Source organism: Salvia hispanica, chromosome 5 (assembly GCF_029641045.1).
Source record: "Salvia hispanica isolate PSC_SH4W2 chromosome 5, Shi_PSC_v1, whole genome shotgun sequence".
Taxonomy (NCBI): Eukaryota; Viridiplantae; Streptophyta; class Magnoliopsida; order Lamiales; family Lamiaceae; genus Salvia; species Salvia hispanica.
In genome coordinates this window covers 40,249,885-40,474,947 of record NC_142696.1, presented here as the reverse complement: position 1 = coordinate 40,474,947, position 225,063 = coordinate 40,249,885, and the positions used below count along the sequence as shown (strand labels likewise).

The window sequence follows — 225,063 nt, the reverse complement described above, 5'->3', positions numbered from 1 at the left end:
ACTATATTTACTTTTTCTTTCTATCTCTCTTACTTCACCAATTGTGCATTAAATTTCATATCATTCCAAATATCCATATTTTTATCGGACGGAGAGAATAGTAGATCTTGTTCATAAACCCAAAATATATTTTATGAAACGTAGGGAGTAGTATATCTTGTTCATAAACCCAAAATATTTTGCATCCACTCTATTATTTTCACTGCCTTTTTCCCCTCTCTGTCTCTTAGTACTCCCTCCGTTTCCTCATAGTTGAGTCATTTTTTCATTTTGGAAAGTTCCCTTATAGTTGAGTCATTTCCATATATAGTAACTTTTTTTTTTCTCTTTTTTACTTTACTCTTTTTTACTTTTTTCTCTCTATTTTATTCTTTCTACTTTTTTCTCTCTCTTATTTTTTATCTATTTATTTATCACGCTCAACATTCCTTTTTTAAACTCCATGCCGAAAAGTTTCAACTATGAGGGAACGGAGGGAATACTATTTTTTACCTCTCTTACTTTTCGTCATTATCTATTGTACATTAAAATCCGTATCATTTATAAATTTGTCTATTTTTTGAGAACGAAAGGAATACTCCATCCGTCCTAAAATAAGATTCATGTATTGTCATTTTTGTCTGTCCCACAATAAGATTCTTATTTCACTTTTTACTATAAATATTAAGTAAGTCCTATATTTCACTAATTTATTTCACTCTCATTTTCTTATAACATTAATATATATAAGTGGGACCTATAATCTACTAATTTATTTAATTCATTTTTTTAATTTCTTAATATATGTGGTATAACCAAATATGACTCCTTAATACGGATACAGTGTCTTTTAACATTCAAAGAAGCACATAAAGAAGAAATGGTATAACCAAATATGACTCCTTAAGAGCATCCGCAATGGTCGGCTAGCGACCGGCTAGCCGATTCGTTGCGCTGGCCGATCGGCTAGCCGAACCATTGCAGTCGGCGAGAGCGAAATCGGCGAGCGCTTCTGCGTGGGCTGGCTGATCGCTCGGCGCTGGCCGAAGCGCTGGCCGATCGGCTAGCCGACATTGTGGCGGCCAGATCGGCCAGCGCCGATTTTTGTTTTTTGTTTTTTGTTTCTTTTAAAACCTATATAAACGCGATTTTCGTTTCATTTTCATTTGCACCACTTGTTTTAACGAGTTTTCTCTCTCTCTAACTTTCTGTACAAGAGCATCATCGAGCGATGGATCACAACAACGAGTCAAGTCCAGCGACGAGTGGATCTCAGACTCCCACGGTACCTGTGGGATCTGGATGGGGGCAGATGGGCCCGGGGTTTAACATCCCTTGGAATCAGATGATGGGGATGATGGCCGGTGCGCCGTTTTTCGAATTTGTACGCCAACGCCCTCCGTCAGCTCAGGAGTGGGCAGAATGAGGACGACGCCCGGAGGATCGCCGCGAGTCAGTTCCCCTTGGCGGGAAGTATAAGGAGTTCACCTATTGGGAGTGCTTCTTGTTGCTGAAGGACTCCGAGAAGTTCCGGGCGGGGTGCGACGCTGGGTGGCCGAAGAAGCAGCGACTGAACTATAGCGGCGACTACAGCGGCAGCAGCGGCGGATCCCACGACCTCCCCCCGGATGCTGAGGAGTTTCCATCCCCTCCTTCATTTACTGGTCGCCCCCGCCCGGTTGGACAGAAGCGGGCGCAGCGGGCTGCGAGGGGCGGATCCCCCCTATCGCCCCGCGAGGTCCAGTCCTCCGCCCTCCCACCCGCCCCACTCGAGTACACTCTCCATTCCGTAACCATACGCGGGATCAGATGTACAAGGTCTTCCAAGAGTGGAAGACCGCCACTGACCCCACGGAGAAGATGTTTCTTCACGAGATGCTCGAGAGCATGCGGGTTGATTTGGAAATCGCGAGGGCACGGCTAGCGAGTTCCGACGTGGGCTCAGATACCACGGGCGGCGGCGGCGGCGACGGCGACGGTGATGAGGAGTAGAGAGTGGCGGGGCTCGTGTGTTGAAGCCCTTTTTTTTAAAAAAAAAATCATGTACTTTTTAAAAAAAAATCTTTGTACTTTTTTTTAATGGAATGGATTAATTTTCCCGTATATGTGTCGTAAATTTAATTCCGTATTTTAATTGTAATTTTAATTCCGTAAATGTAGTATATTTTGAATTATTTTTATTGCGGCTGGTCTATGGCTGGCCTAAATCTAATGTGGCAGGTGGATTTTTTAGTGTTGCTGACGTGGCAGGGAAGAGAATGGCTGGCCTATTGGTGGCCTAAGCACCATTGCGGATGCTCTAATACGGATACAGTGTCTTTTAACATTCAAAAAAGCACATAAAGAAGAAAGTTTGGCTAGAATAAAAAAATAGTTTTTTGAATATAGAGAGATAATTTTGTTTCTAAGTAATTAATAGGCCCACTACCTACAAGGCTACAACGTAGGTAAATAGAAGTTTTCCCATGGACCACTAGTGTTAGTTTTCATACAAAGTTTGCCCATGGACCACTAATGTTAATTTTCATACGATATGATAGGGGTGATAAATCGTGCATATTGGGTCGTTATCGTGTTGACATGATAAGGACACGGTCCAATAAGGATAAATACGAACATGACTCGTTAAGAAAATTTCAACACGAACACAACCTGCTACCCTCAAATCCGAAACCGACACGAACCCATTAACGACACGAACCATCTTGGGTCAATACGACACGAACATGACACGACAAGATAACGACACTATGACTACACGACCTGAAAACACGGTAAGAATATAATAACAACAAGATAACAACTACTCTTATTTTAAAATTATAAAACCTTGAATTTGATTAGGAACTTAAAATCTGATTACACAATCTAGTTTGATGAATAATAGGATTAATAGATTCATACTTCATAACAACAAAATTCAACACGAACACGACATAAAATTTCGGTATTTAAAATAATATTATAATATAATTTCTTAACGGGTAACAAGAACACGACACAAAATTTTCATGTTCTTAACGTGTCGAGTCGATAAGGACACGAATTCAATAAGTTTTAACCCAAATCCATTAATTTCGTGCGAGTTCGTGTCGTGTTATCGTGTCGTGCCAAAAATTGTCAGCCCTAAGTAATATGCTGATTCGTATTGAGATGCCCTCAGTGAACCCATATGATATAATTCGTGTGATAATTGAGTTTAAGATGTGGACGGTGGACTATTGGTTAACATAGTATAAAAACGTTGAAAACATTTTGACGTGGACTATTGGTTAACTTAGTATAAAACGTTGAGTACATTTTGAATTTATAAAATATGTCAATCTGATAAATCTCTAATAGTTTGGGTAATAAGAAAGCAACTACCCCTACTACTTTGTATGTGATGAGTACATAATCTATCCATGTGAAGCCAATCCGTGACTCAAAATTAACATGTGATAGTGAAATTGAGATTCAATAGCAACACAAATTGTAGCTGCAGCGGTTATAATTTGAAATTGAGATTCAATAGCAACACAAATTGTAGATGCAGCGGTTATAATTTAAAATTGATAAAGTGAGAGAGATATTGAGAAAAAGTAATTAGGCCATGTTTGGTTATCGGGAAAGTAAAGTTGGCAAGGAAAATGATTCTTAGGAAAATGAATTTTTAGAATATGATTCCTAACAATTTTACTTTCTTGTGTTTGGAAAATATTAAGATTTTCAATTTCATATTTGAAATAATAATAATTTTAATATTATATTAAGATCCCTTATAAATTAGTACTAATTAAAAATATTATAATAATATATTATTTTATTTATTATTTAAATAATTTAATTAAGATTTTCTTAATTTATTAGTTTATATTATTATAAATAAATATATTCATAATCTTGAATATTTATTGATATTATAATTGAATAAAATTTATAATTTCAAAATTTCATTAAGGCTTTGTTAATTAATTATATAAAATGGTAATAATATTATAATTATTAATATTATAAATATTATAATAATAATATAATAATAATAATTATAATTATAGTTATTTATCATAATTAAATTATGTAGAGTATGATTCGTAATTTTAAATTATTTTTTAAAAAATCTTTATTTAATAATAATAATTATTATTATAATAGTTGTATAAGATTGTACTCAACTCTATTAAATAACTAAATATGTAAGAATCTAAAAATTGGGAAAAAGAATACCTAAGAAAAGTTAGGATTTAGAATCCTGGAAAGTTGTACTATTTATCTTGTTTTTATGATTCTTATTACTTTCCCAATTTGGTTAAAACTCAAAACAAACGCAAGAATTTAAAAATTAAGGAATTAGATTACTTTCTCAGACAGAATCCGTGCAACCAAACATGGCCTTAAAGTATTGTTAGTGGAAAATGAGTCCCCCTGGTTAAAGAGAAAAGTCTTTCCAAAATTAGAGAGTGCATATTTTTGTGGGACAGAATAAATAGGAAAGAGTGCATGTTCTTATGTGACGAATGGAGTAGATTATTATTTGCAGTTCAGTTACTCTATAAAATATTAGCTCAATCTTTTTTGTATTTTTCATCTTATACGGAGTATATAATTATAGAAGAATCTAGGGTTTTTGGCTTTTTAAACCAAAACCTTTCCCCGAATTTCGGTTTTTCCTATGAACTATGAGATTTGTTTTTAAAATCATGAACTTTCACTTCGTTAGGATTTTCCCCGGGCGGGTCAACGATGAAACCCGGGTTGTCTACATGTCAATTTTAATCTTATTTGTCACTAAATTGATTACTTGGATCCTATTTGGCATAATAATACATACAGTCACAATTATTACATAACAAATGACAACTTTTGAATAAACAAAACACAACTTTAACATTTTGAATTATGCTATTCGGGTCGGGTTGGAAAAATTCTAACAAAATGAAAGTTCGTGGTTTTAAAAACAAATCTCATAGTTCATGGGAACAATCGAAATTCGGAGAAAGGTTTTAATTTAAAAAGCCAAAAACCCAAGAATCTATTACTTTTACACTGAATTTTTAAAACAAATTTTTACTGTTCGTCGTTACATACAGAAACCCCACATTTATATAATATTGTCCACTTTAGATTAAACCCTAACAATTTATTTTTTGGATTATTAATTATTCTAAAAGACCTTATAATAATAGTAGTAGTTGTTAAAACATTGCATTATCTCACGTTTTTAATATTTTTCGAAATAGACCTAATAGATTGATATTAAGTTCAGATCTTGACTAATTACATTCACTGAATTTTTGGCAATAATATAGATGATTACAAATTAGAATTATATACTATGTATCACAGTTTTACATAATTACATTTGAGTTCGTCTTAATTAATTGTGATACAAAAGGAGTAGTCAATAGTAGTAATTCATTTTGTATAAGTTCAGCATCTATTATCTATCTCCCTCCCTTGACAACCAACCATAGCAATGATTCTCCTCTTCTCCATAGCTCTCTCCATAATCTTCATCTACTATTTCCTCTACCAAAAACCAACAAAACCAAATCTCCCACCACTCGTCCCAGGCCTCCCCTTGATCGGAAACCTCCACCAGCTCTCCGCGGCGCCGCTCCTACACATCCACCTCTCCCATCTCTCCAAGCTCCACGGCCCCCTCCTCCGCCTAAACCTCGGCTCAAACCCGGTCATCGTAATCTCCTCCGCAGAGCTAGCGGAGGAGGTCCTCAAACACCAAGACTCCGCCTTCTGCAGCCGCCCCACGCTCGTCGCGCAGCGCCGCCTCTCCTACAACGCCGCCGACATGGCCTTCGCCCCCTACGGCCCCCACTGGAGGGACCTGAGGAGGATCGCCGCCACGCACCTCCTCAGCCCTCCAAAGGTCAAGTCCTTCCGCGCCGTGCGCGAAGACGAGGTGGCGCGCATGATCGCCAAGATCTCGTGCCACTGCGCCTCTTCCTCTCCGGTCAACCTCAGCGAGGCGGCGATGGGGCTGACCACGACGCTGATTTGCAGGATCGGCTTCGGGAGGAGGTACGAGGACCAAGGGAACGAGCTGCGCCGGTTCCAGGAGCTGCTGAAGGAGCTCCGGCAGCTTCTCGCGGCCTTCTTTGTGTCGGATTATTTTCCGGCTCTGAGTTGGGTCGATAGAGCTTCTGGATTGATGAATCGGCTTGATAGCGCGTTCGAGAAGCTCGATTCGTTCTACCAAGAACTCATCGATGAGCATCTCCGGGCCGGAGATGTGGACGACGACGAGGAGGATATCCTTGGCATGCAAATAAAGCTCGAACTCAACTCGTATAAACCTACTAATTGGGATCGGGTTAAGGCATTGTTGATGGTAAAATATCCTTATGATACTACTAGTTTCCAATTGAACCATTCTCTGTCAGAATTTGACTAAAATTCGTGATTTTTAACGTGGTTTACCCTTTTATTTACTACAGTAGTTTCCAATTGAACCGCTCCCTACCAGAATTTGACTAAAATCCGTGATTTTTATAATGATTTACCCTTTCATTTACTACAGTAGTTTTAATTGAACCGCTCCTGCCAAAATTTAACTAAACTTTGTAATTTTTATGATGATTTACCCTTTTATTTAACGCAGGACTTATTTTTGGGTGGAACGGACTCAAGTGCAGCCTCGATAGTTTGGATCATGACGGCGTTGATTAAGGCTCCACACATCATGAAAAAGGTGCAAACAGAAATCAGACACGTGGTGGGAAACAAGAGAAAAGTAGACGAAGATGATCTGCGAAAGCTTCCCTATCTAAAAGCAGTCATCCACGAGACATTCCGGTTGTACACTCCGCTTCCAATGCTTGCACCAAGAGAAACCACTCAAAAATGTGTGCTAGATGGCTACGAGATTCAGCCGAAAACTACTGTTTATGTGAACGTGTGGGCGATTGCAAGAGATCCCGAATATTGGAAAACTGACCCGGAAGAATTCTTGCCGGAGAGGTTCTATGGTAGTGAGATGGACGCCAAAGGCAAAGATTTCGGGTTGATCCCGTTCGGATCGGGCCGGAGAATCTGCCCCGGGATGTTCATGGGACTTGCTAACGTGGAGCTTGCGGTTGCGAATTTGCTCTTCTCTTTTGATTGGGAAGTGCCTCAAGGAAGTGAAGTAGACACTGATGTTTTGCCTGGACTTATTATGCATAAGAAGAATCCACTTCTCCTACTGCCTAAACTGTATCAAAGTTAGATAAGTAGTCATGATCACTTGTTACTAAATAAATGGAGGCGTTTTTGGGCCAAATTGCATGTATATATAGAATTCTGATTAATGTATTAATCGTGAATCGTGATGAATGGAATTCTAGAATTTGGGCTTTTGTAATAGACTTCAATTATACATTCAGATTCATGTTTATCAACCAAATATGCTCATTCAATCATGAAAATAGTACAGTAGCATCGACATCAACTGAACACCACAACATATATATCGAGGTGGTGCCTGGTGGGCCGTCATCCTTATGGCCACCATTTTGCGCCATGGCAATATATACACACCAAATATATAAGTCATGAAAAATGAAATAAAAACATAGGCAGTAATTGAATAATTGAATGAAACTATAGATGGATTTGGCAGGTAGTAATATTTAATTTGCGCCATATGTGTGGTCGTCGGTGTAGATTGTAATTTCATTTATGTTGTGATGCACTCATATTTTATTTTTCTTGAAGAATGGGAATGATGAACAAACACATAAAAATCTACTATGAACGTGAATATGAAAATGAACGAAATGCATATTTATCTGACAAAAAAAATTCAGCAAAAAGATAATTAATTTTAATATCAGAAACACCACTTTGAATAATTCATTCAAAATAATATGTTCTTATTTACGTGTTTGATTGGCTCACTCATTGAATTTTTTATAACAGTATCTTTAACGAATTTATCATCTAAGAGTGTCCATAATAGTTTGACCAACTTCAAGGCCAAGCCACAAATTTTTATCCACAACAACAAATATTTATCCACACCCACAAAAATACTTTTCTAACCTAACAGTGGACAAGCCACGACCAAAAATTACATTATTTTATCAATTGTTGGTATATTTTAATTTAATTAAATAAAAATTATCGGACTATAATAATTAGAAAAAAAATGCATAATTTAATAAAAATAATTTAAAATCAAATCTTCATTGTATTATGGATAGGGGAAAAATATACAACGAAAATTTTATAAAAACACTAAAAAAAAACCGCCACCATCTCCACCTTGCATATTGAGACAACAGAAATATAGAGAGTGAAAATTAGGGTGTAAAATGTGTGTGAGGTGAAAATGTGTAAAATGTACTAGTATTTATAGAAAAAAAAAAGGTTTTCCAGCGCCACGGGCAGAGCCGCGGCCCTACTCCATGCGCCGTGTCCCCAACGACTAGTCGGCCCGCGCCCTTCCACCCCCCGCCGCGGCCCTCCGTTTCCACCCCTATAGAGAGCGGCGCCCTAGCCGTGTCCTTGGGCGGGAGCCACGGCTCCCTATTGTGGACAATCTAAGCACTCCTAGTGCGTGTGTATGAGCTCGTGTGAATTGTAACCGATAAAAAAGATTCTAATATGTACTGTACTATGACATACTGATATGTTATTTAAACTAGTATCACCCACGTGCGATGCACGATCAGATTAAATGTCTGATAAAAACTAATTCGAAATGTGAATTCACATTTTTTAAATGAGAATAATATCAATGATCAAATTATAAACTCAGAAACGTAATTTAGTTACAATATGAACTTAAGAATAATTAATTTAATAAATTTGAAACACTCATATTGTAAAAAGAACAATGGTGAATATTTTTTCACTATAAAAGAGGAGTTCTGGAGATATTTATAAAATAATTAATCTATAAAATCAATTGTTGCTAAATGTAAAGAGCCTCAATATGTAAAACTTACTACCATGTAGCCAAGCAATTATTATGCAAAATCAAATCCAATAAGAAAAACATCATTAGTGGAAAATTGTACGTATTATCATTTCTTTAAACATCATTTGTTTGATGTTTGTTTGATGTTTTCAACTTAATTTAATTCATGAAGTCAATTAATTTGCATTGAATTAAAATACAACCAGAACTCTAATAATTTTTAAGAACTTTTGCAATCAAATCAAACTTTATAATGCAGGATGAATACGCTTTCATAAACTGAAAAAAAAAATTGGAGGAAGATGAATGTTTAGAGCCTTGAATTGGAGAAATATATGGAGGATCACATCAACTCATCACTATTGTTGTTCAACGTTCAGAAACATGACACACCTTCAAAACATGAGATTCAAACGGGATTAGCAGCACACAGACAATAATATCCTCACCATAGTACATCAGCTCAATCAGGTCGTAGGACCTTTCCTCTGCTAATTTTTATACTTTTTTTAGAAAATATGTAATCCTGAAAAAAAATCAGTTGATTTAAGCACGAAAATAAATTAGGCCCATATCTTGTATTGGCCATCTTCGATTCATATGTTTCCCTCATATGCTATATTTATAGTCCAAAATATTTTCACTTCCTTCGTTTATTCAGCATTACATCAATTTTTTTTCAAAACCTTTTCATTCCCCCATTTATTCCTCATAATAAGCAAAAAACTGTTTGACTTCTCCACTTATTGCATTGCATGATTTTGTAACTAAATCATTTTTTTTTCAAAACCTTTTCATCCCCCCATTTATTCATCATAATAAGCACAAAATTGTTTGACTTTCCCACTTATTGCATGATTTTGTAACATTCAAATGGCGTATACGTTTTCTATGTAGTACTATGCATTATCACAAAATTATTTAGTATAATCATATTAAATGTGTTAATTAAAGAGACCAAATTCATAATGATAAAAATGCCGGCAATGTTAGTATAGATTTATTAAAAAAAAACTGTTTTAATTAAATTATAAATTATCAACTAAAATGCTATTTCCATAAATACCCCCAAAACTCTCCATTTATATATGTATAGATATATTTTTATTAAACTAGTCCACATAAGAGTTAAGAGAAATTTCAAAATATATATGATTCTCAATTTCCTGACTATTCAGAATTTGAAATTAAATTCGTCAATTTTTAAAATATGAAATTGCAAATTTTTCATAATAAGGACTTTTGGCTTTTTTTTCTGACTATTAATGGACTAAATCACCGCACATAAATTTGAAACCCCAATTCTAATTTGTAATTGGGTTTAAGAATTCCGAATGAAATTAGGTTTCAAAATGAGGAATTGGATTTAGCCGGGATTTGAAAACCGATACTAGGTTGGGAGTGGATCCCCTGCTGTGGTGGAAACACAGCAGGGGCAGCTGTGCCAAAATACGACGCCATTTTGTATCAATTTCTACAAATTTTATTATTCCGACCAAATTCAACACAAACACTAAGCCCCCGTTCGGTTGGCCAGATTGAATCACAAGATTAATTTAATCAAATGTTTGGTTGGTTATATTGAATCTCATCCCAGATTGAGTCAATGACAGATAGTCAGGGGATAACTCATCAGGGCCTCACCCCTCCGATAAAATTAATCGGTGGTGTACAAGTTATTAACTTCCAAATCTACCCTTTACGAGTTCTCCCCCAAATCGCTGCCGACGGCTCCCCAAATTCCTCCGACGCAATCAATCTCCTCGGAGCTATAATTGAAATCGCCGATCCGTCAATTCTCACCGCTCTAAAACTCCAATTCTTCACCAAAATCGCTCAATTTCTGAAATCGAGATATTTAATTTCTGAAATCGGATGACATCTCGAGAAAGGGGAGGGAAATGGAGCTGAAAACCCTAATCGTTGCGTGCATTTGGGGGTGGAATCGGGTGAAGGCAGTCGAAGCCGGAGGCCCGGAGCGGTGACGGTGGCGGTTGATTTACTGCTCGAGACGAGCAAGAAGAGAATGTGTGAGATACTGATGGCGGTGGTGGACGTGCTCTGCTAATGCGCGAACGTGAGGGTGGAGCTAGTGGGGCATACGCGGCGAGGCTGGTGGTGGTGTCGGAGAAGATACTGAGGGTGTCGGGGGTGTTGGAACATATATACTAAAAAGCATTTTTCGAGTTTTTGAATTTGATAAATTGCTTGTATATTGTAAACACTCTTCATTTAATGAGAATAATAAATGTTTTCTTCACACTGTGTATTTTACTTTAATGGGTATTGACCGTATTTAATTATATATTAAATTATATAATTAAAACGCCGGAAAGTAAAATCAGTCTAAGTCTTCTACATTGAAGGTTGGGTCGTGGAACAGGTCATCACAGTAGGTGGCCCAACCGGTACCTTGTAGAAGTAAAACTTTTTCACAACCTAGATAGGCTTTGGCTACCTATCGTGAAAGGTTGCAGTGTCCATCCGAAAGTCGTCTTTACCTTGAGAATGACTAGTGACACTGGTGTGGTATAGCATTGAATGGATCTAAAGTATAGACACGTCTTTGTTGCTATCTACTGTAAGACGATGTCTTGGAGATTTAATATTTCCTAATCTTTGTAATAATATAGGACACACGTTATTTAATCATACGCTGCTTTGACTTATCAATAGGTGCGGGTTTTTCGTAACCCAATATTCCTGATATCTTGGGTAGTAGTAATTAATAACTAGAATGGTGTCAGTTTTATTATTACATTGAATCGTGTGCCTGCGCGGTTTGACTATATCCCCAAGAGGTGTTCGAGAGAAGTTCTATTATTCGGAAACCCGGCCGGTTTGGATTTAATCCAAGAATAAATAGAAAAGGAAAAGTATATTTTTAATATACATCCCGTACTAGACAAACTCTTGGAAATAAAGATATTAATTAATTTAAAGTCTATAGCAGACTACAAATTAATTAATGGATATAGAAAGTCTTAGACACGGGAAATAATATATTAAAGAGGTCAACCCGGATTGCTTGTAATCACGGATTGGATGGGCGGTCAATATTTCTTCTATAGTGGCACAAGAAATATTCCATTGGCCTTATATTAAATTATGGGTTATAATTTAATTAGTAAAGAAGGTCCAATTGGGGAGGCCCAATCCAAGCCCCATAGATCCCTAACCTAGCCCATCATAAACTCTCTAAATAAGAATGTAAGGAGGAGACACAAATGTAATCACAAACCCTAGCCTCCACACTTGGCTTTCTTGTCTTCTCCTTCAAGATTCTTATAATTTCTAAGAGATTCCTCCCACAAGGAATTTAGATCTATAGAGTTAAGGGTCATAGGTTAGAAGATCTTTGGTCTTGCATTCACAATCAAGCTTCAAGATCTACACGTGGAGAAGTAGCAAGCCACTTCGATTCTTTGGAGAATAATTGTTGTAAGTATTCAACAACATAATTTAAATTAAATTATGTGATTAATTGCGCAATTATATGTCTCTACATGTTCAAGCATGAAATTGAATCGACCCACATAATCACCTAAATAGATTCTTATGTGGATTTATTTGTTTTGCATTTTCCGCTGCGATTCTCCCCAACAGGGGGCAGCGAGCAAGAGAGAGGGGCGGCGGTGTGGTGGAGATGGTGCAGAGTGGGATGGTGTATTTTAGGGCATCTTAGGGCATCTTAGACCCAATGTTTGAAGGGTATCTTAGGGCATCTGCATCGCTGCGCGATGCGGTCTTGATCTCGTCTCGACGAGACGAGCTGTCTCGACGCGTGACGCGTCCCTGCGGGGCCGGCCTCGAGCTGGCGAGACACGCGCCCGGCGTCACGTGGCGCGCGCGGGCGGCTGGCGTGACGCCTACTCGCCGACCCGCGAGTGGACGTCGGAATTATGACATTATGGTTCATTTTTTAAAAAAAAATCAATTTTTTAAAAAAAAATTAATGAAAAACGGTAATATGACCGTTCAACGGTCATATTTTAAATTTTTTTATTTTATTTTATATTCTATATATACTCTTCTCCATTCTCCATTTTACACACAAACACACATCTATTCTCTCATCTCTCTTTCTTTCCTCTCCAATCACTTCTATAAAATCATTCATTTATTTTTTTCTTCTCCCAAATTTAATCCATTATGGATCTATTTGAGCAAATGCATCGAATAATGGAAGAATCGCTAGAAGAAGATCGACGTAAGGAGGAGGAAGCCGCCGCGCCTCGTCAAAGGCGACCCCGGACTTACATCCATCGTAACCGAGAGGAAGCCGCCGTAAGGTTGGAACGTGATTACTTCATTCCGAACCCGGTATGGGGAGATATCTACTTCCGTCGCCGTTTCCGTATGTCACCTTCGCTATTTTTGCATATCGCGAATACATTGGCGGGACGGGAAGAGTACTTCAGAGAAGGGTTCGACGCTGTTGGCCGTCCTAGCCACACGACGTTCCAGAAATTTACTGCGGTGATCCGTCAGCTTGCTACTGGACAAACGGCGGATTCGTTCCACAAATACCTGCACTTCGGAGAATCCACTGGGAGACTTTGTTTGTTGAACTTCTGCAAAGGCGTCCGGGCAGCCTTCACCGACGAATTTCTGAAGAAGCCAACCACCGCAGATTGTCAGTTTCTGCTCCGACTTCACGAACAAGTGCACGGATTCTCCGGGATGCTCGGGAGTGTCGATTGCATGCATTGGCAATGGAAGAATTGCCCTGTGGCGTTGAAGGGGTCATACATGAGCGGCCACAAAGGCACCCACCCCACCGTTATACTCGAGGCCGTCGCCGACTACCGGCTATGGATTTGGCATGCGTATTTCGGGGTCCCCGGCTCGAACAACAACGTCAACGTGCTCAATAACTCCGACCTCTTCGCTGAAGTTCTGAATGGTAAAGCGTCGGCCATCAACTTCATCGCTAACAATCGCCAGTATAAAATTGGGTACTATCTTGCCGATAGCATCTATCCGAAGTGGCCAACCTTCGTGAAGACGTTCAACAGGCCTGCGAACGAAAAATAGTCTCTTTTTGCGCAGAAGCAAGAGGCTGCTCGCAAGGATGTGGAGAGAGCATTCGGGGTTCTCCAAGCTCGATTCAACATTATCAAAGCCCCGGCTCGACATTGGTTTATGGAGAATATGGTCGACATCATGTATACATGCATAATCTTGCACAACATGATTGTCGCCGACGAAGGACCTGAGTCGGGAAATTGGTTCGACCCTGAAACCCCGGGAAGCTCAACCGCAAGTAGTACGCCTCGAATGGGAGTGCATCCGTCTTAGCAAGAGCGGTTGTCTATTCGGGCAAGGACACGTGATTCTACCGCCCACGCCCAACTCCAGGAGGATCTAATGGAGCACATTTGGGCAAAATTTGGCAACCGTTAGATGATCGTCACTAGAGAACTCCTTCTGCTTCTTTGCCTCCATTTTTTTTTATTTGAGTTTAAGTGTGCAATTTGTAATTTCTAGTTTTTTAAATTATGTCTTTTTTTTTTAGGTATTTAAATTATAATTTTATTTTATTTAATGAAGTGTGTTTTTATTAATTGAATTTGTTGGAATTAAAAATAAAAAATGAAATTGAATGAATAGTTAAGAGATGGTTAAGAGATGGAGGGATACAGGTGTTGTCTCTTAGTTAAGAGATGAGTTGAAAAGTATAGTGGGGCCCACGAATAGTTAAGAGATGAGACGGTTAAGAGACGGATAAAAGATAGAGATGTGGATGGCCTTAGTAATATACATTATTTTGGCACTATATAATATTTTAAATCTGAATTATATTAAAATAGACATTCCAACCAAACACATTTTTTTAATTCAAGATTCAATCTTGTACTCCCTCTGTCCCAAGTTACTTGAGTCATTTCTTTTTTGTACTCGTTTTGAAAAAATAATAATAAATAGTTAAAGTAGAGAGAAAGAAAAATAAGAGAGAGAATAATGTAGAGAAGAGTCTCAACTATAGTATTCTCTTTTTTACTTTATTTTTTCTCCATTTTAACTATTTATTATTATTTTTTCAAAACGAGTGCAAAAAAGAAGTGACTCAAGTAACGTAGGACGGATGGAGTATTAGCCTAGATTATATCATAAGACTATTAATCTATGCAACCGAAAACCGCCTATATAATCCATAATTATGTGATTTATATCGAAGCAATTAAGTAGCACTCAAATATTCCACCGTCCATACCCGCCGCCGCCGCCGCTGTGAAATGAAACAATTCTTTAATAATTTACTAAAAGTATTATTTTTCTATCATATAGTAATAATTTATGGTATGTTTATTTTACTGATTAGAATTTCATTTTTTTTTAATTTCAATACTAATTAGTTCATTTATTTAATTCACTTGCATCAGGTCATTTAAATTCTAGTGTTTAACTATTATATTATGACAAATTAATATGAAATTAATAATTATTATGAAAATTATATTTAAAGCTAATCAGTTGCAGACTTATCAATTTCTAGTTATAATTTCTTTTAACTAAAAATATTATTAAATCTCAATTATAATCATATTAACTCTTAATATGTCGATGTAAGAAAAACGACGTAATGTTGTTATCATATCATATTTTTTATTTCGCCATATTAGTAATTCTCCCGTCTCCAAAGAATATGCACTTTGAATCGACACGAGTTTTAATGCAAAATTGGTAAAGTAAGAAAGAGATATAAAGAAAAAGTAATTAGAGTACTGTTACTGAAGAATAGGTCACCTCATTAAAGTGGAAAAAAATGAAAAAAATAGAAAATGCATATTTTTGTAGGAAAGACTAAAAAGGAAATAATGCATATTCTTGTGAGACGGATGGAGTATAATTTTAACCATCATGAGATAATTGAGAAATTGAAATGTTATACTCTATTTGAGTTTCAAAATTATGGAATTGACTAAAATTAATGAAAAGTTATAATTTAAATAAAAACACTCCCTAGATTTAAATAATAAATGGGGCTTAATTTTTTAGTCAAATTAAATTAGAATTGGAATTATTAACTCCTGATCGAAACAATAAGCTCTAATTATTATTTTAAATGATAATTTATTGATATTGACATTAGTTTATAGATAATACTATTACATAAAATAATTTTTAAATGAGAAAAAATTTAATTAGCAAAATTAACAGTATTGAACAAATTACTATAAAAGTAAATCATTACAGCAAATTATTAAATAAGATTTTATTTCATCAAGATAGCATGGACGGTGGAGTAGTGCAACCTTAAATAAAAGTGAAGCGTTGTAGAAATTGATACAAAACGGCGTAGTATTTTGGCACAGCTACCCCTGCTGTGTTTCCACCACAGCAGGGGATCCAATCCCTACTGGGTTTCAAATTTTGTTAGGGCAAGAGGACCAAATTAAAGTTGAAATTAGATTTGAGTTCTTTTAAAAGATTTTCTGGTAAACTCAATCAAAGATTTTGGAAATTGGATTCATCATTTAAATAGGTTTTTATCGAAGTATAGTTCTCGTAATTTTTAGTTTGCAGTTTTGTAAAGTTTCTATAGACACATTCCTTTTCTAGAAAGTTTCAAAAGTAACCTGTGGAATTTCTTCTGACGATCGGCGAAGAAAGCTGATGTGAAGCCCTCCGAAGACGTTGCTGCTGTGTCGTCTACTCACAACGGTGAGCACGCGCATCCGATTGAAATCGGAGGAGCGAGATCGCGGTTCTCTTCGGCAACCAAGTGGGGCTGTTTCCCGGAGACGCTGGAGAGTCGGGGTTGGAAAATATCCGCGTCCCATATTTCAAGGCCACTAAATTTAATCCTAAATTCTAAAAGATCTGCGAATTGAAACTCAAGTTTTGAAATTTCTCTAATATATTGATCGGACACATAATATGACAATTTGTCCAAATTACTGATTTTTTTTATCTTTATTAAAGCGATTTATCAATCATATAATTAGTGAAAGTTGTGCGATCACACAATTCAGGTAAATTAAATATTACTTCCTCTGTTCTTGAATAAGAGTCATTTTTTTTATCATTTCCGTTCGTCAATGAATAAAAGTTTTATTTCACTTTTACCATAAATGATAACTTATTTCACTTATATTTTATTATCAAAGTAATCTATCACTATCTAAAGTGACAGTTGTTGAGATATTCACCAAACTGCCACTCAGTTACATTTAGGCGTGAAAATGGTGGTTGTTTATACATGTGTTATTTTTTGTGCACACGTGATTGCTTATTTTTTGTGCACACGTCATGATTTATACATAATAAACAATAAGACTTCCATGTTTCCAATGTGGCATTTATTGTGCTTCCTCATTTTCAATCAATTTGTATCGATAAATCAATAATATATTAATACTATCAATATGCTTCCTCATTTTCAATCAATTTGTATCGATAAATCCATAACATGTTAATACTATCAATATGCTTCCTCCTTTTGAATCCATTTGTACTTGCAAATGAATACAATATTATATATCAGTAACTTTATAGATATCAATCACTTCATTAAACCTAAAAAAAATAAATATTAAATTTTCCATGTTTCCCTTGATGGCATTTTTCTGTTGCATACCTGAAAAATGTATATTATGTTGTAAATATCAATTATATCTTTAAAAAAGCTCATATTATAAGTTTTAGAATCAACTGTAAAAATATTAATATGAATTTCACAACTTTTATGAAATATGAATAAATGTCTATCATATCTACATAATGAAATATGCAGATAACTAAAATTATATTATTAAATATGACAAAAAGGAATTTTAGACCATTTATGCTCTCTGTATCTATCTATTGAATTTATTCAAAAAAGAATCTTGATAAGTTGCAGAATCAATTGTAAAAATATTAATATCTATATAACAACATTTATGAAATCTGCATAAGTTTCTATGATAACTACATTTATGAAATCTGCATACAACTAACATTATATGATGAAATTGTTGGGACTACCGCAGCGGAAGACACGGAAAACAAACAGGTCCTTAACGGATCTATTTAGGTGATTATGCATTCGACTCCAATTTAATGCAATAAACATAGATCTATAGATATAACATCAAATAAACACATAATCATGCATATTCGATGTAGATTTTGATTGTTAACTCATAATCCGACATCGGATTGACGTTGCTTGCTGCACAACCCGGAGATCCTTGGTTTATCGACCACAAATCTTCCGTACTATTCCCTTGTCCTTGATCATCCATCCGTGTGGGCGGATCTTAGATAATCAATTAAATAACTTTGAATGGATCTAGGAAAAACCAATACAAACACGAAATTGTCTAGATCTAATCCTATGAATTAGGATAGATCAAGAACAATAATCAAAACCTTAATTCTCCCACGTGCTAGGCACGAAAATCGATGCCAAGAGGGAGAGGAGAGGAGGCGCCGATTTCTAGGCTAGGGTTAGGGTTTTGTGTTGTCTTGAATTGTATGCTAGGGTTTCCACATCTCTTCAATATTTATAGTGGACCTTATTGGGTTAGTAAGGGGATCCATGGAATGACTTAAGTGTTGGGCTCACCCATTAGATAATTAACTAATTAAATCAAATGACCCATGATTTAATATAATTATCAATGAAATATTATTTTGTTCCACTAAAGAATAATATTGCACTCCCACTTAAATCACCAAATTACAAATAACTTGGGTCCATTTTATTTTATAATATTTCCCGCGTTTAAGATTATCTTGATCCGTCAATTTAATTCTTTTGTCTGCTACGTGAATAGAATTAAATTAATTCTCCAAAGAGTTTTTCTATCTTGAAACTTTATTTATTATTCGTGGAATAAATTCCAACTGCGCAGTTTTCTGAATAATAAATTCCTTTTTCAATCACCTCTTGGGAATCCCCCCTTAGGGATTTAATCATACCACACTGGGCACGCGAATTCTATGAAATAATATTTCAATACCTTCATGTTATTCAATTACTACCACCCAAGATATCATGAACTTGAGTTACGTACAAACTCTCACATTGATAAGTCAAAGTGGCGTTTGATTGAATAAACAATATTGATATTAATATCATAGACTAGAAAATACTAAACTTTCTGAAATATATTCTTTCAGAAGATAGCAATAAAGAATACATTTCGGATTAGATTATTTCAGTGCTTTACCACACCGGTGTTACTAATCTCTTCTTAGGTAAGAGAGAATTATCACAAACACCGCAACCGTACCAATAGGTAGCCAAAGCCTATCTAGGTTGTGAATACGTTTTTCTTCTTACTAGATCTGGCCAAGTCCCCTACTGGAAAACTCATGAGGAGATTCATCGAATTTTCCTACTTGACCTTCTTAGTAAAAAGCCTTAGACTTGTTTATCATATTTCAATAATAAACCATTATATTATAGTATTATTTATTCTCATCATTAGGTAAACAAGTGGACGTGGCGTTTCTCGTATACATGCACAAGCTGACTGTACAAAGGCGTATACGCTCAAAGCATCTTTTAGTATACAACCCCAACAGAAATCTGACAAAAAAAGAATTTCAAACTATTTATGTTGTATGTATCTATCTATTGATAGTAGAAAAATAGATAACTGAAGTCAAGTTGAAGCTATACATTCTGAATTCGTAGTTATATGCTGATCAAAGTATTTTTAGACATAATAAATTGAATATATGGCATACCTTTTGCTGCCTACTAATCATTATGTTGTAACCACTTTTATAATGTTTCTTTCTCTCTCATTTTTCTGATTTAGTAGAGGCGGCTGACTTTATTAGGGTTTTATAGATTAACTCATACATTAACTGTTGTTGTTAAATTGGACAAAATCCAAAAAATAATGATTGCAAATGTGGTTCTGATTGGGCCCATTAAATTCAAATCCTATCATCCTTTAAACGGTTCTTAGCCAATCATTAAATAGTTTTTGATATTTCTGCCAAATAGATCTCTATAAATACCATTTCCTGTTCATTCTCCAATTACACATTTTCATTCACTTTCTGAATTCAATCAGTAACATTCATTTCCTGAGCACTTTTTATTCGGTTAATAGGTAGCTCTAAAAGATTTCAAGCACCGCATTTCTTAAGTTTTGTCCATTCATAGTTTAATCTTTTTACACAAACTCTTTTTACGTGAAGGGTTTTCCTGATCATTACAAGCGGCTTTTGGAATTTGTGTTTTGTTTTTCACTGTTGTGCTGCTTAATAGATTATCTCATTAAGTACCCTTTTTTTGTTCATTCTTCAGTTACACATCTGCATGCACTTTCTCAATTACTTTCTGAGCTTTTTTAATTCGTTTTTTAGGTAGCTCTAAGTTATGTACATTCATTGTTAATTCTTTAATTGATTTTTTGATAGCTCTATGTTCTGTCCATTCATCAAGAACTGCATTTCTTTAAGTTCTGTATATTCATAGTTAAAAGGCAGTTGATTGTTCACATGATTTTGTTAAATATCCTACTAATTTGTGCTTGGTTTTCTTCTTATATTAATTTCTCCACGGCTATGGCCCCTTATGTAACCTTGCTGAATAATCATTATGCTACTATCACTAAGTCTATGATTAAAGTCCGATGTGTCCGTGTTTGGAAGTATGCTCTGGAGGATGAAATAGACAAAAGTTTAGAGAGTATATTTTATGATAATTAAGGAGGTGTGGTTTATAAGTTAACAAATTTATAGCTAACTTTTAAAACTTCAGTTGTAGTTTTTATGATATCCAGCATATCAACATCTTATATATCTCATCACTTTTTATTAAGGGTACAAGAATTCAGGCTTCATTTCCCAAATATATAATTGAGAAACTGAATTCTCAACCTAAGGAAGGATGGATTTATTTTGTGAATAATTTCTATGTCAAGGATAATACTCTAAGAAACAAAGCTACAAATCACCAAAAGAGACTTATGATGAATTGTAAAACAGAGGCATATGAAGTTAATGCCTTCCCAACCATTATGTTTTCATTTTTGCCATTTTCTGAAATAGCAAGGCTTGAAAATGCAGATCTGAATCCTTTTTTTGGTAAACTTTATCTATGATAAACTGTAATAACTACTTTAGTATGCACGTAATGTTTGCCATTTTTAATATTTTATTTTACAAATGTAATTGGAGTCATTACTGAACCAGGAAGCGTGGTGAACAAGTCTAAATATAGACTTATTGAAGTAGAAATTTCTGATGAGCAGTAAGTTTGTATTTAAAATGTGGATATGTCATCTTTAAGTTATATCAAGCAGTTCAGAAAGTAACTCAAGAATGCGTTTGAGCAGTGAAGATACGTAGTGTGGGTCACTGTGTGCACAGAAAGAAATAACAGGTTTCCTAGGTCCAGCAAATCCGCTAGATCACACGGTCTAGGAACTCACTGGTCGTTGGGAAATCCTGGTCGTCAGACACACAGAGCACTTATTCAAAAACCCTCAACCACTTATACAAAAACCTAGCACAAGGAAGTAGGGATCGATCCCACAGAGATGGATGCGTAATAATCATGCTCAGGGATTTGAGAATTGTTTTTGGGTTGGTTGCTACCACGCATTTTTTTGGGTTGAGGAAATCAAACTAAACTTGGAATTTAAACTGCTACGCTAACAGCTAGATCTAGGCGAAACAACAAAAGCATGCACGTAAACTAGAATCGAAACAATCACTAGATTTGAGAGACTATTTTAAATTACCTAGATCTGAGAAATAAACCGACGGTAGGGACCATAACTGAAAAGGCAGAGTACGAACGAAAAGCTGGAAAAACAACTAACTAAGGTACTAACTAACAGCGACATCATCTTCTTCAACCAATTTGCATAAAAACTCAGAAGAAACAGGTACGAGCATAATCGGAAACAGAGCAGACTGGATTTTAACGATTAAATGATGAACAATTAAGAACTAAACAGATCTACGGATGCTAGACGAAGTAAAACAGAAAGTAAACAGAAAACTCAAAATCCATGCATAACTCGACTTCCCCTGTTCAAATCCAACCTCGGATGCTAAATCCACTCCGGATCCAAGCATCCGACATAAACTCCAGCAAAAAAAAACATTTCATAACTTCAGATTCAACCAACAACCTCTGATCAACAACAACACCGCAGATCTACAGCCAAATTCCCCAGATCGACCACCAAAGTGACAGAAACAGAGATTAACATGCAACTCGCCGAAATAAAAACTCTTAACAGCAGGATCAACGTAGATCAGCACGAAATAACACAAATATAACGAAAACTAAGAAATGCATAGATAATCAGTAACATCAACAACCCAATCGACTTCCAAAAGTGAAGTTCGAACGAAATAGAGTGCAAAAGAACCGAAAGTAAATAGATTGTATCTTCGCCTTCACGCGGACAGTGTTACGACGGAATTTCTCTGAAGATTTGACCCCTTGAAACCTACACTACCCCAGAACTCCCATTTCCCAAGTGTGTGTGTGTGTGAGAGCTAAGAGTGAAAAAGTTGTATCTCTTGTGTGTTGCATGCTCCTCTATTTATAGGCATTGAAGTGGGCCCAGCGAGGTATAGATAGACTTTGTTGCCCTCAGCTATTGACTCCCTTCTTCTAGCCTTCTTTTCCTTAAATTCTGCTCACTTCTCCTTCATTCTTTCGCTAGTCCGTTCCCTCCAGCATCTCCTGCATCTAGCGATTCTGTCACACACCTGGCTTAGAAACTGTGTTAGACCCAGCAAAATATAGTGCTTTTCACATATAACCGATGCATGAAATTAGCCTTATCAAGCAGGCATAATAAATTGTGTGTACAATATGGGAGTCAAATGTTGATTCATATTTGTCTCAATTTAAAAAGAAGTGAAGGAACAATCCCTATTGTTATAGTTCAGTTTTGCAAGCCTAACTTATTCCGAGGTAATATTTTTGTAACCTTTCTTTCTGTTTCTCAATTCTATATTTTTGTTGTTTATATGGTTTAACTTTTATTTGTTAGGTGAGGTAGGTGTTTCTACTCATTATCAAGCATCCAAGGTACTTATTAATGAAGATCTAATTGAAGTTAAGGATTTCAGGAAGAGGTATAATTACTTATTTGTTGTCTATTTAGTCATATTTTTTACATTTTTTTTTTTTTTGCATTTATACTTATGGCTTAGAATGTATAAAATAAATCTTATTTGTATTGCAAGGTGATCATACTTTTACTCAGCATGTTTCATTGGAACAATCTGCACAAAGGTTGAGTAGTAAGTTTGATGATTTGGAAGTGAAGTCTATTGAAGATGTAGTTTGTCTAGAGGTATTGAAATCTGATTTTCAATATATTATTGTAGAGTTTCAGTAATTACACTATTAATTATACTTTCTGTTTTAATATTGGAATAGTTTCTTACTGTTAATATTGAACAGGATGGGTCTTATTGGGTGTTCGGGAAAGTTGAATCAATTGAATGCCATTATGGATAATGGTTCTACTTAGCAAGACTTGTGTAAAGAAGGTTAGATGCTTGGATGACACTAAGTTTCATCGTGACTTCTGTTTGAAGACTTTCTCTTATGCACTGAAAAGGTAATAGACTTTATCTTTAAGAGTATGTATAAGTTAATCTAAAGCATGTTCTCATATTAATTAATGATTAAAGTTCTTTATCTTTATCTCTTATGCAGGTTTAGATTTGTTGTCAACATTGTTGATGACACATGCAATGTTTCCCTTCTCTTGTGGGATAGAGAAGTTGTTCAGCTTTTGGGTAAAAAGGTTACTGATATGATTGGACGTAAATTTGAGGTATATCTATTATCATTCATTTTCAGTTTTATAGTTGGCTGTTTTTAATTTATTGTTGTTTTTGTAGAGATCTACCATGAATTGTATTCCTAAGGAAGTTGAAGATAAAATTGTTGGGCAAAATCTGTTATTCAAAGTTCAAGTCAGGAATAGCAAGGAGTATTATCGTAATTATCCTTATACTGTGAACAAACTTTGTAGTATTCCAGAAATTGTTGAGAAGCATGTTCCTGTCAACATTGGCTCACAAATATTTAATTATGATGTGAAGATGTCCGATATACTATTTGGATCAGACATTTCGGAGGTAATTTTACTTTTTCACCAAATTAGAGTATCTGTTTTTCTTACTTTTTGTCTAACTGAAATTTAACTTTTATTTTAGGTTACTCAGAAAGGATATCTTACACCCGATCTATCTGTTGTAACCAAGGATCATGGTAGTGAGTGGATTGTTGAAAGCAGTGTCAAGCGTTGTTTGGATTCTGATTTTAATACTTGTGTTGATATTTCTGCTGATCAAGGAAAGAATAAGAAGAAAGTGTAAGTGGTGGATAATGCTGATGTTGCTCCAATCAGTAATTGAAAGAAGGTTTTCTTGTGGTGATCAGATTGAGAAAAATCTTTGGAGTTTCTATGTTTTGCCTTTTGGTTGTTTAGTTGACATATCATTTTAGACTGCTCATCTTAGTTTTTGCTGTTTTGGTTGATGGTTTTGTTCCTTCATTACTTTCTCTTTCTGATGATAATGTTAAGGCTTTGCATCTTCGGTTCTGTTCAAGACTTTTTTGATGAGATTGTATTGCAAACTTGTCTAATGCCTTTATCATTCAAATGGTTAAATTATAAGGGTTAATATCTTAATTTTCACATACTTAAGTGAAATAATTATCAGTCTTAACTTAATCATTGAGAACATCACTCAAATGGTTGATTGAACTTTATTCTATTGCAAATGTTATATTCACTAACTAATGCATTATTTTAGATTATCTAATGTATGTTGGTCTTCTATTCATATAAATCTGTTATATAGATTAATGTTATAGTTCTATCACAAAATGAAAGGCTGGAAGTTGTGATTGAGGTTCTGATTATCACTAAAATCAGTTTTTATTATGATCTATAATCCATATAATTAACAGGGTTTTAAGTCAAGACTGCTTTTACTGCATTACTTCTCATATTTATGTAACTAGACATATGATTACTTAATTTAGACAAACTTATTTGCATTCTATAATTCACATTATTAATTATACTTAGATAAAAGGATATCATTCAAATTCCAACGACGACAATTTACTTTGGCTGTGTCATATGCGATGACCATTAATAAGAGTCAAGGTCTCTCTTTCTCATGTTGGATTATTTTTGAAAAAACCAGTATTCAGTCATTGACAGCTTTATGTTGCTATATCTAGAGTCACAAGCCGTGAAGGTCTGAAAATTTTAGTTTGTGGAGATGATGTTGATAGTAGAAATGATTCTACTATTAATGTTGTTTACAAAGAAGTTTTCCAAATTTTATGAAATGTTGGTTTGTTTTTCTATGTTTTTGTTTGCATATGTGAATATCTATGTTTTGTTTAAAAGAGATTATGAAGTTTTTATATGTGAGAAGAATATTATTTTTTGCCTTTGGTCTTTTACGGTATTGTTTTTATTTGTATATTGAGTAGTTCTTGATCCACCATTTTCTTCTTTTTTCATATGTTTTGTGTTACTCCCTCCGTCCCCCATTAACAGTCACACTTTTCCATTTCGGTCCGTCCCCAATTAAGAGTCATACTTCATTTTTACCATAAATAGTAAGTAGGTCCCACATTCCACTAACTCAATTCACTCACATTTTATTATTAAATCAATATAAAAAAAAATGGGTCTCACATTCCACTAACTTTTTCAACCAACTTTTCTTTACATTTCTTAAAACCCGTGCCCGGTCAAAGAGTGACTCCTAATAGGGGACGGAGGGAGTATATTACTACACCCATATTAGATATTAAAATTATTAAATTGTATAAAATCGTATGCTGAATATTAATTTTTGATATTGGTAAAAATGTTTATATTGTTTATAATTGTATCAATACTTATTTTAGTTAGAATACTTTAATCGGCGGATATTTTTTAGTGTAAAATATTTAAAATTATTTACGTACTACAGTATTTTTTATTTTTATCTTCATTTCTTGAAATTATTTTGTCCCGTGCATAGCACGGGTGGTGATACTAGTAATATAAAAGTGAGACTCATATTCTACTAACTTATTCAACCCACTTTTTGTACATTTCGTGTCATTACCAAATAATAATATATGACTCTTACTCAGGAAAGAAGGAATACTATTTAATTCTAAAAAGCAAATTTGAATCACATAACATATACCGTATAGTATGATTGATTTTCTTATGTCAATTGCAATTTTATTGCAGGACGCGTTGTATTACTAAAATTAAATCCATTATATCCATCTATTAATTTCAATAAATTAATGATACGCAGCTAATTAATGATAAACCTAGATCACTTTCCAACGTGAAAAATGGTAACAATCTCTAATAATTCATCTTTGCCTGAATTTTTAAAGCAGGCCGCGTTCAGGGGTGTAATTCGAACTTTATCGCTAGCAAAATATGCACGAGACGAGACACTTAAAATGTTCAGGAGTAGTATGTATAATTGTATAGGGATGGAAATAAGGAATATAATGAGTATTTAGTTCTATGTGAAGAAATGACTAATATTTATAAAATGATAAGTCTGTTAGAAAATGAATACTTCTATAATTGAAATAATAGTAGTAACAGATTAGTTTCGACATCCATGTCAGTTCAGCGATAATTGGAACTGAAAGAAAAAGAATTGTTGACCACCCATCTTAATTTATGACAGATCTAGGAAGGCTCTATTAAATCTTTTTATTGGCCTGTTGCCAATAATATAACAAGATGCACTGTTTCTAAATTACTCAATGGGAACATGTTTATTAAATTGCAAGCATGTGAAAACATTAAATAATGATTTAATCTGTTTTCACACTGATACGTACAAGGATGACATAATCTACCCAATTATTTATGACCTCAGCGTTATAAATATCTTGGTGTATAATATGCTGTCAAAAATTAATTGGTTGCAAGTCATCACTATCACTTAGTATTTCATAAGGTTTTGCTTTAATAATGTGATTGTTATCCATTTCATTTTCTAGAGTTACACACATCCACTTAGCTAACATTTTTTTCATTTGGTTTTGTGTGATATATGGAGAATTTTTCTCAAAAGGTTTATTGGGAGTTAGTTTTGTTGGGGGTATATATATCTACCCATAAAAATATAGTACTCCATAAGAATTAACTTATGCAAAGTGCATCTAATGACCTAAACTATTTTTTTTCTTTTTAAAAAAAAAAACTCCTTAAACATTTTTGTTATATATAGGGAAATAAGACTTGATTTTTTTTTTTTTATAATGAAAAAGTATCAAGATGAGTGAAAATCCACAAGGCATCATTAGCCCCACGCCATAATACCCAATTAAAAACCGTACCCTCCGGTCCAACTTTTGAGCTTGCATGCTCAAGTCGTCAGTGGAGATTCATTGGGATGGTGAAATTCAGACTCCAACTTTTAATCTATGATATAAGACTCATAAGATCCTTTTTAGGATGATCCATCCGTTTATATGTTGCAACACAATAAAAAAAAATATGTGCATTTGAATCGAATTGTACGAACAAAATTAGCCTTAGGGGCCATCTGATCAGCCAATTGAAGGACGTGAGTGAGATAGTCATAAAGTCTTACCACTATTAATTTATCATATCTCCAACATAACATTACTGTATATCTTGAGAGTAAAACAAATTAGAGTTCTTTGTTTTCCGCTGACTTTGATTAATCTATATATTGTTTTTTTGCAACCAAAAATTACCCTAAAAATCCTTTATAAACAGAATCCATATCAAATCATATGCCTGTTTGTCTAAATTGCAATATAAATAATCCAAAAACATTTACTGAAACTACACAATGGCATTAATGCTAGTACCATCTGCATATAAACCATATCTCATCATTGCCAAATTTGTTATTAGCACAAAAAAACATTGAAGAAAATATAAAAGAATCACGAAAACATGATTGACCACTGATTAAGTTAACTGAAATTCATTTCCAAAAGTCAACAAAAAAAGTCACAGACGCGTTCTTAACCTAATTAAACAAGTCTTGATTTCTTGTTATAACATTGAAAGTATATAAGTGCAGAGAAAAGTGAGATAGAATTCGACACAAGGCGAAAATGGTGAAAGGAACCTACGTTGACAAAAACGGAGTGAGGAAGGGCGCCTGGACTCAACAAGAAGATGATAAGTTAAGAGCTTATATTGAGCGTTTCGGCCATTCCAACTGGCGATTGCTTCCCAAGTTTGCAGGTTTGTTATTTTTTTAATTAGTACTATGATTTTATGATTTGAATATCTGTATAATATATTGATGAGAAATGGTAATTGATTTGTTAATTAGGTCTTGATAGATGCGGAAAGGGCTGCAGATTGCGATGGATGAATCACTTGAAACCGGGCATCAACCGCGGGGATTATACCCAACACGAAAAAAATCTTATTGCAAAACTCCATCGTCGGCATGGAAACAAGTATATAGACTTCTTCTTATCATTATTGTGTAGTTCTAATTAGTAAAGGTTACTTAATTGGCAATGGTGTGAAAACAGGTGGTCGGTCATAGCAGCTGAGCTACCGGGGAGAACGGACCATGGAGTGAAGAACTATTGGAACGCGCGACACAAGAATCGCCAAAACACAACAGGCGATGAGGCGGAGATGTGTGATGAGCCTAGAAAAAATGTCAAAAGTAGAGAGGCGTCTTCTCAAGTGTTTGTGTTGGAATCATCAGATCTCAACTCGACAGTGGCTCCAACTGCTGTCGAGTTGGGGTCTGATTCGTCCATGGAGCAAAGTTGCTCCGTTGCCTCAACCGCTACCCAAGAATATGTTGACAACAGTTTTTGGACTCAGCCTTTTGTGGTTGAGACATATTCCTATGATCATGCTTATGGCTTTAGGGAATGTGATGGAGCTGGAGATGTGTTTTCACCTCTCTTTGGTACATGGTTGGATGATGTCAATCATATGCACTGTCCTTTCTAGTAACATTTTATGGGCTTTAATTAGGCAATTAGTACCCATTGATGGTTGGTTGAAGGACCTAACATATGTATAAGTATAACATTTTTAAATAAAATCATACATGTGTGGCCCCTTTTAATGTAGAGAAATGATACATTCATTCAGCTGATATCTTTTTCTCTAGTGCATCAATTTTTTCTAAAAATCATCGAAGGTGTTACACATAAGAAAAATTGAGACGAGTTCCAAAATTTAGGTTGATTGAAAGCTAATTTAGTTGTACTAGTAAGTGGTGGCATGATTGATAACGGATTAAATTCAGTTTCTCACTTTTTACGTTTTATTTATCATATTTCATCCTTATTTTAATTAATTTATAAATATTTATAAAATAAAATTTATTACAGTACAATACAATGATACACCATGCAGTAGTATTTATTTGGAATTTAAAATTTTTAAAATTATATCCTATTTTGAAATTATCAACTCGGTTAGTTATTTTTTATTTAACAAAAGAGATAATAATATAAATTCTATAAAAATAATCATATATTGTGGGTACGAATGTATGATAATGTTTTGATAATAACTACAAAATTCAACTAAAATTAAAATTAAAGAATTTTTTTTTTAAAAAAATATGGGAAAAGAAAATGATACAACTATGTACTGTATATAGATTGTAGAGTGAGACACGAAAATGAGCTTTGAATGTCGTTTCAATTCCACCAAAATAGTATAGGAGCAAATAATAAATAGTTGGTTGGCCTTCTGTATGCATCACCCTAAATCTAAAGAAACATCAATATTTTAATAATGACAGATCTAGGACAGCAAACATTATATTTATTCTTGGGAATGCATAATTTTCTATGTCTGAACATGTGAACAAAAGTATTATATATTTCAAAATAGAAATAAATTCAATAGTAAACGCTATTTGCTCACTAAAAATATGACACGTAAAAAGATGATATAAGCATAATATTTCTCAGGGACCTCAGCATCTAGCGCAATATGTACTCACATATGACGTATATATATTGTCAAAATAGCTTGAGGCCAATGCGCGAGTGTTTGGCTTATAAATACTCCCTCCGTCCCACATTTATAGTCACATTTAATTATGTCACGGGCTTTAAGAATTTAGTGGAGTGTGTAATTAATGAAGTTAGAGGTGGAGTGTGTAATAAATGAAGTGAGATGGTGGAGTGTGTAATAAATGAAGTGAGTTGGTTGAAGGTGAGTCCCTTTTGACTTTTTGATTTTTTTATTTTTGTTTTGGTTTATTTTAATGTAGATAATGACATTTGGGTGTAATTTTAGTGAATAATGGGGTAAAATTTTATGTCTAACTATGGAAAATTCTAAATGTGACTCTAAATATGGGACGGACTTTTATGGCAAAATGTGACTATAAAACTGGGATGGAGGGAGTATCTTATAAAATGCAAATTTAATTAGGTGTTTATAAAGAGATGAAAATAATGAACCAAGAGAGGTAATGAAAAATATACTACTACTAATTTGTTCAAATTACAAATATAAGGAAATTTATGAGATGTGGGATCTTATTCTCTGCATCACTCAAATTATTTTTGAATTGCCAGAAAAAAATACCATACTAGTAGTTTAAGAGCTTTTATATATAAGCATCTATATTTAGTAGTATAAAATAATTAAGGGTGGCCTAGCTAAATTCTTTATATTTTACGTACAAGATAATAATGAGACTCCTATTACATTATTTTATTTGCCATCGGAAAAATAACCTTGACGATAACTAGACTGATGATATGGAAGTCAGATTGGAGTATAACGACGTCGTTCCATGTGTAGCTTTACTCTACAAAATGTAATGGCCATGCCATCTTTCTAATCCATATGATTTTAATATTCAGTACTCGTATTAATTGAATTAAAGTGAACAAAAAATGGCATATGCTAGTAGTAGTAGTATTTTTTAACGAAGCCATGAATTGAAGTAGTAATAATTCTATGTATAGGAAATAGGAATTATTTGTAGATGAAAGTGAGAGAAGGCGAAAATGGTAAGAGGAAGATACGTTGACAAAAACGGAGTGAGGAAAGGTGCGTGGACTCAACAAGAAGACGACAAGTTGAGAGCTTATGTTGAGCAGTACGGCCATTCCAACTGGCGACTGCTTCCCAAATTTGCTGGTCTTCTCTTTTTCTTTCTTTTTTTAAGATTCAAATCAGTTCATCTCCAACTAATTAATTAAAAGTATTCATAGATCTGCTACTCAATTTCAATGATGAAATGTAGTAATGTGTTTGGTGTTTTTTCAGATCTGGATAGATGCGGAAAGAGCTGCCGATTGCGATGGATGAATTACTTGAAACCTGGCCTCACGCGAGGGGGTTTTACCCAACAAGAAAGAGACCTTATTATTAAACTTCATCAGCAATATGGAAACAAGTATGGTATTTTCTCATAAATTAGTTAATATATTATTTTATTGCCAGTCTAATTTAGTGAATCCACGTCGAAAAATATATAGGTGGTCTGTCATAGCAGCAAAGGTACCTGGGAGAACAGACAACGGGGTAAAGAACTATTGGCACGCATATCTCAAGAATCGGGCTGGAACTGAATCAGGTAAAGAGGCTGAGATTCGAGATGGAAGTTCAAGTGTGATTAAGTCAAAGATAAGGCACATCAAACCTAGAGCGTCGTCATCTTCTAAAGCGTTCGTTTTGGAATCATCAGATCCCAACTCCATAGCAGTTCCGACTGCGATGGAGTTGGGATCTGATTCATCCGTGGAGCAAAGTTGCTCCAATATGTCATCCATAACCTCGATTGATGCTGATAATTTCTCGGATTTGGTAGTCTTTGGATTTCATGATGATTTTTGGACTCAACCATTCATGGTTGAGTCAGATTATAATGTTAGGGTTTGTGATGAAGGAGTTACTTTTCCTTCTCTAGTTGGTCTATGGATGAATGATTTATTGTAGCACCATATATATATGCTCAAGGAAATTGAGGTTTTATTTGACGTTGTAGAACGATATGTGTACGCCATAGTTGTTTCAAATAAGTTTTAGTTGTAATAACTTTGGAATATACCATGCTTGTGTATATATTTCCGTACAAAAATTAAGTTAAGATTTCATGTTTGAGTTACAATTTGTGCTTTAGTTATCAATATTGTATCGAATTATGTTGATTATATTAGATTTAATTGAATGTATGGTGAAGTAATGATTTGTATTTACAAAGTGGAAATATGATGTGTGTAAGGTCGTATTAGTGTCAAACCACCTATTAATAAAATGTTAACTGAGAATTCAAATTATAAGTGACTTTTAATTTTAGATGACTGAGATTAATCCATAATTTCGATCAGTATTTTGCAAAGATTGAAATGAGTATAGCAATCATAATAATTTGATATAGTAGTAGTATATGTTTTGTGAAAAAAATAATTTAAATCGAGAGTTATGAAAATTTTAATATTTTGAATTATATTATGAGAGATAAATTGGTTCCAATGAGTAATTTATTTATGAAACACAGTTCGTGCCTTATAAAACTGGATTAGATTAAAATAACATAGGTATCCTTATTTATTTATTTTATTCTGTCATAATTTGCTACCAAATGATAGAATATTTAGAATCTGATCCATTTGATATGGAATTTAATTATATATACTGTAATAATTGGAATATAAGAATTTATTCAAAACTGAATAAATCCTATACATAGGTTTGCGAAGTGGCAGAAACTAGAGCTGACAATTTTTGGCACGACAAGAACCCACACGAAATTAATGGGTATGTGTTAAAGCTTATTGGGTTCGTGTCGTTATCGTGTCGACTGATAACAACACGAAAATTTTGTGTCGTGTTCGTGTTACATGTAAAGAAATAATATTAATATATTATAATATTATTATTTTTTTATTTATTTTAAAATTTAATTAGGTTTAGTCTAATGGACCACTTAGTATTAGCGTAGAAATAGATTTTTCATTTTTCATTCTAAATCACTCTCCAGTTTAGGTTTAGTCTCTCCCCGTCTCTAAATTGTAGTGCTGTTATTGTATCGTGTCATATATGTGTTGTTATCGTGTCGTGTTGACCCAAGTGGCTCGTGTCGTTAATGGGTTTGTGTCGTATTCGTAGTGGGTCGTGTTCGTGTTCGTGTTCGTGTTTGGAGATTTCTTAACGGGTCGTGTTCGTGTTTGTTGTTATCGTGTTGTGTCGTTATCGCGTCGACGTCACGATAACGACACAACATGCACGATTTGCCACCTCTAGCAGAAACCATATTTTGTGTAAACAATTAGTCAATTATTGTAGAAACATCCTACATTTATAATTGTCTTCATTAATTTAAGATAATCATAGATCAATAATGCAAATTAATTTATTTCCTATATACTTAACTCGATAATCAATAAGTACACAGGTCGACATCATGGCTGGACGGCCATTTGAGCAATATTATTTTATGTTGTTATAAACTTCATTGGATATGGAGTCATGGACTAGATACTTCGATTATGCATTAATCAAAACAACTAAAACCAAGAATGACGCCATCCTGCTGACGTCGGGGTTTTAAGATTTGCAATGAATTAACTCAACACTACCTAATAGAAAATCAATTCATATATTCGTATTACTTAAAATGGAAGATCACTAAGAAATTTAAATTTAGAAAGCTTTAACTGCTTAAGTCATGTATGTACGAACTCATGGAGTATTAACTAATTATGTCAACCCAAATCAAAATCTAACGGTCGATGTGTGTTTCCAGATTTAATTATTTAATTCAAGTTATTTCAATATTACCAACAATTGGCAAGTTGATTGCTACTAGCAAATATTGTAGGTGAGATTAATTAAGACTCATTCATAATGACAGATCAATCTAGGGCAACTATTTTTGTTTCTTTATTTTGGCAAGATGCACGATTTTCTACATCTGAACATGTGAACGGAAATACTTATTGAATTTTGAGTATGAATCAATTTGATAGCGTGGTGCTTCCATTTATAAATTTCTAATTCTGATTTGTTAATTTTAATTAATATTTATTAATCATAATTAAAGTTTAAAATGGCGTACACATTTGGATACTACATTGCTCTCGAAACTCCTAATCCGTAGTCAACGAAAAATATAATACTATGCTCTTTCAGAACCCCATAATACACAAGTATTAATAAATATAATTGTATAGTAATTGGCTTTTTCTTAGATCTAAATAGATATATAGATTTTGATTAATGCATTGTTTTTTTTTTTTTTGAGGGATCGGAGATTAATATATTGTTTTTGTTGAATGACTATTTACACGGTTAACCGCTCCTAGTAGGCACCGGAATGAAGAAATGTACTTAAAAAATTATATTATTTTGATTTTTGAAAACCAAGAGAAGGAAGAAACACCTGTTGTTAGATATGCCTACACATGTTTTTAGTCTTTTTAGTTGATGTGAGACTAAATTGCAAGGTGAGACAAAAGTGATATTGCATAAAAAGTTAAAAGGAGACGGCCGTGATTATTCTTCGATATTTTTTGACGAGAATCTCTAAAATTAGCCCAAGAATTATTCTTGTAAAAGCAACACAACTAAAAATTACAAACTAAAAGCACTACAACAATAACATAACAACACATTACATTGAAACTTAAATAAATATTACACTAAAAATGATAGGTGTTCCATCCCACAAAAAGATAGAACAGAATAGAATGGACGAGGGGGATCGAAATGGAAGAAATTGGGGAGTGAGCAAATGGCTACAAAGAACCATTATTATCGACTCCACCGGCTAGCCACACCGCTCACTAGGGTATACTTTCGTTCGAGCTCCGCCACTAGAGGTATAATCTTTCAAGCTCCGCCCCTAGGGTATACTCTCACTCAAGCTCCGCCACTACATACATGGGACTAGTTGTGAAGATTGCCAAGTGGCTAGTCCCGGACCAACCACAAGGCAAACATACCAAGTAGCTAACCTCGGGCTAACTACCAAGTAACCATAGCCCGGCTATGGATTTGGTTTCCAAACATTCATCTCACCCAATATGGGGAGGGACTCTCACCAAGGAGACACTCTTTTTCTAAACTCAATCTAATCTCTAATCTATTACAAAAGATACAAAAGACCCTATTTATAGATGTGGGAGATTGGGAGATGAAAAGTCACTCAAACTGGAGTTGGAATATGAAAAGGCACTCAAAATAATTCAAAATCCCGCCTTTTGAATTCTTCTCGGACACAAATCACCCGGTCGGGTGTTTTCATGCAACAAAACACCCGCCCGCGTGAACTTTCTGGAGCCTCCTTTGCTTGACTGCGCGACTTTCGTAAAATGACCATAACTCCCTCATCCGAGCTCCGATTGAGTCGTTCAAGATACGCACGCGAAGCTCTTTCGACGATGAAGGCAATGGTAGTCTTTGAATAGAATTTTGACATCATATGAATAGGCGAATCATTGCTCAAATCTGACCCCAGTTGCGGCTTGGCTCATTATCACCCCTTCACCTCACTTTCCTTGGTTTAGCTTTACCCGGATTCGCATCATTTTCACTCTCATTGGTAGTTCTTGGACTAATTGCAAGATGAGAGATGTGAAATGTTGTCTTTACTCAGTCTACTGTTTATGTGAAACTAATTGCAAATTGCAAGTTTGAAGAGAGAGAGTGTAACCATCGAGCTATAATTGTATTTTAAAGTTGAAGGAGACGGCCGTAACAATTTGCAAGTTTGAAGAGATGTGAAATGTTGCCTTTACTCTTCTAATGTACTCGTACTCCTATTCGTATTAGTCATTTAGTAATGAGTGATTTTTTCATAACCAACAATCGTAATTGAATTGAAACAAAAAAAATATTTAAATACTAATACTTCGATACATTAATTATTTACGATTTACATTCAACCTATCTATTAATGGTACCAATTTGGCTCACTAATTAACAGTTATCCCCACATGCAAACGTGTTTTATCCTCACAAATCTTTTCATTCTACTTTATCCTCCTAGGGATTACTCATCTCACAATTTTCTCAAGCCAAGTACACTTAACTTGGAATTTTATGAGATGGAGGAAAAAAAAGAAGATATATAATATTCTCTCTGTTCCGTCTTAGAGCATTCACATCGGTGTTTGTGGGGAAGGACGGCGTCCGTGCCGTTGGCGCGGCATGCCCCTGTCCATCGTTGTGCTCTTGCCAACGGCACGGTTCTGCTCGATGTATCGAGCACGTCCGTGCTGTTGAGCAGGGCAACGTGGCGCGTTTATATTGGCCAACGGCAATGCCGTTGGCATTTAAAAAAAAACATCCAAAATAATAACAAAAATTAAATAAAAAAAAAATCGAATCCCCAAAAATATAGCCGTTTTATTACTGTTTTTTTGATATTTTTTGAATTTTTTTAATTCCAAAATCATCTATAACTACACACATTCATCATCCATTTTTCACATCAAATTATCTCTCATTCATAATTTTTTATACAACTCATCTACATCTTCCTCTCTCAATCAAACCCTCTCTAAATTCAAAAATGAATATCAACGATATCATGGTGGAAGCGGAGAGCGAAGAACAAGAATACTATGAACAATATCGTGCCGCCTAGGGCTGGGGAAGAATACCGAAAAAATGATATATCGCTCGTATCGTATTGAAAAATATCAAAAATTATCGAATTTTCGATATATCGTAATTTTCGATACGATAACGATATGAATTTCCTTATATCGCGATATATCGTTTTATATCGAAAATATGATATATATCGAAATTTTTTGATATATCGATATTTTCGATATATATCGATATTTTCAATATATATCGATATTTTATTTTCGATATATATCAGTATATATCGGAATTTTCGATATATATCGATATTAAACAATATATCGAATTTCGGTACGATATATCGAAATATCGATACGATAACGATATGAAATTTTTTTATATCGAAACTTTCGATACGATAACGATATGAAATTCTTTCATATCGATATTTTCGATACGATACACGATACAACGTTTTCGATACGATATATCGTATCGACCCACCCCTAGTGCCGCCTATGAAGCCTGTGTCGCCGCCGCTACTCCCGCCCCTCCTCCTCGACCAACTAGATCAAATCGCCGCTACATCCCTCGTGACCGGGAGGGAGCCCACGAAAGGCTCGTTGCCGACTATTTTTCCGACCTGTTGCGGTTTCCGAAAGATTACTTCTGGCGCCGTTTTCGCATGTCAAAACGGTTGTTTATGCGTATTGTCAACACATTGTTCGTCTGTGTTGAATACTTTCAATCACGTAGAGACGCAACCGGTCGGCAAAGTCTCTCGGCGTTGCAGAAGTATACTTGTGCCCCCAGACAACTTGCTACTGGGCAAACGGCTGACCTCTTCGACGAGTATTTGCATGTGGGTGACTCAATTGGAATCCTATGCCTCAAAAATTTTTGCGACGGCGTTCGTTCTACTTTCGGTGAGGAATTCCTTCGGGCACTCACCACTGAAGATTGTCAATGGTTGCTTCATTTTCACGAAATAGTCCATGGTTTTCCCAGTATGCTTGGTAGCATTTACTGCATCCATTGGAAGTGGAAGAATTGCCCGAATGCTTGGAGGGGGCAACACTTAAGTGGCCACAAAGGCGGCGACCCAATGCTTATCCTTGAAGCGGTCGCCGACAACTGTCTATGGATTTGGCATGCATATTTCGGTGTTGCCGGATCCAACAACGACTTGAACGTGCTCTATTCTTTACCACTCTTCAATGATGTTTTGAATAGTGTAGCACCGGTGATCGACTTCACTGTCAACGGAAATTGAAAGTTTACTGTGCTGGATTGTGCGTGTACAGTGTGTTCAAAAGGAAATAACAGGTTCCCTAGGCCCAGCAAATCCACTAGATCACGCGGTCTAGGAACTCGTTGGTCGCAGGAAATCCCGGTCGTCGGACACACGGAGCACTTCTTTCAAAAACCCTCAACCACTTTACTAAACCTAGTATAGGGAAGTAGGGATCGATCCCACAGAGAAGGATGCGTAATACTCGTATTCAAGGATTTGGGTGTGTTTTTTGGTGTTGGCTGCTGCCACGCATTTTTTTGGGTTGAGGAAAACAAATTAAACTTGACTTGGGAATCTTTAAAACTCCTAAGCTAACAGCTAGACCTAGGTGAAATTATAAGAGAACGTTGCAAAGGAAATTAACTGCTCAACACTTGATCTAAGAAAACTACTTTACTTACTAGACCTAGGAAACAAACTGACTGTGGGGACCATGACTGAAAAAGCAGAGTACGTACGAAAAGCTGGCAGAATAACTAACTCTAGTACTAACTAACAGCGACATCGTCTTCTACAACCAAATTGCGTAAAACTCATAAGAAAATTAACATGAATGAAATCAAAACAGAGCAAACTAATTTTAAGTCAAATCAATGCATAATCAACGAAGAACTGAACAGATCTGCAGACGCTAGACGAAGCAAAACAGAAAACAAGAAGAAAACCCAAATCCATCTAACAACTTTCTTTTCTCACTTCGAATCCAACCTCAGACGCTAAATCCACTCCGGATCCAAGCGTCCAACACGAACTCCAACCAACAGAAACACTTCATCACTTCAGATTCGAACAACAACCTCCAAACAGTCAATAAACCACAGATCTATCACCAAATTCCCATATCAAACACCACAATATCAAAATAAAATAGAGATCGACATAATACTTGTAAAAATAAGCTTCCAGCAGAGAGATCTACGTAAATCAATTTGAAATTCAACTACTAAACGCAAATCAACCAAAGCGTAAAGATAATAAGTATCATCAACAACCAAGTCGACTCCCAAAAGTGAAGTTCGACAGCAAAAACGAGTAAACAACTGAAATTAAGAGAAATTGTATCTTCGTCCACACTCGGACGGTGTTGCAACTGCGAAACTTCGAAGAAAATAACCCTTCGTACCCGACTACCCCAGATCTCCCATTCCCAAGTGTGTGCAATGTGTGTGAGCTAAGAAGAGAGTGAAAAAATGATATAATGTGCGTTGCATGCTCTTCTATATATAGGCGTTGGAGTGGGGCCCAGCGAGGTATAGATAAGACTTTGTTGCCCTCAGCTATTGGCTCTCTCTGTCACGCCTTCTTTTCTTTTAAATCCTGCTCACTTCGTTTCTTTCCTTCGCTAGACCATCTCCTTCAGCACTTCCTCGATCTAGCGATTTTTCTTCACACACCTGGCTTAGGAAACGTGTTAGACCCAGCAAATTATAACGTTTTTCACATATAACCGATGCATGAAATTAGCCTTATCAGAAATCTATACCACATGCGTTACTATCTCGCCGATGGTATTTACCCAAGGTGGTCGACTTTCGTGAAGACTCTCAGCAATCCGCAAGACCCGAGACGGGTTCTTTATTCGCAGCATCAAGAGTTTGCTCGGCAAGACGTCGAAAGAGCTTGTGGGGTCCTTCAAGGCCGATTCAACATTGTGAAGGCCCCGTCTCGCCGTGGTACATTAAGAATATTGCCGGCATCATGTACACGCGTATTATCTTGCACCCATTTTGAAAAAAATAATGCTCCATTCGTTCTGTTGTAGTGAAAGTGTTTTTTTTGACACGTAATTAAAAAAAAATTGTGCTAAGTGATTTAAGTCGTGCTATACCTTAACATGAATCACTTCCTACTCTTGTTACGTAAATTACATTAATCACCCCTACTTTTCGGCCAAATAAAATTTTTATGGGCCGCTTGCAATTTTGCTTATGAGAACGTTACTATACAACAATACGGGGTAATTACACCATGCATACAATACAAATGTTTCATCAATGTTTCAAATTAGTACAAAACATTTTAGTTAGCATATATCATACAAAAAGTTTGATTGGTGTTTCAAATGAGTACATTCCGTCAAATAACACTAACACCGTTAACTTTTTCTTATTTTTCATGCTTCACTCCACTCCACCGCCAAGCGAATCATCCATATTGTCGAATGCAGATTATTCAGCGTCCTTGTGTTCTAATCAAAGAGATGGATAGTCGAGTTAGCTACTGTTGTATAACACATTTATAATACTCCATATGGCAACATCAAAAGAAAACGAATATAACAATCGAACGGGAAAAGGAAATTATTAGAATTGAAAATAAAAATAGAATTAAGAATTAGTTTAGGATTTATTAGTTGTTATTTTGTGCCTATATATAAGGCTTTCCATTGTATTTTGCATTAACACTTTACAAAATGTAGTACATAAATGAACTTTCCCTTTTCTCATATCTCTCTCTACCGACGTCTTCTTCTTCCTCCAATGGAGGTTTCTCCATTATCTCAGTCCAATTCTACATATTTTACATGGTATCAGAGCGCAAATCTTCCGCATATCACTCTGTTTCTCGATCTATCTCCCGATCTATTTTCTCTTTGTTCATAATGAACAATCGTGGTGATTTGTTGTCGGAGTTTGCCGCTCGATTAACCACAATTATCAGCCTGATGCAAAATTGATCTCGTTTCAGGTTTTATTCTCTTCAGATCTCTCTGTTTTTCCTTTTTCATTTTTGAATCGTTTCTCTCTCTTCGGTCGTTCAATCCGCAGATCTGCAATTTTTTTTTTGTTTCTCAATCTCAATCACCGATCTAAATCGGATTTCTCTTATCTCACAGATTGAAATAGGATTCTATGAATCTGAAATATCAATTATGTTTCTCAATCTCAATCACCGAACTAAATCGGTTTTCTCTGTTCTCACAGATTGAAATAGGATTCAGTGAATCTGAAATCTCAATTCTGTTTCTCAATCTCATGAATCTCTATAAATCTCTCGAAATCTCTTTTCGGTTTCTCCACAAATCTCCTTCTCCATTTTTTTTGGTTTCTCAGATGTTCAAAATCTGGAAAATAGTCTCTGTTCTAGCATGTTGTTTGGCTTTTATTTTCAATTGGAGGTACAGTACCTGATAATGCAGGTTCCTACCACTCCAAACTGCAAGATAAGTTTCCTTTGTGATGGAAGTGAATAACAACTCAAGTCTATGGAGTTGCTGCTGAAATTTGGGGTGGAGCTTGATTCAAACTTTTTCAGCAGCAACTGACTCCTCTCTTATATCAGCAATCAAGGCTTTTGAATGTGCCTATCGCTATTGAAGATCAAGATGTTTTCTCCTAAGGGTTGCTAGAATAGATTTGTAGTTGTTTTGTGATTTGATGCTTGTTGTCAAGATGGTAGCAATTGTTGTGCTTCCATCTTGAGGGAGGCTGTTAGAATTGAAAATAAAAATAGAATTAAGAATTAGTTTAGGATTTATTAGTTGTTATTTTGTGCCTATATATAAGGCTTTCCATTGTATTTTGCATTAACACTTTACAAAATGTAGTCCATAAATGAATTTTCCCTTTTCTCATATCTCTCTCTACCGACGTCTTCTTCTTCCTCCAATGGAGGTTTCACCATTATCTCAATCCAATTCTACATATTTTACATATTTTACAGAAATCCCTCAACAACAAGTAAACTAAAGAATAATGATTAGCTGAATATCCAGGAGAGTTACCACATGAGAAAGGAAAGGAATTGATGATTGTATTTCCGGCAGCTCACTATCATCATCGGGCTCAAATTTCATGCATTTAATCCGTTGCTGCACTCTCAGCCTCCTGAACTTCATTGGAAGAAACAAATAATTAATCATCTTCAAACAAGCATTAAAAATGGGAGAAATGTAGCAAGTAGTGATCTCAAACATGAAACACTAATTCAAACAGAAGCTTTCATGCTGTAAAGAAACACTAATTTTTGGAGTGAAGCATGAAAAATAAGAAAAAGTTAACGGTGTTAGTGTTATTTGACGGAATGTACTAATTTGAAACACCAATCAAACTTTTTGTATGATATATGCAACTTAAAACATTTTGTACTAATTTGAAACATTGATGGTGTAATCACCCCACAACAATACATCAATATAACGCTTCTCGATATACTAGAATATTTTCTTAGAACACTAATACTTTGCGTGAAAAATTGGATTTAAAACAATTACCCAATTAGTTTATAGTAATTAGGAAAAATTTAAAAAAAACATTTTAGCATTATAGATTGACATATAGTAAATATTGTGAGATAATAATATTAGTAAGAATACACGTAAAATAAAATACTACACACTAATTCAAAATATAAAACAAAGGAAATAAATGAAGGTACAAAAAATTAGTCCTAAAATATTGAAGAAAGAGTAGATGTTAAGTGGAATAAAATTTACCGACATAAAATTTTATTTCTCTCTTAAACCCTAACCCCTAAAAGACTTACAACCACCGCGCCTCCGCCATCGCCATTACCAACGGCAACATGGTCTCAGTCGCTAACGGTGGAGAAAATCAGGCTGGTGTGGAGGCTCTTCATCGTCTTGCATCCACAGAGCCGGCGCTCTACTTAACTCAATCGCCTGAGCTGTCCAAGTCGGCTCGTTTAGCCTCGGAGAGCTTATTCGCTTTCCTTAATCCTTATGTTCCTAAACCTCTATTGAGTCGTCTCTCAACGCAAGGCTTTGATGCAGAACAGATATGGCAGCAAATTGACCTCCAAGCCCAGCCCCTGCTCTCCTCCCTCCGCCGCCAAGTTAGGAATTTCGAGAAGAATCCATCGGAAATCGAAAAGCAATTCAATTTGGATAGAGATGGCGTAAAAGAAGATGATTTGCGTGTAGATGGAAAAATTAAAGAAAACGATAGCATAGAAAGTGAAAGTCAGGATTTTGATGATGATGAAGATGATGTTGATGAGGACGAGGAGGAAGATGATGAAGATGAAGAAGAAGGGAATGAAGATGAGGACGAGGAGGAAGATGATGAAGATGAAGAAGAAGAAGAAGGGAATGAAGATGAGGATGAGGAGGGAGAAAATGTGAAGGGAGTAGAGGATAAGTTTCTGAAGATAAAGGAATTGGAGGAGTATTTGGTAGACGACGAGGAAAGGGAATATGGTCTAAAGAAGGAGAAGAAAATTAAGAGGAAGAGAGGTCAAATTGCAGATGAGGACGATGAAGATGAAAATGAAGAAGGTGATGAAGACGAGGATGATGAGGTATGATATGCAAAAAAATAGGTTTGAGATAGCCAAAGCCTTGGTTTTGCTACATGAGCTGTTGTATTTTTCGATTATATGTAAAGGCTTCTGGAATGTCTTCAAGCTAATGCTCACTTTCATGATGGCTATTACAGCTTGGACTTATGGGGCTTGGAGATGATGGTGATGATGGGAGTGACATGGAGAATGCGAGGTCTGGTTGATACTATTTTTCGTTTTACTCCCTTATTGAGATTATTGTATAAGGTTTTCAGACAAGGATATCCCATGTTACTTTTCCATCTAACTTTTCTATGGAGATTAGTAAAGTTAGGGCTCTTTGTCATTAACAAACTGATTCTGCTTGCATTGTGACTTGATGGACTATTTTTCGACATTTTGTTGTTTCATACAACTTGGATGCAACTTAATGAAAGTTGAAAGTTTTCTAATTTAAGCTATTAGATACACTGTTGGCTAGATGTGCTATAATCACGCACTATTGTTTAGACACAGATAAAGTGCTTTGAGGTTTGAACTTTTCGTGTGCAAGAAAGGTTGTTCCTTGTTATGCATTCAGTGTTTTACACTAGATAAATAACTAATCAATCTATTTTATATGGTTAATAATGCATAATCATGTGCTGTGGGTTTAGGTATGATGACTTTTTTACTTCTCAAAAGAAAACCAGCCAGAAGAAAAGGCCTAAGTATGATGATGAATCGGATGACATGGATATGGATGAACATGAAATTGATGATAGTGATCAGGTTATCTATATTATCCCTGCAACCACTTTTTTCCTTCTTGGATTGCCACATCTGTGTGAAGGAGTGAGGACAAGAAATCTCTTATCTAACTGAAGCTGTTTGTTTTGCTCATCCCTTTTAATTGTACCCATTGATATTCTTGCTCTTTAATATTCTTGTTTCTTGTAATTACAGAATGAACAAAGTCATCCGATCCAAGGGAAAGAGCTAGGGCAACTCCGTGCTAAGGTTGAAGAGCTGGAAAAGGAAAATTTGCAGGGCAAGGTGAGTCTATGAGTTTGAAATATTTCGTTACTTAAATGTATCATGTATCTAGCCAGTACCCGTTTCTCAGTAATTCAAGCTTCACCTCTTCTTTTTTCGGATCGCTTCTCATCTTTGTAGTAGAAACAGGAGAAATAATATGTTTTCCCATGCTCTCCCTAATTCTAAATCAATTCATACTCTCAATCTTTCTTTTTCTTGCTTCTCGAATCTAATCTCACAGACGAAACAAAGTCTTTCTACCCATGAAAAAGAGCTAGAGAAACTTCGTGCTGAGATAGAAGAAATGGAGAGAGCGAACTTGGAACCAAAGACATGGACAATGCAGGGCGAGGTAATGTATTTCAACTTGCAAATATTTATCTTTTCATTGTCATTTACCTGGTGCCCCCTTTCCCAGTTCTTGCTATGATTTAGGGGGCTGGATGGCAAGATCATATATTTACAAGTTGGTTTTCGTGTATCTTCATTGTTTTGTGTAATGGCAGGTCAGTGCTGCTAAAAGACCAAAAAATAGTGCTTTAGAGGTCGATATGGATTTTGACCAAAATGTGAGACCACCTCCAGTTACAACAGTGGAGGACACTGCATCTCTTGAAGAATTAATTATGAAACGTATAACTGAGGTATGTCGGCTTCCATGCTGCATCTTGTTTTCATTCGTTCTCATGCATTAGAGACTGCTTTTATTTACTATTTAAACAGCTTCAGCCACATCTGCTGTACAGTATTATATTGTATGAATCTATGTGACTGACTAGTGAGCAGTGAGGACAGACAAAGGAGAGCACCCAGTGTCTCACTCCCAGCATGCTACTAATCATGAAAAACCATTGATCTAAGGGAGGAGAGTAAGCCCTTAACTCCTAATATTTCTTAGTCAAAAGGGGAAGACTGATAGCATATTTTCTGGCTTAATCTTTAAAATAACTTCTAGCTCCTCCCTCCCTATTGCAAGGTTTGGTGGTTATGCATTATCCTCTTCTTTAGTATCCAACTTTCCTGAAGGGGGAGAGGCATCTGGAAAGATGTTGTCTGTGTGCTTGTAGTAGCTCTTTTCATTTTGTTAATATATATTTCTCCTGTTATCAGTATTCTAAGATAAATTGTGTTTCTATCATCAGACTTTCAAAATCCGTTTCATTGTTATGGATGTGGCTAAAATTATGCTTGGTACCATGTTTAGGGCCAATTCGACGATGTCCAGAGGCCACCTACGTTATTAAACAAGGCACCAAAAGAGAGAAAAGAGATGGTAATTGTCTATCTGAATCTCTATCATCTGTTCCCTTGTTGAGGTGTGCCAAATTGATCAACTTCAAATTTCAAAATTTTCAGGATGAAAATAAGAGCAAAAAGGGTCTTGCTGAACTTTATGAGGTGAGTCTTTCGAGTGGAATATGTTCTGAATTTTATATGTTTTGTTATTTGTTGGCTTGCAATCTATGACTAGTCCTGGCCTGTTGAACTGGGAGCTTTTTCTTACCATAACTAAGCAACCTCCCTCCCCCCTTTAAATGCAGGATGAGTATGCTCAGAAGACTGGCCTTGTCTCTACTGCATTGTCTTTCTCAGATGAACAAAAGAAAGAAGTGCGTAAACTACATTTCCTTATTCTCTGTTGCCATTTACTGTTCCGTTAATCTGACTTTCTATTCAGTTATGTTCTTACACTCACACACCTTCCTATGGTAACTGTTTTTGCCATCCACGTGAGATGATTTTTTCTATAGTTGCACTGGAACTTGGTTGACCTGATCTGATAGTTAGCTTTCTTTGCTTTCTCAGGCAAGTATGCTATTCAAGACACTCTGTCTGAAGTTGGATGCTCTATCTCATTTCCATTTCTGTCCGAAACCGGTAATTTTCTTTCATTTATGTCCAAATTTTCTTCAAGCTTCTTTTCGAGTATTAATGGTATTTTATCATTCTGAACAGGTTATTGAAGACATGTCCATACAAGCAAATGTCCCTGCTCTGGCAATGGAAGAGGTACATTTGGGGCTTAGCCACTTAGATCATCAATTGCATTAATTATTTTATGTCGCAAATCTAATCTAACTGTTTTCTGTCTGTAGGTTGCACCACTGGCTGTGTCTGATGCAGCTATGCTAGCTCCTGAAGAAGTATTTTCTGGCAAAGGTGACATTAAAGAAGAAACTGAGCTAACAAAGGCAGATAGAAAGAGGAGAAGGGCAAAGAAGAAAAGACAGTTTAAAGGTGAAATATTGATTTGAGAGTGATTAAACTTCCTATTCTCGCATCTTTACAAAAACCATAGGACATAGTTTTCTGGAAGGGGAATGATGCATGTTAAATAGTTTCAAAATAAATTGCAAGTTTATTCTTCTGTATAATCTTGATGATCTGGATCTTGCTGTGGAAACTAGTTCATGAGGAGCATCTTTCCACACCAATTGATCTCTATATAAGTGTATATTTTAGTGCAGCACTCTGTGCACTTTATGTCATCTCTAACATACTTTTCATCTGAATCGGTGAATCCATTACAGCTGAATCTGTCAAACGGATGGCAGTAAAGGCAGAGCTGAACACATTGAAGAAACCCGAGAATGGTAATTTTGTCACATCCATTTCATTTTGCCCAGACTTGTACATTTTGTTTCTGCAACATAAGCTTGAAAAAAACTGATCTTTCCTTGTTTTGCTATTCCAAATTTGGATCTCTGTGAACGAAATCTAATTGCTACTGCTGCTGCTTGAAGTCGCAGGGAACGGGGAGTCATGAAACAGTTCGAATGAAACGTTTCCTGCCTTTAACCACTGTGGCCGTCTTCTTCTATTCCTGGCACCTCAATTATTATTCAAGTGGAAGAACAAAAAAGCTTCCAGTGAAGCTGAGGATGAGACAAAGGAGAATATATACGCTGAATCTCAACTGCTGGTGCGTTGATCTCCGCTTGGCAAATATGAGTTTTCTTAAACACACTCCTCCCAATCCTCCATTTTTGTCAATTTATACGCAAGAAATCATGGAGTTACGGTTGATATACAAGAAATCTAATGGATTTTACTAATGTCAGTCTATTGCTAACCTTCATTTAGTTTTCATTAGCTTCAGCTCAATTATGGAAATATTGTTTCATTTACTTCACAGATCAAAGACCTCTTGGTTGCTAGATCTTTACATATCCCTTCTAATAATGTTATGCCTTGGTATCATACAATCGAGCAGTCTATTTACTTAACTAACTAGGTTAGCCATAAAGCATTCTGCAGAATCACACTTTCTTTTACTAAAATCTAATAAAGCAAACCGAAAACAAGACACAAAGTTCCGCCAAATCTTACCAAACTAACACCCAAAACCCATAAACAATTCATTCAAGATTCCTCCAACACAACAAGCAAAGAATCATCACCTCATCACACTCACACCTCAAACCCTTTTTTCAAGAACCATCACTCTCATCCCTCATTCACTAAACTCCCACTTTCAACAATGACTCTTTCCTTACCCATCCTATTACTCTCTCTCCATCTACTCCCCTTCTTAGCCCACACCTCCAACCTCACCAACACCTGCAGATCCTTCTGCGGCAACCTCACCATCGACTACCCTTTCGCGGTCCAGCCGGGCTGCGGCCACCCCGGCTTCCGGGACCTCCTCTTCTGCATAAACGACGTCGCCATGCTCCACATCACCTCGGGCTCGTACCGCGTCCTCGACATCGACTACGCCTACGGGTCCCTCGTCCTGCACGACCCCCACATGTCGACGTGCGACTCGATCGTGCTGGGTCGCCGCGGAAACGGCTTCGCAGTCGAGCCCTGGCGGGCCCCGCACCTCAGCCCGAGCCCGGACAACGTGTTCATGCTGCTCGGCTGCTCATCCGAATCGCCCCTCTTCCAAGGCTTCCCGGGAAAGCACATGCCATGCAGAAATGTTTCGGGCCTTGGGTGCGACGAGTACTACAACTGCCCGGCCTGGGACATAATTAGTCCGAGACGGGCTGGGCCGGTATATGGGTCCGGGCCTCCCGACTGCTGCTCGATGCCGTATGAGAGTGTGAAGAGTGTGAACCTTTCCAGGCTGGACTGCCAGGGATACAGCAGTGCTTACAGCGTGGCGCCGTTGAAAGTGAGCGGGCCGGGCCAGTGGGCTTACGGGATTCAAGTTCGGTATTCTGTTCAAGGGAGTGAGGTGCTGTGCCGGGCCTGTGAAGCTACTGGTGGATCGTGTGGTTATGATGTTGATAAACACATTGATTTGTGCATGTGTGGGAGCTGGAATTCTACTTCCACTTGTGATTCAGGTAATCAAATGATGTTTGCTGCTTTTCTTAAACTTGAAAATTTGTTGTTCTATTGACAAACAGGTTAAAATTGTCTCTAGCTTTCTTGAATATAGTTTTATTTGTTGTATATCTATAGATGCAGGGCAGTCTGAAGGTGCAGCTTTTAGAAGAAAATGGAGTTTGTGGGTTGGAATAGCAGGTATGATATAAATTTTTTGTTAATTGATTAATGTTTTTAAGTAATAGCAAAAGTATATTTTCTTATGTCTAGTAAATGGGATGGTTATGAGTCTTTTGAGTTATGACATTTACTATTTAAGTAACACCACAAGGGAGAAAATAAAAGAAATTAGATTGATTAAAGCCACCTACAAGAAAATAAAGGGTAACGGTGGGGGACATCTTTATTTATGTGACTGTTTATGAAATTCGCTTTTTCTAATAAAGGGGCAATATATTCCTGCCTTGAGTAAAATGGAAGTTAATAAATTAAGAGTATGATTTTCAATTATTGTCAAAAAAGAGAGATTTTAGAGCATCAACCAATATTTCAGAAGAGCTGACTGGTGCTTGGGAATTGATTTTGCAGGACTATTTATCAGCAATTATTTGGTGGAATCCCAACTAATTTCGATGAAATGAAGCAAATAAATTTGTTCCTCTCTGATTTTGGTCCACAATTTGTCTTCTATGTGAGAAAGGATAAAAGTAAAAATGTGAGCGTTTTGAGTGTTCAGAATTTGAAAAAGAAAATACTACTTACTACTCAATTTATTTGTAAATGTCATCCTTTGTTAGATCTTATACAACTATCGTCCTTGCTTCAAATAGGCATGTCACATACATATCAGAATATATATTACTCATATTTCACAATAAAAACTAGTAGGAGTACTTATATTATTATATGCATATTAGGAAAAATATTTGACAACAAATTCTAATTTTTTTCCTTTTCTGAACATTAATTTCTTAACATTGCCATTTATCAGCTAAAATCTACTAGTAGTATTTACCTGATTCATTTCTGCAACTTCAGAATCTTTTTTCGAATGATAATATTACAAACCAAATGAAATAAATATTTCTACATGAAAAGAAAAACATAATACATCCGTTTTCATCTACGTAATAGGATCACATAAGTTCTAGTAAAATAAATTTGCACGATAAAACATGAGCTAAAAAAAAAGAACACAAATGCCAGAGTGAGTACAACAGCATTTAAATTGAATCTCAAAAAATTACAAAGACACGTCTCCAAAGTTCGAAACATCTAAAACAACAAAAGATGCAAAATTTTATGAGTAATAAGACACAGCAAACAGTTCTAGGCTCAGTAACACAGTCAAATTATCGAAAAGGGACCAAAATTTAAATTATGAGATGGCAATTGGCAAGGGTACTCCGGCTAAACAACTTCTTCGATTTGCGCCTAAGTTCTAACCCCTCTGTTCAGATTAACCATTCTTGTAGATCCATCAGACTGCCCACCTCTTGCACCAGACCCTGTGTGGTACGCACGACCTGAACGAGCTTGGCCATCCCGAGAGTAACCACTGCTCACAAGCCCCGGAGCTGATGCCCTACCGCTGATAGTATAGCCTCCTCTGCCACCGCTGCTCCCTTGCCTGTTCTGATTGAATGAAAACTCTGGCCACCTACCAACACCGCCGCCACCAGAAGCTGCTGCTCCAGCATAATCTTGGCCATCTTTCCTTCTAAGAGGAAGACCCTCCAGCCCTCCACCACCAAAGCGAGCCTCAATGGCCCTCTCATTAGTTTCTGCAAGAACACTGAGCTTCTCTGTCAAGTGGAAAGCAAGAGCTTGCAATCTAGTGTGCTCGACATCATGGAAGACAATGCAGCCTGTTGGCTGGTCCCAACTGGCATGTAGCTCCTCATTGATCATCATCTTGCTGACGATGCTACGCGTCTGTGCATCTGAAAGATCAAACATCTTGGACAAGTGGTCGAGACTTAGGGAATCATAAGCTGAGGAGTATGTAAAGAGGTAGGTCCTCAGCGCCTCTTCCTTGATCTTGGCCTTGAGCATTTCAAGAACCGAATCTTTGTTGCGCAGCAACCTCCACACATCAAGAGATTTGATAACAGCAAAGGCCTTGTCAAAATCTCCTTGCCTGAGAGCCCTAGTAGCAGCCATCACATGGTCCCTGACATTTTCAGGAGGGCCCGTGAAGGTTTGTCGCTCGCTCATCTCAAGCAACCTCCTGAAATTCTTGCTTATGACCTTACGTTTGGCATCATGCACATTGGCTGCCATGTTGGGGACCTCCAGCAGCATTGCACAAATCAGATGTACAGATTCGAGAAGCTCGAGATTTATATGCATGTGGTAAGGCATTTGGCGCCTTCTCTCCAGCCGCTCCTGCAAATTTTAGACTATTAGACACCATAATGAGAGCTTACAGAACATTCTAGAGGGCTCTATGAATACAAAAAACAGCAAAAATGACAAGACTTGCAAACAAAAATTATTTAAAATTCAAACTTCAAAGAAAAAAAACATTGCAGATTAACAGCAAAAATAATAACAGTAACAGTAAGGGGGAAACTGATATTTAATTCATTTCCAAATCAAATAGATTTAAACATGTACGTTCAAAATGAGCAAGCATTAAAGGTCTTCAGAGAACGCAATAAAGTTAAAAAAATGGACGTTCAACATGAAAAATGGGCATTCCAAATTAGCAAGCATTAAACATGGACATTCAACATGAAAAAAGTTCCAATAAAGTAATCAGAAAACGGCACCTGCTCTGGTGTCTTCTCATGATATCTGCTCTGAGATACCCCTTGTGCTAGCAATTCCTTCACTCTTCCAGCAGAATACAGTTCTGAGAGGCAACCATGGGCCTCAGGAACAAGACTCGCCCTGAAGGCGCATAGACCAAGCTGTGACATGGCTCTATTGAAAAGTATTTGTGTGGATATGTCCATGTGCTGAACATTATCCTGGAGGTGACTCATGAGCAGCAAGTCACGGGATGTTGAGAATTCGTCGAAGATAGCATGATGATATATATCACAAAGCATAGCACGGGCTTTGGTACGTTCATCGCCATACTTGTAAATGAGTGAAACAAGTATGTCCATCAGAGCACGGCTATTCTCCGGAAAAGTAGGCTTGCGAGGAACCAGCTCAGGAGTAGCAACAAAAGCAGTTGGCCCCCTAATTTCATTAACAACTTTTTCCTCTCCAGACTCGCTTTCTCCATTGTCCTGCTCAGCCAATTTCCGCATAGCATCATACACCTCCTGAGGCTTATAATAAACAAGTTCAACTCGTTTAAGAGCAACCTTTGAAGCACCCTTGTGATCCCCAACCTTTTCCAAATACTCCTGCACATTTTGAGCTAGGACTAAAAACATAGGCTCATCCTTAAGCCTCTCAACATACTCACGGGTGTGTGGATCAATAACCTGAAGGCTCTTAAAGTATTCAACATCCACCTTTTCCAGGAAAGCTACCAAATTGCCCCAGATCCTAATTGTACCATTGAAGTCAGCTCCCTTTTGAGTTTCATTTTCATCAGGCTCTACCATATCATCCACCACAATATTAGGGTACTGGGTTAAAACATCCAGTATTGCAAGCATATTCTGCACACACTGTTTCCACACATTGATGGGCATGTGACCGCTGAGACTTGGATTGACATCAAACTGTGCAGAGACAACACTGAAGAATATCTCAAGCTTCTGAGCAGGAGTCTTGGCAACCCTTGTCAAGAAAGTGAGCTGTTCAACCAACTCCATTCTCCCAGTCCCCTTCTTACCTCTGGCAGCAACAATCTCTTTAAACTTCTTATTGACTGTGTCCCAAGTAATTTGGCTGGGATCTTTGAACTGCTTATCCATCATTTTATCTTTCTTGCTCAACATCTTTTCCCATCCAGAGCCAGCCTCTGCATCATTTCCAGTTTCCTCTTCATCATCCGTCTCCTCAGCATTCAGATCGTCAGACACATCGTCATCAGTCACATCGTCATCAGTCACATCGTCCTCAGATTCTTGCTCCTCCTCAACTTTCTCTTCAAAAAGTTCAGGCTTCTCCCTACACTGATTGATCATATCCTCATAAAGCTTATTGTTCTTCTTTAACTTCTGCTTCATTGAATTCAATGCCTTTGCATTACTACTACTCATTTTCTTCTTCGCCTCCTTATTGGCCAAAGCCTGGTTCAAGAAGTCCTCCAGCATCACAAGAGCCTTAATGTATAGATTTGGTGGCTTATCGGACTCAGTGACCCTCATGACCTTCCCCAATTGCTTATTGATCTTCTCAAAGCTTTCTTGGAGACTCACCCAGTCATTGATTTTCATGGCATTTTTCATCTGATCAACAGTAGCAGACAGCTCATCAAACCTTTTATCTTTGACACGGCGAACAACACGCTTCTGCCCATCAGAATCATCACTATCACTAGCATTGCCAGAGTAATATCTGCTAGCAGCTGTTGCAGTGGCTGTTTCCACGGGGGCATCATCTTCCTGCTCATCATAGTCACTCTCCTCTTCCTCGGTATCACTATCACCCTACAAATCCCAAAAAAAGGAAAGCTTTCAATCAAATAATAAACTACTCATGCAAAACAAAGTATTTTTAAAAATAAAGATAAACTTCTTTTACAGAAAACCAAATTATCTCCAAGTTAAAGCAATCACTTAACAAAATTCGGAGTGCAATAAATCATAAAAGCTGGACAAAATTTTTTTAAGTCACAATGAAAATGAACAATGTTGATTCATGTCTTAAAAAATCAGTCTTGAGAGGAACTAAAATAAGAAACATGGATTTCTACCACAGGCCCAGATTAGAAACAACTAATTCGCAAACAATATTCAATCAAATCAAAGCAAAATTGAAACAGGGACCCTCGGTTAAAGAGAACGATGCTTCGCAAACAAATAAAACCTGAGTCCAAAACTTCGACGCCATTGTCTCAAAAATCCGACAGCAAACTACTCACAAAATTTCAAAACCTGCACCAAATTATAAACATCAGAAATGATTAAACGCATGAGATGGAATCGGAGAAGCCCAAAAAACGCTCTACTCTACCAAAAACGTGCCGCACGAAGAAATCAAGGGTTTCGGAGATGCGCCGTTCTCAGCCGTTCTAACCCTAGATGAGAGGAATAAGTTTGGTATTTATATCCTATGCCATATTCAAAATGTGTAGTCGATTTAGGGCGTTTTGTTTTAAAATTGGAAATTTTGTTATCTACTACTACTACTAAAACTAATTTTACTAGTGTAAACTAATTAGGATATTTTGTTTCAAAATTGGAAAATTTGTTTAATATAAATTAGTACTACTATTAATTTATATACTAATCCATGCATTCGCGATTAGGACATTTTGTTTCAAAATTGGAAACTTTGTTTTCTATAAACTAGTACTACTACTACTACTCTTAATACTAGGTATAAACTAGGGATGTCACTGTAGCCCGTAACCCATGAACTGATTTGAATCGTCCGCCAAATTTAAAGGATTAGGGTTGAAAATATCTTCTGAATTTCATTAACTTCGATTTGATATTGTTTGAGCTATATTTTCATTGTTCAAACTTCTTTTTGACGAAAATACCCTGAAGCCCATAAAGGGCATTTCATCTATTTATCATTTTTTTTTTATTAAAATATTTAATTTATCTCTCTTAATTTTTTTTGCCCTTTTATTAAACAAGAGAAGAGAGAATAAATAGATTCAAATACTCTTTATAGGTTTGAGTGAAAAAATAACTTAAACGATACTAATATATCGAAATTAATGGACCTCATAATATATTTCCAAATATCACGGACCAAAAATTATGCATCAATTGCTTAGTTACTTCTCAAAACTTTTTATATGTTACTTCTCAAAACTTCTTATAATCTTTAATCTTTTTCATGCACTCCAGCATTATTGGATTAGTGATCACTTCAATCCACTTAAATTAAAAACTTTAATTTTTGTTTTGCATTGTTTTGCCATATATGGACTGAAATGTCCCCTATAGTTAGGCCATCTTATTTCGAAAAAGTAAAAAATGGCATCATAAGAGCAAGTCCAAATTTAATATATATCCCATGATATTCTTTTTTCATGGATCGCAAGTTTTCTCTTCAAAAAATTAAACAATGGTGAATTTATTTTTTAATTAAAAATTTGATTTTTCTGTTTAAGTAAGCTGGTCTCTACATCACACACGCACATACCACCTATTCAGCAATAATCATTCAGCTATTCACTATTCAAATGAAATCTCCTGGACATAATCTTAACCTGTTTTTTCCCTTTTCTGTTTATGTACACCAATGACAGCCAATAATATAGGTAAGCTTCTTTGTTTATACAACAAAGAATTGTTGAAAAACAAGTAGAGTTGGTCATCAATAACTTAACCGCTATTTCAAACAGTTTCCAGCAAACAACAATAATTTAGACCCAAGAAAAAACAACATAAAACAAAAAATTGCAACACTGAAACAGTTGGGCAACAAGATCCCTCCGAAACACTAGCCCGTATAAGAGGAAGCTTGTTCCTGCTCTCAGTTATGGCTGCTGATTGGAAGCTAGACCTGAGCAGTTCCTTCAGTAAATTTAGGGTCCTCACATCTGTACTTGCCATCAGGTCCGATCCCAAATCCCCTCGGATCAGCAAACACGTTCTCCAACAGCTGATTGCGCGCTGGAACTGGGCTTGCGTCAGCAAACTCAACAGAGTCTTCGATGATTTCATCAATCTTCTTGTCGATGGCTTTCAGCTCTGCTTCGTTTGCCAAGTTGTTTTCGAACAGATACTTCTTCAAAGCAGTGATGGGATCTCTTGTGGCATAACGAGCCTTCTCAGCTGCCAAGACACACATATATTAGTTATAGCATGGATGCTTGATGATGCAAAAGGTCTGAACTATATGAAGTTTATAACTGTTATGATGTTCAACTATGATGCAAAGAAAGTGGTTACAGAATCTACTGATGGTCATTGATCATCTCCTATAGTAATCACTTATCAGCGATGAGCAACTTGAAGAACAGATCAAAAGATTTAGCAGATATAACTATTTCAATATCAAGCTCACATATTTCATCAAGTAAAGTTTTTCTTTTAATCAATTTGACAAAAGTAAGAACTAGTGATATAATCGTATGACCGCAATCACGCATCAAAATTTTCATCACATTGTGGAAACACACTCACACCTTACACTACCTCATGAGAGAGAGGCTTATTCTACCAAAATTAGTAAAATTGCTTTCCATCTAATCAGATAGTTCATTTGCTTGCAGATAACATGTTTCTAAATATTTCTTATACACCAAATGCGGAGCAAATTAATTCTTTCCGCTAGATGCACACACTCAACTGTTTTCATAAAGCACACTAATCTTGAAACAAATAAATGAGATGAATAATACAATTAGGAGTAGAGTTGAAAGTGTTCAGAAAATGCTCACCAGGGTCACGTAGCTCATCGGGATCAGCCAAAGAGTGTCCTCTGAACCTGTAGGTCTCGCACTCAACCAAAGTAGGACCTTCACCTCTTCTAGCTCTACCAATAGCCTCCTGTGCAACCTCCCTCACCTTCAAAACATCCATACCATCAACATGAACACCAGGCATCCCAAAAGCCGGACCTTTCTTCCAAATCTGAGGATCCGAGGTGGACCTCAGATGGGACATCCCAATAGCCCACAAGTTGTTCTCAACAACAAACACAATTGGAAGCTTCCACAATGCAGCCATGTTCAAGCACTCAAAGAACTGGCCGTTGTTGCAAGTCCCATCCCCAAAAAATGCCAAAGTCACCTCATCACAATCCTCCTTCAGGACTTCTCTCTTGTACTTGCTAGTAAAGGCAGCCCCTGTTGCAACAGGAATTCCTTCACCGATGAAAGCAAATCCACCAAGAACGTTGTGCTCCTTGGAAAACATGTGCATCGACCCACCCTGGCCCCTGCAGCAACCAGTGGTCTTGCCAAAGAGCTCGCTCATGACCTGGCGGGCGGACACACCTTTGCTCAATGAATGAACGTGGTCACGGTAAGTACTGACGACACAATCTTCCTGCTTCAAGAGCTTGATAAAGCCAGTCGACACAGCCTCCTGACCGTTGTACAAGTGGACAAAACCAAACATTTTGCCTCTGTAGTACATCTGGGCACACATATCTTCGAACGCTCTTCCCAGGTACATGTCCTCATACAATACCAATCCCTCTTCCTTTGTGATTAGCTGCAATAACACACACTTACATCATCCCTTTGCAAAGCAAGAAAATACATTTTCTTGAAACCCATGTTAGTATTCTTCTTCACATAAGATAAAATGCAGTGATTTATTCATAACCAGCCCCAAGTAAACAAATAATTCAAGACGCAATAAAATAAAATTAAATGGAAATTCATTCAGTCAGACTCTAATTATAAGAGCAGAAGTACAAACAATGGCAATTACATGATTTACATTAGGTTAACCAATCAATTATCCAACAACAAAAAGGCAACATAACAAATCAGATTAGCAAGGATCACAAGCACTTAGCGCTGAAATTATGCATGGCACACCGTTTAGATTCACTATATTTTCATTTTAAAAAATCCTCCAACATTGGAGAAACACTGATTCTATTGCAAAATACACACAATTTAACACACACACACACACACACGCAGTCATATTATGTGCAAATCGACGATGTGCGAAAAGAATTACCAGATTCGAGGCGGCGGACTTGACCTTCTTCTCCTTAACAACATCGGAGGAAACAGCCACGACGGCGCCAGATCGACGGCTAGCAGGCGAAACCGCGGATTTAGCAGAGAGCAACTTCTTCCCGAGAAATTTGGAGCCGAGCAAGGACGAGGGTCCAGATATTTTGCAGCAAGATTCATACTTTTCAGCAGATCTGGAGGAGCTGAGCAGCAGAGGATTGTGAATGATTTTGGCCGTAGCTGAACACGCCATTTTTTTTCCCGCAAGAGCGCAATGCAACGGGGAGAAACCTCAAAAGGGCTGAAATCTCGATGGGGGGCGGAGTTTGAGGAGAAGGAAATGAATGAATCGAGAGAAAAGGAGAGAGAAAGTAATATAGGATGGAGGTGGAGAGAGGGGCGGAGAGCACGAGAGTTTGTTTTTGTGGGAATAATCGTCACCAATAGTGTGTGTTTCTTCGATCTCGTGTGCCTTGTCAATTTTTTTATTCTAAATACAAAAACAAATTAATAAAATTTAAAATATGAAAAGATATGGAGTATTACTTAGATTAATTTTTTTTTTTTTTTTAAAGATAGATATTAATGTGAAACAAGCATTTATTATTTCTAAATTCATTTTGGACAAAGATGGAGGGAAAAAACATTTCTGGTCTGATAATGTAGCAGGTGTTTGGATTCATATTTATAAAAATACATATTGTAATAAATTTTTGGAAAAAATTAATAAAGTTACAAAATCTGTAATACAAATTGGTTTTTGGTGAATGGAACAAGAAAGGTCTTCAATTAAACTATCTATATAAATGTGGGAGAGATGAGCATACGACCCATCTCTCGTAATTAAACACAAGTCTTTCATTATCAATCATAAAAAAATTTATGACTTTTTAAAATCTTACAAATATTTTCATACGTAATAAAAACGAGTATGCAAAATTGTTTAATTATTTGAAAGATTAAATTTATGGATGACAATTAAGGCTAGCCCCACTCTACATGGGTAGTGCTAATGATACTTACTTTACTCTGTTTCAACAGAAAATAATTTCAAAAAGGGGAAAATTATTACAGAATCATGTTCTAATTTCTTCTTCCTCTTCTTCTTTCAGAAAACGTATTTTTTCGCTTCTTTCCTTTCTTGACATAGTGACTATATATACTGTTAATGTTCCATGAAAATATTATCGAGTTTTTAAATATAATTGATTCAATTTCAAAAGAGCTCTGAAAGCCTTGGAAAAAACCTAAGATAAATAATTTATTAAAAGTATACGAGATTTTCACTAGGAATTGAATCAAGTTCGTTCACCTTTACATATTCTTACAAATTTTTAAACACGTGATTAACAAATAATGATTCTTAAAACAGTTCAAATTTCATTTCACGGAGTATTAAAAAAAGGCTAAATTACAACTACGTTTTCGCCCACATTAATTATATCGAATAGGTGGGGGTAGAGAGAAATTTGGTGGAAGGATATTAAAGCAACAAAATTGTGTAGCAATATAGGCAGCAAATTAATAAAACCTCTCCTACAAAAAGTCAAGAACGATATTTGTAACACAAGATCTCGTATGAATATTCATTATTCAATTCCTTAATGTTACCTTACCTCATTACAACACAAGCCAAGACTATTTCTCTTACAAATTATCTAAAAAGTTTCCCAAAACTAGATGCAGTACGCAAACATATCTAGTTATCCATATGTGGTGACGTTCATGGTCTCCACACATCACAAATGAGAAGCGCATGGATATGAATGAGTACAGATATGGCGATCCTACAAACCTCAAACGCTTCAGTTTCTCTCGAAATGCTCGAGAGAAGAATCCAAGTACAGAGGAGTATCAGCAAATGTGTCTGTCCGAATATCTCACTCAAGAAAAGAACAACGAGGCCAAGATCAGAGAAAAGAATCTGGAGGGAATACTCAACACCACTATACTAGATGTGTCCTCTTTAGAAACCTGATTGTTCTGCAATACCATGGCCATACTAATTCAATGAGGTCCAGCTGTCTGTCAACCAGCCAGCCTTGCAAAACCTTCGTTTTCCTCCTAGTTACTTCACTGTAGTTCATGTGTCTTATGTCTGCTAGAGGTTGCAATATATGTATTCTCATAGCTTCTTTTAGCTTTCCATGAACAATGTGATCATGCACCAGCGAGTAATACACAGGCAATTTCTTGATTACATTGGCCGTCTGTTTGAAGCCGAATGCGTAGAGCCCGCATAATGCTTGGAACGTCTTTACATAAACAGTAACAACGATTGGTCCAAGAATCCACAAGGGAGTCAATTCCTTTGATACTTCCATACCATATACAAGGTTAACAGCAAGGTATAGTGGAGTGCTGCATACACAACTAAAAAACAAAAAGCATAATTACCAAGACTAAAAAGGGTATCCTGATTAGAATTGTAAAATTTGAACACTGAGTGCTGTGTGTGAGAGAGAGGGAGAGAGTGTAACCACCATACTTACAAAAGTAAAAAAGGTATCCTGATTGCCGTATCCAGGCCAAGAATACGACACCAAACTGCCTTCAGAATTCCACCTTTTTGCTTTACTGAAGTATTTGGCATTTCTGATGATTTTGCCACTGAAGATTCTTCAAGAACCTTATCTGCTTCTAAGGTTTGAGATGGTGCACGCAGTAACACCAACCAACTCTTGAATAAATTCTGAATAGCCAGTGATCTGGTTGTTGCTTCAACAGCAGGAACATCACTCTGTACCTTCGAAGATTCCACAGAGGATTCTTCACTCTTATGTTTCAAATAGGAAACTTCAACAGCATTGTTAAGATACTTTGAGCTATTAGCACTGCCATTGTTAGAATCATCAAACTGGTAGTCTTTGAATGCTGATACTTTGAATGGTTTTGACTTTGGTCGACGGGCAAGAGAAGCTCCTATACTGGAAGCAAGCAATTGATTAGTTTAAGTCGCAAAGAGATATGAAGGGATCTAATATTGATCATGAGTACACAATATAGTGTGGTAGGTTACAAGTAGCATTTGAGAAATTTGATTTGCTACAATTCCATGAAGAAAAATCTGGTTAAACTCACACAAGGATCTATAAAACTTAACAAAGTCAGACAATAAACAGGCATGTACAAAGAAAGATAACACCAGACCAACAACTTTCAAACAAAAGAAGAGAAGTTAGAAGATAGTGCGTTAGACAGACTCGTACTAAAACACTCTAAGGTAAACCTCACCATGGTGGCTTAATATGGACATACAACAAAGACTATCATATATTCCAGAAAGTACCTTGAACATGACCGGCATTTCAACAATATAAACCTATCTTTTCTCTCAACAGCACCGAGTGCTGGTACACAATGCTTTAACTTGCTCCCTCTGCTCCACGATGAAGGCACGGAGGCAAAAGTGCCACAAGATCCCCGAACAAATTCACTGGGAAGATTGCCTTCGCACTAAAATAATATTTAAAATATACTACTTGAGAACTGGTGACTCAAGAAATACAGATATATGATGACAGCTTTAGTAAAAAGAATGATGCATGCTATAAATTTTCAGAAAGTGTGAGATTCTAGGGATCAATTTGACATTCTGTGAAATGAAAGTTCAATTGGAATTAAAATCTTCTACTATTAGTTTTGGGAATACCATTAGAAAATTCATTTTCATGGGGTTGGAAATAGTAACATGTAGACTGAGTCCATCAATATATATAACCTGGCTCAATGGAAAACATATAGCCCCATAACTCATAAGTTTCCCAGACTACATACTCTCCGACTCCGTGTGAAGCATATGGACTCCGTATAAATGTAGACAAATCACAATTACCTTCAATGGATGAGTTGCCAATGCCATAGTCTACAGTCTACACTCTACACCATCTGAATACACCTCTCTAAGCTCAATTATTCCTTGGACCCTGAACACAAGAGATACAACTGGTTTTTGGCTGTTTCAAGGCTTTTGTAAGCTGATATAAAACCAAACATACGACAGCATAACTCTATGAATCTAATCTCAAGGCTAAGAGTTGAATGAAACAAAACCAAATAATAAAGGCAACGGAATTTTCGATAAACAAACGACCGTGCAATAGAGAAGAAGGGAAAAGAAAAGATATGCCGAAATTCCGGATAGAATCCATAAATAAAGAAAACTTACAAACATAAATGGCATTTATGCAAGAGAGAGCTAACAATAAACAACAAGCAATCCCAAGGTTGGAGATCGATGCATCAGTTTATCATGAATCCCTTTTAATCCTCGAGATAGAATCTGCAGAAAGAGAGATATTCGGATTTGGATAGAGTGAAAGAAATAGGATAAATTTTGGATAATTAGGGTTATAAATAGGTGCCTTGATTTCAACTAAAAAATGTATTCCATATAACCTTGAAAGCGGTTAGTAACATTTTTTACTAAAAAATTTTAAGGAACAAAGTTCGATCCATTTTTCAAAATCCATGATATTGATACGAGATTCATATATGACTATTGGAAATGTAATTTGCTTATTAGATTCATATATGGATACTACTCTCTCCATTCTATAAAAAAAAATATAGCACGGAAATTAAGATAAAATTGGTAAAGTAAAAGAGATGAAGAAAATGGTTATCAAAGTAGTGTTAGTAGATAGTGATGCCTATATTATTAAATTGATAGTATAACTTTCGAATGCATATATTTTTGTGGGACTGATGAAAATGGAGAGTGCACATATTTTTGTGGGACGAAGGGAGTAGTAACAATTATACAACTATTTTAATCTGTACATACATTCTACCTCTTCCGTCCACTATTGAATTTCTCGTTTTTTCTTTTTCGTTTATCCATTGGTAAATATCTTTTTTTTTGGTCAAGTAAATCTCATATTCCACTAACTCATTACACTGACACTCCAGCCTTAAAAAATAAATTTTTTAAAAATGATACGAGTTTTAACGCACAATTGTTATAATAAGAGAAAATAATTGATATAGTAAGAGAAATGAATAGAAAAATGGGTGGGAAAAGTATTGTTAGTGGATCATAGGGTCCATTTCCTAGAAAGTTTCTATTTTTAAGGGACAAACCAAAATGGAAATGATTTCTACTTTTATGTAACAAATGTAATAACAGTAGGACTTACATTCCATTAATTTTTTCAAACTCATGTACTTTTACAATGTTAAACAATTTCTTAGAACGAGGCCGATAAAATATAGGGCATTTATTGTTGGTCTGAGGGAGTACTAACAGTTTTATTAATACTCCATTCGTTTCGTTATAGTTGAAGCGTTTCTTTTCGGTAGGAAGATCGAGAAAAAATATTTTTTGTGTTAAATGAAAATATAATAAAGTAAAAAACGAATAAAGTAGAGAGAATAAAATAGAACGCAACAAAGTATGACAAATAACTCAACTATGATAAAAATATTTGAAATAGAAAAATAATTCAACTATTGTGAGACGAAAGGAGTACATAAAATATTCATAATACTGTAGTTCTTTATTGTAACAGCCACAATGAATAGCGTCTCGTTTTCATCCACATCGCTAACTCTGATTCAGACTTTTTTTAAAAAAAGTTTTGAGGTCATATTTAATTTTCTATAAAATCCGTTTAGTATTTTGAAATCGAAAAAATCAAAATTATATTCAATATATATGAATTCAATTAAAATTTCGTATTTAAATTGTTTATTTAGTTATTTATAACTCTAATATATATGGGCATGTTAGGGTGCCACCATCCCTTAAAATTAGGGCTGACAATTTTTGACACGACACGATAACACGACACGAACCGGCACGAAATTAATGGGTTTGAGTCAGAGCTTATCGTGTTCGTGTCCTTATCGGGTCGACCCATTAAGGACACGAAAATTTCGTGTCGTGTTCGTGTCGGGTTCGTGTTATCCGCTAACAATGCGTGTTCGTGTCGTGTTCGTGTTATCCGTTAATACATAATATTTTAATATTATTATTCTTATTAACACATAATATTTTAATATTATTATTCTTATTATTTCATTTTTCAATACTTATTTTCGTGTCATTAATGGGTTCGTGTCGTGTTGACCCGAAACGGTTCGTGTCGTTAATGGGTTCGTGTCGTGTTCGTGTCTGAGGATAGCGGGTCGTGTTCGTGTTCGTGTTTGAGGTTTTCTTAACGGGTCGTGTTCGTGTTTGTTGTTATCGTGTTCGTGTCGTTATCGTGTCGACACGATAATGACCCGACACGCACGATTTGTCACCCCTACTTAAAATAACATCATACCACCATTCCTAGTCAATCATTTGTACACATGGACGAATAATAAGCTGCCACGTGGCCAAAAAAAAAAGTTGAAAAACTCGGCCAACAATTTGTTGCTCTTTATACAACAATTTTTCTTGTCCAGCAATATCCAACACGCTATACAACAATCTATACATTGCTGTGTAGCGTTTATAATATTGTTATATAGCATTTATAATATTGTTGTATAAGTGGTGTCACGGTGTCACTTCAAAAGGGGTTGTCATTTTAACACAAACCCTAATATATATACCCCTTCTTTCACGAGATATAACTTAATAGTGAACAGAACAAATTTTATTTTCAATACATAGTAAAATACGAGAAATAGAGAAAGAAAGTAGTTAAAATATTATTAGTGAATAATGATAAACATAACTTCTTAGAAAAAAAAAACCCTACGATAAATAAATAAAAACTGATTTTGGTGGATGAATTAGGTTGAAAAAATGGGATTTTCGCATATACTAATACGTATTCGTTTGGATTTCCACTCTCAAAATTCAGATATTCATATTGATTTAGATCAGGCAAAAATTGGACGTTTAAGGCCAAGTTGCAAATCTGATTAAGTACAATGTTATTAGTAGCTATTTCCTGTATTTATTATTTTAGGAAAGCACAAAACACACAACACGCCCAACTCAAAACTCAATAGTCAATACGACTATTGGATACCTCAGTTGCAGGATGCATAAAATGCAAAACGAGAGCCAAAGGAATATGCAATCAAAACAAATGCATTTTACATGCACCAAAAAATGCACATGTAATCAGTAGCACAAAAAAAGAATCATCCACAGGAAAGAGGAGACTAAGCACAACGAGAGCAAGGTTCCAACAAAAATTTGGAACATATGGTACGATCTATCTTTCTAAATCATTCTTTGGCCTGCATACAGGGCACACATTAGATTACCAGATACACAAAATGCTAAAAATAAGCCACAATGCAGTGTATCGTGCACCAATTACAATTTTCAAATGTGTCATCATGTCTCATTTCCTCAACCTAACGTATCACATCCCTCAAAGGTGTGCCCTAAACCTGGCCTCTAATCCTGCTCAGTTCATGTGCCACCAGTTAACAGATAAACTACCAATCTATTATCACGAGAACACAAAATGTAGATGCATACCCAGGATGAAGATACGTGGTCTCATACATAATCAAGCAAAGGCAACAAATTGGAGAATTATCTTATAAATCTCCTGGACAGGTTACGTGGAATGCACCACTTTATCTCCTGTAGTAGTTTCCTCCACGTTTGAAGTTACTCTGGCCTCTTTCCCGGTATCTTTGGTCCATACTATCAGCTCCTCCATCTGCTAGCTCCTCAACTTTTTCAGGTTTGTGACCCTTGAAAGGACCAACTGGTTGGTACTCCAGGTGCACATTCTGCCTCTGCCTGTCCCGGAATGCAGGGGCATTATGTGGCCGGTTTTCATGCCCTGAAGACAACTCTGCACGGGTGTCATGGCCTCTTACAGGCCGATTGTTTTGCCTTCCAGCTCTCCTGGATCCTGATGTAACATTGTGCTCAAGCAGATCAACTGTGTTAGTAAGAGATGATTCACCAGTGCCAACTGGATCTTGATTTGGGGAGTAAGGACGCCCTTTTACTGGAGCAGGCTTCTTTTCTTCGTCATAGTCTTGATGGAGACGTGCAACTGAATCATCAGATACATTACTTTTGACATTTTCAGATTGGCCTGGCTGAAGCTGAGGTTGGCTAAAGTTGCTACTCTCCTTATCCTGTTGGGGCACTGATTGCATCTTACGTTGAGTACTCTTCCTCGGGGCCCTATTAGCTTCTAAAGTAATGGATTCGCTTCCAGCATTTCTATTTCCTTGCTGATTATTAGCAGAATTTGGACTGGACTTGGGCTGCCAATGAGAGGATGTCCGCTCCCCAAAGCTACGATTCTCTTTTGAAATATTAGACTTATCCATCATCTGGTTCACATCCGGTGCTGAAGACAAACTTCCATCACCTTCACCATGTAAAGTGTTCTCAAAATCAGAATTATTTCCACCGCTTCTAGGACCCCTGGGTGGATGTCTCTTTCCTCTGCCTGTTGCACCCTGATCTTTCACTGAAGGATGTTTGCTCATTGCAGCACCAGATATTTTGAATTCAGCATTCGCTCTATTAGATTCGCTCCTCCCAGAATGCACAAGCTCCTTGGATAGCTGAATCTCCTTTGTGGGCTCAGATATTGGAGATGACCCAGTATGAACACCTTTCACTTGAGATGTATCTGTTGGACCAGTAGGCACGCTCTTCATCTGAGATGATTCTGTCACACCACGCTGTTTCCAAGTCCCATGATCTTTTTTATTCTTACTATGGTTGCTATCTCCCACATTCATCTCCAAGTTAGACCAGGCATTTGCAGTTGCAGAGATGACAGGCTGTGAGTTTGCAGAGATAGCTGACCCAGATTGTTCTGCAGCAGCACCCTCACTTAATCTTGATGAGCTAACTGAGGATGAAAAAGGTGGAGAACTTCCTTGCTGAGCTAGCTGTGGCTTTGGGACATATCTTTCCATTTCGGCCCTCTTGCCTTTCAAACTATTCTGTGCCACATTTTCATTCTTCATCAAATTAGCAGATTCCTGTAGAGAACTTTGACTCACTTCATCCGAAGCCTTAGCCTTAGGAGCCCAAACAACGGTATCACTACTACCATGATGCTTGTCTGTAAATCTATGTCCTTGTTGATTTTTTGGAATTCTGCGATTCGGTTTCCACTGAGTAGGTACCTTGCTCTGGGATTCCTCACTGGGTAGAGAAGAGGATAGCTCCCGACTGTGCACTGCTGTGTCAGGCTCACACGTTGTTGAGACAGAGGCACTCATATTAGACACTGAATCATTGGATCCAACATTATCAATTGACTCATTTTCAGGAGTAACATTTGATGTCACTGATGGTAAAACAGAAACAATGGGTGTTTCTTCTGGTTTGGGCTTGGGTTTATTACTCCTACTAATTCTCTTTCTTTGCTGGGCCAATGGCTCAACCACAGACTTTGATGTGTTCACCACATTTGACTCACTTGATGGAGGCTCATGCATATCAGCAACAGCTGCAAGAGTGCGATCTTTTTGCACCTCAAATGTAGAGCTAGAGACAGGTTTTTCATTCGGATGCTTCTGCGGCATGTTATTCTGCTTCTGCTTGTAGCCTGCTCGCTTGTGTCTGGAAATTCCTCCATCATCAGGTGGCGACACTACTCCTTTAGTATTTCCATCCACAAAATCTTCAATTCTAGGCAAAGGAGACACATTAGATTCCACTAAACCTTTATGTTGTATCGTCAGGCGCAAGTCCCTAGACACTTCAACAGATTCTCCAGCCTGATTTGTGTTGCTATCTGTTCCCACAGCAGCAACAGCAGGGCTCAAGACTAAGTTAAAGCCAGATTCATTAGTCTTGAGTTCAGCAATCACAGTGCCTATAACTGTATGTACTTCTTGTTGTTCTACTCTGACATCACCAATGACCGGAGTTCTCTCAGCCTTCTGATTTGCACCTGCTTGTTTTCGGCGGTCCAATTCTTCTAGTTTAGCAAGCGCCTTGGCCTTCTGCTCCCTTACTCGTTCTTCCTCTTCCTTCTGTAGTTGAAGGTACCGTTGCTTGGCTAACTCTTTCATCTTGGCACGCTGATTATACATAAATATAAGGTCAAAAAGAGATGGAAAAAAAAAGAGTATAGGGCAGAATAAATGAATCTATGATGCCAACCTGTGCCTGAATATCAGTGGAATCACATACTTCAGCCAAATCTTCCTCGACCTTCCCTACTGGATCCACCATGGAATTCTCAGAAGACTCTCCAACATTATTAGGGCCACAAGACTGAATATTTGGTGTAGATTCATTATTTGAAGCTATAACTGCACTTGAGGAATCATTACTGAGAGGCTTCCTTCGCCATCCATCAGCTTCCTGACTATTGAACTTCCCTTTACCACGATGATCAACTCTAGAATGCCCACCATGATACGATCTCCTGTAAAATCAAACACTTATCAAGAAATAAGTATAACAATATTCCCTGAACATGTGTATCATGCCTTTATACCTAGGGATGACAGCAATTGGGTGCAATGGATTATCACCAACAGGAACTGTCACTGCATCCGGGGCAGCAACATAGTTTCTGGAAACAGGAGTCCTATGAGAAGCCATAGCAGCAGTACCAACATCCCTGGTGCAATTATTAACTTTCATATCAACTATTTGAGCCCCAGTCCTTTCTTTTTCCCTGTCATCAGCATTTGTGGAATCATTCCACCCATCAGTTACACGAAATTTTGCATTTAAGCCATCAATTTTATGTATTAGTGCTGCCTTTTTGGTTGTAGCTGGTGCAGCATCTCTCTCACTAGAAACAGGAAACTGAGGCACTACAGAAGGAAAAGAAGGTGGAGCTTCAGATTGATTTGTCCTGTTATCATCAAGTCCTTTAGAATTAGGCATGCCGTCAAAAGCCTTCACTTTCATGTCTGCTGAATGAATTCTATTCCCGTGACTGTTTGAAGGGTTCTGGCTTGGTGCCATCCTCTTGGCAGATACAGCTTCTTTTGCATCCTCTTCCGCACCCCACTCAGTCTTTCGAGAAGATGCAGGAAACCGAATTTTCCCAGGATGCAAGATATTAGGTGGCACATGTTGCTCCCAATGACCTCCTTCCTCCTGCTCATACTCATTATGCATGTTTAGAGGAACCCTTTTTGGTGCATGTGTTTCCTCTGAATGACCAGTCTCCACTTGTTCTGACATTGTTTTTCCAGTAGGGCGACGTGCAGTATTTCGACCATGAGAGTTGCTTATTTCGGGAGTAGGGGCTGGATAACCATTATAAACAGGGGGGCCTGTTGGCATTCCCATATATGGCATTTCGCGTTCATTGTTGCAATAACCCATAGGTGGTCCGTAATAACCCTCAAAAGGCATTGGACCTGGGGGGCCTGGATAGAAATTAGCCCTAAACTGCATACCTGGTCGAGGATAGGCCTCATGCATTTGTGGTCGGTATAAATCCCCATTTTTAGGGTGGGGTCCTCGAGGACCTGGTTGTGGAACAGGCTGTGAACCTGCCAAAGGTGGAGGTGGAATCTGAGGTCGATAATAAGGATATGGTTCCATGGGAAAACCACCAGGAGGAACGTGAGCGCCAAAAGCAGGACCTCGAGGACGTCCCCCATACCAACCACCAGATGGCCCATTCATAGGAGGACCACGCCAGCCCTCAAAACGCTGAGGGGCAGTGTTCGGATAATATTGATGGGGATCCCCTTGCCAATTCTCCATGCTAGGATGAATATCATCCTCGGCATGCTGGGTACTTTCTGCCCTCCATGTATTGACAGTTGCATGCTTGAGATCTGCACTCAAAGAAGATTACTGAGAATATTTCTTGACAGCCATAAATAGAGTGACAAATTAGAAAGCACACCAGCATGGGGTATATTGTCCTCTTTGTTGGCCTGAACTATTCTACCAGAAGCTGAGCTAGGGCGGCTATCTGTAAAGTGAACTGTCAAGTGTCAGTAAAAACATAATTTAAGTCCATCCATCAGGTATTACTACCATTCACGAGTGCATGTATGAACAAGGCAAATGATAAACAGAAGTACAGAAAGAAAAGACCAAGTTTCTCTATAGAAGCATCAGAGCTATAAAACCAGAGCAATGAAAAAAATGAAATATACCAAAAGTAAGGTTTTTCAGCCAAAAAATAGTATAGGCGGTAGAGACAATGTGCGCGTAATATGGCACGTGCTGATCCAGGGAGATAATGTCTAGATTAGCATTATATTACAAGCAATAGAATAAGTCAGGTCATTATGAGGTGAATATATCGAGTTGGCACTACAAAAGCACATAAGAAAAGTATCTCAACAACTAGAATTTGGAGACGATACTAAATGTGGAGCATTAGCATTGAACAGAGATGTCATTTTGTTAATGTGATCACCTTCTGGTTCAACTTTTTTTAAGGAATTATCTTTCTCAGAACCAAGAGTTGGAAAGTCTCCAGAAGTTAGAGAGAAATTATCCTCCTTCATGGACTTCACCCCCTGCAGATGACATACAAACCAAAAACAAAGTCAACAACGGCTCAGACATCATGCTTATAAACATGTTGGTACAACTGAAAAGGTGTGTGACATCACATGGACGCGCACAGCGATTTCTATTTCCATACATAAGTGTATTTGGGCACGAAGACTAAGGAAAACATACTAATCATACCAATCTTTCTGCAGTAACACTTGAATCCCATGCTACATGAGATTTGGACACAGGCTCAGCAAATCTAGAAAGCTGTGAGCTATTAGGTCGGTTTTCCGCACTTCTAGGACGCAGAGATGATGATGATGTCTGGTTTGTGGACAGCGTCCCAGAAGCAGATGAAGGTCTGGAGTTTGCAGACCAAGCATTTGGAACCTGATCATGGGTTCTATCACTGCCTGAGGTTGATGGACGTGTACCACTTCCACCAGAAGAAGGCCGGCCACTGGGATGACTAGGTGAAACAGTGCCACCATCAGCATTTGGTGACAACGATGAAGAGTTCCATGGACTTGAACCAGATGAAGAGGGACGGCTTCCCCAGCTAACAGTACCCCTATTCAGCAAAAAAACTCATTTAGTTTAACAGGAAAGATAGTGTGCAAATATACAGTTCTTACAAACAAGAAGCTCTAAAGGAAACTTCTCAGATCAAAGAATTCTATGACATTGCTTCTGTATCAGACAATAAGAAGCACTTACTTGGGAACAATTTCAACATTACGATCCAAACCATGATTCTCCAGCCTTAAAATGAAGTAAAAGACACTATTAGAAAATAATTACAGAAACTAAGAAAGCCTTAGGAAGGAACACGTGGGTTGGGTGGGTGGGGGGGAATAATCAGTAAACAAATACCGTTGGCTTGGCAAGTTTATTGGTTTTGGAACAGCAACTTTCCCCAACACAGTCATGCCACCCCTTCTTGAAGAAGCCCATCTACAAAAGAATAAGTCAAAATAAGACAGTGGGTAAACCATAGGTCAAGCAAGGTCAAGTAAACTCCAATTCCTTGAAAGAGGTAAAAAAATACAAAATGTTCTTTAAAACTTCATAGACTAGAAGGACAATAGAAGCCAAAGGAGTCTCTGGCAGTGGAGAACAGCAGAAATGATTAAAAATGTCAATTTTGCAGGGATGATAACCCTGGCTACAATGTTATGCTACTGGTCTACTACTAAATATACATGAGGAATCAGATCCAGCAACATTTTTTCCTTTTGTTTATACGCAAACAAAATGTAGTTATTTCAGTAACATTTTATTATATAAGATATATCCATATACATTACAAGTCTCCATACTCAGCTCAATATAAGGGTACTATAAAATACTAAAAGAAAATCCTTGACATTCAGCAGCACAACAAAGGGAACCTATATAGCAAGCAAGGCTCATTGAGTACCTCCGCTCTCCAGCCAACATATTTGAATTCATTGTTCAACCAAAGTGTCAGTGTCATCCAAGCAACTTGAGGTGGCCTAAAAGACAAGACAAAATTGTTATAAGAATAAGTTAAACTATAACATGGGGGATCAGAGAGAGCGTTGTTGAAAGTGTGTCCCTTGTACAATGAAATTGATTTGTAGAAAAGGCACAGACATAAAAAGGGTAAATATAAGAATTGGAGGGAAGAGACTCATTCATTGTACAATAAATAATGAGAATAGTAGAATCATCAACAATGACTAGTTAAAACAACATAAAAGATTGTTCATATGGGTTGTTATCATACAGTTCACCACCTGATAAAGACAGCAGCCTGCCCAATTGGACACTATTTTTACCATCAGTATCACTTAAATCAATAAGCGAATTGGCATTGTTTTCTCCATGTCCATGGTCAGACAAGTATAAAAATTAAAGAGTCTCATTAGTTATCAGTGCTGTAAACCATGTTCTATTAGATATAATAGAAACACAATTTGACCGAAGCACGTCCTAAGAATCCTAGTTCCATAGAACTTCTCCAAAACATGGTCGGTTCATTTAAAGAGTACCCACCCAAAATCAACAGCGGTACCAACTGCCGTGTGATGAATTCTGCTAGAATCTACCACATATTAAGTTGGAGAATGAAATGATAATGAATACAGAAATGATATCTGATATTAACCATGTAAGGGTTCATAAATATACTTTAGACCAAAAAATAACACTTCTACCTGAATTATTCAAGCAGAGTTATTAATATTCTTCTTTTACAAGACTGGCAATAAAGAGAAACAACTCTATAACAAGAACTTAAATGAGTAATCAACGAACAAGGTTTCAAAATCAGAATCTCAGCAATTTGTACAAAAAAAAAGAACTCTATCAGAGTATGTAGTGGGTAGATTAGTGGAGGACTAAAACTCCTGCACATAATGAGCCGTATGGTAGATAAAGGGAAACATTTTAGTCACTCCTTGTATAAGAATAGGATTAAGTATGTCCTCCCAACCAATTCGTAGTTTATCATAGTGTGTCCTTCCCCCAAACCTTCCAATTCTTCTAATGATTCAAAATCCAACAAAAAGCACTGATACAAATAATTTAGCTAATGAACCAACTACATAAATGTGATATTACGTCCATATCCTACTATCCTGAATCCAGTTCGGTTAACACAGTTATACATATTAAGTATTACAATCACATTGGCAAACCAGCTCATATCACATGCCAGCAAACAAGCTACATGTCACACCTCATAATCTCAATGCAACTAAACAATGTACCCGAAACATCATAAGTTTCTCCCGTGTAATTCACCCCTTAGCCCCAAACAGCCAAAGACCTCAGAAAAGTTAATCCAAGCACAAAGATATTGCGAAACATCATATACAACCATATTTTCCCGTGCACTCCACAACATTAAAAAAAAAACCCTGGGTACCAAATAATGAAACCCTAAATTCGTACACTTTTCCAATTTTCGATCAAAATTCACTTTAAAGTGGCTTCTACAAATGATCGTTAATTAGTCGCAATTCAAGGATAGTAAAAGAACGAACCGAGAAAGGAAGCGAAGCCAGCTGGATCTGCGCGAAGTATCTGTCCGATAGACTCACAAATTTGAAGGAATGCAAATAGTTGTGGAAGTCTGTATGCACGTATAGATAGATGATGGAGACGGCGGAGGGCGACGTTGGATTGATCGCAGGGAGGGAAGGCGGAAAGGAGGCGGTGGCGAGAGGGGATCAGCGGAGAATGGAGAGAGAAAATTTGGAGGAGAGAGAAAGTGCGAGTGAAAATATAAACCTATGTACTCAGTTGCTACTACGATTGAGTTCACTTTAATTTTTCCTCTATCAAAATAAATTATTGGAATTTTATATGGATTTTTTTTATTAATAATGTGGATTATTTTCTTTTTCATCTTGCATTGCAAATTACTTTATTTTCCACAATTATATCTTAATCTGAAAATGCATTGATGAGATTAAATTTATATCAAAAAATTATTTTAAACCAACTTCTTGTTTGAACAAAACTTGTACTATACTAGTTTGCATAAAATTTATCTAGTTTTGTTCGACAATTTATATAAACTGAATTTATCAAGAAACGCCTCTAAAAAACGGTTACGAATTTCAAGCACACAAAAAAATTCATCTAATTGAGATTCTAAGAGTTGCTTTAAAAAATGGTTCTATGTTTTTATCTCTTTATTTACTTTTATTATTTATTTGGACGTATAATATATTTAAGTTTAAATAAAAGTTATCGTTGCTTTCGAAAGTAACGTTGTCTTATTGGCATATCTAAAGAACATGTGAGTTTTAATTGGAGGAAAATAATTCTTTGCAAAAAGATACCGTAGAAAATTTGAAAATTTAAATAATTAGAGTTAAAAAATTTAGAGAAAAAACTAGAAAAAAGTGAATGTTTATGTATTTGAAAACAAATAATCCTTTTCTTTGCCTTTAATCCTTGATAAACTAGTAGAAAGATTTGGTGTTGGTCTTTCTTCAAATTTATTAAAAAGCCCATGGTAAATATTACTACTACATCCAAATCCCATAAATTTTAAATATTGCATAACTATACTAACACCATACATATCTTCATGTGGATAGAGCAGCAATGGCTTATGTAAGTAACTACTGCTGCTATAACTGAAGGTAAAAAAAACTCTCTTCACAAACTGCAAAAAACTTGACGAAGCTGAAGTTGCATGATCTTCACAAACACATGACACAACAAAGCACATCTATTTGTATACATCATCGGTCGATATCACTGCTGTAAAACTCCAATACACCACCATAAAAGCCACCAAACTTTGATTTCAAGGCAAGCAAACATCATGAAATCTTAAACATGTGGAGCTCATCTTGCTCTCGGCGTTAAGCCTTCCACTCTTCTCTATGAGTTTTCCCAAGGTACTCATTTACAGCAGATGCAAGGAAGTCATATTGATAAACTACAAGTTCCTATAATTCATAGAAATTGATCAAGATCTGATCCATCTGAGGCTGATGTCTCCTCACCTTTATAAAAAATAAATCTTTATGTCAGTTATAAGCAAGTCCAGTTCTTTCATAGGTTAATAAATGGTTATCGCAGTAGTAGGTTTAAAGCAATAGATTGATGATTTAACTCAGTAAAAACATGTGAGAGAGAATCTTGTCTCTAGAAGATTCTTAATGACATTCTCAAAGTTAAATGTGATTTTTTGCTTACTTTTATGTCTGCCATAGATAGAAGCTTGTGAGAAGCAACATAAGCAACATCCGGGTTATCCAGATGCTTTTCCACATAGTAGATAACTTCTGAAACACCTGACTGAAAACTAAAACTATTAATCACCAGCAGAAGAAAAACAGAAATATACACAAAGCAGATTGCCATTAATCCATGGCATTTTAATAAGGACAATGCCTAGAACAACGGTTGTTCAAAACACTAGGATCTGATTTTAGTATCTACAAATGCGTATAAAGGATATATACTGTAAAAGAGAGTATGATTGATAATGAGGTCTGCTCATATATGTAAATCTCTGATGTGCAATATTTGGGCAGGGGTTCATGAATTAAGTTAGTGCCTTTGCCATTTGAAGCAAGTTTTCGAAAGACTAACTATATGTTCCGCTTCCAGTAGATGTTAAATAAGTCTATAGTTTACCGAACTTGTAAAATTCTCTGTTAAAAAACAATATTTAACTTACCAGGAGCCAGAACCAAATAACTTTAACCTATATCGACCTGACCCCATTTCTAAGCATTTGCATAGTCATTGTTGTATATGCGCAACTTGAGATATTAAGTGAGAATCTGAGATAGAGATGCTTTTAAACACCTGAATAATAATCTTTGCACATTCGTTGCAAGGAAACATGGTCACGTAAAGCCTCTGTATGGTAAATCATGTACAGAAGAGTCAGAAATTGTAAACAGGAATTTAGAAATAAATGAGCAAGCAAAAGTGACAAAGAAAATAAAGTTACTGACTTGCCCTGCAGCAGATGCATGATTTCTGTTTAAGATAGCATTGACTTCAGCATGGCATACATAACTGCAAGGAAGCAAGACTAAGGACTCAGCTAAAACTTCACCATTTTGCTAGAATGCACGGGACGTTAGGTATAATTCTGAGAGCAAAATGAAAACAAACGGAGAAGCAGAAATTAATAGTAGCTGAGCAATCTACTCTTAGTCATGATTTTATAGTACTTACGGGTACTTCGTCTCCAGGGGATCCCCACTCTTGGATTTCTGAAAAACACAGGTAGGAGTAAGAAAATCAATAAACTTGATTCTTCATTAGATATAGAGAACTGCTAACCTTAGACCATGGTAGCTTGTCATCTGAGCAACCACGTGGAAACCCATTGTAGCCAATACCTTGAGAGAAGAAATAATCAGAAACCAGCTAAAGATATGGAGTATTCATTAACACCACAAATAGGTGAATAGGTGAATAGGTGATATTGCTTATTTAAGCGGTTTTACAATAAATTGGACAAAGAAGATGTAACCATAATCTAAGGTATAAGTAGAACCAGAAAGACAAAATAATAGGTGGAAAGGTGGTTTGTGCTATAACATGTAGTAAAAGATTTGCACAGAAAAAAGAGCTCTTTCAATAGCCAGGCAGCTATAATCTTGGAAAAAGCAAAACATATCAAGCACTCCTACCTAGTATGATTCCCTTCTCGCTCACCAAACAAGCACCGACCTAATGGAAAGGAAAAAAACAAGTTAGACATACTAAGAAAACCACATATTGTGAGAAACTTTTACATTGTTCGAACTTAGAATATAAACGCATCTGAATGCAAAATAGTTGTGCTGATATACTAACAAAGTGCAACTAAACCTGTCGATTTGGATCCTTGGACCTCTCAGCTGATAGAAATGCAATGGCCATAAAATAGTCATCCCAAGACAGATACCTGCAACGCAAATACTTAAAAAGGAGAATTTCACATGTTTCCTTCTGGACAATAAAATTGGAGGCAGGGGGCGAAATTATCATAGACTGTGCTTTACTTCTTTTATCTTCTCCCACATATACATCCACAAACAAAAATAAGAATAATTTCCACACAAGAATTGAAACTTTAAGTAGGATCCTTTTCTTGCGTTCCTGATCCAAGCAAGGAATATTTCGAGCAAAATAAAGTCAAGTGGCCATCACTTTAGTTAACTCTTTAATGTTTGATTTGTGTGACTCGACTTTAAACTCTTCGATCTAAGTTACTTACTTTTGCACAAAGCAACAAAACACCATTAAAACGGTCAGCACTATTTGTAGAAACGGCCATCATTTTGACTTTGAAGCCGTCACAGCTAGCTAACCTGAATACAATATTTCTCAGGAAACTATAAAAGATCCAACATTTTCAGCTAGCCGTCACTGCTATTTGGTGCTGTCATGCGAATTTTGGTAATTTTACTCGAAAATATTCATTTATTAAGTTAAAGATTTGTAGCGTTTAGAACTCCAAACAAGTCTCACAACTGTAGATAATAAAATGTAGCCATTATAAGCATTTCTCTTAATTTCAAAAAATGGGTATTCAAATGGATTGATCTAGCAAGCAAGAAGCAAATATGAAGCCAAACCCCTGGAACCCTTTCTAAATCTAATCATTCGAAATGCAACCTTAATAAAATCAACTAACATAATCACACACAATAATCAGTCATGTTTTTGCAACTTGTACATAGATTGCGTGAAAAGTTTCAAAACACGACTGACCCGTTTCGTTTTGCTGGGTCGAAGGGGTTCTGCCGAGAGGGTTTCTTCTTTACGACACCGTTTTGGGGGGAGCAGCTGTTTTTGGGCTCTCTGGAGTTGAAGAAGTGGGTGAAGGCGACGGCGGAGGACACCGCACCTAACACTGCTGCGGCGGAAAACAGAGCTATATCTCTCGAGTTCATCACCTCGTATCTCACTCAAACACATACAACTGTTTAGCCGCGAAAATTGAGTGGGAAAAAAATTGCACAAGAAAACTAGCGGGAAAAAGATGAGCTTATTGGGCCCTCTGCTTTGTATTTAAGCCCAATCCAGTTTCAATTGGGCCCTCTTTTCTTTTTCTATAAAATATAGAAGCAGAAATGGGAGACAATTTAAAAGTAAGGGGTGTGAAATGAAGTGATAATTACCGTAATGTATATATACAAATACAACTGAAAAATAAAATCCCAAAACCGGTCGTCCTTCCTATCTATGCAAGGATCACTACAGCTAACAGCACCTCTCCAGAGAATAAACAATCCTCGGACTTCTACTTTCGGAAATCATGGCTGTTTCATACTCTTCTGCACTAACCGCTGATTTGTAAGTCTTCTTTTCACTTCAATTCACCGATGTCTCTTTCATTGTTTTTTTTTTTAGCTTAGGCGGATAAATTTCTCTTGCATTGGTTCTTAATTTGTCAATGTTGCTCGATTCTCAAAATTGAGGTTATTCTTGATTTTTTATCGTGTGAGTTTTGTTTGGTAATACTATTGAGAAAAAAATTGGTTCAAGTGGTTTGGATTGATGAATCCTGCTAGATATGGAAGAACATGAGCTGTTTTCAGGAGACATTATACTAATTAAGGCACTTTCTTGATATTTTTTCTTCACCTGTTTGTAGGTTTCAGTTTGAACTTTTTTTTATTTTGAATATTTTAGAATGTATCTGTGGTACAGGGGAAGAACAGAAAGATTCCATTTGCGTTGTTGTTGCTAATTTTCAATGCAAACCACTTAGTAAATGATCATGCTTCAGTATATAAGTTGGATAGCCATCCCTTTGATGGAGAAGATTGGCCCAATTCTAATAGGGATGGCATGAGAAGTGTTGAATCTAAGGTTATTCAGATTGAACCCGGTGAATACTGCAATGTTGCATCGGATACTGAGATATTTTCAGACCGAGAATGGTTGATAAAGCATGAAAACGGGGATGGACTGAAAGAAGTAGGGTATGATGACGTTGGTGGTGCAAAAAGCTGAGACGATGTCTCAGATCTGTGAGGAACGTAGAAGGTGGATATAGAGGGATGAGGAACGTGAGAATTAGTTCTAATATTTATGCATTGAAGTAGTGATCGACAATGTTTGAGAGCAGTTGAAGCTTTTTTTCGGCTTAAATTTTGGAATTATAGGATTTTATTCAACAGGAACTTAGGAATATAACTTATTTATTGTGCTTAGAGAAAATACAAGAGATCGTTGTTCTTCATTATGCACAAAGATAGGATATTGTAGTCTGTTTTCATATTATCGTTTTCATTCTTTATGCTCACATACCGGCAGGATATCGAGAGAGATAAGAGGAGGAGGCAAAAGCCAGAGGCTATGGAAGAAGACACTGTGGATGAAGTTAGTGAGAATGAGATCAAGGCAGCGCATTTTGAGGAGTCAATGAATTATAGTCATAGAAGTTCTAGTGGTGTTTCTTTCCACAAAATACTCCAGCAGTCTTGTGGTTTTGGCTCTGAATTCCAGTTTGAAGGTACTAGCCTTCTCTACTCCCATGCTTTTGTTTCCTAGCATTAGTTGTTTTTGTGTATGACATAGTATCACAATACCAATCTCGTGTAATATATATTAATTCCTTTTCATTATCTCCTCAAGCAAGTTCGTACTTCTTCTTTTTCTTTTATTAAATTGTGAGTGTTTAACAGTTGATGCCATAACTGAGGACTAATCTCGTCGAATACTTACTCGAAAGGTTTAGTGAGTATTAGGATTAAATGCTTTGTAACTCCTTTAAAAGTTGATCAGCACTAGGAGACTATTACATGTCAATAAAATCAAATTTAGGTAAGATCACTAATATAATCAATAGGAAATTCTGGTAGAGTGGAAAATTCATAAACTAACCATAAATCTACATATCATTGATGCTAAATGCTGCTAAAAAATATACTACCCCTACTGACCCCATTATGTATGTAGCTTCTGTTGCTATGCTTGTCCAGATTAGCTAATATTTTGTTGGTTCCCGACATAATATGACTTTCGACACTAGAGTTCTTGATTCAGATGAACTTGACAAGACTATTATTTCCAAAAATATCCTTAGAATGTTTTCAAAAATCCATTCAGACATCATGTGGCCATCCATCAACTCATGTAGGGGACCCTATAAGAGGATCTTGTCCTTGCCATCTAAGTTGGGTGTCTGTCAGATTAATCTTTTCTTCCCATCTCAAAAAATCAATTCCTCTTCCTTTGTTAGAATTTATTACTCCACATAACAAATATGTACGTGGGGGTCCATGCATAATTTTTTTGCAAAGGATTAACTGCTGGTGCATTTGAGCTTTTGTTTCTGCATGTGATTCTCTTTGTGATATAAATTCGGCATGTAAATGTTGTTGAGTGCACGAGTTGAGTTCCTAGTAAGCTCCCTGCTGTGACAAACGAAAGGTCGAAATGGATGTTCAAGTCGGCAAATAAGTAGGGACTGGAGCGTTATATATGACCAACTGCCTATGTTTGGATACGAATCACATGGTGTATAGCTTTCTTGATGTGGATTTGTACATGGAATTTAGCTTACCTCTAATTGAGGGATAGTTCAGTGCATTCCGTTAGTTAAGTCAGGGATGAAGTGTAATGGCTAAAATACCCTTGGCACGAACATGTTGTCGTAAACTTGAGCCGACACTTCCAACTAGATTATCCTGGCCCCAGGGGCGGATGTAGTAAAGGCATAGGAGGAGCATTTGCCCAACTCATATTTTCTTCTCCATGTATATATTACCAATTGTAAAATTTATTTCTCTTAATTTCTCACTAAATGCCCCTCCTCAAATTCTTAAATTTTCTTTATAGATAAATTTGCCCCCCTCCCTGCAAATTCCTGGCTCCGCCCCTGGGTGCTTCCCCTTTAATGCAATAATGATGGAGCCCTACTTTCTCAACAGAAATTAATAGAGCTATATTGATCATCGTAGCCCTGTTTGCATCTTCCTCACATCATATGTTATTTTCCACTAAGTCATCTGTCAACACTATCTCAAGCGTATGGTTTCGCTCGACTGAAATCAGAGGGCGGTCGAAGTTATAAAATTGTGATTTACAAAGTGGTTAGGTTCAGTAGTTCAAGTAGCAAAAGAGGGCCCAAAATATTATCTTGATATCTCTGTGGAATTTCAGGCCAGAAAAATCTCATTTCTCAAATAGATGACAACTTGCTTTTTGAATTTTAATGCCTCGTGGTGACCCCATTTGCCTTTATAGGTTGCTCTCGCGTATGCTTTTTGAGGTGTAAATTTAAGGCTTAGAGAATGAAATTACATATGTAAAATGGCAGATGATAAGACAGGTTTTGGTTGTCAATAAAGGATATGAGCATAGGCCAAACTGTCAATTTTTGCATCATCAACTTTGGTATGGTATGTTGTTTGCATCCATCTCACATGGTGGGGGTCCTTTTAGCTCATCCTTTCACATTTATGGGACAAAAAGTGTTGGAGTTGAGGTGGGGCTTTTGGGAGCCGGGGATACGGAAAATATTTATCTTGCGTGTTCGCGAGATTATTATTAATGTGACATTATTTAAATATTGAATGTAAGTTTTGTTGTTTCGTAAGATAACGAAATTGCATTAGATTGTGTGTTATCTTATCATGATTTTGATCAAGCCCCTAACCACAGCTCTATAATTATTTTGAATAAATACAAAATCATGTACGAACAAAAACAAGGCATATGCCTGCCCAATCAAACTTCCTTGTGCTTCTTTGATTGATAATGACTTGTCCATAAAGCAACCTAACAAGGTTGCATCTTTCATTTTAATATATACCATGCAAGCATTATTGAACAATGATTCTTACTATACATAGTAGTAAAATTTAATGTCGCATGAAATTATAGGATTTAGTTTAGTTATAAGAAACTTGCTCATTTCCTTTTTAGATAATGTAACAATGATCTTGATGTTATAATCAAATAATGCGCCTACCTCTTTACATTGCCATCTAACTGCTGTCCTATTCCTAACAAAAATCCAAAAAATTAAAAGAAGTGGTTTCAACAAATCATTGATGCTCATTTGTTGTAGTTTGTGGAAGAGGAGGAGTAAGCCAGGGAGCAATTAGATGATCCTTGGAGCAGCAGCAGCTGAGACGGGGTCACTGATGAGGACGAGTATGAGGTGGGGACCTCAGACCCTTTAGGCGACCTAGCTGCGGGCTTGTGAGCTTGGTCAGCTCCTGCCACGGGCTCGTGCTTGATCTCTTTCAAAAGGGCAACCACGTCTTTCATGGCCGGGCGGTCATCAGGCCGGTTGCTCGTGCAGAGAAGGGCGATTCCGAGGGCTTGGAGCATCTCTTGGATTTGTGTGTCCGGGAGGCCTCGAAGACTTTGGTCTATTATGTCGACCGGGTCCTGTTTGCTCTTCAGGTGGTTGCGTACCCATTGGACAACGTGCTGGCCGTCTGGGAACGAAGGGTCGACTGGCTTCTTGCCAGTTATGATCTCTAGTAGGACGACGCCGTAGCTGTAGACATCGATCTTCTCCGTTATTTTCACCATGGAAGCATACTCTGCAAAGGCAAAAAAGGAAACAAAAAGTTAGAGAGATCCAAAAGTTTTCAAGAAAGTGGTGAAAGGGTAAAAGACAGGGTATGTGGAGACAAATATGTGGACAAAAAATCACATGATTTCACATGCATATTTCTGTTCCTATAAACATAACTACAAATCCCAAAAACTAGTAACATCACTCAACTATACAATACTTTGTTTCTACCAAAGTAGTAGTGGAGCCATCAATTTATGTGTTATTCTAACAGAAAAACATCAAAATATGTAAGGGATTTGGGTATGGACAAGAAAAACATGTAAAAGAGAACATATGAATATTATTACCTGGAGCAAAGTAACCATATGATCCAGCAAGTTGGGGGTGTGCTGAAAATGAGCCAGCATTTTCACCATCCATAAACCTTGCTAGTCCAAAATCAGCCAAGCACGGCTCGTACCGATCCCCGAGAAGAATATTATGCGTTTTGACGTCGCGGTGGAGGATTGGCGGTGCGCAGTCATGATGCAGGTAAGCGAGGCCCTCAGCGACCCCCAACGCTATCTTGAACCGAGTGTCCCACTCGACCCGCTCCCCTTGTCCGTCGTGCAGTAATGCCCCTAATGTGCCGTTAGGAAGATAATCGTACAACAATAGCTTGGTCTTCCGGTTCGCGGCCCACCCAAGCAGCCTAACGATGTTCCGATGCCGGATGCGGGCTAGTGTCGCGATCTCTGACGAGAATGCAGAGGCCGAGCACTTCTCTAAAGACTGGAATCTCTTGACCGCGATGGTGGGCCCGCCCGAAGTCAAAGCCCGGTAGACCACCCCGGTCCGGCCGTGGCCGAGCACGTTGACAGGTGTCAAGCACTTGGCCACGTCAGTTATTGACAAGTCAAGCTTCTGGTAGACAGTGACCTCCCACGGGCCTGCCAACTCCACATCATCCTCGTTGTCTACGTCGCCATTGCGGGACCCACGGGACCGGATCTTGCCACCGAGGATCAAGTAGAGAGCGGTCAGCAGCAAGATGCACGCTGTGCAGAGCAGCACCACCATGGCCACCCTCGCCCCCTTCCCGTGCCTGGCAGTGCCACCCTTGTCGGCCGCGCATGCACTGCCAGTGACGCAGAGCTCCGGGTTTCCGGCTAGGACGCTGAGCGGGAGCTTGGAGAAGAACGGTGTGTCCGGGACGTGGCCGGAGAAGTTGTTATGGGAGACATTGAGTGCAACGAGATTCTGAAGATCAGCAAGGTAGTGAAGGTCGCCGGAGAGCTGGTTGTGAGAGACATCCAACACCCCGAGCCGGTCCAACGACGTGAACTCCTTCGGTATCCCACCGGAGAGCCGGTTCCAACTCAGATTCAGCGCGATCTCAAGCGCCGGAATATTCCCCAAACTAGCCGGAATCGACCCCTCAAGCTCATTGCTGCTCAAATCCAGCAACTGCAGCTTCGAACACGAACCTAACTCACTCGGAATTGACCCCGAAAACCGGTTCACCCCGAGAACCAGCTTCGTCAGTGAGATCAACGAGCCCAAGCTCGAACTCATCGTACCTCCGATCATATTATCCGAAACATCTAGAAACTGCAGAGCAACAAATTGATCCAAATTCTCCGGCAAACTCCCTGATATCGAATTCGAATGAAGATCAAGAAACGTGAGATTCCGGCATCCAGAAATCTCCGGCGGAATGATCCCCGACAGCCTATTCGATCCAAGATCGAAGAAATTCAAACTCTTCAGCTTCCCAATCTCCGGCGGCACATTTCCGGTCAGCTTATTATCATTGGCGCGGAACCGAATCAACGACGAACAGTTCCCGATCGCCGGCGGAATGGGACCGGAGAGATTGTTAGCCAGCAGCAAGAGCTTATTAAGATTCTGCAAATCGAATATTCCACTCGGAATCGGACCTGTCAACTCGTTCTGCGACAGGTCAACGGCTTCGAGGTTTTGACAGTTGGATAAAGACGGCGGAATGTTTCCCTGCAGACGATTCTGCCATAGGAACAGCAGGCTCAAATTCCGCAAATTGCCGAACTCCGCCGGAATGCTGCCGGATAATTGGTTGTTATCGAGCTCAATAAGATTCAGCGCGGTGCAGCCGCCGAGCTGGCTCGGAATCTTGCCGGAAATCTGGTTCACGCTGAGCTGCAGCTCCTGCAACAAGCTCAAATTCCCGAACGACTCCGGGATCTCGCCGGTTAGCGAATTCATCGAGGCGTCGATCACGAGCAATCTGCTGCAGTTTCCGAGCTCCGGAGGGATGGTTCCGACCAAACTGTTCTGCCATAGCAGGAGATTCTCCAGCTTCTGCAGCTTCCCCAATTGAGCAGGAATCGATCCCGCTAGCGAGTTTTCGTATAAATAAATGTTGCGAAGCTCGGTGCAGTCGCCTAGCTCCGGCGGGATTTGCCCTGAGAGGAGGGTGGTGTAGATTGCCAGCGTTTGCAGTTTCTTCAACTGCCCCAGCGACGGCGGTAGGAAGCCGGAAATGCTGGTCTCCGCCAATCCCAACAAGGCTAAATTCGAGCAATTTCCGATCTCCTGAGGTAAAGCCCCACCGAGGTTCTTATTCCCGCCTGCTCTTATCACTGCCAGCTGCTTCATCCTCCCAATGCTCGCCGGAATTCCGCCGACGAGCTGGTTATCGAAGAGCGTCAGCTCCGTTAACGCGGCGAGGTTACCGATTTCAACCGGAATCGAACCCTCAAGCCTGTTGCTATTGAGATGGAGCTGCTCCAGCTTCTGCAGAGTGCAAATTGAATCAGGAATCTCCCCGGTTAATGAATTATCGCTCAAATCTAGCAACTTCAATTGCTGAAGCTCGCCAACTGTTGGCGGAATTGCGCCACTGAGATTAGTCCCGCACAGAACCAGTTCGTTCAAAGTCCTCAACGAGGTAAAATCCGATAAAACATTCCCGAGGAGGTCAATATACTTCAAATTGATCGCCACAACCTCATTCCTAGAATTGCAGGAGATCCCGAACCACGAGCACGGGGTGGCGTGGTCAGGGCTCCAGGCGCTGAGCGCGTCGGCGGAGGCGTTGAAGGTCCGCCGCCAGGCGAGGAGGGCTTGGCCCTGAGAGTTAAGGCTGGAAACAGGGGAAAAGAATGCGAGGAGAGGGAGAAGGAGAAGCAGAGGGCATCGAAAAACAGGCATCACAGAAACATAAAAAGGATCTATGATACAAATTCCGATGGGTTTGAACCTAGGGAGAGGCGAATTTGGGAGGAAAACAAGATCATGTCGTTGCGGGCTATGAGTAATTTAGATATATAGGTGCATAAAATATTGTGGCAGAATCTCGGGATCCAAGAAACAGCTAGGCCATTGTGTAGTGTAGTAGTGTATGTATCGGCAGAGTTTGTGGGATTTGTTAATGGAGGTGGAGGAGATGAGGTTTGCTTTGTTTAAGAAAATGAGAGGGGAAAGGTGGATGGAGATGGCACAAGAAGTGCTGACACTGCAATTTCAAATTTATTTTAATTTCGACTTTTTGTTTACTTTATGCGCTGGGTACTTTCGTACTTTCATCTCTTTTTTCTCTGGGGTTTATTTGCGCCCGAATTAATTTTGTTACAGTCACATCGTTATCTAATTATGGTTAATAATTAATATGGTTAAGGGTTCAACAAATGATGATCTAATTTTTATTTGTAATGAGTGAGAGAATTAAATGTTTAAACTCAATCACTCCCCCCTTCCATTATTGCTCATAATCCAAGCGAATTCAGTATTTTAGTTTGATTCCGGTCAATTATTTGTATTACAAAGATTTTTGCCCACCATGCTCAAATCCATTTAGTTTGAAGATTTGAGATTAAGAATATAAATTATTCAAGATCTCAAATATTCTCAGCCTCAAATCCTACCAACAACTCAATAATTCATATGCATTAATCTTATACGTAATGATATCTTTATTTAATAATATGGCTCGGACGTTTGAAACTAAACGGTGACATTTTTAAATAATTTATTAGTATTGTTAACCACCTTTGTATTTAAACACAATGCATAAAAATGACAGGGGAATAAATAAGTTAGGCCCTAAATTAAAAGTATAAAATGGTATTGGATCTAGATCTAAATCGGACCAGTAAAAATAAATATTCCCTGGTTGCATCTTATCAGTAACTTCCAAATCTTGATCTGTGACAGCATTGGATTATTATTATTTTTTCTTATATCCTGTTAAAGATCTTAATCTTTTATTATGGGGTTATTATTAAAACTCTGTAAAAATTTATTGGTGGGATCTGTAATCTGTAGTCTGTTAAATTGAATGGATGAATATATTAATTAAGAAATTTTATAATAATTTAAACTTTTTATACTTAATTAATTTAGTTTGTCTGCTATATATTTTACATTAGATATCATATTTATTGGGCATATCTGATTTATGTTGTGCATATAAGATAAATAATTTTATTCGAAGTATATATTAATATGAAACTCATCAAATGAATCCATTCCCCAATTAAAGACTGGATTATGAAGTAGTATTATTGAACTAATTGCCATTTGCATATTGTATTGAATTCATCTCCTTTTGTGAAAGTTAGAAATAGGTGCGGATTTGACTTATTAGGGCATGTAACAACCCACTAATAAAAGAAAAAGATAAAAATAAGAATTGCCGTTTGAAATAGTAAGCTTTTTCAATATAAATTAGGATAAATAAATCGTGGGATCACGTGATGTCGCGTGACAGAAGGCTATGCTGGGAATATGATTTGGATATGTATAGCACATGTTTGTGGCCTCGTGAAGTGAAACAACATTATTTTTAACTTAAATTATCTCACAAGGATGTCTAATTAGGAATCTAACCACGAGATTTTGAGAGCTTTGCACATGTGTTTGTGTGTGTGTATGTGAGAGATAGAGTTAATTTAATACGTAAGTTAATTACTAGTATGTACGGATTTACACAATTAAGAAGTCTTGGATCGAGATTATAAACGTTATTCAAGTATTTGAACACATAGTAGTTCTTAATAATTTTTTTAAATCACCATTTTTTTAAAAATAATGGAGGAATATTTGAAATTTCACAAAGTTTATGTATTTCAATAAATTCATTTCGTTTCTTTTACAGAATACATGCACATCAATTAGCATGCATACAGAAACTTTGGATTCTTGGTAGTACGTATAGATTCGATATTATACATGTATGGGTTGCTTTTCTGCATGTATTGTAGATTTATTTCACCTTTATAAATTGCTTCGAAATTATTTACATGAGAGCTGTGTAAAGTAAATAACCTTTAATTCTCATAGAAACAGTGATACACATTTTCATATTCAAATTCTATATTTTAGAGTTATCTTATCTGAAAAAACTTAAAATATAGTGCTACTTTATTCTTACCATGCATTGTCTTATTTATCTTCCCTGTCAAATGTTCCCTTATTATCTTATACTATCAAGCTGTGTCAAATAAAATACTAATAAAAATTAATTTAGTTAAAATAGATGAGACAAGCAAACCTCAAAATCAAGAAAAGTTTTAACTTCCCTAAGCTTGACTTGGATATGAAGCATTGCCTTCTATAAACATCCTTCTTCCCATAATTATTGACACTACTATATAAGTGTACATTACGTTTCACGTCACAAGCTTGCCCATAATCTTGCAAATATAATACTTAAAAGGTTTGCTTACAACAAATTAACATAACTAGCTAAAGGAAAAAAAATAAAAGAATATATGTAAACATTTCCCTAGGAAAAGGTAACCAAGTTAACCTGTTCAAATATAATTGTAACATTTACATCACGGTATATAATCAATCTTCTGTCCACTTTTAAGTGACATGAATTGTGTTTCACTAAAAAGGGCTGCCAATTAGGAAAGAGAAAAGACAAGAAAGTCTATATATGGAGAGGTCGTCGAGACGATGCGATGCGAGGGCCTCATTGGTAAGTGCAGGAGTGCCTTGAGCACAAGATCGAAACACCAATAACAAGTGGAGTTATTGAAGAAGAGGGAGCATATGAAGCAACCGGCAAGGCTTCGTATGATGAAACCTCGCGGTGGCTCTGAGAAGTTAGGATTAGGGTTTGTAGATGTGACGGAGAAAGGACTAAGGAAAATGAAAGGGAGATATGTTTTCATTTGAAACAAATATATTTACATATTTTGCATAATTATCTAATAGCCTATGCGGTTCGACTCTCTTTACAATCCAGGAAAGAACCGACAAAGAAAAACCGGAGCTTATAATCACACATTTGACTCATTACATTAATCTAAATAAAGTAAAATAAATACATGAGTAATTGGGTTAATCAACCTCTTGTCTAGGTATCTCATGGCGATGCCTGCATGGGGACGGAGAGAGCCACGGGGCTCGACTGTTCCGTGGTATCCTCCGTGTCAAACTGGATATCAAAAAGTGTGACCTCCTTTAAGGCGGCGAGGCTCTCGATTGCGACCGGAATCGGGCCTTCAAGCCTGTTTCCATTGAGATGGAGCCTCTCCAGCTTCAACAGAGTGAAAAATGCATCAGGAATTTCACCTGTTAATGAATTTTCGCTCAAATCCAGTTTGCGGAATTGAACCACTGAGATTCGTCCCGCGTAGAACCAGCTCGTTCAAAGTCCTCAACGAGGTAAAATCAGATAAAACGTTTCCGAAGAGGTCAATATACTTCATGTGGGATTAAGTTAAAATAAATATTATTGTACTATATCTTTTCGTCAAAAGAAAAAATCAGAGTTGAAATTTGAAATGTTATGTTTATCTTTGATTGTTTTAATAAGTAAATCGTGAGATTGGTGGTTGCTTGAAATATTTATGTAATCTTTTTTTTCGCATAAAATAAATTTTATAAGATCAGAGATGTCACACAAATGATTTCTATTTTATTCTAATTATTTCCTTTTAATATGTTTTAATTTATAATACATCCACGCCCTAAGTACTCCCTCCATTTTGACAATCACCAACCAACAATTATGATGACATGTATTCTTAGCTTCAATGTATATAGTGTGTTAAATGACGACATCAACGCGGTGAACCATTCAGACGTCTGCAATTACAACTTGGAAGGAAGTGTGCCCAATATATGTGAGCATGTATTGGTCACCTCAGCAATGTATTGAGTTTCAACTAAATTACGCACTATTTTCATTTAATTATTTTAATATGTATTTTTCATTTAAATTAAGTAAAGTTTAGTTATTTTACATAATTATTGATTTTTTTCATTTTAGTTATAAATATTATTTATAATATATAATCAAGAAAAAAAAAGAAAATATAATAATTGATGATAACATAATTGTTTATGCATGTACAGAGTTGCAAATAGTAGATATAAACACATGACGAGTAGTGTGAGTGCCTATATTTATCTTCACATGTTGTTATAGATGCCCTTAGAGCATTGACAACGGCGTGAGCAATGCCTGCCCAAGGCACGCTGTCGCGTGCTTAGTGCCAAAGCATGGCGTTGCAACGGGCAGCGCACCTAGGAGTGAACAAAATACCCGAATACTGTATATTTGATTGAATCAAATCGAAATTCAAAATTTGGTTCAATTTTTTTGGAATTCTAGTTCAAGTCAGTTTTAACATTTGACAAAATTTAATTTTTTTGTTAAATTTGAGTATATAAAAAACCAAAAAATGAATTTAGTTTTAATACAATGGAGTATATGTTAAAACTTTATATTTCAGTTTAAATTTTATCTATTTTTAATATTAAAATCACAACCAATTTTTTTTTTTAAAATTGTTTGTACTTCGTGAACTTGGATATATTTTTCAAAGAAATACTACCTCTGTCCCTGAAAATTTGATACAGTTTACTATTTCGATCCGTCCCTGAAAATTTGATACACTTTATTTTTACCATTTTTGGTTGTGGACCCCATATTCCACTAACTCATTCCTACTCACATTCCTACTCACATTTTATTATAAAACTAATACTCCCTCCGTCCCATAAAAGTTGAGACAAAACTTTTGGGCACGGAGGTTAAGAATTTATATTAAATAAATAGGAGAGATGAAAAAAAGTAGGAAAGATAAGAGAGAGTAAAGTAAATGATGGAATAAAAAAAGAGTGATTAGATGTTTTGTCTTTTCTTCAAAAAGGAAATGACTCAACTTTGTTGGGACGGACTAAAAAGGAATACGACTCAACTTTTATGGGACGGAGGGAGTACTTTAAAAGTAGGACCCACATCCTACCAACTTTTTCAACTAACTTTCCATTACATTTCTTAAAACCCGTTTCGGGTCAAAGTGTAGCAAATTTTGAGGGACGGAGGTAGTAAGAGATTAATATATAAAATTGAAAATATTAAAATATAAATGGTATTTTTCCCCCTCACGCTCCCTTTCTTCTGTATCAACTGATGTTTTCATCTCGAACTCATAGATACCTCCCTGCTCCTTGATTCTCTGGTGGCGATCCCAAAGTTTAAGTTTAGATGTTCAACAATATTTTGATTTGTTTGAGTCTCCCAAGAAATATCGTTTACTTTATGTATCTTGACTGACCACCCGAAATCAAAATGGATCGATCCAAAACTACCGAAGTATATTCATCTGGATTGTTTGTGGAAAAAACTTGTTATTGCTAGTATTCGATAGTAGTTTATCCATGCTTCATCATTATTGATGATATATTGCAAACCTTACCAAACTTAGGGACGAATTATGTGAGTAAAGATCCACATAAGCATACACTAATTCAGAGCCGAATAATTACGTAGGGTTAGGGTTTGTAGATGTGAAGGAGAAAGGACGTGGAAAAGGGAGATTACTCAAATTTTAGCATATTAGTAATATTCATTTGAACTAAATGTAATTACATATTTATAGAATTATGCAATAATTTTATGTGGTTCAACTCTCTTTTACAATCCGGGAAAGAACCGACAAAGAAAACCCGGAACTTAATTTATAATCACGCATTACATTAATTTAAATGAAGTAAAATGAATAAATAAATACATGAGTAATTGCGTTAACCCTAGTGTAGGTATCTCATGGGGATGCTTACGTTGTGCCTCAGGCGAACGACGGGCGACGACTGTTGCACAGTATCCTCTATATCAAGCTGGTTATCAAAAAGTGTGACTTCCTTTAAAGCGGTGAGGTTCCCAATTGCGACCGGATTCGGGCCTTCAAGCCTGTTGCCATTAAGATGGAGCCGCTCCAGCTTTTGTTTATGGGCTGGCTAGGTCATTTACTTCCATTTTAAGAAATAAAATTCTTCATTTTACCAAACATGAGATTTGGTATTGATATAGAATTTAATTCTATCCAATTCCATTCCAATCAATTCTAATTCTGTATATCAAAAATAAGACGCTCATCTTATGATGAATCTTGCTACATATTATCTGGTATGATTCTCTTTTAACTTAGTGTAAATTGATGCCAAGGAAAATATCAAGTTGATAAGCTAGCCTGATCAAATATTTCACATAATTGTTATAGGGGCATGTTAGGGTGCCACCACCCCTTAAAATAACACCATACCACAATTTCTAGCCAATCATTTGTGCATGTGGACGAATAATAAGCTGCCACGTGGCAAAAAAGGACCCCAAAAAAGACGGCCAACAATTTGCTGGTCTTTATACAACAATTTTTTTGTCTAACAATATCCGAAACACTATACAACAATCTATAGATTGCTGTGTAGTGTTTGTAATATCGGTGTGTAGCGTTTATAATATTGCTGTATAAGTGGTGTCACGGTGTCACTTTAAAAGGGGTTGTCATTTTAACACAAACCATTGTTATATTTTATCTCACTTTAAAAAAATGCCTAATGTTTTCAAAAGGAGATGCAACCCTGTAGTCATATAGTCAAGTAGTTCATACTTTCAAATGTGGTGATTAATGCTTTATGTTGGATAATGTTTTTTGACTACACTAATTATTTTTAAGATGTAAAAAGCATTGTACTATTTGTGTGCGATTGCCTTCTAAAAGCAAAAAGTCTTCATGCAGGATCCTGTTCTATAGAAAAATACATATTCTTACATGTAGATTTTTTTACTCACTTGTCCCCAATTATTGTTGATTGCAATTATGAAGCACCCCTGGTTTTATATCATTCAAGTGTCAAAGATTTTAAAATAAACTAGAGCTCGATGTAGAAAACTATATTAATTCCCTTATAGTATTAATTAATGGAAATTCACATATGAATATAATCAGAAACTCAAGGTTTTTTAGATAGTACGTTTACATGCTATTATAAATGAAGCGATGTTACCTATAAATGACGCATTATTATGAGCAATAATTGCAATTTTCTCTTCGAAAAATTTAAAATCATACAATTAGATAAAGTATCACATATGTGGTGCTTTTTTATAAATATATCGTATGACAGATGTATATAAAAATGTAAATATATATAATTAAAGATCCAACTTTTGCAAGCAATACCAAACTTTAAAATGAATAAGAATGCTACGAACTTTATAAAAGCAAGCAACACTAATTAATGAGTGTACAAGTGGAGCATTGAGGAACTTTACAAATCGATGTATCCATTATTGCATGAATAAACTATATTCAAATAAGAAAATTATTCCTTTCTTGGTATATATTCAATGTTTTTCGTCTTCGTCTTTGCTTTGTTAATAGGGAAAACTAACATGGAATTGAATAGAAATCATTTGTAGAAAGATTTAAAGTTACATTTGCTTTCACTAACAAACAAATTAAGAAAGTGCAATATATCAATAATTATCTTGTTTCTTGGAATGTTCTTCCCTTCTTTCGAAGGTAAAAAAGGTCTTAACCCTGCCTTTATGTTCTTTCGGCTCTAAAGCAAGGTTTATTTATTGTTTTTATTAGTTAAAGCTAGAAATTACCAATTGTATTGTAGCGGCTAATTAATAATGTAGAAGTATGATATATTGGGTCTAGTGTAGAGTTTCTTAGTATACTTGTTTGCAGTGGTGGAGGCAGGAATTTATCAGTGGGGTCTAAATTTATTATTGATAATCGTTTAATTTTTTTAATATCAAATGTCAATATTGTCCAAAGCCAATGAGACATAGCCGCATAAGCAATACGAGCTCGAGGGATCGTTGAGAGGAACAGATATATAGTGAAAATAAGTAAAACATGGACAATAGAAGTATAGAACCTATAAACACATGGACAAAGTCAGTGTGAATTAATTTATTTTCTTAAATCGAAAGATAATAAGTTAGTGCGTGAAATTCATTACATAAAATTACTAGTTGTGATAAAATCAACAAAACTTATGAATAAAAATTAACGATGTTAGTATTACGGTAGTATTGACATATTTATGGGACAATAAAATAATTTTTATTCATAAATATGTATAGATTAAAGTTTCAAAATGAAAGTGAATAAACATAAACATATAATATAATAGGGTTTTAAACATAAAAGAGAAATATAAAAGCAATTAATAATACATATTTATGGGACAATAAAATAATTTTTATTCATAAATATGTATAGATTAAAGTTTCAAAATGAAAGAGAATAAACATAAACATGTAATATAATAGGGTTTTAAACATAAAAGAGAAATATAAAAGCAATCAATAAAAATTATTAAAATTTGCGCCTAAGGTGTCTTGAACTTGGAAGGTTCCAAATGATAGACAGAACAAGGAACCAACTGAGCTAGAAATATCCTTGGTTATAGTTGTATACATATATTATATATAGGATAAGGTAAAATGGATGAGGGGCCCAAGGGCCCCCCGGCCCCAATGTGGCTCCGCCACTGCTTGTTTGAGTATAATCAATTCAAGTTGAGTGTGCAATGACGAATCGAAAAAATAGAATTTATTGGGTCGAACGACTCGAACCCAATGAAAGGTCAATAATATATAGTAGTATAATATTTAAATAATTATTAAGTACTTACTACTTATTATTTAAATATTTCAATAATTATTTAAAAAAATAGAATGATGATTTAAGTACCAATATATTTTGTAATGTACGAGGGTTCAATACTACAAGCTTATATATAAGTGTCCATATCTTGAAAGTATGAGATACACATAACACAAATTCATATAATTGGTCAATACTTAAAAGTATTTTTATATAATCTCTAGTGATATGTTATGTAATTTTTATCATTATTATTTTTCTAATTATAACTTTATTAATCTTTTTAATATAATACAATTTCATTTTCTGTTTTAAAAATATTATTGTTATTACTTGTATTTTGATCACAAATAAAAGTAGTAACCCAAATAAAATTATATTGGTGAACCATACAAATTAAATTTTTTTTATTATTGTACACGTTGAGATGAGTTTGCTTAAAGTTAAATCAATAGTGTAAAATAAACACCTAAACGAACACATAAATACTACTTATTATTTAAAATACCTAAAAATTAAGTGTAAAATACTGTAGCACACTGAAATTAAAATAATATAAGTGCAGAAATAATGTGTTCAACATATATAGGAGTACAACCCAAAATGAGCTAATGGGCTGAATAAACTTTAAACTCTTGGACAATGGAAGCCCAAATAACCAAATTGGGCGTTTTACCTCAAATAAACCTAATCCTCGTCTTCGCAATCGCCGCCACCCTTCCCCTAATAGAGTATATAACTGACTCGACTCGCTATCGATTCTTCTTCACACAAAAATTTCCTGCAAAGATTCATCTTCTGCCTTTCTGTGTTTTACATTTTTATGTTCATTTTCAACTTTTTAGCTACTAGCCATCATCCCCATGATGAATATTTTCCAGAATTCTAACGTTAAAAGTAGACTGAAAATTCTTGATGCGAAATAATTTTTCTGAGGGATGTTCCACATTTGTTCAGTGCAAACTGCCATACGTTTACAAATTTTTATTCACTTTCATTTCTTAGAAAAATCCAATTTTTTGTCTTCTCAGTATTTGCAAAAGAATCCAATTAGAAACTCGGAAGACATAAACTAAACTATTTCTTAGCAAAATTAATTACTTGTGTGCCAATCAACTATTTTGGCTCAAATATGGAGTATGTTATTATTAGAAAATGTCAAAATTAAGTATATAGTTCACTGTAAATCATGTTTTTCACCTTCAAATTTTTAATCTATATCTTTACTCAATCATTAGCATCTAAATTTACAAAAAAAATTAACAAAAAAAATTAACAAAAACTTATGATTATGCTTGTCAGTATTTTTCCACTGACTAGGTGGGTGAAATATAATTTGCGAAAGTAAAAGAGTTGAAATTATTTATTAATGGAATGAAGTGGAACACATACTTAGAGCATCTCCAAGGGGGAAAGTATATAAATTATCTCAGGGGAAAAGGTAAATTATATATTTACCTTTCTAAAAAGTGAAATATATCATTCTAAAGACTAACACATTCCAAAGAAAAAAAATATATAATAAGATAAACTATTTTTTAAAAATAAAATAATAGTACAAAATGCATTAAAAAATATAAAGTGTGATACATTCTCAAATATCTTTTCCCCATTGGAGAAGAGTTTTTTCATGAAAAGAAGGTTAATACTTAATAGGGTAGTTATAAGGTTTTATCTCTCCATTGATTGTTAGTTATATTAGTTTACCTTTTCCATTGGAGATGTTCTTTTGAGGGTAGGTTAATACTTAATAGGATAGTTATAAGATTTTATCTCTCCATTAATTGTTAGTTATATTAATTTACCTTTTTCATTGAAGATGTTCTTATGAGGGGTATGACATGCCTCAGGTAATGAAATGAGAGTTTGTATGTATCACTATATCATATAGGAAATTTATCCACTACTTCAATCCATATGCCTAATTTTAGCAAATTGACCAAGTGTGTAGTACTAGAATTTTATTTTCCTTATGAGGATCAACAATACAAACGAAGCTATCATTCGTTTGGGCAACAAGAACACCAGTTTGGAGCAAGCAAGAGGCAAGGAAATGGATTTGCCCCATAAATATAGCAAACAAGGACATGGTTTTATGTCAACTAATAAAGTACACTAAAAAAAATTGGTATAATTAAAAAATTAAGATCATTGTGCTAATAAACAATAAACTTTGATGCTCCATTTTGTTGTATGATATGTTAAGAGAGTTGTTACCGTATCAATGAAGGTTCCAAAACAAGAAACACAAGATCAAGTAAGAAAATGTGCCTAGTAAGCTTTGCAGCATTTCCGTGATTGATGCAGCTCAGGTATGAATTGTAATCCCCACCGTTGTGTATACACACACAGCCAATGCTAATTTCAAGCTTTGGGTGTTTCTTGTACCATGGGAGCTCGACATCCACAGAGAAACACGGCGTCATCACATTTCATGGTGGTGATTGATTATGTGCACGAAAGCGGCAGCTGGTCTTACTGAATTGTTGCTGTGGGAGTTGTAAGATCAGGCATGCTTGAACAACTTCATGCTCAGCCAATGAAAATACACCGCAACAAAAAGGATTGGAAGTGTCATGGGAATCAAGAAGCAATAATACCTGGACAACCACATAACTTGTTGAGGTTAGCAGTATGAATGTTGGAGTCACGATGTGATTGGAGCTAAATTTAATTTCAATAAGATAATGATAATTTGCACCCAAAAAACACATTCAAGTTTCCCATTCAATGAAGCATGCCAATGCATACAACAGGATTAATTCTAACTGAATTCAAATCTATAGACTAAGAAAGTGGCCACCACTTCTAAGTGTGTTACAAGTAACAATTATGAACAATGAAATACAGGAATTTTGATTAAAAGAAAAATACCAGTCATTTTGTATGGCACGGATGATAACATTATGAGATGGAGGCTGAAGCTTAGATATGACAGCAGCATAGAGGAAACTTGTGAAAGAAAAGGCTCCAATGATAAGGAACAACCAACCCCAGATGATTCTCCCATTAGAAGCTACAAATTTCTCCAGTGCGAACATTTTCTGCAAGCTGCATAAGAGAAACATATGAAACTTGCAAAGCTGACATTATTTAAGACTTAATCAGTGGTTTAACTGCACAGCATATATACCAGCATTGAACAGGTGAAGAGAGTAGTCCGAATTTTCTAAGAGGTTCTTTGTCATTGGGGGAAAACAAGTCAGCAACTGAAATTAATATCTGAAACATGAAACTCCCAAACACCAAAAAGCATCCTTATGGACTAAAACATTTGCTCAATGAAACTGAACAATACAAAATTACTAACAATTATCGTATGATTCCTTTGCTGCTGGAAATTATAGTTGCAAGTGGATATCACAGCAAATATGCACAGATTAGGAAGCTGGTTCAAATCAAAACCAGAGACCTCTGCTCTAAAAATCCTCAAATCTATCCAGTTTATCTGAAATGTTTGATTAAGTATTCACATAAAAAAATTTGCAGTGTTCTCAAACCTAATCCATATAATCACATTTTCAATCATTCACAAAATATCTAAAATTTGAGCTGCCATCTATAATCACAACAGTAACTTAGTTCATATTTGAGCGCCAGATAAGGATGAATAGTCAATAAACAATTTTTTGAGAAGGGCATCGGAACTTTAGCTATAAGAACCTCTGACACATAAATGGAAAACTAATTCAAATCTGCTCTCACAATTCAACTCCAGAGTTGCAGGATTGCATAAAAAAACAAAATTGAACCAGAATTGCGGATTGAGACATAGAAACATAAGAAATAATACAAATTCTGGAAAATTATACCTTCGACACAAGAAGAAGGACATCGAGTTAAGAGAGAGAGAGAGAGATCCAACGGCGGAGTATCAGGGGTGGTGGCAGCGGCTGCAGACCATAGAAACGACCGGGGAAACGGTGGAGCGCAATGAACTAGCTTATGAGAAACGGACTTAATTCATCGGGCTCCTTGATCCCATTATGTATTATGGATCTTAAAACTGGATCTGTGATTAGATTAAAATTTCTTAGTCGGTCAACACTGAGATTCACTTCATTGGGCTACTATTAATCCTTTTGATTATTGATTTTGTGTTTGTGAGTACTTGAATAAAACTTAAAGCAACTGCACAAACATGTTTAATTCAACTAAATTAGCAGACAGCTGCAACTCAAATCTAGTAGTTATAAGCGACATTGCAATTATTGGAACAACTCTTTTCACAAAACTGATCGTGCCAACGTTAATGGGCCCAGGCCCAAAGACCATGCGGTGGCTTGGGCCCAGTCTGGCCCACATGGCTCGCGGCGTCCCCCACGCGCCGCCTAGCTTGCTCGAACTGCTCCCTCATCTTCCTAAAGTATGTAACGATCCACATGAACGACGACAGCGCCGTGATACCAAAAACCCCGGAGGTCAAGAACCCGAGTACCGCGAGGGCGAGAGTGATGACGGCCGGGGCAATAATGGGGCTGAAGAGGAGGAAGAGCGGGGCGGAGAGAGCGATGCCGAAGAGGGTGCTGGTGAGGATGAGGACGGAGAGGCTGAGGAGGATGCTGCCCAAGGGGAAGAGAATGGCGACGGCGAGTCCTTGGGAGGTGGAGGTGGAGGGGACGTCCGTGGGACCCTGGTGGTGGTTCTCCGCCATGGCGACGCTGGTTGGGCGGTGTGTGATGAAGAGTTGAATGGTGTGATTAAATTTTAAATAGAACTGAATTGGGACACGTGGGTTATGGAGTCACAGATGTTTCACTTTCAGGAGAACAAAACATGCGGATTTACATGACAAATGATAACCATTGCTCCCCCTCTCTCTCTCACTACGACCGTTTCTTTTTGGCCGTTATTTTGCAAAGATGATATAAATAATAAAAATAAAAATAAAAATAAAATAAAATAAGTGAGAAAATACTATAGAAGAAAGTTATATATAAATTATTATCTTACTTACTTTAATTATTACTCTAACTATTTATTATTAATTTTGTAAAATAATATCCAATTTGAAGCACTTTACTTGCAGCGGGACAGAGAGAGTATAATTTTAGGACACAAACAAACACACGTAACTTAATGCTATAGATTCGTATGACAATGTACAAATGTTGTATTCCCTCAGTTCTATATTAGCAGAGTTATTTTACTATTTTGAAAAGTTTTAAGTTAGTTGAGTTATTTCTATTTTTGGTAAAAAGTAGATTTCATTTTTAATTTACTTTCTCTTATTTTTTTCAATATTTATTTAACACACTATTTTTAAATTCCGTATTAAAAAAAATGCTTTTATTAACAAGAAACGAAGGGAGTACCCGTAAAATTGTGTAATAATCGAAATATCATTTTGTCTGCATTCAGAATTTTATATTCATCGCATGAGTTATACCTCTACGATAAATAGATTAAACAAACTACTCCTAAATACAAGTATTCAATCAGATTTGAAGCTAGGCTGAAGCCCAAATTGGATTATTAAAAATAACACAATACGAATAAAATTACTTTCAATCAATATATTAGATTATGTGACAAAAATATATACGAATTCAACGAGCCCGTTTGACATTATAGTACGCACAAACTATGGGCTCATTTTGTCTATGGGCCGTTACGTGATAAAAGAATAGGCCCGATTCATTCATATTCATAATTCATTTCTTCCTTCTTCTACCCACCTCACCCTACTCATTTTCTTGAAGACTATTTTGCATTCTTAAATTTGCCCATCACAAAAAAATGTTAATAACCGATTAAAAGAGGTAAAAAGCTCTTTAAGAAAATGAAAATTTTAATAAATGAAATCGTTCTTTTGTTTTGGATGGAAGCTTAAACCAAATATATTTTGGAACCATAGAGATTTGATGTAACAGACTTAAACTTGAGACATTAATTAATTTGGTCATCAGTAGGCCATATACACATTAACTGCTTTTATGTGACCCTGTTGCAGTATTAATAATTCAAAATATGCGTAATTACAAAAATATGTACATTACTTTTTTTTTATCAACCACGCCTAGAAAAATGTGCAGTTAAGCACTTTATTTTCTTTACCTGAAATATATCATAATGCATCATTAGGCTGGATTAGCACATAAACTTTAACGAGAATATACAGTTTAATTGAGCTTTTGATTTATTATATAGTGATGCATTGGCCAAGCCAGGTTATATTTTTGCATTATTTTGGAGATGAAAGTATAATATAAAGATAAAACACCCATTTTCTTTTGAATTAATGAAGATATACATGTAATAATAGCAGCATTATTGTTAATCATGCAGGAGAAGCTCTTTTTGCAATCAACAGATTTCGTCAACGGAGAATCTATAAAAAGAATGAGTCACAAATCATTTTTCTTGATCAATGTGCTATCACTTTATAATTTATATACTACTCATAGTATTAAATTTTGTTAGTTTCAACTTGAAGCCCAAATTCTGTGGGCCAAAAAAGGGAATTAAAGAGATTACACAATTTTAAGAAAATAATTAAATCTACTTCACTACTTGTGAGTCTTCACTCACAAAATATTAATATCGTTGAAGTTCTTGATGTATAAGCAATTTTGCTAACATATGCAAAGATTTTGCAGCTTTAGATTATTCCATCCAGATTAAAAAGAGATTAATTTAGATACGCCGCCGGCGTTGAATATATACTCGTGCACTTTTTACGGCGCAAAGCCAAAGCTGGCATTTTGTGAACCTTTAAACAAATAATTATTATAAAGTGTTATTATTGTAATAGTGTTATCACAAGAATAAGTGAACAAATAAGATTTGGTGATCTGAAACTGAAGCTTTTTTTTTTTCTGCTCAATAATTTAATTTAAGTCTCATTTAAGGATAAATGTGGCGGAATATTATCGTCTTTTAGGAACAAATCTTCTTTCACTATATTTAATCTATTATTCTATGCGACTTAATGTATATAAAAATGGTGCTTAATTTTTTGATTGTTCGGAATACAAAAGGCCGTTTATTAGTCGCCCAAAAAACAAACTAGAGAGTATAGAATAAGTATACATTCGAACTATATTTCATTTATTTTCTCTGAATATATACCTCTGCAATTTTTCTTTTTGTGTCATGGGGGAATTTTTATCATCGAATATACCAAAGCAATGTGTTTGAGTACTATTATTTCTCTTACAATTCAATGATCATATTAATTAATGCATACAAACGAAACAAAAACGAATTATACCTTTCTTTGTTTTTAAATTTTGCTATAACCATAAAAAGAAAAAGTTCTTGTTGACTTGCATGCTAGTTGAAATTGATAAAACCTTGGAACTAATATATGGAGTATTTAATAATTGACGCGGACTTTTATTTACATTACGACCCTATATAATAGGTACTATATGATATTAATTGTTAAAAAAATTGGTAAATAAAGAAAAGAAAACAAAGACATGCCTGCGAATTATAGGGGCAATGAATGTAGGTAGTGGGGTTGTTGCATGTGTCCACATGTTGAAATATATACACGTATCTACAGCTTTTACCTGCTATATATCAAAATTCTTTATTTTTCCAGCTACGATCAAGTACTAATGATATTCATAAGCAATTAAAACAAAATCGATGCAAAAATCTAGCTTACTTTTTTAAGTAAATCGTACTGATAAAATAAGCTTTGGTTTTTACTATGACCATCGTATAAGGAAAAAAGTTGTCATATTAACCATGAATTAATTAGCACTTGTATTTATAATGCACGTATGTATTTTCTGCATATCAACTAACCATACTTGCAAACCTAAAGAGTGATTTGACTTTTAGAGTTGAGGATTTAATAGGGTAAATTGATAAAATAAAAAAATAAAAAATCACGAAATTTGATAAAAATTCTGGTCAATCGTATAATTAATATAGTCAATTGTTATTATATACTATGATAGATTTCTCAATTATCTCATTAATTTGGATTTGGGAGAAATTGCACATGAAAGCCAAAATTTAAGGTTTTTATGTGTATAAAAACTCACAAAAGCCATGAATTTTGTCCAATCATACACAATTTTCCACAAATACAAATCAATTGGAAAATTGAAAATTCTCCAAGTTATGATATAACTAGCTGTGAGATTGATAACAATTTTACTAAATTTTATGGTTTTTCCAACAATTTGCCTAATTATTATTCCCTTTATTCCCCATTATGTATCTCACTTTTTTTTTTTTTTTTGAGACATTCTCGATCACTATAAATATCTCGTTTCACTTAGACTATTTTTAGTAGACATGATTCACATTTTACTAAATCATATCACTGTACATTTTATTATATAAAATTAAGACTCCCACTTCACTCCGCTAATTTTTTTTCTATCCATTTTCATTTATTTATCTCAAATGCTTGTGAAGAGCTAGTCAAAGTGACACGAGAGAATACTCTTTTATTACTAGCATTTTTATGTTACAAAAATAAAAATAATGGATAGTGACTCCAATCAAATCCTGGTTGTCTGAGTTCAAATAAAAACAAATTGATGGAATCATTGCCTGAATCCGAAAAAAATAAACGAAATTGATGGAATAAGCAACACTACTAGCTGTTGTTGCAAATATGTGTCCGATCGGAAATTGACAAGACGATTAAAACTGCAAAAAGAATCCAATAGACATGAATCTTGTTGATCTCGAGAAGACGATGAATTGGAGGATGATAGACAAGCGATGGATGGAACTAAATTAGTGCATGCATGCCCAATTAAATTGTAAGGGGAGAAACAGAAGTGACAGAAAGCTTCTGCTACTTCTGAAATCTGTGGAAAAAGCAACTTTACACTCACTGCAATCAATCTTCATTCCCACCCAAATCTAATTGTTTTCTGCTTGTGTCTCGCAATAACATAACTAAATCATTGCAATAGTATTTCAATGACAACAACTAGTGTAATTGGAAGCCTCATTGTAATATTAATTAATCTGCCTATAAAAATACATACTACTGCTACTACTACTTTAGTTGTCCATTTTTATATTGGTATGAGATTATAATAGAGTACTAATTGGTAGTATCAAAATTATACAGGTCTTGAGTTCAGAACTACATCATAGACAAGAAAAAGTACATTCGAATCATTCTCTACATAAGTAGTGTCTTATTTTGAAATAGTAGTAGTACATCTTATTCCCAATTAAATCTGAAATACCATTTCAAAATGCTATGCAAAAAGGATGCCAAACTACTTGTTCTTAATTCAGTTTTCCTAGACCATGTCTACAGATTCGTCGTATTCTACACAATACTTATGGGTAAAAGTAATACTTAAAACTTTTTACCTCTATGTTTTTAGTACACTTATTTTGGGATGGATGACATAAGTTTTAATATAGAATTGATAAAGTGGAAAAGAAAAAGAGAAAAGTAGGCAAGGTAGGAGAGAGTAAAAAGAAAGTGGTGAAAAATTTCCATAAATAGAAATGTCACTAATTAATTTTGATAGACAAACCAAAATGAAAAAAATGTGATTATTTTATGTGGACGTGAAGAGTACTTCTACTCCCTCCATCACCTGAGACGTTTAACATTAGATTTAAAAAATTAATGTTAAAAGGTTAGTAAAATTAGTAAAAGGAAGAATTAAGTATTTTACATAAAAAAAAGAAACGATCCAACTACTTTGGACGCCTAAAAAGAAATAAGGCTGGACAAAGGGTGTAGTATTTTGAAATGGTAAGCAAGTGTAAATAAATGGTAGCAATTGATTATGAGGAAGTTGCACAACTAGGTAGGGTAGGGATGATTTGATGTTAAAGACTCCAGACAAGATTGGCAATCAAGCACACCGTATTTTCTTGTAGCTCATATTCATTGGATTGAAACCCTAACCCTAGTGTTTTGGGTTAAAGTTCTGATTCATCTCCTATAAAACTATAAGCTCTATATATAGTTTGGAAATTATTTAATTGATTACTTTTCTACTAGTACATTGAAAACTATAGAGAAATTTTATTTTGAAATGTGTACATGGAGTGGTGGCCACCACCTACATGGATCCAATGCAAGAAAGAGCTGTTTCTCACTGTAGAAGGTGTCCGGAGCAAAAGCTGAGGTTCACAAACTTAAATTTTGTGATAAGATTCACACTCCATCTTTAGGTACAAAAGATTCAAAATGTTCTTAGCTAAACAGTAAATGTGATGGACATGTTTCACTATGTATAAAAGTTTACATTCTGTTACATGAGACATTAATTTTCTTTCGACTGTGGAAAATCTCTTTATTACAAAGGGCCCTATCTCTTCCTTATTTACTACATGTTCATATAATCATTATACAATATACACTTGCACCAATATTCAACCATATATTATGATGTCAGGTTTATACATATAGTTATCTGTTTACAAAGTTGCGCAGCGCAAAGAATCACTTCAAGACCATATATTACTCATCATTTCACCACTATATGAATAAGTTAAAAGGGGAAATTACTGGAAAAACAATGAATTTTTGTTAAATTTTGGTTCGTCGCACAATTTAAAAATTAGTCAGAAAAACTATTGAGTTTAGATTTGTTCACAACTATCACACGACACAAATTCACTAAAAATTTCGCTACATGGTAATTGCAAACAAATTCAAACTTCATGAATTTTCGACTAATTTTCAAAATATCACGAACTAGACCAAAAATTTACCAAATTTCATGATTTTGTTTTTTCAATTTGACCTAATTAAGTAAAATTACCGGCCCAAAGGTGAATACATATATTGATTCGAGCCAAAACCTATACGCAATTAGATAGTATCGCAAGAAAATAAAGAAGTGGTCCTCAACAAGAAATAAGAATACATGTGGGTGAATGGAGATCACCCTCATGGCTAGAGAATCTTCTCTTACAAATATTTCACCTCTCACACACAAATACAACTTTTTATTCTCAATTCCACAGTGATCACATGCCCATTTCTTGTACAAGTAAAATAGTGAGTCTCACCCCCATTCCTGATCAAGCCTAAATTATCACACTTGCACAGATTATAATTTTGGAATTGATCAAGCAGTGGATTACACTGAATTTTTTTCCTCCTTTTTTATAAAATTGACAGCTAGATAGATGCATGTGACTCTAGAAACATAGCTTTAGCAAACCATGACTTAGACATGTAATTTAAAATTGATGTTGATGTGCCAAAAATAACTTAAGCAAGCATGCATCTTAATTTGAAGAGTGAGAGAGAAACAAACCCTAGAGAGAGAGAGAGGGGGGGGAGATGAATTGAAGGCATCCATCCCTACATATCCCCTCCCCCTCCATGAGGATTATAACCACCATTCCATGGGCAATGGTAGTTATAAGGAAATGTGTAATTACTTTGATAAAATCCTCCTCCTCCTCCACCTCCACCTCCGCCCCGCTGGCGCGGTGGGCCCACGACGGGGGCGGGGGATGGGGGGATGGCGCCGGCGCAGGCGAAGCGGATGAGGTCTGCGTTGGCGGCATCGAGCTCCTTCTGGAGGCGGTCGACCTGCCTCTGGAGGAAGGAGATGGCGCCGACGCAGCCGTAGACGGGGTCGCGGACGCGCGCCTCGGCCTCGTAGGCGAGCGAGTTGACGGCGTCGTCGCGCTGGTGGGGGAGGAGGTCGTTGAGCAGCTTGGAGACGTTGCTGGCGCCGAAGATCTTGTGCACGTTGGCGAACTTCTGCGGCTCCTCCGGCGGAAAGTAGGGCGCGAAGATGCACCCCGGCATGCACTTCCGCCGCAGGAATTTGCACGCCGCGCAAGGCGAATTGTACGAACTGGAGGAAGCCATTCGCCTACACTTGCAAAACCAAGTAATTAGAATTTTTTCCATTTTTGTGGCCTTCAATTCCTATCCGATCCGATTTATACAAGAAATTAACATTGTAATTACTGTGGATTAAAGTGAAATTTCTGAGATCTGTGGATTGCTGGCCACATGTTTGTTTATATTTTGGGAATAATAATTCATGGTGTTACACAACTTGTATTGCAGTAAGGGCTTGAAACTTGTAAGTAATCATCTGGCTCTCAAATCTGACTATCATTGACAGTACAACACACTTTCTAAAATACATACCATAACTCTATTAAATTTGAGTATATGTGTACAAGTACAAAGCAAGAACTGAAAAATAAGGTTCACAAATCAAACCAGCAGTCAGAAATCCCCAAACACAGAGTTTAGAGTGTGTTAAATTCCTTCTTTATGAAAAAGTGGAATGATTAAATCGTTATGTTTGAGTTAAAGCTGAGATCTAGCTAGTCACAGTTCAACAAATTCAGCTTTTTTCAAACGCTAATCACTGAGCAAAACCCTAGATCAAGAAACTGTCAGTGAAAGGAAAGCATATTCTTAATTTTCAAGCTACTATAATATAATCTTACAGCATGAACAAAATGTGAGTGAGGAGGAATTAAATGAAAATTTGGAATTGAAAAGCAGCAAAAAGGGATTGATGAAATTTTACCTGTCTCTAAATTTTCCCTTTGATTAGAAGAAGAAAAAAAGCAAACTACCTTTTTCCTTGTGTGGGAGATGTTTCAGAGTCTCAAAGAGAGAGAGAGAGAGGGACACAGCAGCAAACAGAAACTTCAGAGAGCTGAGATATTGTTGCAGTTAAGCCTCATTAATGAGGTGGGAAAACCCTAAATTGAAGGAGAGAATGTTTTCTACTCAGCTCAGGATTTCAGTTGGGAAAATAAGAAAAAGGATAAAATAGAAATGGATGGAAGGAGGCAAAGAGCATTTAGTGGGATGGAGAAAGGAATGTAAGGAGAAAAAGACAGAGATAATAAGAAATGTGAGGTACACTAAAAAAGATGAGTGTGACACTACATGTAATAATTTTATGATGTGGGGGATGTCCCTATCTCTCATATTTACCCTATTTTCCCTCTTGCAAACACACCCAAAAATTTCTCCCTAAATTTTTGTATACTTCATTATATAATTCTTACTATTACAATGAGTAGACTTTAATTAGTACATGCAGACAACTCTGATTTGTCTGTACTTTTGTGGGCTGCCCTTATATCTATCTAAGATTGGTTCTGTATGAGCTTTGATAAAAATTGATATTGAACATATGTATATGCATTGTAAAAAAATTACTCCTAAGAAATAAATTTTATTGGGATGCCCTTAATACCGTATACATATATATTGCAATTTTGTTTCTGACATGTTAACAATATCCTCTCCGTTTATACTTTATATATTGGTGATCAAGTAAAATATGTGACTCTATAGTATGTTATGTAGTAGTAGTAGTATAGTTTTTTTTCTTTATCATATTAGTATGTTATGTTGCTCCATTCTAAAACTTTAATTAATAATGATAATTAGTGTTTCCCTTGTTATAGGTGACGCGTATCAATACTTGTATTAGTAAAATAAAATATATACATGTAATTACGGGATGCTGCATAATGGAAGATCCACTTATCTTTACCATCACAATCCTAGATTATAAGTAGGAGAATCTTAGGCTCCTTCTAAACACACATATTCATGTAATGTGATTTGTGGATTGTTGATCATATTGATGTATATTTATATATAAATCAGAATGGTTTCTGATTTTGTTTTGGTCAAAAGAGGTGGGCTGGGTGAAGGAATGAATATATTCTATGGTAGTGGTGAATGTTTTGCATTGATTATTTAGTTAATACATACATTTGCTCAGGTAATAAGTTTTTACGTTATAGTTCTAGAAATTAATCTTGTGTGGGTGACGTCAGCACATACATAGTTTGATTCCTATTGCACACACTAAGATTCCTTTAATTTGTACCAAGCAGCATCTGCCTAGTATTTTTGTAATATTATCATCTATCATTAATGTGAATATGGTATTTGTAAGGCAAATGTACCAAATGTACTATCAAAGAAAGCTAGTTTTGCCAATTATATAAAGGGGTGTGGTCGAATAACATATTACTCGTCTATTTTTGGCTTAATAAGAAGAAGAATGCTTAAGGAGACATATGACATTTGTTCTATGTTTTAAAGTTTTAATGAACAAAATGAGTCGAACGTCTTATGCAATGGGAGCTAATGAGGCTAGCTCATCATAGGATCTTTAACCAATTCCTTGCTGAAACAAATAGTTTTTCACGGCCTATATATTTAGCTAGAAGAACAATTTATTGGTTATGGTAACAGTGTGTACCTTAAGTCACCTAAACTTGGGAAACTGATAACACTAACACCGATGTGGTAGATTATTGAAAAAATGGACAATGAGACATATTTTTCTTGTTTACTACGTAAAAGACAATTCAAGGATTATTATTCATTAATCATGGTATATAACACTAATAATTTGTTGTTGATAATGCACATTTTTACTGGTCAATAAAAGAGAGATTTTGGCAATGTAAATTCTCGACGTCTTAGATAGTGATAATTAATACTCCCTCCGTCCCATAGTAGAGGTCATACTTGGGAATTGGCACGAGATTTTAGGAGGTGTTGTTTTGTGTGTTAAATGGAAAGAGAAAATAATATATTTATATTAATATGAGAGAGAATTTTTTCTAAAAAATAAATGTGACATCTTTTGTGGGACAAATTAAAAAAGAAAGTGTGACATTTACTATGGGACGGAGGGAGTACTAGGTAGTGTTATTGCATTGAATTGTTTTCTGACAAATGTTACGTTGATAAGCTCTGCAAGAAGTTAATCAAGAAAATTTTTATTGTATGTAAACCTGGCCAGATGGATTTATTCAGTACAATAAATAAAAATCTTGAATTACACTAAACTCTTATTGTAAATCAACCATATGATCAATTAATAATGGCTATTAGAAATTTTAAACAAAAGGAACAAATTAATATGATTCCCTTGATTATTCGTAATTAGATATACAAAAGAGGTAAATTTTAATATTTTTCATTAGTAATTTGATTATTCATAATCAATTTGATTAATGTCAAGATTGGAAAAAAAATATTATTATTTTCTATTCGAATATTAATTTCTTGTAGATTTTGGGTACCCAAGACTAGGGGGAGTACAATTGTTTCAATATCAAAAGTATGACCTATTTTACAAACAAATGAAATGACAAATTTTAATTAGAAAGTGGAGTACTATACTACTATTTTCATCCAGATATTTATGATTATTGTTTCTTAGCAGAAATATTTCCTTCCAATTGCAATTTACTCGATCGAAGACACGCCTCTTATTTATAATAATCTCATATTTTTTATTTTTGAATATCCACTATTAGTAATTTATATTACTTTTTATTATTTCTAATAAATGAACCATACATTCTACTAAGTAATCATATTTATTAAAAATATTTATATATAAAAATAGAACACATTCTGATACTTTTTTTTTATATTTATTTTTAAAATTTATGACGAGTCAAAGTGATACATTTGAGAAACAATGGAAATTAATTACCCATTTCGCCGAGAAAGGAGATTATTAGGTAAAGGTAGGATTGACAATTTTTGGTACGATACGATAACCCGACACGAATCCGCACGAAATTAATGGGTTTAGGTCAAGCCTATTGGGTTCGTGTCTTTATTGGGTTGACACTTTAAAAACACAAAAAATTTGTGTTGTGTTGGGTTACCCGTTATGAAATTATATATTATAATATTATTAATTTTTATTATTTTAAAATTTGAGTTAGGGTACGCAGCGTGAGTGAAATGTGAATTTGATTTCTGAAGTCTGAATTTGTTAATGTTTAAATTACTTATCGTGTCGTGTTGACCAAAGGTGGTTCGCGTTGTGTTTGGGTTTAGGGGTAGTAGGTCGGATTCGTGTTTGAATTTAAGATTTTCTTAACAAACCATGTTCGCGTTTATCCTATTAAGTCGGGTCATTAACATGTTGACCCGATAACGACCCATCATGAACGATTTGGCACCCCTAAGGGCTAGGGGGCTAGGAAGCAAAGCTTTACTTTCCTTCCACAATTTATACCCAACGAGAAAAGAAAAAAAAAAGATGAAATAAAAGAAAAGGAAAAAACGGTTATAGCAACAAAGTCTCAAAAATCTAAACCTATGGGCTATGAGGCTTACAAAAATGCAATGAACTCACCCAATACATGTCTATATTAATAGTAATACTCACTTAAAAGTTAAAACTCAGGTCTATTTAATTATTTTTTAAGGAATTAAATTATTCCATTCCCCACCCATTGTCAATCGTAATAAAGAATCTTCTATATATAGAGTATTCCTTATCATTGAGTGCCGCATGAAAGTAATAATTAATATATAGGATTATACATCTAGAATCATTTACTTATAAATTGATAAATATAAAAATAATTATTTGAAGAATAAGATAGTCAAGACAAACTCAAAATTAATTTCCATCAAAATAGACAATTAATTAATAAACTTATACTATTTTTAATTAACTAACCCTATTACTAAAAGTAAATGCCCATTAATCGATTTCCTCTTTGAATAAAACGAACTTATAGGAGAACAAATAAATATTGACTATTTGGCTAAACTCTTTTTGAAGATATGGTAGATAACTTTTCCTCGGAGTATAATTAGCTATCTTCAATCATTTTCAACAAAGATTTACACTTAATTCCCTGATACTTTTTCAAGATGTAAAGGATACCAATATATTTTGCCCTTGACTTAATTTGATGCCTCGCACAACAAATATTCTGAGTCATATTTAAATAAAAGCTGTGAAAATTATAACAAAGTTATCATTTCTAGAGGGATCCTGGTGCCTAATTTTATAAGCCCCCTTGTGCACCGTCCAATATTAAATTCAAGAGCAGAGGTTGAATTTTTTGTTTTATTTATAGATGCTCTGGTGACGACACTATTATCAAAGCATGTAAAATCGAATATGTAATCAACTTTTCCTGATTTATAATCAAATTTGTTAAGTTAATTAAATTGCCCAAGCTGTGGGTTCAAAACGGAGATTCAGGTTTATATCTAGTTCGAATTCACATAATCATTAAGGTGAACTCGTTGTATTTAAGATTCGTCTATATAATTTAATTTCTTAGTTTTGCGTTGTTTAAAGAAAATTAAACTCCGTACTAATATTGTTGGGGAATTTATTATCAAAAGTAATCATGCATATAGTGGCTGGAAAAATTAACAAGTGTCTGAGAAATTACTAATATTGTTGGGAGATTTACGACAATAAAATTGAAATAACAATCTTCTTCAGTATGAAGAGTACAAGCCAAAGCACTACGGTTTTCATGAAAAATTGTACTACAAAACTACATTTATACAAACAATCATATAACATGACTAAAGATGCACGCATTTTTATTCTCAAAATAAAGTGTTTCTAGTGCCAAAAATCCTAATGATATGAAGAAGATTACTACTTAGGGGCCAACAAGATTGCAAAAGTAGGACATGTAAATTCTTTGTTGATGATCCACTAAATGGCCCTCATTCCTTTTTTATGAAACAAATAGATACACACAATAGAGAGGGGGTGAAAGAGAACTAGGAAACAATCATCCCCTTCTCTCGAAGCTCAATTTCACTGCATTCATATTCATATTCATATTGTTCCTCAATCTACTAATAAATTTATGATATCATATCATAGTAATTGAGATTACAACAACTAATTTCATATTCAAAACATATCACTGTTACAATATGTATATTGTTCAGCTATAACGGAGGTTATATGATGTGTAATCCACCTCATTCTCACAATCTTAGTAAAAGGGCTATTCAAACAGAATATTATAAAAAATACTAGTAGTAGCTTTTTTAAATATGTTCATGACAAAAACAGCAGAAACTACAAAAAAACAACAGTTGCTCTTTCAACACCTCATAGAGTTTAGTTCAAGATTGGCTCTAATGCACATAACTAATAGAGGGTAAAGGGAAAGAAAAAGAACAGAAAAAGCAAGTAAAAGAAAATTTATAGGGCTATAATGAGAATGTGTGCTAGGTTTTGATCTAAAAGTAAATAGGTGGATAATGAAAATGGTTAGCTAGGTTTTGATCTAAAAGGATAAAGTTACAATCATTTTGTAGCTCTACACAATAGTATATATAAATACCCATGAAGATGCTGCTAATCCTACTTGCTACTAAGCCTACTATACTGCAAATGTAAATTAACATGTAGTATGATAATGTTTACCATCCCGGGACAAAAACTTTGATCATCTAAAAGTTAAACCAAAAAAGTGCAGTTAACATGGCTCCATAGTCTACCTAATTCTAAATAAAAGGGACTACGATCGTCTATCCAGTAAAGTCTAACCATATACTAGTGGTAGTGGAGAGATGTTCTACAAAAATGAAGACATACAAACGAGTGACATATATTATTAATGGTTTTTCCTAATTATCATTTACTTTCTTTTCATTTGATTTCCTTTTATTCTGATGGGGTTCACAATCGTCTGAGAAATAAACCGAGAAATAGGTTTAGGACCCACAGAAGTTTAGATCTTGATAGTTTGTTGATGCTAATATATTAACCACAATTCATTCTTCTACAAGAAATTTCATGTACACTGGTAAATCAAATATGATAGTCAACTGATGATGGGGACCAAATGCAAACATTTACAAGAACCAGCATTCAGGTGTTACCTTGTCTCAACATCTCAATGGAGCAGGACAGAACTCTCAGCATTCAGGTGTTGCCGTGTCTCAACATCTCACAGGAGCAGGACAGAACTCTCAAGCATACTCATTTTCGTGACAATTTGGACCAGAAATAGACCAGAAAAAACAGAAGCAGTGCAAAAAGGACAACGTGCATTACATGGCTTGATCCTTCCCAAATGATGCTCTTATTGAGTCTCTTCATGTTGTTTTTCACCCCTGCCTGAGCTTTAGTCAATGTCATTTGCTACAGAAGTCAAAGAAATAAAGCAATATCAGTTCTATCCACCCAGTGAGTTTAATAGCGTATGAGAGCCTTACAAGGTTTCTCATGAAAAGCCGTAAGCGCAAATCCATGTTATGTTTTCAGGGGCATTTGAAGAAATCTTTCACATGTTAACAGCACAATTTTCCAAGAGTTTCAATGTCTAGCAGTTGATTCAATAGAACCAAAGCATCAGTAAAGGTCATACAGATAAAGATGACAATGGCATAGTCAACAAGTCAATGAACAATGGAAACGAACAATATAATCATTTACTCCATAAAATTATTTTCAGCAACTTCCCTGCAATCAATGTTATTAAATATCAGCTGTGGCACCGCCGTGGCGCCATTGCATGGCGGGTTTCAAGAAAAACGCCATAACGATACGCTTCCATGGAACTTTTTAATGGCGACTGCCATTTGCCGCCACGAATGAGGCGCCATGGACTTTGAAATTTCAACTATCGTCATGGACTTTGAAATTCGAATTAAAGAGGTTCCAGGAACCAACTTACAACAGCTACATATCACATCGAGCAGTGGACTGAAATTACTGATGGCTTGTGGTACATAAAAAAGGGACGTAAGAAGTTGTAGAGATTAACTTACTGTCTTAAAACAGTAGATAAACATAGTTTTCTAATCAAAATATGTTACTACTATAAAAGCAGACAAAATGATGACTCGGGGTGATCATAGAATCAGAGAAGCCAATCCTTTCCCGAGGTTAAAATGCTGAGGATAGTTTATGACGTACCAGCTGATTCAGGAAATCATTTTGAAACGTTGCTTCTGTCTCAATTTCTTGAGCCACCTGCAATATTTCACAAGCAACAAGAGTTGAGGCCAGACAAACCTAAACTAAATATAAATGTCATGGCTCATGCAGACTATAGCATAAACAGAAAATCAATTATGTGGCTTGCAATAAGCTTATATTAGAAGAAAAGATTCAGTGTTCATCAGAATTTAAATTTAAATAGAATCCTTATCATGTCATGGATGTGACCTCAAATACAATTTTGATAAAACCTAGGAACTTGCATGTTCAGGACGATCCAAAGGTAAAAAGAACTCCATCATAACAAATCAGCAGGTAATGTAGGTTTTAAATATGTTTAGTTCGTCCTGGAAAAGCAGATGGATTTTTAAGTTTAATCTAGGAATCACATGCGTTCAAAGCAAATGCAGACAAGTTTTTTGTTTAATACGTTCTTTCCTGGCCACAAATATATATACTCATGACGAGAACCATGTACAGGCCAGCAGCTAGAACATATTCAACCATCCTAAAGATACTCTACACCCTTACATATATACATACATATAAGAGCGTGCTCCAAAAGAAGTCACGATATTTGCACAACAGAAAACTACAAGGAAACAGAATATGTAATATAATTAAGATTACATGATAAATGCTGCATGGTAGTATGTAATAAGTATATTTCAAAATAGCTGCTTATTGTGGTAAAAATGACTAAACAGCCTCATTATCCGTATTAAAGACCATATAATACATTCATCGAGTTTCCAAATTATTATGAAAAGAATTCAAATCGTAATGTTCTATGAGCATACAGCAAAAGCCATAACTCAGGCCCTCAGCTGATCAGCTCGTAAAAGAGATTATTTGGAAAAACTCTAGCAAGGACCAACTCCATGTAAAAATATTACAGTATTATGCAATTTAGTCTTTCATTTCTCGTGGATAGTTACAAAATATGATGGGTCATATAATACTACATTACAAACAAATCAATTGAGAAATCAACAACTATAGGTAGTCCTAGAAAGTTCTCATGGAATAAGTTTGCTGTAAACTCGGAATGATTAAGCAACACAATATTCTCATTTTTCAAGCACGTCGTGATTGCAACTATAATGCTGATAACTTCTCTGATTTTACTCACATTATCAGCATTTTCGAGCTCCACCAAAATAAACCAAACCGCTTACCATAAGAAGCATCTCTCATATGTACAATTCTGATGAATACAAATATATACCGCATAAAAATTCAACCGTGACGAATAACATCATGACTGAAAATCATCGTACAAATTAAGAACAAAAAAAACAGACCACATTCCCACCGTTTCTGCAAAACGAATTAGAGATATTGAAAAAAGGAAACAAATTCACTCACATCTCGAAGTCTCCGAACTTGTTTCCGAAGACCAGTCACCTCATCGTCGAAATCTGAATGCATCGGATCAATTCGCAACTGAATCTCATCGGAATTGCCGCCATACCCCACCGGCCGCGCGCTCAATCCATCTCTGTTGCAGTCCGCGATTAATCGATCAGACGCAGAGCGAAAATTATGCGATTTCAGCTTCAAATTACTATTTGCATAGCTGTTATTTATTGAATATAATGAGTGGAATACCTTGATCTGTATGGAGCAGCCATCGGAGAAGACGATGAAGATGAAAAAAGAGAAGAAATTCCCAAATTTTCAATTTATTCTGAATTACTCTGTACTCCAATTTCAATTATATCTTGATTTTATTTTTGTTCCCCCGTTACACACAAGGCATTTTAAGCCCTTGAATTTTAGAGTTAAAATCACAAATGAAAAGTTGGGGAAATAATTAGTTGGCGAATATGTTCGTTAATCTAATACTACTCACTCTATCTTTGAAAAGGGAAATTGGTCTCTAAAATCATAAACTTTGCCTAAAATTTGGTATTTCCCTGAATTTTGAAATTGGTATATAATATCACAAACTTTGCATTTTGTTTGGTATTTCCCAAACTCACTCAAATAAGATATTTTCATCAAAATCTTATTTAATATAGGCAACCTTGATATGTTTTATAATATTTGAAACCACTTTTTAAGTTCATAACACGTAGCATAAAAAGTCACGTTGAAAACTATGTTGATTTAATTGTGTCAAGTATGATAAAAAAGCCTCGTAAGTTAGTCAAATATAGCAATAAACATGCCGTGGGAAATACCAAACAAAATGCAAAGTTCGTGATATTATATACCAATTTCAAAGTTTATGGGAAATACCAAATTTTAAGCAAAGTTCATGGTTTTAGAGACCAATTTCCCCTTTGAAAAATTAAAATTTTAAACTATACGAATTTTAGGTATAATAAAAGAGATAAATTAATAAGGTAAGAGAGATAATAAAAATAATAATAATGTAAAGGAGATGAAAAAAAAGTGATGATAGTGGATCGTACAAATCCATTTACTTCTATATTTAATACAATTTAGCTAAAATAAAAATAGTTTCTAATATTTTTAAGGGACATAATGAAATTGGATTGTAGAAATCCATTTACTTCTATTTTTAAATTATTTGGCTAAAATGAAAATAATTTTTATTTTTAACGAATAACGGTAGTATGAATGAACTATCCTACGCTGGGAATGAGATTGAATAACACTATTCGATCAATAAATAAGATAAATTTCTTAAAAATATTAAAAGTTCAACAGATAATTCAGATATATAAAATCCACAAATGATATCAAGGATAAGAGAATTCATTTGTCACGTATAATTCGCACCATGAGTAAATTCTAAGAAATGTGAAGAAAAATTGATTTGGAAAAGTTAGTGGAATGTATGTCTCACTTTATATACAACTTTTATTTTCTAAAAATAGAAACTTTTGAAATGGTATGAGTTTTATACACAATTGGCAAAGTAAGAGAGATGGAGGGAAAAATGGATAAAATAAGAGAAAAAATAGTGTTAGTGAATTGTAAGACTCACTTCCTAATATAGAAAGTTTCTATTTTCAAGGGATAAACCAAAACTGAAATAGTTTATATTTTAAAGAACGGAAGTTGTATTGATTTTATAGTAATAAAATGTGAGTGTGACGAATTAGTAAAAAGAGAGGAAAGAGTAAATGCGGACATTATTTTGTGGACGGACTAAAATGACAAATGTAAATACTTATGGCATGTTTGGTAAGGGTGATAACTCATCCAGGGATGGAAATCCATAAAAAAAAATGTCATTTTTTTCATGGATTTCCATCTCTGGATGAGTCATCACCCCTAGGGCTGAGGAAAAATACCGAAAAAATGATATATTGCTCGTATCGTATTGAAAAATATCGAAAAATTATCGAATTTTCGGTATATGTAATTTTCGATACGATACGGTATCGTATCGTAAGTTTTCGATACGATAACGATATGAATTTCCTTATATCGCGATATATCGTTTTATACCGATATATATCGAAACATATTGAAATTCAATAGTTATTGAAGTTTAAATTTATAAACATATACAAATCCATTTAATTCATTCATATATTTAGAAAATATATATATGAAACCCCAATAAGAACACTATTTATTTTATTGTGTCGAAGTTTTATTAATTTTTGTGTTATTTTTCAGTTTTGAAATTATATTTTTCGATATACAGGTATTCGATACGATAACTATATTTCGATATATCGTATCGATCTTACGATATATCGAAATATCGATACGATAACGATATTGATATTATCCATATCGAAAGTTCGATATATCGAAACTTTCGATACGATAACGATCTTTCATATCGATATTTTCGATACGAAACACGATACAACGTTTTCGATACGATATATCGTATCGATCCACCCCTACGAAAATGGCCTTAGTGGACAGATGGAATAGCAATTATCTAAACGATGAGATAAAAACGAGCCATTTATAGAAAAAAAAAAAAAAGGATTTAGTTATGGGGTGGGTCTGGGCCTGGGCAGTCATGGGTTTAGTGATGGATCTGCACGGGCTTCGGACCACCTTGGTCTGCAAACCGGTCATGGGGCAACACCTCTATTTCTAAACGCCCAATTCTTTGCCACTTTAAACCCTTGTTTAAATTCTCTCTCCCCCAAAAAAAAACTCCTCTCTCCTCTCTTCTCTCCTTTCTCACTGCAATTGCAAATTGAGCGATGGATTCCGACGGTGGCGCGTCGCTGCCATCTGTCTGCCCCGACGCGCGGAAGCGGCGCGTGTCCTACTTCTACGAGCCAACAATCGGCGACTACTACTACGGCCAGGGCCATCCGATGAAACCCCACCGCATCCGCATGGCACACAATCTGATCGTCCACTACGGCCTCCACCGCCGCATGGAGATCAGCCGCCCCTTCCCCGCCGCCTTCGAAGACATCCGCCGCTTCCACTCGCCGGAGTACGTCGAGTTCCTCTCCTCCGTCGCGCCCGACACTCTCCTCGATCACACGCACGCGCGTCAGCTCAGGCGCTTCAACGTGGGCGAGGACTGCCCCGTATTCGACGGCTTGTTTGAGTTCTGTCAGGCCTCCGCTGGCGGCTCCATTGGCGCGGCCGTCAAGCTCAACAGGCAGGATGCGGATATCGCAATTAATTGGGCCGGGGGTTTGCACCATGCGAAGAAGAGCGAGGCTTCGGGGTTTTGCTATGTTAATGATATTGTTTTGGGGATTCTCGAGCTGCTGAAAGTTCACAGGGTATGGAATGGATATTTAGTTTAACCTTTTCATTTTTAAACTATGTGACAATTTGTTTCTCTCTGCGTGTCTCTAAGTTTTGGAAAATTGTGTTAATTGATTCCCTCTGTAGTCTGTACGATTTATTGTTTTGAGTATCAGTTTGTTTGTGTCTGATTCTACAAGCAGACACCTTTTTTGCTTCAAAGTTTGAATTTTTTTAATATTATGTGTAGAATCATGTTTGAGCATGGTCCCTCTCAGATGGTAACTTTCAAGGGTAAAAGAAGTTAATTGATTTATGAACCTGAATTATATTCCATCATTAGATATTCTAAAAACTTGTAATTGTACCCGTCTCATTGTTTGAATGTGTTAGTTCCCTTGTTTAACTTGATAAATTAGTATTGTTAGTAGAACTAGATTTGTCGATACCACTCAGTATGAATTCTAATGTCTGCTTGCAATTCATAAATTGATCCACGAACGTAGGAAGGCTTAAGAGTTATACATTACTCCATGTAAGAAATAATCTTGGCTTTCATGATATACTCTTTATAATGTGGCATTCTCTGATCATTGTATTTTTTATGGCAGCGGGTACTTTACGTGGACATTGATATTCACCATGGAGATGGGGTTGAGGAAGCCTTTTATGTTACTGATCGTGTTATGACAGTGTCTTTCCATAAATTTGGAGACTTTTTTCCTGGAACTGGGCATATTAAAGACGTTGGAGTGGCCTCTGGAAAGTACTATGCTCTTAATGTCCCACTGAATGATGGATTAAATGATGACAACTTCCGAAGCTTATTCCGTCCAATAATGCAGAAAGTAATGGAGGTCTATCAGCCAGATGCTGTTGTTCTTCAGTGTGGGGCCGATTCATTGTCTGGTGATCGGTTAGGTTGCTTTAATTTGTCTGTGAAAGGCCATGCAGACTGTCTTCGGTTTTTGAGGTCATTCAATGTTCCTCTTATGGTTTTGGGCGGGGGAGGGTATACAATCAGAAATGTTGCCCGGTGCTGGTGCTACGAGGTCTATCTCTCTCCCTCTCTTACACACACAAATTTGTTTGCATGTGTGTGCTCTCTTTCTATGTTTCATATTCTTTTGCATGCCAAATTTATACCATTGTACATGTATCTCGTTTCATATGATCATTTACTTTTGATAATTTATGTGGGGTATCAGCTGATATGAAATTTTGCACTTTGTTGTAGACTGCCGTGGCTGTAGATGTGGAGCCAGATAACAAGTTGCCGTACAATGAATATTACGAGTATTTTGGCCCAGATTATACTCTTCATGTGGAACCAAGTAATATGGAAAACTTGAATACACTGAGGGATTTGGAGAAAATCAGGTAAAGTTAAGTTCACGTCATCACGAATGTACATACTTGAAGATCTCCTGTATTTCTAATATAGTGCTACAAACTTATGCCCCTTGCTGTTTGAAACCTCCGTCCACTGCATTATTATAACTGATGTTCCTCTGTCCCAACTTCACCAAACCTGGTCTCAATGTCCTATAGTTACCATAATATTGCTATATGTTGTTTTACAACACTGCAGAATACAGCTTGGCATCTACGAGGATAATTTAACTAACATCATAAAACACTGTTTATTGGTACACTGCCATAGATAAGGACTTAAGTCACCATCGTCACTGTTATATCTCACTTGATAAATACCCACCAACTGATGTTTGATGCTACCTTTTTCCAAGACCAACGTTCTACTTTCTCGCAATCCTGATAAACATTATATTTGTTTTGGTTTTGTCTACTTTTTCACTTTCTTTTTATTTATTTTGCATACATGGAAAACCACTTGTGTATTTGTGCATGGTATGTCAAGGGGTGCTGGATCCTCACACACAACAAACCCATTACATTTAAGTTCCTAAAAACTACTTGGTTTATCTCTTCTACCATATATTGTTTGTCAACCTTAAGCTGTGTAGAACTTGTTCAATTGTCAGCATTTATGTTGTCTTCGTCTCTTCGACCAATTTCTCTGCAACACGTTAAAGTTTTTTCTTTAGATAGTACTCTTTTGTTTATCAGTCCTGTTTTCTAGTTATTTACTCATTTAGCTCTCAAGTTAAAGCTGTACTCCATCTGGTTATTTTGAAAATATTCCCTTTCATACCCCTTATACACAGTTAAAATTTGGAAACTTTACTCTATGTGTGTCTATGCTATAGTGCAATTGGTATTTTCGAATTTTTGTTTTCATTATGCAGTAAAAGATTTGGAAAATGGTACTAAATAACTCTTGGGTCATTAAACCATGGCTCTGTACAGACTATAGTCACTATACTTTTGTTCATCAAATTGTAATTTTTTTGCACATATTGTCCATAGCATGCTTTTTTATATTCGAAGGCAACATTGTCTGCACAAATTAAGATGTCATTGAAAAACTGTGTATCCATCTCTGCATCTAGAAGTGTGATAATAGGCAGTCACTAGAGAAAATCAATAAGAAAAAGAGAATTCAGGTGCATTATGGTGATAGATACTTTCACATAATTGATGTAAACCACCATTTAAGCAATCATTCTTCATTTTGTGTTGTGGATTAGTTCCCTGGTTTTATTTACTGTCCTTGAAGATAATGGGATAAAAATGAGGGAGAAAATCATGTAATTACTTTTGTTACACATAAGGATGACCGATCGTATACTCAAATTTTTTTTTATATTTATCAGTATTAGTTTTGAACCTTGAATCTTGTGGAATGCTAAAGTATGCCATTTGAATAGATTAGTAGGTGGTTTGTCCAAAGCAAAAACAGTTGAGTTACCAAAAGTATACTATGATGACTGTTTCGCTGCGTTTGAAGTTTTCAAAGAAAAAGATATGTCTACTTGGTTATATGTAGAATGTAATCGCTCTTGGTTATTTTCACATAACTGTAAGCTATCATAAGTAAATTTCTCAAGATCAGTATTAATGTCTACTTGCAGGAACATGCTACTGGATCAAATTTCTAAACTGCAGCATGCACCCAGCACCCAGTTTCAAACAATGCCTCCAACCACAGAAGTTCCAGAAGAGGTAAAATTACTGGATGACATGTACAACTCCATCTTTGAATGTATTAATTTCCTTGCAATATAACCAACCTATCTCCAATTTCAGAGAGACGAAGACATGGAAGTGAGACCTAAACCCCGCATATGGAATGGAGAGCATGATTACGAGTCTGATGAGGATGAGATTGACAAGCCTTCAATGCGAAGTTTGAATAGCGAAGATACATTTGGAGAAAATATAGATATAAGGTAGGATCTGTGTTCAGTGATTCCCATTATCTTCTTTCCAGATAAGTTATGCTGTGTTTAAATAAATCCCATTACACCTAACCTTAAATCAGCCAAGCCCCTTACCACCAATGTGACAAAAAAATTTGAGACAAAATAATTCATATTATTAATAAAATATGAAGTGAAGTGGATTCATCTTTCGTAGACCTCTGCGTTTCTCTCTTTTCTTTGCGACAATCCAGAACCCTCAGCAGAGACAAACTGAAGCTCCCTTTCCTCCATGGAAGTAGGACTCTCCCATCTCTCTGAGTGAAACTTTCTTCTCTCCATTGTGGGAGTTTCTTTCATCCTCCATGTATCTGTGGTTGTCTCTCTTTTGGATCTGCGGGAGTTTCTGAAGTTCTATAATTTGGGTTGGGAGTTAGGATATCACATCAGATTCGTTTTTTGTTTTGATCTTCTGTATTCTCTCTGTGTGGTTATGTGTGAGGGTCTTTTACTGGAATCTGCATATGCTCATGATCTGAATTCTGAATAGTTCAACTGCTTCTCTAAACTCGCAAGTGCAGAAGTGGAGTGAATGACTTTGTGATATTGGATATTCTTTTGTTCACCTTATGGGGCCCATTAAATTTATGGTGGAGTGAGTGAGTTACCAGAACTGTTAAGATTGAATTACATCAAGACTTTCTAGGTTGGCTTGACACGGGTTTTGTCTATGAGGTTTGCCATTGTTCAGGAGTGGTTTGTCTAGAGAATGCTAATGGATAATGTCTGTATTCATATTGTCACACACACCCACCAAAAGCAAAAGGCTCCTAGGTCACTTCATTGCATTTCCTTGTCTGAGTCTCATTTGTTTGTCGCCTTTTTTGGTATCAAAAGAATGCCAATGAACTAATACATCGGCTTTTGACTTCTGAATTGTATCTGTTTTTGTTTGTATCAGGGATGGTTCTGACACAATCAAGACCGAGGATACATCGGATGAACAAAGATGAGTTTACTGATCAAGAATGAATCGCGCAAGGAAATTTGTTTAGTCAGAGAGTCGAGTCGACCTGAAAATAGATTATACAGGAAGAGGATGTAAAAGAGAAGATTATTCAGTTTCTAATTATAGGCTGTGTCAAGTATTTGTATTATTACTGATGTTGTATTACCGGTTATTGTAAGTACAACACATTCGCAGCTGATGTTTAAAGAAAGTGAGATTCCAGCAACCATCATTCAAGTAGATGGTGAAATGTTGAGTTAGAATCACTCTCCAAATTTATGTAATTGATGAAATTACACTCGTTGAAGTCATTATCCAGATGTGTCGAGTTTCTCCTTTATTTATAGATATTTAAGGCGTAATTTATTTAGTATAATTGATCGAATCAATGTGTATTATGTTGATATTAAATGTAAATAATCAAGATACTTTGTGTTTATATATGTTATTGAGTGCTGAATAACAGTATAATGAAATTGAAATCACATGAATCAGGTGTTCTTCACTAGTGGAAGAATTTCCATATAAAGACACGGCCTTTTCGAAAAGTCTACATTTGCTAACAATAATAATGGCTTTATTTTTTTCTATAATGATGCTTCTTTCACAAGTGATTATGATTTAATGATGTTGCAGGGAGACATCCTTTTCTCCCCACCTTAATTAAATCATTTACTCTATTTCTTATTACACTTGTTGAGATTCATAGTTAAGAAGAGTTCAAACCTTGTGTCATAAGATCACATTAAACTAAAATTGAAAACTTCAGTTTCTTATTTTTCCTTTTTGCTAAAAAAGTTTGGTTTTTAAACAGTCCATTTAATTTCTAAAATAGTTTAGACCAAATTTAATATATGTTGTTGGTTAATCACGCCAATTGATGGGTCCGGGCACTTAAAAGACTTGTTTTGGCATCATCTAATGGGATTAATTTGATGATTTTCCCTAATGTTTATAGTATAATACAGTCTTTAGCATATATATAATCAATGCATAACTAAATTCTAGCGTATACAAAACCAGATAAGCAATCACAAAAGTCTTTTTAGATCGTTTTAGTTCATACGATGAGTAAAACACCGATGCCCGAGTACTATAGCAATGTTGTAATGCATCCCTTTGTTAACATCATGATAATTGCAATGATTAATGCTATTAGTTGTTGATGTTAAAATGGTAAATTTTCTTATATTCGGAGACTTGATAGTTGGGCATTAAGTAGTTAGGTTTATCATGCCTCATAATTGCCATGGTTAAATTCAAATTGCGATTATTATCTTCCCCCTACAATCTAAACATGTCCTCTGCTGAATGTTTGCAGATTTAATTGGTTTTATGTGATTTAAGTCAAAAGTTGACATTGTATTGCTAGAGAAAAAGAAAGATGTCACTTATATCCGGCCAATTAATCATTCACCTAATGTGATAACACTAATTATCAACAAAGTTTGTCGACAATTTTTAGGTCCTAATCACTCCAGTGTATAATAGGATATATTTAAGCCCAATTGCAATACTTATTTCCAACTCAGAGAGAATATTTAGTTAGAGAATGAGAGGAAATATTCTTCTAATAATATAATAAGTCTAAACTAAGGTTGGCGTGATAACTAATAATAAGAAATTAAACATATCTCACTCAATCAACATTAAGAAATAAATATTCTTCTTAATAAAATATTGATAATTGACAATCGTTTAGCCTCATTTACTGCTTCCCAAATCCCAACTCATCATGCATTCTTTTATTATCTTCTTTTAATATTTTTAATTTATATTGAACGTCTACAATATATTTTCCATCTTAAATTAATGTTAAGTGGTTGCTCTTTGTGTTTGCTCATATTCGGTTAGAAATTCAAGTCGAAAATAGGAAAAGAAAAAAAAAGGGAATGAAGAGCAAGCTCTATTTTTTAATCATGTATTTATGGTTGTTCAAAAACAAACTTGCTTTTTGCATATTGATTTGATGTTTAATAAATTAATGAAATCGCCTTCAGTCAATTCATGAAATTGACGATCACATTGAATCTTTTCAGGATGCAACAATTACATCGGATCATGAAAATAACTCTTCCAATACGTACATTCTGTGAGTTAAGCATGATATTATTGGTTTCCGAGTATCTTTCGTATTATGTCAACTTTAGTTTCTCATATTTTATTTTGTACAATTCTTTAATCAATAGTCGGATTTAGGAGGTTTCAGCAAGAGAGCTTCAACGTACCCTACCAATTTATTAATTTTATTACTATAATCAAACTCTCTAAATTTCTAATTCTCCTCATTTTTTGTAAGTCCTTCTTTAAAATAGGTGAAAGTCAAAGGTACATCACACAATTAATTTTTTTTACTAGAAATTATAATAGCACATTATTTTACATTTTTCTCGGTGTACAAAAATTATAATAGCACTGCATTTTTTCTTTTCTGTTTTCTAAGACGATCTTTCTTGTTCTCTTAAATAGTGTATGTTCAATATTTTTTATTTAGTTTGATTTTGAAACTCCAAGTTGTTGTAACGCCTGCCCAAAAATTTTGAATGTCACTGCGGATCGTGGAGACTGGTTCTTGTTAAGGGTCCAACTGTCCAAGCCTCCAAGGTCATCATGTCCAGTGTTAGGCAATACTAAAATATTGCTACCTTAGCCTTAATTATGTTTATTAATCCATTTTCTAACCTTGCTCAACTCCTCGTAAAAGGAAAATTCTGGACACGATCCTTTAGCCCACAGACATCGTAGCCCACAGACCTAGACTCTGTAGTACGAGTTTCTTCTCAATTTTCTAATTTAGGACCATCTTCTTGAAAATAATTTTGTTCCTAAACCATGAAAGCTTTCTAACAAATTTGATGAAAGGTAAACCGGAAGCATTTGCTATCAGTATACATTGGTTTAACGTGTTACGAAAATTCAACTTCAACGATATATCTCGTCAAAAAGTTAGATTACGTTTTTTTTTTACTTTCGTTCAATATAAAAGAGGCTGGATACAATTTATTGTTTATTTTTTGACTTTGGGTATGGATACGAAATTTATTTGCATCTTCAAAGGGCAGGTTGCTTTACACGTGTGATCCAATATAGTATATGATTGGACCCTGATACATTTGCAATTATGCAATGCTTTCTTTTAAGAAAAATAAATTCTTAATGCGTAAATTACTAGATGTATATCTGGCTACCGACAGGTGACGGTTCAAAAGAAATGTGAAAAAATTACGCTCAAATAATCGTGTAACCATGATAAAATCTAGATATAATTTCTTTAAACTTTTTTTAGAAAAATAAAATAACTCTCAAATATATGGCATCTCTCGTCTCTAAATAGAAAAATTAAAAAAACTAATGTAAATATTTCTTCAAAATTCATCGACGCAAAGATCAGCTCGGAATCCTATGTCATGACCATATATTCCAATTTTATTAATTTACAAATAAATAAAAATATGAATTTGCATGATTAAAGAATTAAAAAATCTATAATTAAAATAAAAATTATACAATTTGAAACATAAAGAACAAATCATTCCTTAACGTACGTGACCGAATTTCTTTATCCCATGTCGACTCACGATGAGCTTTGTAAGTTCAGAAATTTGTGGCCGCACCTACACCTTCACTTGGAGATATTATGTCTTCGTTTGCCCAATTAGTAGTGTCGATGAAAGTAAATGGGCTAAGATTAAATTAATGTAAATTAATAATTATGGTTGAGCTATCATTTCATTAGTTCATTACGGTGGTGGTGTACGGTTTCCAAGATAAAATAATACCAAGATACAATCTAGGATTGAGTTGTGAGATTATTTTAGTCATAAGGGGTTAGCTATGACTAATTATCCCATGATTATTCATCTAGGATTTGAGTCGTGGGGTTGAATCTCATGAACCAAACACACTAAAAATTTAATTCCAGATATAATCTTGCAAACCGAACACCTAACAGATAATCGATCCATTGGCTTTGGCCGAACATGACAAATTACCCTATTTATATTCTCTATTGTAGAAAATCAAATAAGATAGAAAACCTAATTCTCTTATAGAGAAAAAGCAGCACATACGTACGTTCTGTAAGAGATTTCCTAGCTTTCTCCGTGGATGATTGTACCGAGAAATAGTTCCTGCAATGGATCAGAATACACGTAGACCTCGACAGTAGTGAATTCAACTTGCAGGATTTGATACACCGCGGGGATCAAACAACAAAGTGGGTTTATTTATGTTGTGTTTGAGTGGTGAACTTGCATATATTTATGAATCAAGGTCTATATTCATGTATGTTTTCCGATGCGCTCATTAGATAAATACATGTATTCCTTACAGTGGTCGATTTATGTATTGCCAAGTGCTTTTGCACGCTACAATGTGCAAGTATGCCACTACCCGCAGCCTCCAACGCGTGCTTATCCCCTTTGCGCACACGGTGTACGTAGTGCTATGAACATTGTGTTGATGTTACTCTTAGGATCATATTGGGTTGAGAGTTACTTTGAGGGGACAGCAGGGAAACAAATAGTAGAAAATGACTATACGAGAGTGAATAGAAATTGGACAAATACAGATGTGATTCTGTGTGGTCGTGTGAACCTTTTAGGCACAAATATTTCAAATTTGTGTCGTCCGACGTGGTCATGTCGGCTGCATCTCAACCACAGTGATCATCATCTGCATCAATGGCTGCTGTATTTTTACAATTATATAAAAATTATTATTTCGTATATTATTCAATTAGTTGCGTACTGCCGAAAAGATGTTTGAAGGCTTAAATATGATCTTAATTAAAGAGGGCTCAAACATGTTCGAGCTGATGAAGAGACAATTTCTATCCTAATATTAGATCCAGATTATTTGTAATAAATTGAGAATTGCCAGTACCTTTTTTGACGAACTTATTCTTAGGTAGTACTTTAAACTTCACTTCAAATCTCTGAACACAAGAGTTTGTATAGTGATTATGGTTGCCAAAATAACTCCTAATGTCCCATAATTATTTTTGTATTATTTTATATACCATACTTTGAAATTGTTATTAATTGGAAAAATAACATATAAATATATTAATACCATTAAACCTTCACCGGTTTATGGTCCAGACTCCTGCGCACCCAAAATTACACTTGTAATTAACAGTACTGTATTAAGTATATCATGACCATATAATTTGAATTTGCAATCGATGTTGATTGGTCCCCAAGATAACTATGTGTACTCCAACGCGAAATAATTATGGGTATGTGTATGCGACACACTAATTCGAAAAAATGTAAAATTAAAAAAAGGTAAATCAGTAGCAGATAATTTATTCACGAACAATCCAGAAAACCCTAATTTGGTTGTAAAATACAGATTATAATTAACTAAATGGGTACTAATTTACAAATAGCGCAAAAACTAGAATATGATCAAGTTTTGTAAAATACTCCCTCCATCATTGAAAAAAGTATGAACCAATCTCACCTGATTAGAGAGAGATTGACATAATTTTTTTAAAGTATTTTTAGTGAAAAATGAGTCTCACCTTGTTAAAGAGAATATGAATTTCAAACTAGAATGTTCATACTTTTCAGGGACGGACTGAAAAAAAAAGAATTGATCATACTTTTCAGTGACGGAAGAAGTACTATAAACAATTCAACAAATTATCATGTGTTTATTCATATGCACTTTCTTCAAATCATTATTTATTACTTGAAATTGTCATTTAAATACCAATGTTGTTTTAATTAGTCGCACAACGTTTACAAATGAATTCATTGAAATTGTCATTTAAATACCAATGTTGTTTTAATTAGTCGCGCAACGTTTACAAATGAATTCAAAATAATCTAATTTCAGTTTTAACAATTGTTCAACAACACTTAATTAGGTATGTTCATACTTAAAAAGGTTGTCATTTCTTCATATTATACGCATTTTTTTTTATTATACTCAATACACTGACTAAGAGCATTCGCAATGGTGCTTAGGCCAGCCATAGGCCAGCCATTCTCTTCCCTGCCACGTCAGCAACACTAAAAAATCCACCTGCCACATCAGATTTAGACCAGCCATAGACCAGCCGCAATAAAAATAATTCAAAATATACTACATTTACGGAATTAAAATTACGATTAAATTACGGAATTAAATTTACGACACATATACTGGAAAATTCATTAATTGCATTTAAAAAAGTTAAATAGATTAAAAAAAATTACATGCATAATAAAGAAAAAAAACTATCGCCGTGCAATCCTCCGTGCCCACAACTCTTCAATTATATCCTTTTGGAGTTGAATATGAGCATCCACTTGGCGCATGTTGGCAAATTCCTGAAGGCGGTCGGCTTCATCGAGAGGTACCCCACGTCGTACATTAGGGGTGGCCGTTCCGTGGCTTGGACCGGCTTCATCGTCACTGACCCAACTAGTCAGTTGTACGCCTTCGTCTTCGACGATCATGTTGTGAAGGATAATGTAGGCGTACATTATCTGGGAAACGCATCCGACATCCCACAAACGCGTTGGACCCTTAATTGCAGCCCATCGAGACTGGAGCACACCAAATGCGCGCTCCACGTCCTTGCGCGCCGACTCCTGTCGTTGCGCAAAATAGGCCTTCTTTTCATCACTTGTTTGTCGGATCGTCTTCACAAAGACCGGCCACCGAGGGTATATCCCATCCGCCAAGTAGTAGCCCATATCATGCCGATTACCGTTGGCCACAAATGAGACGGCTGGACCGACGCCCTGGCACTTCTCGTTGAAGAGGGGAGACGAGTTCAGGACGTTGAGGTCGTTGTTCGACCCGGCTACCCCAAAATATGCATGCCAGATCCACAGCCGGTAATCAGCTACGGCCTCGAGGATTATCGTGGGGTTCTTTGACTTGTAGCCGGTCGTGTAGGCCCCCTTCCAGGCAGTCGGACAGTTCTTCCACTCCCAATGCATACAATCTATGCTGCCTAACATCCCGGGGAACCCATGCTTCTCCCCGTGCATCTGCATCAAATTCTGACAATCTTCGGGAGTAGGGCTTCGAAGGTACTGCTCACCGAAAATGCTGATCACGCCCCCACAGAACTCCTTCAGACATTTCAGGGCTGACGACTCACCGATGTGGAGGTACTCATCCCACATGTCTGCCGCGCCTCCGTAGGCCAACTGCCTGATTGCCGCCGTGCACTTTTGAATAGGGGTGTGGCCGGGTCTGCCAGCCGCATCGTGCCTGAAGCGGAAACACAGATATTGACGCTCTAATGCCCCAACGATGCGCATAAACAACTCCATGCGCATTCTAAAACGCCGCCGGAACATGTTGGTGGGAAACCGCGGTTTCTCTGAAAAGTAGTCGTCGTACAGCCGCTGATGTGCAGCTACGTGATCCCGATCAATCACTGCTCGGTGGTGGACAACTCGTGGAGGGCGAGGTATCGCCTGCTGTTCCACCATACGCATGTACCGCTCCATCTCGCGGTTCATGTAGGCATCCATAGCCTCGTTCATCCTCCATTCGTACTCCTCAGCATCCCCACCACTACCACCACTACCACCACCGCTACCACCCGCGTTACTCATCACGCGATGATGCTCGTGTACAGAAAGTTAGAGAGAGAGAAAACTCGTTAAAACAAGTGGTGCAAATGAAAATGAAACGAAAATCGCGTTTATATAGGTTTTTTAAAAAAAAAAAAAAAATCAAAAATCGGCGCTGGCCGATCGGGCCGCCACAATGGCGGCTAGCCGATCGGCCAGCGCTTCGGCCAGCGACGAGCGATCGGCCAGCCCACACCGAAACGCTAGCCGATTTCGCTCTGGCCGATTGCAATGGTTCGGCTAGCGCGACGAATCGGCTAGCCGATCGCTAGCCGATCACTGCGGATGCTCTAAAAATTGAAATTTTATAATTTTAAATTTTGTGAGGCAAACCAAAAGTCTAACACTTAAATCATGTGTCTAAAAAATAGTACTTTGCTTACGGCGGCACAGAGAGAGATAGAGTGTATCTTAATAGAGCCTTTAGTACGGTTTGGACGTTTGGTTATTGTAATTTGTCTCTTAATATTGTTTATTTAATAGATACTCCTACTAGTTAGCTTATGGAATAACTTTGTATATACATATAATTTTACTATAATTATTCAATTCAGGATATAATACCACTGTCAAAAAAGGGCTAATTATGTGGTCCGACTAATATCAAACCATGTGCCTCCAGAAAAGTACGAGTAATAACTATTTACAAATTAAAACACACTAGGGCAAAACTTTAATGAGAGCCAGAATAAACACTTGGCCAAAATTCAGACTAAATAAATCATTTATTTTATAGTAATGCGAGCCAAGAGTAAAAATTGTTGATAATATGATAAATAAATAAATATTAAAAAAATTGATCGGTGATACTAAGTAATAACTAATTAAAAAAAATATTGATAATATAATAAATAACATACATGTATTAATAGTAATACGTACCTTGCCACATAAAGTAGAAGGCAAGAAAAAAGAGATAAAAATTAATGTGCATGCCATACCAATACAATGGGAACATTTATAACTAAATATTAATGCGCGTACCTTTCACTCTCCGTTACCAGAGGAAGAAAAAATGTACATAAATAATTAAGCACAATACATCACCCACGAATTCCACATTTTATTTCTTTCCCATCTATTTTGTTTTCTATTACTACTTTTTTAAAAGTTTTCTTGAAAAGGCCAATTTCTACATGGGCCCAATACTCTTTCTCACTCTCTCTGTCGGTCGAGGTAAAATCACTGGACACATAAGTTTCAAAGTGTATATTGTTGAAAATTGACCTATTTTTTAATTTATTCTGTCCATATTTTATTTTTCATAACAAAAAGTTGTTTGACCCATTGTTGAGAGTTTATTATAATAGTCGGTGCATAATTTGTACACTAAAAGATTGTTAGAAGTAGGTGTATATATCATTGAATCTGTCCTAATATAATGTTTTTATTACAAAATAATCTATAAAATTACTTTATTATACTAAAACATAAGTCATATTGATATATATACATCAAAATACGGTCAATTGTGATGTTCGAGTATGTACACATAATTATTTTGTACTAAAAAATTAAATAATTCATGATTATACTATGTGTACTGTTATTGCACTTGGACAGAGATATCTTAAAGTTCAATTCAGTAGAAGATGGATTTGCTTAGAAACCACTGGATTGGATTGCCTCCACCCCCACCCCACCCCACCCCCAATTGAAACTTGATTTCTAAGTATAATTTCTCTTAAATTATCATAAACCATCTCTGATTTTCCCCCAATTAAAAGGGGTGATCACAGCCATTCTTGCATCACTTTCTCACACCAACACAAGGCTAGAAATCTTGGTGCCATTGCTGACATTATGGGGCGACAGTGTAGCAGCAGTGTGAAGCAGCAGAAGCTCAGGAAAGGGCTTTGGTCTCCTGAAGAAGATGAGAAACTGTTTGATCATATCTCCAAATTTGGTGTCGGCTGCTGGAGCTCTGTTCCTAAATTAGCAGGTCTTTTTTTTATTTTTGTTCACATTTTATATGAAATCAACATTTCTTGGATATTGTGATTGAATTAGTCAATTTTGGCAGGTTTGCAAAGATGTGGGAAGAGTTGCAGGCTGAGATGGATTAATTATTTGAGGCCTGATCTCAAGAGAGGAATGTTTTCTCAAGAAGAAGAGGATTTAATCCTTAATCTCCACGAAGCACTAGGAAACAGGTTAGTTAAATTCCATAATCTCAATACAAAATTAAAAAAGAAAAAGAAATTAATTTGAAAAAATAAAAATAGGTGGGCTCAAATAGCATCGCAGCTGCCGGGGAGAACAGACAACGAGATCAAGAACTTCTGGAACTCGTCTCTGAAGAAGAAGCTTCAAAAACAGGGGATTGATCCGAACACACACAAACCAGTAGAAATCCAGGTGAAAATGGAGCAAGACTATTCAGAGAAACAAGCCTACGATCCCATATTCATGTCTGAATTTCAAGAAAGCATCGATTTCAACACTCCGTCTTCCTACAGGCCGTACGATCCCGGCTGCGGATTCAACTCGATGCCGAATTTGACGAATTTCGATCACCACACTAACTATTCGGACAGCTCGGGGGCGTATTTGATGAAGGAGAGCTCCAGCAACAGCAGCAATCCGAGGATGGACTCGAAAACCGACATGACCAATGCATTCTCATTGGAATCCATATTTGAGTTTCAGTTTGATGGAGCTGATGAGAGAAGCTATGCATTGGCGTCGCTGTCGCAAGAGCTTAGCGAAGCTTTTCAGTAAATATGGGATGTCTTTTTCTTTTCTTTTTTTTAATTTTATTATATTTTTTTTCACTTTCTACACACATATATATATATACATACTGAAACAGGGTTTGATGGTTGATAGGTTTAGGGAAGTTTTTCCAGGTGAAATTGTTTAGTTTCCTTTGTTCTCTCACTCTCTCTCTGTTTCATTTTGCAAGATTGTTGACCAATAAGAGAGAGTTGCTTCTTGTCATGTGATTCAAGAATTGTAATTTGTTTTTTAGTTTTGATTAAAAAAAAGTTTAGTGGTTTTGGTTGTGAAAGAGTGCATTTCCAAGTAATTCCATTTGAGGCCAAACATCTTAGTTGGTTCATTTAATTAAGTTTTCTGTTATTCTAGCAAAAGTTTCACTTAATGGAAAACTTGTTTTCTACCTTCTTTTTCTACTTTTGGCGTGTGCATTGGAGCCAGTTGAAGTTTTATGTTGTGATTTTGTGTTTTTTTATATTTATATACTAGTAGTAGTATAATCTGTGATAATTCAAGGGTAAATTGGAGAAGCCCAATTCATTGTTTTTTTAATTACTAAAAAATACTAACAAAACTGAAATAAAGTGGAGTAGTACTAATTTTGAAAGCGTTGCTAATCTAGGGGCGGTAATTATATGCAAAAAATCTTAATGGTCCCTGTATTGTGTAGGTTGGGTTAGACTACCACTTTAGATGCTATCTCTGATTCTCTCTAGTGTTACTTAATTCCCTTTGTTTAAAAAATTGATATTATTGGCCGTTGTATAACCGTGTATTATAATATGATTAGTTTATCATCATCGCTCGATTGAAAAAGAACCAAGTCTATATATAAAGGTAGGCTGTGCACAAGCATAAGCCCTTAAAAAAGTAATTAATGTTTTAATAAAATTATTACAGATATTTACATTTAAGAACACGTTACTAAAAAAAGCAACCTATATATTCTGCAACCTTAACTAAAAAACTATGAAGTTTATATTTATTCCCAGTTAGTTTATGATATAATTTTTCTTCCTATATGACAGCCGAAAAATCATATATAATCTTTATTGCCAAAGAGAACAATGTTTATTATAAAAAAAATACAACATTGTTCGAATGAAAAATATAGACAGTATAATACATAAGCTGATAAAAATATGACAATAATTTTTCATATGAATTTTTAATTGATTTTCGAAGCTGCAGTACAAATCAAAATTTGACCAAGTTTCTTTATTTTTTCTTACAATTTATCCGATAATAAAATATACAAGTTGTCATATTTAACAAAATTAATCATCTCAAAAATACTTTGGCATCGTATCTTATGATGTATTGTGTTAAAAAGATAGTATTTTTATTGTCAAATGAACATAAATTTAAAATAATTATTTTTATTTCTTAATATAATAAACTTAAAAAAAAGTCTTTAAGAAATCAAATTATTATAGTTCCCCTGTTTGCCAATTAAATTGATCAAGCAAAACATCTAATTTTAATCTTACACATTCTGATTTGTAATTTATTTTTCTTTCAAATATTGTACTCCATATTGTTTTATATTAACATTGTGCTTTATATCATCACAGTCAATGCTTAGGACGCGTTCGGTGTGTCATATATCACCAGAAATGGCTTTATTTCTGCTCATTTATGTTGTTCGGTGTATGTGGTTTATTTCGTATGGACCCACATAATTGATGAAGCCAGCACTGTGTGCCGCATAAATGAGATAAATAAATTCTATTGGTATTTTTTTGGAAGAAAAGTTTTACCAAAAAATGAGAAGTGCCCTTCCCAAATTATCCCTCTCATTTATGTGTTCCCCCCTTTCTCAGCACACATTTGAAAACACCAGAATTTTCGAAATCCCTAACCCTAGCCAGCGGTGGTGTTGAAGCTCTCATCCCGTTTCCAATCTTTATTCGCTGTCAAAACAAGGTGATCGGAAGCTCTCATCCCATTTCCAAGCTTTGATTTTGTGTTTGGGCTGAATCGGGTACCAATTTCAGGTACCCCGTGATTGCAACGTCGAGATTTTTCTTCCTATCAAATAAACATGTTCATCACATTTGGGCTTGCATAGCTCGAAATTTTTCAGCCCGTCGTTGTTCGAAACCTATGTGTCAAGCTCGTTCGAAAATAATTCAAATTACCTCGTAGGGCAGCCTGAGAGCGAAACAGTAGAGATGTCCTTCACTTTTTGCTACCTCTATTTCAACTGGTGTGAAACTCTGTTCTGTGTATTTTTGCTACAGCGTGGGGAGATGAAAATTTGAAATGCGTACAGAGGTAATTTTGGCAATTTGCTCATGAAGTGGGGCAGCTCAATTAAGTATGGCTTAAAATAATTTCCAATTATATCTAAAACTGGGCCCTTATCTTAAAAGGTGAACACCATTATCAAATATGGAGAAGGTGGGCCATGCCATGTTAATTCCGAAGCAGTTTTATTTCTGATATTCGCTAACAAACGAAGCGAACGACTCCTAAGAGTTAACTATCAGTACAGTATTAATAGTGTGTGTACATTATATATTGCTCGTATGGGTAGTGATAAAATGCAAACTTATACAGTATATTGTACAAACTACAAACTCCTCAACACAGTTTCAATACAATATCAGTACAGTGTAAAATTTTAAGATTTTAATGTCAACACAGTATCAACACATATCAACACATCATCAATCATTGACTACAGTTGAAATTCTGTTGACATTTTCCTTGATGCTTTTTTGTGATCTGTTGATATTTTAATATTTTTTAATGGTCCAGATCATAATTTTAAGTTTGTACAATATTTAGAGTTTTCATTTCATCACATTCCTTGCCCATATATATATGCAATGTATTTGAGAAATAAAAAGCAGACAATTTCTTATTGGAAACGGCCACGGAGTAACTAATCCTATAAAATCTAGCAAACAAATCTATTCCTCTCAATATTCAAACAATTAATCATAATTAAATTGACCCTAATAAATGAGTTCAATTAAATAAGTCCATGTGCAAATCATGACCTCAACGCACCACACTAATGTGAAATTACATATGTCCCCATCTTCTTAAAGCTGGCCCTTAAATTTAAATCTTTGCTTAAAATTTCAATTTCCAACTAATTGATGTCAATTAATAATTAGTGCATCTGTCCCAAATATTAATAAAGCATAATATCTAGAAACTTTGTTGGCAAACATGGTTCAATATGTATCAAACATTGTGATCACTTCCCATCATATCAAGAACGAAATATTCAATTAGTCGAATTAATGATTCTTTAGTTAGGAAAACTACACTCACTTATTTAGCCTCATAATATGATCACTTTTATGACAACTTTTAGCTTGTTAAATTATTAATATTATACTACTATCATATCAATCTATGCCCTGTGGGATTTGCATGTGTCAAGCTAATAATACACATTCTTTATAAATCTCTTTTATTGGCTAAAATTGTCACAAAATCAAAAGTATTATCATGTTTAATTCGTGTATTTATTCAAAACAATACTATAGCATTTTATTGGCTAATCTCAAATACAAAACAATACTATCATGCATTTTATTCATATGTTGACAGCAACATGCCGTCGTTGATGGCTAACTTGTTTCTGACATCAGAAATCACATTCAAAGTTTAAATTGACTCATATCCAACTTATTGGGCGTAAACGATCTATTAATGAATGATTTATTGTGCTAAAAATGTTACAAAGTCATACACCCGTGCATTTTCTCCTTTAAGTTATTTATGTATGATGAAAGGGGTTTAGGGTTTTGCAACTAAAAAAAAAGGCAGAAGTTTGATCTCTTAGCTTTATCTATATAAGATCGTTGAGTTTTGGTATTTTTGTACGAATTATTGTGTAAAAGCCCGTATTATCACAACGAAACATAAGGAAATTAATGTATCAAAATTTTGAAAACGAAGTCCATGATATATAGTCCCTACCAAAACAAATTTATGCGTCCGTCTCTGGATATAAGTCATGTTGAATCTTCGTCTGAGATTAGATAAAATTGCATTTCATATAATTCAACATGGTCGGACTCTTATGCATTTTTTACCTATTAAATCTCATCTAATTCTAATTAAACCTTTTCACTATATCATGTTATTGGAATCTTTAAAGAGCTGGATTTTGTTGTGTCCCATTTTACATGATATACCCAAAACCTAGTTTTCTTTAGGCTTCCACTTATTTGAACTTCACAAGGAAAAGCCATTCAAATTTCTTTTAAAGAAATGGGAAATAATTTGTGAAAAAGGTTGTTGGGGCCAAATTCTGATTAAAATGATCTGGAAAGTAATATGGTTACTTTAGTCATTTTGAAGGCTCACGAGGGTCCAAAATTTGATGGCCCCTGAAAAAGCCCTTTTTGTCATCTCTGTATCTAAACCTAAATTTTAAAATAGACAGCATTAAGTTAGAAATAAATGTAAGAAATAAGTTGATGTCTGGATTAAGGAAGAAATAATGCATCTGATATTAGTAGGAAATGATTTATTAATAAAATTGCCACATCTATCCTCATCATATCTCGAACTTGCAGTTATAACATTCTGGATCCACATTCGTTAAATGGGCTGGTTCAGCCCAACCCGATTCGATATCAGCCCGACAACTAAACTATAAAATTTGCCCCACGTCGTCACTATATGTTTTAAATATGATAGCAAAAAAAAATTAAAGATTATGATAGCAACTATCTTTTGCATTGTAAAGCCAAGGTAATACGTAGCTTTCAGCATTTCTTTTCGCTCTCATTTTCATGTTTTATGATTTAGTTTAACTTAATTTAAGGATCGAGTAATTGTGAGGATAAAGCACTACGTAGCTAGTAGGACGTTTTCCCACATCGAATAATTGTTGTGAAGGCGATCAGTCGATTTGATAACCTCATTGTATCTAACAAATTGCATTAAATTCTGTGTAACGCAGGGATTTAACATCATTATTGATATGACGCTACTAACTGTAGTTATCTGCGGGTTAGTTAAAGGAAATAAGGGATTCTTGGTGCAATGAAATTCAACGTGGAATGAAATCATATTTCTACTTCTATTCCATTACTTTGCTTGGTATTATCTTTCCTTATGAATCACTATCTTTTTAGAATTGTCATTCCTTTTTGAATCACCGTTCCATTCCACGTAGGAATATTAGATCCTCTCATTTGGCCAAAGAATGGTCTTTCAATTTTATTCTCTTTCTTTTTATTTTAGATTTTAATAAAATTATGCAATATATTATAATATTTTTTCTCTTCACAATTATCTCGATATTATAACTTTTAAATATTAATAAAACAAAAATTTTAAAATTTTAATAATTGAAAAATAATTCCAAACACCATGTGCACATACGAAGGCAAAAAAAAACACAGATTTACTGCATGCTTGACTAAATTTACAAATTACTACAATTATCTGCTGAGTTACCCAATACCATAACCTTCCCCAAACATTTACTCTGCAAACAACATACCACAAATTTCCCCACCATCTTATAGGAACACACCTCTAAAGAAGTCCTGTTAGTAATTGGAATCAAAAGCAAGAACAAGAACCTTGAAGATCTTCGAGAGAATCAGAGAATTTTATTGAATCAAATTTGGGGAAAAATCGGGAGCTTACAAACTGAGCTTAACAACCCTAACTGAAACTCAACAAAAGGTATTTAAACCTTTACACAATCTAATGCCTATTACATGGATGGTTGAGATTAAAAGATCTGAAAACTAATCTCTAATCCTATGGCCATGAGTAAGGTAGCTGTGATCAACGGCTGTTGATACTCCTCTGACTCTCTTCATTTAAGTAGCTGAAGAGTTCCTCATAGCAACATGGTGTAGCCAAAATAACAATTCTCCACCTTGGCCAACCAAGTTGCTTCAACGTTTTCTACACAGACCAACTAAAGCGCAGCACAACTCGAACTTCTCTCGCGGCAAAGCTTTAGTTAGCATGTCTGCTGGGTTCTCTGATGTGTCAACTTTGAACACCTCGATCTTTCCCTTCTCTATCTCATCTCTAATGAAATGCAGCCGCACATCAATGTGCTTGCTCCTTTCATGAAAAACTTGGTGCTTGGCTAAGCTGATAGCTCCACTGTTATCACATCCTATAGCTATAGTGGCCTGTTTCACACCAAAATCTGCTGCTATTCCTCTTAGCCAAAAACTTTCTTTTACTGCTGCTGTCATTGCCAAGTATTCAGCCTCTGTGGTGGATAAAGTCCCTATTCACCACACAAAACATGACCAAGTCTGTGTTTGCATGTACTCCAAGCTGATAGATGACGAGTTGGTGTATGGCCTTAGCAAGCAGATTCCTCAGCTTGGGGCCGTGGGAGATGACGTGCTTGGTTGTGCCCTCCAACGTCCGCCTGGTTGCCCTATCCGCATCATCCTGCCACCCCATGGTCCAATACTCCAATGGTCTACTTGAGCCATGCAGGAATGCGGTCTCCGGCCAACTCTGCCACCATCAAAAGGCTCCTGCGTGCCCGCTTCCCCAAAGCAACAGTGCAACTTATCTTGGGCCTCAACAATCATCACCATCATCATACTTCACCTTCATCTCCTCAAGCAAATCCACATTAAACACTCAAAAGGGATACAAAATGCATTTTCACCAAACTCTCCCATCACACTTTTCCAACAACCTAAAACTGAACCCTCACAGGCAGCCTACTCTGTACTAGTCATCAGCCAGATTATACAGAGCAGTGATCAACACTAGTCGCCTAAAAGGCTGTTTCTACAAATCCAAATGCAACTTTACAAGAGAGCTTTTTTTAGGACTTGGAATTAACAAGTATTCCTTCATTCCTACCCAAATGATTTTCGGGTAGAGACCGAAGACTTGGTGTGCAATTTGACTCGTTTAACAGTCCCATTTCTTATGCTCTTCACTTACATGTACCAGGTGACGTCAATATGATCATCACATTTATATTTTGAAGTCCCACCTTAATACCTTTTTCACCTATTTCCTTATTAAGTGTGGCTTAGTAATCTTTCATTTTATACAAGAATGGTATCACATTCATTTTAGTTCAGTGATAGTATTTATTTTCTTTATAATGGTGGGTGACCAAAGTACAATAAAAATGAAACTATACACCTCAAAACCATCGTATACCTCCACTCCCTCTTCATCATTAAAGTTGATCAACAAATGCTACATATCAAAATTAATGATGCCTATGTGCATGATGTGTCCCAGCCTGATAGATTGTGAGATGATGTATGGCCTTGGCAAACAAGTCCCTAAGATCAGGGTTCTGCGCGACAGCATGTCGCGCAGCACCCTCAAGAACTCTCAGCACCCGCGCCTGCTCCAGCGCCTTGCTATTCCCCGCATTGACCGCAAGATAGCAGAGCAGCACGAGCTCATCCAAACGCTCGTGGCTGCTCCGCACCAAATTCACTAGCATCGCCACCCCATTGAACTCAATGATCGCCTCCGAATGCTCCCTCCGGTTGTAATTCCCATCGCACACGAACTTCTTCAGAGCCCCGGCCGCTTCATCCGCCACCCTGCGGTCCCTGTGGCCGAGCTGCGCCACCAGAGACTGCACGATCCGCTTCTCCTTGGCCGGGAACATCGAGGCCAAGCACCCGATCGCCTTAACCGCAGGAATCACCATTCCCGGGGCAATCTCCTGGTTGATCACTCTCAAGAGCTGATCGAAAACCACTTTTGCCGCGGGGGTGGTGGGCTTGAAGGCGGCGCGTTTGAGCTCGTCGTTGGACTCTGCCACGACGGCGAGCTCCATCACCACTCTCAAGCAGCAAACCTTCAGCTCTCCGCTCTCTCTCTCGATGATTTTGGCGAGAACTAACAATGCTTTAGTATCTGTGATCTTACCGCTGTTGAACAAGTTTCCTTTAGCGAGAATGCGTAGTGCGTTGGCGCAGCTTATTTTGAGCTGCGATTTGAGCTCAGGCGCCTCTGCTTCGCCCTCTTTTTCTCTCTTGCTATGTTTGCCACAATTTGATCCCTCCAAACTTCCGCCGCCGTGGATTTTTTTCTCTCTTGCTATGCCTACAATGGAGTGCAAGTTGTTTGCGTTTTTGTGTGTTCTCGATTCAACAAACTCCTCCATGTTCACATCCATGGATAGAAGTGTGACCAGTGGCCTTGTCACATTCTCTCTCCCAAATTCCTCTTGCACGGTTGGGTATAGTTCCGACATTTTTGATACTAGGTTTACTAAGATTACCTGCACTTAAATAAAGCACCAGATCAATCAATGTTGGCCAATTAGCTGTCTCATAAATTTCCGAATGTTAAAGGATAAATGGTCGATTTTGTGCTGTCATGAGCAATATTTATTCGAAAATGTCTCTTTGTATTAATAATTATAATTTGGCACCCATCATTTCAATTTTGGAAACATAATATCTTTGATCGAAGTATGGACGTGACTACCAACATTACACGGTGACATGGGCGGACCCAAGTATAGTATGGGAGGGGCTTAAGCCCTCAATGATTTTCTTTTTTTACTTTTTTCTATTAATTGTTTTTAAAATTTATTCAAATTTGGTGTAAATTATAGTGTAAAAGCCCCTACAAATTATCTACATTACTCAAATGTATACTCTAAAACAAAATTTAGAAATTCCAGCCCCTATAGATAAATATTTCTGCGTCCGTCACTGCACACTGATTACCCAAATTATATATAGATTACTCAACCACATTCATATTTGGATCACTAGAATTTTTTGCAAAATACTCTCTCCGTCCCCTATTAGAAGTCACTCTTTGACCGGACACGAGTTTTAAGAAATGTAAAGAAAAGTTGGTTGAAAAAGTTAGTGGAATGTGAGACTCATTTTTTTATATTGGTTTTATAATAAAATGTGAGTGAATTGAGTTAGTGGAATGTGGGACCTACTTACTATTTAATGGGGGACGGAAGGAGTAGTAAAATACTTTTGGACCAGCACTCTAAATTCCAAACAATGAGATAAAATCAACCATTTAAGCAATAATTTATTACTTGAGTCTTAAGTGTAAAAAGGAGGATGAATTACCTGTACTTTAGCAGGCGATTGAGACAATGCTTTGGCAATGAGTTGAACTCCTGATTTATCGGCTATTATCTTGACACGTGTGAGATCATCTGCCAAATTGCAAAGAGCGGCGGCGGCGGCGGTCTGGGAGTCGACGTTGGTGCTCTCCTTGAGCATCTTGAGAAGCGGGGGGATCCCATTTTCCTCCACGATGATCTTCTTGGTGCGGTCGTTGTCGTTGGCCAGGGCGGCGAGCTCGAGCGCGGCGTCGGCGCGGCCGGTGTGGACGGCGGCGATGGCGGGCCAGACCCAGGCGAGGATGGGGTCGGTGGTGGCGATGGGCGGCAGGGAGAGGCTGGCGGCCTCGTAGTCGGCGGAGTTGCGGTTGATGATGGAGACGACCCACTTGATGTCGGCCAGGGAGGAGTCGAGGAGGGCGGCCAGCTTCTTGAAGTCGGCGGCGGTCGTGATGGCCAGCACGTGGTGGAGCACGTTCGTCTTGCGGTGCCGGCACTTGCGGGACAGGGCCAGCGCGCGGTCCAGGGACTTGGTCACGTCGGCGGACACGCGGCGGATGGGGCGGTCGTAGAGGGCGGCGGGTGCGGCGGCGGTGAGGCGCGCGGCGGACCGGAGGAGCTGGGAGAGCTGGGTGACGTGGCGGGAGAGGTCTGCGTTTTCTGGCTTGAATGACTCGGCTTCTTGGCTTGATTTGATGACTCGGTCGGCTAGGAGGATTGGGAGGGACAGGACTTCTTGGATTGGCTTTTCTTCTTCCGTCGCCATGAGTTATTGGAGAAGAAGGAATTGAATTTGAGGGAGAAGGAGAGTTGAATTATAGTAGAAACTAGAAACTCTTTCTTTTTCTTACCTCTTTCGCGTATAAAACAATTTATAACTAGTCAACCGTTACTGTGTTTGCCGTGTTGAATGTGCCTAAAAAAAGACTTCACGCATTTCCAACGGTAATTAGGTGACGGAAAGACAAGAATTCGACTTTTCTTTTATTTGTTCATTCTACGAAATATCCGAGTAAACTTGGACAACGACTTGGACACTGGGGATGTTTTTGTTGTGGTGTGGGAGTAGATATATCACTAATAAACAAACACCAATTTTATATGAGAAAAGATTAGTAGCAAAGTCAATGAATAATGTTTATGGCGCGGGGGTTTAAAAATGAGGGAATCTCAATCTTCAGTTTTTGGATTAAAATCAGTATGAGTAACTATTTTATTCTGAAAACAACCATACAGAGTAGCTTATTATAATATGCCACTTCAAGATCGGTTGGCTGGTGGTTCTCGGAGAAGTCAACTAACAAATTGATTAATACAATTGAGCGCAATTTTGTTAATACAAACTGATTAAAAATTGAACGCAATTTTGTTTATACAACCACTTTCACTTTCAAGGGATTAACTTTATTCTTCAGAGCATATACCGAAACATGGAAACTTATTAGATGACTTTCGTTGTATTTTTCATAAAATGGTTCACTATTTCGTATACTTCATTTCGGTAAATTATCAGCGTCTGTCAATCATTGTTATAAACTTATAACAATGGCGTACATATCAACTTATATACAATGTCCGAATCAATAAATCATGGATATGGATGGTGGGATGTGGACCTACTAGATACCAAATATATATGCAATTACATAGTATTGGCTAAAATAAACTCTAAGTTTGAGAGAAATTTAGAATATTTTTACAGAGAAAGTGAGAGCATCCTACATCGTTTCCACTGTCATGAATAAAGAAAACAAAACTCAAAGTAGACTTTGACTGTGAACTGTTAGGCGCCACTCTTGATTAAGTTAATAAAAGCCAGTTTCTCATTATTAATTTCGTATAGTACTTCATTCATGCAAGAACCATTTTAATAAAATAAGTAACTTTTCTTTCCTCAACACTAAAAAATTAAAATAGTTGCCTAAATAGACATTCAAGAGAACCGGCAGTGGTTATTGGCGTATAGCGACACTACCTATTTTTAACGTTTCATGTAGGTAGATGAGTATATCTTATATAATTAAAACATACGAAGTGAAACACAGTCATGACGGTTAAGTACTTTCATTTTCATAGAGTAGTTTTACTTTGCAAAGCAAAGCCTCTAAAATGAATGCTCAAAACTCAAGAAAATCGCAACCAAAGTTTATGAGCGTAGTACTGTCCCAAAAACAAGAAATACAGAATACAAATTCGAATTAAAGAGTTCAACTCTCCATCTGAAAACAGACACGGAAAGTTTCCCGTTTTATTTTATTTTTTGCGGACACCGCGAGTTTTATCAAACTATTGTGCAGAATACTGAAATTGAAACTTCATGAGAAATCAGGTCTTGAATGTTATTGAAACAGGCAAACAGCCATAGGTATCCATACCCCTTCAGAGTTTTGCAATCAGACCAGATGAAGCAGGCTTGTCTTTCACGTCATTCTCCTTTCCATCTTCCTCACAAGCATTTGGTGGAACGTCCACTGCAGGCGAGCAGTTGAAGAATCCATGTGGCTGCACCCATAAGTTGTGATTTTTTAAGCACTAGTTTTGATTTAAGTAGTAGCATCTAGTTGTTGGCATGTGCGAAAAATGATAAAGCAATTGATAACTGAGAGAGTGAACAAAAATAAGGTAGACTCTTTTGTACGAATCTAGTAAATTTCACAGGAAAGGGGTTTGGCAGCATGGTTCTTAGCTGTGAAATTTCATAGATAGATAGGTAACACAGCACGATGAGAAGTGAGAATTACAACAGACCAAATAACATCGTATTGTAACATACCTGAAGCACGAAACCAATGTGTTCTACTGGCATAACGGGCCAGTCTTCCAAACGAGGAACGTGTGTAATTCCAAAAACATACCTGCATGAGAACATTAAGTCAAAAGAAGAGCCAACTTGAGTGTCTCAATGCAATGGTGTGTTCACAATGAGAATCAAGCGGCAGGTGCAACTTTAAAGCTGATAGTATGAAGACACCCAACTTCATATAGAAACATTCTCACATAAATGAGAATGGACAGAATAAGTCAGTTTGGAGCCCAGGTAGTTATGATCATAGTTAGGTTTACAACTTGAAGCTCCACACGTCTTTGTATCTTGGTTTGAGTGGGGATAAAACGACTTGATATTTCAAAAGAGTATTGCACTTACTACTGGAAAAAAAATGAAGGCACTGTGTTTCATTAAGAAAACTAACCAGAGTACAATGTTGGTTTCTTCCAGAGATCGATTTTGCTTTACCCAAGAAGCGAGGCCTTCACCAGCACGTGGATTCTGGTTAGGAAATTCTCCTCCAGGGAAATCTTCGTCACGTGCATATGGGGTAACCCACAAGTTATGCTTCAGAAAGGCAGCTCTTCTCAGAAACTTAGCCTCAGGGCCAGCCAATGGTAGACAATTTGAACCAGGTACCAGCTTGTAGCCAGTCAGTTGTCCACTCCTGTTGACAGTTCTCGTGTTCTTTATCTGAAATTATTCATAGAAGATGATCAATTCATAAGATTCCTCGATGGCTGTATACAACACGATGGACTATCAATGACAGGATATATTTTTTCTCAAACGAAGACAAGAAAAAAGGACACTGCCTGGCTTTTTCAAAACAATCGACAAAGCAGAAGCATAAATGGGTGAGGATTCTTACAATCCAGTGACGGGCTGATGATGGATCACAATCACGCATGGCTTCTAATTCAGATTTAAGTAAAGTTTCCTCAGCATAGAATGCATTGTTATGAACATTATCATTTCCAGGTTCTTCAACTCTCACGTTCACTTCAACAACCTAAGAAGTGATAGTAGTAGCATAGCACCCATTGGCAAACGACAAGCGTGAGTGTTATTCCTGGAAATTAACACTAAAAACTTATTAACCTATGACCACAAACCTGATTGTGCATTTCACCAGGCTTAGAGTCAACGGCCATGTCCATACGGGCAACAAAAAAATGCTGATGAACTGGAGCATACAGTCCTGGTGCGATTGTTGTGCCGTATTTTCTAACTTCTCCAGGTTGCAAAGCTCCTAAACTAAGAATTCCAGTAAGTTTTACTTCAGCCTCAATTTTTCCATCCTGCATCAATAAACAAAGTTTATGAATCTGCGGTGGAAAACAAAAATCTCATGACTGATTAAAGAGTTAAGAGGCTGATTAGATCAAAAAGTAAGACTTGGTGAAGCTTATTTTAAAGGTCTCAATATGTAGCGAGAAAAAAGATAAGAAGGCTGAAATTAGAAAACAAATAAGTTTGCTGGATATCTCACAATTAGTATGTCCACTTTTTGCTAAATATGCCTTAGTGGATAATAATGGTTCACTAAGAGAGCAAACTTGTAGACAAGGAAGATGCAAGTCATGCCATACATTTGATAGACCAACATACAGTTATTGTATGAGCAGACTTAAGTGTGATCCACTTACCTGATAAAAGTACCAGTAAAATCCATATTCATAATTAGCTACAGTGCAAATGAAAGAAACAGTGAGGCGCCTTGAGCGACGAACTTCTGTAAGGCCAGTTCTCCAGTCTTGATGCTTCCAGAGAATTCCATTGTCTTCTTCATGCAAGCATACGCAGTTTTCAGTTGTTTCAACTCCTCCAGTAAAGTTTGTGAAATGGGCATCGAAATATTTTACATACCCCAAACAATCACATCCCTGAAAAAGTAAAAGTCTTAGTTTGGCCGTCATATTGAGTGTAAGTGATCAATGCAGAATAAATTAAACTGAGAAAGCAATGGTCACTTAGAAGGAACATAAACCTTCTTAAGTGAATGGGCATTCTTTCCAAGACCATCTTCCCCAGCATCAAACGCATTCTTCCTGTAATGTGGTTCATTGGGATCTCCATAGGGCACGACCATCTCAACAAAACTTAACCTATGGGCAATAGGTCTCCGACCTCGACTACCATCAACATAGGCAACAGAATGAATGACCAAACCCTCCCTTGGAGTGAACCCAATACGAAAGTTCCACTGGCAAACAATTCAATCATTATTGGTATATTCAAATAAATTAAATGACAAATGTTTAAAGCAGAGAGAAAGAAATCCACTACCTTCTGCCACTCAACATAATTTCCACTAATTCGAAAGCTAGGACCTTCAGGTTGTACAATTTGAAGGGGTTTGACATCACTTCTATCCACCCCTCCTCTTGTTTCACCAGGGGTGTAGTTTCTCAGTGGATCAGCTGGAGGTAATGGTACCAGCTTACGATCTTCAAACTCAACTACCACCATATTTTGCATATCAACAAGAACGTGAATTCCTTCTACAGGTCGGGCATAACCATTTTCTAGTGGGGAGTCACTCTCTATTCGGCAAAAAATGAGTGGCTTTGCAAGTCTACGACTAGGAGCATCAGCTTCACCGTGGTAACCAACACACCTGCAGCGCACAATGAAGGCATTAAGAAGTTGGTATATCTGACAGTGAGAGCTTAGAACTCTATTTTAAGAGAAGCAAAAATACTTATCACATTATATGTTACTAACCAAGGATCAACCATGACTAGTTCCATATCATCAATGCCCCTCTTCTTCATTGCTTCTATGAATGGAGGGTAATCTTTGACAATAGCTTCACATTCAGCATACTCAGCAGCGTCCTAAAATTAGGATATACAAATAATTTAGAATGTGAAAGTGAACATTTTTTTATCACAGGCTAAAGTCAGAAATATAATTCTGCAAGGCTGATCTGCATGGATATTTCAGTTCAAGTATCAGACAAAACTGTAAAATGTGAAAAGTAGAAAGGTAAAAGATTCAGAGTGGTCGTGCAATCTCAAATGCAGCTCAAAATAGTTTGTTTACTGTTCTTGCCCAGTGGTATATAATAGATTAAAGAGACACTTTGCAAATTTTATAAGCAATGAAAATATGATTATGAACTGACTCAAAATTAGACATAATGAATCATGAAAAGCTTCAGTTGTCAGAGATACCATTGGTGGCTGAACATCAGGGATAACTGTAGAAGAAATGACTTTTCCCCTATGATGTCCACCTCGAGTGGTAGCATGTACTTCTGTCAGCTCAACTATCCACACACTAGTCTCATTGGATCTTTTATTGTAGACAACTAGTCGGGCTCGCCTTGGTGGAAGCTTGGTAGGAACTGCAGGTGCTCCTCTTGTTCTAGGTAACAATGAGGGTTGGAAAGGGGGAAAGAAATAAGCATCTGCCAATGCCACAACATATTTATCCGGCTCTAACAAAACCACTTCAATAAACCGCATGCTATCTCTCAACTGGAAAGAAAAGAAATGTACACTAGAGTTAAGACAACATATTAAGATAATATTACTTGGGCAAGAAAATATAAATAGAAAGCCATGAAGAACCTCAGGGGTGGCTCCAGCTGCTCTGACAGTTGCCACAGCTATAGAGATTTCAGCAGCAGATAAAGGTTCCAAAGGATGTTTCGTTTCAGCTCTTAGCATGATCTGGATCCCTGAATCAACAACACATTAACCAGTAAATATTCCATAAAATTTTATTTAATATACGAAGAACTAGTTGATAGAGGTTTAAGACATCTTCTTCATGCAAATAGATACGATAGGTAATATAAAAGGTAAACTATTAGGGGATAACAAGCATCCACCTTGTAGGATAGCAATCAAAAAAACTTTCATGCCCTGCCAAATGATAGTATTCCTAGATGGCTAGATATAAAACAATTTGGAAACATTATGGCTTAAACCACAATATATCGCAGATTATTATGAAAAGTGCATGATTATCACCTACGACACCACTGACAGATCTAACCTTTATTGTCTACTTGGTATGGAAATAATTCCAAAATGCAAGTGCAACAAACGAATTTAAAATAAAATGAAAAAAGAAAATGAAGAGGTATTTGAACATATAGCACCAACCACCAAATGGAGGTATGAAGAGTATGAAACAATTCTAGTGGATTAATTTCAAATTACTTAATCAGTTTAAACATATTACTTCATGAAGTACCTCTGAAACATAGATAATGCAGTTACTTGAATGCCAATGTAAAGTTGTATGGACTTTCAAACATGAATAGGTTATCAAGCCTTTGGAGCTTTATCATAATAGGAGAAATAATTTCCAGCATGATTAGATATTCAACTGTTTTCTTCTTTCACTCATAACATAACTTCCTTCTTTTTTTTCCCTCATGAAACAATAGCATATGCTCTTTCACTCCGCCATATACGCAGGCAGTAGATACCGATTCACACATGGACTAAAAAATGAACAGACCGACAAATTAGTCAAGACTTGTAGATACAAAATTTTATCAATCGCATCTATTCGCCTAACAAGGACAAACAAATTAACAAGCCACGATGTAACAAGAGTATGGACTATAAAATAAACACAGCTAAAAGATAAACAAAAAAGTTGTCAATATTTTCAACCGAACCACAATCACAACTTTAAAATCAAAAAAGTTGTCAATATTTTCAACTGAACCACGACCACAACTTTAAGATGTTAAACGCACGAAATACATAGAGCAACATACATACACGGCGACACACAGGTACATGAATGCTGGAGAGTAAATAAATTCGTATAAATACTTTATTTTACTTTTTCGAACTTAAAAAAAAAAATAAAAGAGGTGAAATGAGACGGAAAACCTTTGGCCGTAGCTTTGGAAGCAGGATCGGGTCTGATTAAGGAGGTGAGGTTCTTTCTCTGGAGATCTTCCGCGGCAGACGCTACGCCCCAATCAGCAGCGGCGGAGGCGGAAACATTCTCACGGCGGACAGCTGCTACCTGAGCAAATTGACCGGGACGCGTCGCTTCTTTCTGAGTTGTGGCCATTGCAACTGGTTGTCGAGCTCACCGGATCCACCGCAATGCGCGTCGAAATCCTCTGACATACAGCAGAAGAAGAAACAGGAAGTTTCTCAGACTAGCGCCGCCACCAAACGTCGCTGCAAATCTGTTGAGGCAGATTGAGTAAGTATATATGCAGAAAAATGATCAGCAACTAAAATTCGTAGAGATTGTAAGCTGATCGGCGATCCTAACTCTCTATCTATCGTTTCTATTGTCGATTGATAGAGAGAGAAGGGGCGAGTTGCAGACTGAGAGGAATGGGGCAAGCAGTGAGGTTCCTTTCACAAAAGTGATGATTCGTGTGTGTATTTATTAATGATTTTTTGGATTTAGTGGTTTGTATTTTTCTTTTCTTTTTTTGCTTTTCTCTATCTTTTTCACAATTAAAACTCGAATGCTTATTCGATAAGTGCGGGGTGCGATAGTTGTGTTGGCTTTTAGCAATTGCACAATGATGGGTTTCGATGATAAGGACGTCGATATTAAAGTACGATCATTGGAATTTTAGCATAGTTTGTCTGCGTTGACAGCATAAATGTTTGGTAGACCGTAATCAAAACAAGTTTAATTTTGTGAAGTGTTAGTGAATGTGAAGATAAATTCAGTCAAGTCGTGATTTTAAGTAAAGGTTTTTTTTCCTTCAAATTATTAACGGTCACTTTTTCAATTATGGAATACGCTGAGTATGGTTTGTGTTGTGCTGTGTTATTTTATAGGAGTATTTATAATTATTATTTTATTAATTTAATATTTCATCCATCTTGTTTAGGTATGAGATTTAAAGAGTTAAGTGGAGAAAATAAAATATACTCCACTATAAAGTGAAAAAGCAGAGGAATAAAAAAATTAAAAGTAATAGAGATAAAATATTTTCCAGAAAATCTAGTCATCCCACCGTAGATCCCACCGTAAATTTAGATTGATCAAATATGTAACCATCTGTCAAATCAATTTTTATTCTATAACATTGTACTTATTGACTTAGAGTTGTGATTAATATCGAACCTTCTTAAAGACCGAACTAGAGATCAAATTTGGGCCACTCATTTTTCTTTATCTTATGATTATGATTAATTTAGAATTAATTTAATATTTTATTAAATAAAAATGTTTTTAATTTTTTAATGTTTTTTTTAAAAAAAAATTTAAAAAAAATTTAAATTTTTTTTTTAATTTTTTTTATTAGATAAAAACTTGCTAAAGTAAATAATGAACTATATTCACTATATAATTAACTAAATGAATGTATGTTATGAAGTAATTTTTCGTATTCATTATATACTGAATTTACTTCAACTAAAAGATAATTATGTCATAACACATTATGAAGTAATAAACTAATAAAATGAAGTAATAAACTAATGAAATGAAGTAATAACATAACTGAATGAAGTAATAAACTAACGGAATGAAGTAATAGCATGACTGAATAAAGTAATAAACTAACGGGATGAAATACTAAACTAATAGAATGAAGTAATAACATGATTGAATGAAGTGAAGAACTAACGGAATGAAGTAATAACCCTAAACCCAACTGAAAGATAATTATGTCATAACACATTATGAAGTAATAAACTAATGGAATGAAGTAATAAACTAACGGAATGAAGTACTCCCTCCGTCCCAAGGAAGATGACCCCTTCCTTGGGCGGCACGGGATTTTATGCAGTTATATTTTGTGTGGTAAGGGGAGAGAGTAAAGTAAGAGAGAAGGAATAAAATAGAGATAAATGTGTTTCCATTTTAAGTAATGGGTCATCTTGATTGGGACAAACTAAAAAGGAAAGTGGGTCATCTTCAATGGGACGGAGGGAGTAATAAACTAACAGAATGAAGTAATAGCATGAATAAATGAAGTAATAAACTAACGGAATGAAGTAACAAGTTCATAACATACATTCATTTAGTTCATTATGTATTGAATATAGTTCATTATTTACTCTAGCAAGTTTTTATCGAATATAAAAAAAAAAAAACAGATTTTTTTAAAAAAAAATTAAAAAATCTAAAAAAAATGTTTTTATTTAATAAAATATTAAATTAATTGTAAATTAATCATAACCATAAGATTAAGAAAAATGAGTGACCCTAATTTAGTCTCTAGTTCGGTCTTTAAGGTGGATTTGTGGTTAATGGGATTATAGGACTCGACTTAACCATATAATCAGTATGTATTTATATGTTCTGTTAAATCATCAATGTATTCTATCAACAATAAATATAACATATATTAAATTAGTACTAGTACTTAATTTGTTTTTCAAAAATAAAATTTAATTCTTTACTAGTCAATTTAGTTCAATAGCATAAAACTAACATGTTAAATATGGATTATATGATAAAATTTTATTATCATCATCAAGGTATTTAGTGATCGACTTTAGAACTCTTAGTGTGTTCGTAATTTTCAAAATTAAAAAGAGAAAAAAGAGTAAAATAATAGTCCTGATAGAATCGTTGTGGATGGAGCAATAGTACTATCTTCCAAACCAATCCACTGGGCTTAGTTTTACACCACACGTTCATATATGTACATTTACAATCATATACATGGCCCAACAAATGTCATATAAACTCATTTACTAATTATTTTGTGTAGGATAAATATGTGGGGTCTAAATGATATGCATAGTTCAATATAATATAAATTTCCCTTTTATGATTGCAGCCAGATCTATCAAATCATTAACAAAACACACAACCTAGGTCATTGCAATGGCTAAAAATTGAAAAAGGTTTGTGAGGTTTAAAGCAATGACACAATATCCAAGGACGTTATAGAAGTAAAGTATTTCAATGTTTTCTTCGTCCTAAGAAAGATAACCCTTTTCTTTGACGATACGAAAATTTATGCAATTTTATTTTATATATAAAATGAGAAGAGTAAAGTGAGAGAGAGATAATAAAGTAAAGAAAAAGGCGTTTCCATTTTTAATTATGGGTCATCTTTGTGAGAAAAAATTTAGTGCTCCAGACATACCACGGTAGACTTGTGATGTGGTATGCCCTACCAATAAGCTTTTGACAACTAGATATATACATGGACCACACCTCCACCTATAAACACATATGGCCGCACATATATAGAAATTTTGCATGTCCACAAATATCTATATATACACGCATTAATTACCCTATATTCAATTCATTTAAAGTTTAAACCATTCACATCAAATAAGAGTGTGGAGTTAAATTTACACAACAAGTATATATACATCACCAACTTAAATGGTGGGAAGTATTTTTTACCGCTAACATAAAATATTTTTAAAAATAAATAAATAATAGTTCAGATTTAGAGTCATCACAAAACTCTTAAAACTATTTTATTTATGAAAACCTTTTATGTACAAACTATCGAATAATGTTTATATGATTAAACTTTATGGTGGTGATTTTGAGTATAATAATTTTATTTATTTTTATTTGAAATTTAATTCCTATTTGTTATGACAACCATTCACTCTATTTTGTTTATAGTGATATTTTATGGTATTCTAACGAAAATTTAATATAGTAAAAACAGTTTTTGGTCAGTTTAATTTTATTAACTGTCTTTATATTTTAGCATTGAATATAAATATTACCAAATTAACGCGCCATGGAAAAATAAAATAAAAATTATATTGTAACCATACATTATATAGATAATTTATTGTGCACAATGTTAGCAATAAGAAAAAAAAAACAATGCCATTGGCATTAAATATTACTCCTATATACAATGCTAGTAATAAAAAAATATACCTCCACAATGTAAATTGGTGATGACTATTACGTATGTAAATTTTTCTCCACAATCTATATTTAATGTGAAGATTTAAGTGCATTAAACACAACGTAATTAATGTGTGTATATGTGTTATATAGGGACATGCAAAATTTCAATATATGTGCGGCCATATGTGTTTATAGGTGGAGGTGTGGTCCATGACTCCATGTTACCATGTATATATCTAGTTGTCAAAAGTTTATTGGTGATGTCCACCGTGGTATGCCTGGAACACTGAATTTTTTCTCCATCTCAGTTGAGATAAACCAAAAAGAAAAATACGGAGGGAGTACTATTTTCCTGTGTATATCATACACGGTGCTTGTTAATTAAAGTTAATCAACATCCCTAATCAGTTAAATGTAGTAGTAAGACATTAGCAAATATTAATCTAAATAGTAAATATATATGATTCGATCCGACCCGACAGTTATTACGGTTACGCTAATCGATCGCGTTCAATCGTTCATCCCCACACACACTGAAACCACAATTTCAGAATCACAAACATCACACATCGACGTCATGGATCCGAATCCCACCGCAACGGATCCAAATCCCACCGCAACGGATCCAAATCCGACGCCAGCCTCCAATTTCCCTTCCCTCTCCCAAGTCATGGACGCCCTCCCGGCCGTCATCACGCGCTCCTTCACCATCTCCCCCGACGACGACAACGACATCTATCCGGACTCCGAATCGCCCCATTTCGAGAGCTTCGAGCGGATGCCCCACATCTCGAACCCGGAGCTCGCCGCGGCCATGCGCGACTCCGTGAACGACGTGGCGGAGTCCCGGTCCGTGCTGGAGGCCCTGGGCCCCCGGCCCGACCACGAGACGGTGGACGTGGCCCGGGCGCGCGTGGAGGAGATCGACGCCGCCGGGGACACGTCCGAGGAGGCGATGCAGGACTACAAGGTGTGCAAGGCGGTGATCGAGCTGGACGAGATGCACGAGGCCTACGAGACGATGCTGGAGGAAGCGGAGAAGCGCCTCGAGAGCATCTACGAGGAGGCGGCCGCGGATATGGACGCGGAGGCCGAGATGTATGAGGAAGGGGAGGATGACTATGAGGACTATGAGGAGGCCGGGGAGGTGATGAAGATTGGGGAGTTGATGAATGAGGAGGTGGCCGCCATTTTGAAGGCCGCCGAGTCCGGGAAGAAGGCCATTGAGAAGGTGGATTTGTCCGGGAGGAAGTTGAAGATCTTGCCGGAGGAGTTTGGGGGCTTGAATTTGTTGGTTGTGCTCAATTTGTCTTATAACAAGCTTGAGGTTAGAATCAATCACTAATATTATGCATATATACTTGATTTTGGTTCACTTTTATTTTTGTTTATGTGAAGAATAAAATGTTTTTGAACACACAGCATTGCATTTTTGAAGCCTTAATTTGGAATCAGTTGATTAATACTAGATATCAAGATTATTGTAAAGCTCTTATTTTGCTGCCAGTGTATGTATAAAAGCAGACTTTCATGTCATTGCCAACTGTTTTAAGAGTGGAATACTGGATTTTTAGGTCGTTCTTGGTATAATAAAATGGAATGGAATTGAATGAAAGTAGGAATTTTTTTGCATTTCCTTTACATTTTCATTCCATCCTACCAAGCAAGTAAATAGAATTGAAGTAGAAATCACATTCCATTTCATTATACCAAGAAGGGCCTTAGTTTCTTGTTTGATTTGATCTGAAATTGACATTTGACTTATTCTTTCCCAATTTCTGTTTTGTGTGAGGGAAACAGTGGATCCCAGATTCAATTGCTGGCCTAGAGCATCTGGAAGAGCTAATTCTTGTAGCAAACCTATTAGAATCACTGCCTGACTCCATGGGCCTATTGGAGAATCTCAAAATCTTGAATGTCTCCTCAAACAAGCTTTCCGCCCTACCAGATAGCATCTGCCACTGCAGGTAAAAACCCTAACCCTAACCCTAATTGACAAAAAGAAGGGGATATACCTATCACGCTTCGCGTGTTGCGCAGGTCGTTAGAGGAGCTGGACGCGAGCTTCAACAAGCTGACGTACCTCCCAACTAACATCGGTCACGAGCTGGTGAACCTGAAGCGCCTGCGCGTCCAGCTGAACAAGATCCGGTCCCTCCCGACCTCCATCGTTGAGATGAAGTCCCTGCGCCTCTTGGATGTGCACTTCAACGAACTCCACGCCATCCCACAAACAATTGGGAAATTGGCAAATTTGGAAACCCTAAATTTGAGCAGTAATTTCAGTGACCTAACTGATTTGCCTGAGACAATCTCGGACATCATCAGCCTCAAGGAGCTTGATCTCAGCAACAACCAGATTCATGCTCTGCCTAACACGTTTGGGAGGCTGGTGAATTTGACCAAGCTGAAATTGGATGGGAATCCTCTCGAGATTCCCCCCACGAGCGTAGCTTCGGCCGGGCTGGATGCGGTGATGGCTTACATGACCAAGAGGTGGGTGGATATGCTGATGGATGTGGATGATGAGAAGAGCATGCTGTTTGTGAAGGAGGAGACAGAGGAGGAAGGGCTGCTCAGCCGCGGGGCCAGCTGGCTGAGGACCGTGGTCACGTTGTTTGGGGGGTTTGACTCGGATGCTGACAGCCACCTAGATCATCAGTACTGAGTTTATTTCATCAGTACATGTCATGTGTATCGAGAGTGCCCTCTATGTTGAGAAGGTTCACTTAAGGGCGGACGATCAAGTGTTGCTCGGACGCTACCTAAATTATAAATTATCGTATTTTATCAGTACATGTCACGTGTCAGATTAATAAGAGTTAGAGAGGTTTTTTGAGTGGTAGGGATTTAAGGGTATTGGTAATAAAGAAAGTTTAGTCTAGGGGCTTTGGATACATTTGTAGTTAGATTGTATTGTTCTTATCTTCTTGGTATTAACTAGTGTGGTTGAATTTTTCAATGCTTGTGTGGCGCTTACCTAAATGTGTACTCATTTAAATTATTTGCATAGAGCCTTGTGCATTTGAAGGCATGAATGTTAGACCAAGTACCTTGCATATGCGCAAATTATATTTATGTTGTGTAAAATGTAAACGATAAATTAAATTTATTGAGTCACTTCAATCGTGGCACATATATACTGTTAAATTAATGGGATTTATTTAGATAAACACATAGGTAATAAAATAGTATAATTAAAAAACGTCAAAAAACCTAGCAATCTCCCTTCTGCACAATAAGGTGAAAATGCTTAATTCAATACTCCTCTAATACTTTTTGCAGCAGTCGGATTTGATCCGAACCTGATTGATAGGATGATTTTATATATGGTGATAATATCATTTTATTCAAGTGACTAATTGGTTTTTATACATTACGAAAAGGCAAACATATATATACGAGGATCATATAATTTGTTTCCTAATAGTATGAATTTACTGATACTTGTATGATTTGCTTTATTTTTGGAGTAGTGATAAATTTACATAATAAGTATTACTTACTATATATACAACGGAGATAATTTTGTCATTTAAAAATAATTATTTAGTTCATTTTAATTGAATATGCATTTTACATAAATCTCCATATCGGTAACTTATGGTAACATTTCAGAATTAAATTAACATTTAAAAGTTGAATTTGAAATAAAATTTTGGAGTTTATATATACACCGTTATAGCAATTAAGTTTCTATTTGTGTGAACCATTTAAATTATCTAATTATTTGAACTCACCCATTATAGTATGTGAAAAGTTCATATTCTAAGATTCTCGAAATTATCAAGATACACATTGTAATATTATATATATACATGCACATATTATTAAGCAACGGGACGGTGCATTGTAAGATGTTCCCAATAAACATTTAAATTTTAAAATGACTATACATGCCTAAAAATGGGAACATTTCAAATAACTATAATTAAAAGCATAAAAATTCCCATCTTTAACTTCGGAACATCAACACTCCAAAACATACAATGTACTATCACTATGTCCCTAAAATCACTAATTACGCCAAATAATCATGTGAAAGTCCCCCATTATTGTCCAATTTCACCAACTAAATTATTAAAGTTGGTATCCCCATTGCCAACCTTGCCATGTGCACCAAATTATACCTCCAATTCCCTTCCCCATATTTCCAACCTATATTAATACAACCCAACTACACAATATACTTTAAAGAAAGCATACACACACCATCTCACAACTCATATCTCTCCAAACATTCCATGGAACAAATCACAAATTCCACCAAGACTACAACTTGCCTCGTATTTTCCTTGATTTCTTTCTATTTGATTGCATCATCGGTTTCTCGGCCAGCGTATTCCTCCGGCTACTATGCGGCCGCGTTGGTGCTCGTGTTGGCGTTCTTGATCGTCCTAGCGGTCAGGACGACGCTGGTGGCGTGGATAACGGTGTTGGTGCTCCTGGCCTTCGCGGGGAAGCGCCGCCGCGTGTTGGCTAAGGAGGGGAGGAAGATCACATCGGATGTGGCTATGTATTTGGCGCAAGTTGTGATCAAAGAGAAGAGCTTTGTGGCTTTTACATGTGCCACTGTTATGAGTCTAATGGGAATGGCTTTGCTTGGCTAGGAAAAGCCAATTGATGAAGTTCAACCCCAAGTTCTTGTCTCTCTCTAGGTTATGAATGTAGAAATTTTGCACATTTAATTTGTTATTTTGTTCAGATAAATTAAATGAGTAAATTACTTTTGTCTTGTAGCTATATGGTTTTGTTTGTTTGTTTTTTTTCCACACATGGAAGATGAGTATATTTTGGTTAAAAAGGTCATTAATGTGCTCTCCTACGTGAGGGGTTATTTAATTATTGCTATTGTATGAAATATAATTATAGCACAATCACATATATTATTGTACTCAAATATTCCCAAGAATTTTCCTTCCAAGTCTTATGCTTATCAGATTATATACATGTGCACAGCATTAATTTTGGAATAGAAATAAGTTTAATGTTTATGAATTTATTAGTTGTAAAAGGCCCATAACCTTTTCGAGTTGGGCTGGACCGGGCCAGGCTGGGTACTTCTTTCCCATTAATCATTTGGTGTGTAAATTGTAAAATATAAAACTTATGTGTCAATTTGAATTTTCATTTTGAGATAAATTTAAATTTAGTAACCAATTTGATACAAATACAATTTGGTGACTATTTATAAAATTAATCCAAAAACTACAAAAAATAAAAATCGAGTAAATGACCGATACATGGACCAATAATATGACAATATAAAATTGAGTAGTAGTAACTAAATAACAAACGTCGATAAAATCTTAACCTAAATATCCAAAAAATCAGCTAGAATAAGGCCAACAGCGGTTATAAATTATAATTCCCTACATCACATTGAGCCAGTCTATCCGCGTCATCAATTTTCCGCCAATTAAAAAGACACGTCAGACGCTAACAAGGAAAAGATATGTTTGGAAGAAAGAAAAGATTTTAATAAACAAGGAAAGAGAAAGGAAATAATATTAAAAAATTAGGCAATATTGATAAAATAAGATCACACTATTCGTCATCTTCCTCCTATATAAACACACACACACACTGATGCATTGCGTTGCAGTACCTCTCTCTCACTCGTTGAGATCATCGATAATTTGACGCGGCTAACGGATACGCGTGGATTGCCGTGAAAATCTCTCTCGGATTTCGATCAAACTGATTTCAGATATTCGCTCTTTCTCCGTTAATTTCGTGTTTTTTTTGTTGGAAAATCTGCGAATTTTGGTTTTATAGGGCTGAGGCTTCTCTTTGTTTAATCGCTGCCTTACCTGAAACGCTCTTAGCTATGGAGGATTATGTCTTGATCAAGGTTTTATTTTTGTTACAAGTCCAACTTTCTTTTATGATTTTTAATGCTCTTCTTTTTGTGGTTTTATGCCTTTTAATCTGTGTGTCAATGACTGATTTTGTTGATAATCTAATTGACGTTCATAATCTGTGCTGTGATTTGTGTTTTCGTTCACCGGCTATTTGAATCAATCGCGTGTTCTAAAAAAGGTTGCCTTACTATAGTGAGTATAATCGATTTATTTATTGGTTTCTTGGTTTGAGTTCTTAATCATGTTTAACATTCCGCAGTTCAAGTATGGGAATGTGGTTAGGCGTTTCAATGCCCCTATTACTGATGACAAACTTTTTGTGAGCATGGATGGGCTGAGAGAGAAGGTCCTTTATCTCTTCAGCCTTGCTCCTGGCACTGATCTGAGGCTTACATATCTTGATGAAGATAATGAGGTCATTACTCTTGCTGACGACGAAGATCTTTGCGATATCGTGAAACAGGACCTCGACCCTGTGAGAGTAACTGTGAATGTGAACAATGTTACAAATGCGAACCAAACTTACCAACCTCGACCAAATCTGATCACCGGAAACTCAAGAGCTGCTGTAGGTGATGCTATCAAGATGATGTATCCACCTACCAAGATGATGTATCCTAAAAAAGATGATGTAGATTTGGGCTTAATTCGTCGTGTATGTGGCACTTATGAGGGCCCAATTTCTGGTACACCACTGCAAAATATCTCAGCTGCTTCACCACACTCTGCTTCTGATGCAAATCCCTTTAGGGGAAGTCGTGGTCAAGATGATAGCAGTGGGAGTTATTGTCATTGGGGGGTTGGTTGTGATGGTTGTGGCATAGTTCCTATAGTTGGCCCCAGGTTCAAGTCTAAAGTGTAAGAACTTATTTTAGGCTATTTGTTTATTTCTTTGATTGGTTTTATGCATAGTTTAATTTTGAGGTATTGTTACTAACAAGAGCTTTCCACTTGTAGGAAGTTGGATTATGACTTATGCCTAGATTGCCATAGTAAAATAGGGAATGGCAATGATTGTGTCAGAATAGAGCGCCCAACAATTGCTCAACATCATTTGCCATATTTACGGGCCAGGGACCGGGGTGCGATCCCTCGTGTTTTGAGAGGTTCGAAGGTTGAACCAAATGTTGAAAAGCTAGATAGCCGCTTCATCCAAGATGTTAACATATTTGATGGTTGTGTGATGGAACCTTTAACTCCATTTACCAAGATATGGAGGATGAGGAACAGCGGTACACTTGCATGGCCCAAGAAAACAAAACTTGTTTGGATCGGAGGCGATCAATTGACCAATGCAGAATCTATTGAAGTTCCGGTGAGTGGTATTTTGTCACATTTGATAAGGTTTGGAGGGATGACGTGGTCTGTTAGGTTGTTGATTCTCTTTAACCTTGTCTAATAGGAGTAATTAATGTTTCTAAATTCGTGTGTATGTGGTCTCATTCTCATGAAGTTCCCTTCCCTCTAGATATCTCTATGGTTGTGTCAGGGAAAATCCTAATATGCATCTGGTTGCTGTTTGCCAGATTCCTGATGCTGGATTGCTGGTAGACCAGGAGCTTGATGTTTCCATTCGTTTCATCTCTCCAAAGCATTCGGGGCGCTATATCTCGTATTGGAGACTGGCTTCGCCATCCGGTGAAAAGTTCGGCCAGCGTGTTTGGGTCATAATCCAGGTTGACAGCTTTGATGTCTTTGACTATGTCACTGCATTTTCAGGGTAATATGTAAATGCTGACTTTAAGATTGCTTCTGTGTGTTTCTCCACAGGTTGAGGCTCCTGCTATTGAAGAAGAATCTCCTCGTGAGACACTGAGAGATTTGAATCTTAACTTGCCACCGCCACCACCACCTATATACAAGCTGCCACCGCCACCACCACCACCACCACCACCTCGTCGAACACCCTTTGCTAGTATACCTGAATCTATTGAGCTTCACAAAAAGAGTCTAATGGAGGATAAACTTCTGGGGGAACTTAAGGAGATGGGATTTGATCAGGTCGATCGGAACAAGCAACTCTTGAGGATGAACGGGTATGATCTCGACCAAGCAGTGGATGATCTTTGTGGTGTTTCAGAGTGGGATCCCATCCTCGAAGAGCTCGAAGAGATGGTAGGCTCCCTAACTTCACCATCCTGTTTGCTTGCCTCTTACCACCCACATTGTTCAATCCGTGTTTCTTGTAACAATTTTGCTGACGTGTAGGGTTTTCATAACACAGAAATGAACAAGAAGCTGCTGACGAAGAATAATGGGAGCATCAAGCGCGTCGTCATGGGCCTTATCTCTGGAGTGGAGGAGGTTTAGCAAGCATTGTTTAAGATCCACGTATATGATGGCTATGAATAAATGGTGTGGACCTCAAGGGGGCTTAGATTGTTTTTTTTGAACTTAGTAGCTATTTTTATATAAGTTTTTAACATTGATAGACATTGCTCTCTAGTTTTCAGTATCTATTCATGTGTTTATTGCTTCATTCTCTTTGTGATAGACATGCAATATCATGTCTGATCGATATCCCTTTGCCAATGGTCAAGGTAACGTGCTTTCTGTTTGTCTCCTAAGCATGAGCTTTTCTTTATGCAGCACAAACGTAGTAGAATAACACTAATGATTGGTTTATTTATTTTTTAAACAAAACATCAATCAAACAACAATAACAATAATGGGTACACAAATGATGACGAAAATTCTTAGCCAATGGAATTCTTACATAGTGGTTCTTCAATCTTGTATTCTCTTCATGTGCGATTAGGAGTTCTGGATGAGTTCAATATAAGTTTTTGTGGAATATGATGGAAAGTGAGTGTAAAAGATAGTGAAATATGGAATGTGTATTCTCATTTTTGTACAATATTGATTTTTAATAAACTGAGTTAGTAGAAAATGGTGCGTATTTTTCAATTACTCTAAAAGGGTCGATGGAGTATTTCATTTGGAAAGTTCATGATAGAGAGATGTTGAAATAATAATTTAAAATATTGATGTTGAAATAATAATTCAAAATATTGATGTTGAGAAGGAGTGAAAATGAAAACTAGCAAAACAATACTTATGTTACTGCGGATGTCATTTTATGACGTCCATACTTTCTTGTTATTGTAACATAGTAATATAATTATTAGAATTATAAAATGAAACTTCAATGGAAATTATCTTTAATAAAGGCAAGTATTTTATCTTGAAATTAGATTAACCTCTGTTACCTGACATTAGTATCAATTAGCAATTTTATTAGTATGTGAGGTACTTGAGTAGTTGATTTCCATTTGAAAAATATAAGAATGATATGCATGGAATTTTGACAGGGAGAGTGAGAGGGGTGTAAAGCGAAAATAGACATATCCACGTTTTGTTGAAGAGAATGTGTATGAATTCATTACAATATGATAGTGGTATTAAATATATAGGCACACATAAAATAAAAAGGCAAAAAAACAAGTTAATCATGTCGAAAAGTGATCTATATTCGAAACAGGTAGTGACTTTAACTCTGCTAAGAGAATTTGTTTATTTAAGTAGAGATGCTCAAGTAAAAGATTTGATGCTCAAGTAAAAGATGCAGTATGGAAACTACACCAATTAGACTAATAACAATACCATGGTGTGTTGAATGTCGTGGTTAAGCTTTCCTTAGTTGATCTTTATGCGAAAACTATACTTGGATTACAACTTGCTCACGGCACGAGTCTAGTAATTCATGTATTGGAGAACATGGACGCAAACTAGGTGCAACTATAAACAGAGTTTTAAGTAGTCGGAGCTACCTGATTGTGTTGATGATGTTTGACGAGAGATGTGCGACAATACTTGTTACCATGTCTTCCTCCCGTGACTACCAGCAGACTCGTACTGACAACAAGACTAGGAGAAGTAGCTTCATTTCAAAGCATTCAACATCGCACACCCTTCATGAACAACTAAGAGAGTTGGGATCTGCCTGGAAGATTGTGTTTCCTGGTGAACTTTTTCCTCCTCAACTCAAGAAAGTCATGACGAAGTTTGAATGGATACGTGAAGGTCTTCTTCTAATGATCCTCGTGGTTGCTCATATCCTCTATGGGCTCGACAAGATAGAAGAGTACTGGAACATGGTAGCAAGTAACAAAACTGCAACTTTTAAAGATGCAAGTGATAGAATTTCAAAGGTACTGTTTCCAATCTATGAGTACTTACCATAGCATTTAAAAGCATACTTCTCTATTTGGGGGGGTTTCCCAAAGACTTGTATGACTCCCACAGCCAAGAGCATTCACTTGTGGCTTCTGCAAAGAAATTAGCAAAGTCCTCTTTCAAAGTTGTGATCAGTTCATCTGGAGGAGGCCTAAATGACTCTGGAAATGGCCGCCGGATCAAAATTCAAAAGATAAGGCTCCTTCACTTTGCAAGTTGCAAAGCAAGGAGATGTCATTGCGACTTTGCAATAGACTAAGATAAATTTTTTTTGTGTAGTTTGTAGCTACTAGACATGAATCATAACCTAAAAATGTAACAGGGATATCAAAGTAAACAGATTGAAATAAACCAGTCTGGCATTTTATATCATGTGTTATACAACTGTACTTATTCCATACCACATAGCATCTGTTAAACGTACTGCTGTAGGTATGTGCATGTACTAAGAGCTAGGTGAATCATATACGAGTACTATATTGCCTAAAATTTCGTGTTTGTTTTCTTATTTTATTACAGTTATGCTGTAGCTGACCTCTTTGATAATTTTGGACCATTTAAGCTACATTTATAAACCCACAAAAAATACTTAAAAGTACTGTATGATAGAAAATAGAATATTGGTTTAACGGACAGCAATCATCCAGAGCCGCAACCTTACCTTGCATCATCTCCCACTACTCCTAGATACATTATTCCAAAAATACAATAACACAAGGAAAATGTATGGCAACTGACTAAAGAAAAGCATCAGATTCATTCATATCCAAAGGGAAAAAGAGGAACATCTTTTGCAATATAAGTACTTAATCTCTTACCACATATTTCTGAGGAGCGAAAGAGAGGGCTGCAAAATTAGGCCAAGATCATGAGCAGGAGCTATGACTACCACAGCAGCAGCTACTCCATGGATGAATATCTCGAACGCCTCAACAGAATCCAACGGATGCCGAGCATGATTGGGGACTGTCCCAATTTCCCCAACGTGCATGAGGTTCTCAACAACAATCCTACAAACAAAGACAAAAACAAATATCACCAGAAGAACCAACAGAGTCCTGAGAAAAAAGTTCACTTTGCTGAAAAAGATATGCAGGTGGCTGAGGCTGGTAAGCATGGTGTGGAGGATAAGTCGATCGATGTGGAGGCAGATGGATTCATCAAGAAGAAGCACAAGGGGTTTGCACTTTGCAAATGGGACACCTTCAAGGTCTATTAAACACTAGAGTTGACTCAGTGTCATGACAGGCTTACGCATATTTATGTTTGATGATATCGTGTTATACTAGGATTTTACATAAAATAAGATCTCTATCTTCTGCATCTATAGCTTGTGAAATTCTGAGTGGCATTTTCCAGTACTATACATTAGTAATTTAAACCTATCAGATTTGTCTCTACTTCTTTATAGTTCTTGTCCGTGATACTTTATGGTTTAGCCGTTTAGGGCAATGCATCCTTCCTGTATCTTGTTTTACTACATTTAGCCTTTTTTTCTTAGCAGAAATGAGATTCATAATTTCATGCTAGTCATAGCTCATCGTCGAGTTAGTTTCAGCTCCAACTCAGATATGTGTGGGATTCACTTTCATGGTCACCTTAGTTTTTCAGCTTCCATTTATACATGCTATCTTCTAGAGATAGTAAAACCATAAAACAGTAAACAGATATTCTTACGAATCAAGATCTTAGTTTCAATCAGTCTGAAAATTCACAAAGATATCTCAGACATAAATCGATGGCTCAACTAGGACTCCTCATTCAATTTAACAGATATACACGTTTTTGAGTTTCTGATAATCAAAATCTGAGGTAAGGATTCTCCTTCCAGATCAATTATGTTGTACAGTGTTAAAATCATGGATATTAGAGAACAAAACTTAAGTTTTAAGCAATCCAAGATTTTCCCACGGGTAAAATCCATTATGCGCATGTATGTTGCATAATGAACCAAATATCTAGGTCGCATAATGTCTGGAAGTAAGGGTCCAAGAAAGGGCAAAAAAGTCATGCAGTTAAACTCCCAATCAATCATAGCCAGAGGCAAGATATTCAAGAGATAATGTACCTTATTACTGCAAGGCTGAATGTTTCTTTTTGTGAAGATTTCTCCAAGCTCCACTGCCACAGTTGCTCAAGTAAAACAGATTCAAATTCATTTAATGGCATTTCACTTGTCAAGAAAGAAGATAAAAATTACATATAGGTATGTAAGTTCATCAAAAGGGCATCATAAACCTCGTATAGATATATTAAGCAAAGTAAGATAGAAGTGGTCTTATATCCATTCTTTTCTAGATTGTTTCATAAGGTGGCAGCAAATTGCTATTATAACAGAAGCAATCAAAACCAAGTGAACAATTTTCATTGAATTATAATAATGACACACTGGAGCTCATCTAATATGTAATGCAATGCAATAGAAATGTAACCTCAAAATCCCCCAATCCTATATTACAAATCAAGCGATCTTACAACCACAAAACTAAATTCGCAAAGCAGCCACAGAATCCCCAATAAACCTCAACTTATCTTTATATCTACTCGATAATTGACTGAATGATACCAGCACCTACAGTCTTCCCACCTTCTCTGATAGCAAATCTCATCCCCTGCTCACAAGCAACTGGTGTAATAAGCTCAACCTCCATTTTCACATGATCACCTGGCATCACCATCTTTGACTCCTCATCCTGATCATTCATGATCCTGACCACTGCCCCAGTCACATCAGTAGTCCTCATGTAAAATTGAGGCCTATAATTCGTAAAGAAAGGGGAATGCCTCCCACCTTCCTCCTTCTTCAACACATAAACCACCACCATAAACTTCTTGTGAGGCGTGATTGTGCCAGGTTTAGCCAGCACCATCCCCCTCTGAATATCAGCCTTCTGAATACCTCTCAACAATAAACCCACATTATCCCCGGCCACGGCCTCATCCAATGTCTTCTGAAACATCTCCACACCCGTTATAATCGTGCTCCTCGTCTCCTTCAATCCAACAATGTCTACTGTATCCCCAATCTTGATTGTCCCCCTCTCCACCCTCCCAGTAGCCACAGTCCCCCTACCGGTGATCGAGAAAACATCCTCTATAGCCATCAAAAACGGCAAATCAGTCCTTCTCTGCGGAATGGGAATGTAGCTATCAACCTCATCCATCAGCTGATAAATTTTATCAACCCACTCATTCTCCCCTCTTGTAATCTTAGGGTTCTCAATCAAAGCATTCAAAGCTAGCAATGCAGAGCCAGAAACAATCGGAATATCATCACCAGGAAATTCATGCGTGGAAAGCAACTCCCTCACCTCCAATTCCACCAGCTGCAGCAGCTCCTCATCATCAACCTGATCCTGTTTATTCAAAAAAACCACCATACTAGGAACCCCGACCTGCTTCGCGAGCAAAATGTGCTCCTTCGTCTGCGGCATGGGGCCATCGGCGCCGGAGACGACGAGGATCGCGCCGTCCATCTGCGCAGCGCCGGTGATCATGTTCTTCACGTAGTCGGCGTGGCCGGGGCAGTCGACGTGGGCGTAGTGGCGGCTCTCCGTCTCGTACTCGACGGTAGCGGTGTTGATCGTGATGCCGCGCTTCAGCTCCTCGGGAGCGGCGTCGATCTCCTCGTACCTCTTCGGGGCGGAGTTTCCAAGGGAGGCCAGCGCCATCGTGAGCGCGGCGGTCAGGGTGGTTTTTCCATGATCTACGTGGCCGATCGTGCCGATGTTGACGTGCGGCTTCTTCCGCTCGAACTTTCCCCGGGCGGCGCGGACGGAGAAGCGGCGGAGCGGGGCGGCGGTGACGTTGTGGAATTGGAAATTGAAGTTGGTGGAGGGAGTGAATGAAGAGACGAGGGCGATTTTAGTGGACTTTGCGGAGGGGTTGGGATTTGGGAATAAAGGTGTGGAAATGTGTGAGAGCTTTGCGATCGATGAAACGGCGGCCATGGGAGATTCTAGAGAGAGAGAGAAAAGACTGTAAAACTGTAATTAGTGACCCCTAATTAGTCAAACTTTGTCAATTACGAGCATTTTAAAACTTTAATTTTTATAATTGCAGTTTAAAGCTTCAACAATATAGAATTTATAGTTAAAATCCCAAACGTTTATGACCTGCATGGATACGTATACATTCCTTTTTCTGAATGACCTGCTTGTAAAGGCCCCCAAAGTCTTACAACAAAACCAACTGAACCATTGACATAAGCATATGATGATCAAATAGCAAATTTAGATCATTCTGAAAAGGGAAGCAAAAAAGAAGAAGAAGAAAACGACTTCCCTATATAGCAAAGTAATACAACATACATTACACGTTATTCTTCCATCACCTCATCTTTGCAAAACAGTTGCAGGCGACATTGGTCATGATTCATGATAATTTCCTGCAAACATCTAAAACTAATTTTCTTTCAAACACAGAAGAGGTGTAGCTTCTTGTTCAATTCGTGCCATATATCTTTGCGTTGCATACTCTAGTAATCCTGTGGCGAGCCTCCTTTGGCACGTCCTTCAGAAGTTCCAAAACGGCTTCTTTGTGCATCTGCTTCAGGTCGTTCAGCTCCTTGTACTGCTCGTCCAGCACAGAGTCGAGTTTTTTTAGAACACTTTTGATGCCACCCGTGTCACTTCCACGTGGAGACGAGTTGTCTTTTTCTTCCAATTGGCGAGTATTCCTGTTTTCAGGTGGACCAAGGAGCCGGTGACCTTCATTAAATTGTAACCCGCACCCGCTAGGTGCAGAATCCGGTTCCTGCTTGCTGTCATCTTCGTGATCAGAGTCATACTCCACGTGACTGAGAAGTGAAACATCGTGAGAGGTGCTATTATCTTTATGGCTGAATGGTGATTGTGTCACTTCAGACCAGGTGTCTCCAGAGGCGGTTGAATCAGCTGACATCAAGTTAGACGGCCCTGCCTTTAGTGGTGAGCATCCGCCACAAGCTTTGGGCGAATCAGACCAATATTTTCTACCCGAGGGGAGTCTTTCCAAAACAAGAGGGCCAGAGGGATGATTCTCATGCATCGAGGGACTGGAAGACATGTCTCCGTGTGTTCCAAGTACACCAAATTCAATCATTGTTTGACCATTAAAACTGCCGCTGTTTGCAGTTCCTCTAGGTGTCCAATCTGGAACGAGGGATTGGAATTCTGAATCGATCATATCAGCAATAACTGAGACGTCTTGATCTGTCAAATCCAGCTCTTCAACCATTTCACTAGCAACAGCAGTGGAAGTATCCTCCTCGACATCAAATGGAAAGTGAATGTTCCGTATATGACCTGAACGGATAAAGTCACTGTGCATTCAATGACAAGAAGCACTAATTGCAGCAAATGGGAAACGGTGATATCAATAACCTGATGCATCTGCTATTCGAAGCTTCAAAAATATCGTATTATGGTCTTTCCTGTGACCCTGCAGTGTGAAGTCTCGACTACCCTCAAATCCAGAATCTTGGTTTCCACCAATGTCAAACCAGCTTCCATTATCACCTGCAAATATATATAGTGGAAAACACTTACTATTATAACCAAAAAGCAAAAAAGGTTAGAACCGAATAAAGGCTACAACTGCACCTGCATCGGTAGATTGTGTCCACAGTGAAGAACTTGAACTTTCCTCATCAGATCTTAAGAATGGATCCATTAGTAATTCTTTGGCTGACAAACGCTCAGGAGCTTTTGCGATGCATTTTTCTATGAACTCCCGGATAGCAGGATCCTTCACTTTCTTTAATGACGCAGGCTTGATCCCCTTTTAAACAATTCAAGAATTTAGTGAAAGGGACCTTTAGACTATCAAAGAATGTGTGTTTAGCAACAAAGCGAGAAACAGAGATTTCTTTAGTACTCCATATTGTGTGTCACCATTTCTTCGGTTTTATCCTGTTCCTGTATCTGGATATTCACTCCTACTCATCTTTCTTATATCTTTCTGTAGTAACAGATGATAAATGCTTAAGGGAATAATTTCGGTATAATACAAGCTTCCCCTTAAAGCAGACAAACGAAACATAAAAAAAAAAAGCAAACTACAGACAGAAAAATAAATATCAACTTACCGCTGTCACTTTTTTGTATATCTGAGCAGCATTGGAGCATTCCACATACGGATACTCAAAGGTGACTAGCTCTATCAAGCACATACCGAAAGCGTATACATCTACAAGTTCATTGTATTCTTCCTCATACAGCTCCGGTGCCATGAATTCCGGAGTACCTATCTCAGGATCACATGTCACCTTAACCATAAAATTTAAGCATAAAGCCAAATTGAATCCATCATCAACTAACTTACCTATAACACTGTGAGCTGAACGAGCTTGCTGTAGGATAGCAGCTAGCCCAAGATCACCAATTTTCACCTCTCCTTGATTCCCATTGACAAATATATTATCACATTTCAAGTCGCGATGAATAACCGGAGGATCATGGCGATGCAGATATGATAGCCCTTCTAAGATTTGCCTAGACCATTTCTTCAATGCCCTCACATCAACATGCTTGTGTTTCTTCCTATACCTAAACAACACGAAAACCAGTTCGAGCTTCTAAGCTCCCACTCTAGGATATCAAAAGATTCATAACGCAGCAACTGAAAATCCAACGTACTGTCTTAGAGTCCCAGACACGAAAATCTCAGTAATGAAGTTGATATGCTCGTTCTTTGTATCGACCCACGAGCTGTAAAACTTGATAATGTTCTTATGCTTGAGAGTTTTGAGCAGGTGCACTTCAGAAAACAACCTCTCTAAATCAACAGAATTTCTCAAGAGATCAGCAAGTTTCACCTGATTCCAAGCCACCTCTATGCCTTCCAACTCATCAAATGCCCTATATCTAAATTCCAACAGTAAAATCAAGGATAAACAAAACTGAAAAATGAAAATTGTAAATCATCAAATCACATTAAATTCCATACACTTTTTTGAAAGCCCCCTTTCCTAGCACTTCTTTATACTGCAAAAAAACAACGCGAACATAACTAAATTAACTAATTGAACGCTAACAAGAAAAGCAAACAATAAAGCTGAATACCAAAACACAAAATCACAACAACGTTAAGGAACGAAACATTATCCATCTTCATCAACAAAATAATACACGAGCTAAAGAAATTGCACGAACCCGACCGTAGCGACCGGAGGGATCCACCTCGACGAATTCGGGCACGATATCACAATCGTCCGATTCGGCCTCGGACGCCGAGTCTTGCACCATTTTCGTGCCTAATTCAAACGCAACCAATCAAAAACGTAATCTGATTCAGATCTACTACTGAAAATGACTCTCTTTGCCGCAATCCGATGGCCGAAATTGTGTTTTAATTCCAATGTTTCGCGCTTAGATGAATGAAACAGTGAAAACTCGAATTTGCGAACGTATGCAATTTGTTTGGATTCAAGTTCGATGACGTAAACTGGATTTTGTTGGGCTGGAGCGAATCTACGTCGGTTATGCATATGTATATTTGACTTTCTGTAATCTTTTCTAAGTTGTTTGTTTTCATTGGAAAAGTATAATATTTAACTCTTGGTAAATATTTATAAAATGAAGGAATGATTAATTTATAATGAACACCTTTTTTCAAGAGGAGTATAGTTATCATTTTTTTAATCGTAAATTAAAGGAAACCATTGAATATTTATATACTTTACCAAAATTGATGGAGAAAGAGATGGGTGCATACGCCAGTGTGATTTCGCTGAAGCACACAATCAAACGTCTCCTAAATTCATCTCAAATCGTGTTGATTCCCCCGTCTGCAGGGATCTTAGAATCTGCCAGCAACGAGCTTCAGTCGTTGCGGAAAACTCTCATAAGAGTGGATGGCGGAAGCAAGAGCAGCAGCAGGAAGAAGATCAACGCTTTTGACGAGCAAATCACAGAGGCGGTGTACAAACTCGAAGATTTGCTCGAATCCGACCTATCAGATCAGATTATTTCACAATCAAGCGGGGATTGGAATAAATTCTCCATAAATCTGCAGGAATCAGAGCGCGAGATTGTGTGCCTCGTCGATGCATTGAAGGAGATGGAGCTGGACTACATCAAAGAATTAGACAATCCAGAAATTGAAGAAGATGATGGTGATGGTGATGAACCTATTGTTTCGACAAGAATTGATTCTTGTGGAAATGAGACGAAGTTGATTGGATTATCTGATAAATTTCTGGAAATCAAAAATCGGCTTAAACGTGTGGATGGGCTTCGCTTCGTGACGCCTATAACTGGGATGGCTGGAATCGGTAAGACTGCACTTGCTAATGAAATTTATAACGATTTTGATATTTCACAACAGTTTGATCTTCGAGCTTGGGTTGCAGTAGGTAGAAAATGGAAGTTGAAAGAAATCTTACTTGCCATTGTAGCTCAAGTTGATGCTAACATGGTTGAAATTATTATGGATGAAGAGGTGAGAAAGATTGGTGATTATTTGAAAGAAAGGTTGAAAGTTAGGAGGCATCTCATTGTGTTGGATGATGTGTGGGACAAACAAGTTTGGAACGAGTTGAAAAATAGTTTGTTTAAAGATGATGATAATAATAGAGGGAAAATCTTGATCACAACTAGGTTAGACCAAGTAGGTCGAGGTGCTAGCAATCCTGTATCAGGAATTGTGAAAATGAGGTTTTTGGATAAGGAAGAAAGCTGGGATCTTCTTCGTGAGAAGGTTTTTGGAGAAGAGTTATGCCCTTATCAGCTAGAGAAGATAGGAAGGAAGATTGCCGAGAAGTGTGAAGGTCTTCCTCTTATGATTGTGGCGGTGGCAAACCTCTTATGTGGAGTAGAGAGGACGCCTGAGTATTGGAGTGAGGTATTGGAGAAAAAGAACTCGGTTTTTATGGATGCATATGGTGCAATATCAAAGGTTTTGTATCCAAGTTTCGAGTACTTGGCTCAGGTGTTGAGGCCATGTTTTCTTTATATGGGAGTTTTTCCTCAAAATTTTGAGATATTGAAATCAAAGGTGGTCATAATGTGGGCGGCTGAGGGATTTCCTGAGCCATTGGGATGGCAAACTGCAAATGAATATAGTGAGCATTGTTTGAGAGCTCTTAGTTACAATAATCTTGTTTTGCTTCATAAAGAAAGCACAATTTGGAACATTAAATCCTCTGGGGTGAAATCTTGCTTGGTTCATACTTCTGTGTGGCATTTATGCAAAACGGAAGCTAAGAAAAACAAGTTCTTTCATATGTTATATAAGTGTGGTGATGATCTTGAAGAGGGTATAGAAGGCCAACGGCGACTGGCTATCCATAATAACATTTTATTTGGCATCAAAGATGTGCGTAACTTGATTGAGGATAGTTGTGCATCAACTGCTCGTTCTCTCTTATGTTTTGGCCCATTCTGTCGTTATCAAGTTCCCGTTTGTTTTGGTTTAAGGTTGTTGAGGGTGGTGGATGCTCTTACAATCCGTTTCTATGAGTTCCCAATTGAGGTAGTGAAACTGGTTCAGTTGAGGTATCTTGCCCTCACTTGTGATGGGGATCTCCCTTCTTCCATATCCAAACTTTGGAACCTTCAGTCCTTGATTATATCCCGACATCTTAGCATCAAGCCTTTTGAGGTTCCATCGTACATTCCTAAGGAGATATGGGATATGAAGGAACTGAAGCATCTTCATGTTGTGGGAAGCGATCTACGAGATCCTTGTGGTGATTCGTTACCAAACCTCTCAACACTTTTAGACGTGAGTGCTGTTAGTTGCACAAAGGCGATTTTTGAAGCAATTCCTAATCTAAGGAAGTTAGGAATTCAAATTGAGTCAGAGCCTGACGCTGCTGAGGCATTGAGTTTCCTTGATCAAATTTCCAATCTCAAAAAACTGCAGATACTCAAATGTGTAGTCGTGAATCCTGACCTAATGACCGAAACACTTCTCCATCCGCATCCACATCCTCTTCCAACATCGCTGACAGTTCTTAAGAAGCTGCATTTGAGTGGGTTGGGATATTCTTGGGAAGATATGAGTGTGATTGGATCATTGCCGAATCTTGAAGTACTCAAGTTGCGATGCTATGCCTTTCAAGGTCGGACATGGATAGTAGAAGAGAAAAGATTTGCAAAACTTGGATATCTTGTGATTGAAGACACTGATTTGGTGGAGTGGGAAGTGAGAGAGGGAGGCTGCCCAAAACTCTACTATTTGAGCATAAAACATTGCCATTTGTTGGAAGAGATTCATGGAAGATTTGGTCATAATTTTGGAAAAATTGAAGTCGTTGACAGCAACCCTTTAGTGGAGACATGTCTGAGGCAAATGATACATGGTTACTCCTCTCAACTGAAATTTTATGACCCCAGTATTTATATTCATTATTCATGGCTTGATAAGAAGCTGAAGTTATGACTCCCTAATTTATAAGCATCTTCTCTTTGTGATATTTGTATTTTATATTCTACTCATATTTAAAATGGTTCTTTTTTTATTGTAATATTTGTATGTGAGTAACTGTGGATGCATCTGTTTCTAGGTTTAATAGCAAAAGTTATTATTGATATAAGAGAAGCCACACAAGGTCAAAAGTAGAGAATACAAAAAACATTTTCAAAGAAAATTTAACCTCACACGATGTAAACTTGCAACAGTTATTTGAAGAGCAAATGGAAGACAAGACATCCTGCAGAAACCGACGAAATAAGGAGTCTCCGTTGAACTTTAATCTGCATTTTCCCACGGCATATATTAAAGACTCGCCAGCAAAGAAATCCAATCGACTGACACATTAACAGCCCCGTTAACAGGATCTTATGCGTTGTTGGCCTAATTGGTGAAGTGACAATCTCGTGACTAAAATGTTTCAAATCAGTGTTTTAAGACTAACTCCTACTAAGTACCATCAACATGTCAACATTGTTATTGAGACTGCGTGAACATATTTTTAAAAGGAAGAATTGCAGGGTGCATACCTAGTAAAGATAGTGGTTCTCTTGATCAATGGCTTGACTCAATTAGGTTCCTCCCACATCCAGGGCAAATTTGGAGCTTGAACAGAACTCCCCCTGTGGATCCCCACTCTTTCTCCTCAGCCCTTTTTACCTTCTCGATCTTCTTGGCAGATGCAACTGCTGATCCTTGAACACGCTCAATGTCCAACAACACCAACTTCTTGCTCAACTCAACTGGAATATGTTCAATTTTTTCGCAGTTCTTTAGCACGAGACAGCTAAGAAGAGGAAAACTATTAGCAGAAACCTCCCACTTAACTATATTTGCATCTATGATGAGCAATAGTTGGAGTTTTTTGAAAACACTAGCAGCAGCATTCCATATGGTTCCAGTAAATGCATTGTTTTTCAACTTGAGAACTTCCAAGCTTTTTATCTCAGCCAATGTGGACACATGCTTCCAATCAAGGAATGTATTTGACAATGTCAGCCTTTTGAGATTTGGAGGGAAACAGCTAGACTGAGGGAGGCGAGGGAGGTGAGGTTCAGAGTCAGCCGGTGCATCATTCATCAGCTTCAGCTTTTCAAGAAGACCCAAGTTTTCCATGGACATGGTACCAATAAGAGTGGCTAGCTTACCACGAATCCCAATTCCTTGAGGTTGCAGGCCCTTTCGGATACCTTTGCTGTGAAAGATTCGGGCGCCAATCTGCTCAGTGTTTGGAGGTTTTCACCACCTTCACCATCCCATTTTGGGCCCAAGACTATCGCTGCTTTCAACTTGAGATGCCTCAGACGATACATCCTCCATATATTTGCCTTCATGGTGATGGAACGTGACTTTGTCTCGACCACAAGGGTTTGCAGATTGCATAGCTGGGAGAGGGGCTCCGGAAGAATAGAGAAAGCATCAATATTTAGGGTGACGTACCTCAAACGCATTAGTTTGGTCACCATTGCAGGAAATTGACGGAATCTGATTGATATTGCCTCCAAAACTCTGAGCAACTCAAAGGCATCCGGAATTGATGATATGTATTTGTCTTCCAAGCTAACAGGCTCCTTGTACAAACATAGGAATGAACGAACATGAGGACCCTTCGGTTTCCCAGAGAAGAATGTAGAGAGATCAGAATGGAAACTCAAACGATGGAACTTTTGGACATCAGAAACTGGAGGTTCAAATACACCCTTATTTTTCCGTATCTCTTGGAATCAGTTCTGCTCCACAGCTATCTCTTTACAAAATTCACGAATCATATCATGAACACGACATGTTTTTATTTCACCCATTAGGTTTTTCTTATCAAGCATAAGTAAATTCCTGACAACAAGATCACTTAAATTTTTTTCTGCAGCTTCCTCCAAACTACTTCCTTTTTTAGGCAGCACGAATCCTTCTGCAATCCACAACCGTGTCAGCATCCAAGTTGGGATCACGTGTTCTTCTGGAAACACTGCCATATACAGAAAACATTCTCTCAAGTTATGAGGCAATGTTTTGTAACTCAATTCCACAACCTTTGATATGCGCTTCTCCTCGTCTTGCTGTGTAAACTGGCTCACATTTTCAGACACAATTTCCCATTCCTTTATCAGAAGACGGGTTTCGCTTGTTTTGACAAACAGATCCACAAGAATGCCTCCAACCACCACAACTGTCAATGGCACTCCATGACATTGTTCGGCTATCTTCCTTCCAATGATTTTCATCTCAGTAAAGCAATGTTGTTCGTTCCCGAATACCTCCAACTGCAGCAGTTTCCAACTTTCATCGACGGTAAAGAAACGCAGATTGTGGGGTTCTGTGGAGTGACCAACTTTAGCACGCTGCCCAATAGTTCCCAGACGACTGGTGATCATGACTTTACTCCATTTATTGCTACTAGGCAGCACATCTTGTATGACATCCCAGTCCTCAAGCATCCACACATCATCCAATACCAACAAGAATTTCTCTTTTGATAGGTATTCACGAACTGATTGGGCTAACTGATGGTCACTCTTTCCGGACATGTCCTCGCTGCTGAATTGTCTCAGAATGTTGAGAAACATATCCCGATGGTTGAACCTCTGAGAAACATGAACCCAAATGCGGATTGGGAACTTAAATTGGATATCATCATTCTCATAAATCTTCCATGCGAGTGTTGTCTTACCCAAGCCAGGCATACCGATGATGGAGATGACATCAGCCTTGTCCTTCTCATCGTTGAGATAGCCCATTAGTTTTGCTTCCTCATCTTCGAAACCCAGCACTCTGTCTCGGGCCTGAGTAACAGGTAAAATCTGATACATTAGAACTCACTGTATAAAACAATATTGACATTAACAATTGTTGCTAGCTAGCTTTGTCAACTGCTGTTTGAATTATTTTTTTTTCTTCTGAATGAACACCTATTATTTCTCTACCATACACTGATAATAAACGTACAACCCTTGCTTCACTTTCTCTTGTGTGGCTAAGCTGAACTTCTTGTTGAGGCCTCTGATGGTGGTCTTGCCCTTGGCCTTCAAGCACTTGTCGATGGTGTGTTCAACAACGTAAACTACATCCCTAATCTGCTGCTCTATCGCCATCGGAGCTGGACATCTTAGCTTATCACGCAACTCTCCCAGTAGGAATGTAAGTGCGCTCTCCGCCATTAACACCAGAGACACGGATAGTTTGCACAAGTTTGAGTTATTGTTGAAACTTGAAATTGTGAAATGCATACCACCTTCCTTGCACTCAAAATGAAAATTTTATTATACTCTCATTCAATAACCTTTCACTATCAATATTTTCAATTTCATATATATATATACAGGGCGCACCACACAAACGACCTAGTCACAAAATCTCATTCATATGTCATATGTGGAGTAGTATAAAAACTGAAAATGAAACCGGAAACGAAAATCAAATTGAATTAACAAAGGAATAAGGTTATATGACCATAAAAAAACAATGTAAAGTGATTATAAATCGGAACGTTATTAATTTCGCTAGTACTTGTATAGGTCTACTATAAATATATGGAAAGTCTGGCGTGGGCATTGTTTATGGAGTATTTAATTCAGTATTGATTGAGACAAGCTGTAGTAAAGTCAAAAGATGAAGGTGAATCTGAATATGTCATTTGAAATTGAAATACAATAAAATCGGAGGATGACTATTTCAATAAATTTATAAGAAAACTTATAAAAGTTGTTGGAAATAATTTAAAATTTACTAAAAGCTTGAAATGTACAAACAATTTGGCTCTAATCGACCAACTCCCCTGGTTTATATTCAAAGAGACATTATTTATAGCAATATTCGTTGTTGATTTTTTTACCGCTCCCTCCGTCACAACTAAGTTGAGTCACATTTCTTTTGGGATGTTCCAATTAAGTGTTGAGTTATTTCATTTTTTGACAAAAAAAATAAAACATTTAATCACTCTTATTTTTTTCATCACTACTTTACTTCTTTGTTTCTCTTACTTTATTCTCCTCTCTTACTTTTGAATATAATTTCTTGATCTTTATGCCTAAAAGTTTTGTCTTAGTTAGAACGTAGTTAATTTAATTTTGGGGAGGGAGTTGGTCTATTGGCTTTCGTCGCGCTTCACTATTGAGTTATGTGAAACAAAAACTTGTCAACTCCAATCAGTTTATTCACGTTGTGAATCTGCGATTCATGGTATGATGAGTTTATTATAATAATTATAATGAGTATATAACTTGTTACATTGGATTACGACATCGAAAATTATAATTCCTTCTTAGATAATTATTTGAAAATGTCAAGTGCGAAATAGAATATTCTCTCCATCCGCTGTTAAACGTCAACTTTGGTTTGATACGAGTTTTAGAAATGTAATAGAAAATGAATTAAAATAGTTAGTGGAACGTGAGTACTACTTTTATAAACTGTAATAACATGTGAAAGGAAAATGAATTAGTGAAATATGAAAACCATTAACAAAAAGTATTAAAAAGTTAGTATGAAGTATTAGCGGAAAGACAAAAAAAATAAGATTAAACCCACATAATCAGAGCCTAAAAGCATGGCTCTGATACCAGTTGTTGAGGATAATCGCAGCGGAAAATGCAAAACAAATAAATCCACATAAGAATCTATTTAGGTGATTATGTGGGTCGATTCAATTTCATGCTTGAACATGTAGAGACATATAATTGCGCAATTAATCACATAATTTAATTTAAATTATGTTGTTGAATACTTACAACAATGATTCTCCAAAGAATCGAAGTGGCTTGCTACTTCTCCACGTGTAGATCTTGTAGCTTGATTGTGAATGCAAGACCAAAGATCTTCTAACCTATGACCCTTAACTCTATAGATCTAAATTCCTTGTGGGAGGAATCTCTTAGAAATTATAAGAATCTTGAAGGAGAAGACAAGAAAGCGGAGGCTAGGGTTTGTGATTCATGTGTGTCTCCTCCTTACATTCTTATTTATAGAGTTTATGATGGGCTAGGTTAGGGATCTATGGGGCTTGGATTGGGCCTCCCCAATTGGACCTTCTTTACTAATTAAATTATAACCCATAATTTAATATAAGGCCAATGGAATATTTCTTGTGCCACTATAGAAGAAATATTGACCGCTCATCCAATCCGTGATTACAAGCAATCCGGGTTAACCTCTTTAATATATTATTTCCCGTGTCTAAGACTTTCTATATCCATTAATTAATTTGTAGTCTGCTATAGACTTTAAATTAATTAATATCTTTATTTCCAAGAGTTTGTCTAGTACGAGATGTGTATTAAAAATATACTTTTCCTTTTCTATTTATTCTTGGATTAAATCCAAATCGGCCGGGTTTTCGAATAATAGAACTTCTCTCGAACACCTCTTGGGGATATAGTCAAACCGCGCAGGCACACGATTCAATGTAATAATAAAACTGACACCATACTAGTTATTAATTACTACTACCCAAGATATCAGGAATATTGGGTTACGAAAAACCCGCACCTATTGATAAGTCAAAGCAGCGTGTGATTAAATAACGTGTGTCCTATATTATTACAAAGATTAGGAAATATTAAATCTCCAAGACATCGTCTTACAGTAGATAGCAACAAAGACGTGTCTATACTTTAGATCCATTCAATGCTATACCACACCAGTGTCACTAGTCATTCTCAAGGTAAAGACGACTTTCGGATGGACACTGCAACCTTTCACGATAGGTAGCCAAAGCCTATCTAGGTTGTGAAAAAGTTTTACTTCTACAAGGTACCGGTTGGGCCACCTACTGTGATGACCTGTTCCACGACCCAACCTTCAATGTAGAAGACTTAGACTGATTTTACTTTCCAGCGTTTTAATTATATAATTTAATATATAATTAAATACGGTCAATACCCATTAAAGTAAAATACACAGTGTGAAGAAAACATTTATTATTCTCATTAAATGAAGAGTGTTTACAATATACAAGCAATTTATCAAATTCAAAAACTCGAAAAATGCTTTTTAGTATATATGTTCCAACATGTCCACCGCCGAGCAGTGATTGATCGGGATCACGTAGCTGCACATCAGCGGCTATATGACGACTACTTCGCTCCGAACCCGCGGTTTCCAGCAAATATGTTCACGCGGCGTTTTCGAATGCGCAGGGAGTTGTTTATGCGTATCGTTGACGCTTTGGAGCGTCGATATCTTTATTTCCGCTTCAGGCACGATACGGCTGGCAGACCCGGCCACACCCCTATCTAAAAGTGCACGGTGGCAATCAGACAGTTGGCCTACGGAGGCGCGACAGGCATGTGGGATGAGTACCTCCTCATCGGTGAGACGACTTCTTTGGAATGTCTGAAGTTTTTCTGTCAATGCGTGATTCAAATTTTCGGTGAGCAATACCTTCGAAGCCCTACCCCCCAAGATTGTCAGGATCTGATGCAGATGTACGGGGAGCAGCATGGGTTCCCCAGGATGTTAGGCAGCATAGATTGTATGCATTGAGAGTGGAAGAACTGTCCAACTGCCTGGAAAGGGGCCTACACGACCGGCTACAAGGGAAAGAATCCCACGATGATCCTCGAGGCCGTAGCTGATTACCGGCTGTGGATCTGGCATGCGTATTTTGGGGTAGCCGGGTCGAACAACGACCTCAACGTCCTCAACTCGTCGCCCCTCTTCAACGAGAAGTGTCAGGACATCGGTCCAACCGTCTCATTTATGGCCAACGGCAACCGGCATGATATGGGCTACTACTTGGCGGATGAGATATATCCTAGGTGGCCTGTCTTTGTGAAGACGATCAGGCACGCGGCGGATGACAAGAAGGCCTACTTTGCGGAACGGCAGGAGTCGGCGCGCAAGGACGTGGAGCGCCCATTTGGTGTGCTCCAGTCTCGATGGGCGGCAATTAAGGGTCCAACGCGTTTGTAGGATGTCAAATGCGTTGCTGATATAATGTACGCCTGCATTATCATGCACAACATGATCGTCGAAGACGAAGGCATACAACTGACTAGTTGGGCCAATGACGATAAAGCCGATCCAAGCCACGGAACGGCCACCCCTAGCGTACGCCGTGGGGTACCTCACGATGAAGTCGGCCGCCTCCAGGAATATGCCGACATGTGCCAAGTGGATGCTCATATTCAACTCCAAAATGATATAATTGAAGAGTTGTGGGCACAGGAGACTGCACGGGGATAGTTTTTTTTTCTTTATTATGTAATTTATTTTTTTAAATGAATGTACTTTTTTTTAATGCAATTAATGAATTTTCCCGTATATGTCCCGTAAATTTAATTTCGTAATTTAATCGTAAATTTAATTCCGTAAATGTAGTTGTTTTTGAATTATTTTTATTGCGGCTGGCCTATGGCTGACCTATTTGAGTAAATGCTGACGTGACAGGTGGATTTTTAGTGCTGATGATGTGGCTGAGAGAGAAAGTGGTTAGCCAATGGTTGACCTATTCTTATTGTGGATGCTCTTATAGTTCCGCTGCAGGCGAACAAGTACTGCATAAATGGAGAAAGCTGGCCATCCGTTACCTATCATTGAGTTGACTGTATTCGCTATTTTTCGTTCTTCTTCTTCTTCATCATTCACCCTGAGCTAGAGAGAGGAACAAAAGATGTCTTTTGCAGCGGTCAATTTTCTCAAGCGCGAGATTGAGGATCTTCTAACCTCTCATGGGAATTCGCTTGCTGCTCCGTCTCGGGAAATCTTGCAATTCGCAATCACAGAAATGGATTCCTTGCAACAAATCACCAAAAGATTAATACCTTGGAGCAGAACAGATACTACGTTCAGATACCAAGTATCTAGGTTAAATAATGAGGTCAAACAAATTGCGGAACAATCTGAAGAGCAGATTATACACAAAATACATCAAGGATTGGTTCAATTGAAAACGATGGGGGAGAAATACGTCCAACAATTGTACATCTCTTCGCCCAAGGAGGATGAAGAAGATGAAGGTGATGTTCATTGCGCTGAAAAGATGGTTGGATTAGTTTACGAGTTCAATAAACTCAAACATAGGCTCAGAATCAGCTGGTTGAAGAGCACGCAAGTAACTGCCCTAGTTGGGATGACTGGCATCGGCAAAACTACTCTGGCTGGGAAGCTTCTCGAAGATCCGAAAACGGAGGAACACTTCGACTGTCGTGTGTGGGTGACAGTAGGCAAAGAATGCCGATTCAAGGAGATTCCAAGGCGAATTCTGGCAGCAGAGGCGGACCTACACTCATTGATGGGGGATCCTTGGAACCCCCAACAATTCGCGTTATTACTATATTATACGTATGCATACATTACAAAATGAGTTCACTCTTTAGCTTAGTTGGCTTGGGAAGCTGCCTTGCACCACCAGAGCATGAGATCGAATTCCACCAGCCCCACTTTCGTTTTTGGCCATTTTCATAAATTTTCTTATATTAATTCATATCTCTCTAGTAAACAATTTATTTTTATGATTCCCATAGTAAATTCTTAGCTACTAATTAATTTATTTATACATTTTTTATTTTCTCACTATAGTAATTTTATTATGTAAATATTCTTATTTGTAAGATTATAAAGAAATGTATCATTAGTTTATATTGTTCATTCTTAAATTATTTTTCTCTCATCATCCATCTCTATCTCGTAGCTCTATAATGTTATTATCGGATTGTTTATGACCTCGTTGACACTAAAAACATACACAATTGTTAATACTCATTCATCCGTGAAAAATATTCTCATTAATGGACGACACGAGTTTTAATTCGTAATAGGTAAAGTATATAAATTAGGAATGACTTTCTATTTGTAGTATGAGCCTAATTTTGGTAGACAAACGGAAATAAAAAGATGAAACAATTTGTACTGTGGACGAAAGAAATACTAGTAATTTGGACCCCCCAGTATCAAAATCCTGCGTCCGCCACTGTCTGGCAGAGTTGAATGGTGAGACCGTTGAGGTTGAGGAAGGAGATGAAGATGTAATAGCTGTGCAGTTGAAAGAGAGCTTGAAGGGTAAGAGATACCTCATTGTGCTGGATGATGTCTGGGACAGGCATCCTTCGTTTCGATACGAGAGAAATGAACTGAAAAGTGCTCTACAGGACGTGACAAATGGAAGCCAAGTTGTCTTCACGACAAGGCTGCAGCAGCTGGATGATTATGGTTCTAGGCTTTCCACGGATGGGATGAGGGTGAGATTGTTGAACGATGAAGAAAGTTAGGATCTTCTCCGTGAGAAGGTGTTTGGTGAAGAGCCGTGCTCTTTCCAACTCGAGAAGATTGGGAAGAAAATCGCGAAGAAATGTGATGGATTACCTCTCATGATTGTCGCGATTGCTAACCTGTTAGCCGAAGAGGACAAGACTGTGGAATGCTGGGGTGAGATTGCAGCTCATAAGAATCATCCTATTTTCATGGATGCATATGATGATATATCAAAGGTGTTACTTCCGAGTTACAAGTACTTACCTCGCCTTCTGCAAATGTGTTTTCTCTACATGGGAGTTTTCCCTCGGAATGATCACGTATCACGATCCAAGCTCATGAACATGTGGAGTGTAGACGGATTTCTAGAAGAAAATGCAGATGAATCTCTATATCCTAGTGCAGAGAAGTGTTTGGATGAGCTTGTTTCAAATAGTCTTGTCACGATCCACCAAACCACCCTAGATGATTCCGGGCGACTGGGCGCTAAACAGATCAAAAAGTGTGGCCTGCATTCTTCTCTATGGCACTTGTCTAACCAAGAAGCAACGAAGATCAAGTTTTCTTATGTCTTGAAAACTAGCAATGATGCTTTCGATGAAGGAGTTGAAAGCCAATGCAGGCTATCCTTCCACAACAACATTCTATTTGGCATCAGAGAAGTGTGTGAATCAGTGGAGGAGAAGTGTGCATCAACTGCACATTCCCTCCTGTGTTATGGGCCATATCAGAAATACCAAGTGCCAATATGTTCTGGTTTGGCATTGCTTCGGAAACTTGATGCTCTTACAATCCATTTCTACGAGTTCCCAATGGAGGTTCTGGAATTAGTTCAAATAAGATACTTAGCCCTCACTTTGAACGGGGAGCTCCCTTCTTCGATATCCCAACTCTCAAGCCTCGAGTTCTTGATTGTCAATCAACATCTGAGCATCAAGTCCGGTGAAGGCCCGATGCACCTGCCTAAGGAGATATGGGATATGAAGGAACTGAAGCAACTTCAGGTCATTGGCAGTGACTTGCCAGATCCTTGCGGCGCTTCCTTAGAAAGCTTGTTGACTCTTTCAGGTGTAAGTGCTGAGAGTTGCAATGTGACCGTTTTAAAATCAGTTCCTAATCTGAAGAAATTAGGGATTCAGATTAGTTTGGAAGATGATGATATTGGTAGCCCCTTATATGTGTTTAATCACATTCCCCATCTTACGAACCTAAGATCACTCAAATGTGTCATAACGAATCCTGAGGTGGTTGTTCCCGTGCTCGCTCCAATGTCCATTTTCCCACGAAATTTGACAAAGTTGAACTTGAGTGGGATGGGATATCCCTGGAAAGAAACGAGCAAGATTTCTTCACTGCCGTGCCTTCAGGTGCTCAAATTGCGAAGCTATGCTTTTCAAGGTCCAGAGTGGGAAGTAGAAGAGGGTGCATTCAGTTTTCTTACATTTCTTATTATTGAAGACACTGATCTGGAGGACTGGAAAATCGGACGGGGAAGCTTTGATGACCTTGAAACACTGACCATGAAACATTGTTACAATCTGGAAAGGATTCATGGGGAATTTGGAGGCTTTCTTGGAGGTATTAAGCTAATCGACTGTGATCCTTCATGTGCAGAGCAGATGATGAAGGCTACTCAAGATTGGAAAGTAGATGTTCATTCTTCATGGGATGACAAGAAATGACCTCAAGCTCAATGAGAAGTGTTTTCATCTATCCAAAGCCATTTAAGTTACATGTAAAGTGAGTTGTTTAGTATATATGATTGGTATTTTCAGTTGGCTTTCCTAGCAAATTCGACAGTGAAATATTACTTGATTGATCATGTGTTTGTAAAGGGGCAGTTACCTTTTGCAAAATCCTCATTTAACAATCTTACAGATGCAGGAGTTGCTCCTTTGTGATCTTGACTCTTGAGTTTCTTTGCAATTACTGAAAGGGGAAATGAAGAAAAAGATAGTACTTAAATTGTGATGGCATTCATGCTAATTGCTAACAAAGTACTAATAATCACACCAGAAGATTTTTCAATGAATGACTAGTGTTATATTGTTGAGCAAATTATAAAGAACAAGTGACCTTAACAACTGGGCAACAGAATTTATGATTGAACATTCAGTCACTGACATTAAATTTGCCAGAAGCCAGCCAAGGTGCCGTCTTGATGTATTTCTAATTCAAAAATATGCAAACTTTCTCCTAAATGTACAGAAAATGCTCAATACACAAAATTTCACCTAGTATAGCATCTACATAGAGATGGAACGGGAAATTGTGTGTCTGCATTGAATACTACATATAAAAAAAAAAAAAAAAAGATAATTGCGGTATAAAACAAAAATTTCCACATCTCACATAATCATGGGCCAAATCAGCATTTCAACGTCTCTCAGCACTAAATTGAAATAATGAACGAGAAGAAAACGCAGATGATTACCTATTTAATCAGACCACACACGAATTAGCTCCGCTTCCTCGTTCGAAAAATAGCCAAACTTAATCTGGATGAAAATGTAAGCACCTCCATCACCTTCTGATTGCTCAATTGAAGCGAAGATTTAGCTGAGCTCCATCTCTTAAATCGATTTGGCTCCGATTGAAAGATGTAACTGAACCCCATTTCTCAAATCAGTTTGGAACCCCCATTTGGAGATGAGAAAACAGATTTGAGAGATGGAATTCAGAAATACCTTCAATTTTACGGATCACTGCATCGATTCGTCCATGAAATGTATACAAACTAGAAAACAAGCCACTGAAAATGTTCAAGACGAAGTTTATGACTGTGAATATTAGAAGATCATTATACTATATCAAATGGGAATTTTGACCCCTTGGATTAACAGCATACGTGGCTCAATCTGGAGCTAAGTGACTACTAATTGCTAGTTAACAGGCTAACTACCTTATTAATCCTTTCAATGGCAAGGGTAAAATCGTCAATTCAGTCCCGACGGTTATAACAGTCCCCAGGATTTTCCTTTTTCTCCCTCTCATTCATGCTCCCCACAAACTGGCAGCCAAGACTAGAACAAGAAAGAGAGAGAAGCTAGGAGAAATCATCCGACTCATAGTTACTCGCAGTTTGGATTCAGGAAATGCTTCAATTTTGTTTTCTTGTCATCCGAAATTCAAAGAAAAACTGGCGGAATCGTTTGTGCATTTCAGAAAGATTACTTTTGGATTCTGACGCTGTGTTTAGATCATTCAGTAGTTTCTCAGCCATTAAATTCACTTGTAGTTGAGAGAACGGGAGATTTTAGGGTTTGCAAATCATGAGTAAAGCGATGGAGAGTATACAGCATCTTATTGAAGAAGCTAAGCTTCGAGCTGTGTGGTGGACTCTCTGCATATTCGCAGTGTCTTACTTCTTGACGCGTAAGTACTTGAATTCCTTTCCACTTTTCTTTAATTTCATCATCTTGCATCGGTTTTCCATTGAGCGATTGAGTTTTGATTCATTTGATCATGTTTTATGATATGCTTGTAAGATAACTCAATGCGTGTTCTACGCTCTTTTGTTTTCCTGTAACTAAGTGAGCTGCGTGTAATGTTACTTGCAGATAGTAGTAAATCAATGCTAATGAATATTCCCATAGCCATACTCTTGATCTCTGGACTGAGACTTCTGTTAAATGAGGTGGAATTCCGATGGAAGGTTCGGAATAACAGGACAGCATCGTACTTATCACATTTACAAAATAAGCAGCTATCAGTAAATGATTCTCGGCTGACTACTCCGGCACCCCCCAAAAAGTGGAAAAGAAAAATAGATTCGCCTCTTGTGGAAGCTGCTATTGAGGATTTTGTCAACAAACTTTTACATGATTTCGTCACAGATTTATGGTATTCTGGAATTACCCCTGACAGAGAGGCGCCAGAACTAATGCATGCTATAACCATGGATTTTCTTGGAGAAGTATCTGCTAGAATCAAAGAATCAAACCTTGTTGACCTGTTGACAAGGTATTGTCAGTCTTGTATATGTGTAGTTTGAATGGTGTAAGCTGAATAATATTGATGATGAGCAAGTGACCTTTCTTTCTGCGATCCTCCAGGGATGTAGCAAACCTGATAGGCGAGCACCTTGATCTCTTCAGAAGGAACCAGGACACTATTGGTGCGGATGTTATGGGAACATTGTCTTCTGAGGAAAGGGATGAAAGATTGAAACACCATCTCCTGGCCTCTAAGGAGCTTCATCCTGCTTTGATATCACCAGAGAGTGAATACAAGGTGTGAAAGTGTTCTAATTCAGAAGGATTACTTGCTTTACTATTTTTTCCTTGTTTCTTGGTTAATATTTTATGATATCTATTTTAGGTTCTTCAGCGGCTGATGTCTGGAGTTTTGGTGGTTGTGCTGAGATCAAGGGAAGCTCAATGCCCTCTAGTCCGCTGCATAACTCGCGAACTCTTAACTTGTTTGGTGGTGCAACCCCTTATGAATTTCGCAAGTCCCTTGTAAGATGCTATTTCTCCATGTTCTTTTTTACTTAGAATAGAGTTGGTTTATGCTACCTATCCATGTAAAGAATTTTTAGTCTCAGATGGTTTGGATCGGCCCATCACACGATGTTATGCAGAAATAACTTGTTTGGTGGTGCAACCCCTTATGAATTTCGCAAGTCCCTCGTAAGATGCTATTTCTCTATGTTCGTTTTACTAAGAACAGAGTTGGTTTATGCTTCTTATCCATGCAAAGAATATTTAGTCTGGATCGGTCCATCACACGATGTTATGCAGAAAGTGATGTTATGTTAACATTAAAATTATGCAAAAGCATATTTTGCCTGATATAGCATGTTGGCAATAACTAGAGAGCTGTGATACATTTATTTTGAAATAAATAAATATGTCTACCTGAAGGATTAGGAAGCAAATAATGTCATGGAGCATGGAGACTTTGAATCTAGTTGTGTACTATTTGACAAATGTATCGATACACTGTGAGTGGCCAACAATTGTAAATTGTAATGAATAACTTACTCAAGAAAGCTAGCGTATAATTCAATTCTATCAGTTTGTTAAGACTAGTTAAAAATTGTAGGTAATCCTAAAACATTGATTTGGCTGTATGGGTTTATTCCTTATATTAGATGTTATTGTAACTTTTGTTTTGGAGAGCTCCTGTTTGGTTATAATGGTTGCCATTCTAATTCATGCTATGATCCATTTACGTAGGTTTTTAATTGCTACTTACTTGTGTACAACAAGGTTTATGCTACTCCCCATTGGAATCTTATGATTTCACACCCCCCCCCCCCCTCTCAGGTATATTAATGAGTTAATTGAATATATTGTCCTTGCGTACAACAAGAAGGAGTCAAGGGAGTCCTCCAGCGATCAGTCGTCTAACATGGGGGGTCATAACCCTGAACACCAAGTTTCGAGTGAACTTGGTCAAAGCAGTGAATCAAATTTGAGAAAAATACCGTCTTTGAACAATGAAGAGACTAGTTTATCGTTGGCTTGACTGGATCATGACAAGGTACTAGAGACAGGTAACTCAGACGATTCTTTATCTAGCACGACTGAGGATGAAATAACTCATATGCGACATGGTGAGTGGGCTAAACCATTTGAAGCTGCAACTCAGAGAGGAGCAGATGTTCTTATGCCTGAAACTCTTGAAAACATGCTGACTAGTGGAATTAACTACAAAAATAAAATCCAGAAAAAAGCTGCTCTAGGAGTTCCGGACTACTTAAGTGGCCCATATGAGTTGGTGACTGAAGTACCCAAACAGAAGCCTGGAAATTATCCTCAAATAGAAGAAAATGTTTCAATGCAGCTACCACCCAAACAGAAGCCCATGCAGGAATCTTACTCCACTGGTTTGAATATTGATGCTTTAAGCCATTCCCAAGAGCATAATATGGAAGTGGTTCCAAAAGGAACACCTTCTGTGCATGAAGTGGAAAACAGAAATGAGATCATAATGCCAAACAGCACCCCTGCCTTTACAGTTCAGTCAAACCTGGAAGACATGTATACAAGTGAAGGCAGCACACCTATCATTGATGAGTTCTACAGTGCAGATGGTAAAAAAGTTAATGTACATAACCTGATGAGCAAAATGGACATTGTATTACGTTGTGAAGGACTGCATGCTTCAAAGCTTAGATGTCAGGTATGGCAGAGATTTCTTTCTGTGGTGCACATATTTACCGAATTTGAACTTGTATACATTGAACAAGACTAATAAGTACTCCAATAATTATTCAAGAAAAAGTAGCTTTACAGGATTCATATGATACATTATCTGTTTCTTGATCAAGGCTTGAACTTGTCAGAGCATTTCCAGACTACCTTTATTTACTGTTGCCTAGTGATAAGCTATACCATAGATGATGAGAGATCTTTGAGGCTGCAGGTAAATGGAGCATACTTTCAGAAACTTGGTTCGAAATCTTTTGCAGTTTACTTGATCGCTGTTACAGATGCTGACGGCATCACTTGGTTTGTGAAAAGGAGGTAGGTCATGTCACTATGTTGACAACATATTGCTGCTTCGTCTTGCAATTATGAACTACTTAGCCAGACGGCTTTCTGTCCTAGTCAGATTCTTTATTCTTCTATTCATAAAAAGGAAAAATGCGGGTGTTTTTTGTCTTCCTTGTTATTCTTGATGATGCAATTTGGATTCTGACAGTGTTAAAAAAGTTGAATTAAAAAACACTAACAGCTAGGCCATCACCTGATATGGTACCCAATGAGATTTAGATCCCTGCTTGCAACTGCATTGGCTTCATGACCTGGGATGTAATGTACTCAGATTTGATCACTTATAGCTCCATAGTTAATCTCTTTGCTGGGATGTAATGTACAGGTATCGAAACTTTGTGAGATTGCATAGGCATCTTAAGGATATTCCCAATTATACATTACATCTGCCTCCAAAAGGGATATTCTCTTCAAGTACAGATGATGTTCGCCACCGCTGCATTCAGCTAGACAAGTATCTTCAAGTATGATTATCATACTCCTTCTGCTACATAATCAATTTTCATGCCTACAGCCCTGATGTTCTGTCTTTAACAGGATCTCTTATCAATTGCTAATGTAGCAGAGCAACATGAAGTGTGGGATTTTCTTTGTGCTTCCTCTAATGTATGCATTTATTTGTCTGTTATAAGCATATACATTGAGTATAGTTTGTTAACTAACTCTAGTTTTTCATCAATGAAGAATTACTCCTTTGAGGAATCTTCATCTGTGATGAAGCCTCTGACAGGTATGTACCCTCTCTTGTTAGATCTTTTTCATGTCTTCAGCTGTCTATGAAAGTCCCATTAGTCTATCTGTGAGCATCCATGCTTCATTAGAATCCATAACAATAATAGCTTGTGCATCACTGTCATCCCTTGGCCGTTGTAAATTGGCTAAAGAGTTTCTTTATCAACTAAGTTAACTATAAATATAATCTAACCCTGATAATCAATTAATCCTGTACTAGGTTTGGATTTTGATGGAGTTTTGCCAAAAAACTAGATGCTTAATTTTCTTTAAGAGTGAATAATTTGTCAATTCACATTATCATGGGGGATAACATCATTCTTGTTAGTAGTATTTTGTCTTTTAAACACTTGACTTTCAATTTATAAGCAATATTCTATAATTCCCTAGTCTGTACTAAAAACAGTTAACATGGATGATGCTGTTGATGATATATTATATCAATCCAAAGGGGTTTCTGATGGCCTTATGTCAAAAGTTTCTCGCTCACCTTCATCTTCAGTTCAGCAAGGTTCTTTTGTTACAAGCAAAAATTTGGCCTGGAATGTGGACGATATAAATAAATTGGCCATCAGAAGACCTAGTATGTCAGAGTCAGCCGACAGTTTCTCAGACAACGATGCAGGTGATAAAGATCTAAACCTTTGGGATCAGGATGTAGAAGCTGCAAGCCAATCTAGAGGGTGGAATTCAGACCGTGAGTCAACCTCAAAGGGGTTACCACAGAAGGTTGTTAAACATGATACATATGACATGAACTTCCACTCAGATGAAATTCAACAAAGTTTGTGGTTGAAATCCACATCAAACTCTGACAGATATCTCGAGTCTAATCTAGCCACAACATACATTCGTCAAGATGCTCTTACTGGGGTGCCCACAGAGGTACTTCTCATTTCCTTCTTTTGTAGATTGTTAGTGCACCCTTCTCCCCATAATCTTGACAATGTTGATTCTGTTTTAGTTTTCAAGACCATATTAAAACTGATATTACTAAAATGTTCATTTGCATAAAATATCTTAAATGCACCACCATCTCAAGTCTCAGTATCCTGTAACTCTTTATTTACTACTGTAAATGGGAGACAGAGAAAGAAGAAACTAAGGCAATTGTTGCGTATGTGTCTGTTATGCAATCAATATCACTGTTTCACGGTCTTGGTTATGCATTCTCTGATTGACATTAAATGTTCCTTGCAGTGGATTCCACCAAAATTAAGTGTTCCAGTTCTGGAGTTAGTTGATAATGTATTTCAACTCAAACAAAGGGGCTGGCTGAGGTGATATTTCGTTTGCATACATTGGCTTTTTCAACCTGCTTTAGCATTAAGATATCAAATTGTTCTTATCAAAATTTTGCTATCATATATAACTATATTTAGTTTGTAATGATTTCGATCATTGAAATGACTAGTTATGTAAACTTTTTAGGTTGAAGTGAATATTCGATCACACTTGCAAGATCTGTGAGATTCAGATATTTAAAATGGCTGTGGAATTTGTGACTCATTCCTGAATTATGCTAATTTTAGCACATTGACTTCAGAACCTGCATCTACAGGCTCTCAGCTTATCTATTTTATTTCTTGTGGAAATCACACACCATACACACACACTCACTCACTCAAAAAAGATATAATGGTAAAGGGTAAAATAGAATGAGAAGAAGGAAAGGACTTCATTACAAAGAACAAAGTGATACACTGAAGTAATTGAAGCGCTTATAGCTGGTAGATCTTGAATGAGTACTCTTGAATTTATGTTTATTGAATTTATGCAATCAGTCAATGTATCCACTGACTTTTACTAATAAGAACATGTTGTCATAAATCCGATCATCCAAGCCTTAAGCCAGGCATATGTATCTTCTCTGATCGTAGGAGACAGGTATTGTGGATATCAAAACAAATATTGCAGTTCGTCATGGAAGATGCAATTGATGACTGGCTCTTGAGGAAAATCCGCAGGCTCCGTAGAGACGATGTTGTTGCACAAGGGATTCGAGCGGTCCAGGATGTAAGTTTCATTATTTTAATATGATGCTTGTGTCCTGATGTTGCATAGCTTCTACTTGTCAAGACTCTAATATTTCGTATTTGTATTCCGTATGTACAACTTGAGCTTGCAACCCCTTTCTAGTGGAATTAAATGATGAACTGGAGATTATAGCTTTTGCACTATTGATAACATATTTTTTCTTAATAATGGGATCGATAATCCCGCATAGTGAGTAGTCTATCCGTAGGTAATATCAGCGAGCAATTGTTTGTTTTCCATATAACTCAACTTTTGTTCAATATTTTGATTCTGCTCCTCTGTGTTTCCTGTTCTGAGAAGATCTCTTCTGACCCTTATCATCTTCTCATTAGATTCTCTGGCCTGAAGGCACATTCTTCAGAAAATTGGGTGCTCAAAAGAAAAATTTGAAAGCTACTCAAAAGTCTCCGCAAGCTACAAAACAACCAGGTGGTATGAGGACTACTCAATCAAGGTCTTTTGAGCGACAGCTGGAAGCTGCTCGCAGAGCTAGCTATGTGAAAAAGATGTTATTAAGTAAGTATCTTGGTATTTATTTCCTCCTGTTAAGTGAAAACATATTCATCTGCTGTATTGTATACTATGAATTCAGTTGTCCTAAGTGAGGAATGTAGTAATCAGTCGTTGCTAATTTAGCCTATAATCTGGACAAGTAATTCTGCTAAACAGCCTTCATTGTAATAGTGCTTTGACTAAATCTTCTTTGCATTTCCATATACCCCTGGATGGTCCCATATATATTCTGCCTTTCTCACATATAATAACATTTTTCTGTTGAATGTCCATGGCTTCTATTCATCTCTGTTGCATTACTCAGTGGATATTCTCATCTCACTCACACACTTGGTTTCTATAGGGTTTATCTACTTGGACGATTTGTTTCTTCCTTATCCTTTCCTGGTTATGAGAACACTTTGCCTGGAACCCCTAGTTGTCACTGTGAGATGTTAAGAGATGATTTTTCTCATCTCACTCACACACTTGGTTTCTCTAGGGTGCATCTACATGGACATTTTGTTTTTTTTTCCTTATCCTTTCCTCGTTATTAAAACACTTCCTTGACGCCCTTAGCTGTCACTATGAGATGAAGTTATGAGATGAATTTTCTGGTTAGGAAGGTTTTGGCTGGAAACTTACTAACATGTATGTGTCCTTGTTACCATTCTTATGACAGCATGATAATATTATCCAGATTTGCATTTTGATTGGCTTTCCATGCTCAAAGTGAAAATTACATATTTTATCTCATTCCCTTTCCTGGTAGATGGTGCTCCAACCACTTTAGTCAGTTTGATTGGACAAAAGCAGTACAGACAGTGCACTGGAGATCTCTACTATTTTCTTCAGGTATATCACTTATCCTCTCCTTCCTACATTGTTCATACCAAGAAGTACCTTGAGGCTGTTTTTATGCTACCTCTAGGCTTGCCTATGAGAATATGCGTGCAAGTGTGTGTTTGTTTAGTGTTACTTTTCTGGCATTAAATCTTGTTGCTCCAATGACTTGCAGTCCACAGTTTGTCTGAAGCAACTCAGTTATGGAATACTGGAACTTGTTCTGCTATCAATTTTCCCTGAGCTGCGGGAGCTTGTTTTGGATATCCACGAACAGTCGCAATCTCAACCTGTATAGAAGAAAATCTTGTTCTAACTCACCATCTGAAGATGGTCAAGCTTCTGTCATCAGTTTCAATTTTCAGGGGACACTGACTTTGGATCAGTTCCAATTTTGTTGTACAAAATGCAAGAATTTGCTGTGTACAGTTGTCTATTTTTTTGTATATTCCTCGTGAGGGATGTTTGAAAAAGAGAAGGAAAAATATCAGATTTAACCTCTGTACAACTGTTTGTTCGACATTCGAAGAGCTTTAGGTGTTTCAAATAAAAAGGTTAAGATCACCTACTCGACTTTCCCATCACAATTCACAACATTGCAGCATCACTTTGTGGCAAATGCATGCAACAAAATGTAATCTTGATATCCCAGAAATGGCAGTTGAATGAATAACTGAGAACATAAGTAGACACTGGAGAGTGGAGGGGGAGTAATGCCGGAGATTTGCTACTTCATACCACAAGTTGAGCATGTTTTCGTTTATATTAGTGCCGGAGAAGATCAACTGTATCCCTGCATCACAGGCCGTTGGAATTTTTGATCACGCAGTCGATGTTGTTGAACGAGCTCCCCATGCAAGAACCGCATCCAACTTTCTTCCAGTTGTTGAGCTCTGCAGGCTGCTCTTCTGAAACTCAAGAAGTTGCCATCACGAAAAAATTTGAACAAGATTCAGTTTCTCATGGTGAAGCTGGTCGCAGTGTGCATTGATGGTAAGCAGAGAAATCTCATCATCCTTCAGCCTAAAAAGCACGAGCTGCGCACATTTGTGACTTCTGCTTTGTTTCTACCTGTTTTCTTGGTTTTATTGAGACTGATAAAATCCTAAATCCATAGTTTCCTCTCTCAACTGACAGTAGAAAATTAAGACACAAATTCATATGTGGACAATTATGCATGTGTGTGTGCAAGGTTTGCATCTCTGCATCAAATACATTCCTCAGAATTCGTGGGACAATGCTTAGGTTGCTAATACAGTATCAAATATGCAACGTAGTAATCTCAGAAGAGGCCACTGAATGAGTTACTTAGATCGGAATAGAGGCCGTACTCAGAAGAGGCCACTGAATGAGTTACTTAGATCGGAATAGAGGCCGTAGAGGGAGTACTGCCGGAGATTTGCCACCTCGTACCACGAGTTGAGCACGTTGTAGTTCTTATCAGTGCCGGAGAAGGCCAACTGTATCCCTACATCACAACCGATAGAGCCTCCGGCGCTTCTGCAGCTGGACTTCTTGACCGCGCAGTCTGTGTTGTTGAGGCACATGACCGAGCTCCCACTGCACGACCCACACCCGAATTTCTTCCAGTACAAATTCTGCAGGGTGCCCTTTTGGAACTCAAGAACCTGCCAACATCAAATATCCACTTCAAACAACATTTTCAAACAAACTACCAACGCGGCCTTTAAATTTATGTTCATTTATCAATTAAGAAAGAAAGATTGTTACCATGGTGAAGCTGGTGACGATGTAATTGGCATCAGCGACAAATATAGGGATGGATCGAGCTGCATACTTTCGTCCAGCAAAAGCCACCATATAGCCTCCTAATTTGCTCTGAATAACAATTGAATATAACTAATTTGATCACAAAACAAACATAACTGCTACAAATGAATGATGAATCAATGCTAAAGCCACCATATAACCTCCTAATTTGCTCTGAATAACAATTGCAGATAACTAATTTGATCACAAAACATACATAACTGCTACAAATGGATGATGAATCAATGCAAAAGCCACCTATAACCTCCTAATTTGCTCTGACCAACAATAGCAGATACCTAATTTGATCACAAAACAAACATAATTGCTACAAACGAATGATGAATCAATCATAGATAAGTAGAGGAAGGCTCACAGGATCGAAGGTGGTGCTGTTGATGGTAAGCAGAGTGATCTCATCGACCTTGGGCCTGAAAACAGAGAGCTCCGCGCCGTTGATGGCGAGGGAGAGGCGAGAATCGCAGGGGGAAAGCTGAATGTCGTTGAAGAAGAAATTGTTCCTTGAAGAAAACGCGAGGCCAAAGGTGAATCCGTCGTGTTTCTGAACTTTTGTGTCCGTACATGGGCTGAATACCGGATTCGTGTCGCCGGCGTAGGCCGGAATCATCGCCATCAGCGCCAACGCCGCAATCATCATCCATGCTGCCGCCGTTGTCGCCGGATTCGGATTCATCGCCTACGATTCAATACCACAGTTATACTAATTCACGAATCATCTGGATTCAAATTGAATAAACACAACGTCCCGATGAAGATCAAAACAGAATTCCGATGAGAAAACCACATCGTATGATCAATTCATAAGGTGTTGAAAACAATAGGATTAAATTAACTCACAGAAATCAAATATGGTATCGCTATTCCTGTGATTTCCTTAAAAGAACGGCTTCTTCTTCAACCTCCAAAAATAAACTTGAAATTGGCGGTTTACGTGTTAAATTGCGGGAGAGAGAGATAATCACAGGAAATGTAGAAAATCAATGAAAAGGGAAGGGCGGGATTAAGGGGAGGTTTCTTCCTGCAACTGTAAAAGTTGAATATCTTAAATTCTTAATGTTAACTTTACGTCATAATTCGATTAAAAAATCTATTCCATTAGAGCATCCGCAACCCTGTCTCTTATCCGTCTCATCTCTTCACTATTCATGAATCTCACTGTACTTTTCAGCTCATCTGTTAACTAAGAGACAGCACCTGCATCCCTCCATCTCTTAACCATCTCTTAACTATTCATTCAATTTCATTTTTTATTTTTAATTCTAACAAATTCAATTAATAAAAACACACTTCATTAAATAAAATAAATATTAGAATTTAAAAGCCTAAAAAATAAAAAAAATACATAATTTAAAATCCTAAAAAATAAAAAAAATACATAATTAAAATACTCTAAATTAAACTATAAAAACTACTCCGCCGGCGAATCATCATCCCCCGAAGTCGGCGGTGCACCCAAGTTCCATATACCAAGTTGAGCTCTCATATACTCAATTCCGGCCATATGGGCTGAAACTTGGCCAGGAGTCATTTTTGAAAGGTCAGCCATCGTGGCGACCAGGTACATGGACATTAGGGTGTTCGAGCCCATGCCCGTGCCGGAGCCCGAGCCCGAGCCCGCCTGGCTTGATTCGCCGCAGCCCCTCCCTCTCCCTCTCGTTCTAGCCGCCTTCGCCGCCTTGTTCCCTTGCGGCCGATGTCGTGTACCGGAAGAAGACCCCCCTGCATCATCGGTTGCGTGCCCTCACGTGAGGTGTTGCCTTCGCCGCCATCACTAGACGAGTAGTGGCCACGCGCAGTGTGCTTCGTGCGTTTCACGCCCAACTCGACACCGCCAGCCCACTTTTCAAGGTGGTGGACTTGCGACCAAACATCGACATACTTGAAATCTTTACCGACGTCGTCTTTGAAGACCCGCAACGCCACTCTCAGAATGTCGGCTCCACTGGCTCTGCTCTGATAATTCGCCTCTTCTGCCCTGTATATCGCGCAAAAATTTTTGACATCTCTGTCGCATCGGTCCCAATGACTGCGGAGCATCTTCACGTTGCGGGCAATGGTCTTCTTCGGCCTTCGTGCGTTGTAAACTTCAGTGACTTTTTGCCAAAAACACTTGTTGGTTTGTTGATTCCCGACGACAGTATCGTACGAGACGTTGATCCAAGCGTCGTACAGAGTCAACGTCTCGTCTTGGCTGTATGAATGACGGGTGTCGTCTCCCACAACCTCTTCCTCCGCTTCCTCCTCTTCCTCCTCGGCATTGACGCCGAGCCTGAGGCCGATCCTGCCGGAGCCGGAGCTGGAGCCTCCACCTATTGGGCAGTCGGGCAAAGTGCGTTCAGGCGCCAAAAAATTCTCCGGAATTTGGGATAATCCCGGCAATTGGCCATTACTCGGGGGGGGGGGGGGGGAGGAACGATAGTATGCATCCACATCAAAATGTGATGTTTGAGTGGTCGAGGCTTGGGTGCCCGGCGACGAACCGGGAGTACCCAAACAGTTGTACATGCTCGCCCAATCGTCGAACGAGTTCAAGTCGAACCCGCCGGAGCGCCGCCTGCCGGAGCCGCCGCCGCTGGAGTTTCCATCGCCGGACATGTTTTCAACAATTTGAGAGTAGTGTTTGTGTGTAAAATGGAAGAGGAATGAGAGTAGTGTTTGTGTGTAAAATGGTGAATGAAGTATGGAGTATATTTATAGAATACTAAAAGAAAAAGAAAAAAAAAATTTAAAAATTCGACCGTTTGTTCCCAACGGTCATTTGACCGTTTGAATTTTATTTTTTTTTATTAAATTCGAATTTATAAAAAAAAATTATTACGTCATAATTCCGACGCCCACTCGCGGGCCGGCGATTGGGCGTCACGCCATGCTCCAGCGCGCGCCACGTGGGCGCGCGCGTCGTCTCGCCAGCTCGAGGCCGGCCTCGCCGGCACGCATCGCGCGACGAGATGTCTCGTCTCGTCTCGACGAGACGAGCTTCGCAACGCTGTCTCGACGATACGAATGCTCTTATAAGATAAAAAAACTTTATTTTGAAAAGCTTTTTCTCCAGGTAAACATTGACAATATTCTCAATTTTCACCAATAATTATTCTCAATTTTCACCAATAATTATTCTCATTATCCACTAATAATACTTCTACCATTTATTCTTTTTATATATTTTTTTTACTTTATCAAATTTAGCAGTACTATTAAAACTAGTATTGTTTTGTTTTTGTTCATGGAACGGAGATAATAGTATTTACATTTTCTCAAACAAAAATAAATCTTTAATAACTTAAAGTAACAATTCCTTTCTAATACGGTAACAGGTAACAGTAAAGACAAATTATAATCAAATTCGGTAAGACAAATCATATTCAACTTTAACCAATTAACCTTGCATGATGCCAACATGTAAATTAAGATCTCAACATCTGAATCATTAACTTGTTAAAGGTGACAATGATTTACTATTATCTACTTTGAATTTATCGAAGATTTTTTTGTTTCTACCAACTAGGAGTAATAAATAAACATCTCCATTGCATCAGTAGAAGCCAGCCTTTATAGGTGCACCAAGCAATGACGTTAGGTTGCAGCGTTGTACAAATCATCTGATCATCATAATTAAAAGGCCAAAAATATTCAAAATTATTTATTTAGTTATTGCAACATCAAATTTAAAAATTGCTATACAATAAATTTAAAACTGAAGCAAAAACATATTGACCACTTTATTACTAGGTTAATAGAGTTTTATTGTATCTCAAAGATAAAACAATTTATATGAATAGGAGATTAAGAGGTGGAATTTTTTTTTTAATAATTGCTAGAAAAATCATAAAGTTTAGTTTGGTCAAATTCTATTTAATACCATAATTTTTTTAAAAAATGGTTGAGTATATCATTGCTCTCAATTATCTCATAATCATGGGAAATTATATATGTGTGAAGTGGCAAATAAAAAATACTCCGTAGACACAACGTTCGACTATATAATCATCATTTAATTATATTTTAGTCAGCCACTTTTTAAATTTTTGACCGAAAAATTTCACCATAATATTTAAATTTAAACAGCTTGTGATTACGAAAAAAAAAAGGGTTTGGAATTCCTGCACCTATCTCCTGAAATTACCACCACTGTAGCTGTAATGGGCCATATTTATTTATCAGAGTGTAGGTTGCAGCTATAATCTTATTTGAACATAAAAAGAAAAGTTGCTATATTGTGCATGCATGGCTCTTTCTCTCTTTTTCTTCCCATCCTGCATTGTCTGTGTGAAAACTGCAAGTTCAAAATAATTCAACAAAATTCACATTTCCAATAATACAAACCCCCAAAACTTGTAGCACCACTCATTTCAACCTTGTAAAGATCAAGGTTGAGACTTATCGGAATTACCCTTTTTCTTCTCCTTGGTGGAACAAATTCTGGGCTCGTGTGTGACTTTGATTCTCCTCAGTATTCCTCTACTGACGGTAATTCATTCTATCTTACACCTTTACCTGAAATTTTAGGCTTCTCTTGTTGATTTGGTATTTATTTTGATTATTTCACTTTGGAATTTGCCTACTCATATGTTATTTAACAAAATCAAGCCACTCCTTTGTGATGTTTTTTGCACTAAATTTTATCATCATTGACTACTGCTTTCCTGTTTCTCCAATTCCCAATTCATTGTTTTGTTGATGCTCATAAAAAAGTTTTCTTTTTATATACAAATTTTACCAAAAGTATACTATCTCTAAAATCATGAATAGCCCACTTACATGAATACCATGTTTTGACTGTGCAAACCAACCAAACATACCATGTGTGCGTGTGTGTGTGTCTTATAGTTTTGTCACTAACTCAAGTTAATTTGAAGCTTCTAATCAAGGTTTTCTGAGATGGAGAAGGACAAGGATGGAGAGGGAAGTTGGGGAAGTCCAGACACAAGGCCTTCCTTCTTCCAAATCATGTGGTCTGACAATCTGAAAGAGTTGGTAAGTAGGTTGGAAAATCACTTTGTCTCTAAATCTTGACTATACTAATATTGATTCTCTCATGATTATATAAACTGTGCAGAAAATTCCGACCAAGTTTTTCGATGAACACTTGGCAACCGAGGAAACTGAAACGGTGGCCCTGAGGAGTCCCTGTGGGAGTTGGGACACGAAGCTGGAGCAGAGAGACGGCGGCGTCTATCTCATCCAAGGATGGCCACATTTCGTCGAAAGTCACGACTTAGGAAGAGCAGAGTGGGCACACTTCCTATACAATGGTGGGATGTCTTTTGATGTGAAAATCTATGGCAGCAATGGCTGGCTCAAGAAATATGATCAGCCAGCCGCCTCCGCGCCTCCTTTCGCCTCATCTTTCCCTTTCTTCAGGCGCGAGATTAAACGCTACAATGTTGGCCACAAATGCTCAATGGTGAGATGCACTTTGAATAATGGTTTTATGAATTTTGGTGAACAGATATGACCGAGAACTTGTATGTGTTTTGTTGCAGGTGATTCCAACCCACTTTTCGAGATGGCATATGTCTTTGTCCAAGGAGCCAATGGTGCTGATGGACTCTGATGGGGTTTCTTGGCCAGTCACTATTACCGTCACGAGCGGCAATCGTCTTGCTATGACTGGAGGATGGAAGGCCCTCGCAGATGCTCGTTCCATCAAGAAAGGTGACGTCTGCATTTTTGAGCTGGTTGAGAAGAGAGTGATGAAATTCCACGTTCTCAGATGAAAGAATGTAACTACCATCTTTTGAATTGTCCATGGAACTGATCATGTGATCTTATTTAACCTTAGTTTGCATTATGTGATAAAGTGTTTCCTTGCTTTCAACATATTAATTGCTGGGTTTTATTTCAAGATCAATAAGATAGTTAGTTGCAGTAAAAAAATGTGCTAAAAATGCTAACAAGCAAATTCTAAATAATTGGAAAGGAGTAAAGATGTTTTATCTTATGTACAGCCTCGACGAAAAAATTAAAAAAAACTCCTTGTTTGAGTAGAGCAAGATCGAACATCAGAGAACGTTTGCTCTGCATCCAACATTCACCACCAGTCTCTGCAGGAGCATATGCCATCACGAAAAACATGAAAGCGATTGGCATCCTTTATAATCAGAACTCGCGCATAGACTTTGGAGACGAACTTACTAGCTAAGTGGCAATCATCACAAATCCGTAGATTCTTTGTGATCCGAACTACTGATCCCGGCTTAGTCCTCATCAGTCCAAAAGCAATAGCAAGCTTCTCGCTGTGGTGAAACAGAATATCTCTCTTCACATCATCCGACACATCTAGGAGCACAGAGTCGGTGTCAGGCTCGTATCCTGCAGCTTTTATTTTCAAGATCAAGCCTTGAAGGAAGTCCCTAATCTCTAGGTAGTGAGGATGGTCTCTCTGGCGTGCCATAAATATGAACATTTCTCCATTTATCTCCATATAACTAAGGCCAGGGTTCTTCTTCAAGTTGTTCGATTTCAAAGATACTCTACTCAGTCTTGCACAATCCCAATTTCCAGCCAAAGCATACACGTTTGAGAGCAATATATACTGCCCTGCGTCATTAGGTTTCAACTCAACAAGTTTTTGAGCGATCTCGTCTCCCAACTCAAAGTTCCTATGGATTTTGCAAGCAGTAAGCAAAGAACTGTATATCTCAAGCCCCGGCTGCAGATGCATGCTCTTCGTGAGTGAGTAAGCATCATTTATTCGCCCAGAACGACCAAGAAGGTCAACAACACAGGCATAGTGCTTCAAATTAGGACTTAAGTTCCAAACTTTGGTCATCTGATCAAAGATTCGGAGCCCTTTCTCGACCAGACCAGCATGACTACAAGCACACAGGACTGATACCAACGTCGACTCATCTGGACTTAGACCCGAACCCTTCATCTTTAAGAATGTGTCTATGGCTTCATTCCCACATCCAATCATGCCATAACCAGATATCAGCGTGTTCCAACACGCAACATCTTTCTCTACCATACCTCCAAAGTATCTTTTTGCATCTATCATACTTGCACAATTAGCATACATATCTATTACAGCTGAACCAACAAAGAGATCATCTTGCAAACCAGTTTTCAAAACCAGACCGTGCATTCGCCTTCCCTGCTCCAAAGCTCCGAAACAGCTGCAACCCGAAAGCATGGTTATAAGAGATACATAATCCAGCGCTATCTTGTCTTCTCCCATCATCTTCTTAAAATGTTCAACGGTCCTTCTCCAATTCCCACTCTTCAAAAACCCTCTCAACATCGAAGTCCAAGCAACCAAGTCCTTCTTACCGATCTCCTCAAATATACGATAAGCATCATCAACAAAATTTCCATTTATATACAATCCCATCAAAGCCGTTCTAATCAGTGGATCATTCTCATATCCACTTCTAACCACCAAGCTATGGATCCCTGTTCCTACTCTAAAATCCTCTAAACTAATCAAGCTCATCACAGTAAAAATATCCCACGGCAGCCCATTCCTCTTCATCCAAATGAACATCTGCAACGCTTCTCCTCCATATCCGTTACTGGAGTATCCTGAAATGATCGCATTCCACGAGACCACATTTCTCACAGACATATTGTCAAACACATTCCTCGCAATCCTCGTACACCCAAATTTTGAATACATATCAACCAAACCTGTTTCCACAAACACATTACCACCAAAATTGCGCCTTATCCAATAACAGTGTACAGATTTCCCCAATAATACCCTCCCTAACTTTCCAAATGCAGGCAAAACAGTCGCGATTGTTCTCTCATTCGGCCTAATTTTTAGTACCATCATCTCATTAAACACCTCAGCAGCTTCGAAGAAACGGTCATTTTTCGTGAGCCCAGATAGCAAAATCGTCCAAGACACCAAATTTTTGTCCGTAATTTGAGAAAATATAATCTGAGATATCGATACAAATCCGCAAGAGGCATATGCATTCATCAACCTGTTGCATAGGAAAACATTTCCAGAGAGATTTGACACGATTATATGAGCGTGGGCTTGATGCAGAGGCCTTATATCTCTGATCTTTTGGAGAGTCGATGCGTGCGACATTTTTTGAGTCGAATAATATGCTAGGTGTATTTTGAGAACGTTTTGGCGCCATGAATTGGATGCTTGTGAAATCGAGTTCATTTACAACGGCTACAACAGATTATAGTGGAAGGTTTCAAGTGCTAATATTCAATTTCAATTCAACTAGTAGAATTGCAACACGCTTTTTGGCAGAGGCAAAACATTGAATTCCTTAATTCATTTTGGTAACATAAACGGAGAAAAAAAAGTACTTAAAATTTAGTACAAATAGTACTACTACTCAAGAAAATTTATAGTACTAGTCCATGTAAATAACTTTTGGTGCAATGCAAAAAAATCGGAAATTTGGTCGAAATTTCAAAATTCAGATTGAATCAATTCTGTTGATTCAAGCGTTATTGATGTTTCTTACTGAAAATATTTATGTATATTTATAAAAATATTATAATATGATCAATTAGGACATTATTAATAGAACATTAAATTTTTTTTGTTAATTATTAAATGAATTTAGGTAAAGGGAAAATGGTTGCAACTTGCAAAAACAAATTAACTTAGTATTCCAATAATAAGCCAATCTTGTTTGTAGCCACTGGTAAGAGGTGAGGAAACTACTTAAAAAATGAGCCTCATTCACATATTCTCCACTACCTTATCCACACTTACATCATATCTCTCCCATACAAACTCCTCCTCTCATTCAATTCCCCATCATCCCAATTTTCTTGCATCAAACAAAGGTAACAAACCACACACATCATTCATAACTCCTACACTCACTAGCTAACCATTCTTTCTTTAATTATACAGAGTGCAAGCAAAATGGCAACGGCTATATCTCCGGTGACGGCAGTGGCGGCGGTGGTGGGCCCCAGCAGGCCATCCGTGGGCCGAACCAGAGTGAGGTACATCAACGGGCTCAACTCATTCGGAGGGCTCAAGGCACACAACCACGTGGCATCATTAGGCCTTTCGGTCACCAGCGACCAGTCTTTTGCAAAGATAGTTAGCTCTTTGAAACAGCAGGGGAGAAAGAGCAGCAGCGGCGGCGGCGCTCTCACCTCCACCTGCAGTAATGTCGCGGAGATCTTCCGGATCGCCGCCATCATGAACGGCATCACTCTCGTTGGCGTCGCCATCGGCTTCGTCCTCCTCCGGATCGAAGCCTTCGTCGAGGAAGAATGATCAATCAACAAGGTGTTTGTTGTACACACACAGCCTATCTATATTATCTTGTCCTTTTTCAATTGCATCTCCTTTTATTTGCAATGTACAACTGATTCCATTATTTTACATAATACATTGAGTTGTATATTTCTATTCATGTTTAATAAATGTGCAACCAAAATCCAACCCCTACTTCGTTACTGTGTAACGCCTTGAGAGTGTCCCAAAAACAAAACCGTGAATTTGTCAGGGTCAGGCCTTTGGGAAGTGTCCCAGTACTAATGTGAAATTCTGGTGTGAATTAAGGCACCACCTATATCAGAGCCTTAGTTTAGGTCGGGGCATGTCACGTTTGGGATTCCGTCGATTGCTTCGCACATTCCCTGTTGTTACCACAACAATAGTAGCTAATGCATTGAAATGAAAAAAATTACATAAAAGATAGAGTTGAAAACAGAGGATTGTGGTGTTTAATTCACAAATCATCCCCTGCGCTAAAAGGCTTAGATACATAATAAGTCTCTCCATTATCCTTAATAGGAACCCTCCATCTCTCATGCCAAAATATAGCCACTTTAGACCACAATGGAAACGGCCCATACCTCTCAAACTTGGCCTTCACCGTCAACGGCAGCCACATATACCTCGAATCCCGCAAATTCGCCGGATTCCACCTATCCGCCATGAAAATGAACAACCCACGGTCACCTCCGCCCCCACCCGGCATCGGCAGCACGAAGCTCCCTTGCGAGAAAAACGTAGCCGCACGGTACTCCTTATTCGCCCCCACGCACGGGTTCCCAATAGTCTCCCACGTGCCAAGCATCGACTCGGCCTCGTGCACCAGCGCCTCGTTGGGCAGCCAGCCGCTGCACCCGGACGTGACCATGTAGTACACCCCTCCGTGCTTGAACACCGCCGGCGCCTCCCGGTGCATCCCGATCAGCGCCCTCACCGTCACATTCTCCACCTCCGTATAATCCTCACTCAATCGGCTGATGTGCATCTCTTTATTCCTCGCCGACGCGTAGATCAGGTAGGCCGCGCCGTCGTCTTCGTCCTTGAACACGGTCATGTCGCGGCTGTCGAAGCCGTTAGGCCTCGTGCCGCGCACATACGTGAACGGCCCGGTCGGGTGGTCGCTTACAGCCACCCCGGCCGCGGCCTTGCTGTACGTGGCGTCGTCCACGTGCATCCACATGACAAATTTGTTTGTTTCTTCGTTGTATATGACTTTAGGCCTTTCTAGAACCTTCGATTTGTGGAGGTCGTGCGTGGGGTCGGAGGGATGCGCGGCCAGCGCGATCCCTTCGAACTTCCACGCCCAGAGGTCTTTGGAGGAGTAGCAGGCGACGCCGATGACGTCGACGCGGGCGGTGCCGGTGGATTCAGCGTGGTAGGTTTTGCCGTTTTTGTACTCGCCGTACCAGAAATAGGTGGCGGATTTGTGATCGAAGAGAATGCCGCCGCCGTGGGCTTGGATGGGGTGGCCGGCTGTGTCGAGCCAGATTTTCTCCGGTAAGAAGAAGCGGGTGGTGGCGTTTGTGTTGGTTTTAGTTGGATCGAGGGTGGCGTACCAGGGACTGGGGAAGAAGAGGGGGCGGGCGGGGGAGGATTCGTTGAGGAATTCATCATTGAGGTTGATGGTTTGAGGGTGTTTGAGGCTGCGAGGGGGCAGGAGGGTGAGGTACTCGACTTGATCGAGCTCTTGGAAGGATAGGAGGGGGGATTGCAGCATCATCAACCTTGCTGCCTTCTTGTATTCGGCGAAGAGGGCGTTGAGTTGGATGGTGAGGAGGGCGGCCACGCCGCAGAGGACGACGGCCCAGCGCCACAAGAGGCGGATTCGGGGCCATGAAGCCATGTGTGTGAGGGGTTGTTTGTGACTTGGTTGGGATTGTTGGAGGGTTTTTAACTTTTTATAAAATTCAAGATCTAGGTTCATTATTATTTATTGGGCATGTTGAGTTAAATTTTAGTAACAGATTCCACGGATGAGCAAGGAGGATTAAACAATGAGTTCTAGTTGTTAATTTTAAAATCTCGATGCAACTTGGAGCTCAAATAATTCGTTTACTTGTTGTACCACTTGGTCAAACGGCCTTACGTTACATGGGATACATTGGACTTGATGCAACCAAGTTATAAGATTGTATAGTCACTAGGGAAAGTTTATCCGATTACAATATTTTGTGGAGCTTTCTTCATCTTTTAGCTCTAAAAACTGATTGTCTTTCTTATATAACAGTGAATAGTGGAGTATGTTAAAACTGATTAGGTTGATGAATAAAAATGATAAATTATTTTAAACAAACAAAATACATTTCTCGTGATAAGGCCACACGCGAGGAAGTCAGGCAGCATTTTGCGGCTTTATTGCAACTCCCCCGCCGGAAAAAGAGTGAAAAAAGGAGATGGAGGTGCGGGGAATCGAACCCCGGGCCTCTCGCATGCGAAGCGAGCGCTCTACCATATGAGCTACACCCCCTTCTTCGATATTTATACTCTGATTACATATTTCCTGCAACTATGATACTCCCTCCGTCCCATAAAAATAGGCCATTTAAGAAGATACGGATTTTAATGTATAATTGATAAATTAAAAAAAAGGAGAAAAAGTAATTAAAATTTTGTAGTGGATTGTGGACTATTTCTATGGGACGGACGAAAAAAAAAATATAGTCAATTTCTATGGGACGCTGGGAATATAATTAGAGATCATCATCTTTCACTGAGGCTTGTGACATTGAAAACTCTTACTAGTTTATAGTGGGAACCACTCGATATTGAGTTGTGCAAAAAAAAATTTTCATTTTTAATTTTTTTTTTAATTTGTTTTTTAGTTGTGCAAAAAATCTTGACTGCTGATTAACTCTATAATAAAAGCCCAATAAATATCTCTTTTCTTTTTCTTTTTTTGCCCTTTTGAAGCCCATATGTGACGAAACCCTCAATTTCAACAAATGAATGGTAGCAAGCCTCCCTCCACAATTTTATATGCACAAACATGATTCCTTTTGTATATTCTTTTCACTTATAGATTCACACTTAGCATGTGAGCATGCTATTCTTGACCCTTCTCTCCTATTGCAGAATAATCCGCATGTTATGGGCCTCCACACATTGATTTTTCATGCTAATCCAAAATAAATATCTCCCCACTGTGTTTGTTTGTGTGTGTAATGAACTTCAACCTTCATGACTCTTTCCTATAAATACACTCTATCAATGAGGAGGAGAAACAAGTAAAAAAAGAAAAGAAAAAACTTTTTGAGTGTTACAGAAAAAAATGGGAGCTGCAGGTGAAGTTTGCATTGGAGAATCAGGGAGAGGAATGTTTGCAAAGGTGAGAGCCAAAAACCCATTCCTATCAAGTTTTAGGAAAACTGATGAGAAAAGCCAAGAACCGAAACAACATGGCTCTCCTTCTTCATCACCAGCGACGACGACGGAAAGAAACGAAGATGCTATGCCGGAAACAATAGTTCTGTTGCTCCTTGACCGGTTCGCCCCCTCTTGAAATTCAATGTGGAAAAGGGATTAGCTCTTTGTAGAATCCAAAATGTAGCAGCAACATGTATATTTGTATAAGAATGTTTTCATCCTGTATTAATGTGTACTCTATATTGAATGAATGAATTTTCCTTTGGTCCAAATGTGGATACATACTTCTCTTGCACTTACTCTACTTTTGACACATTTGCCAGTTTATTACACACAAAAAAAACTTGAATCTATATACATTTGCTCTCTTGGATTGCATCAAAACTCGAGAAGGGCTTCAAGAGGTGTAAGCAGAGGAACTTGGATCAAAGCTCTCACTAGAATCTTGATTCATGCTTACAGTATGTCTCTCATCTTCCCACTTGAGGATCTCCTTGCCATACCTAAGGGCTTTGTCGACGCTATCTGCCTCCAGCCCCGTTGCTTGTACCACAAACAGCTTTCGCCCGGTCAGGGAATAGAACAGCCTCTTGAACTTCACACCAACATAGTGGGAGGCGCGCTGTGCCAACGAGGGATTGTTGTTGCTATTGGGATTGTGAGGGTGTTTGCTCATCACCGGGTTGAAATCTTGGAACCACTCACACTGTGATAGGGGAGTTTCATAGATCATTTCATCCAGCAGGTCGAACTTGTTGAGGATGAGAAGGAATTGTTTGTCGGCAAGGGTGGGATGAGTGATGATCCTCTCAAAGAGTCGCTTGGTCTCCAACAGCTTGTTTGATCGCGTCCCGTTTATGTCTTCGTGGTACTCAGCGTATTCTGTGAGGGAAATGCAGAATAGGACGAGGTCGGAATTTTCAAACATCTCCAGCCACTTGCAGTTCACTCCAAGGCTGTTTGCATGAACTCTGATGAGTTCACAGCTGCATTCACAAAATTTAAATAATTAAGAAAAAAATCATTTATTTAAACCAACTTGAACACTCTCTCTGCAATGTTCAAAAATCAATGCTTGGGTTTCAATTTGGATGCAGTAAATCAGAGTTCCGATGCAACACACCTCAACGGTGGCTCATTATGATCTAGACTTTCCATGTAGCCATCCTGAGACGATTTTGGAAGAGAAAACTCCATGGATGCAATTCCATTTGAAGAAGTTACGCCGTCTGCGTATAGGATATCCAATTCAGATGGCTCATAGTCCATCCGCGAAATTTCAACTGCCTTTTGATACAGAGAGAAGCTTATAAATATGTGTGGATAAAATTAAGATTGAACGAAGGATGTAGCATCTTAAAGAGAAAAGACCATATATTACGACTCACTCTATCTAAGAAGTAGTTAGCAACTCTAGGCAGCATAGGCAGCTCATTCCTCCGTCTGTAAATGGCTTGAAAAGCTTTGTCTTTCCATAGCTCCTCGACTAGAGGTGAATACTCTCGAGTAGCAGCTGGAAATATAGCATCTAAGTTGCCTGTCATCGTGATTTGCTGTAGCCAACTCGAGAAATTTTCCAGATTTCGACTGAACGAATAAGCATTCTTCTCATCTACTTGGTCAGATTCCTCTTTCACTACTGAAGGAAGACAACAAAAGGATTTAGTTATGCAAAATATAACCAAACTAGGATTCTTTTATGCAAAAATATTCTAAAATGTGTAGGACTTGCATGTATATATGTTTCATCACATTTTGTGACTAGCAAGAACACACAAATCTTTGAAATTTCGAATTCAATCTATTTTCCAAATATGAAAACTTCACATCATTTAAGAGTATCTTTGCATTTGTTAGTTTTCCAAAAGTGGAAGTGATGCTTGGCCTATTTTGAGAGAAAGGCCCTCTTTTAGGAAATACTCCTTATCTAAGAGATTACTAACTGATGTCAATAAAATAACTAACTGTATGTATACCTGAAGGACCAGGCTTGTCAGCACGTCGCCTTCTTAAATCCATTGCATCTTCTTCTCTGAAATGCTCGCGCCCCTCAAGAAGAATGCTAATGTATCTATATAAATTTCTTTGGATCATGTTTTTGATGTTTTGCTTCTCATCTTCTGAAAAGGGGACATTGTACAGAATTTTCGCCTGGACACAACAAATAGGCAAACAAACAGATTCGTCATAAAATGCACCTTAATAATAAGAGGAGTATGAAATTTCATGCAACTGAATTCAAGTTCAATGCATCAACTTGCATCGTATATATGCAGCTTTAGACATTATTGCTAATTTTGCTTCTTTTGCAACATATAAATCCAATTCACATTACAGAAAACATATTTAGCAGATCTGAGCTCAAAAGGCCAAAATAAATACAGATTTCAAACTAAAGAGCATCAAAGTATCACCAGCGACAAACAAATTGGAGACTCAATCAAAACAAGAAGATATATTCCACCACCTAAGCCTCACCTGTTTGAATATCGTACTCGTTCCAGACTGATCACAGCCTACAAGGAGAAGTTTATACATCATGTTCCGTTCTATCCTCTTTGCAACATTTTCCCTATCTCTGACGGAGTCTTCGCCAGCAGGATTAGCCCTACTAGAAGGAAGTGGCAAAGATAGAGCCATGCATAACATCTTGGCTTGTTTCTGTGACACATTTTCAGCACAGTCAATAACCATACAATAAATGCATCAATTGAAAAGAACATACAAAAATATTTGGCTTACCTTTTCCCATAATTTTGCAATCACATTATTCATGCCTTCAAGCTTACAGGATCCATCAGCACTGATCCAAAAGTGAGGCTCGCCCTCGTAGCTGATTCCAGCAGCCTGCAAACATCACAATAAACTGCTCAGCTTTCATCTACACCTTCAAAATAATAGTGCCTCGAGGAAATCCCTTACACATGACATACCCATAACAGCCAGAGCTCGCGATTGGTTATCTCCCGACCATTGATCAGCACGTTTGTTGCACCATTGCTAACATCTCGCCTAATTTGATAACCAGTCTGCAGCAGGGGACTGATAATCTGGCATGGTGGCTCTCCTTCCTGCTCATTCAGCCAAAAAGTATTACACAAATAAAACAACACACGAAATTAGCCTAAAGTCCAAGAAACAGCTCTTCCTCTCACCTTCCCCCAAAATCCAGACACCTTGTCGTACCAATATCTCCCAGGTCTAAGCTTCTTGGGAGGATTCGAGCAGCTCTGCAGCGTAACCAGCTCTTCAATTGACAATGGCTTGTCGTTCACATAGATCAGATGAGGCGGCAGCTGGTTAACCGGACATGAGAGCTCCGCGCTCATGATCTTTTTAACAGCATCGCGTGTCAGCATCTTTTTCATCATTCTTGAACTCTTCCCAAGCGTTCCCCTCTTCGGCTCATGAATACGGTGACCAATGCAGGTGTTGCACTTCCTCCCTTCCGGCATTGACCCCATTGCTCTCAGTACACACCTGCTGCAATACTTCGCATTGCACACGATGCAAACCTCCCTATCCGCAAACCGCTCTTTCCTGCTGCACCTGTGGCACAGCCCCTTCACGTCCTCCACCAACGCAGGCCTCTCTGGTGACATTACAGCCTCGTCTTGATCACTCTCCTCGGACGCAGAATCAGTCAAAGACAGGTCACGGAATGTCACAACCGGTGCTCTGCTGGCTGCACCCGAAGCTTCTGCCTCACATTCTTCTTCCAGCTCTTCGATTGAATTGCACGTGGTGGTCTCCGAGAGGTCATCATTCAACACATTGGCCTTGTTCTCCTCCCCCATCTCCTCACAATCCGAGCTCCCTGACAGCTGATTGGAATCATCACGGCCATCCGAGAACCCCATAGTGCCAGAGCTGCTGGAACTTTCACCGAACACGTTGTGTGCATCAACTGATCTCCCTTCCAACACACCTTCCTTCTCCGAAAAGCTCTCCAATTTACTCGAATAAACCCCTCTATCCCTCACAGATTCACCAACACGTGAGCCAGTACTCAATTTCCGCTCAATTGACGAATTATTTCCAGATTTATCGGATTTTCTTCCAATTGGCTGAAGAACTGGTATGGCGAGATTGCTAATAATCACGGCATTGGCAGCCACCGCCGCCGTAGGAATGCGGCGGACATCCACCGGAACCACTTGCGGAATCTCGTGGCTGAGCGGAGGGCCGCTGTACTCCACCGCGAAGGAGTACTCCACGCTGTACTCATCGTCGTGATCGTCGTTCTTCGACGAGGAAGCACCAGGCCAGAAATTCCTCAAAACGCTAGTCATATCGAGTGAAGCAATCAAAATCGGAGAATTTAGGATTTTAGGCTTGAAATCAGAAGTGCAACAGATGAATCAATCATTGACGAAGAACCATTGTCGGTTTCAGCAGGGGGAGTAGAAAATGTGTAATCTTGTAGTGTGGAAACTTGCCATTATCTAAAGAAATTGGAAATGGTGGAGAAAGATTGAAGAATAGAAATAAAATAATGGAGATTGATTGGACTTGGTTGATAAATGAAGAAGACTTGGAAATTTCGTGAGATAGGAACGAAGACTTGAAAGTGGACATGGCTGCTTGAAGACCGATTCTTCATCAAAATTTTCAAAGGCCATAATTTTCTTGATCAACGCGTTTGGATGAATAAATTTTGACTGCAAAGTGCAAAGTAGAGTGGGAAACAAGCCAGCCGAAAAATGGCCACTATTTTATATTGTTGTCATTCTGAAACTAATTTAATAATAGTATTTTAATTTTAAAATTCTACTAAAATTCAAAATATAGAATCATAGAATAACTGTAAGTAATATCAAGAATTTTAGTATTATAGTACTGTATTGTAATTAGATTTTATCAGTTAATAACTTGACAATCTTAATATAATTATTAAAATTTTGGATCATGATGATAATAACTATTACTACTAGTATTATTATTTTGTCAATTAGAATTTCTGAAGCATATTGTAATTTTAAAATTATATATCCTTTTACTATATCAATTAAACGTTTATTACAAATTCCATTTTGTCAATTAGTTAATTCAGTTATTACTCTAATTAGTTAATTAAAGATAATTATCTCGATAACCTAAGTTAAAATTTGAATAATTTTTGTTTATATTCGAAACACATGATAAGGAGTATAACTGTACAAGGAATCATAATCTTAATAGGAGTAACTTGTAAATGCGTTTGTTTGGTTGGTGGACAACAAATTGGTTGACACGTAACTTATGCAAAATATGAATTCAACATGGTGTGCATTAAATAATACTACTACAGTACTACTACTATATGAGATGATACTATTTCATGTGGGTCTGGGTCTGGGTCTGGGTCAGGGGTGAGACCGTGAGCGACAAGGGAGAGATGAGGGTATTTTTTTAATTTTCGATTGCAATAAAAGTGTATATAGCCTATACCACAAAATTGGTGACCGGTGGGACACATTTCCATTTATATAGATCTTCAACCAATTTTCTCTGTTCCTATCTTATAGACTTAGTATTTTATTAAATTTGAGTTATTTTTCCCTTCTTATCTATCAGAATCGATAATAATCCATTAATGATTTGAACCTCCTGCCTATTATATGAATGAAGAAATATTTTACCAACTAATTTACATCGTGACACCCACATTTGAGTTATCTTTTTTAGGTCTCTAATTTGTTTAATCAATAATTATGTGGCTAACTAACACTTGCACAAAATTTAGAAGGTGCTGGGTCGACCGAAGCAATAAAATCTCCATTCATATTGATTCATGCAAAATGATACATTGATAATATATAATTTAAAATCATAACTTAAATTATAAATTTATTTTGGTAGTGTGTTAGATGTAACGATCTTTTAAACATTAACAAAGACTATTTTGCCTTCAATATTTAAGAACAGCAACAGCCACAGATTACGACGTAAGAAATTTCTCGAGCTGACCTATGTAGGAAGGATGGAGTTTCATATCTTGATCAATGAGAAGATAAAAATCAATTATAAATTCAAAAATATTATTCTAACTGCAATTGCGAAAACAATTGAGCCAAAGTCTTTTTTTTATTGTCTTTACCTTCTACCACGTACAATTACTTAAAAGGGAAGTATCAAAGCACAGATGCAATGTACCAAAAATCTTATACACATTTGAACTAGCTTATCATAACGGATATAAATTGTTGTGCTATTCTAATGTACATGAACTGCTATAATTAATTAATATTTAATATTTAATATAAATAATTATATCAAGTAATTATATATAGAAATAAAATGTTACACTACATAGTGGAGTACATTATATGAGTACAGTCATTCATGAATACCAGTTCGTTTACCCCATGCAAACCCCATTTATTTGTTTTAATCATTTATTTTGTTTAATACTTCCTCCGTCCCATTAAAAATGACTCACTTTCCTTTTTGGTTTGTCTCAACCAAGATGGCCCATTACTTAAAATGGAAACCCCCTTATCTCTACTTTATCCCATCTCTTAGAGCATCCGCAATGGTGCTTAGGCCAGCCATTCTCTCCCCTGCCACGTCAGCAACACTAAAAAATCCACCTGCCACATCAGATTTAGGCCAGCCATAGGCCAACCGCAATAAAAATAATTCAAAATATACTACATTTACGGAATTAAAATTACGATTAAAATACGGAACTAAATTTACGACACATATACGGGAAAATTCATTAATTGCATTTAAAAAAGTTACATAGATAAAAAAAAATTACATGCATAATAAAGAAAAAAAACTATCGCCGTGCAATCCTCCGTGCCCACAACTCTTCAATTATATCCTTTTGGAGTTGAATATGAGCATCCACTTGGCGCATGTTGGCAAATTCCTGAAGGCGGCCGGCTTCATCGAGAGGTACCCCACGTCGTACACTAGGGGTGGTCGTTCCGTGGCTTGGACCGGCTTCATCGTCACTGACCCAACTAGTCAGTTGTATGCCTTCGTCTTCGACGATCATGTTGTGAAGGATAATGCATGCGTACATTATCTGGGAAACGCATCCGACATCCCACAAACGCGTTGGACCCTTAATTGCCGCCCATCGAGACTGGAGCACACCAAATGCGCGCTCCACGTCCTTGCGCGCCGACTCCTGTCGTTGCGCAAAGTAGGCCTTCTTTTCATCACTTGTTTGTCGGATCGTCTTCACAAAGACCGGCCACCGAGGGTATATCTCATCCGCCAAGTAGTAGCCCATATCATGCCGGTTGCCGTTGGCCACAAATGAGACGGCTGGACCGACGCCCTGGCACTTCTCGTTGAAGAGGGGAGACGAGTTCAGGACGTTGAAGTCGTTGTTCGACCCGACTACCCCAAAATACGCATGCCAGATCCACAGCCGGTAATCAGCTACGGCCTCGAGGATTATCGTGGGGTTCTTTGACTTGTAGCCGGTCGTGTAGGCCCCCTTCCAGGCAGTCGGACAGTTCTTCCACTCCCAATGCATACAATCTATGCTGCCTAACATCCCGGGGAACCCATGCTTCTCCCCGTGCATCTGCATCAAATTCTGACAATTTTCGGGAGTAGGGCTTCGAAGGTACTGCTCACCGAAAATGTTGATCACGCCCCCACAGAACTCCTTCAGACATTTCAGGGCTGACGATTCACCGATGTGGAGGTACTCATCCCACATGTCTGTCGCGCCTCCGTAGGCCAACTGCCTGATTGCCGCCGTGCACTTTTGAATAGGGGTGTGGCCGGGTCTGCCAGCCGCATCGTTCCTGAAGCGGAAACACAGATATTGACGCTCTAATGCCCCAACGATGCGCATAAACAACTCCCTGCGCATTCTAAAATGCCGCCGGAACATGTTGGCGGGAAACCGCGGGTTCTCTGAAAAGTAGTCGTCGTACAGCCGCTGATGTGCAGCTACGTGATCCCGATCAATCACTGCTCGGTGGTGGACAACTCGTGGAGGGCGAGGTATCGCCTGCTGTTCCACCATACGCATGTACCGCTCCATCTCGCGGTTCATGTAGGCATTCATAGCCTCGTTCATCCTCCGTTCGTACTCCTCAGCATCCCCACCACTACCACCACCGCTACCACCCGCGTTACTCATCGCGCGATGATGCTCTTGTACAGAAAGTTAGAGAGAGAGAAAACTCGTTAAAACAAGTGGTGCAAATGAAAATGAAACGAAAATCGCGTTTATATAGGTTTGTAAAAAAAAAAAAAAAAACAAAAATCGGCGCTGGCCGATCGGGAAGCTACAATGGCGGCTAGCCGATCGGCTAGCGCATCGGCCAGCGCCCACCAATCGGCCAGCCCACGCCGATCGGCTGGCCGGTTTACCGCTGGCCGCCTACAATGGTTCGGCTAGCCGACCGGCCAGCGCGAAGAATCGGCTAGCCGGTCGCTAGCCGACCATTGCGGATGCTCTTACTTTACTCTCTCCATTTAACACACAAAACATAAAATCCCGTGTCATCCAAGAAATGGATCATCTTCCCTGGGACGGAGGGAGTACTACCTTACATAATTAATACTAGTATTTAAAATTACATAAAAATAATCAATGATCTATTCATTCATTCTCTCTGTAACTTTAAATTACGAATGAAAGAACAAACTGAGATACTATGACTTTTGTATAATTTCAAAAATCAATAATGTTAATAAAAATATTAATATCAAATTAAATGTATAAATAAAGCCAATGTCAATGTAGACTAAATGATGGCGGTGGTCAAACAAGATGTGTATCATGTATCAAAAGAACATAAGAGTAGTATAAAAATCAAAATCATGCTTTAAGAGCATCTTCAATAGCGGCTAGCCCACCGGTTAGCCGATTCGCGTCGCTAGCCGGTCGGCTAGCCGAACCATTGGAATCGGCCAGCGCAATTTCGGCGAGAGAATAGGCGAGCACTGGCCGATGCGTTGGCCGCCATTGTGGCGTGCCGATCGGCGAGCAATCGGCCAGCGCTATTTTTCATTTTTTTGTTTTTGAATTTTTTTGAAAAACTATATAAACGCGATTTTAGTTTTATTTTCATTTGCACCACTTGTTTTAACGAGTTTTCTCTCTCTCTAAATTTATGTACAAGAGCAATATCGAGCGATGAGTAACGCGGGTGGTAGCAGTGGTGGTAGTGGTGGTAGTGGTGGGGATGCTAAGGAGTACGAATGGCGGATGAACGAGACTATGGAGGCCTACATGAACCGTGAGATAGAGCGGTACATGCGAAGGGTCGAACATCAGGCGGTACCTCGCCCTCCACCCGTTGTCCACCGCCGAGCAGTGATTGATCGGGATCACGTAGCTGCACATCAGCGGCTATATGACGACAACTTCGCTCCGGACCCGCGGTTTCCCGCAAACATGTTCAGGCAGCGTTTTAGAATGCGCAGGGAGTTGTTTATGCGTATCGTTGACGCTTTGGAGTGTCGATATCTGTATTTCCGCTTCAGGCACGATGCGGCCGGCAGACCCAGCCACACCCCAATTCAAAAGTGCACGGCAGCTGATACACGCTGGAAGAGATATGAGCGAGAAAGCAGGGGAGTTGTTTAGCCTAACAACTCAGAAAAATAGAAGGAGTCAGCATAAAAAATCTCGGCATTTGTTAATTGTTATTTTCATGATTAAGTTGTTGCACTTTTTTAGCTCCATTAGTTATTGTAAGCCTATAAATATTGAGCTCTCCACAGACGAGAAATCATCTTGGAAACTCGATCTTTAGGGCGTTTTAGCGCAGGCCTCCTGGTGAGGACTTTTATCTTCCGTTGTTCCTTGTTCTTTTACTGTGATCAAATAAAGCCGAGATACTTCCATCTTTATTTATCATATTCATTGTGTCTTGATTAAGCGGCAATCGAGTGATTAATTCTAAGCAATTCCGGAGCATTCCTTGTGCTCTTGGTCTTCTGACGGCCTTTACTCTATCAAATTGGTGCGGTGACGATGGTTAACACTCAGAATACGGACTCGCGACTTGACGGATTAGAGAAGGCTGCCGGGAAATTGGAGAAAGGTGTTGATTCCCTACAAGTTTCCGTGGGCAATTTGAATGCCCAGTTTCGAAAGACGGACGAACGAATTTCGGCGGTGGCTTCTCAACTTGAGTTGTTCATCGCAGAGATGCGAAAGACGAATGGCAGACCCACTGACAAGGAATCTGCGGAGAACCTGGAGCCGGGCACCGCGGAAAAAGGGACCACTGCATCTCTGACCATGCCCTCTTTCGACGGATCCGAGGCGGTCGGATGGCTGGCAAGGGCCGAGCAATATTTCCTGGTCTCTAATACCCAGTGGAGAACAGGGTGAAGGTAGCCATGGTGGCTTTGACAGGACCAGCACTCCCATGGTACCAACTATTGATCAAACGCATTCCCAACCTCTCTTGGGATCGTTTTTTACAGGAACTGATGAAGCATTTCGGGAACAACGGCGCTTTGGATGAATATGAGGCTTTCGCAGCGGTCCGCCACACTGCCTCTTTGGCTGACTATGTAGCGGTTTTCGAGTCACGCCTCGCCTTGGTACTGGACCTAGCATATCATCAATACTTGGGCTTCTTCTTGGCTGGCCTTCGCCCTGATGTTCGCTTGCAAATGAAGGCGGCCAAGGTCACAAACTATTCGGATGCGGTCCAGCTAGCCCTCGACATCGACCAAGTTCCGGGGAATCTGCCCCCATACTCGGGTAAGTCGCTGACCGCTAGCCAATCAGCCACGTCGGCAGCAGGTTCGGCGCGGGCTATCTCAAAAGGGTACTCCCAATCATTTTCGCCCCAATCAGCCATGGGACCATCCCGGAACCCCTCACGGAAATTCAGGAATATGTCAACAGAGGAATACCGAAAGCACATTGCAGCAGGTACGTGCTTTAAGTGTGGTTTGAAATTTGGTCCCACTCACCGTTGCCCTCCAAAGACTCTCAACGTGCTAGTGTATGACGACGGTGATGAAATCTTGCCCGATGGCTCGGCCGTGGAGCCGGAGGGGTGGGAATCCGATCAGGAATTAGAGTTGTCAGAATTATCTTCGAACGGGCTGGATACCTCCCAGACCATGAAATTAGTCGGAAAAATCGGCCAGCATAAGGTGCTGGTAATGGTGGATAGCGGAGCTAGTCACTGTTTTATTTCAGATCAGCTCGCTACGCTACTCAAATTACCGGTAACACCAACCATTCCCTACTCGGTGACTTTAGGCGACGGCTCTCGGGTCAGGGCTGCGGGGATTTGCAGAGCCATCGCCCTGACTGTGTCTTCTGAGGTCTTTACACTCTCGTGTTATGTGTTTCCTCTGCGGAACATTGACGTTATTTTAGGTGTGTCGTGGCTAGCTTCCTTGGGTTATGTGACCGCCAATTGGAATGATTTATCTATGAAGTTCTCGGTGCAAGGTCGGCATGTGGCGATCAGAGGCGACCCTTCCTTAACCCATCGGGCATGCTCCGCGCGTGACATTCAGACTTTGGAGGCGGGCGATGCCTGTTGGGTACTCCGTTCGATGACCGACGATATATCGAAGGACCAGTTTGACTTTGATCCTGTCCTTTCCTTGGTTTCCAGCTGTCATCAACGCCCCCAGCTCCCTTCCACCAGCCCGGCGGACGGACCACCGCATTACCCTCCAGCCAGGGGTTTTGCCTGTATCAGTCAGACCCTACCGATACAATCATATCCAAAAGGATGAGATGGAGAGGTTGGTAGCAGAGATGCTAGCGTCGGGCGTAATTCAACCAAGCACAAGTCCATTGATAAGGCTAATTTCATGCATCGGTTATATGGTGAAAAGCGTTACATTTTGCTGGGTCTAACACGGTTTATAAGCCAGGTGTGTGACAGAATCGCTAGATCAAGGAGGTGCTGAAGGAAACAATCTAGCGAAGGAATGAAGTAAAAAATGAGCAGAATCTAAGGGAAAAGAAGGCGTGAAGGAGGGAGTCAGTAGCTGAGGGCTGGCCCCACTCCAACGCCTATATGCAACACACAAATTATCACTTTTTTTTTCGCTCACTCTTAGCTCACACACATAACACATACTTGGGAATGAGAGATCTGGGGTAGTTTCGGTTCCGAAGGGGTTTATTTCTTCAGAAAGTTTCAGTTGCAACACCGTCCGCTTGAGGGCGAAGATACAATCTCTTTAAATTTCAGTTGTTTTGCACTTTCACGGTCGAACTTCACTTTTGGGAGTCGATTCGGTTGTTGATGCTACTGATTATCTATTCACTTCTGTTTGTTTGTGTTTATCTGTTTTTTTTTTCCAAGTTGATTTACATAGATCCTGCTGTTGAGAGTTTATTTTGACAAGTTATATGTTGATCTCTGTTTTTGCTGCGGTGGATCTCGATCTGGGAATTTGGTGATAGATCTGTGGTTTGTTGATTGATTGGAGGTTGTTGTTTAAATCTGAAGTTATGAAATGTTTCTTTTGGTTGGAGTTTGAGTCGGACGCTTGGATCCGGAGTGGATTTAGCGTCTGAGGTTGGATCCGAAGTGAGGAGGTTGAGTTGTGCATGGATTTTGAGTTTTCCGCTTACTTTCTGTTTTACTTCGTCTAGCTTCTTTAGTTCTGTTTAGTTCTTCATTGTTACTCTTTAAAATGGTTTAGATTCGGTCTGCTCTGTTCCGATTTGGTTCATGTTGTTTTATTCTGAGTTTTTGCGCAATTTAGTTGAAGAAGATGATGTCGCTGTTCGTTAGTACCAGAGTTAGTTGTTTAGCCAGCTTTTCGTCCGTACTCTGCTTTTTCAGTCATGGTCCACACGGTCAGTTTGTTTCCCAGGTCTAGGTAATTAGAGTAGTTTCTTAGATCTAGTGTTTGTTTTTCGTGCATGTTTTTTGTTGTTTCGCCTAGGTCTAGCTGTTAGCGTAGCAGTTTTAAATTCCCAAGTTAAGTTTATTTTCCTCAACCCAAGAAAAAATGCGTGGCAGCAGCCAACCCCAAAAACAAGTCCAAATCCTTGAACATGATTATTACGCATCCATCTCTGTGGGATCGATCCCTACTTCCCTATACTAGGTTTAGTAAAGTGGTTGAGGGTTTTTGAAAGAGTGCTCTGTGTGTCCGACGACCAGGATTTTCCGTCAACCAACGAGTTCCTAGACCACGTGATCTAGTGGATTTGCTGGACCAAGGAAACCTGTTAAATTCCTTCTGTGCGCACAGTGTATTTACCGAAGAGCGTCACGCTCTCCGTCTTTTCATCCATATTCAAGTCCCGTTCTACTTGTTCGGAAAAAGGATGGCTCATGGAGATTTTGTGTGGACTACCGCGAGTTAAATAAGCGAATTGTGCCGGACAGGTACCCCATCCCGATTATCCAAGAGCTTTTGGATGAATTGCACGGTGCTCGATGGTTTAGCAAGCTAGAACTGCGGGCCGGGTACCACCAAATTCGGGTTGCCGCCCCGGACATTCACAAAACTGCGTTTCGCACGCATTCGGGTCACTATGAATTTTTGGTAATGCCTTTGGCCTCACCAACGCCCCCGCCACCTTTCAGAGTCTCGTGAATGACATCTTCCGGCCATTTCTGCGCCGGCATGTTCTCGGTTTTTTTGACGACATCTTAGTCTATAGTGATTCCTGGGAGGCTCACTTACGACATCTCGGGCAGGTATTTCAAGTCCTCCAGGATAATCAGCTGGTTGTGAATCCAAAAAAATGCTTGTTGGGAAGACGAGAGGTAGAATACCTCGGCCATATCGTCTCCTTCGAGGGGGTCAAAATGGATCCCTCTAAGATATCAGCGGTGATGCGATGGCCGACTCCAACCATGCTTAAGGATATCCGCGGTTTTCTTGGCTTAACGGGATACTATCGTAGATTTATTCAGGACTATGGGAAGATTGCAGCCCCCCTTACAGTCTTGCTGAAGAATCAGAACCGGCCCCACCCAAGCGGGCCTGGACTTGGCCGGCAGAGGCTGATCAGGCGTTTCACGATTTGAAAGCCGCTTTGACATCAGCTCCCCTCCTGCGCACACCAGATTTTACTAAGGAGTTCATCGTTGAATGTGATGCTTCTGGTCGCGGCCTAGGCGCGGTCCTCATGCAAGACTGCCAACCCGTTGCTTATTTTAGCAAGACTCTCTCATCTCGTTGGCTAGCTAAGTCGGCGTACGAAAAGGAGCTCATGGCCTTGGTCCTCGCCATCCAACATTGGCGCCCCTATCTTCTGGGCCGCCGCTTCATAGTCCGCACTGACCAACGGAGCTTACGGCAATTGCTAGCCCACCCCTTGTCGTCGCCGGCTCAACAAAATTGGGCGGCCAAACTCCTGGGATATGACTTCTCTATTGTTTACAAAGAAGGTAGGCTCAACCGGGCAGCCGACACACTTTCTCGCCGGGACAACGAGCATATGGAGTTGACCGCCCTATCTCGCCCAATCTGGGCTGATTGGTCAGCAGCACAGTCATCCTTGGCGTCTGACCCCCAACTCCAAAAAATTAAAACTGCATTGGAAGAAGGTGTTCCAACCGCCCCACACTATGAGTTGATTCATGGAGCCCTATTTTATAAAGGCAGATTTGTGATTCCGTCCCACTCTCCATGGATTCCAAGGTTGATGGCTGAATTCCATATGACTCCAAGTGGGGGCCATGCCGGTGCCTACCGGACATATCGGCGCCTCGGGTCAAATTCCTATTGGCCGGGAATGATCAAGCATGTGACAAATTTTGTTGCGGCATGTGCAACGTGCCAGAGGAGCAAGTCTGAAACACAAGCACCAGCAGGTCTTCTAGCACCTCTACCAATCCCAGAACGTGTTTGGGAAGATGTGAGTATGGACTTCCTATCGGGTCTTCCTAAGGCAGGCGGCGTCGATTGTGTGTTTGTGGTGGTTGACCGATTGTCAAAATATGCCCATTTTATGGCTCTCCGTCATACTTTCTCTGCTAAGCAAGTAGCAGACTTGTTTACTAAAGAAGTAGTCCGTCTACATGGCATCCCCCGCTCCATTGTCTCTGACCGGGACCCCATTTTTCTCAGTTCATTCTGGCGCGAACTGTTTCGGGCAACCGGGACCAAGCTCAAGATGAGTTCGGCATACCACCCGGAGACAGACGGGCAAACCGAAGTCCTTAATCGGTGTCTGCAGACATATCTGAGGTGTTTCTCGTCCGATCAGCCGAAGCAGTGGAATAGGTGGCTATCTTGGGCTGAGTATTGCTATAATACAAGCTCTCATTCGGCGTCGGGCATGTCTCCTTTTGAGATAGTATATGGACGACCTCCCCCAACAATCCATGACTTTTTACCCGGCGAAGTCCGAGCTCAAGCTGTGCTGGATAACCTGCGTTCCAGAGACGAGATGTTGGCACAGTTGCGACGTCATCTGGAGCGCGCCCAACAGCGAATGGTCGCCTCCGCGAACAAGCATCGTCGGGATGTGGAATTCGAAGTAGGGGACATGGTTTTTTTGAAGTTCCGTCCTTACAGGCAGTCCACACTCTTCACGGCTCCTAATCGGAAGCTTGCTCCCCGTTTTTTTGGTCCATTTCGGGTGGAGGCCCGAATTGGTAGCACGGCCTACCGTTTGAAGCTTCCAGCTAGATCCCGCATCCACCCGGTCTTCCACGTTTCATTGCTGAAACGAGCGATTGGCTCGGAGGTCCCTGCGCAGGAATTGCCTTCCTCGTTATGGGATTCAGACCCCCCAGTCCTTCCCGAGACTGTGTTGGAGAGGCGGGTGGTGAACCGGGAAGGGGAGGAGTTTGAGCAGGTGCTTGTCAAGTGGCTGGGTCAAGGGATCGATGAGGCAACTTGGATGGACGTTGCTGATATGCGTGGTCAGTTTCCTCTCTTCCGCCTTGAGGACAAGGCTTCTTCGACGGCGGAGGCAATTGATACACGCTGGAAGAGATATGAGCGAGAAAGCAGGGGAGTTGTTTAGCCTAACAACTCAGAAAAATAGAAGAAGGAGTCAGCATCAAAAATCTCGGCATTTGTTAATTGTTATTTTCATGATTAAGTTGTTGCACTTTTTTAGCTCCATTAGTTATTGTAAGCCTATAAATATTGAGCTCTCCACAGACGAGAAATCATCTTGGAAACTCGATCTTTAGGGCGTTTTAGCGCAGGCCTCCTGGTGAGGATTTTTATCTTCCGTTGTTCCTTGTTCTTTACTGTGATCAAATAAAGCCGAGATACTTCCATCTTTATTTATCATATTCATTGTGTCTTGATTAAGCAGCAATCGAGTGATTAATTCTAAGCAATTCCGGAGCATTCCTTGTGCTCTTGATCTTCTGACGGCCTTTACTCTATCAGCAGCAATCAGACAGTTGGCCTACGGAGGCGCGACAGACATGTGGGATGAGTACCTCCTCATCGGTGAGACGACTTCTTTGGAATGTGAAGTTTTTCTGTCATGGCGTGATTCAAATTTTCAGTGAGCAATACCTTCGAAGCCCTACCCCCCAAGATTGTCAGGATCTGATGCAGATGCACGAGGAGCAGCATGGGTTACCCAAGATGTTAGACAGCATAGATTGTATGCATTGAGAGTGGAAGAACTGTCCAACTGCCTGGAAAGGGGCCTACACGACCGGCTACAAGGGAAAGAATCCCACGATGATCCTCGAGGCCGTAGCTGATTACCAGTTGTGGATCTGGCATGCGTATTTTGGGGTAGCCGGGTCGAACAACGACCTCAACGTCCTCAACTTGTCGCCCCTCTTCAACGAGAAGTGTCAGGACATCGGTCCAGCCGTCTCATTTATGGCCAATGGCAACCGGCATGATATGGGCTACTACTTGGCGGATGGGATATACCCTAGGTGGCCCGTCTTTGTGAAGACGATCAGGCATGCAAATGATGACAGGAAGGCCTACTTTGCACGACAATCAAGGGTCCAACACGTTTGTGGGATGTCGGCTGCATTGCTGATATAATGTACGCCTGCATTAACTTGCACAACATGATCGTCGAAGACGAATGCGTACAACTGACTAATTGGGCCAATGACGATGAAGCCGGTCCAAGCCACGGAATGGCCACCCCTAACGTACGACGTGGGGTACTTCACGATGAAGCCGACCGCCTCCAGGCACATGCCGACATGCCCCAAGTGAATGCTCATATTCAACTCCAAAAGGATATAATTGAAGAGTTGTGGGCACGGAAGACTGCACGGCGATAATTTTTTTCTTTATTATGTAATTTTTTTTAATGAATGTACTTTTTTTAAAAATGAAATTAATATGTCTCGTAATTTTAATTCCGTAATTTGTCGTAAATTTAATTCGGTAAATTTAGTTGTTTTTGAATTATTTTTATTGCGGCTAGCCTGTGGCTAGCCTATTTGCTTAAAATGATGATGTGGCAGATGGAATTTTAGTGTTGATGACGCAGCAGGGAAAGAGAGTGGCTAGTCTGTGGCTGGCCTAAAGCCATTGGAGATGCTCTAATATCTAAAAAAAATGTAGTGCAGATGTCACATGCTATTTTAAGTCCTATGACAATTCATTTTGGTACTACAATAGTATAAAGTTGGATTTTTAGGCGACAATACATCTAAATAACCATTTTACTTAAGCAAAGGTTAATTCTAACTACAAAAAATTAATTTTAAAAACATTGCTTGTAAAGAGCCAAATTTTTACCGTTTTGATAAAATTTTAAAGATACTTGTTTTCATGATTTTCTGATTTTCGTTATTAAAAAGGCCATTAAATAGTTAACCGAGTCAGTTTTCTCTTTTGAGGTAACCACTGAACTAAGTAGATAAATAAGGGGCCATGTTTTAACTGGGTAATTAAAGGGCCGTAGGCCCATTTGTTTTTTTGCAAAGGGCCTATTACCATT

At 37.6% G+C, this 225,063-nt stretch overlaps 31 protein-coding genes, 1 long non-coding RNA gene, 2 other non-coding genes and 4 pseudogenes across 51 annotated transcripts; 18 read left to right on the top strand and 20 right to left on the bottom strand.

Annotated features, from left to right (window-relative positions):
- The first annotated feature begins 5,373 nt into the window (after window positions 1–5,373).
- On the top strand, window positions 5,374–7,313 carry LOC125187832 (5-OH-xanthotoxin synthase-like). The gene is made up of 2 exons (XM_048084479.2): window positions 5,374–6,307; window positions 6,578–7,313. Exons 1-2 carry the CDS (start codon window positions 5,435–5,437, stop codon window positions 7,181–7,183), a joined length of 1,479 nt encoding a protein of 492 aa, XP_047940436.2. The 5' UTR covers window positions 5,374–5,434; the 3' UTR covers window positions 7,184–7,313.
- A 20,640-nt stretch (window positions 7,314–27,953) lies between these two features.
- Window positions 27,954–28,977, top strand: LOC148926840 (transcription factor MYB8-like). Its single transcript, XM_089057970.1, has 3 exons — window positions 27,954–28,086; window positions 28,178–28,307; window positions 28,386–28,977. The coding sequence occupies exons 1-3, from the start codon at window positions 27,954–27,956 to the stop codon at window positions 28,819–28,821; spliced, it is 699 nt and encodes a 232-aa protein (XP_088914096.1). The 3' UTR covers window positions 28,822–28,977.
- A 1,874-nt stretch (window positions 28,978–30,851) lies between these two features.
- On the top strand, window positions 30,852–31,785 carry LOC148926839 (transcription factor MYB15-like). Its single transcript, XM_089057987.1, has 3 exons — window positions 30,852–30,984; window positions 31,114–31,243; window positions 31,326–31,785. The coding sequence occupies exons 1-3, from the start codon at window positions 30,852–30,854 to the stop codon at window positions 31,783–31,785; spliced, it is 723 nt and encodes a 240-aa protein (XP_088914113.1).
- Window positions 31,786–42,111: 10,326 nt separating this feature from the next.
- Window positions 42,112–46,992, top strand: LOC125188285 (M phase phosphoprotein 10). 2 transcript variants are annotated; one of them, XM_048085059.2, is made up of 14 exons: window positions 42,112–42,937; window positions 43,075–43,133; window positions 43,576–43,690; window positions 43,865–43,954; window positions 44,178–44,288; window positions 44,443–44,580; window positions 45,141–45,209; window positions 45,293–45,334; window positions 45,478–45,546; window positions 45,743–45,814; window positions 45,893–45,946; window positions 46,033–46,174; window positions 46,468–46,530; window positions 46,687–46,992. In XM_048085059.2, the coding sequence occupies exons 1-14, from the start codon at window positions 42,203–42,205 to the stop codon at window positions 46,701–46,703; spliced, it is 1,776 nt and encodes a 591-aa protein (XP_047941016.1). In that variant the 5' UTR covers window positions 42,112–42,202; the 3' UTR covers window positions 46,704–46,992. The 2 variants fall into 2 exon arrangements, with proteins under 2 accessions (XP_047941016.1, XP_047941015.1); XM_048085058.2 differs by having other exon boundaries at window positions 46,681–46,992.
- A 205-nt stretch (window positions 46,993–47,197) lies between these two features.
- Window positions 47,198–49,095, top strand: LOC125188286 (uncharacterized). Its single transcript, XM_048085060.2, has 3 exons — window positions 47,198–48,231; window positions 48,350–48,412; window positions 48,803–49,095. The coding sequence occupies exons 1-3, from the start codon at window positions 47,418–47,420 to the stop codon at window positions 48,853–48,855; spliced, it is 930 nt and encodes a 309-aa protein (XP_047941017.1). The 5' UTR covers window positions 47,198–47,417; the 3' UTR covers window positions 48,856–49,095.
- Window positions 49,096–49,422: 327 nt separating this feature from the next.
- On the bottom strand, window positions 49,423–53,434 carry LOC125186988 (eukaryotic translation initiation factor 3 subunit C-like). The gene is made up of 4 exons (XM_048083483.2): window positions 53,300–53,434; window positions 53,153–53,220; window positions 50,989–52,773; window positions 49,423–50,602 (listed from the first exon to the last, which is right to left on the bottom strand). The coding sequence occupies exons 2-4, from the start codon at window positions 53,174–53,176 to the stop codon at window positions 49,649–49,651; spliced, it is 2,763 nt and encodes a 920-aa protein (XP_047939440.1). The 5' UTR covers window positions 53,177–53,220; window positions 53,300–53,434; the 3' UTR covers window positions 49,423–49,648.
- Window positions 53,435–54,558: 1,124 nt separating this feature from the next.
- LOC125188973 (pyruvate dehydrogenase E1 component subunit alpha-3, chloroplastic-like) lies at window positions 54,559–57,392 on the bottom strand. The gene is made up of 3 exons (XM_048086108.2): window positions 56,947–57,392; window positions 55,689–56,466; window positions 54,559–55,080 (listed from the first exon to the last, which is right to left on the bottom strand). The coding sequence occupies exons 1-3, from the start codon at window positions 57,196–57,198 to the stop codon at window positions 54,803–54,805; spliced, it is 1,308 nt and encodes a 435-aa protein (XP_047942065.1). The 5' UTR covers window positions 57,199–57,392; the 3' UTR covers window positions 54,559–54,802.
- Window positions 57,393–58,519: 1,127 nt separating this feature from the next.
- Window positions 58,520–61,282, bottom strand: LOC125191338 (uncharacterized). Of its 6 annotated transcripts, none has more exons than XM_048088878.2 (5): window positions 61,114–61,282; window positions 60,667–60,871; window positions 60,235–60,401; window positions 59,438–59,872; window positions 58,520–59,306 (listed from the first exon to the last, which is right to left on the bottom strand). In XM_048088878.2, the coding sequence occupies exons 2-5, from the start codon at window positions 60,700–60,702 to the stop codon at window positions 58,892–58,894; spliced, it is 1,053 nt and encodes a 350-aa protein (XP_047944835.1). In that variant the 5' UTR covers window positions 60,703–60,871; window positions 61,114–61,282; the 3' UTR covers window positions 58,520–58,891. The 6 variants fall into 6 exon arrangements, with proteins under 6 accessions (XP_047944835.1, XP_088914155.1, XP_088914157.1 ...); XM_089058029.1 differs by having other exon boundaries at window positions 58,520–59,318; window positions 61,114–61,280; XM_089058031.1 differs by having other exon boundaries at window positions 60,781–60,871; window positions 61,114–61,280.
- A 2,730-nt stretch (window positions 61,283–64,012) lies between these two features.
- On the bottom strand, window positions 64,013–72,579 carry MOS1 (modifier of snc1). Its single transcript, XM_089058376.1, has 10 exons — window positions 72,321–72,579; window positions 70,730–70,805; window positions 70,183–70,263; window positions 70,027–70,071; window positions 69,505–69,880; window positions 69,227–69,329; window positions 68,705–68,773; window positions 67,328–68,633; window positions 66,988–67,255; window positions 64,013–66,905 (listed from the first exon to the last, which is right to left on the bottom strand). The coding sequence occupies exons 2-10, from the start codon at window positions 70,759–70,761 to the stop codon at window positions 64,476–64,478; spliced, it is 4,710 nt and encodes a 1,569-aa protein (XP_088914502.1). The 5' UTR covers window positions 70,762–70,805; window positions 72,321–72,579; the 3' UTR covers window positions 64,013–64,475.
- A 703-nt stretch (window positions 72,580–73,282) lies between these two features.
- On the bottom strand, window positions 73,283–76,742 carry LOC125187582 (Cytidine/deoxycytidylate deaminase family protein). Of its 3 annotated transcripts, none has more exons than XM_048084207.2 (9): window positions 76,516–76,742; window positions 75,631–75,720; window positions 75,450–75,489; window positions 75,097–75,155; window positions 74,989–75,026; window positions 74,763–74,826; window positions 74,611–74,664; window positions 73,993–74,094; window positions 73,283–73,799 (listed from the first exon to the last, which is right to left on the bottom strand). In XM_048084207.2, exons 1-9 carry the CDS (start codon window positions 76,720–76,722, stop codon window positions 73,743–73,745), a joined length of 711 nt encoding a protein of 236 aa, XP_047940164.1. In that variant the 5' UTR covers window positions 76,723–76,742; the 3' UTR covers window positions 73,283–73,742. The 3 variants fall into 3 exon arrangements, with proteins under 3 accessions (XP_047940164.1, XP_088914614.1, XP_047940165.1); XM_089058488.1 differs by having other exon boundaries at window positions 73,993–74,090; XM_048084208.2 differs by having other exon boundaries at window positions 75,631–75,706.
- Window positions 76,743–76,910: 168 nt separating this feature from the next.
- On the top strand, window positions 76,911–80,958 carry LOC125188534 (uncharacterized). Of its 2 annotated transcripts, XR_016130722.1 has the most exons (3): window positions 76,911–77,100; window positions 78,067–78,265; window positions 80,828–80,958. It is a non-coding gene; the product is annotated as an uncharacterized LOC125188534 (long non-coding RNA). The 2 variants fall into 2 exon arrangements; XR_007170744.2 differs by lacking the exon at window positions 80,828–80,958 and having other exon boundaries at window positions 78,067–78,377.
- Window positions 80,613–84,460, bottom strand: LOC125188533 (uncharacterized). The gene is made up of 2 exons (XM_048085451.2): window positions 81,637–84,460; window positions 80,613–81,311 (listed from the first exon to the last, which is right to left on the bottom strand). Exons 1-2 carry the CDS (start codon window positions 84,458–84,460, stop codon window positions 80,815–80,817), a joined length of 3,321 nt encoding a protein of 1,106 aa, XP_047941408.1. The 3' UTR covers window positions 80,613–80,814.
- Window positions 84,461–94,033: 9,573 nt separating this feature from the next.
- Window positions 94,034–94,118, top strand: LOC125191435 (small nucleolar RNA R21). The gene has a single exon (XR_007171119.1). It is a non-coding gene; the product is annotated as a small nucleolar RNA R21 (small nucleolar RNA).
- A 1,216-nt stretch (window positions 94,119–95,334) lies between these two features.
- Window positions 95,335–97,151, bottom strand: LOC125191116 (uncharacterized). The gene is made up of 4 exons (XM_048088582.2): window positions 96,990–97,151; window positions 96,311–96,412; window positions 96,052–96,228; window positions 95,335–95,777 (listed from the first exon to the last, which is right to left on the bottom strand). Exons 1-4 carry the CDS (start codon window positions 97,010–97,012, stop codon window positions 95,684–95,686), a joined length of 396 nt encoding a protein of 131 aa, XP_047944539.1. The 5' UTR covers window positions 97,013–97,151; the 3' UTR covers window positions 95,335–95,683.
- A 142-nt stretch (window positions 97,152–97,293) lies between these two features.
- On the bottom strand, window positions 97,294–97,870 carry LOC125191115 (oleosin H2-like). Its single transcript, XM_048088581.2, has one exon. The coding sequence runs from the start codon at window positions 97,829–97,831 to the stop codon at window positions 97,427–97,429; it is 405 nt and encodes a 134-aa protein (XP_047944538.1). The 5' UTR covers window positions 97,832–97,870; the 3' UTR covers window positions 97,294–97,426.
- Window positions 97,871–103,947: 6,077 nt separating this feature from the next.
- LOC125187730 (protein LATERAL ORGAN BOUNDARIES pseudogene) lies at window positions 103,948–105,946 on the bottom strand (annotated as a pseudogene). 2 transcript variants are annotated; one of them, XR_016130799.1, is made up of 2 exons: window positions 105,636–105,946; window positions 103,948–104,960 (listed from the first exon to the last, which is right to left on the bottom strand). The product of XR_016130799.1 is annotated as a protein LATERAL ORGAN BOUNDARIES pseudogene, transcript variant X2 (transcript). The 2 variants fall into 2 exon arrangements; XR_016130798.1 differs by having other exon boundaries at window positions 105,685–105,942.
- Window positions 105,947–111,611: 5,665 nt separating this feature from the next.
- LOC125186639 (bet1-like protein At4g14600) lies at window positions 111,612–114,594 on the bottom strand. The gene is made up of 4 exons (XM_048083045.2): window positions 114,438–114,594; window positions 114,195–114,327; window positions 112,803–112,859; window positions 111,612–112,025 (listed from the first exon to the last, which is right to left on the bottom strand). The coding sequence occupies exons 1-4, from the start codon at window positions 114,458–114,460 to the stop codon at window positions 111,864–111,866; spliced, it is 375 nt and encodes a 124-aa protein (XP_047939002.1). The 5' UTR covers window positions 114,461–114,594; the 3' UTR covers window positions 111,612–111,863.
- Window positions 114,595–116,881: 2,287 nt separating this feature from the next.
- LOC125188970 (histone deacetylase 6-like) lies at window positions 116,882–122,109 on the top strand. Its single transcript, XM_048086104.2, has 6 exons — window positions 116,882–117,514; window positions 118,091–118,531; window positions 118,717–118,859; window positions 120,473–120,563; window positions 120,648–120,790; window positions 121,722–122,109. The coding sequence occupies exons 1-6, from the start codon at window positions 116,975–116,977 to the stop codon at window positions 121,771–121,773; spliced, it is 1,410 nt and encodes a 469-aa protein (XP_047942061.1). The 5' UTR covers window positions 116,882–116,974; the 3' UTR covers window positions 121,774–122,109.
- Window positions 122,110–130,996: 8,887 nt separating this feature from the next.
- On the top strand, window positions 130,997–132,362 carry LOC125186578 (myb-related protein Hv33-like). The gene is made up of 3 exons (XM_048082962.2): window positions 130,997–131,294; window positions 131,376–131,505; window positions 131,578–132,362. Exons 1-3 carry the CDS (start codon window positions 131,156–131,158, stop codon window positions 132,071–132,073), a joined length of 765 nt encoding a protein of 254 aa, XP_047938919.1. The 5' UTR covers window positions 130,997–131,155; the 3' UTR covers window positions 132,074–132,362.
- Window positions 132,363–139,114: 6,752 nt separating this feature from the next.
- Window positions 139,115–141,986, bottom strand: LOC125189052 (uncharacterized). The gene is made up of 2 exons (XM_048086222.2): window positions 141,112–141,986; window positions 139,115–140,291 (listed from the first exon to the last, which is right to left on the bottom strand). The coding sequence occupies exons 1-2, from the start codon at window positions 141,871–141,873 to the stop codon at window positions 139,260–139,262; spliced, it is 1,794 nt and encodes a 597-aa protein (XP_047942179.1). The 5' UTR covers window positions 141,874–141,986; the 3' UTR covers window positions 139,115–139,259.
- Window positions 141,987–143,231: 1,245 nt separating this feature from the next.
- On the bottom strand, window positions 143,232–149,224 carry LOC125188259 (amine oxidase [copper-containing] zeta, peroxisomal). 2 transcript variants are annotated; one of them, XM_048085029.2, is made up of 12 exons: window positions 148,737–149,224; window positions 147,453–147,562; window positions 147,054–147,359; window positions 146,602–146,714; window positions 146,164–146,494; window positions 145,865–146,080; window positions 145,524–145,760; window positions 144,990–145,175; window positions 144,746–144,886; window positions 144,299–144,567; window positions 143,881–143,962; window positions 143,232–143,609 (listed from the first exon to the last, which is right to left on the bottom strand). In XM_048085029.2, the coding sequence occupies exons 1-12, from the start codon at window positions 148,921–148,923 to the stop codon at window positions 143,487–143,489; spliced, it is 2,301 nt and encodes a 766-aa protein (XP_047940986.1). In that variant the 5' UTR covers window positions 148,924–149,224; the 3' UTR covers window positions 143,232–143,486. The 2 variants fall into 2 exon arrangements, with proteins under 2 accessions (XP_047940986.1, XP_088914998.1); XM_089058872.1 differs by lacking the exon at window positions 148,737–149,224 and adding an exon at window positions 148,084–148,103.
- Window positions 149,225–153,178: 3,954 nt separating this feature from the next.
- On the top strand, window positions 153,179–155,626 carry LOC125191198 (plant intracellular Ras-group-related LRR protein 3-like). The gene is made up of 3 exons (XM_048088707.2): window positions 153,179–153,991; window positions 154,465–154,631; window positions 154,705–155,626. Exons 1-3 carry the CDS (start codon window positions 153,242–153,244, stop codon window positions 155,330–155,332), a joined length of 1,545 nt encoding a protein of 514 aa, XP_047944664.1. The 5' UTR covers window positions 153,179–153,241; the 3' UTR covers window positions 155,333–155,626.
- Window positions 155,627–156,852: 1,226 nt separating this feature from the next.
- Window positions 156,853–157,407, top strand: LOC125190897 (uncharacterized). Its single transcript, XM_048088317.2, has one exon. It carries the CDS (start codon window positions 156,909–156,911, stop codon window positions 157,272–157,274), a length of 366 nt encoding a protein of 121 aa, XP_047944274.1. The 5' UTR covers window positions 156,853–156,908; the 3' UTR covers window positions 157,275–157,407.
- A 797-nt stretch (window positions 157,408–158,204) lies between these two features.
- Window positions 158,205–161,007, top strand: LOC125186982 (protein NBR1 homolog). Of its 2 annotated transcripts, none has more exons than XM_048083473.2 (6): window positions 158,205–158,518; window positions 158,788–159,386; window positions 159,486–159,843; window positions 160,055–160,204; window positions 160,299–160,643; window positions 160,753–161,007. In XM_048083473.2, the coding sequence occupies exons 1-6, from the start codon at window positions 158,495–158,497 to the stop codon at window positions 160,756–160,758; spliced, it is 1,482 nt and encodes a 493-aa protein (XP_047939430.1). In that variant the 5' UTR covers window positions 158,205–158,494; the 3' UTR covers window positions 160,759–161,007. The 2 variants fall into 2 exon arrangements, with proteins under 2 accessions (XP_047939430.1, XP_047939429.1); XM_048083472.2 differs by having other exon boundaries at window positions 160,737–161,007.
- Window positions 161,008–165,047: 4,040 nt separating this feature from the next.
- Window positions 165,048–166,726, bottom strand: LOC125186199 (elongation factor Tu, chloroplastic-like). The gene has a single exon (XM_048082545.2). The coding sequence runs from the start codon at window positions 166,652–166,654 to the stop codon at window positions 165,245–165,247; it is 1,410 nt and encodes a 469-aa protein (XP_047938502.1). The 5' UTR covers window positions 166,655–166,726; the 3' UTR covers window positions 165,048–165,244.
- A 237-nt stretch (window positions 166,727–166,963) lies between these two features.
- On the bottom strand, window positions 166,964–170,215 carry LOC125190994 (putative serine/threonine-protein kinase WNK3). 2 transcript variants are annotated; one of them, XM_048088443.2, is made up of 8 exons: window positions 169,838–170,215; window positions 169,632–169,669; window positions 169,322–169,549; window positions 169,008–169,231; window positions 168,772–168,929; window positions 168,287–168,464; window positions 168,068–168,202; window positions 166,964–167,989 (listed from the first exon to the last, which is right to left on the bottom strand). In XM_048088443.2, exons 1-8 carry the CDS (start codon window positions 169,928–169,930, stop codon window positions 167,148–167,150), a joined length of 1,896 nt encoding a protein of 631 aa, XP_047944400.1. In that variant the 5' UTR covers window positions 169,931–170,215; the 3' UTR covers window positions 166,964–167,147. The 2 variants fall into 2 exon arrangements, with proteins under 2 accessions (XP_047944400.1, XP_047944399.1); XM_048088442.2 differs by having other exon boundaries at window positions 168,772–169,231.
- Window positions 170,216–170,345: 130 nt separating this feature from the next.
- On the top strand, window positions 170,346–173,154 carry LOC125189347 (putative late blight resistance protein homolog R1A-10). The gene has a single exon (XM_048086632.2). It carries the CDS (start codon window positions 170,376–170,378, stop codon window positions 173,067–173,069), a length of 2,694 nt encoding a protein of 897 aa, XP_047942589.2. The 5' UTR covers window positions 170,346–170,375; the 3' UTR covers window positions 173,070–173,154.
- Window positions 173,155–173,635: 481 nt separating this feature from the next.
- On the bottom strand, window positions 173,636–176,318 carry LOC125186038 (putative late blight resistance protein homolog R1A-10; annotated as a pseudogene).
- Window positions 176,319–180,987: 4,669 nt separating this feature from the next.
- Window positions 180,988–183,967, top strand: LOC125189348 (putative late blight resistance protein homolog R1A-10). Its single transcript, XM_048086633.1, has 3 exons — window positions 180,988–181,358; window positions 181,957–182,272; window positions 182,321–183,967. Exons 1-3 carry the CDS (start codon window positions 180,988–180,990, stop codon window positions 183,965–183,967), a joined length of 2,334 nt encoding a protein of 777 aa, XP_047942590.1.
- A 1,338-nt stretch (window positions 183,968–185,305) lies between these two features.
- LOC125189349 (uncharacterized) lies at window positions 185,306–193,460 on the top strand (annotated as a pseudogene). The gene is made up of 15 exons (XR_016130119.1): window positions 185,306–185,660; window positions 185,846–186,248; window positions 186,341–186,518; window positions 186,606–186,745; window positions 187,556–188,414; window positions 188,658–188,758; window positions 189,114–189,252; window positions 189,326–189,394; window positions 189,473–189,518; window positions 189,927–190,405; window positions 190,721–190,800; window positions 191,401–191,536; window positions 191,890–192,073; window positions 192,822–192,904; window positions 193,068–193,460. The product of XR_016130119.1 is annotated as an uncharacterized LOC125189349 (transcript).
- A 563-nt stretch (window positions 193,461–194,023) lies between these two features.
- Window positions 194,024–195,708, bottom strand: LOC125187636 (uncharacterized). Its single transcript, XM_048084258.2, has 4 exons — window positions 195,521–195,708; window positions 195,039–195,359; window positions 194,624–194,731; window positions 194,024–194,520 (listed from the first exon to the last, which is right to left on the bottom strand). The coding sequence occupies exons 2-4, from the start codon at window positions 195,354–195,356 to the stop codon at window positions 194,224–194,226; spliced, it is 723 nt and encodes a 240-aa protein (XP_047940215.1). The 5' UTR covers window positions 195,357–195,359; window positions 195,521–195,708; the 3' UTR covers window positions 194,024–194,223.
- A 3,157-nt stretch (window positions 195,709–198,865) lies between these two features.
- LOC125186568 (B3 domain-containing protein REM8-like) lies at window positions 198,866–200,503 on the top strand. 2 transcript variants are annotated; one of them, XM_048082949.2, is made up of 4 exons: window positions 198,866–199,150; window positions 199,552–199,657; window positions 199,740–200,087; window positions 200,167–200,503. In XM_048082949.2, the coding sequence occupies exons 2-4, from the start codon at window positions 199,562–199,564 to the stop codon at window positions 200,398–200,400; spliced, it is 678 nt and encodes a 225-aa protein (XP_047938906.1). In that variant the 5' UTR covers window positions 198,866–199,150; window positions 199,552–199,561; the 3' UTR covers window positions 200,401–200,503. The 2 variants fall into 2 exon arrangements, with proteins under 2 accessions (XP_047938906.1, XP_047938904.1); XM_048082947.2 differs by having other exon boundaries at window positions 198,871–199,150; window positions 199,540–199,657.
- A 62-nt stretch (window positions 200,504–200,565) lies between these two features.
- LOC125189350 (pentatricopeptide repeat-containing protein At3g57430, chloroplastic pseudogene) lies at window positions 200,566–202,878 on the bottom strand (annotated as a pseudogene).
- Window positions 202,879–203,295: 417 nt separating this feature from the next.
- On the top strand, window positions 203,296–204,020 carry LOC125186190 (cytochrome b6f complex subunit (petM)). The gene is made up of 2 exons (XM_048082536.2): window positions 203,296–203,446; window positions 203,517–204,020. Exon 2 carries the CDS (start codon window positions 203,529–203,531, stop codon window positions 203,889–203,891), a length of 363 nt encoding a protein of 120 aa, XP_047938493.1. The 5' UTR covers window positions 203,296–203,446; window positions 203,517–203,528; the 3' UTR covers window positions 203,892–204,020.
- LOC125186189 (uncharacterized) lies at window positions 203,713–205,745 on the bottom strand. The gene has a single exon (XM_048082535.2). The coding sequence runs from the start codon at window positions 205,735–205,737 to the stop codon at window positions 204,349–204,351; it is 1,389 nt and encodes a 462-aa protein (XP_047938492.1). The 5' UTR covers window positions 205,738–205,745; the 3' UTR covers window positions 203,713–204,348.
- A 543-nt stretch (window positions 205,746–206,288) lies between these two features.
- On the bottom strand, window positions 206,289–206,361 carry TRNAA-CGC (transfer RNA alanine (anticodon CGC)). The gene has a single exon. It is a non-coding gene; the product is annotated as a tRNA-Ala (tRNA).
- A 778-nt stretch (window positions 206,362–207,139) lies between these two features.
- LOC125188510 (extra-large guanine nucleotide-binding protein 1-like) lies at window positions 207,140–211,923 on the bottom strand. 2 transcript variants are annotated; one of them, XM_048085382.2, is made up of 8 exons: window positions 210,413–211,923; window positions 210,191–210,328; window positions 210,000–210,104; window positions 209,736–209,918; window positions 209,234–209,408; window positions 208,646–208,893; window positions 208,381–208,544; window positions 207,140–208,243 (listed from the first exon to the last, which is right to left on the bottom strand). In XM_048085382.2, the coding sequence occupies exons 1-8, from the start codon at window positions 211,547–211,549 to the stop codon at window positions 207,655–207,657; spliced, it is 2,739 nt and encodes a 912-aa protein (XP_047941339.1). In that variant the 5' UTR covers window positions 211,550–211,923; the 3' UTR covers window positions 207,140–207,654. The 2 variants fall into 2 exon arrangements, with proteins under 2 accessions (XP_047941339.1, XP_047941338.1); XM_048085381.2 differs by having other exon boundaries at window positions 208,646–208,896; window positions 210,413–211,922.
- Window positions 211,924–217,568: 5,645 nt separating this feature from the next.
- LOC148926838 (uncharacterized) lies at window positions 217,569–223,149 on the top strand. The gene is made up of 3 exons (XM_089059265.1): window positions 217,569–218,738; window positions 218,813–218,945; window positions 221,087–223,149. The coding sequence occupies exons 1-3, from the start codon at window positions 217,569–217,571 to the stop codon at window positions 223,147–223,149; spliced, it is 3,366 nt and encodes a 1,121-aa protein (XP_088915391.1).
- Window positions 223,150–225,063: the final 1,914 nt, after the last annotated feature.

Bases quoted from the DNA above. Each gene is read 5' to 3' on its own strand.
- LOC125187832 (XM_048084479.2), top strand. From the start codon at position 5,435: ATGATTCTCCTCTTCTCCATAGCTCTCTCCATAATCTTCATCTACTAT. The intron at 6,308-6,577 runs GTAAAATATCCT...TATTTAACGCAG, and splicing joins GGGTTAAGGCATTGTTGATG to GACTTATTTTTGGGTGGAAC.
- LOC148926840 (XM_089057970.1), top strand. From the start codon at position 27,954: ATGGTGAAAGGAACCTACGTTGACAAAAACGGAGTGAGGAAGGGCGCC. The intron at 28,087-28,177 runs GTTTGTTATTTT...TTTGTTAATTAG, and splicing joins ATTGCTTCCCAAGTTTGCAG to GTCTTGATAGATGCGGAAAG. The intron at 28,308-28,385 runs GTATATAGACTT...GTGTGAAAACAG, and splicing joins CATCGTCGGCATGGAAACAA to GTGGTCGGTCATAGCAGCTG.
- LOC148926839 (XM_089057987.1), top strand. From the start codon at position 30,852: ATGGTAAGAGGAAGATACGTTGACAAAAACGGAGTGAGGAAAGGTGCG. The intron at 30,985-31,113 runs GTCTTCTCTTTT...GTGTTTTTTCAG, and splicing joins ACTGCTTCCCAAATTTGCTG to ATCTGGATAGATGCGGAAAG. The intron at 31,244-31,325 runs GTATGGTATTTT...AAAAATATATAG, and splicing joins CATCAGCAATATGGAAACAA to GTGGTCTGTCATAGCAGCAA.
- LOC125188285 (XM_048085058.2), top strand. From the start codon at position 42,203: ATGGTCTCAGTCGCTAACGGTGGAGAAAATCAGGCTGGTGTGGAGGCT. The intron at 43,955-44,177 runs GTGAGTCTATGA...CTAATCTCACAG, and splicing joins AGGAAAATTTGCAGGGCAAG to ACGAAACAAAGTCTTTCTAC. The intron at 44,289-44,442 runs GTAATGTATTTC...GTGTAATGGCAG, and splicing joins CATGGACAATGCAGGGCGAG to GTCAGTGCTGCTAAAAGACC.
- LOC125188286 (XM_048085060.2), top strand. From the start codon at position 47,418: ATGACTCTTTCCTTACCCATCCTATTACTCTCTCTCCATCTACTCCCC. The intron at 48,232-48,349 runs GTAATCAAATGA...GTATATCTATAG, and splicing joins TACTTCCACTTGTGATTCAG to ATGCAGGGCAGTCTGAAGGT. The intron at 48,413-48,802 runs GTATGATATAAA...TTGATTTTGCAG, and splicing joins TTTGTGGGTTGGAATAGCAG to GACTATTTATCAGCAATTAT.
- LOC125186988 (XM_048083483.2), bottom strand. From the start codon at position 53,176: ATGGCGTCGAAGTTTTGGACTCAG. The intron at 52,774-53,152 runs GTTTTATTTGTT...TGGGATTTGTAG, and splicing joins CGTCGAAGTTTTGGACTCAG to GGTGATAGTGATACCGAGGA. The intron at 50,603-50,988 runs GTGCCGTTTTCT...TAAAATTTGCAG, and splicing joins ATGAGAAGACACCAGAGCAG to GAGCGGCTGGAGAGAAGGCG.
- LOC125188973 (XM_048086108.2), bottom strand. From the start codon at position 57,198: ATGGCGTGTTCAGCTACGGCCAAAATCATTCACAATCCTCTGCTGCTC. The intron at 56,467-56,946 runs GTAATTCTTTTC...GTGTTATTGCAG, and splicing joins AGTCCGCCGCCTCGAATCTG to CTAATCACAAAGGAAGAGGG. The intron at 55,081-55,688 runs GTGAGCATTTTC...GTGTCTTGGCAG, and splicing joins CGATGAGCTACGTGACCCTG to CTGAGAAGGCTCGTTATGCC.
- LOC125191338 (XM_089058029.1), bottom strand. From the start codon at position 60,702: ATGAGTTATGGGGCTATATGTTTTCCATTGAGCCAG. The intron at 60,402-60,666 runs GTTATATATATT...ATATTATTTTAG, and splicing joins TATGTTTTCCATTGAGCCAG to TGCGAAGGCAATCTTCCCAG. The intron at 59,319-59,437 runs GTAAGTATGGTG...TTTGTTTTTTAG, and splicing joins AGGATACCTTTTTTACTTTT to TTGTGTATGCAGCACTCCAC.
- MOS1 (XM_089058376.1), bottom strand. From the start codon at position 70,761: ATGAATTCAAATATGTTGGCTGGAGAGCGGAG. The intron at 69,330-69,504 runs GTATGATTAGTA...TGTCATCTGCAG, and splicing joins GTGTTACTGCAGAAAGATTG to GGGGTGAAGTCCATGAAGGA. The intron at 66,906-66,987 runs GTTGGCATCATA...ATGTATAATCAG, and splicing joins CCACTGATATTCAGGCACAG to CGTGCCAAGATGAAAGAGTT.
- LOC125187582 (XM_048084207.2), bottom strand. From the start codon at position 76,722: ATGTGTTTGAGTGAGATACGAGGTGATGAACTCGAGAGATATAGCTCT. The intron at 75,156-75,449 runs GTAGGAGTGCTT...TCTTCTCTCAAG, and splicing joins CGAGAAGGGAATCATACTAG to GTATTGGCTACAATGGGTTT. The intron at 74,665-74,762 runs GTCAGTAACTTT...TTTACCATACAG, and splicing joins ATGCATCTGCTGCAGGGCAA to AGGCTTTACGTGACCATGTT.
- LOC125188533 (XM_048085451.2), bottom strand. From the start codon at position 84,460: ATGCCTGTTTTTCGATGCCCTCTGCTTCTCCTTCTCCCTCTCCTCGCA. The intron at 81,312-81,636 runs GTAATAATATTC...TTGCCTTTGCAG, and splicing joins ATATGGTTACTTTGCTCCAG to AGTATGCTTCCATGGTGAAA.
- LOC125191116 (XM_048088582.2), bottom strand. From the start codon at position 97,012: ATGTCCTTCTTCTTGTGTCGAAG. The intron at 96,229-96,310 runs GTATATATGCTG...TCTCTTATGCAG, and splicing joins TCTTCACCTGTTCAATGCTG to CTTGCAGAAAATGTTCGCAC. The intron at 95,778-96,051 runs GTATTTTTCTTT...GTGGTTGTCCAG, and splicing joins CGTGCCATACAAAATGACTG to GTATTATTGCTTCTTGATTC.
- LOC125191115 (XM_048088581.2), bottom strand. From the start codon at position 97,831: ATGGCGGAGAACCACCACCAGGGTCCCACGGACGTCCCCTCCACCTCC.
- LOC125186639 (XM_048083045.2), bottom strand. From the start codon at position 114,460: ATGGCTGCTCCATACAGATCAAG. The intron at 112,860-114,194 runs GTGAGTGAATTT...GAAATATTGCAG, and splicing joins AAGTTCGGAGACTTCGAGAT to GTGGCTCAAGAAATTGAGAC. The intron at 112,026-112,802 runs GTACGTCATAAA...TGACTTCTGTAG, and splicing joins ATGATTTCCTGAATCAGCTG to CAAATGACATTGACTAAAGC.
- LOC125188970 (XM_048086104.2), top strand. From the start codon at position 116,975: ATGGATTCCGACGGTGGCGCGTCGCTGCCATCTGTCTGCCCCGACGCG. The intron at 120,564-120,647 runs GTAAAATTACTG...CTCCAATTTCAG, and splicing joins CCACAGAAGTTCCAGAAGAG to AGAGACGAAGACATGGAAGT. The intron at 120,791-121,721 runs GTAGGATCTGTG...TGTTTGTATCAG, and splicing joins GGAGAAAATATAGATATAAG to GGATGGTTCTGACACAATCA.
- LOC125186578 (XM_048082962.2), top strand. From the start codon at position 131,156: ATGGGGCGACAGTGTAGCAGCAGTGTGAAGCAGCAGAAGCTCAGGAAA. The intron at 131,295-131,375 runs GTCTTTTTTTTA...CAATTTTGGCAG, and splicing joins CTCTGTTCCTAAATTAGCAG to GTTTGCAAAGATGTGGGAAG. The intron at 131,506-131,577 runs GTTAGTTAAATT...AAATAAAAATAG, and splicing joins CACGAAGCACTAGGAAACAG to GTGGGCTCAAATAGCATCGC.
- LOC125189052 (XM_048086222.2), bottom strand. From the start codon at position 141,873: ATGGCGACGGAAGAAGAAAAGCCAATCCAAGAAGTCCTGTCCCTCCCA. The intron at 140,292-141,111 runs GTAATTCATCCT...ATTTAAGTGCAG, and splicing joins AATCGCCTGCTAAAGTACAG to GTAATCTTAGTAAACCTAGT.
- LOC125188259 (XM_048085029.2), bottom strand. From the start codon at position 148,923: ATGGCCACAACTCAGAAAGAAGCGACGCGTCCCGGTCAATTTGCTCAG. The intron at 144,887-144,989 runs GTTTGTGGTCAT...ATCACTTCTTAG, and splicing joins CTGGTGAAATGCACAATCAG to GTTGTTGAAGTGAACGTGAG. The intron at 143,610-143,880 runs GTATGTTACAAT...TTATGGGTGCAG, and splicing joins ACATTGGTTTCGTGCTTCAG to CCACATGGATTCTTCAACTG.
- LOC125191198 (XM_048088707.2), top strand. From the start codon at position 153,242: ATGGATCCGAATCCCACCGCAACGGATCCAAATCCCACCGCAACGGAT. The intron at 153,992-154,464 runs GTTAGAATCAAT...TGAGGGAAACAG, and splicing joins TGTCTTATAACAAGCTTGAG to TGGATCCCAGATTCAATTGC. The intron at 154,632-154,704 runs GTAAAAACCCTA...CGTGTTGCGCAG, and splicing joins GATAGCATCTGCCACTGCAG to GTCGTTAGAGGAGCTGGACG.
- LOC125190897 (XM_048088317.2), top strand. From the start codon at position 156,909: ATGGAACAAATCACAAATTCCACCAAGACTACAACTTGCCTCGTATTT.
- LOC125186982 (XM_048083472.2), top strand. From the start codon at position 158,495: ATGGAGGATTATGTCTTGATCAAG. The intron at 159,387-159,485 runs GTAAGAACTTAT...TTCCACTTGTAG, and splicing joins CCCAGGTTCAAGTCTAAAGT to GAAGTTGGATTATGACTTAT. The intron at 160,644-160,736 runs GTAGGCTCCCTA...GCTGACGTGTAG, and splicing joins TCGAAGAGCTCGAAGAGATG to GGTTTTCATAACACAGAAAT.
- LOC125186199 (XM_048082545.2), bottom strand. From the start codon at position 166,654: ATGGCCGCCGTTTCATCGATCGCAAAGCTCTCACACATTTCCACACCT.
- LOC125190994 (XM_048088442.2), bottom strand. From the start codon at position 169,930: ATGGTGCAAGACTCGGCGTCCGAGGCCGAATCGGACGATTGTGATATC. The intron at 169,670-169,837 runs GTTCGTGCAATT...GTTTTTTTGCAG, and splicing joins CCTCCGGTCGCTACGGTCGG to TATAAAGAAGTGCTAGGAAA. The intron at 168,465-168,771 runs GTAAGTTGATAT...ATTGTTTAAAAG, and splicing joins TATACAAAAAAGTGACAGCG to GGGATCAAGCCTGCGTCATT.
- LOC125189347 (XM_048086632.2), top strand. From the start codon at position 170,376: ATGGAGAAAGAGATGGGTGCATACGCCAGTGTGATTTCGCTGAAGCAC.
- LOC125189348 (XM_048086633.1), top strand. From the start codon at position 180,988: ATGGGGGAGAAATACGTCCAACAATTGTACATCTCTTCGCCCAAGGAG. The intron at 181,359-181,956 runs GTTATTACTATA...TGTGGACGAAAG, and splicing joins TGGAACCCCCAACAATTCGC to AAATACTAGTAATTTGGACC. The intron at 182,273-182,320 runs GTGAGATTGTTG...CTCCGTGAGAAG, and splicing joins TTTCCACGGATGGGATGAGG to GTGTTTGGTGAAGAGCCGTG.
- LOC125187636 (XM_048084258.2), bottom strand. From the start codon at position 195,356: ATGAATCCGAATCCGGCGACAACGGCGGCAGCATGGATGATGATTGCG. The intron at 194,732-195,038 runs GTGAGCCTTCCT...ATTGTTATTCAG, and splicing joins ACAGCACCACCTTCGATCCT to AGCAAATTAGGAGGCTATAT. The intron at 194,521-194,623 runs GTAACAATCTTT...TGATGTTGGCAG, and splicing joins TCGTCACCAGCTTCACCATG to GTTCTTGAGTTCCAAAAGGG.
- LOC125186568 (XM_048082949.2), top strand. From the start codon at position 199,562: ATGGAGAAGGACAAGGATGGAGAGGGAAGTTGGGGAAGTCCAGACACA. The intron at 199,658-199,739 runs GTAAGTAGGTTG...TAAACTGTGCAG, and splicing joins CTGACAATCTGAAAGAGTTG to AAAATTCCGACCAAGTTTTT. The intron at 200,088-200,166 runs GTGAGATGCACT...GTTTTGTTGCAG, and splicing joins TTGGCCACAAATGCTCAATG to GTGATTCCAACCCACTTTTC.
- LOC125186190 (XM_048082536.2), top strand. From the start codon at position 203,529: ATGGCAACGGCTATATCTCCGGTGACGGCAGTGGCGGCGGTGGTGGGC.
- LOC125186189 (XM_048082535.2), bottom strand. From the start codon at position 205,737: ATGGCTTCATGGCCCCGAATCCGCCTCTTGTGGCGCTGGGCCGTCGTC.
- LOC125188510 (XM_048085381.2), bottom strand. From the start codon at position 211,549: ATGACTAGCGTTTTGAGGAATTTCTGGCCTGGTGCTTCCTCGTCGAAG. The intron at 210,329-210,412 runs GTGAGAGGAAGA...CTGAATGAGCAG, and splicing joins TGTCTGGATTTTGGGGGAAG to GAAGGAGAGCCACCATGCCA. The intron at 208,897-209,233 runs GTATACATACAG...GTCTTCCTTCAG, and splicing joins TGACAAGCCTGGTCCTTCAG to TAGTGAAAGAGGAATCTGAC.
- LOC148926838 (XM_089059265.1), top strand. From the start codon at position 217,569: ATGGTGGCTTTGACAGGACCAGCACTCCCATGGTACCAACTATTGATC. The intron at 218,739-218,812 runs GTACTCCGTTCG...CTTGGTTTCCAG, and splicing joins AGGCGGGCGATGCCTGTTGG to CTGTCATCAACGCCCCCAGC. The intron at 218,946-221,086 runs GTTGGTAGCAGA...AGATTTATTCAG, and splicing joins CAAAAGGATGAGATGGAGAG to GACTATGGGAAGATTGCAGC.